Source organism: Eubalaena glacialis, chromosome 13 (assembly GCF_028564815.1).
Source record: "Eubalaena glacialis isolate mEubGla1 chromosome 13, mEubGla1.1.hap2.+ XY, whole genome shotgun sequence".
Classification (NCBI taxonomy): Eukaryota; Metazoa; Chordata; class Mammalia; order Artiodactyla; family Balaenidae; genus Eubalaena; species Eubalaena glacialis.
In genome coordinates this window covers 77,473,211-77,712,552 of record NC_083728.1, presented here as the reverse complement: position 1 = coordinate 77,712,552, position 239,342 = coordinate 77,473,211, and the positions used below count along the sequence as shown (strand labels likewise).

At 49.5% G+C, this 239,342-nt stretch overlaps 1 protein-coding gene across 2 annotated transcripts; it reads left to right on the top strand.

Annotated features, from left to right (window-relative positions):
• Positions 1–28,703: 28,703 nt before the first annotated feature.
• GSG1L (GSG1 like) lies at positions 28,704–239,107 on the top strand. 2 transcript variants are annotated; one of them, XM_061209311.1, is made up of 7 exons: positions 28,704–29,040; positions 99,974–100,021; positions 161,111–161,263; positions 198,035–198,146; positions 212,527–212,694; positions 226,976–227,046; positions 239,010–239,107. In XM_061209311.1, the coding sequence occupies exons 1-7, from the start codon at positions 28,704–28,706 to the stop codon at positions 239,105–239,107; spliced, it is 987 nt and encodes a 328-aa protein (XP_061065294.1). The 2 variants fall into 2 exon arrangements, with proteins under 2 accessions (XP_061065294.1, XP_061065295.1); XM_061209312.1 differs by lacking the exon at positions 161,111–161,263.
• Positions 239,108–239,342: the final 235 nt, after the last annotated feature.

Sequence of the window (239,342 nt, the reverse complement as noted above, 5' to 3'; positions counted from 1 at the left end):
TAGAGGTGGGCCTGGAGTCCAGGTGGTGTCCACACCCCTGCTTCTCAAAACGTGGGCTCCCACTCCTCCCCCTCCCAGTGAGTGGACCCCTCAATGGACCAAAGTCTCGCCTGAGGACAACAGGGAGGTGAAGGTCTCTTAATGGATTGTCTGAGAATGGGGGTTGGAGAGGGGAGGGGAGGGTGTAGCCGTGTGAGGGGCGAGGAGTGGGTGGGACTCAGGGCTCGCTGGTGTGTCAGAGAGGTGAGGACTTGACCCGCCGTTCATGTGCAGAAATGGTACTTGTCCTTGAAGTTTCTAGGATAACGGATCGGCAACTCCTCCTGCTTGAGGTGTGACAGGGACTGGACAGACAGGACTGGGGTTGCTTCTAATGAGGAACACCACGCCTGGCAGGAAGAGGTTTGCTCACCTGAAAGTGAGGGTAGGGGTGTTATGTGAACTCATTGACAGAACTGGGGAGGGAGTTGGGGGCTGACGGCTTCTACTTCCGAGGCCTTTCTTTATAAGAATATCTTTGGTTGGGGGTGGGGACGTGGGCCGGCTTTGAGCTACGTGTGTGTGCGCGCACGTGTGCATGCGTGCACACGTGCACACAGCCCCTTGCTCCGCGTCAGTCGCAGCCTCCCAGCTGCAGCTAGCCCCAGTTCAGAGTTCATAGAGGAGGGAATTGAAACTTCAGTCGCTCTTCTACAGAAGGGAATTAGCATCCAGTTATTCCTGGGCTATAAACACCACCTCACCTGCCTGCTAGGCAAGGCCGGGAGCGCTGCCTGTGCCCGAGATTATGAAAGGGTTTTTTGAATGCCTAACGACGGAGGGGGTGAGGGAATGGGTTTGGTCGCCTGTGGACCCCACCCTTGGATGGAACACAAGGCAGGACTTGGGATGGTAGAGGAAAGGCCTTGAGGAGTAAGGTGGGCTGGGATGGAGGATTTTTATTCTAAGACTGATGGGCGCGGCCCCAGCTGCATGGATTGTAGTGAGCTCCCAGTCCTCGGAGGTGGACAAGAGGCTGGGTGACCCGCAGGAAGGGTTCCTCCCCTGGGAGGGAGGTCAGACAGGTCTTGATCCGATTTCTCTTGACTGCAGTGCCCCACATAGGGCCTGGCACAGAGCAGGCCTTAGGACGCCTGGTGGAACTGGATAAGTTCTCAGGCCCTTGGCAAATCCAGAAACCGTCTTTGTGATCTGAGGAAGGGGATGGGGAAAGGATAGAGATGGACAAGAGGGAGCCTTTAGGTCAGTCTCAGCTGGGGACAGATAGTGGCTGGGGGTTTTCAATGAGGTGGGCTGCTTTCCCTGCCACCTTTGTGTGCAAGGAGGTTGTCTCGGCTCTATTTGATGCCCATGTCCTGCTTTTCCTCTGGTTTATGTCATTTACATCTGCCAAAGGCACAGCCGCTGGCTTTGGGAAGGGTTCTGATGACATTTTCTGGTTTTCACAATTTATGGCATTTTCCTCCATTGCCTACCATTGGCCTCACACAACGGAGGGTTGACATTTTTTAACAGCCTTTTTTCCCCCTCCAACTACAAAATGTTGTAGAAGAATATGTAAAAAATGCAGGAAAAAAAAAAAAAATAGGGTCATCTAATCCCAGTGCCCAGAGAAAACCACTGTTAATATTTTGGTGAATTTTCTTTCAACATTTCCCTATTTGTCTGCAAACATGTATGATTTTCCTTTTCCTTTTGTTTTTTTAAATAGAGGTCCTGTTGTTTTTGTAGTCTCCTTTTGATTTATTTAACATGACCATTTTCTCATGTTGTTAAATATTCTACTAAAACATGGTTTTTAATGGTGGATGGTATTGTAATAGGGAAGAACAAATCTGACTCCATGTTAGATCTGTTTCTTTTACTTTAATCTTTGCGTTCTGTTACCTTTGCTTCCAGTTAAGAATGTTGCCCGTAGCCTGAAATATACAGGACAGCCTGTTCTCAAGGCTATACCTTTTTTTTTAAATTGGCGTATAGTTGCTTTACAATCAGCTATACGTATAGATATATATATATCCCCTCTTTTTTGGACTTCCTTCTCATTTAGGTCACCACAGAGCATTGAGTAGAGTTCCCTGTGCTACACAGTAGGTTCTCATTAGTTACCTATTTTATACATAGTATCAACAGGTGTATATATGTCAATTCCAATGTCCCAAGCGCTGTACCTTTTAAGAGTATTACACTTTTCTGCTCATACAGAGATAAAATGTTGCAGAGCAGAAAATAATACTTGGCTTGTTGGAGGTTTACAGGAACATGGTGACCGGACCTATGGGGACAAAGGATTCCTGCACCAAGAAGTTTGTAACAACCAGCCACACCCCTCCCTCACCTTTTAAAATGCTTTGCTGCAAGCTTTCAGGTAGTTTGGGGTTTTGGGGGGCGTGAGCCACCCATCTCCTTGCGTGGCCCTGCAATAAGCCTTTCTTTGCTCCAAACTCTGATGTTTCAGTTTGGCCTCAGTGGGCGTCAGGCACGCAAACTTGCAATCGTTAACAGTATTCTATCATATGGCTATACCATGATTTGTTTACAGTTTTTCTTATTACGAATGATGCTGCAGTGAACGTCCTCATACATAAATCTTGGTACTTGTGTGATTATTTCCACAGGTTCAGTTCCTACATGTGAAACTGCTGGGTCAAGTATTTTTGAGGCTTGTGATATCACTTGCCGGAGGGGGCCTGATTTCTATTCAGAAGAAGGATGAAAGTTACAGACTTCAGAGTTGCAAAATGTCTGAGCTGTAGGGCTCCACTGAGACCATTTGACCAAATCAGCCCCTAATTTTGTGGATCGTGGGGACCCTGAGCCCCAGGGCCTCCTGGCTGGTTAGTGGCAGCCTAACCAGGCCTCCTGCCCACTTCTGAGCAACGTTAGTGTCCCCGAGTGACACCTCTGCCAGGCAGCTGGGACCAGGGAGAGGGACCTTCACAGGAGCCATGGTTGGTGGTGGCTCGTCAATTTTACAGACTTACCAAATGCCTCCATAAGCCAGGTGCTTGGGCTGCGAGGGAAGGATTTGGAGATTCATAAGACACAGCCTGTGTCTGCAAGGAACTCACAGACCAGTGAGGAGAAAGGCAAACAGATTGTTGCAGAATCTCAGTACTTAGGACTGTGACAAGGTTAGGAGTCCAGAAAATGGACAGAGGGTTGTAGAGCTAGTGGGTCAGGGGAGGCTTCACTGCAGGTGACGATCATCTGAGCGGTTCTCACCTCTGGGCAAGTGGGCAGAGGAAGGCTGAAGACACAGGTGTGATGGCATCTTAAGGCTGGCCAGCAGGCTGGCGCTGACTGGAGACATTTGAAGATTGCCATGAAGCTTTGGTGGACAGATGGGTAGGATGACTGTAATTTTTTTTTCCCCAAACCAGGATGTGTTGAGTGAAAAGAGACATTATCACAATAACTCTGGGGCGACAGGTGTAAACTGGGACTTCTGTTCTCCCTAGTCCTGGAAGAGAAAGTGTCCGACCCTGGGAGGCTTGTTGTGTCTAGAAGACAGACGATCCCCGGCGTCCTTCCTTTCAGCTTCAGGTGCAGCCGCCTGGCTCGTCAGGAGGGATCGACTCTGAGGGGGTCCCCAGCACTGAGATAAACATGACGAGCAACATCGTATTCTGCGCAGCCAGCATTTTGGTGGTTGCAGTTTGACCAATTCGGTTCATCCCCACACCAGCTCCAGGGGAAAGCTGGGGTCTGACCCCTGACCCTCTGGACCTGAGCTGGCTGCCCTCCTCCAGGTCCTCCACTCAGAAGCTCTCCTGCACGCCCCTTGACAGCGAGGCTTCCTTACTAACCATACAGCGCTTCTGTCCCCCACCGGGATGAGATCTCCGTGAAGGCAGGGGAGCATCTGTGTCCCCAGCGCTCAGTGTAGGGCCTGGAGCAGGTGCCCCCAAAATACTGAGTGCGTGAGGATTTTCCAGATGTATCTAAGTGGGTTTTTCCTCAAAGGAGGAAGCTGGAGTCACACTGAGGTCTCTCCTGGCGCTAGTTTTTAACACAATGAAGCTGCGTCCTTGGCGTCTTCTCAGAACGCCTGGCCTTACTTTCAGGCTCCTTAGGGAAAAGCACTTGAGAGAACAGCTCTTCAGTGAAGGATTTCTTCAGCTCAGGGACTCCTTTTTCCGCTCTTCCCTGTCTGCATCATTTGGAAACATCTTTTAAAAGCCATGGTAATTGATTGGCTCGGGCCCTAGGTGGGGTGGTGCGTTTCGCCACAGACATGGGTTATGCGGCCTCCTGGGTCTAAGCCGCGAGCCTTGTGTGGTGCCCGCGGTGGGGGGCAAGGAGGGTGAAAGATTAATTATTTAAACACATCCAGCAGCTCCAGTTTTCCTTTATTGTGCAAACAATACATGTTCCTTTCAGAGAAACAAAATAAAAGTTTCTTAAGTCATTATAATGACTCAGTGGGTGGCCTTCCAGACCTTTCCTTGTGTGTATGTACATGCACACACCTCTTTCAGGGTGTACAACATGATGTTATGTGTGTGGCAGGGTTCTGCCCCCTTAGGCCTCTGTGCATATACACATCTTTTGGTGGGTCACAGACCCCTGGAGACCCCAGCTGTCTGACTGTTTCTGCCTAAGCCATGACGGGGATCAGTGAGGTAGAAGTGGCCTCTGGAACATTGTAGGAGGTAATCTGGGCCCTTGTCTCTTGGACCCACGTTGGTGTCTGGAGTTAGCTTGGGGCCTGAGGCTAGAGACTCATCCAGAGGTGCGGCTCCTTCCGGAAAAACCAAGACAAAGATGACGCAGTGGTTGAGAATCTGCCTGCCAATGCAGGGGACACGGGTTCGAGCCCTGGTCTGGGAAGATCCTACATGCCGCGGAGCAACTGGGCCCGTGAGCCACAATTACTGAGCCTGCGCGTCTGGAGCTTGTGCTCCGCAACAAGAGAGGCCACGACAGTGAGAGGCCCGCGCACCGCGATGAAGAATGGCCCCCACTCGCCGCAACTAGAGAAAGCCCTCGCACAGAAACGAAGACCCAACACAGCCAAAAATAAATTAATTAATTAATTAAAAAAAAAAAAAACCCAAGACAGATACTGTCCAGTCTCGGAGCTCTCGAGGAAGGCTTATCCAGAGGCTGCAACCAGCCCACGCCCTGCCTCTCTCTGCCCAAGTCCTGAGCTCCCCTGGAGTCGCTGCGACCTTGCTTCCAGCCTCTGAAGGCCACTGGAGTAGAAGTGATTTGGACTCCAGAGAAGGACGTGCACAGCATCTCCAGCTTCCCCCTGCTGAGCCTACCTGGGGAGGGGCTGGGAGCCCCGAGGACGCTCTGGGGGCTGTTATTACCTTACTGATCTGTACTGTGGCATTTCCAAAAATGGTTCCCGCCTCCCCCCCTGCAGGACGAGACAGGCCGCCACTGCCTTCCAGATGCTGCCTGGGGCTTGCCTTGTGCAGGCACCCACCCCAGCCCTTAGGATCCGCTGCTCTCAGAGCACACGCTTACAGATGAGGAGACTGAGACGCAGAGAGGGGAAGTGAATTTCCCAAGGCCACACGGCAAGTCATTGGCAAAGCTGGGGTCCAGTTTTAGGTCTGTGTGGTTCCAGAGCCTGTGTTCTTTCTGCTATGCCCGTGCTCACGGAGGAGCCAGCCTCCGCTCAGCCTCACTGGGGAAACGGCATGCTGAGGGGCCTTGGAAGCTTCTGTGCTCCTGTCAGTCATTCCTAAGCTCATTTCCTCCCTGCCTCCCTCCCTCCCTCCCCTCCTCTTTCTTTCTCTCTCCCTTCCTTCCTTCCTTTCTCTTTCTTCCTCTCTTTTTCTTTCTCTCCTTTTTCTTTTTTCCTTCTTTCTTTCTCTCTCTTTCTTTCTTTTTTTTTTTTAAAATATTTATTTATTTGGCTGCATCAGGTCTTAGTTGTGGCACGTGGGACCTCCGTTGTGGCCTGTGGGATCTTTAGTTGCGGCATGTGGGTTCTAGTTCCCTGACCAGGGATCAAACCCGGGCCCCCTGCATTGGGAGCGTGGAGTCTTAGCCACTGGACCACCAGGGAAGTCCCCTAAGCTCTTATTCTGCTGAGCCGAGGAGACAGGACATTTGTCACTGTCACCCTTGAACCTGAAGGACATTGAGGCCCAGAGGGGTTATGTGGCTTGCCTGAGGTCACACAGCTTGTAAGTGGCAGGGCGGGGAAACCAGGTCTACGGGATTCCAAATTCTGTTCCCTGCCAGAGGTGCTGTGGCTGCTGTGCCTGGAGTCGGATTTGTTCTTCCTGAGAGGAAGTGCTTGTGGATGGAGCTGCTGGAGGAGTCCCAGAGCCAGAGCCTGAGCTGGCTGTGGGGACAGTGGGAAGCTGAGAGCCAGGAGTCTGGGTCCCTGGGGGCCCAGGTTCACCGGGTCTGCCGGGTCCCGTCCCTTTCTGTTTTTGGAGCCTGGGCATGTGAGGAGCAGGACTGCTTCCTGACACACAGTATGCTCCATACAGTTGGTTCTGCTTCCCCTGGTGGCTTTGAGAGCTATTTGCAGAATCCAGTTTGTATAGATGACCCAGGTGGAGTGCACTTCTGGGAGACCCTGGGCACTCCGGTCCATCCCTGAGCACAAGGCTCCTTGGGGTTTCTCTGTGCACAGGGGCTGTGGAGCCAAAGGCCAGCTGTGTAGGTTTCCCTTAATAGAACGATGCGTGTCTGACCCACCCTCAGCTCAAAGGTGTGTATCACTTATGCATCACTCACCTGTTCAGTCTGCCAGTCATCACCAGACATTCACTGAGGGTTTATACTGTGACCAGTACTGGGTCGAGGACTAGGCCTGACGCGTGGATAGCCATGGGTCCTGCCCTCAAGAAAGTGGTCCATGTCCTTTATATCATCATAATTACTTACGAGAGAGAGAGAGTGTGTGTGTGTGTGTGTACAATGCGCATGTGTGGGGTGACGGACAAAGTATACTCTGTGCTCTGACCTGACTCAGAGGTACACAAAACGTACCTGTTTCTAGAAATCATCTCATTTTACACTGCAAAACTGGTGGCCGGAAAAATGTATTTTTTAAAAATTTGCCCATTAAACCGAAATCATTCTCTCCAGATTTAAAACAGCCTCTTCTGGATAAAATATTCCATTAAAGTTCAAACTTCAGACAAGTTTTGTGAGAATTTCAAAAGGCACCTCTTCCTCCAAATAGGTGCAGCTCTGCACCAGGAGAGTGGAGTGTAAGCAAGATTTCGCCCCACACTTGCTCCCTCAGCCAGGCCTTCTTGGATGGTGAACAACCTGCACAGCTGTCCATGGCAGACTTGTCAAACTCCCCACTGAAAGTGTCTTGTCTCAAGAGGTCTCCCTTCCCCCTCATCCCTCTTCTTTCCAAGATGGCTTTTGGGGGGAGGCAGACGTCTTTATGGGGTTGGGGGAGGGACATCCAGGTCTTGTTTTGGACTTTGGATCCTCAGACTAAAAGGCCACTATTAGATGATCCTGGTCCCCTCAGGACTGAATATCCGAAACCGACTCAATCCTGTGTCTGAAGCTAAGTGTGTCTGTGTGCCATACCCTTGCCTGTGACATCTGACCTTTACCATCCCCACCAGGACACAGCAGGTTGTCACCGGCGCCTGAAGTCTCCGCCTTCCCGTCAGCAGAGTAGAAAATCAGAGTGAGTGGGCTTGAGGACTCGATGCTGTTTGGTGCCACCGCAGTTAAGTGGGTGGTGGAGCAGCTCCTGCCTTTCCGACCCTCCCAGGCCAGGGGGTGGCCTGTTGCCCTGGGGCAGGCCTCAGGCCCCTGTTCTTGAGCCTCAGCTTTCCTCTCCGAAGCCGGGGACGCCGGGGACCGGGCTCGGGTGACTCGGCCGCCTCCCTCCGGTCCACCTGGGCCCTGCGGGTTAGGGCTTCCCCTCCCACCTTCAGCCACCCCCGGGGCCCAGCTCCCACCACTCTTCCAGACAACTCTGGAGAGGCCGTGGCCGCAGAAAAGGGAGTTGGCAACAAGAAGTGAGGTCAGAGGGGGCAGAGCCGGAGTTCTGGCACAGATGGGCATCAGTCCTGCTGGTCAGTCTTGGGCAACAGGCTGGCCGCTGCCCACACGAAGCCTCGACCCACGTGGCCCCTGAGGGGTCGACTGCTCACTGGCTGGTCTTCAGCAGTTTGCACGTGGTGACAGATGACGGTCCCCATCCCCATCCTCACGCTCCGTCTTCTCTCCGGCCGCTCTGCCCACCAATCCAGCCTCCCAGGGGCAGAGTTTGGGGTCAGCCCTGGCCTTGCATTCTGAGGGGGCAAAGCAGGGAGAACCAAGAGTATTCGCTTCCCTAGGGAGGGGGCGCGTCATGGCCACGTGCAAACAGCCTCACCTTTCAGTGCAGACCTGCAGGACGGTGAGAACAGGAAGCTGCTCAGGGAACCCTTAATCAGGCTTGGAGCTCCACTATGAGGAGCTAAACTCCAACCGCTGGTCAGTCCTACCCCCCGCCTCTAAAATCTCGATGTCCCCCACCACGCTCTGCCTCCTACTCCAGGAAGCTACCTGACTCTCTCCCAAGTTGGAATCCTAGGTCGGCGCATGTGATGGCAACAGGGAGACTGGGACAGGGAGGCTGGGACGTGTGTATTGCCTTCTATGCCGGGAGATGGACTCATACTGCGAGAATTTCCCCCAGATACAAAGGCTATTTAAAAGACGGTGGGCAGCTGCGTGTGTGACCTATGCCCACTAGATGGCCACACAGGTATTTCTGGATCCATAGGACTCCTCCAGCTAGACCCACTCCACAGACCCTCCCCTCAGGTATGACAGTGTGAGGGGCTGGCCTGGGGACCCCTTCCTCGGTCTTCCCCTCCCACCCCCGCAGTCCCAGGCCCTCTGGAGGTGCCAACGCAGCCAGAGAGGTGGGTGCCTGGGAGCTTGGTGGAGCTCAGAGTCTGTCTGTTCTTGGCGAGGTCCTGAGAGTCAGGTTCGGACAGATCTGGGTTCAAGTTCACATGCTACTGCTTCCTAGATGCAGGGCCAGACCCTAAACACTGGAAAAAGTGTAGTGCCAACACCCCACCCCCAACCCCAAAGTAATTAAAAATAAAAACAATACTAAGTCAATTATACCTCAATAAAACTGAGGGAAAAATGAAAAAAAACACAACAACCCCACAATACTAAGTCATAGAATTAGATTTAATATTGTAAAGTGATGCTACACTTGTCTGTGGGCTGATTTCTCTCTCTTGTGCTTCCACGCACAAGTCAGTCAGCCCAGCTGTGTGACCTCAGGCAAGTCACTTAGGCTCTCTGGTCCTCAGTCCTCAGCTGTAAAGGGGAGTTAGTATGAGTTCCTCCCAGGGTTGTTGAAGGACCACATGAGCTGATGGATGTAGAGTATTCAGCTTCAAGCCTGGGTTGCAGTAGTTGTAGTAGAACAGTGTTCCTTTGGGTTGTTACTGATACAGGCTCCTCTGGGCCATTGGGGTGTGTAACCCATAGCGCAGAAGGCCTGGCTTTGGCTGGTCAGCAGCGGTCGGGGTGATTGGGGGTTCAGCTGATACTTGATTGGAAAAGATGGAGACAGCTTGAGCAAAGTGTCAGACACACGGGCCAGGTGTAGACATGAAGCAGGTGTCAGGAGAGAGGATGGTCCCGGGCTGGGCATCCCCCAGGTCCCTCATGCACTCCTCATCCCCCTGGAGAGGTGCATGGTTAGCCTCACTTTCGAGGCAGAAGCTCAGATGCTCAGAGACACAGCAGGTGGGGCTGTGAGCCCAGGTGTGGTGGCAGCTTGCTGGTCAGCCCTCTCCTGCCACATGTGACGCAGATGGGGCTCTTCCTGAGCACCCCTCGCCCGCAGTGCTGGCCCTGGGGTCCAGGGATGGTCTGGGCAGGTCCAGGGGGGCTGGTGGAAAGTGAGGCTTTCCCGGGCTGTCCCTATGGCCGCCTGTTGCCTCCAGATGCTCTGCCCTGTTCTGCATGGCTGCCACCCTGGGGACACAGCCTGTGACTTTGACACACACATGCACATCCACGCATACCGTCTGGGAGAGCAGGAATTGTCTGAGGGGGCAGAGAGCACATGGCCTGCCCAGGAGGTATTGACACGGCCTCCTTGGTCACGGCCAAGTTCAATGCCCCTGTTTTATATCTCGGGAGCCCGAGGCCAGAGTGGGGAACGAGCCAGATATGAGAGCCATGGTCGAGCCAGGATTAGAACCTAGGATCCCAGCTCGCAGCTCAACTCTCTCCACAGCGCCCCTGGGCACCCCTGGGAGGGGTCACCATGGTAACAGGGGGCGTCAGGCGGCCCAGGTCATTGGGAGGAATAGGCCAGGGAGCTATCATTTCTTGAGAACCTACTAAGTGACTGGTTTATTGGGGCATTTAACTCATTGGCGTGTAAACATGAAATGGTTTCATTTCTTAAAAAATAAGGAGACAGCATAGCTACAAGCCTCGGAATTTCAACTGCCAGGGATCAAATCCTGGCTTGTGCCTCTTGCTGTGTGACCCTGGGCAAGTTTCTGAGCCTCTCTGCCGCAGCCTCCTCATCTTTGAAATGAAGATAATAATAATATAATGATATATATAATAACAGTATTATAGGGCTGTTGTGAAGGTTAAGAGAGTTACTAAATCTAAATAAAGCACTATGGGGCTTCCCTGGTGGCGCAGTGGTTAAGAATATGCCTGCCAATGCAGGGGACATGGGTTTGATCCTTGGTCCGGGAAGATCCCACATGCCGGAGCAACTAAGCCCGTGCGCCACAACTACTGAAGCCTACGCGCCTAGACCCCGTGCTCCGCAACAAGAGAAGCCACCGCAATGAGGAGCCCGCGCACCGCAACAAAGAGTAGCTCCCACTCGCCGCAACTAGAGAAACCCTGCGCGCAGCAACGAAGATCCTACGCAGCCAAAAATAAATAAAATAATATAAATAAATAAATAAGTATTTAAAATAAATAAAGCACTAGAACGCTGGCTGGTACATAAGAAGTGGTGTACATGTTAGCTGCTAGCATTGTTATCATTATTGTATTTATTGTATTTTTATTATTCACATAATTGCCCTCAACTATACTCCGTCCCTCAGTGCCATGTTGGCCTGATTCCGCAGCTTCTGGTCCCTTTCTGTGGGAACTGTCTCATTTCCGTCATAGGCTCAGGCCTGCATGTTTCCAAATCTCAGTCTTCAGTTCAACTCAGAGCTCCTCCCCTCCCCTCGACCCTGCAAACTGCCTGCAGAGGGGTCCCACATACGTCATAGAGCGGAAGCCAGCCTCACCTGGACCCCACCATGGTTCAGTCCCCACCATGGACTCAGCCGGGAGTCCACACCATGTCTCAGTTCTGTGGTCCCAGGAGTGGTCCTGAGACCTCCTTTCCTCCTCTAATCTCTACTGGGGATAAAGAGAGTCCTTTCCCACCCTTCTGAGGGCCACCGAGAAGAAACGCGATTTCCCCTGGTCTCCCCAGGCGTACACCACCACAGGCCCTTCAAGTGGAGATCATCTGTGGGCCAGGAGATCATCTGTGGGCCCCCTGCAGGGGGCCTCTCACCTTCAGAAGTCTCTGGGCCAGAAATGCCACCGATGCCAGGTTCCCAAGTGCACCCCCAAACTCCAGGAGCCAAGCCCTGTGCGGTGGAGCCCTATTGGCCCCAGTTCTTCACCCCTCCTATGCCTGCCCTTTGTCTGTGGCTTCCAGCTCCTCCCACTACAGAGGAGTGTAACTTGGGTTTGGCCATGGACTTTCCTTGGCCAGTAAGGTAAAGTAAGAGTGTAACCAAGCAGGACCTATGAGGCCTTCCTAGAATAGACCCCTACCCATGTCCTCTGCCTGCCTTTTGTCTGTAGAAAAACTTTAGTCAAAGAATAAATTTAATCAGAGAAGTGAGAAAATGCAGAAAGAAAGGGAAACGGTCAAGTAAGACAATATAATAATACTTTAGCCATTAAACAAAGTCAAGGACTTTTAGTTCTTCCTCAGGGACTATAGATAATATTCTGAGGCACGTCCTTTGAGCTATTTTACAGATACTAAAACTCCCACCAGGTGGAAGAAGTTAACTGTACGCTGTCCACAAGCACGTAGACCCCAGACCAGTTGGAACCAGAAGGTTGATGATGCTGACTCCCGATTACCTCACTGCCAACCAATCAGAAGAACGTCCACGAGCTGACCACATCCTGCTCCTTGAACACTATAAGACTCCTCACTACCCGCTCCGGGGTGGGGCACACAGTTTTGAGGGCATTAGCCCGCTGGTGGCCTCCTTTGCCTGGCACAGCAGTAAAGCTATTCTTTTCTACTTCACCCAAAACTCTGTCTCCGCGTTTCTATTCGGCACCGGTGAACAGAGGCCGAATTCCGGCAAAAAAAGTGACAGCATGTCAGTTCTGACCTAGACCTTCAGAGGCCTCGTGCTCACTTCCTTGTACCTCTACTATTGTCATGAAAAGAGTAGGCCTGGACCACCCTCCTGATCCCAAGAGGAGGATAAAGGACACACGGGGAGGAGCCGAGGCCAGCCCAGGTCACCAACACGAGTCTGCTGCAGCCACCTGGGCGAGCCTGCCAAGCTCGGCAGAGCTGCCCTGCAGAGCCCAGCCTCGGTCACCCCCAGACAGGCGAGCAGGCCGAGCTGAGATGAGCAGACCCCAGCCAACCCTCTGACATGAGAGTGAGGTCGCCTGAGATCGTGGAGCTGCCCAGATGACCCAGCTGAGACCAGCTGACCCCAGCTAGCCCCTGGACATGTGAGTAGGCCCAATGGAGATCAGCAGAGCTGTCCTAGCCAGCTCATTCTAGATCATCCAACCCCGGTCACTGCAGATTCCTGAGCTAAATACATGTGTGTTGTTGATGCCACTGAGGTTTTGTGGCTCTTTGTTACACAGTGTTATCTTGGCCTTTAGTTAACTGCTACACATCCCCACCTTCTACCCCACAAGGAGGAGAAGGGCTGAAAATAAAGATGCATTACTCACCTCCGTGGGCCCCGAGGAAGCTCTCTGCCCATGCTTCTCTCCTGTAGGGGCACCAGTGTGGGCCTGTGGAGCCTCTACCTCTGCCAGCATCCAGCTGACAAACAAGATGCCTTTCCTTAAAGGCATCCCCAGTCTGTCTATACAATTCTCACAGAGCCTCCTTCTATTTAGAACGTGGGATCCTTGGCAGCTTTGGTCCTCGGCTTCGGACCTTAGCTGCTAAGCACGGACAAAACAGGAAAAAAAGTCTCATTGGGTGGCCTGTTACCTGCATATTATCTGAATTAACGTCCGCAGCATCAGTGAGACTGCCGCCGCTTTACAGATGAGGAAATGGAGGTCAGTATGGTAAATGTCCTGCACAAGGTTGTAAGTGATGGATCCCAGATCCCAGCACACGTGTCTGACAAAGGAGCCCATGCTATTAGTCCTGCCACATGCCACGGAAAAGAATCTCAACTGGGCGGTTGAAGCCAGCATCCCTCTCTGGCCACCTCATGGAGTCTGGGCTGAGATGGGCCTGGTACTTCTGGAAGAATCTCTTTAGGGCTCCTCTCTACTTGCCCCCATTGCTCCCCCAGAAGGGCAGCTGCTATACTTGGGTCAGGTTTGCGGGTGAGGGTTGGGTTCCATTCGCCAGAGGCAGAGTGAGAAAGGAGGCGGGCAAGGTGCCTGTGGCCGTGTCTGCCTCTTCCATTCCCCCCGGCCCCCACTTGCTTCTTCACTTCTTTCTTTGACAAGCATTCAGTGAGAATCTGCTACATCCCGGGCTCTGTTCTAGGCCCACGGGACTCAACAGGGAATGGCAGGCCTGGTCCCGCCCTCATGTAGCTGGTGTTCCAGTGGAGAAGACAGAACAGACCATAAATGAGCAACAGTCATAAATGACTAAACGTGGCCATTTGGGATCATGCCGAGGGAAGGAGACCGTGCTAGGGATGGGACGCCTGCACATCACAGGATGAACGGTCGGGGACCTCAAGATCTGGAGCTGAGACCCAATGAGACCCAAGCGCGGTCTTCAGGAAGGAGGAATAGCAGTGCAAAGGCCCTGTGGCAGGAATCAGCTGGATGTGCTAGAGAACAGAAGGAAGGCCAGTGTGGCTGGAATTTAGAGGGCGAGGGGGCAGAATATTATGAGATATTATTTCATTTTCCAAATCTGTACATGTTAATTTTAATATGAATTTTAAACAATAATTGAAAATCAACAATAGTACAAACTACTACTCCCCAAGCCCCAGCACTGCCCAGGTGGGAGCTGATGTCCTGCCCCAGCTGCCTTGTTTGGCAGGTGGTGGGGTGGGGGGAGTCTCAGCCCTTCCTTTCAGCAGTCTTTGCTGAGGCTTCCATGACCCCCACCCCAAACTCGGGCCCCTTAAAGCTCCTGGGTTCTACACGGACAACAGCAGACACCGCGCCAGCTCAGTGACCTCTGGCGCAGGCCGGCCCGGCAAGACCGCACATGACGCATGCGCGCTTGCCCCAGAGCTCTGATTGTGAAGGCTGTTTTCTGTGATAATTGACCTCCTTGAAAGTCAAAGCAGGACGACCAGCCACCTCCTCCCAAGCACCTCCGGAGTCTCCTGCTGTTGGAGAAAACAAGTTTGTTCTGCAATCTGGGCGAGGCTTAACTCTGTAAAACCCAGCATCCTTCCCTTTCCTTCTGTTTTAAGAAAGACCCTGCGGTGGCGCAGTGGTTAAGAATCCACCTGCCAGTGCAGGGCACACGGGTTCGAGCCCTGGTCCAGGAAGATCCCACATGCCGCGGAGCAACTAAGCCTGTGAGCCACAATTACTGAGCCTGCGAGCTACAACTACTGAGCCCGAGTGCCACAACTACCGAAACCCGAGCACCTAGAGCCCGTGCTCCGCAACGAGAAGCCACCGCAATGAAGAGTAGCCCCCGCTCGCCGCAACTAGAGAAAGCCCACTCGCAGCAACGAAGACCCAACGCAGCCAAAAATAAATTAATTAATTTAAAAAAAAAAAAGAAGAAAAAGAAAGGTCCCACGGATGGGCTGTGAAGAGATTGATCACCCTGGATCCCAGCTCTGCCGCCTCTGGGCTAAGTGACCTCGCATGAGTCACCTACCTCGGTTTACTCATCAAAATAATTGGGGGAAGGCTGATGATCAAGACAGCTCCAAGTTAGGGCTGTGAGGGAGTTTACCCGCGTGTGTGCGTTAATTGCAGGTATGTAGCAAGAACTGTGGCAGGAAGGAGTCCTTCTTACTATGTGGTGAAGGACCTGGAACTTAGTAGCCCCTTGACCAGCGGTACGTGAGCCAGAGACGGCGACCATTCTTCCGGTCTTGCCCTCTTCCCTCCGGCCACACAGTGACCCCTTGCTGCTCCTCTCACATTCTTTCTGTGACCCCTTGCTGCTCCTCTCACATTCTTTCTCTTCCGGTCTCTGCACTGTTGTCCACCGACCCCGCCCCCCCGTACCCTCCCCCGCCCCCCCCCCCCCCCCCCGGGTCTGCAAGGCTCACTTCCCTGTGGTCTCTGCTCCAGGGTATGTAAGCAGCCTCCTCTCCATCTGCTTCACCCCCCTCGAGTTCACCTACAGCTCTCATCAACACCTGACCTGTTAGGGTCTTTTTTGGGGGTGGGGGTGGGGAGTGGTTATCATTAGTCTCCCTTCAAAAGAATGGAAGATTCTAGAAGGCAATAAACCACTTGTAGTGGTTGAATGATGACCCCTTCCCACCAAAGATATGCCCACATCCCAGAACCTGTAAATGTGACCTTATTTTTAAAAAGGGTCTTTGCAGATATACTTAAGGATCTAGAGATGAGACCACCCTGGATTATCCGGTGGGCACTAAATCCAATGATGAGGGTCTCCAAAAGATATACCCAGAGGGGAAGGTGGGATGCAGAGATTGGAGGGATGCGGCCACAAGGAATGTCAGGAGCCACCAGAAACTGGACGAGGCAAGGAAGGATCCTCCCCTGGAGCCCCCAGAGGGAGCATGGCCCTGCCGAGGCAAGGAAGGATCCTCCCCTGGAGCCCCCAGAGGGAGCATGGCCCTGCCGACACCTTGAGTTCAGAGAGAATACATTTCTGTTGTTTTAAGCCGCCCAGTCTGTGGTACTTTGTTATGCAGCGCCAGGCAGCGGAAATAGTTCTGTAGCGCCAATACCCAGAACAGGGCCTGGAATGTAGCAGAGCAGGGGGCAGCAGGCTTTCCCTGGAAAGGGCCAGAGAGCAAACATTTGAAGCTCTGTGGGCTGTGGGCCTTACGTCTCTGTTGCGACAACCCAACGCTGCCCTGGAGCCTGCAAGCAGCCACAGATAACACGGAAATGAATGGGCATGGCTACTTTCCAATCAAACATTATTTGCAGACACTGAAATTTGAATTTCATATAATTTGCATGTGTCACAAAATATGATTCTTATTTTGATTTTGTTTCGACCATTAAAAAATGTAAAAACTGTTCTTAGCTTGTGGGCAGAATGCAGCAGGTGGAGGGCTGGATTTGGCCCATGCGCCTTGGTCTGCTGCTTCCTGTAGCAGATGCTTGATGGGGATTTGTTGAAGGATTGGAACATCAGAGACGGCAGCTGGATGCTCTAGTCAAGTAGCCCAGAGACCAAGATGAAACCATTTGCAGACTAAGCGCCTGGAGGATTAAAACAGACTTGGATTCTGGGGCCCTGCAAACTGCTGAAAGCAGAGGCCTCACCCCAGGATCTTCAGCCACAGGGAGGAACGAGGACGTCTGAGGGCTGATTCGGTCACTCAGATGCCTGGCTAGGGAGGTGGTTCCCAAGTCCTCAGTGCTGGTTGGTGCCCTGGTGGCTGGAGCGATGGAGGATGCAGAAGGAGGCAATGACGGCTCCCTACAAAGATCAGATGTTGAGCTGTGGGTTTAGTGACAGTGGATCCCGGGATAACGATCTGGTGGAGCTCTGAGGACAGTGGAACTAAAATTCTAACCCAGTGGTGGCAAACTCCAGTGCCTGCTGGGATTAGGCCAGGGATAGGAATGAGCAAAGTAGATCTGATGTAAGACAATAGGGAGTGGTGGGGACTGTGGCAAAGTGGGGAGACTGTCTCCTATCTAAAACAGTTACTCAGTTCCAGCCAGTTCTGCCAGCTGGGAATGCAGGCCCAGTGCTGGCAGACTTTTAGATTGTCCCTAAGAAGCTGGAGAATCCAATTATTTGTATTCGATCTCCTGATTTAAAATCTTGGCTCACATTAAAAAAAAAAAAAAGTCATACCAGGAGTTTTCCACAGGTTAAGTGGACACTGTCGTACCCATCTTACGTTCAGAGGGGCTAAGTTGCTTGACCAGCAACACACATCTATGAGATGGCCAATCTGGATGTGGGTGACATCATAGTCTTCCAAGTGGGGGCTTTGTGTGGCCCCATTCCCTGAGTAGAGTGGTCCAGAGGGCCCAGGGGGTCTCTCCAGCTAGGAGGTCTGGGTCCCTGATGCCTTCAGTCAGAGGGGGAAGGAGGGGGGTGTTCAGGTTCCTGGAATGACATAGCCACACTTGACCCTCTTTCTTGGTTGATGGAGAAGTGGCTGGGTACACACTCCCGTGTCTGATGGAAGCAGCTGTCACTCGTGTCTGTGAAGGAGGTAGTTTTCTGCGAAGAAACCTTGGGAAATTGGATGTGGCTGCTGTGGCTGCTCTGCCTGCATTCTTAGGGGCCTGGGAAAGCACTTTGCATGCAATTAGCAGATTAGACAGCCCCTTCTGCCACCCCCCCATCTGCCTCTTCCCCTGTCATTTCACAATTCCATCAGGACCGGCGATGGCGGTAGCGGAGAAGGATTTGCTCTTAATGGGTCTGCCCAGAATTGCCTTGTTTTCTTGACGTTGACAAACTATATCCCTTAATAAAAGTTTCATGACTCAGTTTAGTGAGGGAGACGTGTAATCCCAGCCCCTCCTGTCCTGATCTCAAAGATTATCCCTGGGCGTAGGTCCCAGGAACATTCCTGTGTTTGACACGAGCACTGTCTCTAGGGGCATCGCCTGCTGAGTTGCCAGGGCACCCGTGGGCAGAAAGATCCACCCACTGCCTGGGAAGGCCTCTCTGCCATTGCTTCCCTCTGCCCTCTCGTGGTGGTCATTGGCCATTTTGGCCATCCAGAATCTGTTCTCTTGTATCTGCCCTAATCACCTGTGGGGATTGTTTGCAGACCTACCAGCCCTTTGCAATACACCCTCTCCCTTTAGATCTGGGCAGAAATGCTTAGACCAATAGAATGCATGGAAGTGACTCCATGTGTGTGCCTAGGGCAGAGCTTAGGAGGCCTTGTGGCTTCCACCTGTGCCTTCGAAGACCTCCAAGGCGCACGCAAAACAGGAGCCCCGTCTAGCTGACTGGAGGGGAGGGCTCACGTGATGAACTAAGGCACCCCCACCAAGCATAGTACCAACTTCCAGGTGTACAAGTGAGCTCCTCATTGATCCTATGGCCCAGTCGAGCCATCAGAAGACTGCAGCCCATGAATGGTACCAGGAGAGAGAAGTATAGTTGCCTAGATTCCAACCCACAGGATCATGAGAAATAGTAATTGTTGCTAAGTTTTGCAAGTTGTTAACACAGCAATAGATAATTGTTGTAGCCACCTCTCTCTCAGTCTCCTCCATGATGTTTGGGCAGGGACTGACCCCAGACGCAGCTCCAGGGGTGGGTCCTGACTGTCTTAAGCCAGTCGGAGCATCCCGTTCTCTCTGTCTACAGTGAGACATCAAGAGCCATTTGCTGGGGCTTCTGGGAAAGAGAAACTTCCCCATCATCTAAGAAAGAGCTGGCGTGGTGTGAGAATGTGAGGTCAGGAATCAAGGCAGGTTGGACTTGGCGAGGGAGCTCTGTTGGTCTTGGCTGGCTTGGTCACGTATCTGGGAATCAGTTGGGGGGGCTGTCAATCAAGGTCCCCCTCCTGGGGCCAGCAGCCTAGCCCAGGTGTGTTCTGATCGCGGCGACGACAGAAGCGCAAGTGGGAACTTGCAAGATCTCATGAGGCCTAGACTGAGGACCAAGCCACCAACATCTTTACCTCATGCTCTTGGCAAAGCCGCGTCCAAAGAACTCAAGAGGCAGGGAAGCAGGCCCCGCCCACTGTGGAAGGACAGTGTAAAATGGCAAAGGGTACAGATACAGGATGGATAAAGAATGGGGGCCAAGGATGGGATCTACCTCATTTATTCATCTCAATAGCCTAAATCCACCCCCTGTGTGCCCACCTTTGGCTCACAAACCCCAGCCAAGTCCCTTCCTGGGGCAGCCTCCCCTCAGGGGTGCTGGTCAGGCGGTAGATTTTCTCTTCATGATAAACTTACCCCAACGAGGGGGTTCTCTCCCTTGCACTGGGTTGAACCCAGTGTTTGGTTTTCCTCACTTTTGGAGAGGCAGGAGTGGAATACATCCCATTCTTCCTACTTCTGTTTCTCCATGCTTCACTGCCTTCACCTATTTTAACAAAACCTTCTTCTAACTCAGTAGAATTCTTTCCTGCTCAAAAACTCTACACAAAGTTACATGTCAAATTTATTCCATTAGAAAAACCAAAAAACAAACAAATAAACAAAACCCCCTCCCAACACACAGAACAGAGTTGACCACTCAGAGAGTTGCCAGGTGGAACTTCCAGAAGTGACGGCTGCCAGGTCAAGGTATCCTGGGCCACAGGAATGGGAGTCACATACCTGGGGTTGAACTCTAGCTCTGCCGTTGACCTTGGGCAGGTCAACTCCTCTTTCAGCCTCAGTTTTCTCATCTATAAAATGGGGATACAAGGGCCCCTGACTCATAGGGCTATTGCAAGGAGAAAATGAAGTCATGCGTATAAAGGTCTGGGTACACCATATGGCACTTAGTAGATGTTCAATAAATCGTCTTTCTCTTTGCTTTACTTGGGAGACTAAACCAATAAAAGGAGTGTCAGGCAGTTGTGTATGTGTGTGTGTGTGTGTGTGTGTGTGTGTGTGTGTGAGCATCTCCACTGTTTAACAGATTGTGTGGTAAAGGTAAGAGGCTCCAGAATATATGTCTTGATCAGAAACCCGAGGAAGATAAGGCAGTGCGAGCACAGGCAAGATTCACCCTTTTTCAGTGAGTTCTGTGCCCCTCACCTCCCATCAGAGTGTGGGTGCCCCTTGCGGGCTGTGCCGAAACCACAGGCCTGGACTCAAATCCGCTAGAAGCTCATGGTGTCTCCTGGGTGGTGGGGGAAGCTCTGATTCCCAAGTTTGAGGGTCCCCATGTTCTCACAGTGGCCCCATCAACAGTCTCCCCTTTGCCATTATCATCTGTCAGAGTCACAACAACAACGATGTCCTAAACATGCTGTCCAGTTGGCTTCTCATGGTTTTGCCACGTCCGTGCCATAGTTTCTCCATCTGTCAAAAAGGTCTAGAATCGTACCTGCCTCACAGGGTTGTTCGTGGATATAGTAAGTTAATCCGTCTGAGCCCGCTTACATAGTGCCTGACACAGAGTCCCTATTCTCTATCATCGTATTTATGATTTATATTATTACTACTAAGAACAAGACCTTTGCATATAAGACTCTTCAGTGATACTTTGTTACGAGATGCGGAGGGACCCTGAGTGTAACTTCAAACAGCTGCTGAGCCTGGGGATGAGGCTCATGTATTTAAAGACAAGCGCCCACATTCGCTGACCTCTTCTGGGGTGACACGTGACTGCCGACTATTTATCCCCCTGAAAACAAAGCACCTAATCTGCTCCTCTAAGAGGAAGGTAATTTTTAAACAATGGGAGAGAATGTAACTGCTTTTTTACATCTTTGGAAAGAGCATTTTGAAAGCAGATGTTTGGAAATGTTTCCATTGTTATGAGCTTGTATTGCCAAAAAGCAAGGAAAGTATGTTTCCCTTAGAAACTCTCCAAGTCTGCACACTTTAAGAACTTGAAAACGGAAGATTCCAACCAATTTCAAAAAGCTTCCAAAAAGAAAACTTTCAGGGGGTTTTGAATCCATTTGTTAAAAATACATGAATACTAATCTTCTGATTTGTTTGCCGGACTTAGTGATGGATATCTAGAAAGATGAATGTAGATTAGCCAGATTTCACCAAAAACGGTTCCCTATTTTGAGAATGGGACTAAAATATGAATATTGGTATTTAGAAAGCACAGCCCATGAGGTGCTTCTTTCATTTGGATTTAGAAATCTTTGTATAAATCCAAATGAAAGCGCTGTTTTCAGCTCTAACAGCCAAATCAAGTATGGAAATAACTCTACATAGAACCAGACTCCTGAATCACAACAGCACAGAGTGTTAACCCATGCTTTTCAAAAAATTTAAGAAAGCATATGCAGTTGCATTGCTAGCTGTAAAAATATATTATTAAGAATGTTTAAAGGAAGGCCAAAAGGTCTATTATACTGTTAGTAAATAAAATAAAAACATTTAAAAGCCGTGTTTATTTAATCTTTATGTCATCCTTTAAATTTTTTTAGTTTTTATATATGCTTTATACTGCTGGTAATATATTTGTAATTTATAAACTTTTACACCCAGTTGGAGACCTCTGCTCTCAATCACCTAATCGAGTCCCAGGTGTCCCTCAGGTCGCTGTGGAGGCAATTTTAGCTTCTTGGTGGAGGGTGGATGCGGAGAGAGGGGGCTTTCTTCCTGGTCCAGGGAAGCAGAGCCTGCTGCCCCATTCTCAGCCTCTAGGGGGCAGAAGAGGGAAGCAAAAAACAACTCGGGGGGAGAAAACGGACTCAGAAAGCCCAAGAAGGGCTGGTTTCAGGAGACACCTTAGAATGTCTGTTTTCTCCCCAGCCTTCCTCACTGTCCCTCCTCAAGACTGGAGTAAAACAAACCAGCTACAGCCCCTGAGGACTGAGAAAAATCCCACTGAGTGCTGGAAACAAGGAGGGGAGTCAGTGGGCTATGGGGCTTTCACCTGGACACCTGATTCACCTGAAGATGACAGTCAGCCAGGCCCTGGACTCTGGCCCCTGCCCTGCTACTTCTTGAGCCTCAGTTTCTCCAGCTGAGATTAAGAATTCCATAAGGGTTCAGTTACATCCCTTTGGCCAAAGTGCCTGACGTGCCCTCGGTCCTAAATAAACGTTCCCACGCTCTTTCTCGTGATTCATTCATGCTCCATCCTCCTGAGATCGTCCCTGGCCTGTCATCCAGAGGACATCACTGCTGATGGTGGGGACCAGTGTGAGGCCCTCCTGCCTCCTCCCACTTCTCTCCAGGACTGGCTCACTTCCCTCCTGCCCCGGACGTCAGAGCTGAGGTTGATTTGTTGGTCACCCTATGGCTGTGGTTTCTGAGCACATTTTTGAGCAGACGTCCTGCGGTGCACGTGTGCCCTAGCCTTGTTCTCTGTGAATGTGGCCAGATAACAAGCCCAGGCTTCCGTCTCATCACCAGAGCAGGCGTGGACCACAGCATGAGCCTCCTGACATATCTTCAGGACTCCTTACCTCCCAGCCACCCACCCTGCCGGCCCCCTGGGCAACCTTCCAGAAACACAGCCCTGGGTGTGTCATGCTCTAGGCTCCACAGTCATCACTGGATCCTCATCGCTGATGGGGTAAGATCTTAGCTCCTGGGTTGATGTTCAAGGCCGTGGGATAGGAGCTCTCCCCAACCCCCTGCACTCCAAGCCTCTTCTCTGTCCATGCCTCAGTTTCCTCATCTGTCAAATGGAGGCAACTAGCCTCGTGAGGGTTGAGAGTGACAGGGGATGGAAGTCTCCTCCTGTGGTGAGGACGCTCAGCACGTGTTGATGCCCCCTCCCCCTCCCCATTTACAGATGAGAAAGCTGAGGCTCTGAGGGGTAGGGGTGGCCCAGATGTGGCAGAGCCAGGATTAAAATTCAGACCTTCCACCCTCGATCCGGGACATCTGCTAACACATCCCAGCTCAACCGTCCCTCCTCAGTGAGGCCCCTGGTTGCTGTCTCCTGCATCCTGTTTTACCATCTGCAATTATTGAATGTATGAGCGGTTTCCTTGCTCATTATTGTCTCCTTTTCTAGAACATAGCCCCATGAAGGTACGGACCTGGTTGGTCTTGTTCATTGAAAGCCTAGCACAGAGCCAGGGCCTGTTAAATTCCTCTTGAATAGTTGTTGGAAGAGTTAAGACAGTTTCAAAGAAACTCCAATGGATCACTTGCTAATGAAGTGGGTTCCTTTCTCCTCCAGAGACCCCACACCTTGGGACTTCTTTGATTGCACAGAGCTCCAGGGTCCCTTCCTCCCCTGGGAACACTGGCCCCAAGCAGCAGGCAGCCTCATAAACACACCAGCGGCACAAGGCTTTCACTGAAGCCCTGGAGAGGCATCTGAACCAGGGAGTAAAGTGTGTATTAGGCTTAGATACCTTGGGAGTCAATGTTTAAAAAACCTCACCAGTAATTGGAAATTGGCTAATCCCTTGCTATAATTAGGAGGGCCTGGAGGCCGGAGATGCTCTGGTTTCCCAAGCTTTATTTTGAAGGCTTAGAAAACAGGAGGTGACTGGGCTTCCCTGATGGCGCAGTGGTTAAGAATCCGCCTGCCAATGCAGGGGACACGGGTTCGAGCCCTGGTCCGGGAAGATCCCACATGCCGCAGAACAACTAAGCCCATGTGCCACAACTACTGAGCCTGGGCTCTACAGCCCATGAGCCACAGCTACTGAAGCCCGCGTACCTAGAGCCCGTGCTCCACAACAAGAGAAGCCACCGCCATGAGAAGCCCGCGCACCGCAACGAAGAGTAGCCCCCGCTCACCACAACTAGAGAAAGCCCGCGCGCAGCAGCGAAGACCCAGCACAGCCAAAAATAAAAGCAAATAAATAAATTTTAAAAATAAGAAAAAGAAAACAGGAAGTGACTTAGGAGGTCCAGAAGCTGGTGAGAGTGTTGGCAGCAGCCAACTCCAAGTGGAAAGTGAGATGCATTTGGGTCGTGTCCCTTCAAAGCATATTAATGGTTCCTGAAAAGTATGAATTTCATTATTAACAGCAACAGTTTTCCTGGTAAATTTTGTTGAATATAAACAAGGGCACAGTTCCCAACTGTATGGCTCAATGAGTTTTCATAAAGTGCACACACCTATGTGACCAGCCCCCAGAAGCCCCACCCCCAGGGGCCCCTTTCAGTCACTGTGCCACCTCGAGACTAACCATCACCCTGACTTTCAGCACCACAGACGTGCTAAGTGGTGAGGCGTGCTAAGTGGTGTTATCAAAAATGTTTGCGGCCTTGCTTCCAGGTCCTCAAATTTGAATGCCCCCAGGGGCTCCCCACAGGTATCCCTAACGATGGAAGGGCCCAGTGGGACTGCGGTCCCTTGTGATCCGCTTTACGGGGAACTTTGGCAATGGTTGCCCGGCAAAAATGCAGGCCCAGTGTCGGCAGATAACTTGATCTTGCCAGAGAAGCTGGAAGTCTAGATTTTTGTGTGAAATCATGATTACTGAATGTTGGCAACTCATGAAAATTTAGCACCCTGTGGAGGCCAGTTCCAACCAGGCCAAACAAAACATGCTCATGGGCCAAACTTGGCCTGCAGGCTGCCGGTGGGGGTGACCTTGAGGGACCCCCAGGCCCGTGGGGGAGATGAGCGTGAACACAGACATCACAGCTCAGGGGAGGGGTGATGAAGGGCCAGACGGAGGAGGACAGAGCCAAGGAAGGCTCTGCCGTGCGTGGAGCGACCTGTGACCAGCACTTTGAAGGACACACAGGATCAGCACAGCCAGGGCATTCAGGCAGAGGGAGGGGGAGGGAGGGAGGTGCGCGAGGCCTGGGGGCCTGTCCCAGCCCATGGTGATCAGGAAGCGCAAAGTGGCTTGGTGTGTCCGCGGCATGGGAGGGGCTGAGATGTGGACAGGGCCAGCCGTACAGGACCTGGAAAGGACTGGACTTTCCAGGACTTTCTAGGACTGGGGCATCTAGACTTTGTCCTGGGGCCGGCAGAGGGCAGTACTTGGAGGAGGTTAAGCAGAGGCATTGGGGGAATTCCCTGGCGGTCCAGTGGTTAGGACTCGGTGCTTTCACTGCCGTGGCCGAGGTTCAATCCCTGGTTGGGGGTCTTGGGAGACAGGAGGCCTTGGCCTCTGACAGTGTCTGAAGAGGAGGGGACAGGGGCTTGGGCCCACCTTTCTGGCCTCCTAAACAAGCTCCCTCCCCACCCCAGCCCCACCCCAGACAAAGACCCTCCTTGACCAAGCCTTAGTCGGGCTCCTCTGAGCCCTCTTCTCAACTAGGCCCTGACCTTGGGCTCTGTCCTTGGCCAGCTTACTCCAGTTTTAGCAAGAAACCTACTGGCTCAGTTTAGCAAGAATCCCTCATCCTTGAAACCCAATCAAGTTCCTCATTCCCCACTCCAGACAGCTTATCCTCCTGGGCCGCCTTCAGCAGGAATCCTGTCAAGTCACTTTAGCCAGAATCCCCCCAGCCCTGAGGTTTCCTCCGTCCACTGACCGCCCCCCCCCCCCGCCCCCGCTCCTTGGCTATAAATCCCCTCTTGCCCCTGTGTTCAGAGTTCAGCCCAATCTCTCTCTCCTGTGGCAAAGCTCCTTTTGCAGTGGTCCCTGAATAAAGGCTGCCTTACTGTCTTAACAAGTGTCATGAATAATTTTTCTTTAACACCTGTCCACACTGAAGGTAACTGTATCATTATTTGAGGATAAAAATACGTATCCTATCCAAGGGGCTTGCTCATGAGTTTGGATTCGGTTCCAGAAGGGTGTGTAGACACATGCAGTGGCTCCCTCCGGTGGCACAATCTCCACCCCCTCGTCCTTATCTTCACTTTGAGTACAAGGTCCAGGGCAACATCAGTCAGAACTTTGGAGCTTCCCCGCGCCCCACCCCCATCTGCTCCGGCTCAGCACAGGGCAGCTCTGTCCTTGCAGGAGCTCCTGCCAAACACCTCAAAGGCATCTGACACATCCCACCTCAGATCCCGCTGGATCTGCTTTTGAAAACGGACACAGATGCAGAACCTCGTTGCAACCACCCTGGTCTGAGCCGCTGGCATTGCTTGCACGGATTCACTCACTAGCCCCCAGCTGGTCTCTGTTTCCCCCTTCTTAATCCAGCATCTAGAGTGGTCCTGTTACACTCCAAGTCAGCTATGTCTCTCCTCTACTCAGAACCTCCCCAGGCTCCCACCCAACTCAGAGTAAATGCCGGAGTCCTTGTAACTCCACATACCATGACCTGTCCCCTCCCCCCATCACCTCTCTACTCTCCCTGCTCACTCATCTCCAGCCACACTGCTTTCTCAGTTATCCCCTACCTCAGGGCCTTTGCACTGGCTGCTCCCTCTTCCCGGAACCTCCTTTCCTGGGATATCTCCGTGGCCTGCTCCCACCCTCCTTCAAGCCTTTGCTCCAATGTCAACTTCCCGGTGAGATCTCCTTGAAGCCCTGATTTAAAATCACAATCTGCTACCCTCACTTCTATCCTCCTCCCTGCTTTATTGTTCTCCCTGGCTCTTAACACCTGCCGACTCTACAACGGACTTATTAATGCTGTTCATGCTCTTTTCTCCCTGGTGCTGAGCATCCAGTGGGCCATCAGAGTGGAAGAGTGTCTTAGATGGAAATTTCAAACCCCTCTGTGCTTCCTCTGGGTATTTCTTAAGAGAGTGTGGTCCCTGAGACATATGTCACTTGGGCTCTCCTGGTTTTGAATGCCCAGGACAGGGTTCCCAGCCTGTAGGTCCCTGAGTGCTACACACATGCACATGAACCACCGTCTCAAGCCAACATCTGAGGGACTGGTTTTCAAATGTGTACAGATACTCCTCCGATGAATATTGCACGGCCGTTTAAAAGTGTCACTGAATTCTTTTTAGCGGTTTGGCCATGATGTATTTTCTCTCTCAACCAATACCCTCAATACTGAATGGAGGTCCTCCTCAAAATAGTTGGGAACACCTTGCCTAGGGCCAGAAAAGGGATCTAATAAACAAGTCTGGAGACCCTTGGCCATCCTTCATATGGGTTCCTGCCAGGAACGTTGCCCACAATTATTCTCACCTACCCCCAGGCAAAGCAGCAGCAGCTACCAGGGAGCACAGGCTCACCCACTAGAGTAAGGCAATTCATAATCCGTTAACCTTGAATTCTGCACGCCCTGCCACTCCATGAGCAGGGGGTTGTTGGAGAAGTTCTCAGCTTGTGCAGAATTCAGATGAGCTCTTGTAATCAACATGCAATTCACTGTTGCACATCCTGGGCATCCGGGCACCCTGTGCTTTGCAGTGTGACGGGGCTTCAGGGGGCATGGTTATTTTAGAGCAGAGGTGGGGATGGAGCGTTCATAGTTGGGCAATCCCACCTTGCACAAGAGATCCTGAAAAGGTCTGTGTGAATTTGGTCCTCTGATCTTGGTTCAGATGTTAATAATAATAATAATAATAATGGCCAGCGTTTATTGAGCACCTACTATGTGCCAAGTGCTTTTTGCAGGTGTGATCTCATTACGACAGCCCAATATTCCTCCTCCCTTTTATAGATATGGAACTGAGACTCAGAGAGGTTTAGTACAATAACTTGTTCAAAGCCCACAGCTGGTCAAGCCCCAGGGTTGCCTGACCCCAAAGTCAGTATTCTTGACCTTTCTGTTCCCACCCACCACCTTGGAGATTCTAGGCTGGCAGCCTCTGTAGGGCACCCCTGCCTGATAACTGCAACAATTTTGTGTCTGGTGTGGTACCTCCTTGGGTCATACTGCTAAGGATCTCAGGTGGGTGGGGATGCCTGCATGGGGAAGTCCCATTCGTCATATCCAACACTTGGCATCCTGTGTGGCACACTTCTTTGCCACCCTTCGTGCTGTATCATGCCATGATAAGGAGCCCGGGTGACTGCAGCTTCATCCTGCCAGGGGAGCCTGTCCTGTTGGTTCACACAGCCCAAATCTCCCTGGGAGACCCCCAGGGGAAGCACAAGCCCTTTAGACTCTACAACCCCGCATTACTGGTGAGGTACCCCTCCTGACAGGTCCTGCAACTCCAGGATCAGTAATGAGTCATCCTTCTCAGTGGGCCCTGCTGCTTCTTGGGTGTGGGAAGCCCAAAAAACTCAACTCTGCAGCTCAGACTCTTTGGGGCTCCTTCTTGGGGCTCCCTACTGGGCCTTCGAGGGAGGGTGCTGCTGGTCCATGTTCCTCGTGGGGAGCCCCAGCAGGCTCTGCCCTTCTCTCCAGAGGGCGGGACTTCTCTGGTTCCTGCGTGAGATGACCCCTCCCGGCTGGTTTTGTTGCCTCACGTCCCCGGTGGGAAGCCTCCTTCTCCGAGAGCGCCTCCTGGCACTTTCTTTGCTTCTCAGGCTCTCCACTCGGGTGCGGGTCTCTTTAGGGGGCGCCCTTCTCTGCCGGGCCCCCGCCAGCGCCCGGCGTGGGGCGCCCCCTCTCCCAGTGAGGGCGGGAGCCGGAACAGTGTCGCCGGCCGCCTGCAGGTGTCTCCCCACGGAGGGGCGCGCGTCCCTGCGCCGTGGCCGCTGCCAGGCGCCAGCGGCTCCTCGCCGAGGTGCACTCGCGCTCCGGGCTCCGGGCGCGCAGGAGCCGCTCCACCGCCGCCCGCCCCCCGCGCCCCCCGCGCCCCCCGCGCCCCCCGCGCGCCGCGCCCCCACCCCGGGGGCGGGGGCATGGGCCAGCGCCGCGTCCGCCGCCGCCCATCGCAGGCGCCCGAGCCCCGGGGCGCGGCGGGCAGCGGCCGCTGACGCGGGGCGCCGGCTGCCAACTTCGCGCGCGGAGCTCCCCGGCGGCGCGGTCCCGGCGGCGCGGGCGGCATGAAGACGAACCGCCGCGGCCGAGCGCTCCTGGCCGTGGCCCTGAACCTGCTGGCGCTGCTCTTCGCCACCACCGCCTTCCTCACCACTCACTGGTGCCAGGGCACGCAGCGGGTGCCCAAGCCGGTCTGCGGCCAGGGCGGGAGCGCCAACTGCCCCAACTCGGGCGCTAACGCCACGGCCAACGGCACCGCCGCCCCCGCCGCCGCCGCCGCCGCGGGGAACGGCCCCCCTGGCGTCGCGCTCTACAGCTGGGAGACGGGCGACGACCGCTTCCTCTTCAGGAATTTCCACACCGGCATCTGGTACTCGTGCGAGGAGGAGCTCGGCGGGCTCGGTGAGTGAGCGGCGGCGCCCCGGGGCTCCGCTCCCGGCTCCCCCGGGCCGCGCGGCCCCGGCGCCCCAGACCCAAACCCGCGCTCCCTCCTCGCGCCCGGGCCGGGGACCCGCGCCACCGCCAGGGCGCCGTGCCCCGCGCTCCGCAGGCTCGGCCGAACGTTCGGGGGCGGGGAGCGCGGTGGGCAGGTCCGGGGGTGTCGAATGATGGCGTTCGGGACGCTCCGCCGTTTCAAGGTTCGGGCAGAGCTCGTACCCCTTCCGAGCACCAGGCGCCTGTGGGGACGTCGCCGCGCCTTGGAGAGGCGAGTCTCCCGGCACCCACCCCGTTCCTCTCCGAGCCAGAATTCATCTCCATGCTTGCCCCTTCCCCCTCTTCCTTTCGCGGGGCACTGGCTACTCCCATCCATCCCTTCCCGCCTGGGGTGGCGGTGGTGTTGGCGCAGGGACTGTTGTGTCAGCCACCCCTTCCACCGCAGGTCCACAGAGCCAGAAACCGAGGCGCTCGTTCTTCCACCCCCATCCCCAGCCCGCACTAAACCGCTCCCGGACCGGGTTTGGGCAGCACGGGAGTGAGGAGTGGGGGCAGTCCGGTGGGTTCCCGGCAGGGAGCCCTTCGTGTCCCGGCCCCCGCCCGGGAGAATATGCGGCGGGAGGGAGAGGAGGCCGGCGGGAAAGCGGGACAGCTCGGCGAGGCTCGGGTCAGAATTGGGGCGCGGGGTTGGGGGGACTCTTCAGAAGGCAGATCAAACTGTTCCCTCGGCCTCGCACCCTTTCCTGGACCCGCCGCCGGAGGCAGCCAGGGCCGGAGTAAGTGTCCCCGAAGCAGGCACTGAGGCTAGGGCAGGGCTCAGGGGAAGGCTGCCTGGCAGTGGTTGTACCACATGCTGGGGATGCTAGTCCACACCACCCGGTACCTCCCAGACCATGTTGCTCCGAGTCCAAGTCTGGGGACCCTCTTGCGTTGAATTGACCTCTTTGCCCAAGGTTAAAACTCCCCGTGCCTGCCTAGCTCTTTGATGTCAGCGTGGGCTATGTGTGTAGTCTCATGTAGACAGGAGTGGGCCACAACCGCTAGTTTGCCCTGAATACGGTGTTGGCCTGACTGGTTTAAAGGACAGAGGGAGGAAGGTGTGAAATAAACCCGGGGAGGCTGCTGCCTCTGCCTGGAATGCCCTTGCCCACACCTTCCCTGGCTGGCTCCTCCTGAGCTCCAGTGGGACTTCCTGACCCACCTTCCCAGGCCGGGTGCCTTGGAGAGAAGACCTCCCTATCCCCCTTTGGAGGCAGGGTCTCCCCATCTTTGTATCTCATCACCATTTTTATCTCCCCCATCACACTTGGCACACCTGAAGTTTTCTGGGGGCATGCCTTTGGTCACCAGCTTCTTGTCCCCCCTACCCATAGGATGTCACTCCATGAGGGCAGGGCCCCAGCCGTCTTGCTCATTGCCATGCCCAGTCTCTGGGTACTGTCTAGTGCATAGAAGGTCTTCAGTACCTTTTTGCAGGATAAATGTTGGATGAGGCTTCGGGACCATGAACCAGAGGTTTCCCGGGGTGCTGCCTGCTCTGTCTTGCCTGTAGGGGTGCCCCACTGAACTTTTCTGGGACCACCTGCTTGATGCCGGCTGTTTGCCAAAGACACTCCGAATAGGGTCCCACCCCTGACCAGTTTCGCCCCATCAGACTCACTTCTGGTGTGCACTCAGGACTTGAATTTTTACTCTGGGATGTAATAATAATAATAATTTAATGGTTTAATAATAATTAACCTTAAAAGACATCTTGCCTAAAATTCCCTGCTTTCCGCTCAGCCCAATCCTCTCCCACGGAGGCCTCAGAATACCTCGTCCTGGGAAATATCTGCACCCTTTGGGGTAGAGGTCCCCCCACCTCACCTCCGCCTCTCACCAAGCTTCTCCTTCGTGTAAAAACGCAGACTCTCTGCCCTTTCCTTTATGTACACACTTAAATCCAACGCTGTGTCCTGCAGCGGAGTTGTCCTGTCTCTGCCCCATGGAGTGCCTGGGCCCTCACTGGCCAGCTGAGCCTCTCAATTGTTTGAGGTCTCTCCTAGCTTCTTCCTGAAGGTCACGCCCCCCAACTCTTGCAGTTATTTCCCTGTAGCTCGTCCGTGTAGCTCCTCCAGGGTTTGATACAGGATGTTTAAAGCTAAGCATTAAAAAAATTGTTAATTAAAAACAATGCTAGCTCACATTTATTGAGCCCTTCATGTGTACCAGACATTGTTAAAACTTCGCACCGGCCGGATCTTGTTGAATCCTTGCCAACACCCTTGTGGCAGGCACTTCTATGGTGCCCATTTTTCAGATGAGGAATTTGAAGTTAAGAGAGGTTTTCGTCTGGCCTCACAGCTGATGAGGGGGCCTGAATTGTCTTCATGGGGCACAAAGGAATCAAAATGAAGTGATCAGGGAAGAGAATGGTGCAGTTGGGGGTCAGAGAAAGGCGTGATCTGGGGGGCTCAGCATAAGACCCTCACCCCCAGTCCTTGGTTAGTAAAAACATGGATGGTTAGTTTGTTGGGTAAATAAACCAAACCCACAGTTTTCTCTTTCCTCTTGATCACTGTTGGCTAGAGATCGCCCCTCCCAGAAAATCACAATTTTCCTCCCTGGGAGCTTGGAAAATAGTTATCAGCCTGTCAGTGCTGGTGAGAAATTTGGGAGGTCTGAGCCAAGCTTTGGATGGTTTCCCCCACTGATCCTACAGTGCCCAAATCCTGCCCCTCCACGGTCACGGTACTGAAAGGGTGTCAGGAGGTACCTGGCCTCAAACTTTTGTTGCTATGACAACCTTTCTTCTGGGTTCTGCGACCATTTTAAAATTTATTTTCTACTTGAAGAGAAAAAAAAAAACAAAACACCCCAACACCCCTCCCCCCCAAACAAAATCCTGCCCTCCCCGCCAGAACATCAAGGACCAACTTCCTTCCCTCACGCCCATGAAACTACAGGGAAGGCTTTCTTCCTTTCTCTGCATTTTATGTTCACTCCAATGAAAACACCAACCACGAAATCCTTAACCTCTCCGTGAGAAGCAGCTGCTAAATGTTCCTTCCTCTCAAACGCCTGTTTGGTAATTTCTTTCTGTGCTCAGAAAAACCTCTCCCCATTCTGGGCAGCCACAGGGAAATCTCATAAACCCTTTTCCCACACGAAAAATCTACAGCGTTCACAAAGAAAACTGTAGCCTGTCCTAAACAGACACAATTTCCCCAGACCCGGCACAAAGGAAGCTTTTCTCCTTCCTCCAAGAAGAAGCATCAGCCTCCTTCAACAAACAGAAAGAGAAGTGTGGCCTCGACACAGAATTACCCCAAGCCCTTCACGCAAATTGGATTTCTCTTCTGGATTAGATGCTCGGAAGGCTCGGGTGGGTGCAGACGCAGGCATCGGGGTTGGAGGGGCAGCAGAGAAAGGCCTGGAGGGGTCACGAGTGAAGGTCTGGAGGCGGGCGAGGTGGGGATGGCAGGCAGGTGGCTATGCTGACTGGGAGCACAGGTGATGTTGGACTTCAGTCTCAGGGAGTGTGTGTTTGAACCTCAGGAAATGGGTGACTCCGGAGGATTGATGGGGTGGCGGGGTCTAGGAGGGCTTGTGAGGGTGGCTGGAGGGAAGTGGGATTGGGGCAGCCAGAGAGAAGGGAGAGACCAGTCGGGGAGGAGGAGCTGGACTTTTGGTGTCCCGACTCTAGACCCACTCTCTGCCCTGTCATGGGTGGGACGGTGCCCACTCTCTCTTGTGAAGGATGGATGCCACGCGCTGCCTCTTTTTAGCAGTGTGGTTTGGGCGAGGGCCTCAGTTTGCTGCCCTGTAGAATGGGGTTAGGGAGATCAGAGCAACTAGCAGCTGCTCATGGTGCAAGGGTTCAGTGGAATAGTGTAGGGAAGTGCCGGGCACCTGTTGGATGTGTGAATGCACCGGGTCACCTCTGTGCTGCCACCTGTCTGAGCCACCCACGTCTCTCCTGTGGACTTCTGCAGCAGCCTCCCCGCTTCCACCATTGCCCCCACCCCTGCCAGTCCCCTGTCCACCCTGCATCTGAGTAATCATCAGATCCTGTCTCTCCTTTGCACAGCCCGCCTCTGACAACTGCCCCCCCCTCCACCACTTAGAGTCAAAGCCACACCCTCCCCAAAGCTTGAGGCCCTGCGTGAAGGTGGCCCTCAGCCCCTCCCCGGCTACATGGCCTCTCTGCCTCTCTCTCTGGGGTCCTCTCCTTCTCCCGCCTGGTCACTGGCTTCTGCCACACTGGCTCCTGACACCAGGCACACTCTGCCTCAGTGCCTTTGCACTGCCTTTCTCTCTGCCTGGAATGCTCTTCCCCCAGTTGGCCACAAGACTGTTTCCGGAAACTTATTGAAGTCAGCTCTTTCCCAGCACCCCATTCAATATTGATCTCCCCACACTTTTGCTGCTTGACTTTTCTGCTAGCATTTGCCACCATTGACTTTTCCTCAGTGTTCCTCGTTTGTTTTGTGTGTGGTCCACCAGCTCCGTGAAGGTGGAGGTTGAGTTTTATCTGTGTTGTTTCATGGCTGGCTCCCCAGTGCTCAGGACACTGGCAGCAGTAGGTGTTCAGTCAACATTTGTGGGGTAGATGTTGGTTGTTATGTCTGTTGTTCTTTGTGTCCAGTTCTCTGCCAGGCTCTAAGTGTCTTCTTATGCTGCAGGGAAGCAGGGGGCCCGGCCAGGGACCCCTCCCCTTCCGCTGAGGCTTCTGCTACATCTACCCCTCCTTACAAACACACACACACACACACACACACACACACACACACACACACGCATGAGTGTGGCTCGGGCCCATAGCCGCTCAGGAGAAGACCCCTGCCACCCCCATGCCTTTCTTGCTTCCCCTTCATTTCTACAGAAAACCCCAGCTCTTCTGTCCGTCCCTTATATCATGCTGCTACATTTTCACAAGTATGAGGACGCATGTGATGTCCCCAACCTGGGGACTTCCGGCGATTGGGAATACGTTGGTGTAATATTAGACAGGCCAGGAGCAGCTGATACATGAAGAGGTGGACTTTGAAGGGCATGGCTTGAGCCCCCAAAAGTGTTACTTCCTTTTGTTCCCATAACAGCCCTATGAGGTAGGTGCCATGGTTACACCCGATGAGGAAACCAAGGCACAGAGAGGTGAAGTGACTTGTTCAAGGTCACACAGCTTCCAAGTGGCAGAGTTGTGATATGAAGAAGGCTCCAGAGCCTGGCTCTTGCCTGCAGTGCTGTGCTGCGCCCCGTCCCCCCAACCCAGTTCATGCAGCCTCCCCAGGCACCTCCAAGAGGCCTCATTGAGAAGGGCGCTGCACCAGGTGTCATGAACCCCGGGTTCAAGTCCAGCCTCCAGTGCCAACTTGCTGAGTGACTTTAAACAAGTCACACTCCCTCTCTCTGTGGGCTTTTCTTTCCTTATGTGTAAAATGAGGGTTTGGTTTTGTTTTTTGTCTGGGTGATGGAGGTGGCAGAGCACCCCATGACCACAGGCCTTGTGGTCAGACAGTTCAGGCTCCAGCCCCCATGCCACCACTCACCTGCTGTGTGACCTCTGGCAGGGGCTTGCCCTCTCTGGGCCTCAGTTTCCTTGGCTGGGACAAGAGGACGATGATATCTGCCTCATGATAGTGTCCTTGGAGTTAAAGCAGATAATGTGGATGCTTGGCTGGTACACAGCAATCACTCAATAATGGAGCTTTCGGTGATCTGACCTCGTGTCAGAGGCTGCAGACCCATGGCCCTCGGGTCAGATCCAGACTGTCCGTCTGTTTTGTTTGGCCCTGCAGTGTCTTCAGCATCTTTGAATAAGTTGCCAACATTTGAAAATTGAGACACTTCACAGAAACATCTGGGTTTATGGCTTTTCTCAAAAACCTGGCAGATCCATCAGCGCTGGGCCCAGGTTCCTGTGGGAGTGGTAGCTGCCCCTTCTGGGAGTCCATCGCCCGCCCCTCCTCACTACTGAGGTAACTTTACCACCTTCCAGGCGCTCAGGACCCAAGCCTTGGGGTCCTTCTTGGTGCCTCTTGCTCTCACATCCCACGTCTCATCCATGGGTGAATCCTGCCAGCTCTTCAGTCAGAATCCAGCCCCTGCCTGATCACGTTCCACCAGCTCTGCCCTGGCCGGGCCCCTGGTGCCTCTCCCCTGGACTAGGGCAGTAGCCCCTCCCTGGGCTCCCTGCTCCTGCCCTTGGCCCCCACCATCTGCTCTCCACCCAGCAGCCAGAGGAATCCTGTTAAATCCGAGTCAGGTCACTTCCCTCCACTGCTCAGGGCCCTCCTGTGCATCCCATCTCGCTCAGTTACAGCCAAACATCCTCCAAAGCCTGTGGGCCCTTTGAAATTTGCCCCTATTGCCTCTCTGACCATCTCTCCCCGCAACTGCTCTGCTCCAGCCATACCAGCCTCCTTGCTGGTCCTTGAACAGGCCAAGACCCTCCTGCCTCAGGGCCTTTGCACTTGCTGTTCCTTCTGTGTGGGAACTCTTCTCCCAGATGTCTGCCAGGCTCCCTCCCTTCTCAGGCAGGCCTCTGCTCAAATGTCCTCTTCTCAGTGAGACCTTCCCAGACCACACGATGTATATCAGTGACCTCACCACCCCCAACCACTTCTCCCTCCCTCCTTATTCCCCCATCACTCTGATTATTGTCTTACCCACTACATATCACACTCATTTATCTTCTTTCTTTCATTAAAAAATTTTTTAAAAATTTTTATTGGAGTATAGTTGATTTACAATGTTGTGCTAGTTTCTGCTGTACAGCAAAGTGAATCAGTTATACGTATACATATGTCCACTCTTTTTTAGATTCTTTTCCCATATAGGTCATTACAGAGTATTGAGTAGAGTTCCTGTGCTAAACCGTAGGTCCTTATTAGTTATCTATTTTATATATAGTAGTGTGTATATGTCAATCCCAATCTCCCAATTTATCCCTCCCCCCCTTTCCCCCTTGGTAACCATAAGTTTGTTTTCTATATCTGTGACTCTATTTCTGTTTTTCACTTGTCTTCTTTATTATGTCTCTGCCCTGCACGGATGCTAGCTCCATGGTGGCAGGACTTGGTCCATTTCACGTAATGCCATATCCCAGAAACTAGACGAGCTGGCATTGAGTAAGGGTTTGGTGAATATGTGTTGAAAGCATTTGGGATTCTAGGACCTTCTCAGGACTTGTGTGTGCTGTGAGAGGCCCCAAGCTCTGTGCCCATCATTCCCATGGACTTGTCAGATGTTCTTTCTTCCCTCTTCCCTCCCCTGTTCTGCTCCCAAGAAGAGGTATGTAGTGGGCTGCTGTGAAGGGCTGAGGGGGTTCACTGTGGTCATCCTCCCTGTTTAAATCCTGGTGTACCAGACTCAGAACCATCTTGCAGGGATGCTGTGACCTCGGGCCTCTGTGCTGCCTGTGGGACCATCTGTGGTGGTTAAGCTCTTCTGGTCCCAAGTGATAGAAGCAGACTCAGGCCCACTTAAGGATAAAGGGGAGTTTTTAAGAAGGATGATGCTGCTGCCTACAGAATCCAGGCAAAGGCCTCGGAGGTCAGAGCCGGGACCTCCTGGGCTCCTGGAGGCCAGAGTTGACGAGTCCTCCCTCAGGTCTAGAGCCACCAACTAAAATCCTACAGGGGCCAGATTGGAAACCAAAGAGAGTAAACATACAGGGAGTGGAGGGGACTGTGGGGAACTGGGAGCATCTGCCTGGCCTAAAGCGGTAGCTACTGTTCAGTTCCAGGTGACCATTATCATTGGGGGAGGGGAGACCGCGTGGTGCCAAGTTGTCCACTTTGTCAACACTCCAGGTTTTTATACCAAACCTCTTTTTTTTAGTAAGAATTGATACCTGCCACTTTTATTTGTTTTATTCTTTCTCTGTTAGGAAAACATTAACAGGAGATGGATATTTATTTATTTATTTATTTAAACATCTTTATTGGAGTATAATTGCTTTACAATGGTATGTTAGTTTCTGCTTTATAACAGAGTGAATCAGTTATACATATACATATGTTCCCATATCTCTTCCCTCTTGCATCTCCCTCCCTCCCACCCTCCCTATCCCACCCCTCTAGGTGGTCACAAAGCACAGAGCTGATCTCCCTGTGCTATGCGGTTGCTTCCCACTAGCTATCTATTTTACGTTTGGTAGTGTATATATGTCCGTGCCACTCTCTCACTTTGTCACATTTTACCCTTCCCCCTCCCCATATCCTCAAGTCCATTCTCTAGTAGGTCTGTGTCTCTATTCCCGTCTTGCCACTAGGTTCTTCATGACCTTTTTTTTTTTTTTTCCCCTTAGATTCCATATATATGCGTCAGCATATGGTATTTGTTTTTCTCTTTCTGACTTACTTCACTCTGTATGACAGACTCTAGGTCCATCCACCTCACTACAAATAACTGTTTCGTTTCTTTTTATGGCTGAGTAATATTCCATTGTACATATGTGCCACATCTTCTTTATCCATTCATCTGTCGATGGACACTTAGGTTGCTTCTTTGTTCTGGCTATTGTAAATAGAGCTGCAGTGAACATTGGGGTGCATGTGTCTTTTTGAATTCTGGTTTTCTCAGGGTATATGCCCAGTAGTGGGATTGCTGGGTCATATGGTAGTTCTATTTTTAGTTTTTTAAGGAACCTCCATGCTATTCGCCATAGTGGCTGTATTAATTTACATTCCCACCAACAGTGCAGGAGGGTTCCCTTTTCTCCACACCCTCTCCAGCATTTATTGTTTCTAGATTTTTTGATGATGGCCATTCCGACTGGTGTGAGGTGATACCACTCTGTGGTTTTGATCTGCATTTCTCTAATGATTAGTGATGTTGAGCATCCTTTCATGTGTTTGTTGGCAATCTGTATATCTTCTTTGGAGAAATGTCTATGTAGGTCTTCTGCCCATTTTTGGATTGGGTTGTTTTTTTGATATTGAGCTGCATGAGCTGCTCGTACATTTTGGAGATTAATCCTTTGTCAGTTGCTTCGTTTGCAGGTATTTTCTCCCATTCTGAAGGTTGTTTCTTCGTCTTAAAACTATGGTATTTTATTAGTCATTCACAGCCTAAGTAAACTCAGTACGTGGGAGGCAGCTTCTCTGCAAGTCAACTGGATCTGTACCCTTGTCGCTTCTGGGACACACACTTGTGGAGCCTCCCCTCCCCTCTGTCCTGTTTGTCCCCCCTTCTCTCTGGGCCTCTGTCCACCCTGCTCTCTCTATCTGAGGGTGCAGCTCTGGAAGAACTCCCGTCCGTCCCTCCCATGCTCTCGGCTGCTGGCTTTGTCCCCTGCTGCCCCACTCTGCCGAACCCCACCTCAGGAGAAATCTGGGTGGCCCTGCAAGAGGTGCAGAGGGAGGGAGACCCTCCCCAGACATAGTCGGGGTGGGAGAGGGTGGACACAAGTCTCAGTGTCTCCACTCAGTTGATACCTCTGCTCGGAGGTCTAACCAGCATCTCCAGTGAACAAGCCCTCAACCCGCCGCCTGTTCTTCTGCCCTCACCAGCTGGGGTAGGCTGGGTCACTCTGCCCTGATCATCTGCAAATCCGGGAGGGTTCAAACAACCCTGGGGGCTCTGTTCCCTGCTGTCCCCATCAGGGGACAGCAGGTAAAAGAGCCTCTCTCTCCGGGTTCCTTGGCTGTAGAAGCAGGAAAGGGGGATGAGTTTCTGCCCAGAAGTGGCTCATGCCATTTGGCTTGCATTTCATTGGCCAAAGCAAGTCACATGGCCATAGCTAATCTCCTCGGGGGCTGGAGTGTTGCTGTCCTACCAGGTGCCTAGAAAGCAGAGGACTGGGAAGATTGGTGACACCATGAAAGGCTACCTCAGCCTCACCTGCCCCTCTCAGCTCCATCTCAATAAACAATAAAGGACAATGCCATCTTTCCCAGGCAAAACCTTGGAGTCGTCTTTAACTCCTCTCTCTGTCTCTCTGTCTCTCTGTCTCTCTGTCTCTCTCTCACACACACACACACACACACACACACACACTCCACCGCTACCACCACCACCACCACCATTCAATCCATCAGCAAATCCTGTTGGCTTCTTTTAAAAATACCTCCAGAGTCCAACTGTTTCTCCCTGTCTCCTCTGGCACCCTGGTCTGAGCCAGCACCATCTCTTACCTGGACGACTCCAGCCCCCCCCTCACTGGTCCTCCTGCCTCACGTGTCCCCACAGTCTGCCGAGGGATCCTATTACACAGCAGACCTCATTCCTCTGCTTAAGCCCTCCAGTGGCTCCCATCTCACTTGGGTGTAGCCAGAGTCCTCCCAGTGGCTGCAAGATGTAACTTGTCCCTGATGTCCCTCTGCCTCGTCTCTCACTACATACTTTCTTGTTTCCTCAGCTCCAGCCCCGCTATCCTCTGGGCTTTTGCACAGATGCCCCAGGCATGTTCCTGCCTCAGGGCCTTTGCACTTGCAGTTGCCTCAGCCTGAACACTCTTCCCTGAGATTTCTGCCCCCTCACTTTAATAAAATGCCTCCTTTCGTTCGAGATCTTTTCTGGTCACCCTATTTAAAATTGCGAACCCAGCACACCCTCTTCCACCACTCAGCTTAATTTTTTTTTCATAACACTTTTCCCTTGTGACATTCTCCCTTGTGACATTCTATCAGTCCCTGGACCTACCTCAATGCCCCAGGGATCTGCAAGCCACACTCTGAGAACCACTAGTTGCTTAACTCTGTTTTATGGCCAAGGGCACTCAGGTCTCTGCAGGGGAGCAGACCTCCTGTAAACCACACCTGTCACTAGCAGAGCTGGTGCTGGGTCCTGGACTGCATCCCCCTCAGCCCTGGCTTCTAGTTGCTGGTCCTCGATTATCCCTTGAAGATCCGCAGACCTTGACCTCCAGTTTCCTGACTTTTGCTCTATTTGTCAGAAGAGCTGTTATTTAAAAAATGGCACTCCCCGGCCTCCCCAAAGCCACATTTCCTGGGACTGGTGGGAAGTTGGAAAACTTCAAATTTTTATTCATTCTTTCATTCATGTTCATGAATACCTACTATGTTCTAGGTTTTGTTTAGGTGCAGAGATTATGGCAGGAAACAAGACATGAAGCTTTTAATCTCATGGAGCTTACATTCTAGAGCAGGGTAAGAGACAGTAAGAGGTTGTTTATATATTTGTGCATTTAACCTACATTTACTGAGTCCATGTTGAGGCCACTGTGGATTCAGTGGTGAACAAAACAGACAAAGGCTCTGACTTCATGGAGCTTACGTTCTAGAGGGGACGGACAATGAGAATAGTTTTATCGCTCATCATGGCTTATGCAGCACCAGATTCCCTGGGACTCAGGGGTCAGGGAAGCAGCTGGACCCCCTGAGGGCCGACAGGCCACTCACTGCTTCCATGTGTGTTCTTAATTGCATAAGCCAGTTACATCTCTGTGACTTTTCAAGCCTGCTTTTTTTTTTTTTTAATTGAAGTGTAGTTGATTTACAATGTTGTGGTGGTTTCTGGTGTACAGCAACATGACTCAGATATACGTATATAAATATTATATATATATTTTATATATATAATATATATATATTTTTTCTTTTTCAGATTCTTTTCCATTATAGTTTATTACAAGATATTGAATATAGTTCCCTGCGCTATACAGTAGGTCCTTGTTGTTTATTATATTTTATTTTATTTTTTAATCTGTGGTAGAGTCAGAATACTCACTGTCTTTAATGGAGTTTTTTAAATTGAAGTATAGTTGATTTACAATATCGTGTTAGTTTCAGTTTCAGGTGTACCGCACAGTTGTGTGTGTGTGTGTGTGTGTGTGTGTATATTCTTTTTCAGACTCTTTTCCCTTATAGGTTATTACAAAATATTGAGTATAGTTCCCTGTCTATATAGTAGGTCCTTGTTGGTTATCTATTTTATATATAGTGGTGTGCATCTGTGAATCCCAAACTCCTGATTTATCTCTCCCTGCCTTTCCCCATAATTTAAGTTTGTTTTCTATGCCTGTGAGTCTGTTTCTGTTTTGTAAATAAGTTCATTTGTATCATTTTTTTTAGATTCCACATATAGGTGATATCATATGATATTTGTTATTCTCTGTCTGACTCACTTCACTTAGTATGACAACCTCTAGGTCCATCCATGTTGCTGCAAATGGCATGATTTCATTCTTTTTTATGGCTGAGTAGTATTCCATTGTATATACGTACCACATCTTCTTTATCCATTCATCTGTCAATGGACATTTAGGTTGCTTCTCAAGCCTGTTCTTCATTCCCCCTCTAATGGTGTTGGAGTAGGGTTTTGAGACCTGTGGTCATCTTCCCGTATATGAACCCTCACCTGCTGGCCCAGTTGTCCTGACCCTTGAAGTATTTTCCAGGATAGTTTTTTCCATCTTGAAAGATTTGTCCTCCTTTGTAAAAAGAGGTTATTTGGAAGGATTTTCTGGAAGCTATCCTCTTGTCTTCTTTGGTTTTCATTCATTCAGACATGTTTTTGAGCACCTACTCTGTGCTGGGTCCTTTCCTCTATACCAGGAATACTTGGTGAACTCGATGAATGAGGTCCCTGCTCACAAGGAGCTCACATTCCAGTGGAGAGAGAGAAAATAAATAAGTTAAAAAGGGATAAAGCAATAATTTCATTTATTATCAATCAATATAGACCTAAGTGCTATGAAGCAGGGTCATGAGGTAGCACGTGAGGGTGGGGTTCTTGATGGGGTGTCAGGGAAACTTCTTTGAAGGGGTGACATTTGAACTGAGACCTGAATGACTAGAATAAGGTGGCCACTCAGAGTTCTGGTGCGGGGGAGGGCATTCCAGGCAGAATAAGTTCATCCGTTTTCTACTTCTTGAGTCAATTTTTAGTGGATTGTGTTTTCTCTGAAAATAATTTATTCATCAAGAGATTCGAACTTATTTGCATAAAATTTAGCAAAGTATTTTCTTATGATTAGAAGAAAAAGTCTCTCTTTGATGAGTTTCCTCTTTGTACTCCTAGTCCTGTGTATTTTTTTCTCTTTCTCTTGATTTACCTTGCTGAGATCTGCTGAGGGTGATATGGGTCCTGGTGAAAATTGCTTCTCAGACCTTCCAGAAAGAGCAGACTGGCTTGAAATCTTTACATGGGATCTGAACTGAGATGTCATATCCTCGGGTTGGAGGCTCTGGTAATTTGTTCCAGCTTCCTCCTTTGTTTTTGGTCTGGGTCTTGCCAGCTAGGCTGTTTTATTGCCCTCCCCCACTTTTTTTTTTCCCCAAAGAATCCGTACTCTTGTATTTATAAATTCTGTTTGTTCAAATTTCCTAATGCATCATTAAATTTCTTTTGGCTTACTTTTCTGAGGTTTGTTTTGTTAGTGTTTTCAAGTATTTGAGTTGAAAACTTTGTTTCCATAGTTAAAAAAAAAAGAATGTGTTTAATGCTATGAGTTTGCCTATGAGCACCACTTTGGTCATATCTTGTGAGTTTTAAAATGCATGGGACTTCCCTGGCGGTCCAGCGGTTAAGCTTCCACGCTTCCAATGCAGGGGACATAGGTCTGATCCTTGGTTGGGGAGCTAAGATCCAACATGCTGCATGGCCAAAAAAAAAAAAAAAAAAAAAAAATGCAGTGCCTTTTTCAAAATTGTTTTCTAAAAATTCTGTAATTACAATTTTGTTTCTATTTTGTTTTGTTTGTTGCAGTTCTGAAATTTCAGTTTTGTTTCTTCATTGATCCAAGAATAATTTAGTGGAGCATTAAAAATTTCCTGGTGCTTTGCCTTATTTGCTTAAATTTTTGCCATTAATTTCTAGTTTTACTGAATGTTGGAGGAGGTGGCCTGTGAGGTTCTACTTCATACTTTTTCTGGTAAAAGTTTTACTTGAAAAAGCAGGTAATTTCCCTGTATGTAAGGGAAGGCAGCTTTACAGAATTTAGAATGTCAAGGATCATTTTGTTATTTATTTCTCTTTGCTTTCTTGATCTGTCAAAAGCTGGATGAGGTAGGTCAAAGTCTTTCTCTTCAATAGAATTCTTTCCATTTTTATTTGTGTTTCTGATAGTTTTTGTTTTTATAAAGTTTGATTCTTCGTTATTCATCACAAAAAGATTTGTGACAGTTATATTTTCACTGTGGAATTGTGGATTTTATCTTTTGTCAAGATAAAATGACTATTTTCCCCTAGTGAATGCTTTTTGCCTTGGCTTCTATTTTTTCATATTTTAATATTGCTATCCCAGTTTTATTTGTGTCCTCTTGCTGTATCTCTTTCTAGCCTTGTTATTTTAACTTTTTCATGTCTTTCTGTTAGGCGCATATCTGGTAAGAACAGCATAGTTAGATTCTGTCTTTTGGTACAACCTAGGGGTCTTAACCAAATGACATTTATTTCTACAGTCAATAAATTTGATCTCACCTCTCTCTTTTTGTTGAATGCTTCAATTCTTTATTTCTTTTTCTGTAAACGTTTTCTTTGTTTTTATCCTTTGGTATGTGGATTCGGTTTTGTTTCTTTTTTCTTTACTAATGATTTAAAAAGTATACACATTGCTGTTAATTCTGTTTTTAAAACTTGGGTTTCTATTTCTCTAATAACTATGAAGAGCTGTATATAGTGCATCTTCCATGGTAGGATGAGATTAGTTGCTCTTGATTTCTGCTTTTTGCTCATATTTGTAATAATAATTGTAGCTTGATCCCTTGTGTAACTGGTTTCAGTACTAATTGCAAGTCCCTTTAGTTCATTTTCCCGCACATTTTATTCATATCTTGGTTGGCTTTGAACACTAGATACGATGGTGTATGTTCTTGCCACCAGCTGTGCGCTGGATCCCAGGCTAGATGCTGAGATGCAATGGAGATGAGGCCAACGAGGTAGGTTCCTGCTCTCCTGGAACTTCTAGTTGTGTGTATGTGTGTGCACACGTGTGAGTGCTCATGTGCTCATGTGTATGTAAACAATACACAAGGAAGCAAACCCATCTACCTCTGACGAGGGGCATCTAAGTGAGACTTGAAGAGTGAGGAATAGTTGGCCCTGAGCAGGCAGAGGAAACAGCCGTGCAGAGCCTTTGCAGAGGGACAGAGCTTGGTGAGTGGGAAGAATGGAGAGAAGATGGATGTGGCTGGAGGGTAGTGAGCTAGGGAGAGTGGTGTGGGGCGAAGTGGGAGAGGGAGCAGAGACAAGATGAGAGCTTTGTAGGCGTGGAGGGCTGTGCACGTGATCTACTTCTTAGCTCTTGTTTATTTAAGAACAGCTCTTTGTGACCTTTGGCTATGAATGACAACACCATGGCTGGGTATAGAAGCCACAGGTTTAAACCTTTGCCCTCAACATCCTGTGGGCATCGCTCCATGTTTTCTGGCATCTAGCGTTGAGGAAGAGATGCCTGAAGTCAGCCTAATTTTTTTCCTTTGTAGGCAACTTGTTTTGTTTTTTCCTTAATTCTTGTATGATTTTTTCCCCCATTCATCCTCAAAATAGAATTTCATCACAGAATAAATAAATCTCTTTTTAACTGGCCAGGTACCTGCTGCGATCAGCTTAGGAAAGCTTAATTGTATTATATTTTCAACTATTTCTACTATTCCATTTGTCCTGGGCTCTTCTTCAGAAACACCCACCTCTTATTTATGGGATTGCTTTCTGTTCCCTGACCGCTATGGCTATTATTGTCTGTCACATAATCTTAATGTTCTTTTTGGCTCATTATTTTGGAATTTTTCCTGTTTGGTATTCTCTGAGCTTCCTGGATCTGTGGTTTGGTGTCTGATGTTAATTTGGGAAATACATATATATATAAAATATATATATTCTTTTTCATATTCTTTGCCATTATGGTTTATTACAAGATATTGAGTATAGTTCCCTGTGCTATACAGTAGGACCTAGTTGTTTATCTATTTTATATATAGTAGTCTGTATCTGCTAATCCCAAACTCCTAATTTATCCCTCCCCCACTTTCCCCTTTGGTAACCATAAGTTTGTTTTCTATGTCTGTGAGTCTGTTTCTATTTTGTAAATAAGTTCATTTGTATCATATTTTAGATTCCACATATAAGTGATATCATATGATATTTGTCTTTGTCTGACTTACTTCACTTAGTATGATAATCTCTAGGTCCATCCATGTTGCTGCAAATGGCATTATTTCATTCTTTTTTATGGCTGAGTAGTACTCCATTGTATATGTGTACCACATCTTCTTTATCCATTCATCTGTCAATAGACATTTAGGTTGCTTCCATGTCCTGGCTATTGTAAATAGTGCTGCCCTGAACATTGGGGTACATGTATCTTTTCTTTCTAAAGATTTTTTTTTGATCTGGACTATTTTTAAAGTCTTTGTTGAATTTGTTACAATATTGCTTCTGTTTTTTATGTTTTGGTTTTTTGGCCAGAGGCCTGGGGGATCTTAGCTCCCTGACCAGGGATCAAACCCACACCCCCTGCACTGGAAGGCAAAGTCTTAACCATTGGACCACCAGGGAAGTCCCACAGGGGTGCATGTATCTTTTAAAATTAGAGTTTTCTCTGGATATATGCCCAGGAGTGGTATTGCTGGATCATATGTTAACTGTACCTTGTAATTTTTTTCTTAATAGCTGGACATGATGTGCTGGGTAAAAGGAACTGCTGTAAATAGCCTTTAGTAATGTGGTGGTGAGGTGTGGGGCAGGGCAAGTGTCCTATCGTCCTGTGACTTAGGGCTCAGCCTTTTAGTGAGCCTGTGCCCCTGGGCTGTGAGTTTCCCAAGTGCTTCTCAGTCCCCTATCCTGTTAGGTGGCATAGGATGGCTGGAGTTGGGTATTTCCCTTCCCCCAGGTCAGTTAGGCTCTGATAACACCCCAGTAGCTTAGGCTCTGGTTAACTAGTTTGTCCTGAGGGCAGGCCTTGTTAAGAACAGAATGCTCTGATGAATTTCAAAATGGTTCCTTTTCCTCCTCCTGTCCTGAAGCATGAGGGGATTTTTCTCTGATATTCACTGTGAGGACCTGGTCCAGCTTCTGGAGGTAAAATCACAAAAGTGTGAGGACCCCTGATGACGGAGTCCCCACAGGAGTTTTCATCTCTCAGACTTGTCCGCACTGAGCCTCCAGCAATTCGTCAATTACAGTTCAGGATGCATTAAGCCGGTGCTGGTTCCCACAGTGGTTTCTGCTGCAGTACATTGTATTTCTCTGAATCCACCTGAGTCTCCAATTTTGGGGACAGCCGTTTGCCCTGTGACCTCACTTCTCTTAGGGCTCTAAGAAGAGTTGTTGATTTTTTCAGTTTGTTCAGCTTTTTTACTTGTTCTTAGGATGGATTGGTGACTTCCAAGCCTCTTACATGCTGGTCCAGAAACCAGAAGTCCTGTCTCATTCTTTTGTATGCCGAAGTAGTTTAGAAAGTTTGTTCTCCAGCTTTTGGTATCTCTGAATGCTCAAGAGAGTGGATTCCAGACCCTATATCCTTGATGCTTTTTTACTCTAGTGATCACGGTTAGACCATGTTTGGGCAGCTCTGAGGGTGCCTTGGTCTAGTCTGAGAGGTCCCCTTGCTTCCTCTTCCTTGTGCCCAGACTGATTCCGTTGGGACCTCTAAGGGTGTGAAATGTGGTGTATCCACCAAAGCAAGAGGAGGCTCCAGGCCTTAGTTTCAATTCCATCTGGGAGGAGCAGAGACACAAAAGAAGATTCTCTCTGCCCTTGAGCTGTGCCTCCTTGTGTCCCTAACTCATATCAAAACATCTCTTCTTGGGCGGTGGTGTCATTTTCTGGAGCTCAGTGTCACTGACGCGCTGCAATGTCGATTCCATTTTCTGTAAGGTTGAGTCTGCTTTTTACTGCTTCAGATGTGTATTTGGACTCTGTTTTTTGCATCTTTAGTTCCCTACAGTCCTTTCTTTCACTTAGACTGCCTTCCTGGAGGCTCTTCTCAACTAAATCTGTTGTCTTGGTCTCCAATCTGTTGAGTCTCAGTTATAGAGTTTATATTTTCTCAGGGACACAAACAAATGCTTTCATGAATTATCTTGGAATAAGTACATTTCAAAGATGTGCTTCTGTTCCTCTTTTTAGGTTGTAGAATTATCCCCAATGCCCTATTTGTCATTGTTTTCCTCATCTTTGGGTCTGGAAAGGTCTCTCCAGGCCTAATGTTTACTCTAAAATGGGATGTGTGGATTCTCTTCCATCCGTCTCACTTTTCACCTGGCTGTTGTTAGATTCTTCCTCATGTATCTTAAGCGGTACCAATGGTTGGCATGTATATCCTTAAGCCGATTTTTGTTTTTTTCAGGATTTATTTACATTTTGTGACTCAGCTTGCTGGAGGTGGGACCTCCCTTTCTCCCTCCTGGTGGTTTGAGTATGGAAAGGAGGAATGACCTTCTTGTTCTATGCAGTGCTTTCTAGTTCTTTTCTTAACAGAAATGGCTGATGTAAAACTCCAATTCCCACAGCACACCATTCCTACATTTCGTCTTGTCTTTGCCCCATTTTACTTCAACTCAAGATGCAACGCACTGTTGCTCATCCGTTCAGACCCTCGCCATGTGCCCTCACTGGGCATCACAGATACTGGATGGATGGAGGCCGGGGACTGAACAGTCCTGTGGGTCCTGGGCTACAGAGGGTGGGCACCACCTCTACCAGACCTAGTGATGTCACTGCACTAGGGCGGTGGGACCCCTTTGGTCTTCCTTCTTGGCCGCAAAGATAAGTTGATTAATAGAAATTCCTTCTTGGTCTGGCAGAGATCATTGACTATAAGCCCAATTTCTAGTCCCCTTGTAATGTTTCACTGCTTCATGTGTCTCCCTGAGCATTTTGATTGAAAGATGAGTAAAAGGGGCAAGTCATACATCCCTGGTGTGCCACCAGTCTTAACCCAGAAGCCCTGCACCCTCTGTTGGGTGTAGGTTTTGATAAAGAGGAGGGGAAACTTGATCTCTATTGGATTTAGAGTCAAAAGATGTGAACTGGAATTGTGGCTCAGTTATTCATTCATTTACTCACTCGTTCATTCCACGACCATTTATTAAGCTCTGAATTATTAAGCTCATATTATATCAGGTGCTTACCTGATAGGTACTAGAGATAAAAGATGGCTAGCATTGGGTCTTTGTCCTCTGAGGAATTCTTTCATTACCAGCTCTGTGTGATCTTGAATAAATGACTTGACTTAATGGTACCTCATTTTACCCATCACTAAAATGGCCATAAAAAACCCAAACATCTGGAGGGTTGTTGTGAGGTCGAGAGGACGCAGGCAAGGAGTGCTCTCCCACAGCACTCGGCATAGGCAGGTATGTGCACATTTGCTACTTTCAAGTCTGAATAAAGCACTTGGAATTTAAAAGGAGGGTCTGGGATGGGAATACTGTTGAGAAAAGAGAGTTTGGTTAGATCTTAACTGGTTCCAAGAAATGCCTGGGAAGCCAGTCGGCACTGCCCTGCCTGGGGGGTGGGAGGCCCTGGAGCTACCCGCAACCCCCCCACCTGCCTGAGTGTCCAGAGGGGCCAGAGCTCAGCGGAGAGAAGGTTCTCAGTTCTGGGGCTGTGAGACTGTCTTCATCTCCTGGGTCTTACCCAGCAAAAGGGGTCTCTTCTTAGGTTGCTGGAAAGGCATCTATCCTTGAAATTTCATTCATTCATTTATTAGAAAACATTTTGAGTGCATGCTGCTTTTTTTTCTTTTTCTTTTTTTTTTTTGGCCATGCTTCGTGGCTTGCAGGATCTTAGTTCTCCAACCAGGGCTTGAACCCTTAGCCCTTGGCAGTGAAAGTGCAGAGTCCTAACCACTGAACCGCCAGGGAATTCCCTGAGTGCGTGCTGTATGCCAAACGCTGTGTGTGTGTGTTTTGTTTTGTGTTTGTTGGGGTTTCGTGGGGGTAACGAGGAGGAGACAGTGGGAAAAAGGTCTCTACTCTTATGAACTTTTAAATCTCTTTAAGGGGAGGGATGAGGCAACAAATGAATAAATAAGATGGTTTCAGAGAGTGAGAATTACAATGAAAGAAGGAAAAAAATAGTGATGGGCTGGAGGGTAACTGAAGAGCTACTTTAGCCCGGGTCATCAGGGCAGGGAGGCCTCTCTGGGGAGGTGATGTTTTTCTTAAGACCTGAATGTCAAAAAGGAGCCTCCCAGTGAAGATCTGGGGAAAGCAGAACAGGCAGAGGGAACAGCAAGTGCAAAGGGCCTGAGGTGGGAGCAAGGAACTGAAAAAGGTGGGTATGGCTGGGGGTCCAGTTAGGAGGCAGTTACAGTGGTCCACGCAAAATGGTCGATTGAGCTGGGGTGGGGGGCCTGGAGGAGGGGTGGGTGAGTGTGGGAATTGTTTTGCAGGAAGAAACATCAGGACTTGAAGATGAGGCTCACAAAGGAAGGAGAAGAGTCAGGGATGAGCCCTAGGATGTTGGCCTGACAAACAGGTGGTGCCATTTACTGAGACGGAGGAAAAGGAGGGGGAACACGTTTAGGGATAAAATCAGGAATTTTGTTTTTTGTCATATTAAGGTCTAGATACTCATGTTGACATCTGACCTGCTGAGGACCAAGGACGGAAATCCAAACTGTTGTGTGCGTGTGTGTGCGTGCGTGCGTGCGTGTGCGTGCGTGCGTGTGCGTGTGTGCGTGCGCGTGTGTGCGCGTGTGTGCGTGCGTGCGTGCGTGTGTGTGCGTGCGTGCGTGCGTGCGTGTGTGCGTGCGCGCGTGCGCGCGTGCGTGTGTGCGTGCGTGTGTGTGCGTGCGTGTGTGTGTGTGTGTGTGGTGTGTATGCGTGGGTGTGTTCTGCTTCTGCTGAGGGTTTCTCAACCTTGGCACTGTTGACATTTTGGACTGGATCATTCTTTGTTGTGGGGGACTGTTTTTGCCTTGTACAGTATTTAGAAGCCTCATCGGCCTCTACCAACTAGATGCCAGTGGTACCCATCCCAGTGGTGACAATCAAAATGTCTCCAGGCATTGCCAAATGTCCCCTGGGGGACAAAATCGCTTCTGGTTGAGAACCAACATGAAACCTTCTCAGGGACGTTTGCCATTGTCATGGGAAGAAATGGAAAATACACAGTACAAGTGCTAGCACCACCCTCTCCCTTACCCATGGTCAACATCCTTAATTGATCACACTACTTTTTCCTACAAATCTCGATACCGCCTCAGAATCCTTCTTAATACAGCTGACCAGTAGCTCTTATCCATGACTGGGATTGGTAATGAGGGGAAACCCATTTATTCTCCTTATTCTAGGGTTAAAAGAAAAAAAAAAAAAAACAACCCAGAATGCTCTCTGTGGCCCACACAGTGATTTACAGTAAAATCCTAGACAGCAGCCTTTATCCATCTGTGCCTCAGTGTCCCTCCAAGTCACATGAAAGCAATTCTAACTGCTTTCTATGGATCTGACAGAGCCTTAAGTGGGAGGATCAATGAGATAATCTTGGTAACTCAATTTGAGTTTTTGGAGGCGGGCAGAATATTACAGAAATGTGCAGTGGGATCATTATCTCATGGGGTGCTGTGAAGGTGAACCTGTAAATGATTAGAAAACATTTAGCTGTTATCAAGTGCCATATTTAATAATGGGAATAATGAAAAAGGAAGGCTCTCAGGAGCAGGCGGGCAGGTTGGAAGGCCCTGCAATTGGCTGTCTCAGGCTGTCGCCAGGAGGAGGAGTGGCAATGCTCAAGGCTACGGTAATCTGTGTGGTGTATGATGTTTTGTTCAGGTTCCGTGTAACCATGGAGACAGACTTCCCCCCCCCTTCCTTCCGTGGAGCTGATTCCACACTCCTGCACATATGTACTCACCACACACGCACGTTCCCTCTTCCCTCTACCCAGACTCCTTCTGGCTTGGGCAGAAGCGGGGAGTCAGAGGACACCCTAGGGACAGCACTGTGGAATCTGGGCGCCAGGGCTGTGGGTTCAAGTGCTGGCACTGCCCCTTCCTGACCACGTGACTGTGGATAAGTGGCTCAGCCTCTGGGAGCCTCCGTCTCCTCATCTGTGAGATGAAGATAAAGTACTCCCCCCTCCCCGAAAAGTTGGGAGGATCAAACTCCATCTCCAGTGGGGGAGAACCCTGTAAACTCTCAAAAACTCTTAGAGTGTGGCCTCACTTGCTGTATTGTTAATATGGACCTCAGGAACCCAGAATGATAGGAATCTAAATCCTCGATTAAAAAAACACAAACAAATGAACACACTCAACAAAACCAAACCTGTGGTTCATGCTGTCCTCTCGCCAAAGGTCAATGTGTGTGGCCTCACTGTGTTTTATTTATGTGTTTGATAAGAACCCTTGAGAATGAGACTACCCAAGAACTAGACCATGACTCTGGCAGCCGGCAGCTTGGAGCCGTGCTGCTGCCAGGTTGGGCAGCCTGCCTGGGCGCGTCTCAGCTCTAGCCTTACTGGATGTGTAACCACACGTTATGTAGCTTCTCTGTGCCTCAGCGCCTCAGCTGTAAAGTGGGATAATAATAGTACCTACCACAGAGTTGTTGTGAAGATTAAATGGATTGATATTTGTAAAGCTTTTAGGACTGTGTCTGGCTGTGTAAGTGTTCGTTAAGTCAGTGAACTTAACGGGACTTCCCTCGTGGCGCAGTGGTTAGGAATTCTCCTGCCAATGCAGGGGACACGGGTTCGAGCCCTGGTCCAGGAAGATCCCATAGGCCGCGGAGCAACTAAGCCTGTGCGCCACAACTACTGAGCCTGTGCTCTAGAGTCCACGAGCCACAACTACTGAGCCCACGTGCCACAACGACTGAAGCCCACGCGCCTAGAGCCCGTGCTCCCCCGCTCGCTGCAACTAGAGAAAGCCCGTGGGCAGCAACGAAGACCCAATGCAGCCAAAAATAAATAAATAAATAAACTAATTTTTAAAAAAGTCAATGAACTTAACAAGCCTGGTATGATATCCAGTTTCTGTAGAGCTTGCTGCAAAGCCATGGCAAGATGGGGAGAAGTGGATCAGTTGTGCATGCGGGTGTCTGGACGTCCAGACCAGAGGACCAGGGGTTTAGAGGTGGTGGTGAGGATCTGTCCTTGGTGCTATGTGGACACATTTAATCCATGACCTGCAAGAGGGATTGGGGGCACTCTGACCAACCATGTATCTGTCAGACAGTAGGGGGAGGGTTCAGGGTACAGAGAGATGGGGAGAGGATGGTGGTGGCTGCATCCCACTAGGGGAAATATTAGATGGAAAAACGTAATGTGAGGCACTCAGGTCCAGAGAGCAAATGACAGGATCTAATGGGCAAGTCTGGCAACATATGAGAGACTCAGCAAGGCTTTGGTTAACTGTGAATTTGGTATAAGAACAGGGCCTGGCACATCATATATATATATATATAGTACTATATATAGGTATATACTATATACCTATATATATACACACACACTTATATATATACTATATATATATAGTACCTATATATATAGTGTGTGTGTGTATATATATATATATACACACTATTGTTATCTTTGCTGCTGCTGCTATTGTTGCTACTGTGATTTTTTGCCAACAGTGAAAAATGGTTTCCCAAAACCAGAATGTGACCTTGGGTTACATCACTAGAAATATTATATATAGCATGAGGGAGGTGTGGCCCCTCTCTTCTCTGCTATAGTGGAGGCACACCCAAAGCATTTGGCCTTAAGAGGGACATTAAAGAACTATATCATGGGTCTTCTGGAGAGGAACCAGGAGGGTGACTTCTTCACAGGGAAGTGGAGGCTGTGTCTTGTTCATCTATTAATGGCTTGCAGTTCTAAGAATTAAGAAAGATACAAAGAGAAATTCTGCCCTCATGGAGTGTACACTCTTCTAGGGAGTATAAACCAGGCCCGTGATTCTCATACACAATGGGAAATGCAATGAACACTGTGTGTTGGGCGGAGGGTTTCAACTGTGGGGAAAGGCATTTTAAGCCAAGGAAAGAGAAGCAGGGAAGGGGGAGTGGTCTGGGGGCATCTGGGAGCTGTCTTGAAATGTCTCAAGGGCTTCTGTGGTGAAGAGAGCCCTGACTTGTCCTAGGAGACCCCAGAGTCACCATCAGAGGGAGACTGTGCTGACAAAAGCTAATGGAAGGAGGCTGAGCTCAGACCAGCCTGGGCTGCTCGGCTACTGCCTTAGAAGCCAGCTCTGAAATGAGGACTTGAGTTGTGTGCCTGAGTTTATTTGGGAGGGGGTTCCAGAAGTCCTGGTGAAGAGGGGGGGTCATGAGATGGGGTAGGGAGGGCAGCTGGTACAGTGCGTGTTCCAATGCGGAACGCCACGGAGGACTCTGGGGGACAGCTTGAGACGTGGGGGAGTCAGGCATGTGCCCCACCAACTGCCATGGGCTGTCGGCTGAGGGCGTCGCTGACTTCTTCCCGGCTCCGGGTGCTGGCTGAGCACGCGCTGGGGCCAGAGGAAGCACCGGGGGGTGGTGAGTGCCAGGGCACAGGGGCGGTGTTGGGAGCTGGCAGTGAGCCTCCTGAATGGGGTTAGGGAAGTAGTGCCTGGATGGCTGCTGGTGAGGAGTTGGGCTGAGTCTGTCCTGGGCGATGTGGAATCTTGAAGGCATTTAGTCCATGTTGCCCACTTGAGAGATGCTGTAATCCCAGCTCTTTATCCCACAGGTGATTGGGGGAGTTTGGAGGTGGGTGGACGTGGAGGAAGAATAGCTTTTAAAGCTGGTTTTCTTTTTCCTAACCCACCATTGCAGCCTCACTCTCAGGCTAATTCCAAACACGGGAGCCCACTCAGATGCTCAGTTGTTGGTCAGAAGTGCCCAGTTTGCTGACCCAAACGACTCCTACACTGATTAACGGTGTTTTCCCAAGGGAGTGTGGCTGGGTGGCACCGAGGTGGCCCAGTGAACCAGGGGACCAGGCTCTCATCCCAGCTTTCTTGTTTATGAGCTGTGAGACTTCAGACAGGTCACGTTCCCCTTAGGTGGAAGGAGCTCAGATTTCCCATCTGAAAAATGAGAGTTGGATGGGGAAATCTCGAATTCTAGAGCTGACATTTCCAGTCTCTGGAAAAGCTTGAATAAGACATTAAAGCAATTTATTATTTGAGCTGCCATCAAACTACAAAGACCCTGTGTGGAAATTGGGGCTATTATCATGGTGTGTGGCGAAGTGCTTCCTAATATTTTATGAATTAATCGTGGCCCCATTAGAGCCCCCCTGTGAAGGGGCACCCGTGTGCTATAAAACCGGACCTGTATGTATGTGGGGGTGAGTGGATGATAAATAATTAGTGTCACTGAGACGGGCTACTGAAAAGTTGGCAATTGGGGTTCCCACGAGAGAAGGATCCTCACCTATTTTATTTAAATTAAAAAGGCACCGTAGAAACCCATTTAATATACATCTTCTTTAAAAAATAGAGCTGTTGGGACTTCCCTGGTGGTCCAGTGGTTAAGAATCTGCCTTCCAATGCAGGGGACACGGGTTTGATCCCCGGGCGGGGAACTAAGATCCCACGTGCCGCGGGGCAACTAAGCCCGCACGCCGCAACTACTGAGCCCGTGCGCCGCAACTAGAGAGCCCGCCCACCACAACGAAAGATCCTGCATGCCGCAAGGAAGATCCAGCGTGCTGCAACTAAGACCCGATGCAGCCAAATAATAGAATAAAAAAATATATAGCTGTAATTAGCGTATATAAAGGAGGGGAGAGAGTTTACGTGCTAGGCACTCTCTCGTTTTACAGTTGGGGAAACTGGCAGTCAGAGAAGTTCAGAAATTTGCCTAGTATAGGGATTCTCGGCTGCGGGCGGGGGCTGCTGGTGGCATCCAGTGGGTCAGGGCCAGGGATGCTGCTAAACATCCTACAGTGCACAGGACAGTCCTGACAACAGACAATTATCTAGCACCATATGTCAACAGTGCGGAGGCTATGAAACCCTGGCCTGCTATCACCCTGCTAAGATCTCCTGGAGTCCTAACCCTGCCTTTGTTGCCACGCCAGTCCTGCGTGGGCACCCTGTGAGCCTCAGTTTCTGATCTCGAAGATGGGCCCATGCTTAGAGCTGAGATGTTACCAATGTTTTCTGTGTTGCACACTCCCTGGAGAAAGTGATGAAAGCTATGGGCCTTCTCTCTTCAACAATTTGACAGTATTTTCCCTTTTCAGTATACCCTTTTAGAGTCTGCTTTTCCATTATTGTCATAAATGTTTCTCCACATTTCTGCAGTCTTTTTTAATTTAATTTTATTATTATTATTATTTTTTATTTTTTTTTGGCTGCGTTGGGTCTCTATCGCTGCGCGCGGGCTCTCTCTAGCTGCGGCGAGCGGGGGCCACTCTCCGCCGCAGTGCGTGGGCCTCTCACTGCGGTGGCCTCTTCCGCTGCAGAGCACGGGCTCTAGGCACATGGGCTTCAGCAGTTGTGGCTAACGGGCTCTAGAGCACAGGCTCAGTAGCTGTGGCATACGGGCTCAGTCGCTCCGCGGCATGTGGGATCCTCCCAGACCAGGGCTCGAACCCGTGTCCCCTGCACCGGCAGGCGGACTCCCAACCACTGCGCCACCAGGGAAGCCCCTGCAGTCTTAATAATGATCATTATTAAGTGCTTCATACTACTCCGTCCTATTCACAAAGCAGTATTTCCTGAGTCCTTCCTGTGTTGCTGGGCATTTATTTTATTTTTAGTTTTTGGATTCCTTGTAGTGTAACACCACCATGATTGTTTTCTTGAATAGAACATTTTTGTTTGTGGAATTATTTCCTTAAGACAATTTCCCAAGAGTATTTCTCTCTCTCTCCCTCTCCCTGTTTTCTTTTTCTCCTCTCTCCCTCCCTTCTTTCCTTCCTTATTTTATTTGATTTAATGAAACATTTTGGAATAATAATATATGCACATGATTTACAATTCAAAGGCATTAAACAATGCACAGTAAAAAGTCTCCTTGTTCCCAGCCACCCACTTCCTCTCCCAGGGGTGACCTCTGGTAGCACTTTTCAAGTATTTGTCTATATTCATGTCTTATAAATGGGGTCACGCTCTGCCCACTGTTCTGCTTGTGGGCTTGTGTGGGAGCAGATCTCCTTTGGACCGGAGGGGAGGCAGAGAAGGCCTCTCTAAGGAGGTGACATTTGAGTGGAAGCCTAGAAGATGGTAAGAATGGAAGGAAGAGTGGTATAGGAAAATGAGGCAGCAAGTGCAAAGGCCCTGGGGTAGGAATGGGCTGGCAGATTGCAAGACCTCGAAGGAGGTCAGTGGGGCTGTTGTGGAACAAGAAAGGTCAGATTGCTTGGGAGGGAACTGGTCATACAGAGCCTTGTTGGCGGTGGTATAAAATTTGGTCTTTATGCTAAATACACTGGGATGCCTTTGAGGGCTTTTAAGCAGAGAGGTGAAAGGATATGATTTGCATTGAACAAAGAGCATTTTGACTGATGAGTGGAGAATATTGGATAGAGGCAGGAATAGGAGGCTTAACAGGTGATGGGCCAGGTGAGAGATGCTGGTGGCTTGGCCTCGGGGGGAGGTGGAGAGGACTGGATGGATTCAGGATATAGCTTGATGATACAGCCAACAGGATCAACTGACAAATTGGAGGTGGAGTGAGGGAAAGGAGGCACTGAGGACAACTCCTAGACTTATTGTTCTACACACATGATTGTGTCCACTATTGGGATGGAGAAGATTGAAGTGGGAACAGATTTTTGTTTTTATTATTTATTATTAATTTATTTAGCAGGAGCAGGGGGAATCCTGAGTTCAGACTGGCCGTGTTAAGTTTATTGTGTCTGTGTGACAGCGCAGAGGCCATGTCAAGTAGAGCGGGCATGGTAGGGGTGATGGGGTGAGGAAGGGAGATGGCAGGGAGGATGGGTTGAGGTTACCTGGGAGTGCTTAGTGCATACATCAGTGTAGGAATCTATTCGTTTCACTCTAACTATACCAGATCTGCATGTTATCATTCATGTTTTTTATTTTGTAACTTTCTAATTTTCCAAAGCAAACGTGGCCTGTAGTGAATTTAAAGACATCGGTTGGCTGCTTGTATTTGGATTTTAGGAACTCTCTTACTTGTTTCAGTAGCTTTACCTAATCTAGGGGAGAATCAAATCTGCCGGATACCCAAATCAAGAAAACAAGCCTTTCTGGGTTTCTCATTGAGTTCATGCATCTCCAGCCATTTCCACCCTGAAAGCCAGGGGTGCTCACTGGAGAGGAACCTTCCGGTATAGAGCTGGAGCTGTCTCTCCTCTTCCCTGTGTATCTTGAAAACCCAAGAGACGCAGCTCCCTGCTGATCTTGGCATAATGCATTCTCGTTGCTTTTTCATTATAAATCCTAATTTTCTCTATTTCTAGATTATTTTCCTTTCCAGCAGGGTTGTAATTCCTGTCAAGGCTCAAAAAGCCCCAGGATGCATTTTTTTCCCCCTGTGACGTCAAGGCTCTCCTTGGAGGGGCTGCTGATGGAAATTGGCACGGAGTTCACCTTCTGTGCTCTGCACATCCAGAAAGCGAGTCTCGTATTTATGTTAACATTTACGTAAGGTAGCATTAACCGATTCATCGGGCAGCTATTTATAGAGCACCATCCGCGTGCTGGGGTCACAACTGTGCTTATCTCTCAGGTCACATCCGCTTGCTACAAAGAATCTGGGATCTTAAAGTAGGCAGTAAATTAAGGTCACCCCTCTGGTGAAGCCTCTTATGAATGGACAAATGGACACATCCATTTGGAACCTAGAGGGGCCTCATGTTCTTGGACACCTTGCTTTGGGAAAGTTAATGGATGAGCTCAAGCAATAATGTTCATACTAATGAACAACTACAGCATGGCCTGTGCACAGTTACCATAAAGGGCGGGGCTGAATCCCATCCCTTTCCCAGTCCTGAGTTCCTGGTATGGGAATTGAGATACAAAAATGAATAAGGCAACTTGTTTGGCCACAAGTGACAGAACTCAAACTGGTTTAAGCAAAAAGACTTTGGGAAAAAGAGGCTTAAGCAAACAAAATTTTATTGGCTCACGCAAGAGAAAAGTATGGCTTCAGGTTCGGTTAGATCCAGGTGCTCATATGATGTCAATGGGATTCAGTGTCTCTCTTTCTCTCCACTTCCCTTTGTTTCTCCTTCTGTTTCTGTTTTTTTTTTTCCCTCTCCATTTCAGAATTCTTCTTTTTTTTTGTTGGATTCACTCTATGGTAGCCCCCAACGGCTCCGTGTTTTTATTCCCCCCAGTTTAGCACCAGTAAACCTCCCAGGCAGGGCTCGTTTGCCAGGTTTGGGTCACTTGACATCACTAACCCTGCCATTGTGAAGAATGTGGCCCTGATAGTCTAGGCCTGGGTCACCTGCTCACTGCTGGAGTGAGGGGTGGAGTCAACCCCAACAGAATCTCACACACTGAGGGTGGTGGTGCCCCAAGGAGAGTCAAGATGCCGCTGCCAGAGTCGGGGAGCATGGGTGCTGGGCCGGCAGAACCACAGACAAGCACCTTGCTATATCTTTCTTCAAAGAGCTTCTCCATACCTCTGTGTCTTTTGCAAGCACTTCCCTTCTGAAATGGCCCCCACCCGGTCCTCCTGGAGAAGTCCTTCCTTCTCTTGCTGCGAGGTTGTGCAAGCGAGGCTCCCTCCATCTGTGACCTGGTGTGCCTCATCTCGCCCTGTACTCTGTCCCCCCAGCTCGCAGAGAAGTGTGGAGTCATCTCTCCGCCCACACTCTGTCATAATTACCTGTTCACCAGTGAAAGTGGGGTATGCATGAGGGGAGCCCCGGTGCAGTCAAGCCACTGTGAGTCATCTAGGGGTCACCCACACGTCCTTTGAGCCTAATTCAAAGTCAATGCTGCTTCCCTGATGAAGCTTCCTTGGCCCCTATAGGTGGGGTTAGCTGCTCCCGCTTTGTGCCCCCATCACTGAGGTATTGAGAGGGGCTGGGAATTAGACTGCACCAGGTTACTACCTGCCGGTCCCACCTCTGGCTCAAGGAGGGCCCCAGAGACCTACAGTGAGGCAGACAAATACTGAGACTAACCCATCATAGGTAGGCTGCCTGGAGGACAGGCCACTCCAGGTAACTGAGAATTCTGGTGAGAGGCCAGAGCTCTTGGTCCCAACCATTCTTGAAAATCCATTTGAGATAAATCAGTGCCCCTTGGGGCTGGGCTGTGCTAAACTGCACAATGGATGCCTTTTGGGGATCTTTCACCTTGACCAACCTTACCTGCAGCCTCTTGAACACAAGCCTTCCTTGCATTGGTCTGGGAGTGTAGCTGGCGTAGGAGACTGGGGAGAAGGCAGACTCGCAGAGGGCATACTCCGGAAGTTGTTTTAAAAAGTACATTTTAGGGAGTGACCAAATGGTGCCAGGCCAGGTGTGTGAGTCCGTCAGTCCTTCCATGCCCAAGCTGGAAACCAGCCCCTGAGGCCGCCTGGCACTTAAAAAAAATGGACATTTTAATTTGAACTTTTTTTTCACAACCCACATTCTCTGCCAAATTCTCCCTCAGGACAGCACAACCAATACACACACACACACACACACACACACACACACACACACGTTCCCTGTGCCTTGAGGGTTTTGGGTATTGGGATCTAGTACCAGAGTAAGATTCTGACCCAGCCAAGAGTTGCATCCTAAAATTTCAGTTTCATCACCCATCCCTCCTCCATCCATTTATCCATCCATTATACATCCATCACTCATAAATACATCACCCACTCATCCACCATCCATCCATTCATCCATCCATCTTTCATCCATCTACTATACATCCATCACCCATCAATCCTTCATCCTTCCATCTATCCATCACCACCCATCCATTCATCCATCCACAATCCATCTATCCATCATCCATCCCTTCATCCGTCCACCCATGCCCCCATACTCCCACATATCCAGTTCTCCATTTATCCATAATTCATCCATATAACAAATATTTGTTGCTGTCTCTGCTGTTCTGGGCACTGCCTTAGGCAGTGGGCTCCCCAGATGGGTAAGAAGATCCCTGCCCTGAAAGAGCAAGAGACAGATACAAAAACAAAGAAAATTCAAAAAGTTACAGGTGCTCCCCTCTCACCCTAGTGTCAGCCATTTACTTTGTGCTGATGATTCCTACATGTAAATAATACACTTGTACTCAAATAATAAAAATGGCATCAGTTCACGTTTATTCAGTTCTTTGCACGGTGCTTTCTCATGTGTGGCCTCGTTTGTTTCTTAGGACCATTCTTTGGGGGTAGGTATTGTTATGTCTGTTTCTCAGATGAGGAAACTGAGGCCCAGAGAGGGCAGGGAGCTGCCCAAGGACCCTCACGTTGGTACTCAGATACGGGCCTTTGGCTCCTGATCGCATGCGGTGAGTCAAGGCACCTCCTGCAGCTCCACTCACTGCGGGTTGAGAATCTGTCCACCAGCTGATGCAGCCTGTATGACATCTGGTGGTGTCACAGGAGGCTGCTGGTCCCCAGTGCCCTGCCATCCATCACCCTCTGAAACTTACCTGGGCTGGGAATGAGAGCCTGGCAGACTGTGGGTCACTTCCACAGGCTCCGAGAGCTCCCTGAAGCCGAGGCCTCCCCTCTACAACTACTGCCTTTCTGGCTACCAGGAGCCATAGTACCTCTAGAGAGAGGGAATTCCTGCATCTTCTGGAGGCATATAGCATAGAGGTTAAGCATAGGGCCTGTTAGATAGTAATAAATCCCCTTTAGATAGTATGGTCGGCTTTGAGCCTTAGGCTGGCTCTCTCTGCGCAAGTACTAGAGAGGCATTAAAGACACATCAGCACTAAGCTGGAACTTTCTCCTTGGTATTAATAGAAGGACAGGAGGAGCATTGAAAAGGGAAATAATTTTCTTTCTCTGAGAGTTAAAAGCTTGGACTCTGAGGCAAAACCGCCTGGGATGTATATTCTTGGGCATGCGATGAGTGCTAGAGCTTATTAATATTAGTCTTATCATGACCATGGACAGAGTTTAAAAGCCATAGACAGCATAATGTGGTGGTAAAGAGTTTACATTCTGGAATCCTGTAGGCTGATGTTCCATTCCTGGCTTTGTCACCTTTGCCACTTTGCAGGGTGAGCCTCAGTTTACTCACCTGCAGGATCAGGATGAAAATAATAATAAAAAAAAATAGTTAACACTAGGGACTGTTTGCTACATGCCTGGCACTGTTGTAGGCAATCCACATCTAATAACTCACTTGGCCTTCACAGCCCTTCGAGGTAGGGATGACCATCATCCCCATTGGACAGATAAGGAAACTGAGGCATCAAGAAGTGCATACCTTGCCCAAAGCCCTACAGCCAGTACTTGGTGAAGGTGGGACTCAAGCCCAGGCCGTCTGGCTCCCGAGTTCCTCATGGGCTTACTTAGAAAGATCAGTGAGATGACACATGTATATCAGCTGAATGCCTGGCACGTAGTAGGGCAAAATAAATGGAGGTGATACTGCTGCTGATGGCATTACTTGAGACTCTTTCTACTGCTGACGATGGAAACCCTGCTAGCTTAAGCAAAGTGAAGAAATTTACTTGCTCTTATAAGTGACAAAGGCATCAGGTTCAACCTGATGGGGCCCGGGGTCCCCAAAAATCATAAAAGGCTCTTCCATTTCTTAGATGACTCTATATTGGTTACATCCAATACGTTAGCCACTAGCGACCTATGGCTATAAGATTGAAATGAAAAATGAATTAAAATAAAATAAAATTTAAATTAAACCCAAAAGAAAATGTCAACTTCAGTACCTCATCTGCACCAGCCACAGTCACATGTGGGCAGCGCAGAACATTTCCACCATTGCTGCCATATTGGACTGTGCTGCTCTCTGTGGAGATTGGTGTGGACACTTGTAAGCCCTGCACTCACACCCTACCTGCTTAGCAACCGCAGAGGGAAGAGAACATCTTTCCTGGTAGCCCTGGCGGAAAGGTCTCAGGGAGAGCTCTCATTGGCCTGTTTACACCACATTTCCATTCCTCAACCAATCATCGTGGCCTGGGGTTGTGAATGGGATACTCCGATTGGCTGGCCTAATTCCTCTGCCTACCCAGTGGTGGGGATGATTAGGTCTGCTCACACGGCATGGAATATATTTCCAGAGTGGAGGAGAGGGGAAGCTGGAGAGTGAAAAAATAACATACTGTGCTCGATAGTATTATTTATTCACAATTATCCATTTCCTCTCCACCATTACCATGTGTCCCTGGAGGCCCTGTGTACTTCCTACCACCGTTGACTTTGGAATGGTCATGTGACTTGCTTTGACCATTGAAATGTGAGCTGATGTGATGTCTGCCATATCCAAGCATGGCAAGCCTCTGCCCTCCTTTAGCTTCAGACCCCTGTCATGAGAACACAGAGCCCCAGATAGTGGCTGTTTCTTCTGCCTGGTCCCAGAGAGAGGACACGCAGAGCCCAGTGCAGCCAAGCCCAGCTGAGCCCAGCTGAGCCTGCTTGAGCTGTGGCCAACCTGCTGCCCTTGTGTAACAAGCATAAGAAATAAATGTTTGGTACTGAAAGCTGAGATTTTAGGACTCTTTATCATTGCAGCAAAAGCTGCCTCATACACATCCTGATCCTCTTCCTTCTGTCCCATCCTGCTTCCTGCTCTCATCCACTTTGGGATCTGAAGCCCGTGGCAGCATCAGACTCCAGTGAGGACCAAACTCAGGCCAGGGCAGAAGGGGCTCCTCTCCTGATTTCTCTTGAGCTTGCTGCCGTTCATTCAGTCAGAACCATTTGCTGAGCTCCTGCCATATGCCGGGGGCTGGAATTGCAAGATATTACAAGATTCAGTCCCTGCCCTCCAGGTGCTCACAACTGGAAGGGAAAGTGATTGGCAAGCAAGTGACGAAGGTGCAGCAGGACCAGGGAGGGCTCTGGTAGACCCAGGCCCAAGACGACCTGGGAGCTTGGCTTGGTTGAACACGGGGCTGGCCTTGGACCTGGAGCACCGTGTTTGTCTGATCAATTCCTTTAAAAATGACCCTGGAATAGAAGTGTGGTCCTACAAGCGCAGGTGGTCCAGCGAGACTGAAGGCCTCTAGAGATCTTCTTTCTGTAGCAAGGAGCATCCTTCCCCAGCTCATTATCCTCCACGCAGCGCCGGCCATGGTATGTCTCTGCCTTGGCTGTGGGTCACATTTTACTCTGTTGTAGCCCTTGGGGCCATCAGAATGACAGGCACATCATGCCTAACTGTCAGCGCTCTCCTGTCCTAACACACTGTTCTCTGACTTCAGACCTCACTGGTCCTAATTATAAAAGGACAGGCAAGGATGGGGGTCCCCGCTCTTTCACAGGGTCCTAGAGGAAGGCCAGGTGCTCTCTCTCTCTCTCTCAGTCACTTATTCATTAACTTATCAGACAGATAGATAACCAGTTATGTCCAGTTGGGGGGTGGCGGTTCCAGGGAGAATAAGACCCAGTTAGTCCTTCTAGCCTGGGACAGGTGTGCGAGGGCCTTGGGGAGCCAGGGAGGTGGCATTTGAGCTGGGTCTAGGAGGATGGGTGAGATTGACAAAGCAGAGAGCATTTTAGGCAGAAAGAAAAACACAAAGACATGGAGGTTGGGGCGGCCCTTTAGAGGTGGGGCTCCAGTCCTCCCAAGCCCTCCCCTCCTGGGAGTTCCCGTATGGGGAGTGTCAAGCTCTCCCATCACCTTGGCTTCTCGCCTCCTTCCCTGCTGATGTGGCTCGCCAGCAGCTCCATGGCAGGCACAGGACACAGCAACTCCTGGTTCATTTGCACTTACTGGAACTCCAGCTTTTCTTACATGGGCTGCTGGGGGAACACGACTCATTCCGCTCAGTCCTGCAAGGTTTGCTTTCAGGACCCTTGCATGGGGACTTTCTCTTGGTCCTAGGAGAGGAGGTCTTGTTACAGACACCGTCAGAATGGCCTGAGCCCCCAAGTGGGGAATCAGGTTGCCGTGATCCTAACACTCCTATTTATCAAGCACCTGCTATGTGCCTAGCACTTCCAGGGCTGTTGCAGCACACGGCAGGCTCTGGCAAAATTGAGAAAGCCTCCTGCTCGGGCATGGAGGATGGGTTTGACTGAAGCCCCACTCACAGCCTCAGGTAAATGTCCTTGTTTGTGCACAACCTGAGCAACTGTGCTTAGCAGCCCTGGGCCCTGTCTAGTCACTATCTCATTTAATCCTCATAATAGTGCTAGGAGGTCGTATGTGCTGTTTTCATTCCTATTTTACAGTCAAGGAAGCTGAGTCTTTGAGAGCTTCAGGAATTTGTTTAAGGTCACTTAGTCAGCAAGTGTGGGAGCCGCTCCACACCCAGGCATCTCTGACTGCAGGTCCTGTCCTCTCTGCCACTCTTCACCATCTCCTGCTGCCAGCTGTCAGGCCTCCAGTCTGATGGGCTCTTAGCTGATTTTCCAATAATTCTCCCTTGCTGCTCTGGGGCCTGTTATCATTTATTATTGCGTTTTGTAGCTTCATAGATTGTTTTATTTTTTATTCCCAGTGGCTTGTTGCTCGGGAGCAGCTGAGAACCTCGTGTTCCCATGCTCTAAATGCATCGTGTCAGATGCAAGTTTATCTAATTTACTATCAGAGTTGGCTGCGGCACCTTGTCAATTCCATTTCAAGCTCATTTCCTCCCCGATGATTTCCATGCAGGTGGTGGTCTACCTGCCGGCCCCTGGGCCAGGCTCCACATGCATCTCACCTGGTTGTGACCTTGGGGACATCAGGTTGCCTTTAGCCCCTCGGTAGGGGGTATCCATGGCATATCTCAAGAGCACCTGTTCTTTAAGGATCAAAACTCCACATCTTGGCAAGAGCTTGGGTTTGGAGGCGAAAGATCTGAATTCAAGTCCTTGTGTTGCAACTTCCTTGCTGTGTGGTCTCAGGCAAATCACTTAAGTTCTCTGAGCCTCTGTTTCTTCATCTGTGAAATGGACAATTAGGAGGCACTATTTTCCTTCCCCGAAATGGCCAAAAAATGGAGCATTTTGAGGATATCATGAGTTGGTAAGGATGAAGGAACATGGGAATCCTCACATGATGCTGGGGGGAGATGAACCAGTACAACCACGATGAACACTATTTTGGCAACGTTTATTAAAACTATCAATGTTCTTACCTTTTGCCACAGCAATTCCAACTGCTGGGGTCATCCCTAAGGAAATGCACATGTCCACAAAGATGTTCACTGCAGTCTTGTTCAAATTTGAAACAAACCAAATATTCATCAGTAGGGAATGGTTAAGTGAATTGTGGAATATCTACTCTGTAGTATATACTGCAGCTGTTAAAAAGAATGAAGTAAATTTTCAGGTGACAAATGGATAGACTTATTGGTGAGTGAACAGAAGCAGTGTTTAGAAAGATAGAACGAGAAATTTGCTATAAAACAGAAGTAGAGAACATATAGTTTCTTAAACTAAGCCTTTTAAAACTGTGAATTGTACTTACAGAAAGGTACACAAAACAAAAACGCCCAGTTTAATAATTTATCGCAAAGCCGACCCTGTGGAACCACCTTGGAGGTCAAAATAGAACCTTGCCACCACCCCAGAAACTCCTCTCACACCTCTGCAACGACCCCCACCTTTACCTTGAGAAGTACCCACTGCCCTGGCATTTCTGGTCGTCACTGCCTTGATTCACTTGATAATTTGGCCACCTAAGCCTACAACCCTAAACACCATAGTATAATTTTGCCTGTGTTTTGTATTTACGTTAAAGGAGTCACACAGTGGATTCTGTTGTGACTGGTGTCCTGCTCAACATTATTTCGTGAGACTTCACCCCATAGTTGTTCTGCTGTGTAGTTTCGGGGGGACATAAACATGAATATAAATGACTAGAAAAAAAGATCTGGAAAGGTACCCACCAAACTGATGATGCCAGTTTGGGAGAGGGACCTGGATGTAGGAATGGGAGTGTTCTGAGGAGATTTAGGGATCTTATCTTCTAATTGAATTTTTTTTGAAGGAGGAATGCATTGATGCATTACTTGGCTAATTACATTTTAGTAGAAAGAATAAAATGGAGAGAATATTACGTGTTTGCCAGAGTGGTTGGGAGAGTGAAATGAATTAATATAGGTAACACTGGGAACACAGAGCAGGCACTCAGAGAAAGGGAGATGGATACAGTTAAACACAAGCTGGATCTCTTTTGGAAACAGCCAGAGGGGCGGTATATTGGAGTGGTTAGGTGCAGGGGCTCAAGATGGCCTGGGTTCAAATCCTGGCTCCACTACTTGTCAGTTAAAATAAATAAACAGAAGTTTACTTAACTTCTGTCTCCCTCCCTGAGTTTTACCACCTGTAACAGTTATCTACTGCTGCCTAACAAATCACCTCCAAAACCTAGTGGCTTAAAATAACAATAATTGCGAACTATCTCTCTTGGATTCTATGGGTTAGGAATCTGGGAGCAGTTTCGTGGGTGGTTCTGAGTGGGGGTTTCTCATGAGATTGCAGTAGATGAGGGTTGGGGCTGAAGTCATCTGAGGCTTTCTTGGGGCTGGAGAGTTGGCCTGCAAGGTGGCTCACTGTCTTGTTGCCAGGCTGGCACTGGCCAGTGGGTTCCTCTCCACATGCATCTCGCCATGGGGCTGCTTGAGAGCCCTCACAACATGGCGGCTGGCTTCCCCCAGAAGCAGTCCAGAAACCAAGTCAGAAGTTGCAGTGCCTTTTGTGACCTGGCCTTGGATGTCACACACTGCCACTTCTGTAGTAGTCCATTATCCCTGGTTCATGCACAAGGGTGTGTAGAGCAGGAGGTAAGGCTCCCTGGAGTCATGTAGGGGCTGGTTACCACATCCCATCTGAAATAGGGATAGTAGTACCCACCTCCTAGGGTTTTTGTGAGGATTAAGTGAATTAATCTGGGTAAAAGCACTTAGAACAATGGCTGACACGATAAGCTTCACAGGAGCCCTAGTTGTCATTATTATTTCAGAAATGCTGCCAAATGCATCACCTTCATGAATTTTTCTGGGCTTCATTTTATTTCCTAATTTTGTAACTGTAAGTCGGTGCTCAGGTTTTCTGGAATGACACACCATGTAACAATAGTCATGAAGAGCTGTGCCGCCAGAGCAGCATTTGAGCCAGTGTGCAGAGATGGCACCCCACATAGCCATTTTGCATGTCAGCTTCACTGCATGGACTGATGCCCAGCAAGATGGTAGGGCTGATTTTCATCTCTTTGGGAACAAGCATTGAGTCTGACTTCAATCATTTACTGCATTAATGCCCCAGAGCGAATGAAGGCATTGATGTGAGAGTAGACTTGTTACTTTCACCACAGAACAGGAAACTTGACTGTCTTCAGTGCTTTAGTTCAAGGATCCAAAACTCAAGTGTAAGACCAGACAGGTAACCCAAACTTGGGAAGTGGCCAAGGGCAATAAGAACCATGTGAGCGTGATGATAAACAGCAGTCAACCCCTGGCCTCAGTGTTGGAGAAACAATAGGGAGCGGTGGGGACTGTGGCAGACAGGACAACAGATGCCCTGTCTCCAGGGCCGTTGTGTTTCAGGTGCCAGGCAGTCATTGTCTGCAGGACTGTAGGCCAGCACTGCCTGGATTTTTGCTCCCCTCCTCAGTGCTTTGCTGCCATGGCCTACCACCGTAGTGAACTTTTGGGCCCTCGAAGCTCAAGTTTCCAGTTGATTTGCAACCAGTGGGTAAAGTGGCTAGTGGCCTCCCCTGACTAGCTTCTCCCTTTTCTATAGGGTCTGGCATTGGGGTCATCACCATCATACACCAGAGTTCCAAATGACCAGATCATGACAGCAGGAGGACTTGCTGACTTACTTCATCATCTGATAGCGACTGTAATAACAGTCAATAGATTGACAAAGTGAGGTTTATCACTCTGAGCTGGGGTGGGGGCTGGAGAGCAAACGCTTTTCAGAGCACCCCCCTCCCAAGAATCTCATGGAGGAAACAGACACATCTCAACCGTTTGTTTTGGGGCTGTGTGGTATCCACTCCAGTTTCCACGTGAGGCATGGTTTATTTGACAGATCTGAAGGCATCAGTGGTGGGACAGATGTACTTCATTTGCCTAGAGGTGGGGGTGGGTTGGGACAGGCATTATGGTTTCCTGCCCAGTGGGCATTCCCTCTCCTTCCTTGTCTATCTGACAGGGAGGCTGAAAAGGGCAGATATTTACCCGGCCTCCCTTGTGGCTAGCAGTGTTTAAATGACCCAGTTCTGGCCAGTGAGATGTAAGTGGAACTCTGCTGGGACTTTTCGGGAGATATTTTCCCCTTGATGAAAGGATGTGGGCATATGAGGGAAATCTTCCTCACTATCCTGGCTCCTTCCCTACTTCCTACTTCTGGAAGTGGTTGGGTGAAGATGTGATGTCTGGAGCGGCAGCAGCCATCTTGTGCCTCTAGGAGAATTTCAGAGAAATGCATCACTCAGCTACTTGATCAACCCTTAACCACCAACCTTCTTGTTATGAGAGATCATTGAATGCCTTTATTATTTAGGCCACTTCTAGTGGAGTTTTTGATTTCAACCGAAAGCTGCATTCCTAATATTATAGGGAGTGCTTGAGCATGTTATCTGAGGCTATGGAGAATTGGCTACCCCTTAAACATCCACAGGGTCTTGAATTTGCTCTATCCTACCCCTAGGCCATTTTCTTTCTTTTTTTTTTTCTTTTTTTTTTTTACTTCTAAACCTAAAAAATTAAATTGTGAAATATATCATTTATGCAAAAGAGTGTTTAAAACATAAGTGTATAGTCTAACGAATAATAATAAAAATACCCATATACTTACCACCTAAGTTAAGGATTAGAACATTACCAAACCTTAGATACTCCCTGTGTGTCCCTCTCCATCACACCCTAATTCTCCCCAAAGCTCACTACTATCCTTAACTTTATGCTAATCATTTTCTGCTGTTCTTTATAGTTGTTTCACCCATGTGTCCACAAACATATGATGTTTAATGATGCCTATCCTTGAATTGTATATAAATGGAAGCATTTGGGATGCTTGCTGTTCTGTCGCCATTGCCAACAAGGCTGCTCTGGACATTCTTGTCCGTGTCTCAGGGTGCACACGGGCAAGAGTCACTCTGGGGCATATGCTTTTGAGTGGAGTTGCTGGGTCGTAGAAATGCACATGCTACCTTGGTTAGGTAATGCCAAATGCTTTTCCAAAGTGGCTGCACCCATTTATACTCCCCCAGCAATGGCTGAATGCTCGTGTTGCTTACACCCTCACCGACATTCGGTCCTGGGCACGTTCTCTTCTGAATGGCCCTGTGGCCAAGCAGAGTTGACCTTTGATCTTTAAAGGTGCTCTGCCCCATTTGCCATTAAATATCAGCTTTCATACTTCTTTAAGTGATCACCTCCAAGTGATTTTGGGTGCCTTAAGGCCATTGCTTCACTCATGGCTTTATCTCTGGGTTCTGCTGATTTTAGAGTTCCCAGTAAGGGTAAAACTGATTTGACATCCTCAGTCATCAAAACTGCCTCTGGTTCAATTTCCCCACACATCTGCGGGAACTTCTCTTCAAGGTCAGCATCCGATTTCTCTCCCTTGGTTCTCACTATGTATTTTGAATAATCAACTCTGCAGGTGGAGGCACATTCTAGGATTCTCAGGTGTGCGTGCTGTAGGGAGGTGAGGACATGGGGCAGGCAAGGAGATTTGAAAGGATGCGAGAGGGCCCTCCCTGGCTCTCATTACCGACTTGGGCAGGTCCTCTACCCTCTCTGAGACTCAGTGTTCTCCTCTATTAAAACGGGGATGATAATATAGGATTACTGGGCTTCCCTGGTGGCACAGTGGTTGAGAATCTGCCTGCCAATGCAGGGGACGCGGGTTTGAGCCCTGGTCTGGGAAGATCCCACGTGCCGCGGAGCAACTAGGCCCGTGAGCCACAATTACTGAGCCTGCGCGTCTGGAGCCTGTGCTCCGCAACAAGAGAGGCCACGATAGTGAGAGACCCGCGCACCGCGATGAAGAGTGGCCCCCACTTGCCACAACTAGAGAAAGCCCTCGCACAGAAACGAAGACCGAACACAGCCAAAAATAAATAAATAAATAAATAAAATTAAAAAAATATATATATATAGGATTATTGTGGAGAGAGGGGGTGTATAAGTCCTTTAGCACGATGCCAGCATCCAGTAAGTGCTCAATGAATGTTAGCAGCCACTATTGGTCGTAGTTTTCATCCAGAGTGGTGCGGTGTGGTTGAGAAAAGTTCCCGGTGTCACTGCTCTCTTGCCATAAATGCGCTCCTGTGAGACATTGTGATCTGTATAATTGTGCACTAATAAGAACAGGGCCAACGAGAAAAAAAGAGTTCGGGTAGATTGCTCAGAATCTACCAGAGCACCACAAAATCAATACCAATTCTAATAAACACTTGAGCACGTGCAGACTCCCAGGGGCATTTGAGCCCAGCTACACACTCATTCACACGTTTCGGCCTTAAACCCTGAGGCTCCCTTTGCCTCCTGAGAGGGAGGTCCTGGGGGGCAGTGGCTTCTAATCGGGACCATTTTCACTAAAAATATGATTGAAAGGATAGCCTTCGTCATTAATCCATTGTCTCAGGAGAGATAGTAGGAATGACTTTATAGCTTCTTCATCTCAACTTGCCATGTCCGCACATTGCTTAATCCCGTGACAGCAGGGAGGTCCTTGGAGCCACTGATCCAGCTACTACTTATAACAAGCGAAGGCACTTCTACAGAATTCTAGTCTTTCTCTTAAGTTCTTTAAATCCTGCTAAAGATATTTTTTAAAATTGTGCTTGTTCCGGACTATTTAAAAATACTAGCGTGCTGGAGAAAATCATGTATGGGCACAATTTCCCTGTTATTTCAACATCCTTTCCCTATTTACCAATCACAGATGAAGTACCTTTGTTAAAGGAACCTGCCTTATAGTAGAAGAGACTGTGTCCTCGGAGGGTCTTTCCAGCTCTGATGTTCTAGAACAGGGGGTTGGCAAACTACAGCCTGGGGGCCAAATCCAGCCCACTGCCTGTTTTTATTTTTTGTTTTTTAATTTAAATTAAAATTTTAATTTTTAATTGTAAAAAACCATAATATAAAATTTACCATCTCAGCCATTTTTTGGCCGCGCGGCATGCGGGATCTTAGTTCCCTCACCAGGGATTGAACCCATGCCCCCTGCAGTGGAAGCGTGGAGTCTTAACCGCTGGACTGCCAGGGAAGTCCCACGTCAGCCAGTTTTAATGTACAGTTCAGTAGTGATAAGTATATCCACATTGTTGTGCCCACTGCTTGTTTTTGTAAATAAAGTTGTATTGGAACACAGTCATACCTATTCGTTTTATGTATCTCGTATGGCTGCTTTTTTGCTACAGCATCAGAGTTGGGTAATTGTGACAGGGACCGATGGCCCAAGAAACCTAAAATATTTACTCTCTGGCTCTTTACAGAAAAGGTATTCTGACCTCTGTTCTAGAATTATGAAAATGGTCAACTTCCTAGGTCCATGGCCTCTTCCTGCTCTGAGGTCCCAGGACCCCATCCCTTTCCCAGAAGCCAGCTGCAGTTGTGATAAAGGTCTGCGGCTGTAACAAACAGGCGCTACCATACAGTGAGTACAAGTTCGCCATTGCCAGCTGGGCTGCCTCAGTTCCTCCCTGATGGCCGAGGACAGATCAGATGTGAGGAGTCACTAATTGAAGCAGCTGGGATTCATCTGGCCACCTTTTCCGTGGGTGGGCTTCCCTCTCTGAGTCACCATCCATCCTGTACCACAGGAGACAAGGGACCCATCCTGCCTTTGACGGGATGTTGCCCAGGCCTTCCCTGATTAGCCATGGCCTGGCCCTATGAGGTCACATTTCCTCGCTCCTGGCCCAGGCAGAGAGGGTGAACTCCCTGCTTCTGAGACTTCTGTCTCTGGGAAACCACTAAGCTCAGACCTGACTAACTGGAAATTGATTCCTAACCTCCCTGTACCGGAACCCCTGAGTCCCACACTCTGAGGACCAGTAGTTACACCAAGGCCTTCTTCCAGCGCTCACGTCCTGGCCGGGCAGGGTAGGACAAGCACATTTCCAATTTGCTTTAGAAATACAGGAAAGTTTTATTATAGTGTGATAGGTATTCATCGTCAAAAGATACAATAGCCCAGTAGAACAGAGAAGTGAAAATTAAGAAAATCCCTCTTCTTCCCTTGTGCTGTGGCCCCACTCCTCAGTTTAGCCTGTATTTTTCCCATTATTTTCTCTCCATCTACAACCACATTCTTCTGTAGAGCAACGGAAACATGGATGTATGCACTTTGCCTTCTTCTCGTAACAACGGAACTCAGGCATTTCCCCATGTCTGCACATATGGATCTGCCTCATTGTCTTTATTAGCTGTTTAGTATTGCCACAATGGATACACACTTATTTATTTGGAATACAGACTTCCTTAAAGCCTAGTGCAAATGCCATCTTCCTCCAGGAAGTCTTCCTTGATTCCTGCAGTACAAAATGGCCACTTCCTGCTCCAAACTCCTAGAACCATGTCTCTTATTCAGGTGCTGTATTAGTCAGGGTACGGCTATGCTGCCGTAACAAAGAGACCCCCCCATACAGAGGCTTACGGAACCGAGAGGCTGTTTCTCTCTTAGGTAATAGTCTCGGTTGGTGGAGCAGCTCTGCCCCTGCCGGTCATTTCAGGAACTTGGTTCCGTCCAAGTCATCACTCTGCCAACACTTAGGGCACCCAGTTGTCTGCATGGTTGAAACTGGGCCACCCAGGAAGCTGGGAAAGAGTGTGGAGGAGGCCTGCCTGGCGTCTTCATCCCTGACCTGGAGTGTCGACTCACAAGCCTTTGGCAAGAGCTTTGCGTGGCCATGCCTGCTGCTCAGGAGGCCTGCGTGGCATCAGTACCATGGAAGAAAGGAAACAGGTTTTGGTGGACAACGGCTAGTCTCTGCCACAAGCCTTGAGCCTTAACCTCATGTTTGGGGTCCCCTGTTCGTGCTTCCCGGCTTTGGGAGTGGCAAGGCTGAGGGCATGAGCCAGGACTGATCCATGTCTGCATCTTCCTTCAGTCCCACGCAGCACCTGGTGTGTGATTGGTGCTTGGCAAACACGCAGCCAGTGCGTGGTAACGTGTTAGTCATTGAAACAGAGGGTGGTGGCCTCTGAACAGAATCTTTCACTCGTTTAGCAGATACCTGTTAATGTTTGCTACGTGCCAAGCGCGATCTGGGCCCTGGAGACGCAAAGACACGGCTGCTCTGCTCTCAAACATCATTATCATTACCCTGTTGGGTTCCTGGAAAAGGACATTCTCTTCCTGCCTCAGGGCCTTTGTATATACTCTTCCTTCTTTCTGGGACTGCCTTCCCTGCAGCTCTCCTCACTGGCCTAGCCAGCCCCTACTTTACGTCTCTTCATAAGTGCCACCTCCTCAAGGAAACTTTCTCTGACCCCCTCCCCCAAACTAGGTTGGATCCCCCCGTTTTTCCACACATGGTACTTTTCCTTTGTAAATTTAATCACAACTGCACTGAAGTAACTTTTGTTGTATAAGATTTTCTTTCAAGGCAGTCCTTACCGTGCGTTTGTAAGCTTCACGATGACAGGTGCATTTTTGTATGCTCAGCACTTAGCAGGACACCTGGCACGATAGGTATTCTGTCTCTACTTGTTTAATCGGTATTCTCACCAGTTCACCGATGAGGAAATTGAGGCTTAGAGAGGCTGAGTAACTAACCAGCCCTAAGATCACACAGCTTGTGAGTTTGGGCACTGAGATTTCAGTCTGTCTGCCTCCAGAGCCCTGGCTTTCACAGCTTGATGCAATTAGAATGCCACATGATGTAATAGGGTATTAATAGGGTATGTTTAAGGGGTGGTGGGAGGGCAGAGGAGGGCATGACTGACTCAGCCTGGGGGAGAGGATGGCTGCCTGGAGGAGGCGGTGACCTTGAAGGCTTAGAAACTGTGGGTAGTTTGGAGTAGCTATCGCGACTGCGTGGGAGTATAAAAGATGGAACCAAATGCAGGGCTGGTTGTGCAGGCCCTGCTTTGGGGTTCCAAGGAGTTTGGACTTAGCCAAGCTGATGGGAACTCTCAGAGGTTCGTAAACAGAGGAGCCACATGAGCCCATAGGGTCCGTTTAGAACATCACTTCAGGTCAGGGCTGCAAACTGGCCCTGGCTGGCTGACAGAGCTGGCTGGGCTCACTTAGCCTCCTACAGTGGAATTTGGGGCCAACTGTATTAGTTAGGATTTTAAGTCTGACCGCTGAGCCAAACACCCCAAAATAACAGCAGCTTACATGTGATCGAAGCTTTTTTCCCTCTCTCACATAAGAGCCTGAACTAGTCAGGCATCTCAGCTCCACACTGGGGACCCAGGATTCTTCTAGATTGTCACTGTGGCATCCCCAAATACTGCTCTTGTCCACATGGTCCGAGATAGACCACGGTCACGGCCAGATTCCAGCCGCCAAAGGAGGAGAGGGTGGATATTGGGGCTGAATAAGAGTCTCTTTCACTTCAAACTGGAAAGATCAGGAGATTTCACGGAAGCGTCAGGGTTCAGGCTCTTGGACAACAGGAAGACTCCAGCAGTGGTGGGTCACACAGGGCCACACAGACATGAGTTGAATGGCATCCACCCTTTTGGACAAGGCCTGTACTCTCAGTTCTCCACAGTCCCCACCACTCCCTTTTGTATCCCTGACTGTTTGTTGGTGTCAACTCTTACATCTGCTCCTTCACTCACCTGCGTCACCCACCTGGTCCCTGAGGCATGTGAGTTCCTTGCCCTGGGAGCTGGCTCTCCCCGGGGGTCCCCACGCAGGGGTGAGAGTGGCTGGCCCAGCAGAGCCCCCTCCTCAGCCCTGCCCTCAGAGGCTCCCAGACCTGATTTCCCATCCCCGAAAGGGCTGAGGCTGGCAGAGCGGGAGCCTTTTGGCCTGGGATGCTCTTCAGACTTCCGGTCAGAGGCAATGGTGGGCCGTTAGGCTGCATATGGATTTTGCAGTCGAGGCCCCATGGAAGCTCTAGATTATATTCTTCCCACTGTTGCTGGGGGGCCAGTTGCCAAGGAATGATTTCCTGTGTCGGGATATTTGCCGCCATCCGTCGGTATCCACGATTCCTGACACCAACACCTCCGTAGCTGGGACTCTCAGGCAGGAGGGGGATGAATAGGTCTCCTTTTAGGGGTGAATGTTGATGAAGATACTCAGGTGGAGCTGGAGAGCAGAGAAACTTGCCTCCCAGGGGCTGCAGGACTCCTGGAGACCTGTCCCTGTGGGCAGGAAAGGGCATTGCCACCTCAAGGTCAACTAGCACTCCACAGTGTGGAGAAGGCTCTCCCATACCAGTAGGAGTCTGGTCTAATGTGCTCTTCCTGAGCGCCATCTCTCAGCTGGGACCTCTGTCCCCCCGGAGAACCAGGTCCATCTGGCGCAATTCTCCACAAAGCATACGGTCCCTGGGGCCCACCCCCTACTATTTCCAAGTTCGCAGAGGCCCCCTGTGCATTCAGGGTCTGGGTTTCCCACAGCTGACTCCCCTAATGAATGGGGTTAGCTCCAAGATGAGATGCTGTCCTTTCTTTGGTTTCCATGGTGACAAACCCCTCTTCAGAGAGTGAGAGCGTTGGGGGATTTAGCTGACTTTACTGAAGATCCGTGGGAGGCTACAGCGCACAGTGTGGAGCTTCTGGCATCTGACGGGCCCCTCCTTCCCCCTGGGTTTCCCAAGATGTACCTGATGCCTCTCCCCTGAAGCCTTCCCCATTGGAGCCAACATACAACCTTGTGTGTGCACGTGTGATGGGACACTTACCTTGTACTCCAGCACTCATCCAAACATTTTGCTCAACAGAGTCATTTCTATCCCCCAGAGGGATTCTGGTACTGGCAGACTGGTACTGGTCGTGCTGCTCACAGCTGTGAGGTCGGCTGAAGTAAGTCATCACCCCCATTTTACGGATGAGGAAACCGAGACTCAGAGAGGTACGGTGAATCTCTCAGGGTGACCCAGCTGGATGAGGTGCGCCCTGGGACACAATTCTAGGCCCACTGACTCTCAAGTCCAGCGCCCTTTCTGGGGCACCTCTGCCTTTCCAAAACCTCTTTGCTGGAGCGTGGTGCTGAGTTTGCTTCCATTGTGAGCCTTCCTGGTATGAGCAGAGATGTGGGTAACGGCAAAGCATTCGTTTACTCATTCAACCAACATATGATGTGCCCACGCTCTGTGCCAGGAACTGTATTAGGGAATTAGTGGTGAATAAGACAGAGGGGACCCACTGCCCTCACGGAGCTGAGAGTCCGTGGAGACAGACGATGAGCACACACAGCACAGGAACGAAGGCGTCTGTTCCCACAGTCAGGTTTGAGTGCTGATGAGCCACGTCCGGCAGGGTCAAGGGGGCAGGGGCAGAGTGCTCTCTTATAATGGGGGTGAGGCCTTTGAGAGTGCAAACCCCACAGATATCAGGGGGAAGAGGGCAAGTAGGTGCAAAAGTCTGAGCCTGAACAGTGTGGGTAGCAGCACAGAAGCCACAGGGTTTGGAGTACAGTGAGTGAGGAGGTGGGGGAGGGGCCAGCTGTGATAAATTGCCACAAATGTAGTGGCTTAAAACAACACAGATTTATTATTTTACAGTTCTGGAGGTCAGAAGTCTTGTACAATCTCACCCCCCTAAATTCAAGGTGTTGGCAGGCTGTAGTTCTTTCTGGAGGCCCTAGTGTAGGCTCTGTTTCTGCTTATTTTGATTGTCGGAAGAATTCAGTTTCTCAAGGTTGTAGGACTGAGGTCCCCATGTTCCTGCTGGCTGTGAATCGATGACTGTTCTCAGCTTCTGTAGGTCACCGTGTTCTTGGCTTATGACCCCTTCCTCCATCTTCAGAGCCAGCAATGGTGACTGAGTCCTTTCACAGCGGGGAAAGGTTCTCTGCTTTTAAAGACTCGTGTGATTACATTGGGTTCACTTAGATAATCCTGGATAATCTTCCCATTTCAAGATATGCAATTAATTACATCTGCAAAGTCCCTTTTGTCGTGGAAAGTAATATACTTACAGGTTTTGAGGATTAGAGCATGGACATCTTTGGGGGCCATTATCCTGCCTAACACACCAAATAATGATAATAAAGATTGTAATGTGACTCACACTTAATAAGCATTTACAGCTTGCCAGGTTTTATGTTTAGAAACTCACGAATCCTCAGAATGATCCTCTGAGGAAGGTAGATGAGAAAATGGAGGCACAGAGAGGTTAAGTGATGTTATGGGTTGAATTGTGTCCTCCCAGAATTCATATGTTGAAGTCCTAAATGCCCCAGTACCTCAGAATGTGATAGGAGATTGGAGATAGGGTCTTACAGAGATAATCAAGTTAAAATGAGGCCATTAAGGTGGGCCTTAATCCAGCACGACTGGTGTCCTTATAAAATGGGGAAGTTTGGAGATGGACACGCATACGTGGAGAACGCCATGTGAACATGAAGACAGCCATTTATGAACCAAGGAGTGAGGCCTGGAACAGATTCTTCACTCACAGCCTCAGAAGGAACCATTCCTGCCAATGCCTTGATCTTGAACTTATAGCATCCAGAACTGTGAGCCAGTAGATTCTTGTTGTTTAAGCTGCCCAGTTATTGGTACCAACAAACTAATACAAGTGTCTTGTCATTGGTTGTGGTGCCTGGATTTGAACCCAGGCAGCTCTCCCTCTTTGACTCTCCAGTGGTTTTTCTCCTTGCTTCTGTCTCCATCTCTCTCTCTCCCTTTGGTTTCTCTGGCTCTGCTTACTCTGTCCTGATCTTTCTCTCTTCTGTCTTTTTCTCACTCACTGTTCCTCTGTCTCCTCACTGCTAACCCCCCTTAATCCATCTCTCTGCCTCCCTCCTTCCCTCCTCTCCTCCTGGCCCTGCAGATGAGAGAGGACCCCTCCCAGGTCCCCCATCCCCCTCCAGCCACCGTTCCTCCCAGAGCGGCCCTCTGTATTGCACCGCTGACTAATCAAGGCCCAGACATGCCCAGGTCCCAGGGTGGCCACACTGTCTCAGCTTGGGGCCCTGACGGCAGCAGCACTGAGCTGACAACGGAGATACCTCCCTACCTGGGAGAGGAGGCACCTGAGCCGCAGAGGAGCCAAGCTGAGCCCCCTACTTTCTCTGTGCTCCCGTGGGCTCTGTCTTTTCTCCTTGAGCCTGCCTTGCACACATGAGCCTCTGGCAGAGTGGCTGTCAGCCCCACCAGGCCTGGCTGGCGCTTGACACCAGCCATACGCACCAGCAGCTGTTCTGGCAATCACCCTGACCCTGCCGCACTGACTCTTGTTTGTCTGCACCTGATTTCTGGTTCCAGGGTCTGCAGAGTAGCCTTTCTCCCTGTCAGACCTCAGCCTCAATCTTTAGGATTTGGCCTGTCCCCTCTGTTGCCCCTGCTTCTGGGGTCCCCTGATTCTCTGAGTGGGAAGCTCTCCCACTTCCTAAGCCCCAGGGAACTTCGGTGGTCTGGCCAGCCCACGGTCTCCTGCAGAGTTGGGGGTGGGGACTGAGATGGAGACTGGAAATGCAGGAAGTCATCGAAGGCTGCCGAGAGGAAATTCTGGGGAACCGCCGAGCAGAGGGCACTTGGAGGTGTCAGCCCAGCCCTCCTCTCCGGGAGCTTCCCCACCAACAGTTGCGGCCACTGCCGACAGCCATGTTTTCCTGGGCAGCCTCGCCCTTGCCGCAGGCTGTGCTGATTGGCCACTAGGTTGGACACGTGGTCTGAGCTGGGCCAATCAGCCTCAGTCTCCTGGGCATTTGGAGGACTGGTCAGACTCTGTAGGGCTGGATGCAGAGCAGGGGCCAGAGCACGTGCTTTGGGCCTGTGGTCTGAGGAGCAGAGAGGGGTTGAGAAGAGAGACCCCAGAGCTGAGATGGCCAGAGAAAGGCTGCCCTGGCTCCCGATGGCTCCCAGCTCCGTGCAGTCCCTGCATCTGGGTTCAGCAAGATACTCTTGTAGCCTTCCAAGTTAACAAGCTTCCGTGCTTAAGCTTGTGAGCTGGTTCAGTCTTTTGTAACTACACAGCCTCCAGCTAGAGCTTTTTAAAAATGCAAATCAGATCACAGCACTCTGCTGCTTGGATTCCTCCAGTGACTTCTCAGAGCCCCAGCATAGCTGCTCAGCCTAAGCCCAGCCCGAGGCCCGCAAGACTCAGCCCTGCTGACTCTTGCTTCTGTTCACCCAGGACTCACTCAGCCCCAGGCCCTCCAGACTCTTGGCTGCTCCTGCAGCCCTCCAAGCGCATTCCTGCCCCAGGGCCTTTGCACTTGATGAGCTTCTCTGGGATGCTGTCCCCCTGGACCCTTGCATGGCTGGCTTGTCTTCATCAGGTTGCAGCTGGACTATTCTTTCATTAGAGAGGAGGAGATCACTCTGTCAAAGAAGTCTCACCCACCCCAGTCGTTCCGTCCTGTTTTGTTGTATTCAGAGTGTATATTACCATCTATTATTTACTTATTTGTTTACTTATTTACTGTCTGTCTTCTCTGCTGGAATGAAATGTCTTGTTTACTGCTGACTCCTCAGTGCTTTGAATAGTGCCTGACACATCGTAGGGGCTTAATGAAGATTTGTTGATTGAATGCAAGAAAATGGTAAAAGGACTGAGGGTTAGATCAGCTGGAGCTTGGCTGGGTTTGCTGGGAGAAAGGTAAAGGACCCATTTCATTCTCCTCACATAGGACCCCCCACTTCTTGCCCATTGGCTGCTCTGACCCAGTAGATGATGGTTCTAAAGGTTCCCAAGCAGTGGGTGGAGACTGGGCTGCCAGGCGGCATGGAGGTGGTGAGTGCAGCAGAGGTGGCCCAGTTGTACCTGCACTGACCTTGGGTCCCCTACTGGGCTGATGTGCACTCTGTTTCCTGGGCCAGTGTCTTTTCTTTCTCTTGTGGGCCCTGGAGACCATCTCCTCAAGTGGGTCCCCTGTGTTTCCTAGAGTCCTTCAGTAGGGGACCATGGTTCAGATTCCCCAGAAATGGGGGCCTTGGCCTGGGGAAGGGCCTTGTGTCAGAAAACAAGCCCCTTCTTGGGTCAGCTGGCAAAGGAGATGATTTCATGCGAGGGTGAGTTGCCTTCCATCTGTCTCTCTCTGCTTTGTTTTTAAAAAGTTCATTGCATTTATTAGATAAGCCATTACACATTGATCCCTCGACATATTTCATGATGTAAAGAGACAGCCCCTGCCATCAAGCTGTGTGCCGTAGCTGACAACACGCTCACAGCTCACACAAGTGCGCGTGCTGTTGTGAAGCGTGCAGACATCACAGGCTGGTGGGAGCAGCCCTGAGGATGGGAGATCCAGTCTGATACCGGCCATAGCTCCCTTCTCCTTTCTGTGAAAATGATTGTAAACATCGAATTATCTGTGTGATTGGGGAAGAGGTAGCATGAGCAGATGAGTCCAGTGTCTGAGTTGCCTCCTTGCCAAACAGAAATGGCTGACCAGGAACTCCTCTTGGTGGCTAAGAGTTTGGCAAACTTTCTTTTCCTTTCTTCCCTGCTGATGGAAGTGCTAATGAGTGGTGCCAGGCCCACAGGGAGGGGGGAAGCTAGAAGCCCGAGGAATCCACTCCCTGAATAATCAGCCCTGAATAATTGCGAATTGACTTATAATTGCAGTTGTGTCAGCTGAGATGCTGATGCTAAAAGACAAGGAACAGGCAGGCTAGAACGATAGGATCTGGAGAGAGGATGCAGGATCTGGGATTGATGCATGGCAAAGCAACTTGGGGCCGGGGTTAGGGGAAATCTTTTTGTTACAATTTTAAACTGCAAGGGCAAAGGGCTAACGCCGTGGGGGAAGGTTACAGGGAGGAGGAGAGGAGAAACACATACAGGAAGGAGCGATGTTTCTTTGCAGACAGTAAACAACTGCCAAATAAACGCCAGAAATGACACTCGGAGTACGTCTGTGGGAAGCTTACAGAGCTGCTTGTCCTGAAAGAGTTAATTGGTTTTGTTCAAGCATCATCTGATGCTCTCTTAAAAAAATAGATTTTGTTTCCCCTCTTGCAACAGTCTGGAGGGGAAAATCAAGCACAAAACATCTACCTTGTGTCATCATTCAGATGCTTATGAATAAACTGACACTGGAGGGGTAAGGAAATAGATGGTGGAACCGGACCCGGCCAACTCCCGATTATCTCTGTGTGGATTATCCGATATGGGCATTGTCCAGAGGAAATGTCCATTCCAGGGTGGGATCCTTCCTGCCACTCAGCAAGGTCCCAGGCAGGCCTTTGCCCTCTGTGGTGGCCTATGAGCAAGCAATGGTTAAGAGTGTGGTCTATGCAGGCAGACAGACCTGGGGTTGAATTGGTCTCCTCTACACACTAGCTGCAAGGTCTTGGACCATGTCTCCATTCCTCTGATCCTCTGTTTCTCCAGCGGTAAGATGAGGCAGGTAATAATTGTGGCAGTGACTGCTGTGCTTATCAGTATCCATGAGCTCCTCTGCATTTCCCAGCCTCCTTTGCAATTGGATTGGCCATGTGACTGGTGTGGCCAGTGGGGTATGAAAGGAAGTGACATATGTTCTCTTTGGTCTAAGGTGGGTAAGTATCCAGTGTGTTCTCCCCATGCTTTCTCTCCCTCGTCGGTGGTACAGCTGCACCATGGAAGGAGCCGGGGTCCTTGAGTCACCTCGTGGATGGGAGTCATGCGGGAGAGACATCTGAGAAACAAGCCTTTAGGATTTTGAGGTATTTGTAACAGCAGCTAGTATTCATTACCCAGCTACTGTAGTAGTCCTTTGAGAGTTATTGTGGAAAAAATAATGAGGGAGGCAGAGCTTATAAAAAGCTTAGCCAAGTGCCTGGAATATAGAAAAAGTTCAATAAATATTGGGTATGCTTATTAATTTATTTACGCAGCAAATATTTATTGAGCTCCTATCATATGCCAGGCACGTGGATTGACAATAACAACAACAACATACCCGTAACAACAACAGACACATTAAATCATGTTTGGATTACAAATTATATAAATATCAATAGGTAAATATATGTATGTATATATATATATACACACACATATATACATATATACATATATATACACATATATACATACATATATGTATTGTACATATACATATATACATAATATATGTATTTTATATGTATATTTATATATATATTTTTCATGCCACAGTAAAATAGAAAGGATTAAATCATTCATCCCTTCAGTGTTTGCTAACCCTACTGTGTGCCAGGCATCATGCTGAATGGTGGGGATGTGTGGTTGAATAAGTGTTCACTCTTAAGTTGCTTGCTGGCTACTGAGAGATGCACGTATAGGCAAATAATTCAAATGCCAAGTGACAAGTGTCATACAGAAGGGTCTTTCCAAAGTGCCAACAGTGTCCCTAATTCTGCTTGGGGGAATCAGGGAGAGCTTCACAGAGGAGGGGGCTGTGGAGTTCAGCCTTGAAGGTTTGAGTAGGAGTCTGGCAAGTGAGAAAGAGCATTTCAGGCAGAGGGATGGATACGAGATCTTGGGTTTGATGAGATGTGACCAGTGCCTTGGTGGCTGGAGTCCAGAGTATCCACGGTGGGCAGAACAATATCCCCTCCCCAAGAGGTCAGCATCAGACTCTCCATAACCCGTGAATATGTTGCCTTAATGGTGAAAGAGACTTTTTCAGATGTGATTAAGTTAAGGATTTTGAGTTGGAGAGACTATCCTGAATCTTCCAGATGGGCCCAGTCTAATCACATGAGTCCTTAAAAGAGGAGAACCTTTCCAGTTGTAGTCAGACAGGGAGCTGTGTCTATGGAAGAGGAGAGATTCAACACGGCTGACTGTGCAGATGGAGGAAGGGACCGAGAGTCAAGGAGTGTGAGAAGCTAGAAAAGGCAAGGCTAGGGAATTGTCCACAGAGCCTCCACAGAGGAGCACAGCCCTGCCAGCACCATGATTTTAGCCCAGTGGGACTCATGTTGGAATTCTGACCTATAGAATTATAAGATAAAAATTTTGTATTGTTTAAGTCTTTAAGTTTGCGGTAACTTGTTATAGCAGCCATAGGAAACTGATACAGTATCTGAGGGAGAAGATTGAGACCACACTGGATAAAAGAAGGGGCAGATAGAATTGTTTAGATTTATTCTGTAAGAGCAGTGGGTCTCAAACTTCAGCGGGGTATCCACTTTTTCATGGAATATTGACATTCTGTGCTCTGTATTAATATTAATTAATATTAATAGTCTATGTTAATATTCTGAGAGGGAAAGAGCTACCTGTTTGTTTTAATGGGCGTGAATATTCCATAAATTGAATGTATATTTCTTATTTAATTCATGGGAATTTAGATTATTTCCAGTCCTTTGTTATTAAAATAATGATGCAACAAATAATCTTGACCTTGTGTTATTTTGCACACGTGTGAGTATGTCTGTAAGGTGAATTCCAAGAAACGAAATTGTTGGGTCACAGAGAATATGCATCTTTGGGAGTCTGCATTTTTTTTTTTTAAATTAATTAATTAATTTATTTTTGGCTGTGTTGGGTCTTCGTTTCTGTGCGAGGGCTTTCTCTAGTTGCGGCAAGCGGGGGCCACTCTTCATCGCGGTGCGCGGGCCTCTCACTATCGTGGCCTCTCTTGTTGCGGAGCACAGGCTCCAGACGCGCAGGCTCAGTAGTTGTGGCTCACGGGCTTAGTTGCTCCGCGGCATGTGGGATCTTCCCAGACCAGGGCTCAAACCCGTGTCCCCTGCATTGGCAGGCGGATTCTAAACCACTGCGCCACCAGGGAAGCCCCCATGCATTTTTTTAAAAAATTTATTTATTGTATTTATTTAATTTTAGCTGTGTTGGGTCTTCGTTGCTGCGCGCGGTCTTTCTCTAGTTGCGGTGAGCGGGGGCTACTCTTCGTTGCGGTGCGTGGGCTTCTCATTGCGGTGGCCTTTCCTGTTGGGGAGCACGGACTCTAGGCACGTGGGCTTTAGTAGTTGTGGCTCGCGGGCTCTAGAGCGCAGGCTCAGTAGTTGTGGCTCACAGGCCTAGTTGCTCTGCGGCATGTGGGATCTTCCCGGACCAGGGCCCGAACCCGTGTCCCCTGCATTGGCAGGCGGATTCTTAACCACTGCACCACCAGGGAAGCCCTCCCATGCATTTTTAATAAATGTCTGAGGGCACGATGATTCTGATGAGAACTGAAATTAAGTGTAGGCTCCTGAACAGAATTTCAGATCTGGGCTCCATAAACATCCCTGTGGCTGACAGTGTGGAGGCAGGGAGGCCGGAGGAGAGGCTGAGGCAATGGACCTTGAGAGAGATGAGTGTGTGTGTGTGTAAGAGAGAGAGAGAGAGAGAGAGAGAGAGAAGTTTAGGACTGACCTGGCATGGGTGAGTGTAAGTTGATTTTCTTGTTTTGTTTGTTTATCAACTTGGGGAATTCATAGGACATGAGAGGCTCTTGCTCAGTGACCCTGGGTCAGAGAGCCATGTTGGGGTCCCTGGGGACAAGTGAGTCCATGTGTTCACATGTCAGGCCTGAATTCTAATCTCCTTTCCCTTCTGCCCGGTCATTTGACTCTGGGTATGTGGTTACCTTTGTGATTTGGGGGGGTGGGGAGGGGAGGAAAAAAATGTGTGCTTGCAGCCTTTAAACAAGGTGTTTCCAGTATTAGACCCCACCTGAGAAACATGAGAGCACCAGCATTCCTACTGCTCTGACCTCCTGATTTTTGATGTTTGTATGAGTTTTACAAAGTCAGGGTTGCATTACAGCCTCTGGCTTGTAAGCCCCTGATATCTACAATAGTTTCATTTTGTTTGTGTGTTCACAAAGATTCCTTCCTCATCTTGGTGATTTTACTATGAATTCTCCATTCTTGAGTTGATTTTGGTTCATCCCCGGGGGAGCTGGATTTCAGTGTCAACTAGCTATTCCAGGAATGGTTCACGGACTCTATATTCTCCAAGTGCCTTTGTGTCTGAGGACGTCTGCCCGCTGCCTTTGTAGCTGAACGTGCAGCTCACTTGCCATTTATCTTCCTGCTGCATCCCCCGAGGAGAATCCCGTGCCTGGGGTTCTTCCATTCATCCTGAGGATGGGTTGGGTGCCAGCGCTGCTTGGGCAGCCTGGGGGCCCCCCGAGCATGGGGACGTTGTGGGAAGATCAGAGAGTGCTATAATTTGGAGTGAGGAACTTTGACTGCCAATTTCAGGGCAGCTGAACAGAAGATTACTTCTCTTTTATCCTGTGTTTGGTGTATTTGTTACTCTAAAAATATCCATGGCTGCTGTGTACAGCCACGCAGGCTGTGCACTGCATGACTCCAGGGAATCTCATTTGTATAAACCACGATGTGGACCGTGCTTCCAGCATTGTGCAGGATGGTGACCCTGCCACCTCTTAGCCTGGAGTGGGCCTAGAAGCATAGAATGCTTTTATCCCAGTGTTTGCCAAACTTTAGTTATTCTTATAACACCTTTATGAATTTGTTCTTAGTCACATCCTCCTGTTCTACTATGAATTTTTTTTTTTGCTCTATATTGGCTCATATTTTCCTTACATAGATGAAGGGGAGCTTTCAATTCCAACTGGAAATAGAAAATCAGCGCGGCTTGCCAAAAATAGATGAAATGTATACACGTGCGTATGTGTATGCATACAAGACAACAATGCTATCAAATTCTAACTGGATATTTTTGCCTTTTCTCCTTTTTTGAAAGAGAAGATTAGCAAGTGTTAGAGCCATGTTAAGGACAGGCTAGCGCAAAACTGAAATTTTTTTCCTGGAAGTAATCTTGAAGGGTTGGAAGGGAATTGGGAAGGGAAATCGTTTACCCATGATGCGATTCAGTGTAATTTAGTGCCACATCCCCCATCATAAACCACCTGTGGGACACGTGAGGAAGCACTGGCCCAGTCTGATACCCCGCTGGCTACTTGAATCTCTTGGCAACATCTCCACGTGGGAATCCAACCCTTTCTTACATCCTCTCAGCAATGGGAAGTTTGTTTTTGTTCTTGTTTTGGCCGTGCCGTGGCTTGCAGGATCTTAGTTCCCCAACCAGGGATCGAACCCGGGCCCCCTGCAGTGGAAGCGCAGAGTCCTAACCACTGGACCGCCAGGAAATTCCCTCACCACTGGGAAGTTTAATGCCACCTTGGAGGGGCCTTTTTTATGGCTGGACTCTTCTTTGGTTGTGCCAGGTAGAGAGCTGCTCCTCGGGCCCACAGGGTTTAATTCTGCTCCCTGGAGTCAAGCAGAAAAAAAAAAAAAAAACAAATGCTTCCGGGCTTCCCTGGCGGCGCAGTGGTTGAGAATCTGCCTGCCAATGCAGGAGACACGGGTTCGAGCCCTGGTCTGGGAAGATCCCACATGCCGCGGAGCAACTAAGCCCGTGTGCCACAACTACTGAGCCTGCGCGTCTGGAGCCTGTGCTCCGCAACAAGAGAGGCCGCGATAATGAGAGGCCCGCGCACCGCAATGAAGAGTGGCCCCCACTTGCCGCAACTAGAGAAAGCCCTCGCACAGAAACGAAGACCCAACACAGCCATAAATAAATAAATAAATTAAAACAAACAAACAAACAAACAAAAAAAAAAAAACAAATGCTTCCTACAAGTTCCATCCCTCCAAACATGATTAAAAGCGAAGCTTCTGGAATTGGAGTGTTCTGGGTGGAATCCTGGATCCACCACTTACTATCTCTGTGCCTTTGGGTAAGATACTTAACCTCACTGGGCCTCAGTTTATTCATCTGATAAATGGGAACAGTAATAGTGTCTCCTTCCTATGGTTGTTATGAGAATTAAAGAAGGTGGTGCATATGGAGATTTAGAACAGTTTCTGGCACCTAGTAAGTGCTCAGTAAGTGTTGGCTACTGTTATTTTCTGTAGCCACAGACTGTGGGGCCCCTGTCCTCCCATCCCTTCTTCTGGATTAGAAGGCAGAGGACTTGGGTTCCAGCTTCAGCTCAATATCTGCCTGGTGATGAGGTTGTAAGCAACTTACGAGCCCTACCTGGGCCTTGGTTTCCACGTCCGGAAGCTGAGGGTGGTGGGATTCATGGTCCCCAAGTCCCCGCTCCCATCTCCAGCCGGGGTGGAGACTTCTGTGCTGAGGGAGGAGAGAAGCAAAATGGGAACACAGATGATTGTGGGCCATAATGTCCCTGTGTCAGCCAGAGTGTGCCCCCCAAAAACTACCCATACCTTCTCCCTCCTTAATTTCTCTCAGGACATTCTTTTGAGGAGTGACAATGCATGAAGGATTCCTGATAGTATCAAAAAAAGGGTGAAAATAAGACTGAGGTATCAGGAAAAGCAGCTTTGCTTTGCTTTAACTAAACCCAACATAAGGGATGACATAAAAAAAAAAACCACAATATCCTTTATTTATCAAGCTCCCTTGAAAGATGACAATAATAATAATTGTGAACACTTGCTGAGTTCTTGTCATGCACCAGCTGTCTCACATGTATGGTCTCATTTGATCCCCAACTATGTATAAGGCAACAACAACTGCTGTAGCAAATAAACCCCTGAGATGGCAGGGGATTAACACAGTAGCTCATGTAACACTTCGGTACAGGTGATGCTGGTGGGTGGCAGCTCTCCTCCACACAGTGATTTGGGGACCCAGCAACTTCCATATTGTGCCTCTACCATTTCCTAGGACCTCGGAGGCCTCTGCATCTGGGCGGAAGAGGAAAGAAAAGGCACTTCTACTTCATAAAAGCCCACCCCAGGAAGTGCCACACATCACTCACACTCACATTTTATAGGCAAGAACCAGTCACATGACCCCAGCAGGATGTAGAGGGTGCTGGGAAATATTGTGCCTGGTGGGGCAGCCACTTTCTAGCAATAACTCCACACTACAGAAGGAGTAGCACATTTTTTCATGGATAGCTAGGTAATTCCGTCACAGCTTATGTGGTGGAGAAGACAATTATACCCATTTTACAGATGAGGAAACTAAGACCCAGAGAGTCTGGCCTGGGTCCCAGAGTTTGTAAGTGGCAGAGGCTCTGTGAGTTCAAAGCTCTTACATTTAACCACTATGGTGTTAATTTTAAATAAGCATTTAGTTTCCTCTGGCTGTAAAATTCTTCAGAACAAATTATTCCCTTCGGTTTACCCAGAATGCCCCCAAATGCCCAAGCAAGGTACGTCTGGAGGCCATGGTGATGCAGTCATGATGCCAGGCAGGATTTTAGTTTCCAGTGTTTCATCCACTTGGAGAAATGATTATCTCCAGAAAGTTGACCCATATTTTGAACTCCTGCCAGAAATCAAGGCCTGGTACCATCTGTAAGAGATAAATAAATCAAAATATCATCAGCAGATAAGTGTGTGCCATCTGCTGCCCTGTCAGTTGAACTGGCAGAGGCCTCCGGAGAATTCCAAGGAAGTGCTTGCCAAGGCTCTGCCGCCAGCCTGGATAGCGCGAGGAGAAGCTTCATGCAAGATCTGCTGGCATTTTTCTTTACTCCCCGCTCCCGGTGCTGAATTCCTTGAATCCAGCCCAGCGAAGGTGTGTGGATTTTCACCCTTGCCAAACAGTTAAAATTGTTTCTTTTGGCCACATTTGTTGGGGGCCAGGACTGTTTTCCTCTGCCCTCCCAGCAAGTTGAAAGCTCCTACTATAGAGAAAACTAGCCATGCACCTGCCCAGAGGTTGGGCTCTGTGGAATCTGGGTCTCAGAACCAGAGTCAAAAGCAGAACCAGCCATGTTTGGGCATCTGGCTGGACATCTCGAAATGCAGCCACATCCTGATGGATGCTGATTTCTCCTGCCACATGTGGAGTCCTCTTGGAGGGCATCTGAGACTTCCCTTAGAAAGAATAGATTTTTCTAGAACCTGCTTACTCTCCTAAGAGGCAGCACAGGGTAGTGGCCAAATGCAAAGGCTCTGTGGCGGGCTGTCTCCATTTGAATCCAGGCTCCACCATTGGCTGTGCGACCTTAGACAAGTTACTCAGTCTATATCCGTGCCTCAGTTTCTTCATCTGTAAAATGGGGGTGGTAGTTTGTAAAGCATGTTGGGCCTAGCCCCTCACCATGGGGCTCCCTCCGGGTGCCCTCTCCCTACCTTGCAAGCCACAGAAGCCTCAACTCCACCATCAGATGGGTTGTGAAATTAAGTCACGAACCTCAGACCCATGATCTGGGGAGCCAGCCAAGGACACTGGGCTCCCCAGTGCCCCTTCCTCTTGCTGCCCGTCTTCCCGCTGCCAACCAGATCTGGCTCCTGCGTGTTCATGCCGAGGGCAGCTTGGCTGACCCTCAGCGCTCCTCACCCTTCTGCCAGCCTTGGGCATCTGCCTCTGGCCACCTCCCTGGATTCTGCCCGTGGCCCTGCCAGGCTCCCCCCACCTGCTCCCGCTGAAGTGGCACAATTACAGCCTCCTGCTTCTGGCTCGGGAAGACGTCCAGGCTCTCCTTAGGAGGAGCGCAGTGTGACTCTAACTTCGGATCCAGGGATAGAATCAAAAATAGCGCTTATTTACGGAGCCGAGGGCAGGCATTTTCTCACACTCCCTTCCATTTTCTTCCTTTTTTGCAAGCCTGGAGGGCAGAGCTGAAATGACTTTCATTTGGCACCTGAGGAAAAGGCTCAGATTTGTGAAGCCACTTCCTGAGGTCACGGGGCCAGGGGGAGGCAGAGGAGGGGTTTGAACGCACGTCTTGTGGCTTCTGAGCCCAGACACCTCCGTTTGCCTTCAGAACACCCCCTTTCGAGGAGGGAGCCCAAGAGCTGTGATGAATGACGGGCTGGGGATGTGGGTGTCAGCACATCAAGCTGATCCCTCGCAGGTGTTGCCTGATTTAAATCCTAACTGAAGACGTCTTGCTTTATACCCATTACCTCATTTAGCCCTCAAGCAACCTCGTGAGGCTGGAATCATCCTTTACTGGCCAAAAAACCCAACCAAACGAATAAAAACGATGGTTCCCCCAGAGTTCCACGGCTAGCAGGTGGCAGAGCTGGGATTTGGCTTCAGGTCCGTGTGAAATCAGAGCCCAGGCTTTTCACCAGGGAGCACAGCCTGCCTGGCTCCCATGGACCCCAGGCTACCCGCCTTCCTTGGCCTCCACCACGAGTTTCTTTCTCAAGTAGATCGGACCTGGAGGAGGGACCTCGGGGTGAGATTCCTGGAATGAGGCGTGAGTGGTGAGCCAGAAAGGAGGCAGCTGTGACCCTCCCATTGTCTCTGGTGTGGATTCCTAGAAGCCTCGATTCTGCCGAGGGCCTTGCCAGGTGTTCCCCTTGGTGGTGGGATTGGAGCGCCGGCTGCCAAGCTGAAGATGCTGTGTTGAGGGCAATTTCTGAGCCCCCTCACCCTTAGCTCAGCCAGGTCCCGCAGACAGTGGGTCAAAAGGAGTCAGCAGCTAGGGCAGGTCAGGGCCTCTTGGGTTGCATGTTTTGTTCCCGTGGTGCTAAAAGTCAGCAGCCCCATAGGGTGATGCCAGAGTGTCTAAGAAGAAATGACCTTCCATTTGTCTTTTCTGAGCAAGGGAACAAACCCTTCAAAGAGGCATTTAGATTCAAACCTCTGGGATTTGTTTCAAGATAACCCCACTAGCGGTGGGCTGCTGGGTGCGGAGAGACAAGGTAAGTTTCCAAGCTGGGCTGCGGACATGGGACTCTTCATACTGGTCTCTCTGCTTTTGTAAAAGATGGGAACTTCCCGTAATAAAATGTTAAAAAAAAAAAGATATTTCAGAGACAGTGTTGATTTGCTGGAGTCTAAACAAGCTGGTCTGGTCATGGAATGTCCTGGGTCCCTGTCCCCCTCTGGACAAGTCAGTCCCTTGCATGATGGAAAGAGCTTTGGAAAGACACAGACCTGGGTCCAGCTCCTGGTTCTGCTACTTCTTGGCTGTGTAACCTTGGGTAGGTCGCTTTGCCTGTGCGAGCCTCAGTTTTCTCATCTGTAAAGTGGGGATGGATATTGACCTCATACAGTTGTGATGTGTGCCATGCTCTTAGCATGGTGCTTGCCCTGGATTCTCCTTGGGTCATTGGATCCTGGATCTTACGCAACATGACAAACTCAAGCTTCCACCTGATGGTGGGTAGATCTGCTATTAACAGCCCAAAGGGGGCCAAAACGGGCCAAGCTGTGCCCAAGGTAGAAAGTGACCGTATCATGGGAGATATCATGATAAAACACTGGGAATTCAGAGCGGGGAGACACCTCTTCGGGGTGGGGCAGGTGGTTGGTGAACAAGGCAGGCTTCACGGTGGGGGAGCTGGTGGGTTTGAAGGCTGGGGCTGCGTCAGTCATGGGGAAATGGAGGGAGAGAAGACGTCGAGATGGAGAGGTAGGAAAAGGTAGGTTGTAAATCTGAATCAGCAGGCGCAAAGCAGCAGAAAAGGAGGTGAAAGGCGACCATCAAAGGCGTCACGCCCAGGCTGATCTCCGGGCTCCTCTGCGTCGTGGCAGACGTGAGGCTGGGCATGGCTGCTCTTCCCTGGGTAGTGAAGACCCCACACACACACTTTCTGTTTGCCTCTTCCCTCTCAGATGGGCCCCGAGACGCTCCGGAGCTCAACTTTCATTCTCACCTCTGCCTGCAGGTGTGTTGGCCATACCTGTAGGGTTCTGCAGAGTCGCCCCCCTTTGGTGTAATCCTTAATAAAGGCAATCTGTGAAATGCTCTTCATTTACTCATTCCACGATCATGTCCGGAGCACCTGTTAGTGTCCCAGGCTTTGAGGACACAGCAGCGAATGAGACACCTGATCACAGAGCTTCTGTTTGTCTCAGAGATGCTGTCTGGGCACTGTTTACGTATTTATTTTTAATTTTTCAATTGATGTATAGTTGATTTACAATGTTGTGTTAATTTCTGCCGTACAGCAAGATGATTCAGTTATACATATATACGCATTCTTTTTTAATATTCTTTTCCGTTATGGTTTATCATAGGATATTGGATACAGTTCTCTGTGCTGTACAGTAGGACCTTGTTGTTTATCCATCCTATGTATAATAGCTTACATCTGCTAACCCCACACTCCCACTCCATCCCTCCCCCAAACCCCTCCCCCTTGGCAACCACCAGTCTGTTCTCTATGTCCATGAGTCTTGTTTCTGTTTCATAGATAGGTTCATTTGTGTCATATTTTAGATTCCACATATAAGTGATATCACATGGCATTTGTCTTTCTCTTTCTGACTTACTTCACTTAGTATGATAATCTCTAGTTGCATCCATGTTGCTACAAATGGCATTATTTTATTCTTTTTTATGGCTGAGTAGTATTCATTGTATATATGCACCACATCTTCTCTATCCATTCATCTGTTGATGGACATTTAGGTTGTTTCCATGCCTTGGCTATTGTGAATAGTGCTACTATAAATATAAGGGTGCATGTATCCTTTTGAATTAGAGTTTTGTCTGGATATATGCACCTGGGCACTGTTTAGATGAGCTGGGGAACGCCCTCTTTTGGTGCAAGGATTCCAAGTGGTCTATACATACACTTTAATATTAGAACAGCAGCTCCGCAAGGGTGGGCGCTTGCCTTCTGGTTCACTGCTGCACCCCCAGCACCTTGAATGGTGCCTGGCATGTAGGTGCTCAATAAATGTTCATTGAATGTAAGTGCGTGAATACTAAACACTGATATTGGGAACCAAAGAGAAGTATATTTTTAGAGATCAAAATTAATTCAAACATGGGACTTCCCTGGTGGTCCAGTGGTTAAGAATCTTCCTTCCTATGCAGGGGACTCAGGTTTGATCCCTGGTTGGGGAACTAAGATTCCACATGCCGTGGAGGAACTAAGATTCCACATGCCATGGGGCAGCTAAGCCTGCACGCTGCAACTACTGAGACCACGCACTCTGGAGCCCCTGTGCGACAACTACAGAGCCCATTCGCTCTGGAGCCTGCGCACCACAACTAGAGAGACGCTCATGCGCCAAAACAAAAGATCCCGCGTGCCGCAACTAAGACCGGATGCAGCCAAAAATAAACAAATAAATATTAAAAAAAAATAATAATTCAAACATCCCCAAATATCACTGCTTGACGTGATTTGGATTCCTAGGATTCAGAAAGAGAGAGAGAGAGAGAGATCTCATCTTCACTGTTGCATCACTGTGTGTAGCCTCCAGCCTGGTCCAGAATGTGGTCAAGCCTACAGCCTATGCATACCTACATGTAAATACAACCCACAACAGAGGAGAAGTCCACACACATCCTGTAGAGGACACAGATAATAAACACGTGAACAAATGCATACACAAGATCATTTCAGATAGTAATCGTGGTAAGACTATGAAAGAGACAAGCATGCAGGGTGAGAGGATGAGAGTGATGGGTGAGGAGGGGTGAGGGCCACCTGGGGTAGGGTGGCATGCTGGTGGTTCGCCGTTCACCCCTCCACGTCTGTCCACTGCCCCCTGGGCCTTGGGAGACTGCCCTGTGCAGATGCAATGGCCCGGACTCCTGCGTCCTCTGGTTTCTTATTGGTTCTGGCCAGTGGGAGGCATAGGAAGGAAATCAGAGGGCAGAAAGGGAGAAAGGTCGGGGTGTTTCCCCCTCCCCTGCCTCGTTCTCGGCCTGTTGAGGTTTTGACAGTGACTGCATTCCTCTAAGGACTGGTTCTAAAGTGTGGTCCCCAGACCAGCAGCATCAGCAATCCCTGGGAATTTGTTAGAAATGCAGACTCTCGGGCCCTGCCCCAGAATTTCTGATTTTGATGCTTGCTTCGGTGCAGCTAAGCTCCAAGGGGCAGTTCCTCCTCTGTGGCATCATCTCTCGCAGCCTCCTTTCCCTCCCCAGCCCCTTCAGGCTGGAGGAGGTGAGGGCTCCCCACTGTTGCTCACCCCTCGCCCCGTCCACACGTCTATGAATAGGCCCTTCACTCAGCAGTCTTCGGTGAGCCCTTTCCAGGGTGCCATCTGTTTCCTGCCGGGATCCTGACTGGTCCAGATGGCCAGGATGTTCATTCATATTCCTTTAGACAGGGCACACCTCCTCCAGGTTACCCAGTCCCCACAGGCTTCCCCAGTCATTGCTGGGTGTTGAGATCTCATGTATTGGCCACCCTTGCATTGGGACTGGGTTCCAAGTCCCATCTGTTGACTGCGGACCTCGGAGCAAGATGCAGTGATGGAGAACCTTGTGCAGGATGTTTCCCTTCGAGGCTATGGTGGGTCTGAATCGGCACGCTCCCTTCTTACAGGCAAGGTACTTCCCATTAGTTTACTCCTCTGGTCTAATGGGACTGAACGTCCATTCTCTGGGATAGTGAGAAATTCAGACCTCACATAATGAAGGTTCCCTCACAGCCCTGGGATGATGTGAAGTTTTCGGAACTTTTGGGAGAAACTCTGGTCTTCTCCTGCCCCTCTTCTCCCCATTGCTGATGGCTTCCTGGGCCCATGGGGGCCCGGAGACCCTCACTGGGGTGCAGGATTTTTGTTAAACCTGTGACCTCTGACCCCAAAGTCCAGCTTTCCCAGGCTGTTTTCCTAGAAGGTCCTGACATCTCCGTAGGGGGCTGTGGAGGTCCTGTAGCTCATGGACCCCCAAAAACTTCTCCCCAGGGGTCTGCTGGCTCTATCCTCCTCCTGCACAAATTCCCTCCTCTGCCCCTCCCTGAAGTGGGGCAGCGTTACCCTCCAGGGGGCCTCTGGGAACACAGTGGATCTTTAGGGAACTCTCCTTCCTGGGGAGGAGAGGCTGACACCCATTCATCCTCTTGATCTTGGTAGCTCATTTTGGGTCAGAGGGAATCAGTGGGAGGGAGTGATAGGAGAAAGGGCATCTTCACGGGGCAAAAATGAGGCAGTCACCAGACAATGTCCAATGGTTAGGGGGAGACAACGGAAGGTGCAGTGCCGTAGGGGAACCCATGTATCCCTGCAGCTGCCACTTGGCTGGACTCCTGCCTGCTGATCTGTCCTAGCTGTGTCACCTGGTGGTTGGCACCAACCCCTACAGATCCACCCTGTAATAAGCACTACAGAAACACTAGCATTAGTGCTTTTCACTTTTTATAGGTAGGGAAACTGAGGCACCAAAAGGCTAACGTTGATGTTACATATCTAGTAGGTGATGGAGCCAGGCTGAACCCACGCAGGTCTGGCTCTACAGCCACATACCACCACCCCCATGGTGGTCCATGCACCAGTCTTGTCTCTCTTCCCATGGTGTTCCATGTTTCCTCTGACCCCTGTGTGGCAGGTGATGATTATGATGGTGATGAGAGCCACCATCTCCTAAGTTCCCACTCTGTTCCAGGCATCCTGTCTAAGTTCTTTGCCCACGTTGAGTCTTTATAACACCCCTGTAGGTGCTGTGCCTATTTTACAGACGAGGAACTCAAGGTCCAGAAATACTGTGAACTCACGTGACGGGAAGTGACAGAGCCAGGATTTGAACCCACCTCTGCTGATTCCGGAGCTCAGGCCTTGGCCACTCTGCTATCCTGCCCCATAAACACCGTTGCTGTAAGGAGTGTCCCATGCGATAGCACCAGCTGTCACTAAAATGACTTACTATTGCTTTTCTAATGTTGAAAATAGTTGTTTTTACAAATCAGATTGGAATGTGAATCTCACCCTGGCTGTGACTGGAATCACCTGGGGGCTTTGAAAACCCACTGATGTTTAGGCCTCCTGCCGACCAGTTAAACCAGAATGTCTGTGTGTGGGGCCTGGGCTCCCCAGGGCTGAGAACCACTTACGTTGGATGACCTTTAAGATTCTTTCCAGGGACTTCCCTGGTGGCGCAGTGATTAAGAATCCGCCTGCTAATGCAGGGGACATAGGTTCGAGCCCTGGTCTGGGAAGATCCCACATGCCACAGAGCAACTAGGCCTGTGTGCCACAACTACTGAGCCTGTGCTTTAGAGCCTGCGATCCACAGCTAGTGAGCCTGCGAGCCACAACTAGTGAGCCTGTGTGCCCCAACTACTGGAAACAGCATGCCTCTAACCCGTGCTCCACAACAAAGAGAAGCCACCGCAATGAGAAGCCTGCGCACTGCAAAGAAGAGTAGCCCCCGCTCGCTGCAACTAGAGAAAGCCTGCATGGAGCAGCGAAGACCCAACGCAGCCAAAAATAAATAAATAAATTTATTAAAAAAAAAAAAAAGATTCTTTCCAGCTTTCTAGTTCCACGGTGCAAGGAAGGTATGCTGCCATCAGGTGGCGGTAACAGGCCACAGTTCCATGATGTAATTGACAAGTTTTGGTCTGAAGAGATAAGTGCACTTTTCTTCAGTCTTATACCCAAATGAAATCCCTTGTTGAACATATAAACGTAATAATAACTGATAAAGATGTTAAAGTTTTAAGGGCCACTTCTAAAAGCAATTAGCCAGTATGGTACACTTTGATATCTTTCTCACAAATAGTTAGCTAACATTTATCATGGAACTAAGGGTCTTGAGCCAAGAATCTCTTTGTGTTTGGATTTTAGTTATTAGACTTGGTGACCATTGAAATATCCAGTTGTCCTTATGTCATTACTATGATTTTTCCTTAAACCTCAGCTTTGCCCTGCACAGGCAGTGGGGGCCAAGTTTGACCATCTCTGCTCAAACATCTTCTATTCGGTCTTGTCTGTGTAGCAGAAATAGAAGCGTGAGAGCCATTTTATTTAGTCCCTGGTGGATTTTCCCTATCTGCATGGAGGTATGTTCTCAGAGAGTTACTTTTAGGACCTAGTAGCTCTGCACAGTGGGAATGGCTAGCTGCAAATGGGAATAGATAGCTGGAAAAACTTTAGGGCATGGAGTTTGGAGTCTATGGACTGGGTTGAGTCCATTACTTACTGGCTATGTGGTCTTGGGCAAGTCACTGAAATCTCAGAGCCTCAGTTTGCTTGTCTCTAAAATGGGGATTCTCAGAACTACACTGTAGGTTGTTGTGGAATTAAAGAAAAAGTAAACACACTTTTACAATAAAACTACTCAACAAACTAGAAATAGAAGAGAACTTCCTCAACCCGATAAAGAGTATCTATGAAAAAGAGTACCGTTAACATCATACTTGTGGTACAAGAATGAATTCTTTCCCTTTCATATCAGGAACAAGGATGCCTGCTCTTGCCACTTCTATTCAACATTATACTGGAGGTTTTGGCCAGAGCAATTAGACAAGAAAAAGAAATAAATGACATTGAGATTAAAAAGAAAAAGTGAAACTATATCTATTTGTAGATTACATGATCTTGTATATAGTAAATCCTAAGAATCCACTAAAAACTATCAGAACTAATAAATGAATTCAGCAGGATTTCAGGGTACAAGGTCAGAGCAAAAGCCAATAAAATGTTTTAATTTCTTTCAGAATCAGAAGAAAAAAACCTTTTAGGTGAAGAAAACTTTTAATATATAATGTTAATATATTAATCTTTAACCAATGCATTTGTAAAATATAATTTTTAATTTAATTTGTTTTTATTGAGGAAGAGACCCCAAAGGCAAAAGAGCCTAGGGTCCACAAAAGTCTTAATGGGGCCCTGGCTGCTGGTCTGAATTTGGCCATTAAAATTTTCCCTCTCTAGCTCTGAGAAAACAATATAACATAAAGAAAGTTTAAGGTGATGCATTCAAAATCCATCCATTCTTAGCACACTACCTATTCTCATTTTTAAAAATCCTCTCTTCTGGTTCTTGGCGGTCAGCAAACATCTCTTTATAACCTCAGTACCACTGACTTGCTGTGTGGTCCTGGCTGATCACTCAGTGGCCCTGAGCCTTTTCTATAAAGGAAGGAGAGGGTCCTACATCTCAATATAGAGCCTGGGGAGGAAGCAAGCACGATGGAATCACAGGAGCGGCATCCATCCATCTGTGGCCTCATGATTCTTTGGAAGGGGTGACATATATAAGAGAGGAATCCACTCCTTAACTCAGCACTTAAGACCCTTTGTGATCTGGCCCCAGCCTTCCTTCTCAGCCTCATCTCTCACCACTCCCTGATATCTGCCTTTGCATTTATATGGGGCTGGAAGGAAGTTCAGGAGCCCAAACGGGCTTCAAGTGACCTTCTTAGAGGAAAACTTAGGAAGCTTCAAGCAGACACAAGAATTGAGAATGCTGGAAGCTTCCAGATTCTTTTCATCCCCCAACCTACATTGACTCCATTTGGACTCGAAGTCTTATCTCCTTGTTGGGCTCAGCAGTGAAATCTATCTCTTGCTACTATGCTCAGCAGTAAAATCCTTGAACTAGGAGTTGCAAGCTCACCCTAAATGTCAGCAAATCTAGTGTCTCAGGGACCAGTGAGGTCTAAGGTCTAGGGGTAAAGCAACAGGGTGTGATGGGGACTGTGGCAAAGTATAGAGCACGTGTCCCATCTGAGATAGGACCTTAAGGCTGGGTCACATCTTGCTCTCACTGCGTCCTTGATGGCCAGCATAGGGCCTAGCATCAAGGAGGCTGGGAGGAAAGACTGAAGAGTTGAAGTTTCTTATAGGCATAAGGTTTGGGTGGAAGGCATTCGTTTGTTCATTCATTCACTTACTCATTCATATACCCCTTCAACAAATATTTATTGAGCACTCTCTATGTACCAGGCACTGTTCTAGGTGCTAGGGGTCCAGCGGGAAGAGAGATGGGGAGAGTCAGGGAAAAGGTGTTTGGAATATTAAATAGACTAGTTAGGAAAGGCCTCCCTGAGAAGGTAAAACTTGGGGAAAGTGGTAAAGGAGAGGAAGGATAAACCATTCAGCCATCTGGGGGAGGAATGATCAAGGGAGAAGTAACAGCACGTGCAAAGGTCCTGAGGCAGGAATGTGGCTGGCACATTTAAGGATCAGCAAGGAGGCCAGTGTGGCGGGAGTGGAGTGAGCCAGGGGCAAGCCAGTAGGAGATGAGGTCAGGGAGGTGATGGGGGCACAGATCACACAGGGCCTTATAGGCTATGGTAAGGACTTAGGTTCTGACTCTGAGTGAATTGAGAACCGTGGGAAAGTTCTGAGAGGAGACGTAATCCATCTTAGGTTATAACAGGACCCTTCTGGTGACTGTGTGGATAAGGGCAGAAACAGGGAGACCCATGCAGAGGCTACTGCAGTAATCCAGGGGGAGATGATGGGGCTGGGACCAGAGGAGGTGGTGAAAAGTAGTTGGATTCTAAGTATATTGGGAAGCTGGAGCTGCAGATCAGATGGGGAGGTGTGAGAGAAAGAGAGAAACAAAGGATGACATCAAGGTTCTGGCCTGAGCATCTGGGAGGATGGAGGTACCATTTTCTGAGCTGGGGATGAATTGAAGATGTGGTACCTGCCTTCACGGGGCTTCCAGTTTGTGAACCATCCATCTGAGAATCACACACAAAATGATAAGAGTTATAAGGTGACTAGCTGCCCCCTAGGAGAAGGCCATGGTGCCATGAGAGCTTCTAATAGGGATGAAGTGTGTTCCCAGTCAGGGGGTGTGGGGAGGGAACACGAAGAGTATAGGAGCTGAGAGAGGGGGAGGGGTTGTGGTTGGAGAGGCCGGTGGAGGCCAGTCCTGGATCCATGTGAAGGAATTTGGGCTTTATTTTGGGATAAAGTGTTTTGAGCAGGAGTGTGTGTACTTGCGTGTGTGCATGTGATGTAATCAGAGCTGCGTGGTTTGAAAATATCCCTCCAGCTGCAGTGTGGAGAGTGGATCTGACAGAGGCCAGAGTGGAGGTCCAGTGAGCCCAGTGACGGCTTCTGCCCTCGTCCTGCTGGGCCTGGACGGGGTGGAGTCCGTGGAAAGGGCAGGAGGGCTTTGAGGAGGTGGGAGTGACAGGGCTGGATGAATTGGACTGGGAGGTGATGGAAGGAGGCATCACGGGGACTTGCGGCTTCGCCATCCACATTCCTCAGGACGTTGGCTTTCTGGGAATTAGGGTTAGAGAAAGATGCTGCTCGGGTTAGAGATGTTTGGGCCCCCCTACCCCCAGATCCATACAGGGCGAGAGGCGAAAGCCTGAAGCCCTCACTTCCTTTCACATTCTGAAAACCTTTCTTTCTTTTTTTTTTTCAAAGGTGAAAAATGCCGCAGCTTCATTGACCTGGCCCCAGCATCAGAGAAAGGTAGGTGTGGCCCCATTTCAAGTGTGCCAACCTTGCCCTCTCCAGGGACACTTCCTGAAGCCCTGGGTGATCCTGTCCTTCAGCATCCCTGGGTGATGGTGCCCCAGGGGCCAGAATCCTGTTGCAAAGCTCTGAGTTCCTTGAGCGGTTAGTGCAGGGGGAGAGGCAGGTGGAGGGACATCATCTTGCCCTCCCCCGTCCCCCCCGCCCCCGAAGTGGGATGGTTCTGAGGGTCATTACACTTCCCTTACTTCCAGTGCGTGCTGGGACTTTGGGGGAGGTAGGATGGGTGTGCGGAAGTTGGGATCAGGCAAGACCAGTGTTGGCATTGCTTCCAAGTATAGGATTTGACCTTGGGGGAGGGAAGCCAGACGTTCTGTCTCTGTCGTCTCACAGGTGTGGAGAGGTCCAGCCTGATCGGACACTGCCATTCAGAAAGGACCCGTTGGTGTGCAGGGCTTGACAGCAGAGATTCTGAGCCCGGTGGTGCTCAGATATGATGATTAGGAGCGGGCTGCAGCTTGTGTAGGGTGCAGAGCAGTCAGGATTAGGTTTCACTGCAAGTAATGGCGACCCCAAATAACTGGCTTCAGTGGAGAAATGTATTTATTCCTTTTAAAAGTTTCAAATCCGGGGTGGCTCTGCTCCGTGCAGTCTTCAGGATCCCGGCCCCGGGGGACCCTTTCCATCATCCCTATGGCCTTTGTCCTCATGGACTAACAGGATGGCTAGAGCTACAGCTGTCACATCTGCACTCCAGGCAACAGGATAGAGGAAAGGCAAAGAATAAAGGGCAAAGGTTGCATGTCAACAGTAAGGTTCCCAAAAGTTGCCTCATGACACGGGCTTATATCCCCTTGGCTAGAACTTGATCACAGCTGCAAGGGAGGCTGGGAAATGAGGTCTTTATCCTGGCAACCATGTGCTCAGCTGAAAGGCAGGGGTTTTATCATTATGAAAGAACAGGAGAATGGATACTGGAGGATGCGCTGCCACAGGAGCGTAGGGCATGGCTACCTCCCTACTTCCCTACCCTGCCACCAAGGAGAACCCTTGCCAAGAGAGAACAGGTGTGCAGGCCTCTTCAGACAGCCTGGAGATTAGGAGAGGGCTCTGGTCCTGGGAGTTGGGGTGGGGAAACTGAGACAAGAGTTCAGTCCTAAACTGTCCGGACGTGGGGGGCCTTGGTGAGCCGAGGCTCAGGGGAAATTCTTAAATCCAGGACGTGTGGTCACCCACGCCCCCTGCTGGTGGGGCTGAGTTTGCAGTTTCCCTGCAGTGTCAGGAGGTTCAAGGGCCTGAAGTGCCCTGTCTCTGACCCCTCCAGGGTGTTGGGAGAGGTGGGACAGGCAAGGGGGCTGCGTGTCTTTGAGGCTGGTGACTTTCCTGTGTCACAGACGCTCTCCCCTTGAAGAGCTCCAGCCAAGTGGCAGCTGGTGAGACTGAGGGGCATGTGACAGGGAGCCCATAGTGCTCTCGGGTCCAGGAAGAGGCTGGGCTCCCCCTCTGAGCAAACTTTTTGCAGTAGGGACTACCTCCTCTGTTTCCTCTGCTTCCCAGTGACGATACCCTGTTTAGTGGCTACTTGTGGCCATCCCTGAAGTTTCGAGCTGAGCAACCTGGGCCACAGCTGCCAAACTGAGTTCTTCAGAAAATACTACAGCTGCTAATAAATGGCTGATATTTACTGAGCAGGTACAATGTGTTAGGCACTGGGCCAAACACTTTAAATGTATCAACTGAGAAACCTCCCCACAACCTTGCTAAGAAGGGGCTGACATTCTCACCCCACTTGACAGATGAGAAAACTGAGCCCTAGAGACATTAAGCCACTCACGTCTCACATCTCATAAGGAGCAGAGCCCATGCTCCGTACCCCTCTGTTGTACTGCATCTGAGAAGCCAATACCTGTAGGCAACCTCTATGATGATCATCCCATAATCCCCAAGGCCTTGGAGTTCCTGGGTCACCTCTGCTCCAAATCTGGCTTCCAGGAAGCTGGGCCCGTGTGTGCACATGTAAATGTGTGTGCATGTCTGGTTGAGGGTAAAGGTATGCATGCATGGGCAGGTGCTCCTTTGAGAGTGTGCACATGGGTCTCATGTGTGTGCCTGCATGCACACTCGTGGGTGAGTGTGGGCACGGAGGCATGTACACATGTGTGCACATATGAGCGTGTGGATATGTGTACATGCGTGTGTGTGTCCACATACAGTGGCACGTGGGTTGCTCGTGCCTCTTGCTAGTGGCTTATTCCTGCCTCGTGTATGAGGACCGAGGCCCCAGAGGGGTTGTATCTTTGTGTTTTACTGGCCTCGTGATTTTACTTTCAGGGCTTGGTGGCCACGCCAAAGACCTAGCTGTGTGTATAAAAATGTTTATAAGAAGCCTGAGTGGGCTGGCTTTGCAGACCAGTTTTCATGGACTCACTGCCTCTCAAGCACTTAGGCTCACCTTTGGGGCGGCGGGGTTTGGTCAGGCAGCTCTGTGGCCTGTTCCCGAATCTCCCGGGAGGCCCAGCCCTCCCAGGGGCACCTGCAGGAGCCTGGTGTCCCCGGACCCCTCCGTGTGCTCGCCGAGTCCTCTCCACACTGTCTGTTTCACAGATGAGGAGCCCAGGCTGCAGAGAGAGGGGGACTGGTTCAGGGTCACACAGGGAGTCCGGGCCGATGTTGGAGCCCAGGCGTGTTCTCTCCCAAAGAACACTCTTCTCCCAGATTCTGGCTGCACCCGCTCCCGCTGTGACTTCCTTCCTGCTCTGCAAAATCCGATCATAATAATTAGTGTTAGGTGACACTAACACAAACTGGCTTTCATGAGGTGCTTACCACGTGCCAGGCGCTGTTCTGAGAACTTTATACCTGGTGGCTCATTTAATCCCCATTTTACAGATGAGGAGACTGAGGCCTAGAGAGTTAATTGACTTGCCCAAAGTCACACAGTTAGGATGCTGGGATTTAAAACTGAGCTGTCTGGCTCTTAAATGCTTGGTTCTTCTGCTGAAAAGCTAGGCCTTCTGAGCCTCTGTGTGTGTGTGTGTGTGTGTGTGTGTGTTTGTGTGTGTGTGTGTGAGAGTAATTGAGGCCCTTCTGAAATGGGCCCCGTCTTTGCCATTTTCTCCAATACCCTCTGTCCTTTCCTCCCTACCCTCTCCCGTGGCAAAATGTGTCTGTCATCAGTGTTTTTACCATGGCATATTTTTGTTAGTTCTCCTGATCATTCTAGCTTTGTGCTTCACGTGGGAAATATCTTTTCATTTTAAACTAGCCTAAGCCACAACCATTTTTCATCTAGATTCCTGCCACAGTCTCTTAACTGGTTATGTCCTTCCATTTTTGACCCCTGCTTCACTGGTAGCCAGAATGATCCTTTTAAAGCATAAATCATCTCATGTGGCTCCCTGTTTAAAATACTCCCTTGGCTCCCATCTCGTTCAGAGTAAAAGTCAGTGTCCTCATCTTGGCTTGTAAGGTCTGGGGGATCTGGCCCTGTACATCCGGGACCTCATCTCCTGTAATCTCCCCTCCCTCACCATACTTCAGGTCTCCAAAATCTTTACTGTTCCTTGAGTCAGCCAAGCTGGTGTGTGCCTTGGCACTTGCTGTTTCCTGCTCCTGGAACACTGTTCTCTCAGCTCTCTGCACAGCTGGTCCCTTCTCATCACTCAAACGTCACATCTTCAGGGCAGCCTTCCTTGAACATCCTTAGAGCAGCCCTTCCTCTTGCCAAGTCCTTCTCTACTCTGTTCAATGTTTAGTTGTCTTTACATCACATATGAAATGTACTCAGTGCTTCTTTGATTAACGATGGTCTCCCCTAAAAGACCGTCAGCTCCATGAGGGCAGGGATTTTTGTCTTGTTTGTGACTCACTGTATCCCCAGGGCCCAAAGCAATGCCTGGCACTGTTGAATTAATGAAAAATGAACATTGATTTTTAACTGTATACACTCTTGTTATAAAAATTATAACAATGTTTAAATGTGTAAATGAGAAATGAAAGTCTCTTATAAGCCCACCCTTAGATATTCACTGGTAATGGTTTGGTTTATTAGTCCCTGAAGAAAGTTAGAAGGATGAAAGATAGATAGGTAGATAGATAAATACACACACATGCTTATATACACATATATACTTATACACCTGTATAAAATCATAGATTGCTTTTTATATCAATACATAGAACTCACTCATCTTTTGGAACAATTGTATAATAGCCCATCACATAGAGACAATTTATTTAACCAAGCCCTATCACTGGACATTCAGATTATGTCCCCAGTACACTTTGAGAATCTTGTATCACAGCTGAATAATAGTAACCTGTACACATATCTTTCTCCCTCACAAGAATGGGGCCCTCCGAGCAGTGGTTTCTTATTTACCTCTGGGCCTCCAGGGCCCAGCCCAGCACTGGAGCCCTACTGGCAGAGCAGAGTAATAAGTTCTGTGACAAAGATCTGCCCAGCAGGCTGTGAGAGGCAGAGGAGGAGGAATGGATTAAAGATGCTTGAGCAGCCTGTGAAGATGAAATGTGCAAATGCAGATAAACAGCAACGTCTGTGTATTGTGAACTTGATACTGAAAATGCAGAGGAAGAGCTTCTTATGCTTCCTAATCTTCCTCTTCAAGGTTTCCCTTGTCTCTCCAAATCAGCCTCTTATCCCCTGGGGCCAGATTCTCCTACCAAATAATTGTGACCAACTGGATACTTTTCAAACCTAGTGTATTGGTCAGCAATAGTCACTATAATGCTATGTAACAAGCCATCCCCAAACTCAGCGGCACCCGGCATGTATTTTTTTGCTTGCATGTCTGTGGGTTGACTTAGGTTTAGCTGATGTAGGCTGTCTTGGTTCCAGGCTGCAGACTGGGCTCAAGTCCGCTCCATGTGTATTCTTTTTGGGGGCCAAATAGAGGGGACAGAAATGCAAGGTGGCTAACTGAACAAGTACATTAAAAAAAAAAAATTATTCATTTATTTTTTTTTGGCTGAACTGTGCAGCATGCAGGATCTTAGTACCCCGACCAGGGATTGCACCCATGACCCCTGCCATGGAGGGTGGAGTCTTAACCACTGGACCGCTGGGGGAGTCCCATGCACAAGCACATTTAAAACCTTTGCTTACATCCTATCTGCTAACATCCTATTGGCTAAAGCAAGTCATGGGGTTGCATCCAACATCAATGGGGCAAGAAATACACAACCCACATGGAGGGTGGAGTGGGAATGAATATTTGCTGAGTGATAGTCTAATGTGCCACACCTGGGCCTCACCACAGGCCTTAAGGATGATTGGCAGCTGGCTGTGCTGGAACTGGCCCAGCTGGATTTCTGGGTGTATGTGCTTAATTTGCTTATCAAGGTCTTCTCTGGTCATTGTCATCCCAAAGTGACTTATTTATTTTTCCAAAAGTAACCAAAATATTTGAGGGAGGTAATTCATTCCTTCCCCAAACAATCAATTGAGCAGACTCTGCGTGCCAGCCATCTGCACACATGCCTTCCAATTCAACACATATTTCCTGAGCACCTACTATGATCCAAGTTCTGGGCTAGGTATGGGGGGCAATGCAAGGACGAATGAGGTGAAGGTCCCTGCCCTACAGGAGTGGGAGAGAGCTACGGAAATGGTTATCAGGCATCGTGGGAGGGCTCCAGCCGAGGAACAAGGAGGCCACCCTCCAGTGCAAAAGGCTGGGGACGTGATGGCTGCCACCTTAGATCCTGCCTTGGGGCAGGGGTGGGGGGGTCCATGAGGATTTTTGGGTTTTCTGCCCTTTGTTATGTTAACTGGACCCCCCAGTAAAGATCTGTCCCAAGTCATTTGTCAAGGTGTGGTATGGGGAAAATTCCCAGTTTCTAAATCCCAGGTTGGAGCTTCCCCTCACAGGTGGATGGGTTCTCACTGTGAATGAATGAATGAAGAATGAAGGAAGGAAGGAAGGAGGGAAGGAATTGAACTTGTCCTGATTCATATTTGCCAACAAGGCTGTACTGGTAAATCACTGTGATTCCTCAATGCCCATCAACACACACCGTGGAGTACTGTGCAGTCTCCAACTTCTCTCAGCGGTATGGATGTTGGGCAAACGAAGCCAGATTCAAAAGAATACACAGTATGTGATTCCATTTGTATAAAACTGGAAATCAGGCAAAACGGATCTGTGCCGTCAGAAGTCAGGACAGGGGTTACCCTTGAAGAGCGAGTGTGACTGAAAGGGAGCCAGTGGAGGGCTCTGGCAGCTGGCGATGTTATGTTTCTTAAGCCGGGTGCTAGTTACACGATGTGTTCAGTTTATGAAAGTTCATCAAGCTGTACGTTTGTGATCAATGCCCTTTTCTGTATATGTGATACTTCCATAAAAAGTAAAACAAAAATTTCCCGCACTGAATTCTAAATTATCTTTCTAAACTGGAAATCCAGCTCCATCAGCCTCCTGCTTAAAAGCCTTTCCTGGCTCCTAAACATACACCATGTAACACGGCACTCGTGGCCCATCGTGATCTAGTGTGTGTCCGCCTTTTCCACTCCACCTTCTGTAATCCCTCATGTGGACCTTGTGCTCCAGCCCCGCCTCCTTACTTGCATACATTTCCCCCCAAACTCTCCATCATATCTCATGCCTCTGTGCCTTTGCATATTCTCTTCCCTCTGCCTGACCTGCCTTTACCACCTCTTGTTTGCCATGACAACTTCTGTTTATCCTTCAAAACCCAGTTAAGACATGACCTCTTCTGAAAAGGCACCTCGGACCCCAGAAGTACTCACGGTGACTGGTCCTATTAGCACCCATCACACAGCCTTGAGATGATCTCCTCCACCAGACTGGACACTCCCTGAGGACAGGCACTGGATCTTGTCTTTCCAGTGGCTCCCGTGCCCCAGATGGGGTTGGCACGCAACAAGAATTTAATAAAGTTCTGTTGAATGAAGGAAAGAAGGAAGGAAGGAACAGGGGTCATGTTGTAGATACTGGGTGTCCCATTTGGGTTTGGAAATCTGGATCCCGACTCTGGAAGCCGTGGTCTCCTCTGTCCCGCCTGGGCTGAGCTGTGTTTTAAGCCATCCCGGCTCCCTGCCCCTCTTTCTCAGGGAGCTGGGATTTTGGGCAGCTACCAGCTGGCAATTTTTGTGAAACGATCTCCTAAGATTGTAGGTTTCATTTGTTCAATATTTCAGGGATATGCAACAATGTGGTGGCTCCGTGGCCACAATCCCTAGTCTTGCGTGAGTCATTTCTCAACTGAGTTCCTATAATAGTCTCTTGTTGGTTCCCTCAGCCTCTCTGTTCTCCGTCTGAAATCGATTTACAATTCTGCTGCTCACTTAATTTATTTAGTGCATTTTATTGATTTATGTCATAGAACTGAAAGGTGCATAGATCAGAACATGCCGAACAGGGAAGGGAGAGGGGAACCAGCTTCCACAGCTGCCCAGACTCTGACATCGAACTGCAAGCAGGTCAGCCTGCTGGCTGCAGCCTGAACACACCGAGTCACTGGTGCATCCTTGTGCCTGTGCATTAATCCTGGGTGATCTTTTCGCCCTGGCTGCTTGGGGGACTCACTGTCACCTTCACCTGCCAACCCAAAGGTCCTGCCTCTGCGAAGTCCTCTCTGGTCCCCAGGCTGAGTTAGTTATGCCCGCTCTGGGCTCCCAAGTCACCGAGTACATGCCTGTGGTCCAGGGCCTGACAAAAAGGGAACTCTGATTCTTTCATCCCAACAAGACAGACAATTCAGGACACAAAGAGGCAAGAGACTGGCCCGAGTGGTCCACACGTCCATTTTTCCCTCTCACCTGCCATTCCCAGACAACATTGAGCTAGTTTTTGCAGCCCTCTGACCGTGGGTGGGAACCGTCGTTTGTCTGAATGGCCCTGGTCCTTCTTTGGAGGCAGCAGAGCTCTGGAATCCTCCTACAGAAGGAGATCATTTCCTGGCCATTCTCAATAAACTCACAACACAGCCACCTCACCTGGAGCCATTTCATTCTTGGAAGCAGGGCAGGCTGCAGCCTTGTTTTCGGGGAAGGGCTGCAGGGACCTTTGTCCACCTTCCCTCAGGCTAGTGGGCAGCATCCCTCCGTGCCAGGCTGTGTGCCAGGAGCTGGGTCAGTGAGGAGAACGCCTCACAGCTTCCGATCTTGAGGCGCCTTCTAGTGGGGGAGACACACAAGGAGGTGGAGAGTCACGTCTGTGAATCAGGGACCCATGGGGATGCCCAGAGGCCTGTGGAAGGAAAGATGGCAGTATAGGAAGGCTGTGTGGAGGGTTCCATGTGGGGAGGGTCCTGAAGGATGAGTGGCATTCCTTCTACTGCATAAGGGGCACGGCGGTGGGGGTGTGTCATTCCTGGTAGAATGAATGACATGTGCAAAGATGTGAGACCCAGTATCCTTGTGCCAGGCACGTGACAGAGGTGCAATAGACACTTGCTGAATGACTGAAGAGTGGAAGGAAGGTGTAGCCCCGAGAGGTTAAGTGCCTTGCTCAAAGTCACACAGCAAATTTAGGTTAGAGTCAGACTCACCTGCCAGGATCCTGAGGGCTTTTAATCAGCATCCTGCCCACCCTGCCAACACCACCCATCCTTTCTCATCTCACCCTTCCTTCCCACCCATCCCTCCAGCCTCATTTTCTCTAGCATCACACATGGTCCTCCCACCTCCCTCATTCTGAAGTGCTGGTTCTGCCACTTTAGTTCTGAAATTCTGGATTCCTCTAATTACGTGCTCTTATTAAAAGTGATTAAACCCCCGTGCCGGTGGAGGACTGCTCCCGGAGATCACAACATCCAATAATTGCTTTAGTTGCTCTAATTCCAATTATTCAAGATTATCTTTCTAGGTAATTAGGTGTCTGGGTAGTCTCGCCTGTTCGCTCTCTCAGAGATTGTCATATTAACCCCAAACGGTGACCAGCTTTCATGTTTCATAATTGGAAACAGTTTCTCCATGGTGAGAAGACTCTGTTAAGTGTAAACAGTGGTAATTAACATTTCGAAATGACTCTTCGGTCTTATCATACTTTGGTGTGAGAAATTACCTCGGATGCTTAAATCCAGCTCTTTGCCCCTCTGAGCAGAGGTTTCAGCAGCATTGGGGAAATAGGGCTTGCTGAACTGCACGGGGGTGGAGGAATTTGAAGGATCGCTCCTTTGCACATTCTAGGAAAGTCTTTGCATGGGCTGGTTTCCTTCTGGATCTCTGCCTGGATGGGAGGCCTTGGGATGGAATTTGCCATAAGACCCTTCCATTTGGCCCAGGCTTTGCATTCACACAGGGCCTTCACTTTAGACAAATGATGAGTCCCTCAAATGAAGTTATACAATCAAGGCCACCAGGTACAGTTGTGTAGGTTACCCACTGTGCAACTCTGGGGGTCATGATTCATCTACGTGAGTGGCATTGGGTTGGGCAGTGCACATCCTGTACGGCTGTAGGCAGGGGCCGGGGATACACAGACTGGGTTAAAAGAAGACAACATTCAACATACAAGTCTATACCTGCACCTCATTACTGAACTGCACTGCCTGTGATGAGCAGGGAATTTATAACCCTATTTTGTCATGTTTCTTTTTTAATTGATATAATTTCATTTATATAATATACAAAGAGTGAAAGGCACAGATTTTAAATGTACAGTTCAGTGAGTTTCAAGAAATGCATACATCCATGTAGCCCACATCCTTGCCAAGGTGTAGAACCAGGGCCAGCTTCGTGGGCACGTGACCTTATAGTCGCATAGGGTTCTGTGCATGGAAGGGCCCTCCATTTGGTTTAATGCTATACTGTAACTGTCTTGAAATTCTTTTTTTTTTGAGTTCCTGAAGCAGGGTTTATTTATTTGTTTACTTTTTGGCCACGCCACACAGCTTGCAGGATCTTAGTTCCCTGACCAGGGATCAAACCCACACCCTCAGCAGTGAAAGAGCGGAGTCCTAACCACTGGACCACCAGGGAATTCCCTCTGAAGCAGGGTTTAAATAGACTTTATTGTTACAAGGGAGGCCCTACAGAGCAGGGCCTTCTAAATGGATACATGTGGTCCCAGGATGTCAACATGGAGAAATGAAGAGGTCATGATTGCAGAAGAGGTCACTGTAACTGAAGGACATGATCCCGGGGAGGCCGGCCAGGAATGCAGCAGACATAGTCAGGACAGGCCGGGGTAGTCAGGTCACAGGGTGAGGGAGAGGACAGCTACTGTCTCTCCCGCTTCTTGTAGGTCTCCGGGTGTGACTGGACCCAGCCCGACGGCAGGAGGAAACACAGGAAGCAGGAGGTGAGCCCAATGGCGATATCCATGGTTCTGAGCTGCTCCCGCGGCGGCTTGGAATGGATCTGGGCCCGCGGCACGGGGAGCCGCCGGGCCGGGCCTGTCAGGCCCCTCAGCGGCAGTGGAGTCAGCACAGACGTGACCGCACGGCGTAGACTGCAGGTAGCAGGCAGCCGGAACCCAAGGCCGCGAAGTCAAAATCTGTCTTGAAATTCTTAATAATTTTTTCAACAAGAGGCCCTGCATTTTCTTCTTTTTTTAAAATTTAATTAATTAATTAATTAATTTATTTGGCTGCGTTGGGTCTTCGTTGCAGTGCGCGGGCTTTCTCTAGTTGCGGGGAGCGGGGGCTACTCTTCGTTGCGGTGCACGGGCTTCTCACTGCGGTGGCTTCTCTTGTTGCGGAGCACGGGCTCTAGGCGCGTGGACTTCATTAGTTGTGGCTCGGGGGCTCTAGAGCGCAGGCTCAGTAGTTGTGGCGCACGGGCTTAGTTGCTCCGCGGCATGTGGGATTTTCCCGGAGCAGGGCTCGAACCCGTGTCCCCTGCATGGGCGGGCGGATTCTTAACCACTGTGCCACCAGGGAAGTCCCCTGAATTTTCATTTTGCACTGCCTTCCCGATTTGGGCTGTATACTGCACCCCCATATTATTATTCACTTTACTATTTCTCTTTACATTGATTCACTTACAAAGTCGAATTATTTTTTCTCCCCATCCTGAGCAATGAGATCTGTCAATCCACGGTTTTAGTGTGCCATGTTATTTTTTTCCGAGGTGCTTTAAAATAAATAATAATAATACCAAAAACTTATTTCTGTTTTGGCAATGTGTCAGACCCAGCTGATTCCCCCAACAACTCTGTGAGTTTGTGCTGTCGTTAAACTATGTGACGAGTGGGGAAACTGAGGCCCAGAGAGGTTAAGTTAACTTGCCCAAGGCCATATGGGTTGCGATGGTGGAGCTGGGTTGGAACCTGGGCAGGTGGGCTGCAGAGTCCTTGTGCTTTACCATTCCACTTGCTGCCTTGATGCGAGCTATTAAAATAGAAAAAGAATCCCCGCGACTAGGGAAGGACTAAAATCTAATGAAAGGAAAGGATGAGGTAAGTGTTGTCTGGGTGGGGCTGGGAGGGAGAAAGGGCCGTCATACCACATGGGGTGACACCTGTCATCCTCCAAAGCCCTTATGACTCATGCATCTAATGCTGCTTCCTTCTTGTTACCCTTCTAGTTCCAAGACAGGAGTCTAACCATCGCACATGGGCTGTCAGGTGGGAAGGCCTCAGAGAGCTGGCCTCACCTGCTCCGTTTTGCAGATAAGAAAACTGAGGCCCTGAGATAAAACTCTTCGTGGCTGCCATGGCCTGAGTGCAGGTAGACCTCAGAGATATTGCGGGTTCAGTTCCAGGCCACCGCAATGAAGCAAATATCGCAATAAAGCAAGTCACACCAATTGTTTGGTTTCCCAGTGCATAGAAAAGTTATGTTTACACAATACTGTAGTCTATTAAGTGTGCAACAGCATTATGTCTAAAAGACAATGTGCATACCTTAATTAAAAATACTTTATTGCTAAAAAATGCTAACCATCGTCTGACAATGCAAGATTGCCACAAATCTTTAATTTGTAAAAAAAAGCAGTATCTTCAAAATGCAATAACAAGGTGTGCCTGTATAATGAGTGTACAAATGGCATACCAACCCCTAAGAAGTGGAGTCCCCACTCTGGGGCAGCCTCCCCTAGCCCAGCCCTGGCAATTCTTGGAACATTTATTGAGCACCTGCTGCATACCAGTCCCAGCACTTATTGAGCACCTGCTGCATACCAGTCCCTTTCAGGCATATTATCCCATTTAATCCTCTCAACAGCCCACAGAGTGGGTTTACTATTATCCCCCTTTTCAGATCAGGAAGCTGAGGTTCAGGCTAAGACACTTGCTCCCGGTCCAGGGAGGGGGAGAGCTGGGATTTAATCACAGAGCTGAGTGCAGTGTTAATGCAGAGCATGGGCTCTGGATTCAAATTGTAACTCTACCTCATTAGCTGTGGGACCTCAGGCATGCTTCTCATCCTCTTTATGGCTCACTTTCTTCATCTGAAAAATGGGGATAAATAGCATCCACTTTGTGGAATTCTTCCGAGAATCAAATGGAATAATCCACGCGAGGGGTTAGCACAGGATCTGTCTCAGTCAACACTAGCTTGAATGAATATTCCAGCATATTTCCGCCATCTCCTCAGTTCGGCCCAACCAGCTGGAAAGCTAACTTGGAAAGAACTCAAATTTGTGTTTATTTCTACTCAACTAACCTTCATTGAATCATGCACAGAATTCCATTCCCTGCTAAATACTTTCACATCTCTTGGTTCATTTAATTCTTTTGACAGCTCTTTGAGGAGGTGCTATTGTCTCTGGTTTACACCCAAGGAAACAGACTCAGGGAAGTTGAGCTACTTGCCTGAGGTCACACAGCAAAGCACTGTATCCCATCAGTCACGTGCTATTTCTGCCACACCTCACAGGTCTTTCCACCCTGCCTGGGGCTTCCTGGCCCCTCTTCCACTCCTTGGGCCCAGGAAATTCTTTGGTTGGCTTTGCTGTGTGTTCTGACCCAGCCAGGTGGCCCCATTGGCTCACAGCTGTCAGGGGCTGCGTGGAGCAGAGGGAGGTGGCAGCTAAGGGGACCCATGGCTGCTCCTGCTCCTGGCACCCTCTGCTCCTCACGCATCACATCTGCTGGCTCCTGCAGACTCGTCATTTGCAACCATCTGCTGGGCTCCCTGGAGGCGCTAAGTCTGGGATGTGACACCGAATCCCCCAAACCCACTGCCTTTAGCCTGTGTGAGGAGCAGAGGGGTTTAAGCCCCTGAGACCTTATCTATATCTTGAACCCACTAGGAACGATGGACTTAAGTTAGAGGCCCTTTCAGGCCGTGGAGGGCTGAAGCCCCTGCCCTGGTTTGCTACCCAGGAATTTGCTCCTGCAGACCAGGTGCCGGTTCTGGAGCCAGCCTGACTCCCACGGGCTCTGCTTCGCTTAGGCTTTCCCCTGAAATTTCATTTTGAGTTTAAAAAGTCCTGTGTCTCTTGGCAGGGATATGCCCTGGTCCCCTGCTCGTCCACAGAATCTCTGGCCTCGTGGGCTTCTGGTATTCAGCGTGTGTTTTGCCAAAGGCAGAGGAAAGCCCAGTGTGTGTGTGTGTGTGTGTGTGTGTGTGTGTGTGTGCACGCGCGCATGCACTTGTTCCGGAGACACGAGGAAGGAAAGTGGTTTCTCCGAAGCTGGTGTCTGTTTGTTGGTCTCATCACACACTCCCCTTGCCTGGCCCATCTCTGGTGGTGAGGGCAGAGGCTGTTGGTTTTATTCATTAGTTAAAAATTTTTTTGATTGGGGGGTAACAGCTTTTTTGAGCTATAATTCACTTACCACATGTTTGTCCCCTTAAAGTTCAGTGGTTTTTAGTGTATTCACAGAGTTGTGCAATCATCACCACTATGAATTATAGAATATTTTCATCACCCTGAAAAGAAACACTGTTTCCTTTAGCCATCATCCCTCAATCCTCCAGACCCCACAGACTCACACAACCAACGATCTCCTTTCTGTCATTGTAGATTTGTTAATTCTGGACATATATGAACAGAATCATATAATATGAGGATTTTTGTGCCTGACTTCTTTTACTTAGCATAATGTTTTAAAGGTTCATTCATATTGTAGCATGTATCAGTACTTCATTTCTTTTTGTTGCCAAATAATATTTCATTGTGTAGATATTTATCAACCCTTTTTAAAATTGGGAAATACAGCACGATTCCAAAAAGTACATAAAATATATAGCTTATCAAATAGTTGAAAGCAAAAACTTTATTACCACTGAGGTCAAAGGAGAAGATCATTGCCAGCATGCCATGTGCCCCTTCCTGAGCACTACCAACTCCTGTCCCCAGAAGAGAGTAGTCACTGCCTTGCTTAGCTGTACATCAGGGGCTGGCAAAGCATGGCCCGCTACTTGTTTTTGTAAATAAAGTTTTCCTGGAACACAGCTACGCTCATTCCCTTATGTATATCCCTGGCTGCTTCCATGTTATAATGGCAGAGTTGAGCAGTTGTGGCAGAGATGGTATGGCCTGAAAAACATAAGCTATTTCCTCCCTGGCTCTTTACAGAAAGGGTTAGCTGACCCTGCTTCATAGTTTACCATCAAGTATGCAAACTTAAACACAATAGATTTGCTTGTTTTTGAACTTTCTACATAAATGTGATCAAATGATGGACCTTTTTTGTGTCTGGCTCCTTTTGCTTAACATTATGTTGATCATTATTGTAGTTCATTTGGGCTGCTAAAAACAACAGAAATTTATTTCTCACAATTTTGGAGGCTGGAAGTCCAAGACCAAGGCATCGCCAGATTCAGTGTCTGGTGGGAACCTGTTCCTTGGTTCACAGATGCCTGTCTTCTTGCTGTGTTCTCACAGGGCACAAGGGGTGAGGGAGCTCTTTTATAAGTTATTAATCCCTTTCATGAGGGGTCCACCTTCATGATCTAATCACCCCCAAATGCCCCACCTCCAAGTACCATCACATTGGGAGTTAGAATTTCAACATATGAACCTGTGTGTGTGTAGGGGACACAAACATTCAGTCTATAGCAATCACGTAGCTGTGGTTTGTTCATTTTTATTGCTGTGTAATATTCCATTGTGTGACTCTACGACCTTCTGTTTGTTCATTTTACTCTTAGTGGATATTTGGGACATTTTCAGTTTTTATTATGAATAATGCTGTTAGTTCTTCAAGTGTGGTACCCGGCCCAGCAGCATCAGCATCACCTGGGAGCCTATTAGAGCTGTAAATTCTCAAGCCCCACCCCAGACCTCCTGAATAAGAAACTCTGGGTTGGGGCTGGCAGTCTGTGTTTAACAAGCCCTTTGGGTGATTCTGATGCATCCTCCAGTTTGAGAATTGCTGCTGTAGTGTTTACCTAGACATAGAATTACTGGGTCAACTCTGTATATCTTTAATTTTACTAGTCGTCTTGTTTTCCAAAGCGGGCGTACCAATTTGTGCTCCCACGCACGTGGCATGAAAATTCCCATTGTTCTATTCTCGACAATGATTCGCTTTATCAGATTTTTAAAATTTGCCAAATGGATGGATGAGAAATGGTATCTTATTGTGGTTTTCAATTTGCATTTCCTTGGTTATTAAAGGGGTTGAGCATCTCCTCATGTTTATGGTTATCTGGGTTTTCTCTTGCATGAAGTGCCTGTTCACATCTTTTGCCTATTAGATTGTTTGTCTTTTACTTTCTGCTTTATAAGGGTTTTTTTTTTTTTTTACATATTATAACCCTTTGTTGCTTATAGGTATTACACATTCCTTTTGTCACTCTGTGGGCTTGCTTTTTCACAGATGTCTTTTGATGAATATAAATTCTTAATTTTGAAAATTGTGATAAAACATCCATAACATAAAATTTACCATCCGTCTCCATAACGTTTTTATCCTCCCAAACTGAAACTCAGTATCCATTAAACATTAATTCCCATTCCCCCCTCCCGATCATCATTCTCCTTCTTGTCTCTATGAATAAGACTGCTCAAGGTACCTCATATAAGTGGAATATGCAATATTTGTCCTTCTGTGCCTGTCTTATTTCACTTAGCATAATGTCTTTGAGGTTCATCTATGTACCTCACTGTGGATGTGTCAGAAACAAAATGTTTTGGTGTGGTCTGGTATATATACTATATTTTGTTTATCCATCGGTTGACGGACGTTTGGGTTGTTTGTACCTTTTGGCTATTGTGAATAATACTGCTGTGAACATTGGTGTACTAACATCCATTCAGATCCCTGCTTTCACTTCTTCCACCCAGAAATGGAATTGCTGGATCATATGGTAATTCTATGTTTAATTTTTTGAGGAACCACCATACTGTTTTCCATAACAGCTGCACCATTTTACATTCACAATGCACAAGGGTTCCAATTTCTCGATGTCCTCACCAATGCTTGTTATTTTCTGTTTTGATAACAGCCATCCTAATGGATGTGAGGTGGTACCTCACTGTGGTTTTGATTTGACTGGTGATGTTGAGCATCTTCTTGTGCTTTTTGGCCATTTGTGTATCTCCTTTGGAGAATGTCTATTCAGGTCCTTTGCCCATTTATGAATTGGGTTGTTTGTTTTTTGTTGTTGAGTTGTAGGAGTTCTGTATATATTCTGAATATCATTCTTTACCAGATATATGCTATGCAAGTATTTTCTCCCATTTTGTGGGTTGCCTTTTCATTCTGTTGATAGTGTCCTCTGATGCACAAAAGCTTTCAAGTTTGATGAAGTCCAATTTATTTGCTTTTTCTTTTGTTGTCTGTGTTTTTGTTGTTGTACCCAAGAGATTATTGCCAAATACAATGTCATGAAGTTTCCCCCTGTTTCCTTCTAAGAGCATGAACACACACCAAAAACTTATTCATCCATCCATCCATCCATCCATCCATCCAATAATTTTGATTCTCCAGCTGCGTGCACATCCTTCTGGCCTCATGAAAAACACTCCAAGGCTGTCCCAGGCCCATTTGTCTGGAAAACCTTTGCAAACATTCATTTGTTCCTGCGCTGTACCGGGTGCAGGAGAACTCTTGAGTCTTGCTACTCTCCTCGTCTTCCTTGGGAGATTGGGTGATTTCTGCTTTAAGATTTCCTAGTCTGTTATTCTCTCCCTGGCAGGATGGTGTGTGCATGTGTGTGTGTGCGCACACGTGTGTGTGTGCATGTGTGTGTGCGCACACGTGTGTGCACACGTGTGTGTGCGCACACGTGTGTGTGCACACGTGTGTGTGCACGCGCGCACGCGTATGCGTTGGCAGAGGGTGCAGGGGCCCCCTTCAGTGATCCACTCCAGCATCTGTGCTTTCTTGCTTCCCTTGAATTAGCAACACTAGCTGCTGTAACAAAGAAACCTCCAAATCTTAGTCGCCTTCCGTGATAAGAGTTGGTTTTCCCATCACGGGAGGTCCTGTGCAGGTGATCCCATGGCCGACCCCCTTCCTCTTGCTCATCCAGAGCTCCAGGCTTTGGAGTCTTCTCCATCCAGCCAGAAGTTGGGGAAAGAGGATGGTGTGGGAAGTCCCTATGGGCCGGGCTGGGCTGGGAAGTGGCTTCTTTCATTTCCACCCACATTCTTTTGGCTGGAACTCAGTCTCATGGCTGTACTCAACTACAAAGGCTATAGGGAAATGTAGCTTATTTGTGTGCCCACGAGGAAAAGGAAATGGGCTTTGGTGACACATGGAAGTCTCTGCCATACCCTCTGTCTTCCCTTTCTCTGTCCCCCAGGCCAGGGGAGCTTTATTAAGTGTGGGATATTGGGGGGTGAAGGGGCAGGAGAGGGGAGGTAGCCCAGACCTTCTTCTCTTTTTCTAAATACAGTATTTACAGTAAAAGTTGTGGCTTTTAAACTTAAAAGTCCAGGCTTTTGCAGCTCAGAAGCCTTGCTCTTGTGTCCTGAGACCTGGCCCTGCTTTCCCCTGGACCCCCTGCCCTGCAGCAGTGGATACAGGTGGGGAAGGACAAGGGGTTCAGGAAGGCTGTGGGAAACCTTACCTAATGTCTCAAAAAATTATCCTGCTACTGTTAACTCAAGAATCCAGTTGTGTGTCTGCCACCCTTTAGTTTGCAGATACTAGTTTCTTGCCCTTTTTAAAATCAAAATGCCCATTACCTGCTTTCAGGTGCATGATTCCTCACTGGTTCCACAGGATTCCCCCCTGCACAGTAACAAAGGGCCACCAATCCCAGGTGGGGGTCCCTGCACCCTGGACTGTGTTTATTTGCTTTAGGGTCTGATTCAGAAAGCGCAGAACTTCCCTTCCCTTTGGACTTCGGCTCTACCTTGCCAGTGCTCACTTTGCCCTTTTCACTTTAACTGATCCTCTTTCGTGCCACAGGAGTCAGAAATAAAGCAGAATTTGGGGAGTTCCGATCGCTTCCTGTCATGCTTTGACATCGGGCTGTTGGCCCTGAGCAGGCTGTTTGTTCCTGCCCAGTTGTTCTTGTTCTGAACGTCACTGCAGAGCTCATTTTTGCTCTCACCAGCAGTTTTCACCAGCTCAGTCCCTGGTGGGGGGTGCCTGCCCATCCCGACAGGATCCTGACACCCTGCCTACAGGGCCTTCGAGATTTCCTTCCCCATTAGGGCATCTGCTCCCATCCCTGCTGGACTCCAGCCCGTGTCGAGGCATGTTTGCCTCCATGGAAGCCTTTGGGGAGCATAAAGTTTGGACTCTTGGAAGGTCAGTGGTCATCCTGCACGGCCCTATGCTCGCTCAGGAGACCATCTCCTTTGTTGACAGGGGGATCTGAAATGGGCAGTCTACCTCTAGATCATTCTCCTAGTGAGACAGACCCAGGCAATCGCTCAGTGCTCCCCAAATCCTTGGCACCATTGTTGGACCGGGGACTGGTGGGAGGTTCTAGAAAAGAAGGAAAATTGGCTGCAAGAGCCAGAAGCCTGCTCAGACCAGCTTAACTACAAAGGCGGTTTTGACAGGACAACCCCACAAAGTCCGGATGAGAAGTATTTAAAGACCAAAACTTAGGACATGAGAAGGGGACTGACCAGAAGTCTTACTTCTCTTCCTCTGAACATCTGTTTCTTTTCTTGTGCCCTCTCCTGTGTGATGACCGTAGCCCTATAGTAGTCTACTGACCTTCCATCTGTTAACTAAATCTTTAGGTCCCATTTTCAAATACTTGAGGACAGAGAATCTGATTGGTCCAGCTTGGAGCTGGGAACAACTCAGATTGGATGAGCTGAAGCAGGGGGCGGGATCACCGAGGACACCCCAGGGTTGTGGTCAGTTTCAATAAGAAGGTGATGTGGTCAGGGAGGAGATGATTGACAGGGCTGCTGTGGCGGGGGGATGGGGAGTGAACCATTGTTTGGTTTAGGAGAAAGAGGAGGACTTTGAACCAGAGAAACCCAAGATCTGGGTTCAAATCCCAGCTCTGATTTGCATGCCAGGTGACCTTACCAACTCTGAACCTCAGTTGCCTTATTTGTAAAATGGTCAGGATCATCCCCCAGTTAAGAGTATTGTGAATATTAGCACCTCCTTTTCCCTTGCCTAGGTTGTGATGGCACTGGGCATGTGAAATCCTTAGTGTCCTGGGCAGGCTGGGTGAAGGTCAGGTGGGGTCCTGAGCGGGTGGGGTTGACCCTAGGGTCCTGGGATTGAGGGGTCTTAGATTATGGCACAGTGTGGGTCCCAGAGCTAGGCCTGACCATGCTTGGGGTAGGGATCAGATTATCAGGTAGGGGTTACTGAGCGGTACCATCTTGATGCACCTTGCAGGCTTAATGGTTAAGGTAGGGAAAGGCATTCCAAGTGGGAGGATCAACAGGGGCAAATTCAAGGAGATCGGATGCCCGTGGCCTGTTCTGTGTGCAGCAGCTACTGGCTTTAGCGGGACACTGATGAGTGGGGAGCAGTGAGGAGCCAGGCTAGAGGGGTCAGCCGGGCTGGGTCGCAACAAGCTTCAAATGTCATGTCAAGAAGCTTGGTCTCTATCCTGGAGGCCACCAGAGGGTCAGCAACAGGATCAACAGTGGCAGATCCAACCTGAACTCTGGAAACTGATTCATAGCTACCCCTAGGCAGAGGGGTGGCATTGGTTGCAAGCAGCAGCCCCTAGAACTCTGGGGGAGCTTGGGGAGGGCCTGAGAGGGGGGTCTGTCTCTCAGATGTGGCTGAGAGACTGGCACTGAGTTAGCTGTCAGTTGAGATTCTGACTACATGTCCTACGGATTCAGAAAGAACCCAGAATCAGAGCCTGTGTCATAGACTTCAGGTGTCATTGGGAATAAAGGCCCAACTAAAGCCCCCATTGCTGACTCTGAAGCCCTCCTTTCCTCCGAGAGGGTGTGAAGAGATGAGGAGGTGTGACCAAGGCCGCTTTTGGAGGACCTGTGGGCGGGGCCTTTCTCAGCCATCCTGGCTGCCCTTCCCCAGGGCAGGGGGCACTGTTTGCTGATGAGAGTGGGGGGATCTCTTCCTGCACCCTATTTGCGCCAGCACTTCCCACATGGGCATCTTCCCAGCTTGCGGTCTCACCTCAATGTTCTCTCCTTGGAGAAGCCTTGCCCTGCCAGCCTGTCTGAAATGGACACCCCCATCTCTAATCACTCTGATTTTCCCCTTCTGCAAATCCCTAAAATGATCTTGTCGGATGCGTTTACTTGTTTTCTGTCTTGTTTCCAAAACACCTTGAGCTACACGAGGGCACAGCCTAGCCTGCCTCATTCAGCGCTGAATCCCAGCATGGTGCTTGGCGCCCAGCAGGAGCTCAGCCGACATCAGAGGTACATTTTGGAGGCTCTGCTGAGCCAGGCATTGTGCACAGAGCATCTCACTGAATTCTCCTAACAGCCGCATGGGATAGGGGCGATTCTTGTCCCCGTTCTATACATGGGAAAACTGAGGCTCAGAGAGGCTGAGCACACTCCTTACACACACACAGCTGCAAAGTGACAGCATCGGGGTTCAACCCGGGGCCGCCTCGACTCCAGAACCGGCTCTGTGGTGGTTTCCGAGCCATTTGCTCTGGGTTTCCTCTACTTTTTGGTCTCTTCTGAATCTGGTTTCCTTGGAAATAAAATTCATAGCTCACTTAAGTCCTCCTTCCCTCTCTGCACCTCAAGGGCATTCCATCCTGAGGTTTATTTAGAGTTAAATAAGCTGAAGAGGGAGGGGCCCTTACAAATAGACCGGTAACCTGCTGGGCACGGAAGGCTGCCCTGCCTTCCTGGCTTCCCCTCTGCTGTCTCATTATTTCCCGTGGAGTTCTCATCAACATCCCTTTACGACTGAAGTTGACAAATAAACTGGCTGAGACGGTCAGAACGATTTAATTTAGTTCAACTCTGGCCCTTCCCCCTCCTGCACTCATGCCAACGGAAGGACCTCTGAGGCGGGGTTCAAAATAGGGCCTTCACCTCCAGCAGATCTGGGGCCAAGCAGGGCCAGCACCCAGGGGACCTTGGACTTGCTTCTGAACCTCTCTGAGACCTGCAAGGTAAAGGTGACAAAGACCCTCCCTCCAGGCACTTGAGTTTTGCATTCTGACAAAATCGTGTGAACCTTTCTTCTGGAAGGGAGGTTCTGGGGTTCCGAGAGTCAAAAAGGCTTCAGATTTTTGATCTTAGTCATTGGTTCAAGGGGTATTTATTGGGCATCAACTGTGGACCCCACCCTCCCAGGGTTATTTTAGGTCCCTGCCCTCCTGGGCTTGACTTTGTTGAGGCAGAAACTCAGGGGAAGAGAGTGAGCCCTTGTTACTGCTCTGACCAAGGCAGTGACCATCAGTGGTCCGTGTGAGTATGCGACTGATTGATTGATTTCTCTTTATCCCCCATACCCTCCTCCCATTCCCCTCTCTTCCATACTGGCAACCCTCAGTTCTGTTTAAAGTATTTATGTTTGTATATATTCTTGCACATGTGTCACTTTTTGCATCCTTTAAATTTATATAAATAGTACGTGTATTACTATTTCTGTAGTAAGGCTGTACTATAACAAATCACCCCAAAACTCAATGGCTTACAAAAACAAGCTTTATTTTTCTTGCTCGTGGGTCTGAGGGTTGGGTGGTGACTGCTGTGGGTTGTGGGCTGACTGGGCTTGGTTCCAGGCTGTGCCTTGGGTTCAGGTCTGCCCTGGGCGTGTCCTGTCACGCTGGGGCCGGCATCTACCTGGAGGATATTCTCATGGCGATGGCAGAAATGCAAAAGGGATGAGAGAAATCTGTGAGGCCAGACATAGAGAACAGACTTGTGGTTGCCATGGGGGAGGGTGGGTAGGGGAGGGAAGGAATGGGAGTTTGGGATTAGCAGAGGCAAACTATCATATATAGGATGGATAAACAACAAGGTCCTACTGTATAGCACAGGGAACTATATTCAATATCCTGTGACAAACCATAATGGAAAAGAATATGGACAAGAATATACACATATATGTATAGCTGAGTCACTTTGCTGTACAGAAGAAATTAACACAACATTGTAAATCAACTATACTTCAATAAAATTAAATAAATAAATAAATAAATAAATAAATAAATAAATAAATAAATGAAAGTCCCATTCACGCATGAAAAACATCAAGAGCAAAAAGAAAATCCTAAAAAATGAAAAGAAAAGAAAAGAAAAGAAATCTGTGATGCCTTCTTAAGTCTTGGCTAGGGAATGGTGCATGGCCACTTCTGTCCATATCCCAGTGGACAAAGCAAGTCACACAGCCAGGCCCACAGTTAGTAGGGTGGGGAAGTATCTTCTGCCCCAAGAAAGAGGGGTGTGACTGTTTGCTGAACAGTAATGCAGTTGATCGCAGTATCTGTTTTAGGTCTCACTTTGTTTCTTAAGTTTCCATTAAGCACTACGCGTTTAAGCTCTGTCCATGTGGCCGTGTGCACACCTAGTCCAACACCTGCCTGATACGCCGTGTTGAGCATCTCCTCTGTGTGCTATTTGTTCTCCTAGAGATGGACACCAAGGTTGTTCCTCACTCTCTGTCACCACAAACGATGCTGCAAAGAACATCCTTGAGTCTGCCCTGTGAGGATGTCCTTGAGGTGTACACCCAGGAGCAGAATTACGGGGTCGTAGGGTAGGATATACTCTTACTTTGCAACATTAACACCAGTGCCGCTGGAGGGTCCCACACCCTCCACATTCGGACCATCTGGACTCACATCCGGGTATCAGCCAGCTTTCTAATGTTTACCTGTCTAATCAGTAGAAAGCCTAAAGTCATGTCTCCTTGCCTTAATTTGCATTTCTCTGATTAGTAATGCGTCTGAGTGTCTCTTCACATGCCCCTCAGGTTGAGTTTCCGCTTCTGGAAACTGCCTCTTCACATCCTTCGCACTGTGTGCTTCCTACCAGGAGAGAGAGGTCGGGGGAGGGGGGGGCTGGGAAGGGGGCTGGGCGGGGGGCAGCGGTGTGCAGGCCACCCATTTGGACGTGCTGGGCTGAGGTCAGAGCAGGGCATCCATGTGGCTGAGTCCTCAGTGGGCACAGGCAGGAGATTTCACCTGGAAAGAAGTCCAGGCTCATCTGCTTTGTCCAGGTGGCATTAATTATTTAACCTTTATTGGCACCTCTGAGATAGGAAACCTGTTGTCCCTTGATTGGCCCCATGAAGAACCTGAATGAAGAAGCAGATGTCACATTATTTGCTGTATTATGAGTGACCTGAGAGGCACCCCAAAACCCTTCTTTCTCAGGTTGCTATGGAAATCAAGAAAAGAGCATTTCTGAACCACGTCAGTCGAGGACCTACTATGCGCTGGGGGCTGAAAGATAATGATATCACCTCAGGGATGATACTAGGACCTTGTGAAGACTGAACTCGTTCATTTAGTCAACAAACATTGATTGAGCACCTACTATGTGCATGTTGTATGCTAGGCCCTGGGATACAGCAGTGAATAAAAGGAAAACAATTCTACCTTCCTGCAGCTCACCTTCCAGTGGGGAGTCAGGTAAGAAGTGAATGTGGATCATGTAGAGTATTTAGGTGGTTGGTGTTAAGTGCTAAGGAGGGAAGTGGGGCAGGGTAAATGCACTTGTAAATAGGGCCGGAGGAAGGCTCCTTTGAATAAAGACCCAAAGGGGATGAGGGGATCGACCACGTGGGGTCAGCAAGGCATTACAAAAAAGCACTAAGAGTGGCTCCTGACACCTAGTAGGCCCTCTGTACAACGACTATAGTTTATACACGAAGAAGCGGAGATTCAGGGGGGTCTTGTGACTTGCCCAAAGGAGCTCCTCTTGCCCACAGGAGCAGGCTGGGACTAAGGTGAAGGGCCTTGGGTACAAAATATAAGGAGACCCTCACTCTCGGAGGCATGCAAGTCCTAGCCCTGGTCAAGAGGCGCAGCTGGGCTCAAACCTGCTCTCTAACACGCAGCATGGGGCACTCAGTAAGTGCTGCACATGTGGGGATGGCCAGCTATGCAGGGCTTGGCTACTGCTTCATCACAGAGAGTCTTTTCTGGGGTGTGATCTGGGCTGTAGGAGACCCATAAGAGCAGGAAGGATGAGCGTGTGATAGAAGAGAACAGAGAGCTGGGACCCTGCCCACCCATTCCTCATTCTCTCACTCTGAGCTGGGTGCCCCGGGCATGTGGAATGGAATCTGGCCCACAGCCTCACCTCACCAAGCTCACCATGGAGCAGGCAGACTAATCCCAACTCCAGCCATCGAGACTTTTAAAAACCATACAAGACAGAAACACAACTCAGGCAGGCTGAAAGGAAAAAGGAAATTCATGGGCCCAAGTAACTGAAAACAACCTTCAGGCATGGCTGGATCCAGGACTCACACTACATCTCTGGAATCTATCTTCTTTTCAGCTGTTGGCCTTACAGTTCCTCTGTTATGGCTTCATTGTCTGGTTGACTGTTTCCAGGAGGTCGCCCAGTGACTGCTGGAGCGTCCATACGTAGCAATCCCAGAGGAAAGACAGCTTTTCTTTCTCAGCAGTACCCACAAAAGCCCCAGGCTGATTCTCAGTGGGATGACTTGAGCTACTTGCCCTTCCTGAATCAATCAGTGTCATTAAGGAGATGGAAAACTCTGATTGGCCAGGTTTGGGTCATGTGACTATCCCGGGGCCAGCAGTGAGACTGTCCCAAACCAAGGGATGAGAGTGGAGGAGGGGAAAGGAAAACCAGGCAGCTGTTACCAGAAGAAAGGAGGATGGACTGGGTGACTCCACTATGATTTTACCCTCTGTCACCTTCAAGGAGCCATTTAACTTCTTGTGCAGTGGTTCTCAAGTCTGGCAGCAGGTTAAAACCACCTGGGTAGATTTTAAGAAATACAGGTACCTGGGCCCTACCTGGATAGACACAGGTCTGAGGTAGGACCCCAGCCCCATTATTTTTTAAATGCTCCTCTGGCAGCCAGAGCTGAGAATCACTTTCCTGGGTTCCCACTCCTTAATTCACTCCACGTATTATCATTCTGTGATTAAGAAAGATTTTTTCAGTCTCCCAGTTCAGAAGGAAGAAAGTTAAAAGGGACAGAAATCCATAAGCAGACTCTAAACCCCTTAGCCAGTCTCTGGCTTATATTAAACTGAGCTCCAGGCCAGTGTCCGGGTCTCCAGGGATGGAGGTCATCAGGGTGAGCCTCATCAGAGTGTGGCTTCTGATGGGCATCAAAGCCACTGAGGTTAAAGTCCTACTGCCCGGGCCGCGGGCCACTCCGAGGACCCTCTGAGCCAGGCCTTTGTTGCGCCCTCCAGCACCAGCCAAGTGGCAGCAGGAAGATCCAGGTCAGCTGAACAGAATCCAATTTGATGTCTCTCCCTGGTGTGCAGTAGGCCTGACACATGGAGCCCTGGTCTTTGTTTTGTTTTCTCTCCACTCACAAGGGTTTTATTTTCCTTAGAACTGAGCTCGGGGGTGAAGAGGCTGGGAAAGACCGAGTCAAACACTTAATCAGAGTTTCCCTCGGGACGGCAGCGTCACAGATGTTATTTTTTACCATGATGTGAGGAGACGGGCAGGGTTGGGTAGGGAGAAAGTTCTGGAGTCAGATGGACCAGGGCTGGAATCCACCCTCTGGGACTCGCTTTTCTTTGTGATCTTGATCCTGGTTTGAGACTCAGTTTCCCCATCTGTCAAGTGGGGCTAATAGGAATTCCCACATGATAGGGTTTTTGTGAGAATGAAGCCAGGCAGTGCACGTGAAGTCCGCGGGCCTGGCACACACTGGCTGCAATGGTGATCCTCACCCACAGAATAAGTATTATTGTGTGCCTACTTTCTCAGGAACTGTGAGGGGTGCTTGGGGAAACCCTCTGCCCCCATGGAGCTTATAGTCTAGTGGAGGAGACAAACATGAATAAGATTATGATTTATGCATTGAAGAAATTATGATGAGGCACTGATTCTCCGCTGTGGCTGTACCTGGGGAGATTTTCCCTATACTGGGAAGTCAGAGAGGGTATCCTGGAGGAGGTGACAGGTGGGCTGAAGGATGGGTGTGAGCCAACTAAGGTAGGAGCTTGGTGGGGGTGAAGGTGAGGTAGAATGCTCGAGACAGGGAGGAGCATGGGCAAAGGCCCTGTGTGGCATGAAGGAAGTTGGCATTGGGGAGGGGGTCTGAGGAAAGGCCAGTGTGGCTGGAGCACAGAGAGGATGAGTGTGGAGACATGGGAGGGGCCAGACTGCACAAGGCCTTGAAGTCCATGGTGAGGAGTCTTTCCTCCATCTGAACGGTAAGGGAAGCCTTTGAAGGATCCTGGTGGGAGGTGACAAGGTCAGATTTGCATTTTCAAAAGATTCCTCTGGCTGCTGTGTGGAGGGTGGATTGAAGGGGGATCTAAGTGGACATGGGAGACCCATCAGAGGTTACCATAGTCATCTGGGTGAGCAAAGACGGAGGGTTGGATGAGGGAGTGGCTCAATGTAGAGGTCAGGGGCTTGGGTTTGGCATCAGTCTCTGACATGTTTCTTAACCCTTCTGAGCCTCAGATTCCTCATCTGAAAAGGGAGGATAGTAGTAATAGCCACCTCACTGGATTGTCGTGATCATTAAATGGGAGATAATGACCTGCCTCCATAGTGGACACTTCACTGAGGTCAACCTTCTGTGCTACCCTCTCACTCTTCAGTCGTCACCCCAGATGGCACGTCTTCCAGCTTGTTGCTTCTCCACTGGGATTCCTTGTCAGTGCATCTTATCAGCTTGTCTTGTACTCATCTGCATCCCCCACTAGACTGAACACGAGCTCTGCAAAGGCAGGGACCATCACTACTTGGATCATGGCTCTCTTTCTATGATTCTTTTTCATGGTTCTTTTTCTTTGCCTGGCACATAGCATGCACTTAATGTTTGTGGATAAATGAATGAATGCCAAGGAGGAACAAATAAATGGATAACTCCTCCCGCATTTTACGGAGCCAGGACTGAGTCCAGACTGACCTACGGTCAGGGTTGTGGAACCCTTCGGTGATGGCTTCCCACGCTTACAATCTAACGTCCAGGGCCTTTCCTTGGAGAAGATGGAACCATAATTGTAGATTAGGCTTTGTCATTCCTTTTCTCCATCTTGTATTTTTGAAGCCCGTTTTATTGAAATCCAATGAGAAGCCCCACTTCAATTAATGCAGAAAAACTTTCACGGAGGATGCCTGTGGAACTTTAACAACACGTACCATTTCATTCAGCTAATTTTTCCCCTTCCCCTCCGATGTTGGCATAAATGCATTTTTGTTTGGACTTCCTGGGCTGCTCTCTGCTGTCGCCATTTGAGGTGCTGGCACATAGCCTGGAAATCTAGGACTCTATGCATGCCGCAGGTGGGGTAGTATTCTTTATTTTTGCTTCTTTACTGACTTGGTTAATGATGCCATCATTCATCTCATCACCCCCTGCCCCTTGGCCCATGTCCTAACATGAAAGCACCGCTGCTTCTGTGGATCCCACCTCCCTGGATGGGTAGACTCTCTCACCTCCCTCCCATGAGTGCTGCCCTGGGGTGAGCCTGTGGTATTACCCTTGGACGACTGTGCCTTGTTCCTAACCGGTCTCCCTTCACCCACCTCTCTCCTGCCCTGCATCCTGTATCTATGCCCAGGTTTTTCCCCCCAAAGTTCAGCTTTTCTGTGTTTTTTTTTCTCTGAAACCTTCAGTGGCTTCCCATGGCCCCAAATTCTGAGTCCAGCCTTCTTCAACTAGCGTTTAAACATTTATTCCAGTTTGGCCTCAATGTAGCCTTACATTCCACCCCTCCTCACTTCTAGCACCCAACATCCCAATTTCTCTGGGACATTCATTCTTCCTGGAAAATGCCCCACAGTTTACTGCACCTCTGACTCTGCTCATGCTGTAACTTCAGGCTGAAATGTTGGCTCCTCCCACACTGTTGACATTTACACATCCTCCAAACCCCAGATCAAATGTCACCTCCTTTAAGCATTTTAATCCCTTTACTCAGACTTAATTGCTTCTCCAAGTTGGATGTAAGTGAAACGTCCAAACGAGGAACAAGGCAGATATGTTAACTATCTCCCCACTCTCTGTCCGCTCTACCTTTCTTCTTCCAAAGGAATTGGTTTCTGTTCAGCTATCCATGTGTATCCACTTTTGGGGAATGTAACCCTATATCCGCAGCTTAGGAATGAATCCCAGTTGGTCTAAGTCAACAAGGTTGTCCTGTCCCCTTGGCAGTGATTGGCTTAGAAGTAGGTGTGTGACCCCATTCTGCTGGGAGACAGTGGAAAGCTTTTCCTACTCTTAAGAAGAGACATAAGAATCAGTCCCTTCTTCCACTTCAGCCCGGATCGCTGCAGTCATATTATGATCGTAAGGGTCTTAGGACAATCCATCATCCATCACCTGCAGATGGCAGAGCCCAAATATAGAAAGGATTTTGTGATGATACTGTTGAGCTGCCAAATTAATCAACCCCAGAGATGCTTTCCTTCCAAGGTTTCATTTATGTGAAATAAGAAAATCCCTTATTGTTTAAGGTAGTTGAATCAGGACTTCTTGTTACTTGCAGCCTAAAGCACCCTAGCAGATATAAGGGCAACAGCTAAGTCAATCCGGGTCTATCTACTCATTGGAGTATTATACAGCCATTAAAAAAGGAACTCTAAGGTTGTGTAGTCACATGAAACAATGCTGATAACATTATTTATGCCCAGAAATCAAGACACAAAAGTATAGGTCCAGCATGATATAAAAATGTATGCAAATGAAAAAAAGATCAGAAGAAAAGAATTTAAACAATGATGATAGCTGTTAGGGTAGTGAAGCTGTTCATTTCTACCCCCACTTCCTGCTACCTTTAGTAATGTGTACACACACACACTCACATATACATTATACTAAGTATACTGTATAAAGTATAGTATATAGTGTACTATAATGACATATAATATTGATTACATAGTTCAATAAGTATATATGGTATATACTAAGTATATATGATATATATAATGATACATATTTGTGTATGTATAGGTGTATATTCATACATATATATAATTTTGCTCCTACAGATTAAACACTTTATAAATATAAATATTATATTCATAAATTTAAACATTAACACACTGCGTTAATCCTCACAAACCCTCTGAGGAATGTACTATTATTCCTATTTAATAATACCTTGGGCTTCCCTGGTGGCGCAGTGGTTGAGAATCTGCCTGCCAATGCAGGGGACACGGGTTCGAACCCTGGTCTGGGAAGATCCCACATGCCGCGGAGCAACTGGGCCCGTGAGCCACAATTACTGAGCCTGCACGTCTGGAGCCTGTGCTCCGCAACAAGAGAGGCCACGATAGTGAGGGGCCCGCGCACCGCGATGAAGAGTGGCCCCCGCTTGCCGCAACTGGAGAAGGCACTCGCACAGAAATGAAGACCCAACACAGCCATAAATAAATAAATAAATAAATTTAAAAAATAATACCTTGAGGAGATTGAGGCCCAGAGAGGTTAGGTAACTTGCATAAGGGCACAAAGCTAGTGTGCGGGGGGAGCAAAGATTTGAACACAGATAGCTGGGCTCCAGAGTTTGTGCCCTTTTTTTTTTTTCCTTTTTACTGTGCCGCATGGGCGGGGGATCTTAGTTCCCCAACCAGGGATTGAACCTGGCCACGGCAGGGATAGCGCCGAGTCTTAACCACTGGACTGCCAGGGAACTCCCCAGAGTTTGTACTCTTAATCACCATGGTACACTCCTTTTGAGTGTCCCTGAAAAAATGGCTTCCACAGTACTATTTGTAGTTGGTCTTTTGGAACTTTCCTGAAGCATGCCGTGTACCATGGATTTCTGGTGAGGTCTCCCCCTTTGCAGTAGGGCAGGGCATTGACAGAGTGTATCAAGGGTGTAGAAATGAGAGGTGGTCCTCACCCTGGGGGTGTCTAGAGCCTCTTGGGAGCACAGGGACAGGGGCAGAAGCTCAGCAACAGTTGCCCAGATGGCCGTGGTGTGCTGAGTACCACATAGAGCCTGACCCTAGCCAGGGGCAGCAGAGCAAAGCTTGACGATCATGTCCAGCCCATCTCCCAGCACCAGGCTTTACCCAGCCAGTAAATACTGGTCCAATTTGTCAAATCTATATATGCAAATAGTATGTTTAAATGGTGATATGTTGAATCAGTTGTGGAGAATGAGGGGGCATGGGGAGATTCAGGAGCATCAGCATGGGATGCCTCCACTTGTCTGTGTTTGGGGAGAAGGCTGTTGTGTAGGATTGAGTGCCATCCACCTTTGGACTCCGAACCCTGGGGTAAATGGTGCTAGGGAGCTGTCCGGTGCGCAGTGCTGAAGGCTTGGGTCACGAGAGAAAGCAGAACGCAGAGTGAACAAAGGAAAGGAGGTAGGGAGGGAGTCACAGAGACTGGGAATCAGGTCAGCATCTGCATCAAAGAGTCCCATCTTCCCCTAGAGGTGATTGGTAGTATTGATCGGGGGCCAATCTATTGTAATCGAGTAGGGAAACTTGTTAGGTTAAGTAGTAAGTATAGAAAGTGTATTTGGTTATAGGTATGTGAAGGAAAAAAGTATAATTATATGGCAGTGTGTGTTGGAAAATGTTTTATAGGCCTGTTTTGTTGGGAGAAATAGAATATATTGGATCAATGGAAATAGACAACTATCTTGCGCAGCAAGATACTTGGAGACACAGGCGTGATAAAGAGGGGAAAACTGCAGTTTTGCCATTCTTGTGGCCACAAGAGAGATGGAGGAACTAGAGTAGTGCAGAGGAGAGAGAAATAAGTCATTTTCAGGGTGAAAAGGATGAGTGATGGATAAAGGAGATGTGTACAGGCATGGTCACAACAAGGGTAAATAAATGTAATGTTGATAAATTTGTTTATTATGTTTGCTCATCAGCACAGCTGATTAGAGGACATGGTGGATGGAGGGAAGGCTGGAGTTACTCTTCTGGTGGTCTTTAGGGGGTTGGCTTGAGTTATTATATAGATACTGTGACATCCTGATGCCTTGGTTTCCCTCCCTGTCTCTTGCTGCTGCCAAAAAAAAAGGGTGACAGGTACGATCAAGGTAGAGTCCTCATCTTAGGAGGGGGCTAAGTCTAAGTCTAAGACACATCACCAAAACAGAAACTTGGAAAAAAAATCAAGGCAGAGATCTGGTTATACACAGAGCAGAATCCAAGCTATCAAGCCAGTTCCTCAACTTGCAGGAAGCTCAAGTGTATGAATTGGGGCAAAACTGAGAAGACTTGTGAAGGATGCGTAGGGGTTTTGAAGGAAAGATGAGGGAGACCAAAAGCTAGGTAGGGAGAATGTGCCTTGTTTAGTCTTGCTTGGGGGATGGTGGGAAATTCATGTTACTGGGGTTCATGGTGATTGTGTTGCGAGAGATAAGCCCAGAAAAGTTAGTAGGAGCGAGAGTATAAAAGAATATGCCAGATGAAAGGCTATGGACTTTAAATAGTGGAGAGTGATATTCAAAATCTTTTAATAACACTCAGGCACCAACCATAAGTACAGACGCTGGCCATGGTGCTGGAGAAAGTCTTGGAAGGGAAAACTAAGGGTCTTGGAGAGGGGCGAGGACAGTGTATGTGTGTTGGAGGAACACTGGGGACAGGGAGGTGGTGCTCAAGATAGCAACTATTTACCTGTATGAACTGATATGAAAGTATTTCAGTATTTGAACCATCAGAATGGCTGTACTGGTGCATATCAGCTGACCAGCAGACCTGAGTTGGGAGCAAGGGAATGATACAATTGGATTTATGCTTTAAAAAGTGGCTCTGGTCACAGCAAATGTTTGTTCACCAGGTGGATTAATGGGTAATAGAATTTTAGAATGGGTAGGGATCTGGGCTGATTTCTTTCCACCTGACAGAATATAAAAGTTTCCAGTCCTTCTCAGCCTGGGCCTGGCCAGAAATCACCTGCTTCCATCTGGCCCCTCATTCCCTGTGACTAAACATATCCCCAGCTCCCCACATTGTCTGCTCTTGGCCACTGCAGCCCAAGCTGCCTCTGTCCCTGGCTGGCTGTCTCTGCTCAGCCCTGTCTGGACATGCCTGCTGTGCCTTGCTCTTTTCTCCCCTCACCAGCAAGAGAATCGGCAATCTTCTGGGATTTAATTACAGGTTCCCTGAGGGCTTTTCAGCCCATCACAAGGCTCCTGCAGGCTGTCACTGGGAGGGTGACAGGAACATGCGGTGATGAACAGCGGCTTCCCGGCATGGTGGCTGTACCCAGTGGCTGGCCCATGCTCCTTGGGCCGCTCTGTGTTTTCCCGAGCAAAACATGTCTCATTCCCATTTTGCGAGATCAGTTAGCAAGCAGGGAAAATGCTTGCAGCGGGAGAGATGATAAAAGAGAGAGAGCCATGCAGCCAGGGCAGAGGACAGAAAGCACAGCAGTTCCCCTGGAGGTGGTACGTGCTCCCAAGGACTTCTGGAAACTCTTTAGATCTGTTAAATAATGACTTAGTAATTCTGCTCACTTTAATTACGTCAACCTGGTGTGCTGACAGCTCAGGTCCAGGGGGGATCTTTTTGGCCTTAGGCAGCCACTCTAGAGTCCAAGAAAGTTAGTAGACTAGGGACAGCAAATACACAGCAGGCATGCCACTGTTTCCCACTCCTCCGCCCACGGCAGACATTGCTAATTGATCATGGCACCACTAAGCCTGAATGTTACAGCAGCGTGGATGTGAATGTTGGCTGTTCAGGGCTTGGGGGTATCTTAAAATAAGACAATGAGAGATCTTTTTTTTTTTTTGGTCCTTTTGAAGTACAATGGTCATGTAAGGCCTCAGTAGGCCTCAGAGGAAGACATTCTGATCATGGCTAAAGAGGTCCCTTCCCTGCTGTCAAGATTCCCCAGTATTTCACCAATGCAGCCCTCTCTGAATATGCCATCTGCATGGAGTAGGATGGACCCTCATCGGGAGAGATGGGATAAATCCATTTACCTTTGCACTCTTTGTTCTTGGTCCTGGGAAAATAAGCATCCAAACCTCCTGTCTCTCAGGTTTCTCCTTCCAGGTGAAAACCAAATGATATGGACTCTACATTACCAGCTAGAGTGTCTGTGGAGCCCTTCCTCCCTTCCTTTGCTGGTGTGCTGTAATTTCCTCATGGGCAACCACCTCTCCATCGCTGTCAGTCTGCGTGATCAGGACGAGGCTGACTACTCTCCAGGGATTCAGGATCCAGGCCTGGCCAGTCAGCTTTCCATCTTCTTGGCTGCCACAGTGGGTTCTGGAGTCTAATAGGCTAATGAGACTCAGGCTTAGGGGTTTTGCTGCACTTAGTGGAAAAGTGGAGCTCTCCTTCTGTGGGGTTTGTGGGCTAAGCTGGTGGGATGTTAGGCTGGAGCTGCTGGTGAAGGTCTTTGTCTCCCCTTGGGGAAACCTTTCAAAGGCACTGAGGAGTGGCTGAGCTTGGTATGTTTTGAGGAACAAAAAGACAGGATGTCCGGGGCTGGAGGGTGAGGGGAGATTTGTAGGAGATGAAGTCAGAGAGAAAGGCAGGAGCCAGCCTATGGAAAACCTTGAAGGCTATGGTAGGGAATTTGGAGTTTATTCTAACAGCAGTGGGAAGCTATCACCACTTTGGGCATCTCCACACCCTCAAACCTTCTTTGCTCCTGACTCATCCCTTCATATGAGTCATCTTGGATATTACCAGGATTAATTAGGAGTTAGAAGACTAGGGGCGTCCCCAAGCTCTGCTGATGACTTGCTCAGTGAAATGGGCCAGTTGCACCCTTCTCTGGGCCTGTTTCCACTCTGGCTCATGATGGAATTGGACTAGTTCAAGGATAACAAAAAGATTTCATCTTTCATCCCTTCTCTGTTCGCTTGGTAGTGTTTGCCTGGACAGCTATGGAGAGAAGGATTGTGAGTATCACCCAGGCTCTACGGGAGAGTGCCATGATCCATTAGCAATGTCTGCCATGGGTAAAGAAAAAAGGAGTGGTGAATCATTCATCTCAAGACCACATGCTCCCGGAGGTGTCTTCTATAGCATTTTATGGGACTTTAAGTCAGACGTATCAGCAGCTTGGAGCACCAGACCAGGAATAAAAATGTCTAGCAAGTTAGGAAACTTACACAGGGCTTCCCACTTTACAAAGAGTTTTCATGGCTATTTTCTCATTCGAACCTAACAATCTATTATGTTTGTCTCACACCCAGCATCCCTCCTTCTGGTAACCATACTCTGGTTTTTTTCTTGGGCACCAATCCCTTCCTGTGCTCAGGCTGTGTGCTTTGGGGCTGAGGATAGGATACGAGAACCAGGCCTCTACCATGATAGTCACCTCATCATGGCAATGGGTCAAGTGGTGGACCCATGACCCCACAGAGGTTATGAGATGTAGTGAAATATGTGCTGCAACCCTTGGGGAAGGCTACTGTGCCCGTGGATTTGAAGGTGTTAGGATATAGGTCTAGGTGTGCTGGGGCTGTTTCCCATGTTCTTAAGAGCTCATTTTGCACCTCTTCTCAACTTGACGTTCAGTGATGTCACACTGGTAGCTCGAAGTCAGCCACAGTGGAAGTATTTGCCACAAATCAGGGACGTTCTTTTCCCTGAGAGCTGACTTGCCAGCACTCCGCTGGCCTGGGGGCTGCCAGAAGCTTTCTATCTACTGCAAAGAGCCAGAGACTCAAGCCACAAAGTGGGAGGTAGAGCCAAAAGAGAGAGAGGACCGAGTCCTGAATCCAGTTGTGCCTGAAGCTACACCTGCCTTTATATTTTTCAGCTGATAAATGACTCTTCTGTTTAAGCCTATTTGGGTTGTATTTTCTGTCTCTTTCAACTAAAAGAAGCCTGCTATAAATTTTATATTTCAATATGCAGAAAACAGATGGTTTAATATTCATCTCTACAAAACTTTGTGAATAGTTCTCCGCTGCCTTGGGAGGAATGTTCAAGTTCTCACCCAGCATCCAAGACTTCCCACAGTCTGGCTCCACTCTCTCTCTCTGGCTTCAGATTAAGGTATCCTGTGCGCTAGGTTAATTGGACTTTCAAACTGCCCTCAACCGTCTCCTCCTTTCCCGCCTCTGTGCCTTTGCTCATTCTGTTCCCTCTGCTTGGAACATCCTCTCTTTCTCTTCACATCTACACTGCTGTCACTGTTTAAGGTCCAGCAGCTCTCCACCCCCAGGCTCCCCCAGGTTTCACCTGCCCCTCTCTATCAGCACTTTCTAGATTGTAGAGTCCTGATGCTAAGGCTCGCTGCCTCTTCTGGATATGAACCCTTTGATGTGAGGTTCATCTTTGAACCCTTCCAAATACTTGTTATACTGCCTTGCACAAAACAAGCCACCAGGAAGTACTTGTTAAGCCAACAAATCCATTCTTAACTCATCAACCAGAGTGATCTGCAGTGTAAATCAAATTAGACTACACCCTTACTTAAAGCCCTCTGAGGTTCCAGCCACACTGGCCTTCTGTTACAGGAACAAAGCACTAAGCAACATTATTCCCACCACAGGGCCTTTGCACTTGCTGTGTGTGGATTTCTCTTCATCTAGCTCTTCACTTAGTTGACTCCTTTCCATCACTCAAAGTTTAGCTCAAATGTCACCTCCTCATAGGCACTTTCCCTGGACACTTTTAACTACTGTAGCCCCTTAGATACTTATTTTGCATTAAACAATTTTATTTTTTTCTTTAATAATTATGAATGCTTAAATAGCACTTGTGATGTGCTATCCTAAGCACTTAACAATATATTAACCTTATTGTGGTAATCATTTCACAATATATACATATATCAAATCATCACATTGTATATCTTAAACTTACACAATGTTATATGTCAATAAATATTATTATTATATATCTCAATAAAGCTTGGGGAAGAAAAGAAATATATTGATTCATTTAGTCTTCAACAACAATTCCCAGAGAGAAGTGCCATTATAGCCTCCATTTACTGATAAGAATGAGTGTCTTAAGCTAGGTTCCCTAGAAACACAGCCTAAGATGTGTATTCTGGTGCCCAAGGTTTTTGAGAGAGGCATTTTCAGGAGAAGGGGGGTGAAGGAAGCAAGATGCTGCAGAGAAGGGCTAAGCGAGGATGTGGCCTCTGAGAGACTGGCTTCAATCTGATCCTGGGGGGAGCTTTGGAGCATGAATTGCACCGCAGAGCTGGTCCCACCTTCAGACAAAGGGGGCGGGCCTTTTCCCCTCATTGGCTGCCTCAAGAATTAGAGGGAATGAACATGACCTTCCAGGTGAGGTTGCTGTAAATCGGCCAAGGACATCTGCAAAAGGGGGCAACGTGAAGCCACGTGAACATTTAGTGGTCCACAGTCAGGGCAGCCAGGGATGTGGGCAGAGCACGGGTAGCATTCACTACAAAGAGCTTAAATGACTTGCCCAATGTCCCTACCTAGCAAGTGGCAGAGCCAGGATTTGAACCCAGGCCGTCTGGCTCCAGAGTCTGTACCTTCAGCCACACTGCTCTGGCTGGCACTGTCTGAAATGATCTCATTCACTTCTTTTTTTTAATTTTTAATTTAAAAAAATTTTGTTTATTGAACTATAGTTGATTTACAATATTGTGTTAGTTTCAGGTGTACAGCTACAGATTCTTTTCCATTATAGGTTGTTACAAGATTCATTGACTTCTTAAAGCTTGTTTATTTTCAGTCTCCTCAAGGGAGCCGACTCATCGTTTCGAAAGAAACAGCTACATCCCCAGTGCTTTGAACAGTGCCTGGCACATAGAAGGTGCTCAGGAAATGTTCCTGGTGTGAACGAGGACTGGTGGGGCCATGAGCCCAGGAAGCCAGTTGACTCTCCCCTGTGGTTTGTCTGCTCACTACCGTGCCCTGTATGCCCGATCTTTATTTATGGCCCCCAAAGGCCTCCTGCTGTTTATGGATTTCTTTGCTTTCAAATATTTCTTTCCTAACTGAAATAGGAGTCTGGCAAACGCTCCCTAAATCACCAGACTTCCTGGGCAGCAGGTCACGTGTTCAGACCCCATCCCATCCCTCCCTCCCTACTTCCTGTTTTGGAAACCAAATTTGGATGTGCTTGTGTGTCTGCCTGCGTGTGCACACACATCCTCTGGGGGAGAGGATCACCCCATCACTCAGCTCGGATCTGCCTCAGCTCCGATCATCAATACCTGCGTAGTAGCGGCTCAGTTCTGTCTGCAGTCAAGAGCCATTTGCTCCTTTTTTGGTTGCAGGTATGTTCTCATCAAAGCCCATTTGTGATCAGTCCTTAGGCAAATGATATGGAAACAGTCATCACAGGGCTGCAAAGTTGAGCCAGAAGAGTGCCTCCTGCCACTTTGCTGGGGCCCCTTCCAGAAGCTTGTTATTTTTTACTTAAGTGTGGGTGTAGCCAGGGGCGATCTTCAAAAATTTAGCAGCTGGTAGGATGCAGGACTGACCTATCAGCCTGATTATATCCTTTTTTCCCCATTTATATATTATTGTTGAGGATGCAGGCCATTTGTGCTAGATGCTTCCAAAGCATCATCTCCTTTAATCCTCCTAAAACAACTCTGCAAGGTATTGTCTCCACTTTGTAGATGAGGAAACTGAGGCTCTGAAAGACAGCCATTTTTCCATTCTTTATGATCGTCACACTTCATAGCTACAGAATATTCCATCCAATAATGTACCAAGTTCCTATAATGATTCTCCTACTGCCAGCCCATTCATCTTGTTTCCAGTCTCTTTGCTGGTATAAATAATGCAGCCATGACAGTCTCCATATCATTAAGAATTCCTTGAAGAATTCATTTTGGATGACTATATATTTCATATTGTCAACAAAAATGTGTGTACAAGGATACTAATTGCATCATTACTTATAATAGCAAAAATTGAATGTAATTAAGCCACACAGAAAAATGCTTCTAAGATGATATTGAGTGAAAGCAGCAGGGTACAAAATTACATAATCAGCGTGCTGCTGGTTATGGGTGGGGGGGAATGAACAGATGCATAAAAAAAAGGAAGGAAATATCTCCCAATTTTCCTAATGGTTATTGCTGGGTGCTGACCTTATATGGAAAACTGCTATTTTTTCATGTTGCCATATTTTTCAAATTCTTCACAATGAGCATGTATCACTTCTAAATTAAAAAAAATAAGTACGAACATTTAAAATAATTAGTTTAGTGTGTGAGTTTGGCTCAAGGCTCTAGCCTAGGGTTCAGCAAACTTTTTTTGCAAAGTGGCCAGATAGCAAATATCTGGATAGTAAACATTGGCTTTGTGGGTCTGTGGTCTCTGTTGCAGTTAGTCAACCTTGCCATTGTAGTGTGAAAGCAGCCACAGACAACTCATAAACAGATGGACATGGCTGTGTTCCAATAAAACTTTATTTGTAAAAACAAGATGTAAGCCACACTATGGACCATAGTTTGCCAACCCTCCTTGCTCTAGCCTTCCCTAGTTATTGTTTTCCATTTTTTAGTTTTTTTTTAGCCATGCCGTGTGGCATGTGGGATCTTAGTTCCCCGATGACCCGTGCCCCCTGCAGTGGAAGCGTGGAGTCTTAACCACTGGACCACCAGGGGAGACCCTGTTTTCCTTGTTAAAAACACCTGACTTCATTAAATATTGGAATAGATACAAAAGAATATTTATGAAAATAAGTTCAAAGTACCAATAATAAAAATGCAGTGAGGGACTTCCCTGGTGGTCCAGTGGCTGGGCCTGGACCCCAGGCAGGCTGGGAGCTTGGGTGCCAGATAGTGGGACAGTGGTGGCTGTCAGACCCTTGTAAGATTTGTAGGAACTAACCAAGCCTCAGCCTGAACCTCCACAGTAGGTAGTCAGCAGTTTGTAGCTTGAATTCAAAGCCAGCAAGTGAATCGTTTGTTTATTTGACAAATATTGAATGCCTACTCTGTGTTGGGCACTGGTCAAGATGCAAGGGTTCAGTGGTGTAAAAAGGGACAAAAATCCCTGCCTCCATGGAGCTTACCCTCTTGAAGAGAGAAACAAACATTCAAAAAGCAAGTCATCAATTACATGGTTTTCTTAGGTGGTGATAAGTGTGGAGAAAAAGGAGGGAACGGGGAGTGTTTCAGACCTCACTGAGAAGGTGACATCTGAGCAAAGATCAGAGGGAGGTGGGGGAACAAGCCATGAGGATATCTGGGGGGGAGTTTGGGGGAGAATGTGCTAAGCATCAGGAACAGCAGGTGCAAAGGCCCTGAGGCAGGAGAATGCCCAGTATGTTCAAAGAACAGCCAAGCAGCAAAGAGACCATTGTGCCTGGAGTAAAGAGAGAACAGAGGAGAGTTAGGGAGGTGAGGCTAGAGAGGAAAGGGGCCAGACTGTGCTGGGCTGTGCAAATGGCAGGCTTGATTCTGGCTGCCAAGAAACTTTGAGAGAGTCCGATCAGGCTGGTGGTGGGGGGCAGGGTCTGGCAGCTGCTGGGGAGGAAGTGGTCGGTATCAAAAGAGACTGTTGGGGCCCCAGCCCTTCCCTGGGGTTCTGCGCAGGGAACTGGAGTGTTTGGTGGAGACAGAGGCAAGCTCCCACTATGTAAGGCAGGTTGACAAGGTGTGTGTACCTGTATGTGTGTTTGGGTATCTCTGGTGGGAAGACTGGGGATCATTATTATTCATTTCCTAGTCTAGGGCAACAAGACTAATGCCAGAACTCACAGGCTGGTGGAGCTCAGGTAGGGGTGAGGTTGAGTCTGGAGGAGGTGCCGGGATGGCCAGGCTGAGCCCAGAACAGGGCAGTAGCCACAGGTTGAAGTGGTGCTGGGGTGCCCTCTCCACCTCTTGGATCCTGTCTTCCGCGAGAGCCCGTCAGCCTAGAAAGCTCCATGGCACCAGGCAGCCTAGTCAAATCCCAGTTCTGACATTTACTAGCTGTGAGACCTTGAGCAAGTCAATGAACCTTCTGTGCCTCAGTTTCCTTGACTGTAAAATGGGGATAATCATATTCATACCTCAGAGAGGTTTCTGCAAAGATTAAATATGTTGAAATAAGTCAGTTGATTAGAACAGCACCAGTAATATAGCAAATGCTTTACAATATTAGCTATTATTATTATTTATACCAAAGAGAACCATTCACTTCTCTTGGATATCACAACATGTATCTTTGTCCCAAATATGGACAGGACAGGAGGGGCATGTACGTCACTTAATTGCTCTGTGATCATGGGCAAGTTATGTTGCTTCTCTGCATCTTAGTTTTCTTAGCAATGAAATGGGACTGTTAATGCCCTCTTCAGAAAATCAGCAGTGCCAGCTTATCCAGAGCTGGGTCATGGGGGGTGTTGGGTCGCTTTACCTTTTCCATCTTTCTATGGTCCAGGCCACAGGCAGGTGGTGGTGAACAAGGTGTGGGTCCTGACTTCTAGAGCCCAAATGCCTTCATGCCTTGATGAGGGAGCCAGATAATTGCATTGTGGTGTGATAAGCACCATGGTAACAAGAATAACAGCTAGGTGTATGGTGCACTGAAATCTGTGCTCCAGACACGGTGCTTAACCCTTCCTGTGGGTTATCTATGAGGCGGGTGCTGTTATCATCTCGTTTTTCAGATGAGGAAGCCGAGGTTTAGTAAGGTGACATGATGGGTCCAAAGCCCCCAGAGCTAGTGAGTGGTGGCCCCAGGACTTGACCCACACTGTCTGACTTCAGCCTGTTTTAACAGAGGGCTGTTGCAGGGGCACAAAGAAATGAACTATCTTGGGGTGGGACGGGAGGAGGAAGTTCCTGAAGGTCTTCATTGGATGAGACACTTGAGCTGAGTATCGAAGGATGTGTAGGAGTTGGCCAGGCAGATCAGAGCGGGGACGGGGAGGTCTTCCAGGCAGATGGAAGAGCCCTTGCAAAGGCTGGAGGTGTCTGGGGGACTTGGAAGACGTGTCAGTGATCTCTTGCCGAAGTAATGACATGTGAGTTATGTGTCATATGTGTCAGTTACCTCTTGCCGTGGGCATGACCTTGTGGCAATAATAGAGGTGCAAGCAACAGGGCACACCTATGCTTGTGTCTCATCCACTCGAACCCCATTGGCCAAAGCAAGTCACGCGGTGGAGCCCAAAGTCCCAGCAGGGGGGTAGCGCAGAGGACACAGACCCAAGGAGGGGTGAAGAATCGGGGCCATGTCTGCCATCTATCGCACAGGGAGTTTGGGGGATTGGAGAGCTGGAGTGTAGCTGCAGATGAGGCAGCAGAGGTCGTCTGTCTTGTCTTGGGGACAAGTTTGTGGAGAATGACTGGAGGGGCCGACAGGAAGTGGGGAGGCGGCTGCCGCAGCCACGGGAAAGGACACAGGCTCGGACCACGGCAAGAGCGGTGGGGATGGAAGAGATTGATTATGCTACTTTTGTCCTATAAAAACCCAGGCAGTCAGGCTGAGGTACTCGGTCTGTTACACAGATGTCACAGATGGCCCGGGGCTATAATTGGCCTTGGCCTCTGCAGAAAGGTTAATTGCTCAGATCACACAGTCTGAAGCTTCTCGACTGGCAGAACAGCTCCCCAGTTAGGGACTCAGAGCTACGGAGCTTTCGGTCTTCTCTGGTCACTTGGCCAGGGCTGTGGAGGGCAATGGAGGGGCAGAGAGGCCACAGGCCCTGCTGGGGGCTGCGGGGAGCTCACAGCCTGAAGGGACACTGGCCAATAAGCAAACATTCCGGGGGCTGTGACAGGCATTCTTACAGGGCCAGTGAAGGCTGAAGGCTGTTTTGCTTGCAAGAGACAGACAACTCATTGCAACAGGCTTGAGCCAAAGGAGGAATTTGCCGGCCTAGGTAAGCCAGCAGTCGGGTAGATCTTCAAAATGCACAGCTGGGTCCACTAGGGAGCAGCTTCTGTCTCTCAGCTTGGTGTTCCTGTCAGCTTCATTCTCAAGTGGGTTATGTAGTGGCAGAGATGCCCCCGACAGCTCCAGCTTTCCATCTTCCCCTGTTTAGCAACCCACCATGGAAGAGGAACACCTTCTTCCCAGATGTTTCAGCAAAGCTCTGGGCTGACTCTGATTGGCTCAGCTTTGAGTCATGTGCCCATCCCTGAACCAATCACCGTGGCCTGAGTCCCAGCCCCACTGGAACTGGGAGGGGGTGTCTGTCCCACCCATTCCAGGGACTGGAGTGGGGAGCGGTGGTCCCTGGAGGGAAAAACAGATTCTATTCCCAAAAGGGATGCTGGGCTGGCCAAGGGCACAGGAGCGGGAGAGGTGGTGGAAACGGGGTGGGGTTGGGGGAGGGGGATGGGCGTGGGGGTCAGTACCTACCACGAGTCCCACAAATCATGTCACAGAGGAAGGGCTCTTAGGAACTGTTGAGTCCAACTGCCCATTTCACAGATGAGGAGACTGAGCCAAGGATATGATCATTTCAAATGGGAAAGCTGCTAGGAAGATGAACAAGATGTTAGAGTAGGGAGGGTCTGGGGAGGGGAAGGTTGGATTGGTGGAGAGACTGGGACCTTTCTGGATCCTGTCTGAAGAGATGACATCTGAGCTGAGACCTGAATGGAGAAAAGGAGTCAGCCACGTGAGGATAAGGGGAAAGAACATTCCAGAAGGAACAGCTAGGTGCAGAGGGCCCCAGGCTGAAGCAAACTTGGTCTACACACCAACATCTCAACCTGTGGTCTCCCACACTCCCCGTAAGCAGGGGTGAGGGCTACAGAGGTCACATGCCAGCTTTTCTATGCATTTCCTCAAAAGTGATGCATGTTTCTGCTCAGAGCACAGTGGCCAGGACAAGTCACACAGCCCTTCCTATCTGCAAGGGGTCTGGAACACCGGGGATCACATGGCTATTGAGTAAGAAGTGTTCCTGCAAGGGAAACCCACTTTCCCTTAACATCTCTGGCCAGAAACTCTTACCTGAAAAACCTTTGCTCAATATGCTGGTTAGAGGTGCTATTTCATGGATGTTTTCATTTAAATTTTACTACTAATGAGGTTGAATCTATTTTTCCATAGAATTTTAACTACATTCGTTTCTTCTTTTGTGAATTATCTGGAAACCTAACCTTTTGGGCCTCTTTAAAATCTGCCCCCGCCCGCCTTTTTTTTTTAAAGCCTGAAATATGAGGCATTTGGAAGCTGTGATCTCAAAGGCCCCGTCCAGCTTGCATATTCTCTTGGATTCTCTGATCTTTAAAAATACCAAAGGAAATGCCATTTATATTGGCAAAAGCTTTGTGGGTGCCTCCCAGATGAGAGAATAAAGCCCTGAAGTTGGTAAGTTTAGGTATTTTTAGAATCTCTGCTAGAGTGATAAAACTAGGATCCTTTTGACCAAGGTGGTGACGGCGGAGGGGGGCTGGCGGGGGGAGGGTGCAAGAGAAAAGATGCTGTCTGGCTCCAGGGTAATAAAATAGAGATTCCAAGTGCAAGGGAGACTCAGGCAGAATCATGCATTACTCCGCCAACCCCCGCCATGATGAATGTCCTACTCGGATAGAAGAAGCCCTTCCTTTGTGCTAGAATAGCCCTTCTCACACCCTTGCAGATAAGCCCTAAAAGATTTCTGCCCACAAGCATTTTGTTTTCCCTTATTCTGTGCATGCCTTAAAGGTGTTGACGTGAACTTGACTAGCATTTTCCCCTTTGTGTGGTCTAGTCTAGCATTGTAGAAGTTAAAGACATGTCTGTTAAGAATCAGAAGTCCCGGATTGGAGTCCAGTGTGCTGCTGTGTGACCTTGTTTAATTCTTCTTCCCTCTCTGGGGTGAATTTTTACCATCTGAATAATGACGTGGAGAGGACTCAGTTATGATTGGGTTTTGAGTTCTGTGAAGGATGCACACTAGTGTTCTAGGACCCCGCCACCGCTCATCTGTGTTTGACTCACGTGGTGTTTGGAAATATTAGAATTTGTTGCTGGTGTTTCAGAATGGGGAGATTTCACATTAAAAAATCAGGATTCCTGGCTTTTGAAAAGTTGGAAGATCTGGCAACCCTGGTTACACCCTCCCACCAGTTGGCTGAGTTGAGCCAGCCTCTCCTTTTACCTGGGGTAGGGCCCTCCAGGTGGCTGCAGTTGCCACCCTGTTGCCCTCTTGTCTTCCTGACATGGAAGCCGGGTGTCAGTTCCATTTATTATTGTGCTTGTGCCTTTACTTAAGGAAGAAAGTAAGACATTTCTTGCACCCATGTTTTCTGCCAAAGGTAGGGAAAAGCATGTGCGAAGACCCTGAGGTAGGAATGAGTTTTGTGCATTTGCCTCAAGGAGGAAGGGAGATCAGGCCGGACAGGCGGGCAGGGGCCAGATTATTTAGGGTCCTGGAAGGAACTTGGATTTTATTTTGAGTGTGATGGGAAAACATTGGAGCATTGGAGGGCTTAAAGGAATGAGATTCCATTTACATTCTAGAAAGATCCTTGTGGCTGCTGAATGGTGATAAGTGCTAGAGAAAAAAATAAAAAGGGGAAGGGGCCAGGGAATATTGGGGAAGGGTGTTGACAGTTTTAAACAGTGGGATCAGGGAAGACCTCACTAAGAAATAACATTTGGGCAAAACTTAGGGGAAGGGAGGGAGATCCAGGGGAAGGGAAAGACAAGTGCAAAGGCCCTGAGGCGGGTGTGTGCCTGATGTATTTAAGGACCAGCAAGGAGGCCAGTAGGACTAGAAGGAAGTGAGCAAGGGGGAGGAGGGTAGGAAATGGGGTCAGGAGGTGTGGGGGAGTTAAAGGCTACTGTACTGCTGCCCCCGACAGGCGACAGGCAACAGGCAAGTGAATGCTGAGCCCACTGGAGGATCTCGGACTGGCTTCGTGGAGGACCTTGGAGGGTCTGTGTCTTGGCTGGGCCCTCCTGGGGCCAGGACTTCCAAATGGGAGCTTGGGGAGGAGGGTGGAGCTGCAGTCTGTCCACTGAGCCCCGGACTCCTGGCCTGCTCTGCAGGGGTTGGTGCCCTGGTGGCCCATTCCAGCTTTGAGGCTGTTCTCTGTCCACAGCCCCCAGGATGGAGTCTCAGCAGCTGAAGTCCCCTCTCCCCCACACTATGAATAGGCTCTATCTGTGACCCTCAGCCGGCCGTGATGGAGTTGGGGGAACAAGGGTTGATGGTGTCAGGTGGGAGTTTGGCGGCCACCTCAGGTACTTGTTCTAGTGAGACATGCATCAGATTAACTCGCCCTGGAGTCCTCAGGGGTGAGCCCTGTGGCTGCCTTGGTCACACTATCCACCATTGCCTTCTGGATACCCAGAGTGGTCTCCCCACAGGTCAGCGTCGACTCCAGGCTCAACCCTCCCTCCCTTCTCTGCGTGGCACCAGCATGAACTTTTGGACACTAGATCCCCGTTGCCCTCGAGATAAAGTGGCCTCCTCTGCCCAGCCCCAGCCCTTTACCTCTCAGCCTCTGTGGTCCAGCCACACCTGAGGTTCCCTGTGGTCCTAACTCCTGCTCCTCCAGGCCTTTGCCCTTCCCGTTCCCCTCTCGTCCTTCAAGTCCCATTGGAGGCAGCATCTCCTCCAGAAACTCTTGGGACTTCCCAGCCTGGCCACAGCTCCTGCTTACAGGCTCATGCGTGGACCAGCCGTGCTTAGCTGGTCTTTCTCCTCATCTCTCTGGTGTGTCCTGAGAGTGGCCTTTCATCCTGACATTCCAGCTCCATCACAGCGCCGGCACATTTAGGAAATAGAAGATGGCACTTGCTGGGCGCTCACTGTGTACCAGGCTCTATTTCCACATAGGTCATTGAATCCCTGCTACAACCCTTGAAATGGGCATTGTAGGCATTCCATTTTACAGATAAGGAAACTGAGGCCCAGCAGGATGTAAATAACTTGCCCCAAATCACACAGCTGGTACATGGAGGAGGTGGGATTTGAATCCACTCTGTCAGGGCTCCCAAGAGCCCTGCTCTTTCCCCCTGGACTCCTGGACTGCTCTGGCGGGGTTGTCCCTCCCCCCCCTGAAATTGAATGAATGACTCGGGCACGCACCCAGTCCAGATGACCAAACCTCCAAACTGGCTGCCTTCCCTTCTCTCTCCCTCTGCACTGAAGCTTGAGCAAACCTCCCCCGGGCCAGCCGGTTCTCATCATCAAAACCCAGGGGGTCTGCACCGCCAGCCTCACCGCCCACTCCTTCCCTAGCCCCTCAAGTCAGATTCCCCTTGGCATCGTCCCCTCTGAAGACTCTGCCTCTCTCCCCGCAGATGTCACTAGAGGGGCTCAAATCTCCAAAGCCCATGGCCTTTTTCTCATCTCCTGGTCCTCGTTTTTTCCTGACCTTTGGGTGGCATTCACAGCAGCAGCTGCCTCATCCTTGAAGCAGTTTCTTCCCTTGGCTTCTTTGCAGCTGAGGGAGTCTGGCCGTCTCCTCCTTTTCCTCTTGGCTTGTGTCCTTTCTTAATTATTTATTTAACAACTTTTTACTTAGTGTCTCCCGGGCCAGTGCCAGATACTGTTCTAGGAGACAGCACTGAACGGTCTGACAAAATCCCTGCCCGTGTGGAACTTTCACTGTGAATGGAGAACAGACCACACATGTTAGCCAAGAGAAGACGCCATTTCAAATAATGAAAAATAAAACAGGGTGAAGGATAGAAAGTGACTGTGTGTGTTGGGTGTGTGGCTCATTTAGATGCAGTGGTCTGTGGCGTCTGATCTGGGAAGCAGTCAACCAAGCAGCGCTGGGGGATGAGCATTCTGGACAGAGGGCACAGCAAGTGCAAAGGCCCTGAGGTGGCTGGAGCACGGTGGGTGAGGAGGCGTCAAAGGGTAGGCAGAGGCTTGACAATCTGGGGGCGGGGCTTGAAAGCCAGGCAGGAAGTTGGGGTTTATTCCAAGTGCAGTGGGAAATCTCCAGAAGGTTGCAACGAAGAAGAGACTTCATGGTATTTGCGCTTTTGAAAGACGCCTCTTTCTCAAAATATGGCCCATGCATCAGAATGACCTGGGGTGCTTTTCACAATGCAGAGCCTAGCCTCTTCCTCGTCTCTGCAGCATCAGCTTCCCTAGGGCCAGCCTGGGAATTGCATTGTAGCAAGCACTTACATATTTGAGAACAACTGCTTCAGGCAGAAATGTTTAACCTGGAAATTCCCAAGGGGTCAGTGTCAGAATTCAGGGGATCCGAGAACTTGGGTGGCAAAATATTACATCTTTACTCTCACTAGCTTCTAACTGGCAGTTAAGCATTTCTTTCCATGATATGTGGAGTCCTAGCCCCACCTGGGACTTTGTCGCCAGTTGGAATCACAGTTTTCATAACACGTTACAGGGTTTGCAGAGGTCTTGAAAATATCACTTTCTTCCTTGCTCCTTCAAAGTTACCGAAGTTATTAGACTTGCACTAGATCTTGTTATTTTGTGCATTAATAAAAAAGCACGTAGGTTAATATTATACATTTGATTTTTAAAACTGTCTTGATAACTCCATTTGAATATAATTGATTTCCTTTGCAATCCTGTATGTTTGTTTTATTTAAAAACATTTTTCAGAGAAAAATGTTAGGCTTCATCAGATGCCATAGGGGTCCATGGCCCAGAAGAGGGGCAGAGCCCCTGCAGAGAGCGGGAAGGGGGCTCAGACAGAGCTGGGCACCACTCATGACTCCTCCCTTTGCCAGTGCTGTGGGACCTTGGGCAAATCACTCTCCTTCTCTCTGCCTCAGGGTCCTCATTTGTAAGATGGAGCCTGTATCAGCTGTTTTGAATGCTTGTTGGAAGGGACCAGGCAGGCCACCCAGAGGTTATCAGGAAGTGCCCTTTTTTCCACTGGCTCACCAGACCTTGAGGCCAGCTGGGCTTGGCATGCAGGGGGATCTGGGCTGGCTGGCCTTTGAATCCCAGTTCTGTCACTTATTAGCTATGTTCCTGGGCTCGGTAGTTAACCTCTCTGTGCCCAGTTTCCTCTCATCTATAACTCAGAGAAAATAATAGCACCCAAGTCATAGGGTTGTTGTGGGTTGAAATGAGCTTCTCTTTGCCAAGGCCCCAGCATGGTGCTTTGCCCTCCTTAGGTGATGTATAATGTGGTTGTCATTATTGGGTGTATCTCAGCCTTCAGGTTAAATTTGGGGTTCCCAGAGGGCTGGATCCAAGTCTGTTCCCCTCTGCATTCCCCATAGTGCCCTCTGCAGAGTCTGGGTTTGGGAAATTTGTTTGGTGCAGAGACTATGGTTTTTCAGGTGAGTTTAAGGGAAGAGGGACACTCTAGAGGTCAGGATTGGGGAGGGCAAGTCAGAATGCCCTTGATTTAGCAAGGGGGCCACAGGGAGGCCAAAGGCAGAGGGCTAGACTGTGCTTCTTCTTGACATCCTGGGCAAATGTTGAATCCAGATCACCCGGTTGACAGTACCTCCCCACTACCCACTCGGCCTGGCTCTGTCAGGCTTGAGACAGATGAATTTTTTCTTCTTCTTTCCAAGTCTCCATGTTCTCATCTGTTAAATGGGGATAGCTGGCATATATTGAGGCCTATCATGAGCTGAGCCTGGATTATGCCTCTTTACATGTTTCATTTAATTCTTACAACCACCTTCTGAGGCGGAGGAGGAAACAGGCTCAGAGAGGTGAAGTAACTTGCCCAAGGCCACACAGCAAGTCGTTAGCAGAGATGAGATTTGCCTGTAGGTGGTCTGGCTCCCCAGGCCATGCCCTTAACCATTGGGCGCACTACCATCTCACAGCAGATAACCGTTTCCTTCTTTCCCCGCCTCTGCAGTGACCAGCCCCATTCTATGTTCACAGCTGTGTTCTCCAGGGTACTACTCCTCCCACCTGGCAGCAGGTGGCAGCTGGAGTAGGAACCAGCTGGTGTCTGGGAAGCCCTCCTGATGCAGTGCCTTTCCCAGCACCCCCTGCCGACCTCCTCCCCAAGCCCTGCCCATCTCTGTCCCCTGGCTGCACACCGCCTGGCATTCCCCACCCCCCAACGACTTTCTCCCAGCTCTCATTGCAAAAGAACCTGCCTGCACTCTGGGGTGATTCCTTGGGCTGTAGCCCTCAGCCTCCAGGGCAGGAAATTATAGGGAAGGGTGAGGACTCTGGCAAACTAGAGAGAAACTGCCTGCAGGGAGCGGCCACCATCGGGCTCCAGCCATCGTCTTCCTGTAGGAAGGTGGCCCTGGTCAACCAGATTTCCAAAAGAATCTAGATTTTCATGTGATTTTCCCATTTTTCAAATTCATTTTTCTAATTCAAAATTTTAAAAATACCACATATAACAAGAGAGAGAGACAGAAAGACAGAATGACAGAGACAGAGAGACAGAGACAGAAAGACAGAGAGAAAAAGAAAGAGAAGGAACCAAGCCAAAACAAAACACCAACCCAGGAAACACAGCAAAAAAATCTCAAAAACTTGTCTTCAGGCCAGTTTGCAACTTCTGACCTACCCCGTCCTACTTCCTTTGCCTACATAGCAACCCCGTTTTAGAGATGGGGAAGGGGGAGGCCCAGAGCGATGAGAGGACTTGCTCAAGTGATGGGAGGTCCGGGTGGGGTGTAGTGGCCAGTACTCAACCTCGGACTTCTAAGTTCTTCCCACCACGCTCCCCCTCCCAGCCTCCTCCCCAGGCCCCGGCTTGTGTGGGCCAGAGATTATTTTCAAGGCCAGCTTCTGGGTCCTAAAGAGAGAGAAAACTCATTGTAGCCTGATGCTGAAGGCCAAGGTCACCATGACACATCTCAAATGCTCAGTGACTGTCCCAGGGTTCCAACAGAGGCATTTATAAGGGCGTGTCTGCCAGAGTCATTTCTAAATTGACAGGAACTGGAACCTTGTGGAACTTTGGGGGCAATAAGACATTGTCAAAATCCATTCCAGTGATAAACTCGTTTATCAATTGTGAGCTCAGGGGAGAACGACTCATTTCTCTGGGCCCAGCCTGTCAGCTTGATACACAACATTTACCGAGGACCTACAATGTGCCGGGAACTGGACTGTTGGGGGGTGGGGGCGGGTTTGCAGCCACAATCTCATTTAAATTGCCCAGAAAATGTGTGAGATTGGTGGTGTTGACTCCATTTTATAGCCAAAGAGACTGAGGCTCAGAGAAGTTAGGTAAGGGTCCAAGGTCAAATCCAGACCTGCTTGACCCCAAGTCCAGGCTCTCTCCATCTCAGCGAGGCATCTACCTGGAAGTGATGGAGAAGCTTTCTTGTTTGCTAAGGTCTGTCTGGGGGCCGCAGTGGGGGCTAGGGTAGTCAGGAGAGGCTTCCTGGAAGAGGTGATCTTGAACAAAGAAAGAAGATGTATTAGTTTCTTATTGCTATAGTAACAAGTTAGCACAAACTTTAATGGCTTAAAATAACATTGATTTATTCTTCTTCATTTTTATTTATTTTTTGATGTGGACCATTTTTAAAGTCATTATTGAATTTGCCACAATATTGCTTCTGTTTTATGTTTTGTTTTTTTGGCCGTGAGGCATGTGGGATCCTAGCTCCTCGACCAGGGATTGAACCCGCACCCCCTGCATTGGAAGGCGAAGTCTTAACCACTCGACCACCAGAGAAGTCCCTGGATTTATTATCTTAAAGTTCTGGGGATCAGAATTCTGAAATGAGCCTTATGGGGCTAAAATCAAGGTGTCGTCATCCCTTTCTGGAGGCTCCAGGGGAGAACCTGTTTCCTTGCTTTTTCCAGTTTCTAGAGGCTGCCTGCATTCCTTGGCTCGTGGCCCCATATCACTCCAACCTCTGCTTCTATTGTCACATCTCCTGTTCTTGACTCAGTCCCTCTTGCTTCCCTCTTATAAGGATTCTTGTGATTACATTGGGCCCATCCAATTAATCCAGGATAATGTCCCCATCTCAAGATCATAATCACGTCTGCAAAGTCCCTTCTGCCATATAAGGTAACATATAGGTTCTGGAGATTAGGGCGTGGATATCTTTGCCGTTATTCAGCTGACCCCAGAGGAGGACAACACTCCAAGGGCCAGGGCCATGCTGGAGGCACAGGAGGGCATGGAATGTTTAGCAAGCAGCCAGTGCTGAGGTGGGCAGGGCTACTTAGGACCTGCTTGTCAAGGATGCGGGTCCCATATTAAAACATATGAACTTCATCCTCTAGAGCAGTGCTCCTCACACTTGAACGTGTGTTCGGGTCAGCTGGGGATCTGGTTAAAATGTAGACCTTGAGTCAGTAGGTCTGCTTTGAGTAGAGAGGCTCTAGAAAAGGACAGTTCTGGAAAAGATGGTGACTGACACAGAAAACAGCCCCAGCCAGGCCCTGTGTTTCCAGAGCAACGCGCTGATGGGCGTTTGAATGGCATTCCGTTCCCAGGCGCTCTGTTACCCAACGTTTTTTGCACATCCACGAGAGCAGCCACCTAGGGTCTCCACCATGACCTCCAGTCAAAGCCTAAAAGGTTCTATCTGACTCATGAAAGGAAGATTCCCAGTGTCGTGACCTCGGGCCACTCACCGGCCCTCTCAGGCCTTCATGGACAGGATGTAGGGCTGGGGTGGACAACATGACTCTTGGAAATAGCGTTCAGACCCATGCTCTTGGCTCAGTTAAATCAATCTGGGCATATTTTTAGAGCTGAATGCCTTTCCTTTGAATCTGACTCTTGGAAAATTGGTACCCTCATGTGTGGGGTAGCATGATGTTTGCTAGAACCCCCCCATCCCTGAGGAAGTTGGATAACTGAGACTTTGCTGTGTATTTCACTCCCACATGTAAATATCAGGGAGGACCATAAGGGTCTCAAAATGTTGCATCGCTGCCGAGTGTCAGGGATAGAAATGACCTTAGACAGCATTGTATGGGGGGCTGTAAACCCAAATGCTCACGAGTGCTAGGAAGGAACCATGAAGGGGTGAAGGGCGCTGGCTGGGGTCTGGGCTGCCCTGTTTGAGGGGGGCTGCCCCAGCTCAGCCTCACAGTCATCATCGTATGGGGATGCGGGTCTTATATTACTGCATCCACCCATTTTGCAAACAAATCCAGAAATCTGGATTTTTATGTGAAGTCTCCTATTTTTAAATGTTGATAATGAATTCAGATATTTTTAAAATCCTGTGTGGGCCAAACAAGACAATTTTGCGGACTGGCTTCGGCCTGTTGGCAGCTTGTTTGAGAATCCACTTGTTTTACCGGGAGGGAAACTGAGGCGCCTGGAGACACGGGGGCCTTCCAGAGGTCCCACGGCATCAGGGCTGGAACTCAGGGCTACAGACGTGCGGTGCAGCCACCATCTTCAAGGCAGCCCCTTTCCCCTAAAATCTCAATCCCAGTGCCTGTGATAGAGTCACCCCAATCATGCCACATCGAGCAGCCTGGGAGGTGGCAAATGCACCCCGACCCCAATCTGCCCCCAACGTGCTTTGTGACAGGGGCACATCCTAACTCCTCTCTGGGCTAACTTCTCATCTGCCGATGGAGGGCTGGGGGCTCGGTGACCCCCAAAGTCCCTCCCCAAGGTTCTTCGAGGCCTCTGGCTTTCTCCTCCCCTCCCCTGTGCATCTCTGCCTCTGAGCTTCCAGTATTGACATTTCGCAAACAGCAGCTATCATGGAGCTGTTTCCAGCCTCAGAGGTCCCGGCCCACGCCATTTACATGATTTAACATGCTGGGTTTCAGGGGGCGTGTCACCGAGCCCACAGCCCGTGGCCACTGCACCACGACTTATTGATTTGACATATTAAACTGATGGATTTGGGGAGGAAAAATGTTTTCTCTTAAAATGCCATTGCATCTTGGGATTTCATATGATTTTACCACAATCCCCCTGTGCACCGCCCCACCCCGCCCCCCGCCATAAGAGTTTTATTTGTCCGGTGGCTGAGATGCAATTGTTCCAGGCTGCCTACTCCTTGGCTACGTCCCATGGGAATAACAACGATGACAACAATAATAGTAACAGTAACTAACACTTACGTTAACACTTGCTATGTGCCAGGCACCGCCCTTAGCACTTATCAATTAACTTGCTTTATCCTCACAACAGTCCATAAGTGGCTACCAGATCTATCCCTAATTTATAAGCAAGAAAACAGGTACGGTGTGTGATACCACTTGCTCAGTCTCCCAGCTAGTAACTGGCAGAGCTAGTGTCAATCTAGGTGGCCTGGCCCGCGTCTGGCTCTTCACCCCTATGCCTCACTGCCTCTTGTAATTATTGTAATTGCTAATAATTATACTAATTAGGAAGTGATAGTAATACTTAGCTCTCTTGAATACTTTCCAAGTGTCAGGCTTGTGTGACTTAAAGATGTCATCTCATTTAATGCTCACAAGTCTATATACCCATTTTTCAATTGGGGAAACAGAGGGCAAAAGGTTAAGGCCTCCAGCCAAGGTCACACATCCAAGACGGTTCCCGCCTGTGACTTTCCCCTCAGCCAACGAGCTGGCCCTGGAAAGTGTCTTAGCAAGGGAGGGATTCCTGGGCAAAAGGGAAATGGTTCTTGCAAACCCATCAATTGCATCAGTGGAGGGTCAGAGCTGGCGTCATGAAGATGTTTTTTAAAAAGGCAAAAAGTGCAGCTAACAGGATTAGCTGTCACCCCACAGGCCCCGCACCTGATGAGAAATCATTTCATATCTTCTGCCCCGGGAGGTCACCAGTTCTCAGCTGCAAATTGAGCCATTAGCAGCAAGTTTCAGAGACTTGAAACAATCATCTCTGTGATTATTGAGCCTTTCCGGGTGTCACCAAGGCTCCCTGCTGGTCCTGCCCCGAGGCTGCCAGCCCACTGTCCTTCCCAGCTTCCTTTATTCACACGTGCGTGCGTTCCATAACACTAATAGTGGGCATTGATTTTAGACCAGACACTACGCGATGATTCCCGATTGTTTCATTAGTCCCATTATACCTTCTCTCCGTTGGCCAGACACCAACACCTACGGTCTAGCATTTATTGACTCAATCCCCTCCCCCGCACAAGTCGACTCTCTTTTTCCTACATACGTTTGAAAGGGGACTTCAGATCAGTGATGCTCAAATTTGAATGTGCATCAGCATCACCTGGAGGGCCCACTAAGACACAGATGGGGGACTTCCCTGGTGGTGCAGTGGTTAAGAAACCGCCTGCCAATGCAGGGGACACGGGTTCGATCCCTGGTCCGGGAAGATCCCACATGCCACGGAGCATCTAAGCCCGTGCGCCACAACTACTGAGCCTGCGCTCTAGAGCCCACGAGCCACAACTACTGGGCCCACGTGCCACAACTACTGAAGCCTGCGTGCCTAGAGCCCGTGCTCTGCAACAAGAGAAGCCACCACAATGAGAAGCCTGCGCGCTGCAACTAGAGAAAGCCCACGCGCAGCAACAAAGACCCAAAGCAGCCAAAAATAAATAAATAAATAAATTTATTTAAAAAAAAAAAAAAGACACAGATGGGTTCTACTCTCAGAGTTCCTGGATTCAGTAAGGCCCAAGAATTTGCATCACAAGTTCCCAAGTGCTGCTGCTGCTGCTATTCGGGGCCTACTCTGGGACCACTGGCTAAGATCACTCCTCTAATTGGATCCCTTGCCATAAAAAATGATGTGCCAGGGAGGCTCTCTGCGGGAAACAGAATCTCCCGAATGGTTCAAATGAAGGCACTTGGATGAAAGAACTCCTAACAGAGGCATGGAAAGGGTTAAGAGAATCTGAGGCCCCCAAGGGCTGATGACAGAGGGGAGCCGTTACCAGCCTTGGACAGGAAGGAGAAAAGGGCAAGAACAGTGTTCTGGGGTCTGTAAGAATAGCAGCCGTGACAACGGAGCTGTAGTCATGGGCAAGAGGATGAAGCTGATGCCAGAGAAGTGGACAGAGAGAGAGAGGGAGCAGGCCAGAAGCACGCTGACCTCTCTCCTCCCATGTGCCGATTTCCAGCTGGTGCCCCCATGGCTGACTCAGAGGGCCAGGGAGCCTGGGGATGCCCTTCTAAGGAGTCAGTCCCCTGGGGCCCAGAGTAGGGCAGAGAGGGGTGGAGAGCTGTGGCCTGGGAGGGGAGGGAGAGGATGGGGGTGATGGAGAGTCCCCAGCACAGAAGGCAACTGTCAAAATGTTCTTCAAGTCTGCTTAGGAACTGCCGAAGATCTGAGCCCTCTCGTTGTTTTAAACAATTAACAAGTGTTAGGAAAGTGTTAAGGACACATGATCGCCAAGCGGAGACTCTTTTGATCGGGCTGATAAGAATTTTAAAAATAATGGAAAAGCGAATAGCGTTTTCACTCTTTGATGCAGACAATTTAATGTTGTGGTTCTTCACACTTAACACCATCTCTCCCCTGGTGGTGGTGTTATTGAGTCCAAGCTTGTACTGCTCATGCATGGCAGGACAATAGATAGAGTTGCTGGGGCAAGGAATAGCGACTTTATTCCGAAAGCCAGCAGACTGAGAAGATGGTGGACTCGTGTCCCAAAGGATCATCGTCCCCAAGTTAGAATTCAAGCTACTTTCATCCTGAAAGGGGAGGGGGTGGGGTTTGTTGTTGCAAACTTCTTGGTGCCGGAATCCTTTGTTCTTGCAACTGTCCAGCTAGGTCAGGTGATGATGTTCCTGTAAACCTCCAACAAGACAAACGTTCTTCTCTGTTCTGCAACTTTTTATCCCTATATGAATGGAAAAGTGTTACACCTATAAAGGTCAGAACCTTGAGAATGGGCCATCCTGTATATTTCAGGCTATAGGCAATATTCTTAACTTGTAGCAAAAGCAATAGAGTATAAAGGTTAAAGGAAAAGAAACCAATCCAATATGGAGTCAGATTTGTTCTTCCCTATTACAGTGGGAAACGCAGTTATAATTTGTACTTATTCATCAGCTCACATCAGGCATTGGTTGAGGGCTGCTGCAGAGGTGCAGGGCAGGCTGGTGTCAGTCTCCCAGCAGGTGGGGAGTAGGCTCTGGTGACCAGGGCAACCCCTGGGGCAGAGAGGTGCTGGCCAGTGGCAGGTGCATTGAAGTGCTGTCGGCAGGGATGGGTGGGACACCCACAGTGTCACTACACCTTCACAGCCCCTCACCACCCCTCCCCTTGAGTATTAATGTTCCTGTGGATTCTACTTCTTACCCTTTTCTCTTTTGCTCTAAATGCTTTTTTTGGGCATCCATCTCTTTAACAATCACGGCGAACATTTAGTGAGTGCCCATGTCTTGCCAATGTCCGCACATCCCTGTCTGAGCTCCAGCTGCCTCCTGCACATCCCCACTGGAGGTCCTGCAGCTGCTGCAGACGCTGCACATGTAGGAGTGGCCTCACCACCTTCCTGCCTGAGCATCATCCCATTCTCACTGAGGAACGATGACTGTCTGCTCAGATGCCTGCGCTGGAAACATGGCCCCACTCTGGACTCCTCCCTCGCCTTTGCCATCGCATTCATGGGTCAGCAGGCCACTGAGCCCACCCCTCTGGAGTCATCAAGCTCCCCACTTGTCCTCACCCCCCATCATTGCCACGGCCCAGGCCACCACCATCTCTTCATGGAGCGCGGCCCAAACCGCCAGTGGGTCTTCCAGCCAGCCCCCTTCCAGAGCAAGCCTCCCTGCCTGTCTTTCCCTTGCTAAGCCCTTTAGGACTGCACCTGCCTCTGCAGCATGGGTCAAACCCATCTTTTCCAGCCTGGTTCCCAGTGTTACCAACCAGGGTTCTTGACCTTCTTAATCAATAGAAATTGATAAGAGGCCAGACAGGAAATTCAGGCAAGGCTTTACCGGGGCCCCTGCTGCAGCAAGAGGGAGCGAAAACAAGCAACGGTTAGTTTCCCTTGCTCGCTGGCTCCCGGAGTGGGGGTGGGGTGGGGGGGGCGAGCTGGTTCCTTATATGGGGTGAGGGTAGGGGCGGGTCCAGGGGTCGGGCCAGAGGCGTGGCTTAGGTGGTCTGCCCACCCCTTTGGTGGCGCTGTGTGCAGGGGCATGCGCAGTACTGTGCTTTGGCTCCTGGCTCTTCAGAAGTAGCGGTTGGGGTTTTTGTCTTTTTGTATCTTGTTGTCCAGAATCATAATTTGCCCCAACTGCCAATGCGCACAATTATTTTTAGTCCTTTATAGTTTCTTTGTGTTTTGTTGCTCGAAGAGACTTTGTCCAGGTACGAGCATTGCAGCAGAGGGTCCCAGGTCCCAGGTCACAGCCTGAGTCACCAGCGTCCTCAAGACCTATCTGCTCTTCCCTGCGACCTCCTTCCCCACCACACCTGGTGGCCAGCTGGGCTCAGGATCACTGAGAACCACCCCCCTCACCATAATCCCACTCCATGGCCATCTTCTTGCAAGAATTCCGCTGCAGGAATTCTTTGGGATGCTGGAGTGCATGTAGATGAGAGCCATCACCAGGGAACCCAGCTCCCCCGAAATGACTGCAAAGTGGCCATTCTATCCTGATAGGTTACAACCTCCCTACCCATGATGGTTTCTGGAGTCAGAGAGGCCTGAGTTTGAACCCAGATTGACTATATCACTCACTGTCCAGCTGTGTAGACCAGTGGTTTAATCCCTCCGAACATCAGTTTGCTCATCTGTGATATGGGTGCTGCATTGCTGCCTTGCAAAGCTGTCAGGAAGATTGGGGGAGATCGTGCATGTGAATGCTGGTGTTTGAGGCCAGAGTCCCTAGAAACAGACTCTGGGCTGAGGATCCATGCGCAAGTCATTTATAAAGGAAATGCCCCAGAAGAGAATGGTAAGGGAATTGGGGGGAGCAGAACGGGGAAGGGAGGAAGGCAAGTGAGGGGGTGATGTCAGGCCAGGGCCCAGAGAGGGCAGCTTCAGTTTTGGCCCCGAGGGAGCTTTGCAGTGTGGGTCACCACCCAGGGTGGTCTCCACCAGAGCCATGGGGCAGAACTACCCCAGTCGGCCACTGGTTGACGACAGAACAGAGAGGAAAATGTAAGTTTCCAGGCACTTTCTGAATGAATATGGGCAAGATGTAGTCCAGTTTCCCAAAGACAATCCTCCAAAGACAGAAACGCTAAAAAGAGGTGCGAGGACATTGGGTGGAACATTAACATTGTCCAGTATGACTTGGCACGTGATAAACGCCTAATATCCCTTGGCCCTTACTGTGACATCGTTGCTGCTATTAGCATAACCTCAGCAATAATTCCGCTTCTTACTATAGCTATTAATTTCCTTGGCTGGGGTGGGCTGTAACTTGCAGACAGATGCTGTGAGCCCAGTGGGTAGACAGGGAACTAAATCCTGCAGAAATAAGAAGCATAACCCCAGCCATGCAGTTGAGATTCCACTGCCTGTTTCTCCATGGTTAACTTAACTCCGGGAACATCTCAATCCCCCACGCCCATCCCATCTCCCATCCCATCTGAAAGAGCAGAGCTGGGCCCTGCTATGAGGGGTGGTGGGTGGGGTGGAGGCTTGGCCAGCGGCCCACTTGGGCAGGATGAGAGCATCCCCTGGGGGGAGCGGGGGCACTGTGGGAGAGTCAGCTGAGTCAGGGAGCCTCACCCTGGTGAGGCTCCGTCCGCCCGCAGGGCAACAGCATCTGGAGGTGAAGGCTGCTGGGAGGGAGAGCAGGCCTCCCCGAGGGCAGCAGCCCCCCTGCATGGCCCAGCTCACCCTGCACCTCCTGCCTTCCTCCTCGCTGCCCGGTGGGCCTGGGGCCAACGAAGGGCCTCAGAGGCTGCAAGTGTACGGTGCCAGGGGATGTTTTAACAACATGCAGGCTGCCAAGAGCACATTATTCTCTCACAGAAATCCAAGGGATTGCCCAGGAGAAGTGATATTTCTGTAGCAAAAAAAAAAAAAGAAAAAAGTTCTTCAAAGCTCTGAAAGCCCCGTTGCATTAGGAATGATAGTGGGTGTTTGAGAATCTGGATCCTTCATCAGGGAATAGATAGGGGCTCAGACATTGCTGTTTGTTTGCTTCCTTCACTGAATGGTGCATATCGGGTGTCCCTAGGGCAGTAAGGTGGAAGGAACAACTTGTGCAAAGGCAGAGAGGTAGGGAAGGACAGCTTCCGAGAAAAGAAAAACTGAAGATCCGGACTGTTGGTTGTAAGAGACAGAAGTTCTACCCCAAACCGGCTTAGGCAAAGACAAGGACCTCTTGGTTCATGTGATTGAAAGAACAGATGACTGGCAGCTTTAGGCATGGCTGGATCTGGGGGCTCAATGTCACAGGACACGGTCCTCCTCCATCTCTTGGTGCCGCCTTCCTTGGCCTTGGCTCTGCCCTCAGGAAGGCCCTTGCTACTTGATGCAGTCACTTCCATCCTTCCATCTTCCCAGCCTCAAACCCAGTGGAAAAAAGAAATTTTCTTTCCCAATAGTTTCAGCAAAAGTCCTGTGCCTGACTCATTGAACTGATTTGGGTCATGTGTCCATCTCCGGCTGGCCAGGCCTGGTCCATCCATAGTCCCTTCTCAAAACCTATGGTTAGTGTGGCTTGGAAGGTAAGTCACATGATGTGCTCCATCTCCTACTCGCCACCCTTTTTCTCAGAAATCGTGTCTGCTCCCACAGTGTCATTTCTCCCTCTTGACTGTCTCTAGCCTTGACCTCACTCAAGGACCCCTCGGCTCCATTTCCAGTCTCCACCGTGTTCCTCCCATCCAACAATGGTAATGATGCACATGAACTGAGCTCTTACTATATGCTAAGCACAAGCTCATTACATTGCTGTGTGAATCCTCGCAGCGCCACAATACTATGAGATAGGAGTTATTATTATCCCCATTTTATAGGTTAAGAAACTGAGGCATAGAGAGGTTCATTCCTGAACCAATGACTGGAGTCAGAAGGACACGGAGTTCTGATTGGCCAGATACGAGTCATGGAGCCAGGGTGTGAATCTGATGCAACTAAACTGCACAGACTGAGAGAGGAAAGGGGTTCTTCAAATAAAAAGCATGTAGGAAGAAGGAAGAATAATGTAGGATGGAAGAAGTAGAAGATGCCCCCTAAATTAGGTGACAAATGATGGTAACCCAATTTGGACCAATTTGGGGGAAGAGGGAGCTGTGCTATCTTAGGGAATAAAAAGAAGGTTTGGGTAGCCAAAACACTGGCAGGGATGGGGTGCAGCTGGCCTTCAGGAACAGCTGGAACCAGTCGCTCATACTGACAGAGTGCCTGGACTCCCATCTGGGCCTCTCTTCCTGTCTACTTCAGTAGGTTCCAAGCACAGATTCCTAGAGAAGGGCCTTGACTGGCCAATTCTAGGTCACGTGATCACATTGGATCAATTAGCTGTGCTCAGTGGGGTGGGACCACAGCAGAACATGGCAGCTCCCAAGAGAACCACAAGGTTGAAGCTGTGAGAATAGCAGTGGTGGTTTCTAGAAAAAAGTGGAGTAGGGAACAGGGTAAATAAAAATGTAGGTGTACCTTGAGGGCAAGCATGATGTGTGTAAGAGTTGGGATGCTTATAGCTGCAGGTAACAGACAACATCATACTGGCCAGCTTAGCCACAGGGAAGCCGTCGGGGCTGGTGGTTGCATGGCCCAAAGAGGTCATCTTTCCATTGCTCTGCTCAGCAACCAGTGTCAGCTTCATTCTAAGGCAGATGTTCTCTGGGCCATGAGATGGCTTCCAGTGGCAGTCATGTAACAGATGAGAAGAGAAAGAGAGCCTCCCATCCAGCCACAGGATGGAAGTTCTTCCCTCCAATCTGAATGGACCCGCTTATTGGTCACATGCCCCCCGGACCAGTAACTGTCATCCTGAGAGTGCCACGCTCCAACTGACTTAGGCTGGGGTTCCTGAGCCAGTCCTGGTGAGGAGGATGGCTGGCCAGGATCGCCTTACCTAATCAGGACCCACCCTAGAACTGAGGTCTTCTCTAAAACGACTTGATCCCCCAACCCAAGGGCGTGGGGTGGAACGAACCCAGGGAGAGTCCGCCCTGTGCGTGCCCATCTCACGACCTCCCTGCCTCCTCCGTGCAGGGGTCCTGTGGCTGTCGGTCGTCTCCGAGGTGCTCTACATCCTCCTGCTGGTGGTTGGTTTCAGCCTCATGTGTCTCGAGCTCTTCCACTCCAGCAATGTCATCGACGGGCTCAAGCTCAATGCCTTTGCGGCCGTCTTCACGGTGCTCTCAGGTAAGGCAGAGGGCCTCGGGCAGTGGGGCAAGAACACACCGGAACCAACCCGGTGCCCAGAGCAGAGGGGAATGCAGGAGCTGGAGCCACCCTTGGGCTAAGTCCTGATTGGTCCACCTAGGTGACCATGGGCCAATCACTTCTCTTCTCTGAACCTCAGTGTTACAATTTGTAAAGTAGGATTTGTCTGTTCCCCTATTCTCTGATTCAGCATGTGTTTACTGAGTGTCTCGTGTGCCAGGTCATGTGTTTAATAAGTATGGGGTTATAGTAATGAATGGAAACAGACAATTCCAATGCTTCATGGAGCTTAACACACGTGGGAGAGAGAGATGGGTTTGCTGGAGATGTATTCAGGAGATGAACGCCACGTGGCGGGTGATGGATTGGATTTGTGGCTCGAGGGAAAGGGAGATGGTCGTGAAAATGGGCGGACGGTGGTGTCTTTCACAGGGATATGAAAGGGGAGCCTGCTGGGGGTGGTGGGCACATCACTCATCTGCTTTATCTTATTTGCCCTTGAGACCTCCATGGGGAGATGGCCAGCAGGAAGCTGGATGAACAAACACATTTGGAATCTCAGTGGTGAGGGTGGGGTGAACAGAGATTGTGGACAAAGGCCAAGGATTTTGAGGGTTTTAGGAAAAATTGGATGGTCGGTGGCGGCAGCATGACTCAGGGAGGTGGAGACAGAAGGCTCCAAGCAAAGGTCATTGGATTAGGTGGCCAGGTGCCCGGAATAGCCTCAGCAGACCCGGGTCATGAGGGGTTAAGCCAGGAGCTTGCCAGAAGGGAGTCAAAGGAGCCTGTAAACCATAACTTCAGGAAGCCTGACAGAGTAGTGGCTTGGCTGTGTACGACATCTGTTCCTAAAAAGCCAAATGTAAACTGAATTTCTATAAATCTAATCTTATTCTTCATGCACTGGAAGAACTCTCTATTTAATGAAACCGAAACGATGAGCCTTTTGGTAAAGGGAAATAATCGCCCCCTAATTGAGGTATGTGTATATAACAGAAGGATCTCCCAAAGAATAGAGAGCGGAATTCAAGAAATTATAGCATGCTGCATAGATCAAAACATGCGCATTGTCATTCCCAGGATGTGGGAAATCTAACCAGAATAGTAAAGGGAAGAAAAGAAAAACAGTGATCCTCACAGCACAGTGTCGATTTTGGCCGCCCTCCCGTTCCCCCGTGACCCTGTTTTCAGCTATTCCAGATCGAGAGACGGGTTATTCTTTGTTTGCTGTTATTAAATGCGTTTATTATGCCTGAAATCATTTTTTTTTTCATATTGTATTCATTCACTCAACCGACACTCACTGAAGGCCTCCTGGGCTCCGGGGTCGGTACTAGGTTTGGGGGAGTCAAAGAAAAAATGACTCAGTCCTGGCCTCCTGAAGTTTACCATCTTGTAGCGACACAGACTTGTCAAACCCTTGTAACGTGGCAAGTTGACCTTCATGAACTGGGTGTGGTGAGTCCTGCAAGGGGGCACCTACATTTGCCCAGGGGGTGCCGATGGGTGGGGTGGGACCTGAGGAAGCAATCATTAGAGCTGAGACTTGGAAAAAAACTTTAAGAGTTTGCCTTGATGGACAACTCGGGGAGGGCATTTTGGGTGGAGGGAACAGCATAGGAAAAAGCTTAGTGAGGTGGCATATTCTGGAAACTTCACGTAGTTCAAAATAATGGGAACGTGATAAGTCAGGTGAGTAGGAGTGTTGAGAGATGAGGCTGGAGAGCCGGGTAGGGGTCTTGGTGCTTTGCAATGGTCTGTAGATTTTATCATGCAGGCAATAGGGAGCCATCGAAGAATCCAGAGCAAAGGGTGATATGGTCAGGTTTGCATTTGGGGATGAGGGTTCAGGGTGCAGCACGGGAGGAGTGGAGCCAGAATGGAGGTGAGGAGGCCGGCCAGGAGGTGAGAAAGGGTGAGGCCCCAACCCCATGCAGTGGCTGTGGGGATAGGAGATACAGGCACAGTGCCTGCAGACTGATTAGGAGAGGTGGGCGGGAATGAGTGGGTATGGAAAAACCGAGACTCTAGGTCAAAGGTTCCTAGTGTGGAGTCCGCAGAATTCAGGGAGTCCATGAACCTGGATGGGGGAGAAGTTACATCTTTATTTCTCTAACTTGTAACTGACATTTAGAATATCTTTCAAATATGAACGGAGGTAACACATCACAGTTGTGGGCGGCACCTGTGACATAGTCACCAATAGGAACCACGTTTTTCATATGCACATATCTTGAAACGCACTCCTTCAAAAGGGCAATACTTCTGAGAGCTTCCGCTGAATCTTATCTAACATGCTAATGAAGAAGCACGTATATTACTATACAACACATTTGTTTGAATATTTTGCTAATTGTATTTCAGTATAACTGGTTTCTTCTATAATCCTTTTATTTTATTTTATGGAGCTGAAAACATTATTCTGGGGAGGGGCCCCTAGGTCCAGATGGCCAGACCCCGGATCTGGGCTGGCATTTGGCCAGGATGGGATGGTACCACCAAGATGGGGAAGGTGGGGAAAGAGCAGATGGGGGAGATGATGGGTCCCTTTTGAACAGGTTGGGTGTGAGGTGCTGCGGGGTGTCCAGGCTCCTTTCCTTGTCAGTGGTTTCATCTCTCCTTTTCTTTCTCTCTACCAAGCATCAAAGAATCCCCTCCATTATCCCAAGCATCCAGCTCTCCCCTCAACCTGCTTACTCCTGTCACAAAACAAAAGCTGGTGGCCAGCCCACGGCAGCTATCTCTGGTTCTTCAAGCCTCTCTCATGGGGAAGTGGGTGGGGGGCTCTTCCCCCTACCTCAAAGGGCTTATCAAAGTTTTCACCCCTCAAAAAACCCCAGTTTCCTTCTAGCGGGGAGTCCCACTGCTAAAGAAAATAAGATCATCTCCGTAATTTCAGGCAGATACAGAATGCACGGCTCAGGGAGGTTAACTGACTTGCCCAAGGTCACACAGCTGGTCAGTTTTGGAGCTGGCATTAAACCCGGCTCCTGCTGGCTTCAAAGCCCTCTGCTGTTTCTCAGGATCGTACTGCAGGAGTGACCGGGAGGGCAGGGAGGGAGAAGACTTTTAAGTCCTCAGAAAACAGTAACTGAGAAAGATGTAGCAGCCAGATGATGTGATAAGCAAGTGGTGGAGAGAAAGGACTCTGTATTAATGCCTGGGAGAAGATAAACCCGGGAGAAACATGAGACCAGGAGAGAGCCAAGCCCCTGACTTGCCTGGCCTGGAGGAACCAGGAAGCTGGCCTTTCAGGAGCCCCTTGAGAACAAGGCAGCTGGTGGGGGGGGAGTTGGGGGGGGTGTTTGGGGAGGGTGAGAAGCTTGGAGGAGGTGGGTGGGCTTCTGGTTTGTTGCTGTGGGAGGGGAAGGAGTGGGCGAGCAGGGTGGGGGAGAGCCCATCGACTGAGTCCATGTGGGGAGAGGGTTGGGCTCTGATGCTGCCAGGGCTGTGATGCTGCCGGACCAGCTCACACCGAGGGGTCCTCAGCCCAAGGTCAACGCCTTCTAGGGTGGAGGAGAAAGCAGAGGCAGGGCAGCCCCTACGGGAGCCAATTATTATAATTATCTATTATAATGAGCCAGTGGGTTAGGATTAATCGTAATTGCCAACACGGACTGAGATGCCATGCTGCACCAGCACTGGGCTGAGCCTGCTGCTTGTGTTAATATCTTTATTCCTCAGTGTCCTTGTGGGAGGGACATTACGTCCATTCCACAGATGGGAAAACTGACTTGCCGGCAGTCACATAGCTAGCCAGTGGTTGAACCCAGAGCCTGCCACGTAGAGTGCTTTGAGCAGGGCTTGGCCCCCAGGGCTTCAGGTTGTCACTGTTGTTATTATTATTATTATTCCTAGTTGTCTCTGAATAAACTGAAGGGCAGATCAGGGCCCCAGGGACCAGCCCTGTCACAGTGAGGCTGGGGTGAGGGATATGGACTTTATAGCCGAGGGAGAAGGGGTGGTGGGGCAGGGCCAGCAGGGCTGTGTTCCCAATTCTGGCAGGAGGGTGGTTGTACACATTGTTGGTCCGCTGGTCCAGAGCCTAGAGCTCCCGGTGCTTCTAGGGACCCACAAAGTGCTTTAATTTTGACTGCTTTTAAAATCAGAAGAAAAACATAGAATAATAATGAAGGCATAAGAATGAATCTAGACTGGACTGGTATTTTTTTATACCACTGTCATCATAAAATGTAATTTTTAATATTTCTTTTATGGAGGAACGGGCCCATGAAGTCAAAAGTGCCTGGGGCCCTTGAAAGTCATAATGTGGCCCTGCACTGGGCCACGGCTTTTCTCCGTCCCTCAGGCCTGAGCAAGACTAATTCCAGACGGGGGTGCGGCTCCAGCTGCCAGTGTCCCCCCGCCCACCCTGTCCTGTGACTTTAGCAGAGGTGCTGGAGAAGATGGGGCTCCCTGTGCCACTGTCTCTTCCCCCAGCGGCCAGGGTCTTGTATCTTGGAGGGGATGTGAAAGCAGGCTGGAAGATGTCTGTTCTTCCCCAGTTTCTCCGAAAAATGAGGCTGATCTACTTAGGAAGAAAAGAAGGTCATTTGGAGAACTCCTGGATGGTCAGGCTAACACAGGTGGGCTTTTAGTAAAAACTGCACTGGAATGAAGAGGAGAACATCTGTTTCCAGGAAAAAATCAGACCTCATGGAGAAGTCAGCAAGAGTCTATTTTGTTAAGTATCGAGAAAAGGAAATTTTGCGATAAAACGAAAACTGACCAAGGATGAGGTAGCTCTTTGAATCCAGGAAACTAGAACCTTATCTTTTATGTAATCTTGGCATATTTGGCTTCATCATAAAGCATATATTTCACTGCACAGAACACCACTCTTAATCTTGTATTTAATTTCTTAACCTTATATACATAATGTATGATTTGAAAATTTTTATTTTAATTTTCTTTTTTAAAAATACAGACTATCTTAAACTTGAAAGGCAATTGAATGGAGTATGATGGGACTGGGGAAGTTTTGATGCTTTTGTGACCAAAAAATACAGGGCTAGTGGAAACTTAGGTTAGGAATTCAAGTTAGAATCTTGTATGTTTTTCTTTGAAGGAATTCTAATCTTATGCATTCAGAATGACTTCTAAGAATTCGGATTGAGAAGCATTAAAGTCTTAACCATTACATACACTTTAAAAAAATTTCAGGGGCTATTTTCAAAGTGAGGTAGGCGTTGAAGGGCAAGCCTGCGAGGTGGACACCTACCCGTGTGTTTTGGATAGACCTTTGGCGATCCGGAGGCCTGGGGCCTGAGGGACAAAGCAGGCAAATCCCACTGCACTGCAGACACCCGTGGGACCACCAAGATCCTCAGGAACCAAGCTGTGACGCATGCAAAGTGCTACCTGCTCCTCTGGACCCACCTCCAGCCCCATGAGCCATGAAGCCTGTGAGTTCCAGGAAGACAATTTTATAGAGCCATTGGCCCTACGACCTGGTCTGAGGCTGCCTTCTGTGAGCGAATGTAAGCTGGTTAACCCATCGGGTTTGCCTTTCACTGGCTGCCAGGAAGCTTAGATCTGTTTGTTTTGTGTTCAGTCATAGCAGCTTCCCCCAAGCGAGGTTGCCTGTGGTCTTGAATTCCTCCCCAGTCCACCCTTCACTTCATTCTTTGACTCTTCCTTAGAGCTTACTCTTGGTGTGATGATCTGTAACTTCCTACTGTAAACTGCCATTGTATTTTAGGGTGAGTTTCCTGAGACACTAATTCCACTAGCTACCCTGCCACCTTGGGCCTGTGCTAAAAAGAATCTCCTGCCCGTAGCTCCCTCTGTTCAGTTCTTCTGCCCTGGCCAGACCGGGTCTCTTGCTCATAACTGAGAGAGCAAGTACTTTTGTGTATTTTTGTGTCTAAAAGTGCAGAGGGTCTAAATCAGAGAAATGAGTTTTTCAATATCATTAAAAGATTCTTGGGCTTCCCTGGTGGCGCAGTGGTTGAGAATCCGCCTTCCAATGCAGGGGACACGGGTTCGCGCCCTGGTCTGGGAAGATCCCACATGCCGCGCAGCAGCTGGGCCCTTGAGCCACAATTACTGAGCCTGCGCGTCTGGAGCCTGTTCTCTGCAACAAGAGAGGCTGCGATAGTGAGAGGGCCGCACACCGCGATGAAGAGCGGCCCCCACTTGCCGCAACTGGAGAAAGCCCTCGCACAGAAACGAAGACCCAACACAGCCAAAAATAAATAAATAAATAAATAATTTAAAAAAAAAAGATTCTTTTGCTTGCAAGTGACAAGAACCCAATCAAATTAGCTAAAGGAAGAAGTTGGGGGGGGGCGTGATTGAACTCTATTGATTCATGTAATTGAAAAGTACAGGGTGGTTACGCTTCAGGCATGGCTGCATCCAGATGATCATGTCATCAGGAATCTAGCTGTATCTCCAAACTCTGACTTCTTTTAGCTTCTGTCTCAGTCAGGCCCATCCATGTGGAGAGTGGATAGTCACAAGCAGCTCCAGCCTTACATTAGATTCCAGAGGCAGGTCTTCCCTGGTGGCGCAGTGGTTGAGAGTCTGCCTGCCAATGCAGGGGACAGGGGTTCGAGCCCTGGTCTGGGAAGATCCCACATGCCGCGGAGCAACTGGGCCCGTGAGGCACAATTACTGAGCCTGCGCGTCTGGAGCCTGTGCTCCACAACAAGAGAGGCCGCGATAGTGAGAGGCCCGCGCACCGCGTTGAAGAGTGGCCCCCGCTCGCCGCAACTAGAGAAAGCCCTCGCACAGAAACGAAGACCCAACACAGCCAAAAATAAATAAAAATAAATAAATTTTAAAAAAAATTACAAGTTAAAAAAAAAAAAAAAAGATTCCAGAGGCAGAGAGGACCCCTTTCAAGTACCTCCTGCAAAACTCCAAGGAGGACTATGGTAAGACCAGCTAGGTTATAGACTCATTCCTGAGCCAGTCACCACGCCAGAGGATGAAATACTGTAATTAGCAGGGCCTGGGTCTCTAAGCACACCTGTGGTGTGGGCTTAGCCATGGACCAAGCAGGATTACTATGCAATGGTGGACAAGTGGTTGCCCAAAGGCATCGTTGAATGGAAGTCCCAGTGGTTGGGAATTGGTTGGCTTGTCAAGTTGGGAGATTATCAGGAGGTCAGCGGTGGAGCTAAAGTACTCAAGAGCCCCAGGAATGGTAGAGGTCTTCATTTGGGTTCCTCCAAAGCAGACCCCAAGGTGAAGATATGGGTGCAAGTAGTTTGTTTGGGAAGTGATCCCAGGAAGTATGGTCGGACAGTGGATTTGTAAGACAAGAAGGCAGGAGGGCCAATAAAGGGAATGTTGGTAGGTGGGTGACCACTGGGGGCAACCGGGTTTCCCTCCTGCTGGGGACCCTCTGAGAAGACTGTGTAGGACACCCAAGGGGTGAGATAGCAGTGGAATTTATTCACCATCTCTCATCCATCACTGGTTTAGGGGGCGCTCCTGAGTCAGTAACTCCCCCAGCATTTCTAGCCTTCGCCACCTAAGATGGAAAGTGTTTAAGGAAGGAAGCCACCAACATGCACCGGAGCTGCCAACTAAAGCTGCAGGTGACCTCTGGTGCCGGCCAGTGTGGGTATGGGTGAAGACAAACCAAGGCAAAGGGTGTTGTTCTGACATTAACTTGTGCCCTGCAATACAATTCTGATGCTATTTGCCATCAGATGCCACGGTCCCCAGCAAGACTGCCCCACTGCAGGTGCCACCTGTAAGTTCAGGGGGTCCCCGGGCTACCCTCACCTCTAACCAACTGGCTTCAAATCAGCTTTCTCATGACCCTCTTAAGTTTGATAATTCATTAGGACTACTCACAGAACTCAGCAAAGCACTATACTTATGGTTACAGTATCAGCATAAAGGATAAAAAATCAGGATCAGCCAAAGGAAGAGACACCCAACGAGGTCTGGGAGCTAAACCAAGGACAAGGTGAGGTTTTGTCCTCTAAGGCTAACCTGGCCTGTGTGATTCTCATACCCTGAATCCAGGCATGCAAGGAACACTGCATTTCTTTCATTTCTGGAAAAGAACTTCATTTTGATTCTGTGCTCCCATCCTCCTGGGCTGGTAGAAGATTTATTGTCAGAATTTTGAGGGGCTTACTCCCTACTGCCTTTGCCTGGGGCTGTGCTGCAATTGTCTGGTCTTATGCAGTGTCAGACAAAGAGGGGATGGGGTTTAATCTTTGTCATTATCATCTTCATCATACAGCTTAGTCCCTGATCTGAAACGCTTGGGGCTAGAAGTGTTCCAGAATTTGGAACTTTTCAGATTTGGGCAGGTAATGTAATGCATAAACCATCCATTACATAACACCCCAGTAGGGGCTGGGGCAGCACTGTGTAAGCAAACACAGTGAAACCCGTGAATATTCATTCTCGGGGGGATAAATAAAGACGGTCAATAGCCTCACGTCCATTCAGGTCAGGTTTTGGTGCTAAATGAGTTCAGGCCAAGTCAGATTTTGTGGCCAGATGAATTATGAAGAAGATTTTGGATTTCAGAACTTCTGGGAATTTGAAATTGCAGATAAGAAATTATGGGCTCAATAGCTTCCATTTATTGAGCATTTATTATGCCAGACACTGTTCTAAACATATTCCCTCTGTTGAACCCTATGATGGTAGGTGCTATTATTATTCCCATTTTACAGTTGAGAAAACTGAGCCACAGAGTTAGTATGTGGCGATTCTGGCTTCAGAGCCCATGTGCTTTACTGTTACATGGGTCCATGTAGGTTGCCACTGAGCCTTCTCTAGTGCCCTGTTCACAGGGTCCCTTCCAGTCCCCAGAGCTCTTTGCTTCTAGGGCCAGATGGGAGGTGGGAGAAGGGGGCTGGTGACCTCAGTGCCTGTGGTGTCATCACTCCTGATCAGAGGTCTCAAGTGCAGTGCCTACAGGGACCATGTAGGTGACATAAGTGAGTCAAGCTGTCCAGATGTAACACAGCAGTGGATGTGGGGATGGCGGCAAACTTGGGAGTGCACGCCCCATCAGCACCCCATTGCTGCCGTGGAGGAAGATGCACGGCATTCAAGGAAAGCCCAAAGCTGGTTTTTTTATAGGAAAATCTCCTGATTTTTAATTCAAAATGTTTTTTAAACAGCTTTATTGGGATAGAATTTACATATCGTAAAGTTCACCCATGTAAAGTGTATAGTTTAAAGGCTTTTAGTAACCGTTGCAGAGTCTAATTTTAAAATCTTTTCATCACCCCAGAAAGAAACCCCATACCCGCTAGCAGTCATTCCCTATTTTCCACCAACCCCCACCCCATCTTTAGGCAACCACTGATCTACTTTCTATCTCCATGGATTTGCCGATTCTAGACATTTTATATAAATGGGGTCATACACTATATGGTCTTTCATGACTGGCTTCTTTGACTTAGCGTGATGTTTTCAAGGTTCATCCAAGTTGTAAGATGTATCACCACTGCATTCCGTTTTATTGCCGAATAATATTCCATGGCACAAATACACCACATCTCATTTCTCTGTTTGTCAGTTGATGGACATGTGCGTTGTTTTCCACTTTTTGGCTAGAACGAATAATGCTGCTGTGAACATTCATGTCCAAGTGTTTGTGTGGACATATGTTTTCCTAGGAGAGGAATTGTTGGGTTACCTAGTAACCCTAGGTTTAACTTTTTAATTCAAAATGTTTTAAAACATTGTATTAGCCAACAAAACATCACTGCAGACCCTCAGCATCCTCTCCTGCCCCAGACAAGGACAATCCAACCCTTTTTCTTTTTTTTTTTTTGGGGGGGGGGGCTGTGTTGGGTCTTCGTTGCTGTGCATGGGCTTTCTCTAGTTGTGGCGAGCAGGGGCTACTCTTCATTGTGGAGCACGGGCTCTAGGCGCGTGGGCTTCAGTAGTTGTGGCTCGCGGGCTCTAGCACACAGGCTCAGTAGTTGTGGCCCACGGGCTTAGTTGCTCCATGGCATGTGGGATCTTCCCGCACCAGGGATCGAACCCGTGTCCCCTGCATTGGCAGGTGGATTCTTAACCACTGCGCCACCAAGGAAGTCCCCAACCCTTTTTTTGTCCTAAGGACTAGAAGACAACTCACTCTTTCTCTCCCTGACTCAGAGGTCCCTGTCCTAATCTCCTCGGTAAATTAAGGCTTCTAAAGATGAAAGCCAGGAGGGAAGGATTTTGCAGATGGGTTTCCCCTCTTTGCTGCAAAACCTCTGGGACGAAGAAGTCCAGAGCCTCTTACCGTTTGAAGCGAAAGGAAAAGGGGGGAAAATACAGGGGAAAAGAGCATGAATTACCATCTAAAAATATTCCGCCACAGCTATTTGCCGAATGGTCATTTTGCATACTTAGCAACTGACCTCAAGTTGATACTCATCAAGTGTATGGCTCTCCGTGTGATAAAGTTCCAGCTCCTTTGGAGTTTTAAATATAGAAGGCTTTTTTCTCACTTCGCCTCATTGGACATTTTAGGGGATTTTTTTTACAAAGTCTTGTTTTTGTCATTTCTAGTTGGTATTTGTCAAATGTTACTTTTGTAAACAAAATCTAAACTCCATCCCAAGACCACAAAATGTGGCCTTTGCCATCCTCTCTAACTTCATCTCCTACAATCAGCCCCTCCTTGCTGGTCTTCACGCTCTCTGAGCTTGGTCCTGCCCAGGCCCGTGGTCCCCTCCGTGGGGCTGCCTTCCCCGCATGAGCCTGGCTCACTTCCTCCTTCAGCCAGCTGTCACTCAAATGGCATCTCCTTAGGAGCTCTTTCCTTTCCCCCAGTCGTTTCCATCCCCTCCTGCTTGTTTTTCTTTCCTTTTTAAAAATATTTATTTCTTTATTTCTTTATTTTGGTTGTGCCGGGTCTTAATTGCGGCATGCAGGCTTCTTAGTTGCAGCATTCGGACTTCTTAGTTGCGGCATGCGGACTCAGTTGCAGCATGCACGCGGGATCTGGTTCCCCGACCAGGGATCGAACCCTGACCCCCTGCGTTGGGAGCGGGGAGTCTTACCCACTGGACCACCAGGGAAATCCCCTGCTTGTTTTTCTTAATGGCACATACTGCTTTCTGAGCATCATCTAAAACATGGTGGGCACTCAATGAATATCTGTTGAATGGATAAGAGAACTTACATACTAATTTGCTTGCTTGTCTGCCACCCCATCTCTGCTCCTCAGACCAGGTTTTCTCAACGGTGGCACACTCTTTGCTGGATCGTTCTTTATTGTGTGGGGAGAGAGGCTGTCCTGTGCGTGGAGGGTGATGAGCAGCCTCCCTGGCCTCTACCCACTAGATGCCAGAGGTGCCCCACCCAAGTCGTGGCAACCAAAAATGTCTCCAGACGTTGCCAAATGTCCCTTGGGAGGCAAAAAGCACTCCTGCTTGAGAACCACTGCCCTGGACAGTGGGGTCCCTGAGAGCCGCGGCTGTCTTCTTCGCTGCTGTATCCCCAGGGCCTGGCCCTCAGAAAATTCTCCTTGAATGTAGGAGTGCACCGTAGAGGCGACACGCGTGGGCCAGACCCCTCACAGTGGGGTTGTTGGCGTTTGAGCTTTGGGGTTTGCAACTCGCCCCAATAGGACGAGCAGGGACTCTGAAACCAGATAGATCAGATCAAACCACAGTTGGGTCCCGTTGAAACTGCGTGGTCTGGCAAGTTACTTATAGCATCATGTAGCATCTGCACAAGATGGGTTTGAGCGATGAAATGACATCCCCCGAACCACGTGAAGAGCCAGTGCAGCGGGTGGACACGCAGCACATTCTTGGTCTTGTTTGTTGAAGAGTTTGGGTGAGAACAGTGACACCGATGGGATCGGGTACAAGGCTCTACACTTCTGCGTAGGCGACCGTGTGTCCAGGTGTGCCCAGGACAGTCCCAGCGTCATTATTAACAGGGCCCCTTTCACTCCCAGAAGCGTCCTGGTTCGGATGATGAACTGTCTGCTCACCCACTTTTGGGGGCTCTGCTCTTGCCTTATTCTCTGAGTTTCTTCTTAAAAGAATCCACATCTTCCCCTCCTCTTTCCTAAGGCAGAAATCACCCACCCCAATGCCAGCCCTTTCCGGCTGTCACTCCTTTGAATTGTTCCTTTTCTCCTAGTTCAGTGCTTGGTCTATTTCCGCTCTGTTTCTCTCGGCTTGCTGGAACAATGGGACTTCTTTTAAAAAAAAAATTTTTTTTTTTTGACTCTGAGTTGCTGACTTTCATCTGGGCTTTGTTTTTCTTGTGGTTGTTGACAGCTGGGCAACAGGGAGGGAGGCCAGGCAGGGTGGGGACTGTTTGGAGCTGGGGGATGGGGCTGTGACAGCAGCCTCTCGCGGAGTGTGTTAGTTCCACCCTGGGGCTGACAGACACTTAGAGAAAGACTCTCTTAGCCTTAAAGGATGGGTGGAAAGGTGTGAAAACCCTTGCCGGGGAGGAAGCAGGATGACAGATGCAGAGGCTGGAGGGACACACGGCATCCATCCTTCATTTCTCCTTCCTTCTTCCCTTCCTTCCACAAAGAGTCCTAGAGCATTTCCTCTGTACCAGGTACCAGGAAAACAACCAGGCAAGCTCTCTGCCCTCGGGGGGCTTGTGTCTAGTGGGGGAAGCAGTGAATTGGTGAGCCGTTAGAGACAGTCCCAAGGCTAGAGACCACGCGCTGCTGGGGGCTCAGGGGCCCGTCCAGAGGCCCTAAGGATGGGAGGAGTTAGCTGGGTGGGGAGGCAGCGGGGGTGGAGGGGGTGAGAGAGAGTGCTCCAGGCAATGGGACAGCAAATGCAAAGGCCCCATCCAGGCGGGATGTCAGAGGATCTGTGAGAAGGTGGCCATGGGAGGAGACTGGGGAGCAAGGGAGGGCTGGGGATGAGATGCAGAGGCGGATGGTGCAGGGCTTGAGTTTTCCTAGCAGAACAACAGGGAGGAAGCCAGGCATTAGGGGTTTTCAGTAAGGAAGTTTCAGGGAAGGTGACTCCCTGGAGTTGCTGGACATGGATGCGCTGGGCAAGGGTGGGGAAGCGGAAACTTGGGTCTGATTGTGACTGGCTGTGGATGCCGGGCCAGGAAATGTGGGCCTCGCCGGAGTGGGGGTGTAGTTGGGGACCTCTGAGGCTTTAAGCAAAGAAGTGGTAAGGTCAGGGGCGAGTTCTAGAAATATGGTTCTTGGGGTAGAGGGAGGGGTGGGCACAGATCCAGGAGCCCGGCTAGGAGGCTATGTGGGTGTCTGGCCACAAGGAGATGGTGGCAGTGGGAACAGAGAGGGATGGGGATGGATTTGAGAGAAGAAGGATTGGCAGGACCTGGAGGGCAGGGGTGGGAGTTGTTGATGTGCCCAGGTTGTGACTACGATGGGGAAGTGGGGAGTCATGCCCTGAGGTCAGGAAGACAGAGGCTTGCATTCTGGGTGTGTGAGGGCTGAGACGGGACCTCTCATGGGAAATACTTGCTCACCATGTCTCAGTCTGTCCAGGGCTAGGAGGGAGGGGGCAGGGAAGAGAGGAGAGTAGAAGGTCCCTGATAAGGAAAGAGATGGAGCAGGAGACTGGGGGAGGCAGAGGGAGATGGACATACCCACTAGGATGGAGGGGGACACACACACAGGGAGAAAGAGACAGGCAAGGGGGTGGGGGGAAGGAAGGAAGAGACACAGCAAGAAAACGGTAGCAAAGACACTAATTTTTACTGAGCCCCTACTGTGTGCCAGACCCATGATCAAAGTTAATCTTACGATTAACCCCCTCTCCGACTCGAAGACCTTGGGGACCATCTACTGTTGAATAAAGTCTGGAATACAGTTGTGTGTGTTTATGTGTGTGTGTGTGTGTGTGTGTGTGTGTGTATCTTAATGAATTACAACAGTAGAATTCCGAGAATAACGATAGCAATTATTGGTTCATTCATTCATTCAACCAGTGTTTATTGAGCTCCTACATACAAGACATTGTTCTAGAACAGGGTCAACAAACTCTTTCTATAAAAAGCCAGAGAGTAAATATTTTAGGCTTTGCAGGCCATTGGGTCTTCCATCAGAGTCACTCAACACTGCTGTTGAAAGCAGCCATAGACAATATGTAAATGATGGGCATGGTCATCTTCCAAAACAACTTTAAGAATGGCAGTTCCTAAAAAAATTTTAAATAGACCTACCATATGATCCAGTAATTTCACTTCTGGGTAATTCTTGGAAGGAAGCGAAATCACTGTCTTGAGAGATATCTGCATTCCCATGTGCATTGCAACATTATTTACAATAACCAAGACATGGAAAAAACCGAAGTGTCCATCAATGGATGAATGGATAAAGAAAAATGTGAGATATATACAAACACACACACACACACACACAGTGGAATATTATTCAGCCATAAAAAGAAGGAAATTCTGCCATTTGTGACAGCATGGCTAGACCTTGAGGGCATTATGCTAAGTGAAATAAGTCAGACAGAGAAAGACAAATACTGTATGATCTCACTTATATGTGGAATCAAAAAAAAAAAAAAAAAGTAGAACTCATAGATGCAGAGAACAGGTTGGTAGTTGCCAGAGGAGGCAGGTTGGGTTGGGTAAGATGGGTGAAAGTGGTCAAAAGGACAAACTTCCAGTTATAAGATAAATAAGTCCTGGGGTTGTTAACGTACAGCATGGTGACTGAAGTTAATGATATGGTATCATATATTTGAAAGTTACTAAGAGAGTAGATCATAAAAATTCTCATCATAAGAAAAAATCATAGCTATGTGAGGTGATGGATTTTAACTAAACTTACTGTGGTAATCATTCTGCAATACAGATCTTCCTCAACCTGTGAGGGGGTTATGCCTGATAAACCCATTGTTTTAAGTTGAAAATACATTTAGTACACCTAACCATCAAAGCTGAGCCTGGCTTGCCTCAAACACGCTCAGAACACTTACATTGGCTGGCGGTTGGGCAAAATTATCTAACACAAAGCCTATTTCATAATAAAGTGTTGAATATTTCATGTAATTTATTGAATATTGTACTGAAGGTGAAAACCAGAATGGTTGTCTGGGTAGAGAATGGTTGTAAGTGTATCGGTTGTTTACCCTCGTGATTGCGTGGCTGCCTGGGAGCTGAGGTGGCCACCGCTGCCCAGCATCACAAGAGAAGCACGTATCACTAGCCTGGGAAAAGAGGAAATTCAGAATTCTGAGTGCCTATCACTTTCACAACACTGTGAAGTTGAAAAATCATGAATTGGGGACCATCTATACATACAAATATCAAATCATCATGTGATTTGATATAGCAAATCACCAATTACCTCAAACGAATACAATGTTATCTGTCAATTATATCTCAGTAAAACTGGGAGGAAAAGAACTTTGTTTACAAAAACAGACTACCAGCCACGTTTGGCGGGTGGGCCATAGTTTGCCAACCCCTGCTCTAGATCTGGGAAATACAACAGTGATCAAAACAGACAAAATCACTGTTCTTGTGGAGTGTACAATCTGGTGGAGGAGTTGGACATATAATTGGATAAACAAAGATAATATGATGATATAATGTCAGGTGATGATACGTGCTTTGACAAAAATAAAGTAAGGGGATAGAGAATGATGGAAGCAGGGGCTATTGTAGACAGGGTAGTCAGGAAAGGCCTCTCAGCAGAGGTATTGTACATTTCAATAGAGACTTGGAAGAAGTGAGGGAGTTGTGGGACTATCTGGGGGAGAGCATTTCAGAGTGAGGGGACAGTAAGTACAAAGGCCCTGGGGTAGCAGTGTGTCTGGTATTTCCTGAGGAATGGAAGCCACCTGTCTGGGGTGGCATGAGCAAGGTGGAGAGTATTAGAAGGTCAAGAAGGACCAGGAAGACCGGGGGTTAGATTGTGGTGTCCTTGTCGGCCGCTTTATCCTTGATGAGGACTTTGGCTTTGACCCCAAGGAGGTGGAGAGCCATTGGAGCGTTCTGATCAGAGAAGCATGATCTGATCTATTCTTAGAGGGACCACAATGGCTGCTTTGTTGAGAAGGGCAGAAGCAGGGAGACCAGTGAGGAGGCTACCACAACGGTCCAGGTGAGAGATGTGGGTGCTTAGATTTGGGGGGCCAGTGGTGGAAGCGTGAGAGGTGGTTGGCTTCTGGATATGTGTTTCAGAGGTAGAAACAACAGGCTGCACTGATGGATCAGATGTAGGGGAGATGGAGATGGACATTAAGAGAGAGATTTAGAGAGAGAGGGATTTGAGCCACTGAAAGGATGGAGTCTCCTTCAGTCAGGTTGGGCAGACTGGGTGGGTGGAACGTTTGGGGGGATCAGGAGTTTAGATCTGGGGCATGCTAACTTGAGATGCCCGTTAAATGCTGCAGGTAAGTAAGGCGCAACCCCTGTCTCCAGGGAACTCAGAGTCTAGCCTGGAGAAACCATCCAGGACATACCTTAGTGACAATCTGATGTGTTAAAATGCCATAGAAGGGTGAACACAGCATTGCAGGCCACGTGGAGCACCTGGAAAGGTGAAGGAGCCTTCACAGAGGTGACAAGTTGACTGCTCTTTGAAGGAAGATCAGGTAAAGAATCGGGGGAAGGCATTTCAGGCAGAAGGAACAGCAGGTGTGAAGGCAAGGAGGCATGGCAGAGCTTGGAGAGTGCAGGTGAACCTGTAGTTTCCTGCAGCTGCAACGTGAGTGGTGGGCGTGGGCACTGTGAGTCGAGGTGAGGTTTGAGAGGCGACCATGCTGGGCAGTTCAGACTCTGCCCCGGAGGCAGTGGGGAGCCAGTGATGGTTCTAGATCAGGGGAGTGAGATAGTCAAAGTGCCTTTTGGGAAGGTCTGCTCTGCCAGTCAGGAGGCCTCCCTTTGACTCACAGGTGGAAGGCCAAGATGTGCAGCCAGGACAGCGTTTCTCAACCTTACGTTCATTCTTGTTCCACGTTTTACACTTTCTTTCCCTAACTGCCCCTACCTTCATGAAATCTTAATGCCACAGACACACTATATATCTGTTTACACACATGATGTACCTCTGTGCTTTCTACACAATTAGATTTTTTTTTTTTTGCATGTGCTAGGATGACAGTGACCTTTTAGGCTGAGTACTTTCACGTAGAGCCTGCCTGAAGGTGAGTTAAGCCATGGCCCTGGGACCTGGGGGCCTGGCATCTACCCTCCTCTCTAACCGACTTGTTGGCTGTGGGTCTTTGCTGACTTGCTTAGTCTTTCTGTGCAATTTAATTTCCTTCACAGAGTACCTGCTATGCCCTGTGCCTATGCTGGACCCAGGGCTGCAGACCTGATCAGGGCCTGGCCCCCGATTTCTATGAGCTTATGGCCTGGGAGTGGCAGAGGGAGGAGACAGGCATTGTCCAAGGCTGACAATGATGGGATGCCAGGGTGTCAAAGTCCTGGGGTGGCTCAGAAAGGTTGAGACTGCAGAAAGGTTGGGTTCCCGGTGAGAAGTCTAGTTTTTTGTTTTTAAATAAAAGTCCAGTTATCAAGAAAGGTGATCACCCCGTACATTGTTGGTGGGAATGTAAAATGGTACAGCCACTCTGGAAAATAGTTCAGCAGTTATTTTCAAAAGTAAAGATGGATTGACCGTAAGACTTACCAGGAGACCCAGGAATTGCACTCTTGGGCATTGATCCCAGAGAAAAGAAGACTTATTTTCACACAGGAACTTGTACAAGAGTGTTCATAGCGGCCTTATCTGTAATAGCCCCCGAACTGGAAACTAACCAAATGTCCTTCAGTGAGTGAGTAAATAAACAAATTGCAGCACATCCATCCCACAGAACATTACTCAGCAAAAAAAAAAAAAAAAAAAAAAGAACCACTGCTGATACACACAGTAGTTTGGATGGAGCTCAAGGAAATTGTGCTGAGCCAATAAAGCCAATCTCAAAAAGATGCATATTGCATGATTCCATTTATGTAACAAACGTATCTCCAGAGACGGAGAACAGATTAGTGGTTATCAGGGATTAGGGATGGAGGGCAGATGGGTGTGTCTAGTAAGAGGCAACCTGATGGGGTCTAGTGATGGTGCAGTTGAGTATCTTGATGGTGGTGGTGTTTATGCCAGGCTACACAAGTGAACACACACACACACACACACTTACGGGTGCATGCAGAACTAGTGAAATCTGAGTCAACTATGGATTGTGCCATGGTCAATTTTTTGGCTTTGATATTGTACCCTAGGACCATGCTAGGTGGGTAAGTGTTAACACTGGGGGAAGGGTGCACGAGATATCCTTGTACATTTCTTTGCAACTTCCTGTGACTCTATGATTATCTCAGAATAAGAAGTTTTTAAAAAATTCCAGTAAGAGTTACAAGGTGGCTTACAGATGATATGGTTAGAAACCTCCCCTTCTTATGTCCTCTACACTTCGTGGTCTGCATCACTTGTAGCCTTGCTCTCTCCTGTCCGTGGCAGGTCCCAGGAGATCAGAAACACAACTGACATTCCTGAGTCAGGAGCCCCATCAGAGCAGCCAGTGTCAAACTCAGCAGGACTGGGAGACCCAGAACTGGCTGTTCCTCTCTTCCCTGCCTTTGCTTGGGCTCTTTACTTGTCCAGGCTGCCTTTCTCCTTCTTCCCCGCCTCCCCCTGCCCCCTCTTGGTGAACACATGCTGATCTTTCCTGATCCAGCTCGAAGCTCACTTCCCCTTCCAAGCCTTTCCCCAAGCCCAGGTAAAACTGACCCCTTCTCTCCCTCCGGTCCTTTCCAGGGGTTGAAAATGTAAATGCCTTGAGTGGCCCGGAAGGAAAAGTGGATGCGTGAGTGGGTGGGAATATTACAGGGTTGGCAAAGGCAGCGGACAGGGAGATGGTGGCCCCCTGGGCACCATGTAACCTGTGAGGCTTGGCCACCACAGGACCTCACTAAACAGCATGGCTCTGATCAGCTCCAGCTGAGGGTCACCGAGGGGAAATGTGGACCCAGTGTTGCCACAGTTTCTGATTTTTACCAGAGAAGGCCAAACTCCCATATTTTAATGGAAATCCTCCAGATGTTTAAATGTTGGCCAAAAAAAATTCATCATTTTTTACAGCTCTAGCCAACATCTGCAGGTTGGATTCAGCTCATGGGCTGCCAGTTTTCGACCGTGGTTGTATATATTTCTATTTTGGTATTTGTAATCATTGATTTTCCTTCACTATTTATGTTGTCCTCCTCATTAGCCTTGGGGGAATGGCCATGCCGTAGTCACAGCTGTATCCCCAGTGGCTGATCCAATGCTTTGCATATAGAGAATGCTTCACCAATGTTAGTTGAATGAATGAGTTGGAGTGTTAGAAGCAAGTCAGGGACCTGCAGAGGGGTCTGAAGATTCTAGAAGGGAACCAGGACCTGTCAGCTGTGGGGCAGCCGGTGTGTCTTCAGGAGGTAGGGCTGAGGGCGCAGGCTGTGTCTGTCCTTGACCTCGCTGAGGCTGGTCGTGGTGATTGAAATTCTGCCACATCCTTTGCATGCTTTTGGAAGCGAGGACTCGGGGAATGTGCAGCCCACTGGGCCTTTCATACAAATGAGGCTGGCCCCAGGCACAGAGCCAGGCAGCAATTGGGCTTTGGGGGGCATAGGAGGAAGCAAGAATTTTAATAAGTTTAATAAAAATTGGAGGTAAAACCCACAGTCCTGGAACTGCTTGGTTCTAGTGGTTTTTAACCTACTTAGCAGAGTGGGTGTAGCAACGGATGCCAGGGGCTCAGGGGCCTGATCTCTGGGGAAACATGAGGGGGGCCAGGCACTGGCCCAGGGGAAGCTGGACCCTGAGGGACGTGGCCGGGAAATGGAGATTGTGCATATCGTCCTTTATATCTGAACTGTGACTAAAGCAGTAATGTTAAGACAGCCTAGGAAAAACATCAGTTTCCTAACATTAGCAATAGGAATGGTTCATAAAACCCTGCGGCTCTATCCTGATGCTGCATGGCGCTTATCTTGTGTGGTCCTAAATGGGTTCGTGTAAAATAGTTCTACTTCCTCAAAAGGTACCACTGACCATGTTGCAGATGCTGCAGTTGTCCTTCAAACCAGATGTGTATTTAACTCTGTGTTATATAACTTCTGGTTCCTTTAGCCAAGATGCCTAGTCCAACTTGTTTTTTCTCCAATTAATCACATCCTGGGATTGATTATAAATCCAGTATTGCATGTCTTGTGCATAACTGTTGCAAAGAATCTTATTTTATGTACTATATGGATGAGAATAGTGTACGTTGCCATGTAATGTAAAAAAGAAAAATCGACATAAATAACGCAGACAACTAAGTGTTATACCAACTAAAACAATAAATAAACCTTGAACAGTGAAACAAAACAAAACAAAACACAACACCCCTCACTTGCCTCTACTCCTCCATAGCTCGCAGACACAGCTGACTCCCCGTGGCCTGAGGGCCCCCCCAGCCCTAATGTCTGCTCTCAGCACCCGGGGAGCCCCAGTGGGGGCCCCTGCCTGAGTCCCAGGCCTTCCTTGGAAGAGGGGCTGCAAAACCCATTCCCGTCTGAGGGAGGAGCAGAGGAGAAAAGCTGAAGGTCTTAGGCACAGGGGCACCGGGCCGATAAGAGCAAAGGCAGTGGTGTCCGGCCCCCCCCCCGCAGTGATGCGCGTGACACATCCTGTCCTCCAAGAGCGCCCCAGGCAATCCCAGCCTCTCACCCCGAGGGAGCTCTTAGCGCCGCCGGAGGGTGACTGGGGCAGCCCCTCGACATCCAGCTCCGGGCTCGTTGCACTGTCTCCCTCCAGCTCTGTCCTCCCATCACCCTGGCCGTGCGTGGCCGGGTCCCAGTCTTGAAGGCTTCCATCTTAGCTCCTGTCCCAGGACAGAAGTGGGCCCACTGGGGCTTGCAGTCCATTGGCGTCTGGGCCCCTCTGAGTCCCCCTGAGCCAGGTCAGGAAGGGGGCCCGCGGAGAGACCCCCAGAGCCAGCATCACTCACGAAGGAGGAGGGGCTGATGGTGCTCTGCCCCCGCCTCCTCACAGCTCGTAACCCCACCTCCCTGCAGCCATGGAGATGAGGCTCCTGCCCTCTTGGCCTCCTGGGCTGAGGACAGCTGGCTTCCTTCCCATCTCCAGGCCTCTGTGTTTGCCCTCCTCTTCGCCTGGGCCTCTCTTCCCCAAATCTTCAAAAAATTCAGGTCTCGGTTTAAATGTCACCTTCCTAGACATGCCTGCCCTGACTTCCTTGACCAGACTAACTACCCAGTCTCTCATTTCCTCATGCCCCCTCTTTTCCTTCACAGCATTTACTAAACTCTGAATTTTATTTTATTTTAATTTATTTGTTTTAATTAGTTTTTTTATTTGGCTGCGTTGGGTCTTAGTTGTGGCACGCGGAAGCTTTGTTACGGCGTGCGTGATCTTTCGTTGCAGCGAGCGGGCTCTTCGCTGTAGCTCGTGGGCTTCTCTCAAGTTGTGGTGCGCAGTGTCCAGAGCACACGGGCTCAGTAGTTGCGGCGTGCAGACTCTCTAGTTGTGGCACACGGACTCAGTAGTTGCAGTGCAGGCTTAGTTGCCCCGTGGCGTGTGGGATCTTAGTTCCCCGACCAGGGATCGAACCCGCGTCCCCTGCATTGGAAGGCAGATTCTTAACCACTGGACCACCAGGGAAATCCCCTAAACTCTAAATTTTAGATATGCTTCTGTGTTTATTTTCTGTCTTCCTTCATAAGACTATCAGCTCCGTGAGGGCAGGGACCTTGCTTGTCTTACATACTCCTTTATATCCTGAACCATGAAGAGAGCCCGGTACACAGTAAGTACCTAATAAATATGTGTTGACTGAATGAATGGATGGAAAGGGCTATGATGGAATGGTAAAACGTCTGGACTTGGAGTTGGGCAGACCTGGACTCAAACACACTCCTTTCATGCTGTGCTTTGCTGGGTGGATTGCTCTACCTCTCTGAGCTTCACTTTCTCATTTGTTAAATAGGGTGTCACCAAACCTAGCCTTCTTGGGATGAGGCAAGGATTATATGAGATATGGGACAGTTGAGTGCTTTACAAACTGTAGAGTCCCCAGGGAAGGGAAGGGCTGTGCAGAGGTTTTGTTCTCTAGAGGTTCTGCAGTAAGGCATCTCATTTTCCTAGTGCACAGGCCGCTTCCCAGGCAAGGAAACTAATTGGATGGTATCATAGCTTCGCTGCGGGGAAGTTGGAAGCTCAGCACTTAAGATCTAACCGGCCAGAAGAGTCGGATTTGCATTTCAGCTAATGTGACGGAGGCATGGAAGGGTAGCCCTGGGAGGAATGTTCTCGAGGCTGCTTATGAAGGTCTCCGCTCACTCTGTGCTGAGGTGGAAAGAGTCAGCGGGCAGGGGGTGAGGCATGGGCCTGAAACTTCAGCCCCAAACCCACCCCAGGTTTCTCTGTGAAGGCCAGGGTCCCTCATGGGCCAAGTGGGAGGGGAAGTGGAGGCCCACTGCATGAGACCTGAGTACAGTGACTATTCCTGCTTATAACTTGGGCTCATGTAACTAGATATTCCTGGGATAATGAGAAAGTGAGAGAGAGAGAGAGAGAGAGAGAGAGAGAGAGAGTGCCAGACACAGAATGAGAGTCAAAGGCAGAAATAGAAGAAAGAGGGAGACAGAGCCAGAGGTAGAAAGAGAAAAAAGCCAAAAGGAAGGGGTCTGCCTAGCGGGCCCTATGAACACATACCCCAGAAGGACAGTGAGATGGGATTGTCCAGTGTGCTGGCCCTGCCTCCGTTGATTCAGGGCTCCCAATGCCTTTCATAACGCGAGCATCTTGCCTCAAAGAGTGTGCTTCTGGTGTTTAAAGATTCTTATCTTTCATACCACTTGGGCCCCCAAAGTTTAGCCAATTCCTTCTTCTGGTGCCCAACCCAAGAGAGACAATCTGTTGCCAGGCAGGAGGACAGCTGGCCTTGAACTCCAGAGGGAAAGGATGTGCTCTCCAGGATGGCATGCCCTGGGGGATTCCCAAGCATCTCACACACACACACACACACACCAGCCTTCAGCGCCCTTGGGTGCCACACGCCCCACTCTCACCTGACTCAGCATTTCTCCGCCTGGGCATTCTTCCTCCACGACTATAGCCACATCCATGCGCCATTATTTACTTAGCATTTTTTACCTCTAAATCACTCACTTTTTTTGAAATTTAAATTTATCCAGCAAGGAAGCTTCAGATCACTTTTGGAAATAAAAAGCCAATATCCCTTGCAGTAAATAGAAGGGAATTGTAAATCTGTAAAAATAAAAACATTACCATTGTAAAGACGTTTATGCAGCATTTAAAACGGTGGTCTCACCCGGGGGTGATTTTGCACTTTCAGCTCCCTCCCCACTCCCAGGGCCATTTGGTAACATCTGGAGACATTTTGATATTTATTTATTTATTTATTTGGCTGTGCCGGGTCTTAGTTGTGGCATGCGGGCTCCATATTTGCGGCATGCGGACTTCTTAGTTGCAGCATGCGTGTGAGAGCTAATTCCCTGAGCAGGGATCGAATCCAGGCCCCGTGCACTGGGAGCGTGGAGTCTTAGCCATTGGACCACCAGGGAAGTCCCAACATCTGGAGACGGTTTGGGTTGTCACAACTAGGGGACCCGGGAGGTGAATGCTCCTGGCATGTAATGAGTAAATAACCTGCCATGCACAGGGCAGCTCACCCCCGCAGCTAAGGGTTATCTGGTCCCAGATGCCAATAGCGCTGAGGCTTAGAACTCCTGATCTAAAATAAGCTTGAGCACCCCAGGGAGGTATGCCCCATACTTGGGCAGCTCTGACCTGGTTAACTGCGCCTCATCCTTCAGGCTCAGCTGGAACACCCGCCCCAGGGACGCCTTCCCTGACTCCCAGAACAGAGGACTCCAGATGTCAGGTCCTATGGCCCCTGACCCTCCCACCTCCTAACTCTCTGACCCTTGGCAGTTGTTTTCTGCTTGTGTCTGTCTCCCCAACTAGACCTTCAAGCAGGCAGGGGCCACGTCTGTCTCATTTATCTCTTTCTCCAGCCCCTAGCACAGTGCTGGCTCATAGTAGGGGCTCCGTTGTTACGTGCGGAAGGAAGGAAAGAAGCAATGAAGCAAGGAAGGAAAGAAGGAAGGTTTGGGCAAAAAAAAAGATGTGGATTCTGTTCCCGGATTCCGCACTGTCGGTCAGGCACGTAACCTCTCCTTGGTGAACTTTTTTTTTCTCACTTGTGAGAGGGACACCGTAAGGGGAGTCTGTCCCCATCAGAGAAACAGCAGGTGTAAAAGTCCTTGGCAGAGGGAAAGCCCTCGGTAAAGGTTAGGGGCATCCACAGGTAGAAGGGGGATCGCTGGAGAGATTGGGGCTCATTCCCTCATTCATTTATCTACCACCATTGTCAAGAGCCCGTATTCCTCTTGTCCCAGGGTAAGTTTTAGTTACATCCCCTTTCATCTCAAAGGTGTCCTGGCTTGCGCACTCAGTGATACGGTCCCTCTCACTCTCAGCCACTGTATCTAGTAGGGCAGTGGAGGGGTGAGCAGTAATTAAGGCTTGAGAGGGCCGTCTGCCCTGGCTGTCTCCTCCACCCTGTCACCTGATCTCCTCCACCCGGTCACCTGATCTCCTCCACCCTGTCATCTGATCTCCTCCACCCTGTCACCTGATCTCCTCCACCCTGTCGTCTGGTCTCCTCCACCCTGTCGTCTGATCTCCTCCACCCTGTCACCTGATCTCCTCCACCCTGTCACCTGATCTCCTCCACCCTGTCATAAGTCATCTGATCCTTGCTCCCACTGCTCGGGACCCTGCGCTAAGTGCTCAGCGATCCTCAGGGATCTCCGTTTAGCAACAGGGCCTAGAGGCTGCAGGTGAGGCTGGCTGGGAGCCTCTGAGAAGGTGCCACATGGCAGACATGTGGCTGGGAACATCATGCCCAGGTGAAGCCAAATCCGGCCTCTGTACCCCAACACCAGATTAAATCTCGGAGACAGTTTGGGGTGAAGTAGAAAAGAATAGCTTTGTTGCTTTGCCAGGCAAAGGGGGCCACAACGGGCTAATGCCCTCAAAACTGTGTGTCCCGACCTGGAGGGGGTAGTGAGGAGTTTTATAGTAATGGTTCAAAGAGGGTGTGGTCAGCTCATGGACATTCTTCTGATTGGTTGGCGGTGAGGTAACTGGGAGTCAGCCTCATCAACCTTCTGGTTGCAACCAGTCTGGGGTCCACGTGCTTGTGGGCAGCGTACAGTTAACTTCTCCCACCTGGGGGGCGGTTTCAGTATCTGCAAAACAGCTCAAAGATATTCTTATGTGTATCCCTTAAGGGGGAACCGGGACCCTGCCCCAAGGCTGCGCTATTGTTTCTTGACTGTTCCTCCCTTGTCTCCGCATCCCTTGTCTCCCCGTCCGGTCCCTTCCCTAATTAGCAACTGTTTGAACCTACCCTTTGGAACTGAGGGAAGGTCATAGAGGCTGAATGAAGCCTATTTCCTGTAATCAAGAAATGGGGGACCCAGCAAGGCTTTTGTGTCCAGGAGCCCCACAGGGTCCTGCTCAGTTTCACAGGGTCAGGACTGTTCCCCACAGAGGCAGCCCAAGTCCAAGGCTTGGGTGGAATGTCAAGACCCCGTGCCGTGGTGCGTGGATTTCCAGGGTGGAGACGTGGGAGAGGGGCAGGACGGTGACTTGGGTGTGTGTATCTGTGAAGGGGGCTTCCGGCCTCTGCCTGGATGTCTGTGTGAGGTTCCCAGCGTGCTTTACTCAGTCCCACCCAAGCACGGGCTGGGGGACTTTCTCCTCTTCCTTGCACCATCATCCTCTAGGCCAGAGGGCCGACCCTCCATCCTGGGGGGCTTAGGGGCATCCAGGGCTGTCACAGTGGGGTTGTCCACGTGAAGAGTCACACGGGAGTCGAGGGCCGGGACCCAGGCAGACAGCAGTCATTCTGAACAGGATGTACTGGCCCTGTCTGTGAGCACGTGGCCCGACTCCCAGGATGTTCCCGGTCCACTCAGATGGGGACAGGACCCTTCGTGGAGGCCACTTCACTCCCATATGTTCCCGGGAATAAAGAGGAGGCTGGGCCCCCTCGGGGGCTGCCCTGCTCATGCCTGCATCGTTGCATCCATTCTCTCCTGGGACCCACTATCCTCTCCTCCTCCTCCTCCTCTTCTCCCACTTCCCCCAGGCGGGCAACTTTACCTGGTCTCCAGGTGGAGGGGAGGAGGAATTGGCTCTGCTTGATCATATATTCTTCCAAACCTTTTCTTCGAACACCTGCATGTAGGTTTTTGAAATCCCCAAAGCCAGGGGTTTGATTCTTGTTTTCTCAGTCCTCTGTGATAGCCGAGGCCATCGAGGTCTTATATCTAGTTACCCTAATGAAGGAGGGTATGGGGACATACCCACTAATATAAAAAAAAATCATCCACCACCAAGTTGCCCCGGGCCACCCCAAGATTCACTGGGAACTGGGGGCGTGGCCTCAGGACTCATTCTAGACGCCCGCCCCCTGGGTGAGGGGGCTGTCTTAGCCCATTCATCATCTCAGGGCTGGATGGGGGTAGCCGGGTGGACGAGGCTGGTGAGGGTTCAGTAAACCTTGGTCCCTCATTAAATGCCACCTCTGATTTGGGCCACTTCACTTGAAAAGGCAAATAGAGAAATGGGCAGAATCCAATCAGGAGTGGTGCTGATAACTCAAGGGGCCCAGAAGGAGACCTTTGGAGCAAGGGCAGAGTAATTGGAATGATCTAGTGCCAAGAAGACAGAGTTGAGGGGTGACTCGGTAATTGCCAAGCTCCGGGAAGGTTCTTCTCAGGAAGATGCCAACCAGCTCACTCCCCAGCCCCCTTGTCCTCAGAGGGCAGAGCAAGAAATTAGCTTCAATTGGCGCTGGAAAGATTTAGGTTACGTGTAAGGAAGAACTTTTTAAACCCTGAAATATGCTACCAAGAGAGGCTGCGGATTCTCTGGAGAGTATCTAAAAATAGCCTGTTCTTTAAAAATAGATCTGGGCAAGCTTTAAACAGCATCAGCTTAGCTTCTTGGGGTTGGTTTTAAGTGCAGGCATCCGCAGCGGTGTGGGGTCCTCCCCAGGCCAAAGGGCAGAAGGGAGAGTCAGCCTTTAGCCCCTGTCAGGGCAGACATCTGGATGGATGTTCGAGATTTGCATAGATAAGGGATTTCTTTTTCTGTCTGCCCCCAGTTGATTGGTGTCATGAAATACCTGCCCTTAGGATCTCAGAGTTTTCTTTCTGTGGGAGGATGTTATAGGGCTGATGTTAATTGGGTCACTCCCGCCAGCTTCTCCCACTCTGTCCCCATTCCTGAGTCAGGTCTCTCCAGTGCCCTGAGGCTTTGCTGGGAATCCATCCCTCTCAGCGGTGCCAGACGTGACCCTCCAGCCACCTGCTCGCCCACCTCTTAATCTCAGCACCCTTGGCCTGGCCTCGACCTCTCACTGCAGCTGCCCCTCCCGGACCTCCCTGCTCCCACCTTCTTGCCAGTCCGTCCTCCACCAGCAGGAAGAGAGGGCTTTAAAAAAAGGCCGCCTGGTTCTCGCCCCGAACTTACAATTATGCAATTCCTGCCCATTGCCCTCAGGAGAAAGCCTGAACTCCCAGGATGGCTTCAGAATTTTCCATGCAGCCTCTTGTTTACCCTTCCAGCAGCCGCTCTCTGCACCCATATGCCCTACCTAACGGCCCATTACGGCCCCACCAAACCCCTTTGCCTGTGGGCTCTGCTAGAGCTGCTCCACTGCCTGGTCCGCCCTCCTGCTCCCTCTCAGCTTGGATGTCACCCCCTCTAGACACCTTTCCTGACCTCCCCACCTAAACCTGGCCTAGGAGCCCAGCTAGGGTTCCCGCAGGACCCTGGCCTCCCCCGTTGGCTGCCCTGCCACACAGTCGTCCCCAGTTTTCTGTCTCTCACCTCCCTGAGAGCGTTGAAAGCCAGGTCTCTCATTCCCAGGCATATTCCCCCAGCTAGAAGGAGGCCTGGTACACAGCAGGTGCTCAGTACATGCTCGGCGACTAAAAGTCAGGCTGCCCTAGCAGGGGTTTCCCTTTGCTACCTTTGTGCCCCACCTCATCTGGTTTCAGCTTCCTCCAAGTCCCCATTGGCCCCTCTGTCTTACGTCCCTGACATGACATGCATGGGATGTTGGGAAATCCAGGCCAGTGCCCACGTACACGGAATGTTTGTTTAGACATGAACACTCCCCGAGTGTTCTGAGTAATAACTTGAACAGCATCTTTAATGATAAACTCTATTATAAATTAATTCATCAGCTGATTCCTCTGCTATCTCAATTAAGTGGAGCATGCCACTAACATAATACATACAAACCCTGCAAAAGAGAAGTGGGGCTGGAGGCAAGAGGAGTTCTGGAACTCAGTTGGGCATCATTGCTCCGTATCCCTATCTGGTGGGAGGCATCATGGCTTGGCCCTTCTGTGTGTCCTCCAGACCCAGGAGGCACCACTCTGCATGGCCAGGCTGACTCCTCTCCCCTCACCCGAATCCCTTGGCCATGCTGCCCGGTCTCACTTTAAATTCCTGAGCTCAGGCCTCACACGCAGCAGCACTGCCCCGCCAGCCACACGCACTGCCACGGTTTTTCTGTGCTTTCCCACGCTCTGAAAGGACCATTTCACACCATCTCCTGGTTCCTCAAAACTCCTACATCCGCCGTCTCGCTCTCGGCTGGTGGCCTGGTCTCATCGGGGAGAGGGAGAGGCAAAGCCGCCCCAGTACTGGGATCTTCACTCGCACGCCCTGCTTCCCGTTCCCTTGGACCAAGCATCCCTGCTCTCATCAAAAGCCAGCTCCGGGCTTCCCTGGTGGCGCAGTGGTTGAGAGTCTGCCTGCTAATGCAGGGGACACGGGTTCGAGCCCTGGTCTGGGAAGATCCCACATACCGCGGAGCAACTAGGCCCGTGAGCCACAACTACTGAGCCTGCATGTCTGGAGCCTGTGCTCCACAACAAGAGAGGCCGCGATAGCGAGAGGCCCGCGCACCGCGATGAAGAGTGGCCCCCGCTTGCCACAACTAGAGAAAGCCCTCGCACAGAAACGAAGAACCAACACGCCCAAAAATAAATAAATTAATTAATTAATTAAAAAAAAAAAACTGGCCAAAAAAATAAAGTAAAAAAAAAAAAGCCAGCTCCTCCGCCTTCCAGAACCTTCTCTCTCCCCTTGCTTCTACAATTGCTGTCTGGCTCCTCCGCAGCCTCAGGCTCCCCCTGTCTACTCGAGCACTCTGGGTAAGTGCAGGAGCATCCTATATCTCCCCTCTTCAGGATCCCTCCCTGAACCCCAGGCCTGCTCCAGCTATCACCTCATTTTTCTGCTTCTCCATGCAGCAAGTTTGGACGTCTTCTCTCTAACTGTTTGGCTGTTTTCTGTCCTCTGCTCAGCGTGTTCCATGGAGCATCTGTCCCCCATGGCCTCCATGTTGGCAAATCCAGCAGTCACTTCCCTGTCTTCATCTCTGATCTAACAAACCACTTGCTCCTCCGCGATATGCATCCTTCTCCTCGATATGCATCCTTCTCCTCGATATGCATCCTCCTCCGCGATACGCATCCTTCTCCTGACCTCGGCAGTGCTGCGCTCTGGTTTTCCTCCTGCTGCCTGGGCCTCTGGGCCTCACCCTCCTCTGCTGGCTCCGCCTGTTCTGCTCAGCACTGGATGTTGGCTCCATCCCGGCCCTTCTCTTCTCTCCCTACAGGCCTCTTCTAGGCCCATGTCCGTACGCCAGTGACTCACCCATTTAAATCTCCAGCTCTGACTGTCCCCTGGACCCCAAACTTGTACACCCAAGTACTGGTGTGTTGTCTCAGCTTGGGTATAAAATAGGCATTTCAAATTAATGTAGCCCAAATGGGGTTTGACCCACCCAGACAACTTCCTCCATCTTCTTCATCTTCATGAGTGGCACCATCGTCTGCCCAATAGCCCAAACGCAAACCCCAAGGTCATCCCAATCTCTGGGTAGCCCTGGTCCCTCACACCCCGCCCATCAGCAGGTCCTGTGGACTCCACCTTCGAAACCTGCCCCAGAGCTGGCAACAACTTGAGACCAAGCAGCAGCAGCTTGGCCTGGGCGCCCTTCTTTACCCCAGCTTCCATCACCTGTCTTCACACAGTAATCAGAATGATCTGAAAACATAAATTAGGCCCCGGCTTCAGCCCTCTACTATGGCTTCCCATAGTACTTAGAAGAAAGCCAGATCCCTCACTGTGACCTACAAGGTCCTGGATGACCTGGTCCTCGCCTGCCTTCCTGACCCGTCTCTACCCCGCCCCCCGCCCCGCCCCTTTCCCACTCTGCCGAACCTTCTCTCCCCTTCCTGCTAAGGTCAGGCTCTGGTTGCCTTCAAGCCTTTGCCCCAGCCGGTCACTCCCTCTGTCTGGAATGCTCTTTCCCAGACCTCTCTGTGGCTGCCTCCAGTTCCCCATTCAAACCTCTGTTTAAGTGTCACCTCCTCCGAGAGGCCCTCCATGACCTCCATGACCGCCCACTCTGAAGTGAGCCCCAGGCATTTGCCCTATTTTATTTTCATCACCACACTTTTCACCGCCTGACTTTTTCTTGTTAATCAATGTGCTCATTGTCTGGATCTGTCCACTAGAACCTGAGACCTCTGAGAGCAGACCCCTCCCCCGCCCCCAGGAACAGTGCCTGGCATGTGAAAAGCAGTGATAAATATTCATTGAATGAATGAATGAATGATAAATAAACAAATGATGAGTCTGACGTTTGTTCCTGTACAGAGACAATTTGCTCTCCAGAGTTTTCAGATTTGGCCCTGTCCTAGCTCATTCCCATATCCCAGACCCTGGACCTTTACAGCAGGCAGTGCAGCTCTCCCAAGCACCCTGCAATCAGCATTGAACGGAACGAACCATCTATTCATTTAACAAACACGTATGGAACACTTACTGTGCCAGACCCTGGGCTCGGTGCTAGGGATTCAGTGGAGAGAAAACAGACCTGGTCCCTGGACTAGTGTGAGGTCAAGCAGGCCTACGCAGTGAGTCTCAAACATACATTCATTCATTCATTCATGAAACACTTATGTAGGGCTTATTATCTGCCAAGCACTATTCTAAATGCTTTACAGTATAAGCCACTTAATCCTCATATCAATCTATGAGGTAGGCATTATTATTATCCCCATATTACAGTTGAGGAAACTGAGGCACAGACGGGCAAGGTCATCTACCCAAGGTCATATAGCTTGTAAGAGACAGAGCTGGAAACCAGACCCTCCCTTTCCCTTTGTTTCACCCCTGCTTTACTGTGGGCTCACCTTTTGACTCTCCTGACTTTGGCTCTTAATTCTGGCCCCGACACCAGCCCCTCCGGCCTTGACCACAGATTTCGGCTTCCTCAGTCTGACCAGCGGAGGGCAGGCCTGGGAGTCATGGCAGCTCTTTTTGCCTTGGGTTCTGGGTGGCATCACCCCCAGCCCAGCTCTGAGCCCTCAGCCAGCATCCCCCACCCGTCAGTGCTCTGCAAGGTCCCGCAGGGGCAGGGAGGAGCCATGCCTGCCTCACCACAGGGGCTGAGAATCCCATTTATGGTGTCAGGAGTTGGGAGGTTCCAGAAACCACAGGATGAGAGATTTACAGCTGTGAGTTTCGTGGTGTAAGTCCATGCCAGGAAGCAGCACAGAAAGCTGCCTTCGTTTAGTTGCCACTGATTTAGGAGGTGCCGTAACTCAGCAGAAAGTCACTTTTTAATTCAGAGTGAGCTGGAAACAATTCCTTCTGCTGAGGATTGTTACAGCAGATGCTACTGGTGGTGGACCTCACTTTACAGAACAAACGTGCTTCCAGAAACTTGATTGAGGGCTCTGTTTTTTTAAGCAGACTCGTTAGAATGCAATCAGAAAATCTCACCAGCCTATCTTTGAATGATTTGTAATATTCATTTATTGAATTTTCTTACAGCATGGCCTTTCATATTTGGGAATAAATGGGATTCAATTGAGAAATCAATGCATTTCTAAACTAACAATTTGGAAAATTAATTATTCTGCCAACAGGCTGGGTCCAGCTTCTGGGTCTGGTTGGTAGTTTTTGTATTAAAATACTGTTCTGTCCCCACTGTCCTAGTACATGGAGCAGTTGTTCTCATGAACGTTTTCCTTCTTCAGTGGATGTTCTCTGGAATTACCTATGTCTACTGTTATCCCCACTTTATAGATGAGAGAACCAAGGCACTGACAGGTCAGATAACTTGGGTAGCATCTGGACAGACATGGTGAGGAAGAAGCTGAACGTTACAACAGCTGAGAGTTTAGAGAGCAAGTCCAGCCTTCAGAAAAGGACCTGGGCAGTGGGTGGGGTTGGGGGGTGGGGCTAAAGAAGGGGTCCAGCCCCACAGAGGAAGCAAGGTTCTGGGTAGGGAAGCACTTCTAGAGGGAATGAGCAATGGGCCGAAAGGAAGAGACACCTGTCCTTCCAGCTAACAGACTCCACCGTAAGTTACAATGATTGAAAAAACAGGGGGCGGCAATTCCCTGGCGGTCCAGTGGTTAGGACTCCGAGCTTCCACTGCTGGGGTCCTGGGTTCCATCCCTGGTCAGGGAACTAGGATCCCACAAACCATGCGGCACAGCAAAACAAAAAAATAGTGTGGCATTGTCACAGGAACAGAGAGAGATCCATGGCACAGAATGAGAGTTAGGAATAGACTCATGTAATGTGAGGCTTGGAATGTGGTATAAAAGTGTTATCAAAAATCATTGGGGAAAGAACAGTCCCTTCTATAAGGGTTCAGAGCAATTAAAGACTCATTAAAAAAAAAATTAAGTTAGATCCTTACTTCACACCATTCACCAAGATAAATTCCAGATGAATTAACATAAATATCTATAAGTATGTTAGAAAAAATATAGGATAATGTGCTTATGGTGTTGGTTTTCTTAAAGTAGACACAGGAAGCAAAAACCAAAAAGCAAAAGACTGCTAAATTTGACTGTATTAAATATCAAAATGTATGACAAAAGCAGTTTTGTTCATAACTGCTAAAACTTGGAAGCAACCAAGATGTCCTTCAATAAGTGATGCATCCATATGGTGCAATATTATTTAGCAATAAAAGGAAAAGAACAAACAAGCCATGAAAAGATAGGGGAGAACCTTAAATCCATATTGCTAAGTGAGAGAAGCCAATCTGAAAAGGCTACATACTGTGTGATTCCAACTACATGACATTCTGAAAGCACCCCAACTATGGAGACAGTAAAAAATCAGTGGTTAGCAGGGGTTCAGAAGGAGTGGGGAGGGAGGGATGAACAGGTGGAGCACAGGGGGTTTTTAGGGCCATAACTATTGGACACAGTAATGGTGGATACATGTCACTATGCATTTGTCAAAATCCATAGACTGTACAACACAGAGAGTAAACCCTAATGTAAATTATGGATTTCATTAATAATAATATATCACTATTGGCTCATCAACTGTAACAAATATACACTCTGTTGAAAGATGTTAATCATGGGAGAAACTGTGAAGGCAGAGAGAGGGGGCATTTGGGAACTCTGGAACTCTCTGTATTTTCCGCTTAATTTTCTGTAAACCTAAAACTGCTCTAACAAATAAAATCTTTTACTTAAAAAAAAAGTGCTTTTTCCCCTGTGCTGTACAGAGGGAAAGACAAGCAGTAAGCTATTTGGAGTCTATACAATAGACAGGTTTAGTATCCAGAATACATAAAGAATTTCTATCAATTGATAAGGAGAAAGATTTTTAATAAAAGGAAATTGACAAAGGATACAGACCAGCACAGTCATAGAAGAAGAAATAAAAATGGTTAATAAATAACATGAAAAATGCCCAAGCTCACTAGTAATGAGGGAAATTATAAAACTTAAAACAATGTTGAGGTGTCATTTTTTACCATGCAATGGGCAAAATTGTTCATGTTTTATAATATCAAGTATCGGTGAAGATTTGGGTGAGGACTCTCACAAAGCTGGCGGAAGTACGACACGGTACCTCTGCTCGGGAGAGCAGTTCACAGACACTGATTAAAATTTAAAATGCACACGCTTTACGACCTGGCAGTTCCTCTTGTTGTTCACGCTGGAGGCATACTTGCTTGTCCGCACAAAGAGACTTGTAGAAATGTGTTCATTGCAGCATTGCTTAGAGAGCAAAAAGCTGGAAATAACTTAAATACCATCAACTGATTGGATAAATGAAACATGGTGTATCATTATCAGGGAATCTTATGCATCAGTTCCAAAGAATAAGGTACGTCTGTTATGTACCTCTTGGAAGTTCACCAGGAATTGTGTCAAGTAAAGATAAATAAGATACCCATGTGGCTCAGCCCTTGTCTCCTTCTAACAAACTGAGCCAAGGCAGAGGGGACCTGAGAGGCTTCTAGCATACCTGCCGGGGTATGACAGAGGATGAGGTCTAAGCCTGGCAGAGACAGCTGGGGAAGGCTGAGCCTTTAGGGGATCTTCGGGGGCCTCAGCACCTGTCACAGTCACCCTCTCCCTGGATTTCCTGACTCAGGTGCTCCCCGCCAGCCCTGGAGAGCAGCTCTCATCTGAGGCCAGAGGTCCATGAGGGGCTGGCCCCGGCCCAGAGATACAGGCAACCAGCGCTGAGTCCTCTGTCTCCGTGGGGCCTGGGGTCAGGTGACAGGAAGGAGACAGGTGTGCTGGATCCTGCTGGCTCAGCTCCCGAGACCCGACTGTGCACACCTCTTCTCTACTCCGCTTTCAGTGACATTACACGGGTAGCTTGAAATTGGCCATGGTGGGATTATTCACACCATGGAAATTGGCGAACGCTACAAATCATAGCTTTTTCTCTCTCTCTCTCTCTTTGGGGAACCTGGTGTTAAACATTTACCTTCACACCATGACAACACAGGATGTCCCCCTTTGCCCTCACACCTGCCCGCAAGGCTGGGTTTCAGGACTCGGTACCTCACTGCCTCTTTACTTCTGTCTTTTCTTATCTCTACCCCTTCTCTCCTTATCTCCATCTCTTCTCTCGTCTCCACAGGGGAAAGGGTGACTGGGGCAACAAGGGGAGGACAGATGCATTCTAGGCAGCGTGGGAAGAGCCCTGGCTTTAAGGGCATTTGCATCTGGGCCCCCGTCACAACTAAGCCATCTACTCCCTTTGTGACCTGGGACAGACTTGACCACTCTGAGCTTCTGTTTTCTCACATGTAAAATGGGAATAATCATATTCAGGGCTACTATATACAGCCTTGGAGGTGTGGTTCTGCTTCAACTCCGGGGAGTGATGTGCACATAGACTGTGACGTGAATGGAGCCATATGGAGATGTGCAGTGGGCAGCCTGAACAACGGTACATGGCCCACATCATCATACTTACTTCAGAGAGTTGTCATGAAAATTAAACGATAATACTGTAATGGAGGTGAACGAGTCTGACAGAGTGCCTGGCACACAGTAGGTGCACATGCATTGTTGGTTTCCTTCCTTCCTCTTGTCACCTATCTCTTCCCTCCTCATCAATACTGTATCACTCCATCTGAAAATTAGGTCCATGCCAGTTAGCCCACAAAGGCTCCAGATGCCATAGTCCACACGAGCAATGTCCCCAGGTTCATAATAATCCTGGTAACTGTAACGATTGCATGCCCGCTAGGCAGCAGACATGGAGGCTGCCTCGCTTCATTTCAGCCACTTTTCACCTTACTTGTCATAATCCTCATCTTAGGGTTGAAAGACTTGAAGCTCAGAAGAGTGAGATGCCTCGCCCAGGGCCACACAGTGGAAACGTGGTGGAAAAGGATTCCCCCTCAGATCCCTTGGAATCAGAGTTCTCCCAGCCAGTGGGTTTCAAGATTTTTGACATGACCATGGAAAAACATTTCATATTACAATCGCTATACACACGCACGTGCATGATGCGTGGACACGCACATGTATAGAACTGAAAAGTTTCACAAAACAATATTTACTTCTGCTACATTTGATGGTATCAGATATCTATTCCATTCCACTCTTGTTTGTTTACTTTTTTTATTTTTTTAAATTAATTAATTTATTTATTTTTGGCTGTGTTGGGTCTTCGCTGCTGCGTGCAGGGTTTTTCTAGTTGCGGGCTTCCTCTAGTTGCAGGCTTCTCATTGTGGTGGCTTCTCTTGTTGCAGAGCACAGGCTCTAGGCACGTGGCGCACGGCATGTGGGATCTTCCCGGACCAGGGCTCAAACCGGTGTCCCCTGCATTGGCAGGCGGATTCTTAACCCCTGCACCACCAGGGAAGTCCGTGTTTGTTTGTTTTAAATGCTGGCTGCAATCCATGCAATCCATGAAGTTGATTTCACAATCCACTAGTCTAGTGAGTCAAGACCTGCAGTTTGATAAACATTCTCTAAGCAACTTCTCCCAAATGACCTTCTAACACAGGTATCAGCAAACTCTGGCCCACAGGCTAAATCCAGCCCAACGCCTGCTTTTGTAAATAAAGTTTGATTGGTACACGGCCATGCTCATCCCTTTATGTACTGTCTATGGCTTCTTTGTGCTGCCACAGTAGAGTTGAAACCCACAAAGCCTAAAATGTTTACTTATCTGGTCCCTAACAGAAAAACTTTGCCCATCCAGAAGCAGATCTGACTCTGTGTCTCCCTTGTTTACATTTCTCCAGGGTCTCCCTTTGCCCTCGGCTCAACTCAAACTCCTTGGCAGGCTTAGAAAACCACCGCCCTCTGGTCTTCCGTGTTCCAGTCCTGCTGACTGTCCTTCCCTGGGGGTCCATGCTCTCCCCAGCGCTAACAGGCCCCTGGTGGGTAGACAAAGCCCCACCTTGCTTCCTGACACCTTGTCCTGCTCCCCCCTCACAGGTCTCCTGGGAATGGTAGCCCATATGATGTACACGCAGGTGTTCCAGGTCACCGTGAGCCTCGGCCCTGAAGACTGGAGGCCCCATTCCTGGGACTACGGGTGGTCCTTCTGGTAAGTGGCTTTTGACTTTCAGACACCGGAGCCCCGAGGCATGCTGGAACTTCAGTAGCTCAACCCAGCTGGGAAACAGAGGAAGGTGGGGCATCGGGGGGAAGCCCAGAGTCCAAAGACGCTTTGAGATCCTAGAGCTGTGGTTGACAAACTATGGCCTCTGGGCCAAATCCAGCCCATCACCTGTTTTTATGTAGCCCTCAAGCTAAGGATGGTTTTTACATTTTTAAATGCTTGAACAGATAAATCAAAAGAAGAAAAATATTTGGGGACATGAGAAAATTATGGGAAATTCAGATTTCAGTGTCCATAAAGTTTTCTTGGGACATAGCCAGGCTTATCGTTTACATATTGTCTACAGCTGCTTTCACGCTACAATGGCAGAGCTGAGTGGTTGTGATAGAGACTGAATGGCCCACTAAGCCTAAAATATTTACTATCTGGCCCTTTACAGATAAAGTTGGCCAGCCTCTGCCTTAGAGGCTGCTCTGGAAGGTGGGATGGAAGCTGTCGAGAGCCTAGTGAAGGGCTCTGGCTACAGGGAGCAGGGGCCAGCACCTCAGAGCATGGTGTGCAAAAGAAAGGCAGAATCCGTCAAGATTCTTTGGCTTGTGAGTGATAGAGTCCCAAGCTTAAGTAAACAAGAGGTGTGTATTAGTTCATGGAACTGAAAAACCCAGTTGGCTCAGCTGGGGGTCGGGGCATGGATTGTAACAGAAAAACCCACCCACCTCAGTCCAGTCAATAAGGAAATACCTTGGTTCCTGTAAATGGAAAGTGCAGCTTGGCATGGACTTCAGGGAACGCTTGATCCAGAGTTTCTGATGTCATCAGGGCTGAGTTTTTTTCCTCTGTGGTCACCTGAGCATTGCCCACTCCCCATGTTAACTCTGTCTCTGGGTAGGCTTCCCTCCTAGTGGTGAGAAAGCTTCTTTGAAGCTGGTGCTTCTTCCTTCACATACAGGGGAAGAAAGAGCTCTTTCCCTAACATTCACTAAAGTCTCAAGCCTCCCTCTGATGAGCCCAACTTAAGTCATTTTCTCTCTTCTGAATCGTCACCATGGCTGGGGGAGAGTCATGAGCACATTGGCTCAGCTGGACCATTCCTCTGGAACGAGGAATGAGTCCAAAACTCTCAAATGGTAAGTGGGTGGAATGGATGCTGGGTGAGCTACCACAATGTCTGCTTCAGGCACAGCTGGATCCAGGTGGTCAGGTGACTGATCAGGAACTCAGTCATTCTCTCCCCACTTCTGACTCCATTCTCTTTGTGGCAGCTTTATTCATAAGCAGCTTTTCCCCAGGTGGTAGCAAATTTGGTCACCAAGCCCAGCTCTAGTCTTACATGTTACAAATGTAGCAATACCAGCAGAGATGTGGGGCCTCTTTCCAATATCGCCAGCCAAAATCTTGGTTATAACTTTCACTGGGTTAGCTTAAGTCATGTGACCATACTGCAACCAATGATTTAGACTCTGAGGAGACTCAGCTGCTCTAATTGTCTGGCCTAAGTCATGTGGTACAGAGGCTGGGGTTGCCCCATCCAAACTTTTGGACAGGAAGATGGAGGAGAGGTCCTCTAATGGAAAACTGGGGGTGGGGCAAGGGCGGAGCGAGGTGTTCTCAAAAGGAGGAATGTGCACTGGAAAGACAGTGACCACAGGTGTCTGTTACGCAGGGAATCCAGGTCCGGTTCTGGTGCCTAGGGGCATTTATCCACTCAGTCATTTAACACATATTAACCAAGTGAGCACTTATTTGGGGGCAGCTGGTGCTGGGGCTCCAGCAGTGGCTGAGACAGTGTGGTAACAGGGGATTAAGACAATGGACAAACAGTACTTTGAGCCATGCTATGATGTGGGTGGTTGGCTGGGTGGGGGGGGTGGGGATGAGTCACAGACAGCCACGGAAGCACAGAGAAGGGGTCACTGACCCAGCTTCCCCTGGGGAGGGTCCTCGGGGGAGAATTTGGTCAGGCAAGCTGGTGGAGGAGGGAATAAGATAGCGTGTTGGGCAGGGGAATGGCAGGTGCAAAGACTTGCCAGTGAGAGGACTTCTTGGGGGGAAGGTGGTCAGAATGGAGCAAGAAAGGCTTTGCTTGTGACCAGTGGGGACTCCTGCTGTTTTTCTGCCCCTTCCCGCTCTCTGCTTGGCTCCGCCCCCTTAAAGCTAAAGGCATGTGCCCTAAAGGGACCTGGACTCATCAACACAGACCCTGATCCCTTTAAGTAAAACAGTCGTGGGGAAACCTCACAACAGTGCTATGAGGTAGGTGGTTCATGGAGGGGAAACTGAGGCACAGAGAACTTAGGTAACCTGTCCAGGGTCATCCAGCTTGTGAGCAGTGGAGCTGGGATTTGAACCCGGGCAGTCTGGCTCTGGAGCCCATGCTCTCAACCTCTATATTCTGCCTCTCGGAGGGGATGGGCTAATAGTAAGACAGTTCATGTGTGTTTAGCACATGGCACATGTAAATGCTCAGGGAACACTAGTTCTTCTAATATTATCGTTATTGACATGAAATTTAACACGCGCAATAACCCCCTGTTGCATATGTAGGCACTGAGGCTCAGAAAGGTTGGGTCACTTGCCCAGGATTCCGAACCCCCTCCCCATACGTGCCTATCTTTCCAGCAGTCCCTGGCTCTCCACCTGGCCTGGAGCCCAGGCTGCTGGTCTCCCATGGGAACCTTTCTTCCCCTGAAAGCCAGGCCTCCTGCCCTGCTCCTCAGCTCCCCCCGGGCCAGCCTCTCAAGGGGCACCCAATTCCCATTTGACTTATTTAAGGCCGGTGCCCAGTGTGCGGCCCCTATTAGGTCTGATCCATGTCTCCTTGTCACTGAGGCCCGCAAGATGGATCAGCCCCATTTTTCAGCCCTCGCATCTGGGGGCCTTGCCAGGGCTGTGCAGCGTCATCTCTCTTGTTTAATATGTGTGCGGCCATTTGTCAAAATTCTGCCCCCAGCCCCCCACCAGGGAGGAGGCCAGCTCCACGGCAAGACAGCACCAGCCTCTGTCTCCTGGCCCAACAGGAGAGGAAGAACGGGCTGCAGGGGCTTGTTGGTTGGGGCTTCTGAGGAGCTCAACGGATGTTGGGGACCAGCTTTTGAGAGCCACACCTGCACCGGAAGGCGAAGGTTCCACGGTTAGGGGTCCACCAGCCTGGGTTCAAACCTCACCCTGATGGGCACTGCCGGCCACTGTGAGCAGCATAAAGGGGTGGTTGAGGGGCGGCCTCTGGAATCAGACAGCTTGGGAGCAGATCCTGACCCTGACCTTCACCAACTGTGGGCCTGGCCAAGTCACTTACCCTCCCTGCGCCTCAGTATCCTCAGCTGTAAAATGGGGACAGCCTGAGTTTCCACGTCATGGGGCTCTTGTGAGTGGTGTTCTAGTTCTCTGTTGATTTATCAAACGTCATCAGAAAATTTAGTGGCTTAAAATAAAAATGTGTTATTATCTCTTATGGTTCAGTGGGTTGACCCAGCTCAGCTGGGTGGTCCTGGTTCGGGCTCTTCCACGATGTTTCAGTCAGATGCTGTCTGGGGCCAGTCCTCTGGGGCCCCGCTGGGCTAGGCGTCCAGGGTGGCCCCTCACAATGTTGGCAGTCGGCGCTGGCTGGCACTGGGAGCTCGGCTGTCAGCGAGTCTGGCTTCTCAGCCACGGTGGTTGGGTCCCTGGAGAGTGTCCCAAGAGATCCAAGTGGAAGCTGCAAGTTTATTTCATGACCCTGCCTCAGAAAACACGCAGTGTCATGTCTGCTGCATTCTGATGGTCAAGAGCAAGTAATGGGGCCAGAGTCAAGGAGAAAGTGCTGCACGAAGCATGAACCCCAGGAGGTGTGTCTCAGGGGTGGGGGGCATCTTTGGAGACTGTGTGAAATAACGCACATGAGGCACTTAGCACAGAGAATGTGCTCGATGCGTTTTGCTGTTAAAGGCAAGCGACCCATCCTCTCCGAGTCTCAGCTTCTTCATCTCTGGAGTAGGGATCACAGTAATGCAGGTCTAATGGGGTTATTGTGAGGGCCATGTGACACCCAGCTCTTAAAGTGTGTATACACAGTAACTGCTCCGTTAAGTGGCAGTGTTTATAAATGGTGATAATGACATTGGGCCTTTGGTAATGCCACTGTCACTTTTTGAGAGACATGTGACCCAAATGTCCAAGAGGATGACATCCGGTGGGCATGCAGGCAGCCCCTTGCGCTCCGTTCTCCCCAGTCTCCCCCGACTTGCTGCTCATGCTTGTTTTCAGGACTTTAGTGTTTCCTTGAGATCCAGCCCTGGCCGCACGCTCCCCTCACACCCAGACTCCCCTCCATGGGCCCCCATTAAGCTGCGGAACCCCATCCCTGCCCTGCACCCCGGTCCCTCCAGCTCTCCTGCCTGCTCCTTTTTTTCAGCTCTTTGTCTTAACTCTCTCCAGGTCCTCCTATGACAGTGCCAAGGCAAGACCCTGGGGGGTGGGGGGCACGAGGACACAGCAGATGCTTGGTGTGGGGAAGGGGTGGATGAGACCAAGGTTGGTCAGCGCCTCCTTTGTACCAGGCACAGCAGGAGGCACTTTACAAGCCCTGAGCTTTCCGGTCCTGCCATTGACTCCCACTCGGAGGGGTTGCCATGCCTACTTGACGGATGAGGACACAGGCTCAGAAAGGGCAAAAGCCCAAGTCACACAATTAGCTTCAGAGGCTCCAAACTGCATGAAGCCCACGGCTGAACCCAGCCTGTAGATATTTTGTTTGACCTGCCACAGTGGTTTTTATTTTTTTTAATTTGCATTTATTTCTATCATTCAAATTCGTAAAAACTTTACATAAAAATCCAGGTTTCTGCCTTCTCTTGACTATTGGAAGATATGTCTGTGTCTAGCCTGCATTGCCGCATGGCAGCAGGCAGCTTCAGCTGAGTAGAGGCTGCCCCCTTTAGATGAGGCACCTGCTCTCTACTTTACCCCAGTCCCCACTGCTCGCTATTGCCTTCCCTTTCCTTACAATTTCCTCACTTAGTCATTTGTCTGACCCTGCAGGAATTGGAGTTTGTGACCCCAATTGGAATGTCAACATGTCAGTTTTCCTGGTGATGGTGGGAGAATGGAAAGCTAGTCACTTTCTACTTCCGTTTTGCATTTGATCAAAATGGAGAGGGGTGGATAAAGGGGCCCTCCTACCCTAGCACACACGGTGATACCCCAATCCTGAGCATTCACGTGGCAGAATGAGGGTAGTAGAACATCATGGAGTTGTAGCTTATAAAAGCTGGACGCCCAGAGAGGTTAAGTAGTTTGTCCCAGGTCACGCAGCAAGAGAGTAGCAAGTTAGGCCAGGTCCCAGGAGGGTGATGCCTCTCTGTTTGCTTCTGGGGCCCATCTGTGTGTCATGTGGTGGCCTCACCACTGTCCTCATTTCTTCCCCTCCCCTCCTCTTCAGTCTACATGACCCTGTGGAAACAGCAGGCTAGCTCCTTTCCCTCTCTGGGGATCCCAGGCTGCCCTGCCCTCTCTGCAGGGCCTAGCTGGCATTTCAGCAAGTTGATCCCTTGCAGTGGGAGGAGGGGTTTCTGAAAGAGCCTTGGCCGCAAAGAACCACTGGACAGGGTGTTTGCTGGTGTTACCGAGAGGCTGTGTGGTCAGCAGGAATCGCTTGCTCTTACTCATCCCCCCCCCCCCCGCCAGGCAGGTGGCACTGGCCTCCTTTTCTCTAAGACCAGGGCAGGGAGAGAGCACTGTGGTGCCCAAGGGTGCCCTGCTGCCATGGATGGACCAGATGGGCCCCCAGAACCTGCCGTCATCATCTCCTGGCCCCTTCAGTTCACAGGCACTGAGGATGGCCTACATTAGGAGCATCTGCGCCATGTCCTGCCCCACACAGTGACTCTATGCCCATCTGGCCTGCAGGTGGACGGGGGCTGCCTCCCTCAGTGACCAGGTACAATCTTTCCACCGAACAGGGCCTGGGGTGGATTTCAAGGTGGCATCCATGCATCTCTGAATCTGGTCCCCTAGCATCCCCCGACTCACCCCTGTAGCTCCCAGAAGACAGAGAGTTAGTTGACAGCCACCCCCCTTCCCCCCCCAATCCGTGTCACAGTGTCCACTCTGTCCTCGTCTCCAAAAACCAGGCCAACCACCCACGTACCTCACTGTACCAGTCCAGCCATGTAAGCTGCAAACACCAGCAGGCATTCCAGACTCGAAGTTTTCAATCTGTGCCCTGCATGGGGGCCTGAGAGCCGGGGGTTTGGGGGAGCAGGGAAGTTGAAGACTCACAGATGCACCCCTGAACCCCTCACCCACATCAAAACCAGAACAGTTTTTTTTCTGTCTGTTTTTATTTTATCTGTATTTATTCATTCTACAGATATTTATTGAGCACCTACTATGTGCCAGGCACTGTTTCAGGTGCTAAGGATATAGCAGTGAACAAAATAAAGCTCCTGTTTTCATAAAGCTGACATTCTGGAGTGTGGGGGAAGACAATCCGAAAACAAATAAGAAGGGCTTGCAATTCTGGGAAGATGGAGCAGACACACTTCTCCCTACCCTCCTGCTAAGTACAACTGAAATCCCGGACATTATACATAAAACAAACATAATAAGCCTCTGAGAGGTGGAGGGAAGACAGTAGGCTGGCTAAGGACCCAAGGGATAACACACTGGTGAGTACTTTTTGTCTCCTACATCCCAGATTTGGAGCTGAAGAAATCAGCAACTCAGAAATGCCAAAAGGCACCGACCCCCATGCCCCCCTACAAAAACGCCTCTAAAAGTCTGCTTTCTAGTCAAAGAACCAGAAAAGGGCCAGCCTACCAAGACAGAAAACTTTTAGCAATAACTGCTCTACCCAGTCACCCATCACAGGAAAAAAACAAAAACAAAACAAAAAAATCCCAAAACAACAACAACAACAAAACCACCCTGTGGCTCTACCCCACTCACGCCAAGTTTAGATCTCATGTCATCAGGCTATAATGAGGAACTCAACTGCACGCCCACGTCCTGCCAAGCTGGTACCAGAGTAGGGAGCTGTGACTTGCACCCTGCTTGACGGTAATATGCCCCACCCACCCCTGAGTGTCAGTGGAGGTCACCTGGAGAGCCTGGACTCCCACCCCCAGTAGGCAGTAACAAGTAAGAACCCTCTCTATCCCTGCTGGAGTGGTGTCAGAGGAGAAGTAGTGGAGAGTCAGGATTTTCACCACTGCCCAGTGGTGATGAAGTCATCCCCCTCCCTGTGGTGTCAGTGGAGGCAAATTGGGGAGGAGTAATGAGGCACTTCTGCCCCTCCCAACCAGAGTTGTATCTGCAAAGGCCTAAGGGGGTCAGAACTCCCACCCCTGCCCAACAGTAACCAGGAACCTTTTCATCTTGAACGTTAGTGGTGGCCCAGTGGGAAACCTGGACTTCTACTCCTACCTGGCATTAACAAGGCAGTGTTCCCCCTTCCTGTGTCAGAACAGTGTCAGAGGAAGTCAGCTAAAGCAGAAGGTTTAAACAAGATCCAGAGTCTCATTAAAAAATACCCCAAATGTCAAGTTTGCAACTAAAAATCACTCACCATATCGAGACCTGGGAAGATCTCAACTTGAAAGTAAAAAGACGAAATCCCAATACTGAGATAACAGAGATGTTAGAATTATCTGAGAAAGATTCTAAAGCAATCATGAAAATGCTTCAACAAGCAATTACAAACACCCTTGAAACAAATGAAAAAATAGAAAGTCTCAGGAAAGAAATAAGTCTCGGGAAAGAACTAGAAAATATGAAAAAGAAACAAGCGGAAATTTTAGAACTGAAAAATACAATAACTGAAATAAAAACTTCAGTGAGTGGGCTCAACAGCAGAATGGAGAGGACAGAGGAAAGAATCAGTGAACTTGAAGATAGAAGTCACCTGATCTGAACAACAGAGAGAAAATAGACTTTAAAAAAATGAACAGAGCCTCAAGGACCTCTGGGACTATAACAAAAATCTAACATTGGAGTGCCAGAAGGGGCGAGGAAAGAGGGTGCTGAAAAAATACTCAGAGAAATAATGGCTGAAAAATTCCCCAATTTTGTAAAAGACATAAACCTACAGAGTCAAGCTGAGTGGATACCCAAACAGGATAAACCCAAAGAAATCCACACTATGATACATCTGTGTTTTAAAAAAACCTAAAGTCAAAGAAAAAAAAATTGAAAGCAGCAAGAGAGAAACAGTACCTTAACTGTAGGAAAAACCAATTTAAACAGGGGATTTTGCATCAGAAACCATGGGGCTAGAAGGAAGTGACATGACATTTCAACTCCTGAAAGAAAAGAATTCAGAATTCCATTCCTAGCAAAAATATCCTTTAGGAAAGGAAAGGGGGGATCAAGACATTCTCAGATGACGGAAAACTAAGAAAATTTGTTGTCAGCAGACCTATCCTAAAAGAATGGCCAAAGGAGTTCTCTAAACAGGAAAAAAAAAAAAAAAAAAAAAAAAAATTAAAGAAGGCATCTTGGAATGTTAGGAATGAAGAAAGAACATTTTTACTTTTCCTCTTGAGTTTTCTGAATCATGCATGATGATTGAAGCAAAAATTATAACATGGTCTGATGTGGTTCTAAATTACTCAGAAGAAATATTTAAGGCAATTATATTATTAATGGCAGAAGATTAAGGGACATAAAGTGAAAACCACATAATCATATCAATCAATGCAGAAAAAAGTTTGATAAAATTCAACATCCATTCGTGATTTTTTAAAAAAACTTGCAGAAAGCTAGGAATAGAGAGAAACTTCCTCAACTTGATAAAGAGCATCTACAAACACCTACAGCTAACATTATACTTAATGGTGAAAGATTGAATGGTTTCTCTCTAAGACTGGGAACACCACTCTTACTCACCATAGTACTGGAAGTTCTTGCCAGTGCAGTAAGGCATGAAAAGTAAATACAAGGCATAGAGATTGGAAAGGAAGAAATAAGCTACACCTATTTGCAGATGACATGATTGTCTCTGTAGAAAAATCTAAGAAATCTATCCCCTCCAAAATGCCTAGACCTAATAAATGAGTTCAGTATGGTTTCAGGATACAAGATAAAAATACAAAAAATCAATTATATTTCTATAAGCTAGAAAAAACAGTTGGGCAACAAAACTAAAAAATACAATACCATGTACACTTCAAAAAGTGAAATAGTCATAAATCTAACAAAATAGCTACTTGACTTGCTTGTTGAAAACCACAAAATGCTAATGAAAGAAATAAAAGAAGATCTAAATAAACGGAGAGATACACCATGTTCATGGTAAAGATGTTGATTCTCCTCCAGTTGGTATAGAGGTTTAATGCAATTCTCATTAAAATCTCAGCAACATTTCTTGTAGGTTTAGACAAGATTATTCTAAAACTTATTAGGAAAGGTAAAGGAACTAGAATAGCTAAAACAATTTTGAGAAAGAAGAATAAAGTGGGACGGATCAGGCTACCCAGTTTCAAGACTTACTATATAGCTACAGTAATCCAGACTGTGTAGTACTGGTGGAAGGATAGGCCTACAGATCAATGGAACAGAACAAAGAACCCAGAAATAGACCCACACCAATGTGCCCAACTGATTTTTGACAAAGGTGTAAATCCATTCAGTGGAACAGGGAATAACTTTTTCAACAAATGGTGACAAACAAACGAACAAACAAACAAAACCCAATCTTGATCTAAATTCCTACTTTATATAAAAAGTAACTCTAAATGGATCATTGTCCTCGATATAAAATGTAAAACTATAAAATTTTTAGAAAAAAATTAGGAGAAAATCTTTGGGATTTAGACCTGGCAAAGAGTTCTTAGACTTGACATCAAAAGCATCAAAGGAAAAATTGATAAAACGGATTTCATCAAAATTAAACACTTTTGGGACTTCCCTGGTGGCGAAGTGGTTGAGAATCCCCCTGCCAATGCAGGGGACACGGGTTCGAGCCCTGGTCCGGGAAGATCCCACATGCGGCGGAGCAACTAAGCCCGTGCGCCACAACTACTGAGCCTGCACTCTAGAGCCCGCAAGCCACAGCTACTGAGCCCGTGTGCTGCAACTGCTGAAGCCGGCACGCCGTGGAGCCCGTGCTCCGAAACAAGAGAAGCCGCCACGATGAGAAGTCCAAGCACTGCAACGAAGAGTAGCCCCCGCTCACCGCAACTAGAGAAAGCCTGCGCGCAGCAACGAAGACCCAACGCAGCCCAAAATTAAATTAATCAATTAATTAAAAAAAAATTAAACACTTCTGTGTGAAAAACCTTGTTAAGAGGTTGAAAAGATAAGCTACAGACTGATAGAAACTATTGGAAACCACCTATTTGACAAAGAAGTAATATCTAGGATATATAAAAACTCTCAAAACTCAACAGTAAATAACGACAATAGCAAAACAATCCAATTAGAAAGTGGGCAGGACTTCCCTGGTGGCACAGTGGTTGGGAGTCTGCCTGCAAATGCAGAGGACGTGGGTTTGAGCCCTGGTCCGGGAGGATCCCACATGCCGCGGAGCGGCTAGGCCCGCACGCCACAACTGAGCCTGCGCTCTAGAGCCCACGAGCCACAACTACTGTGCCCACGTGCCACAACTACTAAAAGCCCACGCACCTAGAGCCCGTGCTCCGCAACAAGAGAATCCACCACAATAAGAAGCCCACGCACTGCAATGAAGAGTAGCCCCCGCTTGCTGCAACTGGAGAAAGCCTGTGCACAGCACCTAAGACCCAACGCAACCAAAAATAAATAAATAAATTTATAAAAAAAAAAGAAAGTGGGCAAAAAACGTGAACAGCCATTTTACCAAAGAGGATACACAGATGGCAAATAAGCAAATGAAAAGATGTTCAACACCATTAGCCATTAGGGAAATGCAAAGGAAAGCCACGATGAGATATTTCTACCTGTCTCTCAGAATAGCTAAAATTAATAAATAGTGACAATGCCAAAAGCTGGTGAGGGTGTGGAGCAACTCATACATTGCTCTAGGAATCCGAGTCAGCAATATAAAGGAACAAATGCTTGATACACACAACTTGGATGAATCTCCAGAGAACTATGCTGAGCAAAAAAAGCCAACCCCAAACATACATACTGGGTGATCCCATTAATACAACATTCTTGAAATGACAAGATTATAGGAATGAAGAACTGGTGAGTGGTTGCCAGAGGTTGGGAGCCATGTGGGTATGCCTGTAAAATGGCAACAGGAGGGGTCACTGTGGTGATGGATGGAAATGTTTTGTATCTTGACTGTATCAGTGTCAATATCCCGGTTGTTACTATATTTGCAAGATGTTACCATTGGGGGAAACTGGGTAAAGAGTACACAGGGATCTCTCTGAATCACTTCCTACAACTGCATGTGAATCTGTAATGATCTCAAAATAAAATGTTTAATTTAAAAACAATAAAAGCATAATAGATACAAAGACACAAGAGAAGTACAGGGTGTTTTGAGGACTGTGGTGAAATTAAACAGGGGTACGTGGTAGAATGTGAGGCTCTATCTTGGTTGGGTCATCAGAGTTGAGAGTTAGACCTGTTCCGAGTAAAGATCCCTGGTTGTAAAGACTAGAAAATCACTTCAAAAGGAACTTATGCAAAAGAAGGGAATTTATAGAAAGTAATTGTATAAGAACTTTTGTTGCCAATGAAAGAAACCCAATTCAAACTGGCTTGAGGGGGCTAAAAAAAATCCAAAAAAGGAATTTGGGCTCCTATAATTGAAAGTCCAGGAGTAATGGCTTCAACTCAGGGATCTAGCTCCTTTCTGTGGCTCTGCTTCCTTTTGAGTCAGCTACATTCTCAGGGTGTGGGGGGGTGGCCAAATGGGCTCCAGCAGCTCCTGGCTCAAATCCCACCAGCTTGGCACCCCAGAAAAAAGATGAGCCCTGTTTCCCAATAGCTTCAGCAAAAGTCCTGGGAATGAGTCTCGATAGCCTAATTAGGGTGTCACATGTCCATCCCTGAACCAATTACTGTGGCCAGATGGAAGTGACACTCTCATTGGCCAGGCCTAGGTCACGTGCACACCCCTAAAGTTTGGGGGTGAGGCCAACCCCCCACAAACCACACGGCCCACGAGGAGGGGAGTAGTGGTCCCTTTACAGAATGGGTGCTGGTCAGGCCAAACCAACAGACGAGTACTCGTGGAATCCCAGAAAAAGCCTGCTTCTTCATTCTCTGTCCTCATGTTCTGAATTTCCATCACTCTAGTTCAAACAGACATCCCAGATCGAGCTAGACTCTTCAGTTTCATTGTTCGGAAGAGAGAACAATGTATCTGACTGGACCAGCTTTGGCCAGATGTTCGGCCCTCCTCCAATCATCTGTGAACAGTAGGGTGGGGTCACCTACTGGGCCCTTTGACGGACAAGGCAGTTCTTAGAGGGGCCAGACTGACACCCTGCAGCTGTCTATTATAGATACTCAGAGTTTCTAGAGGATCTAAATTAGTTTCTTATGAAAGAACAGGGGAATCTCCTAAAGGGTTTTGTGATAAGGGATAGATGATGAATGGGGATCCCTGGGAGAAAGGCGGAATCCTCAGATTTCCCCTTGCTTTCCTTCTGGGTGCTCTGAGGCTGACACAGAGAAGAGCAGTGGGTATGGGAGGTGGGCTGCACTGACCTTGAGGAATGCAGGGGCGGTGATGTTGAGAGACCCAATGGGTGGCTGGTGGAAGGGGAGGCTGGAGGCCCTGAGACAGTGCAGCGTTGGCAGCAACAAAACTGAGCCCCTGATGTGGAGGAAACCAGTTATCAAGACAGAGACTGGGGGACTTCTCTGGTGGCGCACTGGTTGAGAATCCGCCTGCCAATGCAGGGGACACGGGTTCGAGCCCTGGCCCGGGAGGATCCCACATGCCGCGGAGCGGCTAGGCCCGCATGCCACAACTACTGAAGCCTGCATACCTAGAGCCCGTGCTCCACAACAAGAGAGGCCACCACAGTGAGAAGCCCACACACCGCAGCGAAGAGTGGCCCCCGCTCGCCGCAACTAGAGAAAGCCCGTGCACAGTAACGAAGACCCAATGCAACCATAAATAAATAAATAAATAAATAATTAAAATTAAAAAAAAAAAAAAGACAGAGACTGGGCAACAGGTACCTGGGAACCAGACCGGGTGCAACTGGAGCAAAGCGGGTACCCCACTTCTGGTTCTACATGTTACTGCACGGTCTTGATCAGAGGAAGCAGGCAGGAGGCCATTTCTAGAGTGGGCGCTGGAGCAGAGAAGACCAGCATCCTGGCCAGCTGACTCTCCTAGCTCCACGCCCCCCTTCCCTTCTCTCCAGATGTGGACAGGACAGATTCTCCAGCTCTGGTTGACATCCACATCAGGTGAGCGCAGCCAGGAGTCCCCAGCTGTGCACGGAGGAAGTGTGAGCAGAGAGCCTTAATCTAACAGAGAAAGAGCCTGGAAACCAAGTCAGCTAGATTGGGAGATTGGGACTGACATATACACACTAATATGTATAAAATAGATAACTAATGAGAACCTGCTGTGTAGCCCAGGGAACTCTACTCAGTGCTCTGTGGGGACCTAAATGGGAAGGAAAGCCAAAAAAGAGGGGATATATGTATACATATAGCTGATTTCACTTCGCTGTACATCAGAAACTAACACAACATTGTAAAGCAACTATACTCCAATTAAAAAAAAAAAAAAAAGAAGTGGGTAGTAAGGATGTTGATAATAGTGATGGCAGTAACGAGGGCAAACCTTTCTTGAGTGCCTACTATTTCCAGGCGCTGTTCTAAGATATTTTTAATGGGTCGTTTCCTTTGATCTTTGCAACAGGCCTGTGACATGGTACTCTATGAGGCAGAGAGGCGAAACACCTTTGCCAAGGTCACTCGTGAACAAGGGTAATTTAACTCTCATGGAAAATCAGCTACTAGGGTATCTGACCCCCCTCTACTTCTCCATCGTCAACTCCAACTAACCTCCTCACACCCCCTCACTCGGCACCCCAAGCCTCCTACAGTTTGTGGAGGGTTTCCTACTGCCTCCTGCCTCCACGCCTTTACACATGCTCTTCCCTCTTCCTGGAATGCTGTTCCCCCTAGTAAACTCTCACTCATCCTCCAAGACCGACTGCAAGCGTTGTTGTATTCTGGTCACTTTCCCTGATGCCAGCCTGTGGATGGAATGACTCGCTCTCTTCTTGCCTCCCAGTAATGAACTCTGTGGTGTCTGCATCACAATGTACAGATAATGCTGTCTCCCAGGCCAGACCACGGGTGGGGCAGGGATCAAGTCTTACTCTTCTCTGCGGCAGCACATGCTCAGGTCTGGATGTCTGGTGGGTGTGGTTTTCTGTCCCCTGCCCACCCTTACCGTGGCACCTCTCTCCTCGTCTCTTGGCAGCCTGGCGTGGGGCTCCTTTACCTGCTGCATGGCAGCCTCTGTCACCACGCTCAACTCCTACACCAAGACGGTCATTGAGTTCCGGCACAAGCGCAAGGTCTTTGAGCAGGGCTACCGGGAGGAGCCGACCTTCATAGACCCTGAGGCCATCAAGTACTTCCGGGAGAGGTCAGTGCACATGGGGTCACCTCTGGCCACCACTGGGAATCAGAAGCCCGAGGCCCGGCCTCAGTGGCCACAGGGCGCCAGTCGAAAACTAGAGTGATCTGACAGAAGTGTTCTGGGGGGTTGCGGGTTGGAAGGGGCAGGCTGGGTGAGGCAGAGTTTGGACCCCACTATGTTGGAATTTCTGGGACATTTTAATGTTTTATGGGGCATGAGGTTGCCTTGGGCTTATGTGAACAGAGCCTGAGAAACCAAGAAGGGAATCAAGTTTGAGTGTTTGCCCTTTGGCGCCATGCTTCTTAGAACCAAGATAGGGTCACAGAGAGGCAGAACCAAGGTTTCCTTCTTGGGCTCTGTCACAGCACTGAGTGAAAAAAAAGACTCAGCAGTGGGATCGGTGACGGTTGCTAGAGGAGGAGGGCTTCTCAAGGTCAGGGAGCACATCTGATCACCTGAGTCCTTAGAGTCCAGCTGGGAATAGAGAAGGTGACAATAAATAGTGGGTGGATGTGTGTATGTATGGATGATTGGGTGGGTGGATGGATGGATGGACGGTTGAGTGGATGGACAGATGTATGTATGGTTGGGTGGGCGGGTATATGGATGAATTGATGGATAGATGGATGGATGGATGGATGGATAGATGGATGGATGATGGATGAATGGATGCTGGATGGATGGATGGATGGATGGATGGATGAGTGGAAGGACAAGCAGATGGTTATCGTATTTCCTGGGACCATCTCCTAAATAAACTACCTGTACCCAAATCTTTATCACAGCTTACTTTTGGGGAGCTGATTGGACATGCCATAATGCCTTTTGGTGGCAGGGAACTGAAAGGTTCTCAGGACGATGACAGAGTCTGAGGAGGAAAAGGGGGAAGGAGACTGTGGAGCTGGGCAGCGTTGAGGAGTTGGACTCTCCATGGGGCACATGGAAGGGTTTAAGCCAAGAAGTTGCACAGTGGGGGATGGTGGGGACCACACCGGAACCTCCCTCTGACTGCTACAGACCCCATCATCTCTCCCTTGCCCCCTGAGCCTCCTTTCTGTCTCTTGAACACTACAAGCTCATCCCCACCTCAGGGCCTTTGCACCTGCTGTGCCCCTGCCTGGAATCCTCACCTGGCTGGCTCACTCAGGTCTTGGCTCAGATGTCACCTATTCAGTGAAGCCTTCCTTAATCACTTCATCTAAATTTGTACACCCCCATACACCCTGTCCTAGTCACTCTTTATCACTGCTATTTTTTCATAGCACCTACACAACCTGACATTATTTTATTTGTTTATCTGTTTGATAGTTTGTAGACCGTGAGCTCCATGATGGAAGGGCTCTGCTGACTTCTTCCCCACTGTATTCTGAGCACCGAAGACTGGGCCAGGCACCTAATAGGTGCTCATTTAACATTTTTTGGGTTAGTTTGGTGTGTGTGTGTGTGTGTGTGTGTGTGTGTGCGCGCGCGATTGGCTGAATACTTCTCTTTGGAGACCTCAGCCCTGACTGCCTCGTCCACTTTCAGCTCAAGCCCCACCATCACTGGGCAGGTTCAGCATCCCAGCGCCCCTTCATCAAAGTCGCAGGTCAGTTGTCCAGTCCTGGGCCTGTCATGTGTGGTCAGGGAGGTCAGGCCAGCCTGGCACACAGGCCCGCCTTGCCCACGGCTGTGGACAGAGCACGTCCACTAGGAAGGTGGTGATGACTGGCAGAGCACGGGACCCATAGTAGGTGCTCAGGAAATGTTTACAGCAGCTACATGAGCAGCCTGGTGTCTAAAGCTGCTCCATTAACACCGCATCCGCTGTTACCTGGGCTGTGGGAAAGCCCGGGGCATCCATGGGCACCCTCGGTTTGCTGAGGCAGAAGACAGGACCTCTTTGTACCTCATCAGCAAGAAGCTGCTGTTCGCTGGTCCTGAACAGCTCAGGCCCCAACGACGTGGGAGAAGATAAATGCTTCCCAGCATATGTGCAGAATATCACTTTACACGTTCATAACTTGAACATTATGCAGAGGTTCATCAAATTTTATTTCCCTTCCTCTCCAAGGAGAACGTTTCAGCTTAGCTGGGCTGTTCTTTTTTTTTTTTTTTTGGTGCCTTCTCTGCAAAGAGCTCAGAGCACACAGACAGATGTCTACACAGGTCTGTGGGGACCCAGCAGCAGGGCTGAACTCCTGCAGTGGCCAGAGTCCCCGAAACCATAGCCAGGGACGTGAGGGAAGAGATCCTTGAGCCCCCCTGCCCACGTTTCTTACTCCTTGGGGAACAGGGGGTGCTGTGGAGAGAATAGGGGTTTGAGGGCCCCCCTGACCTGAATTTTCCAGTTCTGTCGCCTCACTGCTATGTGACTTGGGGCAAGTCACTGAGCCCCTCTGGGTTGATTTCTGCTGACCTACAGTAGGAGAACCCAGAGCTCTCGTCATCTTGGGAAGGCTCAAATTGGACCCAGGTCACGTGGTAAGCACAGTGCGTGGCACATGGAGGGCATTTCATGTGTCCCTTCTGCGACTGATGCAAAGTACAAAGCTTGGGACTGACTAGCTTAGGATGGAGGTGAAGACACAGTTGTGGATATTGGGAATCTAATAAGCACGTTAATAACCACAGCAAACAAGTGGGTGAGGTGCGAGGTGGGCTGTGAATACAGAAGAGGGGTGTGGGGTAAGACCTGCCCTTGGAGAGGGTGCAGGTTTTCCCAGGCGCCCCCCGCCCCCGCCCTTGCCATTCCTATCAGCAGGAGAGGCACCCCTGACTGAGGACAAGACGGTGCCCTGTGGAGGCTGATGGAGCCGGAGGGCCCGTACTGCCGCCCACCCCACTGCACCCCATCCCTGTCTTGCTGGATTTTTCTCTGCAGGAGCCAGTTGTGAGTCTAAAGAGTGATTGGGCAGATTCTGAACCATTTTCAGAGGTTTTGAATGTAGTGGTGTGTGGAAGAAAGGTATGGGTGGGTGTGTGTGTGTGTGTGTGTGTGTGTGTGTGTGTGTATGCATGTGCAGGGGCCAGTGTGCCCCCGTATGTTGGGCTTGTGGGGTGGGCGAGCCTGCTGACTCTGAGCCGCCTTGCCTGTCCCAGCTCTGAGAAACGTCTGGCATTAAACCCTCCCGGCCTCACCCTGCCTGTCGTCCCCAAGGAGGGCGTCTTAATCGGGCCTCCCAGGGGAGGGTCGAAAGCTGCAGGACGAAAGGTAAATAACTGCACATCGGGGCTTTCTTGAATGCTTGATGTTCAGATCTCGTTTAACAATGCGGGGAAGGGAACGAGACCCTGTTGGATTGGACTCCAGGGGGAATTCAGCTGAGCCAGCATCCCGCTCCCGGGGAAGCCGCCGTGGGTGGGTGGGAGGGAGCAAAGGGCCGGGGCCTCCAGGGAGGAGCGCAGCTGCCCTCCCCAGGGTCAGATCACCCCGTCACATGCCCTCGCTCCAAGGCATGAGGCGCGTGTCCCAGTCTCTGAACTTGTGCGTGCACTTTATCTGCCTCCGCGCCAGAGCAGTGAGCTTTCTTGGCTTCCGCTCTGTCCCTGACACCTAGAACCACAGATGCTCAACAAGTTATTAACTATCCGTAGTAATTATATTGTTCATTATAGTGATGCAGTCCCCCCTGTTGCAAGCACTGTTCGCGGGCCTTACCTGTACACTCTCACGTAACCCTGTGGAAGCCACGAGGAAATAGACCAGGGCTGGAATGAGCTCTGCAGTTTATTAGCTGTAGAGTCCCCAGGTGAGTCACTCACCTCAGAGCCCTCCAGCCTCTTCCATCACCTGCCGGCCCCCCGGCTCTGGTCTAGGGAGTGCAGCAAATCACCCTGGGTGCCGCGATGGGGTCTCCTGGAGGTCACTCCAGGTGGAGGTCTGGGCACCCCGGGGAAGGCAGAGGCTAGGGAAGCCTTCACAGACGAGACCCTCAAGCCAGGTTTTTAAAGGTACGCACAGCGCTCGTGGCCAGACGGGCAGTGGGTGGGATAAGGCGTTCCCAGGCACAGGCAACGGCGCGAGCGAAGGCCAGGACGGGCAACACACAAGGGTAGTTAGGAAAATCTAAGCACTTTGGTGTGGTCTGAGAGTAGGGTATGGGTGGGAGTTCGGCCTGGCTTTCTCATCTCTCTCGTCCTCCCACAGCATTTGGGGCAGGGGGCTGGCGCAGTAGCGGACTGGATGTTACTGGGATGAGAAGGCGGCGTGGGGACCGTCCCCAAGCCTCCTTCCTGAGCGCCAGGCCTCACGGGGCTCTGGGCAGACGCAGAGCAGCTGCACCCCAACCTGGGGGCGATTGGCCTGGACATAAATCGCTCTGGCATAGTGGAGGACCACCCCCTCTTTACCCATCCCCATGACTGGAGCAGAAAGGGCCTTAAGGACCCCACTCCCCACTGGCTCTGCTCTCTCTCCTGTCTGTTGTAGGGAAACCTTTGGAAGGGCTGGTCTTCACCTCCTCACCTCCCCTCATGGCTCGACCCACTGCAAGCTGCCCTCCACCCCTGACTCCGCTGAACCAGCTCCCAGAGGCCTAGATGATGTGCACACACCCTCCCCCCAGCTCCCACCAGCCACGTTTCTGGGCTCCAGGCAGCCCCTCCCACCCCCTCCTCCTTGTTCTGTTAAATGGAGATGCTCCCAAGGTCAGTTCTGGGCCCTTCCTCGACATTAGCCTCAGCGGCCACACGCGCACCAGGACTCCTGAGTTCTTAGTCCCCTCCTGACCCCCAGCCCCATATCCAGCCGCCTCCCTGGTGTTTCCACTCTGGATCCTCAAAGGCTTCAAAACTCAACATGGCCAGTACCCACTCATGATGGTCTCCCCCAAACCTGGTCCTATTTCCACGTTCCTCTCCAGGGTGGTCCTGCTTGTGCAAGCAGACATCTGCACATCATGTCAGGACACCCCAAATCCAGTGCTTTTCCCCTACGGGTGGGTCACTTCTGTTTGTCGTCACTCCCGTCATCCTCGTCCAGGGCGGCAGCTCTCACCTCCTACGTGGAGGTGAGATGTAAATCCCACATCTGTCCTCCCCCAGCAGCCAAAGCCTCTTCACTATGCTAATGTGATCAGGGTGCCTCTACCCTCATCTTTCTGCTAAAACACTGCAGTGCCTTCCCACAGCCCCAGGACAAAGGCCCAGCTCCCCGCCATAACTTATGAGCCTCCCTGTGGACCCGGGCCCCTTCCCCTGCACACAGCTGCCCCTCCCCTGGAAGTTCCCCAGACAGAGTCGTTATGCTTCCATGTAGCCTCAGGATGGCTGTCCTCTCCATCTGGGGTGCCCCCCATTCTTTGCCTTGTTGATTCTGGGCCTGCAGATCTTACCTCAAGCATCGATTCTTTTTTTTCTTTTTAGAATCAATTTTATTTATTTTTGGTTGCGTTGGGTCTTCCTTGCTGCGCACGGGCTTTCTCTAGTTGCGGTGAGCAGGGGCTACTCTTCGTTGCGGTGCGCGGGCTTCTCATGTAGTGGCTTCTCTTGTTGCGGAGCATGGGCTCTAGGTGCGCAGGCTTCAGTAGTTGTGGCACACGGGCTCAGTAGTTGTGGCACACGGGCTCAGTAGTTGTGGCTCACGGGCTCTAGGGCGCAGGCTCAGTAGTTGTGGTGCACGGGCTTAGTTGCTCTGCAGCATGTGGGCTCTTCCTGGACCAAGGCTCGAACCCATGTTCCCTGCATTGGCAGGCGGATTCTTAACCACTGTGCCACCAGGGAAGTCCTGAAGCATCGATTCTGAACTGGACTGAATTCCCCCGCCCGTCCTCTCTCAGCACTGGCCACGGATGCAAGTTCCACAGGGCAGGGATGCAGGTCCACTCCCTTCTTTATTCCCAAATAGGGGATGGATGGAGAGGGTGACAGAGAGCAGAGAGGAAGGAGCCTTGTGAGGAGGTCACTGGTCAGTTGGCCAAGGTGATGTTTGTCCTCTAGGAGCTGCCACTGGTCTTGCTTGCATGACCTTTCCCACACTGCTGCCGCCATGCTGAACAGCACCCTGCTCAGGTGCGCTCACCTCTGCTCACCTGGTCTTTTGACTTTTGAGATAAGTCAGGTGTAGAGGTTTTCGTGTTGTCAGGGGCCTTTGGAACTGTTGAAGGCAGGCACGGGGTGCGGAGGTAGGGGCTCCACTAATGCTAGTGATTGTTTTTCTGAGTAATAATTTCTAGCCCATGCTGTTCCCAAAATAATCTCAAGGTGCTAATATCTAGAGGTCTCTTTTTAAAACCCAGTAGAGAAACAGGAGGTAAAACTGTCAACCGCACACAAAGATCAGGGGAGGGCGTTGGCACCGTGGCTATTTATCTTCCCTGTATTTTCCAACCGTTCTGTATCATGATGATCTTACTCACAAAATGGCAAAAGAGAAAAAAAAAAAAGAATCTTTTAAAAAACCCATTCATTTCCCCCATCTTGGAAGAGCACTTCTGCTGGGATGTTATAGAATCTTAATCTCCTACCTGTGGTCATTTATTTGCCAAATTTTCTTTTTTTTTTTTTTAATTTATTTATTATTTATTATTTTATTATTTTTGGCTGTGTTGGGTCTTCGTTTCTGTGCGAGGGCTTTCTCTAGTTGTGGCAAGCGGGGGCCACTCTTCATCGCGGTGCGTGGGCCTCTCACTATTGCGGCCTCTCTTGTTGCGGAGCACAGGCTCCAGACGCGCAGGCTCAGTAGTTGTGGCTCACGAGCCTAGTTGCTCCGCGGCATGTGGGATCCTCCCAGACCAGGGCTCGAACCCGTGTCCCCTGCATTGGCAGGCAGATTCTCAACCACTGTGCCACCAGGGAAGCCCCGCCAAATTTTCTTTTAATTTCATCCTCCATTCCATCATCAGTGCATCATTTAAAAATCATTGTGTTCTTTCTCCTCTGTGACTGTTTCTTAGCCATTTAACCTCTGAGACGTGTTCGATCACAGCTCCCTCTTACCTGTCTGTTTCCACTCTCGCTGCCTGAATATTACTTCTCAGGGATGCCTCGCACCTCTTGCGAGGTGCCCAGAAATTAGAGATGGCGCCATGGAAATTTCAGGGCCCTCCCAAGATTAGCTGGATGACCAATGCTGTGTGAAAGGAAAGCAAAAAGAACAGAGTGGTCCTTGAACTGGAAATGACCCTGCAGGACAGCTGCTCCCTGACCTCCACGTTTTCTCCAAATATCAGCCCAGTGGAGGCGGGAGGGCTCCGGGTGCCCTCCTTCCCACCGTCACTACTGCGGGCTCTTCGGTGAAGCTTATTTGCAGCTGGGACTGTGGGGAGGGCACTGGAGGCCTGGGCCCACTGGATGACAGCCCAGGACGTAGAGGGTGACTGGGCTGACACTTTGCGGAGCCTCACAAGTGCCCAGAGCCCAGGGTCCAATGCCTATTTCCTCAGATGTGATCTGGGGCCCAACAGCATTGGCCCCACCTGGAAACCTGTTAGAATGCAGGCCTTGCCCCAGACCCACTGCCCCAGACCCACTGAACCAGAATCTGCATTTTAAAAAGCTCCTCGGGTGATCTGTGGGCACCGGCACATTTGGGAAACGTCGGGCTAGAGGACAGAGCAGATGCAGCCCGGTTATGGGTCAGGAGGTTGACATGGCCAGTAGAGGCCAGTGGATAAAGAAGGGTTCTACACCTCAGTGCTACTCAAAGTGTGGTCCCTGGACCAGGGTCCATGTGCAAACGTCCATGATGATACAAGGAGAGGAACTGAGACATGTGTTTGGAAACTTTCATAGTGAGTTGATATCGCTGGTACACCCAAGCTTACCTTTTGTGTGTGTGTGTGTGTGTGTGTGTGTGTGTGTGTGTGTGTTTCATTTTCTAGCAACTCATTTTTATTGTATTTTATTAAAAATTTGGTCCGAGGTAGATTGAAAATTAAGGGGGAAAAACCTAGTCCTTTATCAGATGGTTTGAGAAGCACACCACGTAGATTGCCACTTTGTACCAGGAAGTGACTGGAGATTTGGGAAACAAGCCAGCCTGGGGCAGCAATAAAGGGTTTGGCTTTGAGGATGGCACAGAGAGGGCCACGGCAGCTGGAGAGCATGCTGGGAGCTGTGTGCTGGGGAGGCCTGGGGCTCCCGCCACAACAGAGGTAAGACCCGGTAGACCCCTTGCCAGTGCCCCAGCTGCTGTGGCCACACTTGGCTCTGGAATTCGATGGGCAGGTGCCAGGGGTCTCCCTGTAAGACAAGACATTGGTTCAAACCATCAAATCCTTGGAGCCTCCCTGCTCCATCGCTTGCGTCCTTCTCTTCTCTCAAAAAGAGCAAATGCCCAGGCTCAACCCGATTCCAGATGTTGTGGGTCATTGGAGCAGTGACTCTGTGACAGTGTGGTCACACCCCTCACCGCCATTTGCACACCTGCTGGCTGTTTGGGAGAGCCCGAGTTGGATGGTGCCCAGCCCCACTTTCCACTGGGACCTCATAGTGTAGGTGTACCCATGGTGAGTCTGACAGAGCATCCCTTGCCAGCCGGGAATCTGCAGGGCACAATGGAAACAGGCTTGGGCCTGTTTCCTGATAAACCTGAGTTCAAATCCCTGCCCTGCCACCAGCCAGCTGCCGGGGTGGAGCTGGCCCATGAGAGCCGAGTGTGCAGATGCCTTCCTGGTGCCGCGTTCAGTGACATCACACCTTCAGTGATGTCCAGAGGTGTTTGACACTTTGAAGCCTTTTCTCTGCTTCAGATCAGCCATGCTGGGAGTATTCACCCCACAGAGGTCCACAAACACCACAAAGCAGAGCATGTTCTATTGTAGAGCTGGTTGTTGATCTTTACCAGCACACCACTAGACTTTGGGCAAGTTACAAAGTTTTCACATCTGTAAAATGGGGATGACGGTAATGATGATGACGATGGTAGTGCCTCTGTGGTTGGGATACAGGTCTGAATCAGTGTAAATATACCACAAATAATGAGGTGTAAATATACCGCAAATAATGAGGATTTAAACAATGTACATGTTTATTTCTCTCTACCTTGAAAGTCTGCGCAGTTACCTCTGTTTTTGTCGCCTTTCCCTAGGGCTCATTCACCCTTCTGCGCATCACAGCATGGGCTCACTCAGCCTCTGCTCTGACTCTCCTTGTCCCCAGTTTGGGGAGACTCTTCTCTTCTGTGGCATAAGGCTGTGCTGTGACTCCCTGTGGTTCCCTCTGCCCTGAATCCAGAGGTGTTTCATACTTTGAAGACTTTTCTCTGCTTCTTGGAAAACATCCCTTTCCTGATGCAACGAGGTCAAAATGATGGAATGAAAGGAAGGGGTGTATGTGGGGTTTTTTGAGGGGGAGCATTGGTTAATATGTTAAAATAATATCCTTCTGCATCAGGAGCTGGGAGGTGGAGTCACAGAGTGACTGACCGCAAAGGCCCCAGCGATGAGGATAATAACAGTTGTGACAGTAGCAAGTGCAGGCAGTGCTGTAAGAACGCCAAACAGATGGACCTAGAGCATGTATTATTCACTGAATCCTTATGACAACCCTAAGAGTGGGTACATTATTATGGCCATTTATCAGATGAGGAAATCGAGGCTCGGGGATGACAGGGACGTGTCCAGACTCAGAGAGCTAGTACATGGTGGAGCCACCGCTCCACCCCCTCACAGAGGAGACGCTGAGACCCAGAGAGGAAGGTGACACAGCAGGTGCGTGGAGGGCCTGAGGGGCCCTGGGACCCACCCGCTGCCCCTTCTGAGCACTGCTTCACTCCAAGCATCCCCCGCTAACTGTTCAAGGCACTTATTTAGATTCGTGGGTCACCCCTCACACCAGCATCAAAAAAAAAAAAAAAAAAAAAGCCTGTCTTCAGAAAGCACATAATATTTCCTGCAGGAAGTACTTCAAATTAAAGAAGATAGTCATCTAGTGACATTTGAGTATTTCCTTTTCTTTCAATACAAAGCTCAGCCTCCCTGGATGAACCTGGGCTACCTCCCTGGTGGTCTGCTCTTAGCCTTGGCTGCTTTTCCTCAGTACCTTGCCTCCCTACCTACCCCACTCTCCCTTCTGACATTCTTTGGGATACTTTGTGCCATCGCTGTGCTAGACCCTGAGACTACAAGTGGAGAAGGAGATAAACTCCATCCTTCTGCTCTCTGAGTTTAAGATGTTTGCGGGGAGACCAATGATTAAACAGATTGAAAACCAGTAGTAGTGCAACTCTGTTCTGAGCCCTCCCTCCGTGCCAGGTCCTGGGCTTCTGACCTCACGACAACCGGTGGGGCGGTGGTAGCTGTTCGACAGTCATTCCTACCACCACTGTCCTGCCCATGGCCACGTAGAAAACTCCGGATCACAGAGATTCAGAACGGGTGAGCTGTCCATTCGCAGCAGAGCTGGGCTCGGCCACGATCCCGCCTCACTGCAGGGCCCAAGGTCTCAGCTGTGCCCAAAGCATCCTCTTGTCCTCACGTGTTTTCTGCCAGGAAGCACGGGGGTAGGGGGACGAAGGGTCACAGGCGTTGCCACTCACCAGACAGCTGCCAGGACCCTGCAGACCGTTTATTTTCATTGGCGAAGCTGGTGGAGAGGGCTGCGTTTGTGCAAGGAACCAGCTCTTTCCAGAACACAGCACACAGCACAGCAGAAAGACAGGTGGACCTGGGCTGGATCCCAGCTCCCTCTCTGAGAGGCGAGCACGTCCTGTGGCTTTCAAGATGCAGCTCCAGCATCGCTTCCTCCTGTGAAGCCTCTGCTGGTCCCGACACAAGTGAATCTCAGCCCTGGCTGTACACTGTGATCGCCGGGCAACTTGAAACTCCCCTGGTGACTTCAGGGGGCCTCCACATGGAGAACCACTGGCTAGACCAGAGGTTAACATACTGTCTCCCGGAAGCCAAGTCCAGCCCACTGCCTGCTGTACATAATCGTCTATTAAACAATGTGCCCATTCGTTTGCATATTGTCTGCGGCTGCTTTCCAACTGCAGGGGCAGTTGAATAGTTGTGACAGAGATCATGTGGTACGCAAAGGCTCACATATTTACCATCTAGACCTTTAGAGAAAAAGTTTGCCAACCCCTGGTCTAGACAGACAGTCACCCTTATTCAACTTTCGTAATGTCCTTCTAGCTTAAAACTTAGTACATGAAGTTGTGATTATTGGTTCATGTGTATAGCAGGTGTGAGCATCTCAAGGGTGGGGACTTCGAGCTGTCCCTGTGGCCCCCAGCTCAGCAGGTGCCCACTAACTGGCAGGTGTTCTTATATGTTGACTATTGAACTTCGGGCTTCTTAGCAGCAAGGTTTGGGTGACCAGGGACGGGGCTTACCAGGCCAGGTGGGGCTGTTCTCTCCTAAAGCATCAGCTCCTTTGCTCTCTGGCCCCTCTCCCCAGGGCGGGGCTCCCAGCAGAGCCTGAGGAGGTGCCCAGCACGAGGCCTGGAGGAAGATGATCTCAGGATAAGAAGCCATGAGAACTGGGAGCCCGGAGTAGATGGAGGAATGGGTTCAAGGTTAAGGCCGTGAAATGCAGGAGGATGTGGGAGGCCCAGTACTTGGCCGGGCTGGTATCTCTTGACCCGGAGGTTCTAGCCGTGGCCGGGCAGGTGGTCTCCAGGATGAAATGGCCTCAGTTACCTGCTGCAGCCTCCTATCCAGTGTTTGACTCCAGTTGCACCTTCTTATTTTTATTTTTTAAAATAAATTTATTTATGTATTTATTTTTGGCTGCATTGGGTCTTCAGTGCTGCATGCGGGCTTTCTCTCTAGTTGTGGCGAGCGGGGGCTACTCTTCGTTGCGGTGCGCGGGCTTCTCATTGCGGTGGCTTCTCTTGATGCAGAGCACGGGCTCTAGGTGCCCGGGCTTCAGTAGTTGTGGCATGTGGGCTCAGTAGTTGTGGCTCACGGCCTCTAGAGCGCAGGCTCAGTAGTTGTGGCACACGGGCTTAGTTGCTCCGCGGCACGTGGGATCTTCCCGGACCAGGGCACGAACCCCTGTCCCCTGCATTGGCAGGTGGATTCTTAACCACTGTGCCACCTGGGAAGTCACCAGTTGCACCTTCTTGACTGGGCATTCTCCCGCCTCTAGCACCTCTGCAGAAGGGAAACTCACCCCCTTGCTAGATACACATGCACCACCATTACTTGGAAGAGTGAAAAAACTGAAAAACACCTAAATGTCTATCAATAGGTTATTGAATATTCATTATTCTTTCATGTACAACTATAAGGAAAGATGAGTGGGACTTATGTGGACTGATATAAAAAGACATTGGAACTTTAAGGGTAAGTTAAAAAATCAGATTACAAAAATCTGTTTAATTTGAGGCTATTTATGTAAAAAAAAGTATTAATTCTGAAACCCTAAAGTACTATCAGTGGTGATCTCCCTTCATGGAGGTTTAATTATAGGGGGACTTTTGCTCTGTCTATAGGGTTGGAATTTTTTAAACAAGCCTGTGCTATAAGGAAACTAACAAGGATGTTTCCACTAAAAAACAAAAAAACAAAAATCAAAAAACCAACCAACCAAACGAACAAAAATACATCTTCCCTTATACTGAACCTCCCTTGAACCTTCCTATAGCGTCAGTTATCTATAGGATATCTGCCTTCATATAGCATCTACACTCAGGCCTTTGTTCTGCCATCTGGGGCTTCCTAGGCCACAGAAGGTCCTTGTTAGTAAGATCTGTGTTCAGAGTTTGTCTCCTGGGAAGCACAGGCCTAGCCCCTGGTACGGACATTATCGTAGGCAATCCCGAAGTGTGTTATTTAGTGCATGGCATTTTCTAACTCGTGTGCATGCTTGACTTCCTGCTTGACTTCCTACTTTACTAGAAGCTCTTTGAGGGCAGAGACTATGAAGTAGACATTTCCACCCTCTACAGCATCTGGTACAAACTACACAGAGCAGGGCCTCAGGAAATCCCTGCTGAATGCGCGAATGAACAATGTTAGGAGACCCAAATTATCATTGCATGAGTATTTCTTTCCCTTCTACTGGGGACACTTCTGGCATTGCTTGCTTGTCAGTCACCGCCTGCCCCACGTCTCCTCTAGCCCCAAGCTTCTGGACACAGCTCTGCAACTAGGAATAAGAGGTGATGGGAAGAGTCAGAAAACAGGGGTGGGGCATTTGCTCTGGAAAGAATTGAGACATCCTTGCGTGAGAGAAAAGAGGAGAGCAGTGGAAAGAAGAGGAGGGTGGGGAAAAGGGAAGACACCATGCTGAGGGCACTGGAGAGAGTGTGGGGAGGCACTGAAGGTGAGATGTGAGACGAGAGAGGTTCTAGGACAGCTGCAAGGCAAGTAAAAGCAAAGCAAGGAATAGAGGGCCGATGTCAAGGTGCAGGGCCACAGATAAGGAATTGGGGGTGCTTTCAGTGTTCTTTAGGACATACAGTAATGGTTGGAATTGTTTCTACTTTGGAGGCCTAGGTTATGTTTGTCTAAAGATGAGGCACATGTGGACTGGACCTCGTGGAGCTCTGGAATGTATTTGGGTTACACGTGGATGAGTGCCATGTGGGACTATGGCCCTGCCCATTCTCTGGCTCAGTCATTGGTGGGGTGGGGGTGAGGGTCTAGGTCTGGAGCTGTGTTGGAGAATCTGCAGCTGCTTTCACTCTGACCCTTCCTCTGCTCTGTGCTTGTCATCCCATCCCCGGCCAGGCCGGTAGAGACAGCTCCCTCTGGAACTGCACTGATCTTGAGATGCCAGAGGAGAAATTCTCACAGTTGTTGGTGGGAAAGAGCACTGTGGCAGAGGTCAGAAGACCAGGGCTTTGTTTCTATGTAGAAATGTCTTTAGGGAGTGTTTTGATTTAGTTAAAGAAAGTGATGCAGCTAATAAAAGTCCTTTGCCCCCAAATCAGAAAATAGGGGTAAGTTCAAAAAGAAGGTTCTAGATTTAATCCGCTATATTCTCATTATCTGGGGTTAATCACCACTAACCCTTTGGTATATGTTCTGGCAAGTAATGTTTCGTGCATATTAGTGTGTAATTTTTAAGCAAATCAAACTGTACACGTTCTCGTGTCATATGCTGTTTGCACATGATTGAACATCTTTTTGTGAGAGCACGTATGTTTGCATCCCTATTCTGCCTCTAATTTATCAGCTGCATGGCACCTGATTGGTCACATCACCTTTCAATACCTCAGTTTCTTCATCAATAAAATGGAAAGATAACGACGCCCATCTCACAGGGCCGTGGGAAGGATCCCATGGGACGATGGTGCCAAGTTGCTTTGCAAAATGTTCTCCAGAGGGGCGCGGCTGCACTTTTCCAGGTCCCGGGTCTCTGCCAGCTCAGCCTGCTTTTTCTTACACCGGCTTTTGGCTTCTTTTCTTTCCAGGATAGAGAAGGGGGATGGGAACGAGGAGGAGGACCTTCGCTTGGATTGCCGCCATGAGAGATACCCTGCCCGTAAGTGGCCTCACCTGCAGGAGCCAGTGCTGCAGATTCGTGAGCCGTCTGAGAAGAGAGGACCCTGGAGATGGGCCGGGCCAACTTCTCCCTGCCCCCCTGCATTCTCCCCCAGACACACACTGCAGATGGCGAAACTGAGGCTGGGGTCTTAGCAGAGCAAGTCTTCCGCACACAGCAGCCACGGCCCTTGCAATGGGGTCGGAATGCTAAGGAAGCAAGAGGGACATGGGGGTGCCTTAAAGACAGGCAGGTGAACCACAGCTCCATCCAGGCCGGGGTTAGCCATTGGCTGGAAGGGACAACAGCTCCGGGGCAGAACTAGCCAAGTCAGGGAGGTGATAGCTCACAAGATCTGTTTGAGCAGTGGATACTTGTGGCAGCTCAGAATGCACTGACTTCATATGCCTCACTGTGGGGGTCAGAATCTAGGGCTCCTATTCAGAAAACAAATGTCTGGACCAGAAAGCAAAGGGGAGGTCAAAGGAGAGAAAGGCCTTGCCCTGGACAGAAAAGAAAGGAGCTGAGACTAAAGTTAAAGTGGCAGAATCTCATCCGAGCCTGCTGAATGCCCACCCCGTGCTCCCTGCCCACCCCACTCTGTACTAAGGGCTTTTTATGCCTGATCTCCTGTTCTTGCTGACCGCCAACCCCTACAGCCAGGATTACTAACCACACTTTGCAGAAATGAGGGCTCAGAGAGGTGGAACAGCTTGCCTAAGGTCACACAGCTTAGCTAGTCAGTGGCAGAGCCGTTAGAGCAGGTGCTGTCTGTGCCCTGCCTGTATCTCTCAGACCTTTTAGGAAGCTACGGTGCCTCCCAGCTGCCAGTATCTGCATCTCTGTGCCTGGGGGCTTGCCCCACCTCCACCCTCAGAAGGCAGGAAGTGCCAGGGAAGCTGGCATATAGATACCCCAGCTCCCTCGCCCCTTGAGTGGTATCGCCCCGAGGTGTGTGATTTGCAGGATTAGCCAGGTTTACCAAGTCTAGCAGCTGCCTGGGTTGGCCGCCTTCCCTCCCCTGGGCCACGTCCCCCCTCTGTCAAGTTGCCCTGCGTCTTTGTAGTGTCACCCCTTTGCTCCAATTCCTATCTCAGGGTTTGCTTCTGGGGAATCTGAACTAAGACAGCAGAGATTTAAACTTGGGTTTGTCTGCCCCCAACCCCTGGGATCCTAGTAACAGAGTGAGAAATGGCTCTGCTGAGAGGAGAAGATGGAGGCGGGTGAAGGAGCCTGGGAGGAGGCCCGGCTGGAGAGGAGGAGAGGGTCTGGTCTTCACGGTGAGGGAAGAGGCTCCTGTAGGAGACACCACCCCAGGAAGATGTCCAGAATGCTAACTGCCTGCCCGAGGAACTGGGGTGGATGCTGGGCCCACAGACTGTGGTTTCACGGCAGGTGTCAGGGTTGGGGGCTTCCTGCAGGAAGGGGTCAGGAGCCAGGGCATGGAGGAGGCTGGGGAGCGCCTGCCTCAGGGATAACAGAAGAGAGCAGGAATCCACCAGAGGGGTTCAGGAAGCACATGGTAGGGACACAGGCTGAGAGCCCTGGCACGTTTCAGAGTGCCACTGGCTCCCCTGCTTGGGCCGGAGCCCTCTGAGGCCCCTGCAGAGTGGGCAGGAAGCCCTGGGTGGAAAGAGGTCGTGGGGCTTGTCTTGGGGGCAGCTAGGGAGCTGGGAGGAGGAAAGGCCAGATCCCTGAGGGCTGAGGATGGAAGAAAGAATCCAGAGAGCAAATCTGGCCCTGAAAGCGAGCCCTGGGATGGAAAGTGAGGACAGCCAGTGTCGGGGGAGCCGCAGAAGCCCTCCACCCCCAACGCAGCCCCTCACCTTTGTCCTGGCATCCACTTCACCTCCCAAGCATCAGATGCGTTCCCCAGGTCAACAGCCTGCAGAGAATTCCATCTTTCGTGCCCTCAGCAAATACTGAGCTGTGCCCTCCGTGCTGGCACTGGAGATGCAGCCGGGAGCCAGAGCAGGCAAAGCTCCTGCCTTGTGGGGTGGGAGTCTAGAGAATCAAGAAAGAAGTGAACTCAGAAACAAACATGGTGATCTCAAGTGCTAAGGAACGTGGTGATAAAGAGGGATCGGGGGAGGCCTCTTCAGAGCCACCTCTTTGAGGAGCCGCTGGAGCTGGGGCCTAAGGAAATAGAAGGAGTCAGCCAAACAAAGAGCCTTCCAGGCAGAGGGGCCTGCGGGTGCCAAGTCTCCAAAGCAGCCAGCACTGGAGGCCACGTGGCTGGAGCAGGGAGAGCGATGGGGGGTGGGGATTGGGATGGGGGAGGAGATGGGGCTGGGGTGCCCAGGAGGCAGGACCATGGGAAGGAGCTGGCTCTGCAGTAGGGGGCAGGGGGCATTTTGAGCACGGAAGAGACTTACCCAGATTATTTATCTGTATCTGTATCTGTATCTATATCTATATCTGTGTCTACATCATCTTTACCTATATCCACATCTATCCATCCCTCCTTCCATCCATCTGCAGTGCGGGAAAAGGATGGGAGGGGAGGAAGAGTAGAGGCCAGCAGACCAGCTTAGATGCCGTCCCCTCATCCCCTGGAGTGACGGTGGCCTGACCTGTGGCAACAGAGATAAAAGTGGGAGGATTCAAGAATCTTTTGCTGGAAGAGTCGTCTGAGTGCTTTGTTTGTGCTCCTCTGGAAGCAGATCCTGAGATAAGGATCCAACAGCAAGTACCTTATTGGGATGATCCCAGAAAATACAGATAGGTGCCAGGGAGGCAGACTAAGCAGGGAAAGGCAGATGGCAGGTGGAAGCCACATTCCAGGCTGGTTATCACTGTAGGCCCTGCTGGGTGACTTGGGGAGCCAGTGCAGAGCACACGATCTGAGTTATCCCCCCAGACATGACAGTAGCTCTCCTCAGGCGTCGTTTGAAGGCTGCGGGGGTAGGGTGGGATGCATGAATTCTCCTGGGGCGGGTGGGGAAAGCTCTGGCGCCGTAGGAGGTCAGCAGCCTGCTCCACTGGGAGGGCGGGCGCACCCACAGCATCAGCTTGTCTGACTTGAGGTGAGGGATGGAGGCGCCCAGGAACCTAAGATCTGCACAGAACTTTCAGGCCAGCAATCCAGGGCCAGATGTCACCCACTGATGGACCTGGAGAGGACGAGTTTGAGGGGCGTGTAGGGTTGAGAACAGAGATAGTTGAAGCTGGGGGACTTTTGAGACTGTCGAGGGAGATTGTGTGGGGTGGGGAGAGATGGAGAAGCCACGAGGTCCTAACACCCTGCGGCTCAAAGAGAAGCATGGAAGCCGGTGGGGAAGGGGCTGTGGCTCCCACAGGTTTTCCAAGTCCCAGCCTCTCGGGGTAGAAAGGAACCTCCGAGTCCCCAGCACCTCTGCCAGGTGTGCCTTTCATCAGGTAGCCGAGTTATCCGGATGGCTGTCTTTCCCCGGGGACCAGCGGAGGCGCTGGGGACTCAGAGTCACAACAGTGAGGAAGCGATAGACCCCATCTGCTGTCAGAGCTGAGCGGGGAGGCCCCCGAATGTGGGCTGGGCACACCCCATCTGCCAGACCCCAGGCAGCGTTTGGGGATGCGGGGCCCAGCCACGTGTGGACTGGGTCCTCACATGGTTCCTGGGCGGGAGAGCAGCCTGATCAGACCGTCTAGGGAAATGACACCGTCTCCAGAATGCGGCCTCTTAGCTGCTAGTGGGATTCTGGCCAAGAAAATGTTTTGGAAAGGCCTGGACAAGTTTTGCAATATTTCTCTACTGAGCAACTGCTCAGATCTGGTTGGTGGACTGACTTGCCAGCAGGACGCACGGGGGAGGAGGAGTGCCAGGGAGCCTGCATTATTAAGCACTTACTGTGTGCAGGTCCCGCTAAGCACTTCACAGCCATCTCATCTGATGGCTGGCACAGCCCTGGGAAGGAGGGTTGATTGTTGTTATTGTGTAGACTGACAGGCTGAGGCTCTGAGACGCAGATTGACTTTGCTGAGATCTCTGGTCCCCCGGGCAGTACAACTCAGCTTGGCGTGTAGATCTATCCCCTTATCCTGGGAACCAGGCCGTTCCTGCTCTGGCCCCCAAACTCTCCACCTCATTTCTTCCCACTCTCCCCTCCCTCATTCTGCTCCAGCCACCCTGGCCTTTCTCTTTCTTGAACATACAGAACTCATTCACTCCACAGGATCTTTGCACGTGCTCTTCTCTCCACCTGAAATGCTTTCCCTCTAAATCTTTGCATGGCTGGCTTTGTCTCCTCTTTTTTTTTTTTTTTTAATTAATTAATTAATTTTTGGCCGTGTTGGGTCTTTGTTGCTGCACATGGGCTTTCTCTAGTTGCGGCGAGTGGGGGCTACTCTTCATGGCGGTGCGCGGGCTTCTCATTGCAGTGGCTTCTCTTGTTGCGGAGCATGGACTCTAGGCGCATGGGCTTCAGTAGTTGTGGCACGCGGGCTCTAGAGCGCAGGCTCAGTAGTTGTGGCGCACGGGCTTAGTTGCTCCGCGGCATGTGGGGTCTTCCCAGACCAGGGCTCGAACCCGCGTCCCCTGCATTGGCAGGCGGATTCTTAACCACTGCGCCACCAGGGAAGTCCCTTGTCTCCTCTTTAAGGCCACTTCCTCAGAGAAGCTCCCCTAACCTGCACCAGCTTCCGCAGTCGACCTCATATCACTGTGTTTTCTTTTCTTCATCATATCTGTACCTCTTTGAAATTATACTTACATACCTGGTTTTTGTTTTGTTGCCTTTCTCCGCTGGGTTCCATGAGATTAGGCACCCTGTCTTTTGTTTTGTTCACGCCTGTATCCTGAGAGCCTAAAACAGTGGGTGGCACACAGTAGGTGCTGAATCGCCTCTCTAAACCTCTCATTTTCTCCCACCATATCCCACCCGAGAAGCCACTTTTACATAAACAGTTACATGAACTTTTGGTTATCTTAACTGTTCCAAAAGTTGCTATTTTTTCTTGGGCTACTGTGATATAGATTCTGCCACATTTTTTTTTTTTTCTTCCTGAGGAAAGAGTTTGCCTTTGAAACCTGCCTTTGGGGCTTTGCAGTGCCACCAGCTAGCTCGGGGGCACATCAGATGTGACATTTGATGGAGGCAGTGCTGCCATATGGTCCAGGTGTCTGCATCTTCCTTTTAGGGACAACTGGGGTTTGCAGCTGATTGCAGCTGTCCAGTTCAATGCCCGAGACAAGCTTTTGATTTTGCCAGGTGTGTCCGTGAGGCTGGGCTGAGTGAGAGGCTGTCACTCGCCGGGTACAGAGGTGGCTTCTGGGAGCTCCGTCTAGACGAGTCTCTGCCGCTGCTGCCCTCAAAATAGCAGAGGGAATTTCAAGGAAGACTCTTCTGGGCTCAGAGCAACTTGGCATTTTTATTAGATCAAAATCAAATCCACTATAGCACTGCTTGAGTCTGCTTCCTTTATTAAAATGGAAACAGACGATATTTCTGAAATAAATATCAATGCCAACTTGCTGGGCACACAGACAGCCACGCAGCTTGGAGATATCCGAGACCCTGGCACTGGGGTAGAGAGAGCCGAGCCAATGTCAGCATCAGAATCCCCTGGAGGGCTCCCGGAAACACAGATTGCCCGGTCCCAGCCCAGAGTTTCTGGCTGAGGAGATCAGGGTGGGGCCTGGGGTTCTGCATTTCCAGAGACGCCGCTTCTGCTACTCCACAGACCAAATTCTGAACTGCACTTGGCCCTGGGCTGTTGCCAAGAGGGAGTCTGCATTTTGTCACCTGTTTGGGCTCTTCAGCAACTTCTGGATGGAAACTGCTGCTTCTAGGGCCAATTCTCTTCCCATCCATCTTCCTAAGACACAAAATCATGTCTTTTCCACCCCCTCCCAGCCCCAAACCTTCCTGTGAGAGCATCCCTGGTGGGTGTCAGGTCCTGTGCCGACCCCTCCTGGACCTTCCCCGGGAAGCCTTCTCCAGCCATCCCATTCGTGCTTCAGCTTTCTTTCAGTCACTCATCACTCTTGGAATCGTCCTTTGCTTAACTCTCTCCCCACTGGAATGGAAATGTCATGAAGACCAGGACCTTGTCACCACATTTGTGTGGCAGCCCCAGTGCCTAGCACAGGGTTGGTCCTCAGTACCTTTCCAGTGAATGGTTGAGCTCACTTTGTCTTCATGGGGTAGTTGCTCTGAGGACTATTTCCATTTTACAGGTGAAGTTCCTTGGATTCCGAGCAACAATGTCATTTTTCTTGGCTCAGAAGTCTGGGCGACTCTAAGCTCAAGCTGTGTCATTGTTCTTTATGCCCATTTTTGCCCAAGGCAGTGTTTCTGCAATCATCCCCGATCCTAAGAAACACTTGGGGACGGTTGTTAAAAATACAGATTTCCCTAGAGATTCCAATTCCGTGGTTTGGGGCAGGCCAGGAGTTGGCTTCAGGTAAGTCTGATGATACAGCAGAAACCCCAGGTGCAGGATAAACCCTGTACCCCCAGGGGCCTGCCGGGCCATTTACACCTGGCACCCAGCGTCTTTGCAACTTCAGCCTTCCACTCCTCACCCCTCCAGCCCCGTGTACTGGGCTTTCCAGCCTCACAGACCATCTTGCTTTCCTCCAACCACCAACATCATGAGGTTTTTCACACCTCCTGAAAACCTCATTTACCTGCCAAGAACCTATTTCACACCCTGTTCCTTCTGCCTGAAATGACCTGCTCCCTGCCTCCGTTTGGCAAAAAAAAAAAGCCAAAACAAACCAAACCCTACCAGTGGAATTGTGAGCTTCACAGTGCTTTACAAGTCTAGCTCAGATGTCTAGCAATAGTAATCAGTCCCCTCTCCAGCCCCTAGCAGAGGTGGTGTGTTCACCTCTGCATTTCCCTTCCCTGGCGCTCGAGTAGATGAAGGAGAATTTTATACTGGTTACAAGTCCAGCCTGTGAAGTGAGGCTGCCTAGGTTCAAATCCCAGCAGTAAGACCCTGGACAAGTCACTTAACCTGTCTGAGCCTGAGTTTCCTCATCTGTGAAATGGGCATAGTAATGGCACCTAACTCCCATTTCTGAGGATTAAATGAGCCAGTGAACACGAGGCACAGTGAATGGCTCCTGACACAGTGAGAGCTGGAGGCATGTTTGCTCTTGTCATCTCTTCCCCTCACTAGACTGTGAGCACCCAGAGGACAGGTCTGCATCTGACTCCTGTCTGTAGACCCAGCACCCAGATGGAGGCGGACACACAGTAGATGCTCAACAAATGAGGAAATGAAGGAATCAGTGGCTCTGGGGAGAGGTGGCAGGTTCAGTGGACTCAGCCTGATCCCGAGTGTGGGAAAGAGGTGGAGAGAATGTTATGGCCCAGGAAGGAGTCCCCAGCAGACGGACTCTAGTGAAGAGAGGGATGAGACCCCCATTCGATCTCCTAGGACAACCCATCCCCAAGGTAAACCAGAAAACCCAACCTTCCCCTCCACATGGATCCCACACAAATCCTTCCCAAATCCTCCATCGTATTCATGCAACAAATCTACGCTCTCAGCACTGTGTGTGGAATTGTGCTGGGTGCCGAGGACACAGCGATGAACAAAAGCAGAGCTAGTCTGTGTCCTCATGTTACGTACAGCCTAGAAGAGGAAAACGGGAGGAAACAAGTAAACAGATATTACCAAATATGATGGAGTCTCTGAAGCGCCCTTAGCATGCAGATTTACAGAGCACGGTTGACTTGGAGAGGCAGTCGGGGGCAATGGAAGAGGGATGATGGTGTCACTAGCTGGAAGGGTCTCCAAAGCCAGACATCTCAGTGCCAACCTTGATTCATCTCCCCATCTCTCCCCACATCCCAAGTCTTTCTAGAGGTAAGAGTTCAAGGTTGGGCGGCGAGACAGTAGGCTCTGGATGGGCCCATGAGTCCTGGAGAGAGTTCTGCAGTACCTTGGACAGCAGGTGGAGAGGGTCCATCTGGCTCTTCTGTGATAGGCTGAGCTCCTTTGGGGTCAAGGACGGCAATACCAGCCACTTGCCCACCCTCACTAATTCCTCTACTGGCTTTGGAGCACCTTGGACAAGTCACTTCCCCTGTGATCGCCCCCATTTCCCTGTCTGCACATTTGTGATGACGCTCTTGGTCTTGAAGGACCCTTCCAACCCAATGAATCCATTTTGGAACAGTGGATGTGATTTCACACAATTCAGCAGAGCTGAGAGCTGATCTATTGGGATCTTGGTGCCTTGGAGAGAGTTCGAGACAGTGATTTCCCACTGAGGGATTGAGATGTTAGGACTGGAAGAGGCTGAATGTTAAAAAACTTCATGTTTGATATTTGGACCAAAAATGGAAGATAAATCACATCTTCTGAGAACCTCCTATGGGCTGAATACTCTGCTAAGCCTGGGAGGTTCCAAGGGAATTTGAAGCACAGTACTTGCTGCCAACCCTCTGAGTGAGACCTTGGATAGATCTCTTCCCACCGCTGGGCCTTGGCCACCTCATCTGTGAAGAGAGGTGGTTGAACCCAAACCCCCTCTATACGGGCATTTTTAAATTTTCACATCTCTCTGAGGTCACATAATGAAAGGCTTCTAGCAGGGGGCCTGCAGGGTCTGCTGACTCCTTTGTAACTAACATCCATTTGCGGGCCCAGAGAGGTGAAGTTACTTGTCAAAAGTGACACAGCTTTAAAAAAAATAGGTTCACTCAGCTTGTCAGTGGTGGAGCCTGGATTTGAACCTTTGACTATCAGACTCCAAGTACAGTTCCCCACCCTGAGTCTGTACCCAAAGGAGGAGAGGCTGAGCAAAGAGACTCTCAAATGTACAGAATCTCAGGGAAGGTGGGCCGAGAACATGCCTCCAGCTCAGGGATCACTCCTTCTCCTCCCGCATGGTTTCTTCATTTGTTATAAAAAGTCAGCTCAGGACGTGCTCTGTGCCCAGCCAGGTGCTGGGGGCTGCGGGCTCCGGGATGAAGCAGACCCAGTCCCTGACGGCACTGAGTCCCCAGGTTAGTTGGGGAGACCCCGACAGCACAAAGGGACATGCACAGGGAGAGAAGGACGTGCAGCTTGCCGTGTGGGCACAGAGGCCCATGGAATGCTTCCCAGAGGAGGGCGCATTCAATTGAGGAGTGGGGGACTCAATGGCCAGAGGACAGCAGGAAAGGGTGCCCCGGCCGAGGTACCAGAATGTGTGAAGCCACAGACTGGAGTCATGGGACAAAGACGCCAGCCGGGAAGTAGTCAGAGGTCAGAAATGGCCTCCTGTGGGCTGAGTCCAGCCTGAGAGATGCTGTTTGGCCCACAGACGGTTTTAAATGCTTTAAAAGCCTTAGTTGTCATCATTTAAAAGCCAGGAGATTTGATTTCAAAATCCCGATTTTCAGTTTCTCTGATCATTTTGGGAGATCAGAGCCCACATTCCCCACGGCAACAGTTGACCAAAGCTAAGGAAAGGCTGCTTCTGGCCACTTGACCCAGTTCTGTCATTTGCTTGGGCCAGTAGACATTTTGAGGTGGGATTCTCTGATTTATAGCATAAGGCTTTTTTTTTTCCTGGCTGGTGACTGGCCCCAAAGTAAAGGAACCAGGAGAAGGGAAGTGAGCGGGGAGTCATGGTGGGTTGGTGGGGTGTATGGTGAGGACAGGGCCCCCTCACTGTAAATGGCTCTGGGCCCTAAGCCCCTCCTGGGAGGCTAGAGAAGGGAGGAGGGCCCCAGTCATCAGCGAATTGACCTGATTTTGACTCACAGAAGGATAAGGATCATGGCCCTTCTTTTTCCTTAAAATCACATGATCACTTTCTCTCTGTTCCAACAAACTCTCCAAGGTTCTGCCTGTTGGCAACGGTAAGCAGCTACAATCATTTCTAAACACTCATTTAGAAAAACAATCAAGGCTTTCTGTGCACCAAATATTTGCTTTTAGATTTAAAAAAAAATCCCAACACCTATATCTTGGCAGCAGGCACTTCCAAAGAATGCAACTGTTTCAGTGACTGGGGCCAAAACAAATGTTTTTCCTGAGGCCAAATGATTCCAGAATGTTTGGCAAATGTATCCCACCCCTTTTTAAAATATAGTAAAATTAGCAAAGCACCAACATTAAAGAATATTAAAAACAGAAGAAATGCCAAAGGAAAAAAAAATCACGTGTGCACACTCCCCACCATTGGTACAACCATCCTCATCTTTGCCTATTCCCTTCCAGCCTTTGTTATGAGCAAGAATCTCCCAATAGTCAGAGCTACTTTGGGGATGGAGGAAGAGTGATGAGCTGTCTGTCCTTGGAGGAGTGCAAGCAGCCGCTTGGCTTCCGCAGGAATTCCCACCTCAAGGGGCTTGCTCTGAAGGATGTGTGACCCTAAAGGATGAGAAGTATATCTGAGCATCCTTCAGAGCTCGGAGGGGGAAACAAACCAGCAGAGAACACATTTCTTTTAATGCTGAAGTTTCGAATCAGGAAGAAATTAATTCAACCCAGCAGGCTTGTAGCTGTGAATCCTAAGGCAGCTGCTTATGTTGGCTGAGTCTCAGTTTCCTCATCTGTAAAATGGGCTCAGGCTTGCGAGGACAGAACCTAGCAGGGTGTGTAGACTATAAACACTCTGTCACTGTTAGTTTTCCCCCTTGCCCTTTGAGCCAGTCCCACCCACCATGCCACGCAGTCTCTCCTCCCTGTGTTCCCCTTTGTTCTTATCTTTCTGGCTCCATTGATTCACCATGGAATGTTCTCCAGGGGTTGAGCCATTTCTCTCCTGGGCTCACAGTCTAGTGCTGGGGGAGGCTGGCAGAGCACCACTTGGAGTGGATGCTCCAAGAGAGGGAGACCCCTGAGGCTGGAGAGAGGATGTCCGGAGGGCTTCCTGTAGGAGGAGGAACTTGAGCTGGGCTTTGAGTGTTCAATTCAGCAGTAGGTACAAGGGCATTTTAGGCAGGTCCCAGCTTGGAGATGGAAATGGGTCTGGTGTGTTAGGAAGACATGAAGGAGGTGCTTGGATGAAGGCAGGGGAGCAAGCTTCCGAGGATCAAGAAAAACAGAAGAGTGAGCATGTTGGATCAGTCGAGCCTCCCAGCCCCTGTGCTTGCCCAGGCCGTCAAGAGCAGAGGGCTGTAGTGGGAGGCGGTAGAGTCTCTGCCCCATGTCTCGGCCCAGGGAGCTGCTCAGGGCCGGCTTTGGGACGTCCACGTACTTGCTCGCTGGCCTGAGGTCAAGTACAATTGGGGCCCAGGAGTCATCTACACTGTTCTCCTTCTAACCCTCCCACAGCTCCTCGAGCACGTAGGAGCACACAGCGGAGCCTAGGGAAGCCTGACGGGGTGGGTGGCTGGGGGGCAGGTGAGGGTGTGGGTAGGTGAAGGGGGGGTGGAAAGTTGGTGGGTGGATGGCTTGGGTGGGTGAATGTCAGGGCAGGTGGGTGTGCAGGGTTGGTGGTGGGGCAGTGTGGGATTGTTGGACGGGTATGTTGGTGAGTTAAGGGGTAGAGACTTGATGAGTTAGTGGATGTGTTGGCAGGTTGGGAAGCAGATGAGTAAGCAGGTGAGTTGGAGAGTGGCTGGGTGGCTGGATGGGTGGATGCTTCAGGTTATGGGTAGATGTGTGTGTGGGAAGCCAGGCTGGTGGGAGTATTATGGGGTGCTGGGAGGCTGGATGAGGCAATGGTGGGCGTATGGTGTGTTGAGAGGTGGGAGATGCTTGAGTGAGTTCTAGGGCTGTGCGGGCTCGTGGGGGGATCATGTGTGAGTGGATGGTGGATATCTTGGTGGGTTGGTGAGTGGATGGCAGCGGATACTGGCAGGTGGATGTCTAGGTGTTGGTGGACCGGTGGGCAGATGGGTGGGTGATGGGGGCGTGGCAGAGGTGGAGAGCTGGGTGGGCGGATGGTGATACGGTGAGTGGGACAGTGGGTAGAGAGCTGGGTGCAGCTTGATAGATGGCTGGGTGGGGAGCTGGCGGGGGTCGGTGGGCAGATGGGGTGGGGGTGGAGGAAGGCAGCCGTTGGCACTGACCACGCCGTCTCTCGGCAGGATACCAGCCACACATGGGAGATTCCTGGCCCCGGAGCTCTGCACAGGAGGTGCCGGAGCTGAACCGCCAGTGCTGGGTCCTGGGGCACTGGGTGTGACAGCGACCAACCTGGCTCCAGACCTCGGGCCGTCATCGGCACCAGCCCCCTGCTGCAAGACCACTGGTCTGGCGCCTTTGGAAACCTGGCCTGTGTGGGACACATGTGGCCTGCCCTGCCCGCCGCTGCCTGGGTCTCAGGGTCCTGGAAACGGGGCCAGGGCAGCCGGAGGGACTGCACAGAGCTGCACAGCGTGACTGGGACAGCAACTCCTAACTCTCGCCACCGCCACCTG

Coding starts and splice junctions, on each gene's coding strand:
- GSG1L (XM_061209311.1), top strand. CDS start 28,704: ATGAAGACGAACCGCCGCGGCCGAGCGCTCCTGGCCGTGGCCCTGAAC. Junction 161,264..198,034: donor CGTCTTCACGGTGCTCTCAG/GTAAGGCAGAGG, acceptor CCCCCCTCACAG/GTCTCCTGGGAATGGTAGCC. Junction 227,047..239,009: donor CCATGAGAGATACCCTGCCC/GTAAGTGGCCTC, acceptor GTCTCTCGGCAG/GATACCAGCCACACATGGGA.